At 42.1% G+C, this 288,358-nt stretch overlaps 5 protein-coding genes across 15 annotated transcripts; 1 reads left to right on the top strand and 4 right to left on the bottom strand.

Moving 5' to 3' along the window:
• Positions 1 to 19,961: 19,961 nt before the first annotated feature.
• On the top strand, positions 19,962 to 103,625 carry SIMC1 (SUMO interacting motifs containing 1). Of its 2 annotated transcripts, XM_002690410.6 has the most exons (10): positions 19,962 to 20,163; positions 57,100 to 58,671; positions 62,218 to 62,450; positions 63,234 to 63,303; positions 67,641 to 67,795; positions 75,294 to 75,446; positions 77,410 to 77,538; positions 88,772 to 88,928; positions 89,068 to 89,152; positions 102,792 to 103,625. In XM_002690410.6, the coding sequence occupies exons 1-10, from the start codon at positions 20,035 to 20,037 to the stop codon at positions 103,034 to 103,036; spliced, it is 2,928 nt and encodes a 975-aa protein (XP_002690456.2). In that variant the 5' UTR covers positions 19,962 to 20,034; the 3' UTR covers positions 103,037 to 103,625. The 2 variants fall into 2 exon arrangements, with proteins under 2 accessions (XP_002690456.2, XP_059746714.1); XM_059890731.1 differs by lacking the exons at positions 19,962 to 20,163; positions 57,100 to 58,671; positions 62,218 to 62,450; positions 63,234 to 63,303 and adding an exon at positions 66,729 to 67,108.
• Positions 103,626 to 103,699: 74 nt separating this feature from the next.
• On the bottom strand, positions 103,700 to 117,170 carry KIAA1191. Of its 5 annotated transcripts, none has more exons than XM_005211186.4 (9): positions 116,961 to 117,170; positions 115,772 to 115,983; positions 115,452 to 115,538; positions 112,374 to 112,552; positions 109,662 to 109,791; positions 107,537 to 107,661; positions 105,482 to 105,588; positions 105,188 to 105,330; positions 103,700 to 105,078 (listed from the first exon to the last, which is right to left on the bottom strand). In XM_005211186.4, exons 3-9 carry the CDS (start codon positions 115,477 to 115,479, stop codon positions 104,870 to 104,872), a joined length of 921 nt encoding a protein of 306 aa, XP_005211243.1. In that variant the 5' UTR covers positions 115,480 to 115,538; positions 115,772 to 115,983; positions 116,961 to 117,170; the 3' UTR covers positions 103,700 to 104,869.
• A 45,700-nt stretch (positions 117,171 to 162,870) lies between these two features.
• On the bottom strand, positions 162,871 to 195,837 carry ARL14EPL (ADP ribosylation factor like GTPase 14 effector protein like). 4 transcript variants are annotated; one of them, XM_005211218.5, is made up of 4 exons: positions 194,971 to 195,837; positions 172,600 to 172,701; positions 169,607 to 169,746; positions 162,871 to 163,823 (listed from the first exon to the last, which is right to left on the bottom strand). In XM_005211218.5, the coding sequence occupies exons 2-4, from the start codon at positions 172,690 to 172,692 to the stop codon at positions 163,601 to 163,603; spliced, it is 456 nt and encodes a 151-aa protein (XP_005211275.1). In that variant the 5' UTR covers positions 172,693 to 172,701; positions 194,971 to 195,837; the 3' UTR covers positions 162,871 to 163,600. The 4 variants fall into 4 exon arrangements, with proteins under 4 accessions (XP_005211275.1, XP_024853597.1, XP_005211276.1 ...); XM_024997829.2 differs by lacking the exon at positions 194,971 to 195,837 and adding an exon at positions 193,029 to 193,226; XM_005211219.5 differs by lacking the exon at positions 194,971 to 195,837 and adding an exon at positions 192,856 to 193,021.
• A 3,787-nt stretch (positions 195,838 to 199,624) lies between these two features.
• Positions 199,625 to 278,722, bottom strand: LVRN (laeverin). Of its 3 annotated transcripts, XM_015472978.3 has the most exons (21): positions 277,904 to 278,722; positions 256,624 to 256,766; positions 255,148 to 255,287; positions 250,443 to 250,569; positions 240,996 to 241,150; positions 239,604 to 239,717; positions 229,913 to 230,056; positions 228,827 to 228,892; positions 228,668 to 228,733; positions 227,849 to 228,021; positions 226,210 to 226,286; positions 225,699 to 225,838; positions 221,240 to 221,295; positions 217,471 to 217,624; positions 215,856 to 215,950; positions 213,817 to 213,924; positions 212,479 to 212,646; positions 212,127 to 212,264; positions 203,931 to 204,006; positions 201,237 to 201,384; positions 199,625 to 200,667 (listed from the first exon to the last, which is right to left on the bottom strand). In XM_015472978.3, the coding sequence occupies exons 1-20, from the start codon at positions 278,590 to 278,592 to the stop codon at positions 201,244 to 201,246; spliced, it is 2,970 nt and encodes a 989-aa protein (XP_015328464.1). In that variant the 5' UTR covers positions 278,593 to 278,722; the 3' UTR covers positions 199,625 to 200,667; positions 201,237 to 201,243. The 3 variants fall into 3 exon arrangements, with proteins under 3 accessions (XP_015328464.1, XP_010807117.1, NP_001193254.1); NM_001206325.2 differs by lacking the exon at positions 199,625 to 200,667 and having other exon boundaries at positions 201,244 to 201,384; positions 277,904 to 278,592; XM_010808815.4 differs by lacking the exon at positions 229,913 to 230,056 and having other exon boundaries at positions 199,625 to 201,384.
• Positions 223,877 to 225,635, bottom strand: LOC101903795 (large ribosomal subunit protein uL15m-like). The gene is given in 2 exon segments (XM_059890730.1): positions 223,877 to 224,302; positions 224,305 to 225,635. Coding segments are annotated over 2 exon segments (891 nt in total). The 5' UTR covers positions 224,930 to 225,635; the 3' UTR covers positions 223,877 to 224,036.
• Positions 278,723 to 288,358: the final 9,636 nt, after the last annotated feature.

The raw sequence follows: 288,358 nt of genomic DNA, 5'->3' as shown, positions 1-288,358 counted from the left end.
GTCCCTGGTCCCAGAAGACTGGACACTAATATAGACCATCCAGGCTGGTTTCCATAGTGTAGAGTTTATCATATCTGCCTCACTAATACGTCCAGCAGCAAATTCAAACTCTCCTGAAATTCCTGGCAGATCTAGCACTCACATGTGGACTAACAGGGAACTTGAAAAATCAAAATGAACACCTAACCCAAGAATTACAAAACATTTGAGAAACATTCTAACATCAAAACTGATAAACACTACATCTCACAAAAGACAGACATAAACACGTAAGGGAACAGAACTAATAGGCAGACAGAACAGGACATGTCTCTTCTCTCCGCTAACTGAAGGGGAAGAGCCTGGCTCTGAACGTCCTATAGCTATACCCGAGCCTCAGCCAGGAACTTCACTAGCCAAGAATTTCCCTCTCTTTTACTCTGATTCTATTGTGACAATCTCCCTTATGGCAAAGGATGACTAAGGGTTTAGTCATCTAAATGGAAAAACAGTTACATACTGGATAAAAACACAGGGCTTTGAATATCAAAATATTTTCCCAGCATACCAAACAAAGACTGTGTTATGTATGTTACAACGTTAATGTAACAAATGGTAGAATTCAAGATGAAAAGCACTAAAAGGGACAAACAGTAATATTTCATGTCAATACAAGAACAATTAACAAAGAACAAAGTAGCATTGAATTTTTATTTATCTCACATTAGACCTTGTAAAAATATAAAACAAAATCTAATAGAAACATTAGACTTCTCAGTTACGATCATAAATTTTCTCTTTCAGTACCTAATGCAACAAGTAATAAATGGTATACACACACAAACACACATACACACTTACACACACACTCCATCAGCACTGGCCAAATAAGATTGGTGGCCAAGAAAATAACCAGAATTGTCTGCAGCAAATAGAGAAGTCCAACTTAGCTGAGCTCCTACTTTCAACCTCATCTCTCAGCAGCCTTACTGAAGAGTTAATAAGATCCTGAAAATTCTTGCTAATGCCATCAAGCCTGGAATGATCCAACCTGAGTAAGAATCCTTGTCTTTTGCCCCTTCTGACTAAGAAGTAGTACATACAGGTCCTAGAGTTATCAATGGGACTGACTCTAAAACAAAAGGGAAAATTTCAGAACTACCCACTAAACTGGGAAAATGTCCCAGAGAAGAGGAAATTCAAATGGATGATAAACTTTGCAAAGATTGTTTCTTTAAAACAATCTGACCAAAGACCTTCAGGAACATGTGCTGCACTGTGGTTAGTTGCTCAGTCATGTCCAACTCTTTGAGACTCATTGGACTATAGCCCGCCAGGTTCCTCTGTCCATGGGGATTCTCCAGGCAAGAATACTGGAGTGGGCTGCCACCATGCCCTCCGCCAGGGAATCTTCCCAACCCAGGGATCGAACCCAGGTCTCCCACATTGCAGGTGGATTGTTTACCATCATATATGTAGTTAAAAAAAAAAGAAAAGGTTTCTTTACCTTGCTGCCACAAGGGAGAAAGTTCTCCAGTGGAACTATAGGCCTCAACAAGAGGATTGCAAGGGGCTTCTCACAGAACTTGCACTTGTGCTGGATTATTCCAGAAAAGTTAAAGTGGAGACCAGTTATGGACTGAAGGTTGTCAAGAAACTGGGGCAATTTAGTAGCTGGATAGATTCATAATTTTTATCTAGTAAGTAGCATTAAAGCAAGGCTAAAGTTGTCGTTGGTAAAAGAGCAGCTGTCACTCAGGCTAGGCAGAGTGGGGGGATGTTTTATTGTTTCTATGGTTGCAAAGTGGTCTTGTCTCTCTCGTTCCAGATATGTCAGAGTGGCCTTGTGTACAGCTTATTTAGATTCTAGAAAGTATTATGTAAGTTCCTTTGGGAACACCATGGCCTAGATGCTAACTGCCAGTGAGGAAGATTTACACTCTCTCAAGATGATAAACCTCACTAACAATAAAGGAAATGCAAATTACCGCAACTAACACCTTTTTTTCACACATGAGATTTTCAAAAATAGAAAGCAGTAACGCTCAGTTTTAAGGGAAATGTACAGAAATGTTTTCCCACTAGATACAGTATGACTTGTTAATTTTTTGAAAATTATTATTGTGGAGAATTTCAAACATATAAAAAAGAAGATCATGGTATAATAATCTCCCATTATACCAGCTTCAACAACTATCAAGTCACGACCACTCTTATTTCATCCATCCTTTCACTCACTTCTCTCTCTCTGGCAATTTTCTGAAGTATTTCATCCATAAATATTTCATTTTGTATCTATACCATTATCAAATCTAAAAAATAACAAAAATTCCTCAATTTAATGAAATATATAGTCAGTGTTTGAATTTCCAATTGTCTTACAAATGTCATATTTTCATAGTTTGTGTGAATTGAGATCCAAATAAGGTCCATACACAGCTTTTTGTGTATGGACAGCTTTTTGTCCATACACAAAAAATATACATATCCTTTGATCTAATAGTTCCAGTTCTAACCATCTAAGGATGAACCTATGAGAATATCTATTGTGGCATTATTTATAATGACAAAAAACTTGAAAACAACTTTAATTTCCACCAATGGAAGAAGAGTAAATTAATGTATCCATGTGGAGTATGGATAACTATGTTGCTATTTTTAAAAATCAAGTTGAATCTACAGCTCCTATTCTGGTGGACTACCCTGATAAATTAAGTAAGAAAGGATATAACTAAGAAATATATATAGTTTATGATTTTATTATCTCACTTTTGTAAAACCAAATGATAAACTCACAATCTTCCATATATTTTACGTATTTATTTGTATATATCTATATCTATATTAGATGTTTACATGGTTATGGAGAAAAATGTGTGGGCTCATATACCTGGGCAAATGACATAAGTTACATGATGATCGTCAAGAAAGAGTGCATAGGCAAAAGAAAATAAGAATAAAATCAGATTAAAACATGGAAAACTATGGTACATGTTAAATGAAATGTAGAAATCATAATTCTAGTAATAATAACATTACAAATGAGTATGTAAAACTGAATGTAGTGGTAATGAGGACAAAGGAAAACTTATGTGATGTCATAGATTTTCATCTCGGAGTTTTTGTCAAGTAAGTAACACTGGAAAAAAGAAAAACAGATTGTTTTATATGTATGTATGTGCATATTGAAAAGCAGAGACATTACTTTGCCAACAAAGGTCTGTCTAGTCAAGGCTATGGTTTTTCCAGTGCTCATGTATGGATGTGACAGTTGGACTGTGAAGAAGGCTGAGCACCAAAGAATTGATGCTTTTGAACTGTGGTGTTGGAGAAGACTCTTGAGAGTCCCTTGGACTGCAAGGAGATCCAACCAGTCCATTCTGAAGGAGATCAGCCCTGGGATTTCTTTGGAAGGAATGATGCTAAAGCTGAAACTCCAGTACTTTGGCCACCTCATGCGAAGAGTTGACTCATTGGAAAAGACCCTGATGCTGGGAGGGATTGGGGGCAGGAGGAGAAGGGGACAACAGAGGATGAGATGGCTGGATGGCATCACTGACTCGATGGATATGAATCTGAGTGAACTCCGGGAGTTGGTGATGGACAGGGAGGCCTGGCGTGCTGCGATTCATGGGGTTGCAAAGAGTCAGACATGACTGAGCGACTGAATTGAACTGAACTGAAAGTTTCTTCACTCTATATTTTCTACCACACTTATCACTAATTAACATGTTAGGTACAAAGACAGGATTTAAGTAATTCATCCTCCACCAAATAGTCTCCTGCATTTTTCTGATTTACTGGGTTGCTTTGTGCAGTTTCTTTTGAACTCTCTTCCCCAGGAGTCCACTAGTGCCATAGGTAACGGACTTAACTCTCCCACTACTTCTCTCTGTTCAGTTTAAATCCATGAACTACCACAATGTTAAATGTTCCTTCAAACAGTATGTACCAACTCAGATAATTGTAAACAGAAATTTAAGGCCAACATAAAAACTGCATGGCCATAAAATGGTTCAGAATGTGCTTACAATTTTTGAACACTATTATTCAATTTAAAGTTGCAAAGCTATTATAGCTTTTTTCATTTTTTCTCCATAGGATTTATCAACTCCCAGGAGGTCTGTAAATAGAGAAACACAAACAGAGAAGGAGATTTGGGATTTTTTAGAAGCTTACTAATGAAAGCAATGAGGATGATAACATCATCAATTAGACTAACAGTTCAACTCTAATTTACAGCTAATTAGCCTTACACTTAGGAGAAACTATTTCATTCCTCTTCTTTTCTCCTGCATGCACCTTTCCCCCATCAAAAAATGGTGTTTTGAAATTTTTGACAAATAGTTTGGCTGTAAATAAGGAATTCCATTTCTAAAAATCTAACTTAAAGGGATATTTGGTACAGATAAGTATGTCAGTATAAGAATACTTGAAACTGCAGTATAATGTTGTAAATGCCCTAAGTGTTCATTATTAGGTAGTTGAATAAATTATAAAATAATGTAATGCTTTGCCTTATTCATACAAATTCTACTGGTAACTATTTTATATATATATATATATATATACATATATATGTATATATATTAGCAGCATTTCTTTTTTTAATTTATTTATTTTAATTGAAGGCTAATTACAATATTGTAAAGTACTGTACTTTAAACTGTACTTAAAAGTACTGTAAACTGTACTTTACAATATTGTGGGTTTTGCCATACATTGACATGAATCAGCCATGAGTGTACATGTGCTCCCCATACTGAACTCCCCCTCCCACCTCCCTCCCCATCCCATCCCTCTGGGTCATCCCAGTGCACCAGCCCTGAGCACCCTGTCTCATGCATTGAACCTGGACTGGTGATCTGTTTCACATATGATAATATACATGTTTCAATGCTATTCTCTCAAATCATCCCACCCTTGCCTTCTCCCATGGAATCCAAAAGTCTGTTCTTTACATCTGTGTCTCTTGCTGTCTCACATATAGGGTCATTGTTACCATCTTTATAAATTCCATATATATGCATTAGTATACTGTATTGGTGTTTTTCTTTCTGACTTACTTCACTCTGAATAATAAGCTCCAGTTTCATCCCCCTCACTGGAACTGATTCAAATGTATTCTTTTTAATGGCTGAGTAATATTCCTTTGTGTATATATACCAGAGCTTTCTTATCCATTCATCTGCTGATGGACACCTAGGTTGCTTCCATGTCCTGGCTATTATAAACAGTGCTGCGATGAACACTGGGGTACACATGTCTCTTTCAATTCTGGTTTCCTTGGTGTGTATGCCCAGCAGTGGGATTGCTGGGTCATATGGCAGTTCTATTTCTAGTTTTTAAAGGAATCTCTACACTGTTCTCCATAGTGGCTGTACTAGTTTGCATTCCCACCAACAGTGTAAGCAGGTTCCCTTTTCTCCACACCCTTTCCAGCATTTATTCCTTGTAGACTTTTGGATAGCAGCCACTCTCACCGGTGTGAGATGGTACCTCATTGTGATTTTGATTTCCATTTCTCTGATAACGAGTGATGTTGAGCATCTTTTCATGTGTTTGTTAGCCATCTCTATGTCTTCCTTGGAGAAATGTCTGTTTAGTTATTTGGCCCATTTTTTGATTGGGTTGTTTATTTTTCTGGAATTGAGCTGCAGGAGTTGCTTATATATTTTTGAGATTAATTCTTTGTCAGTTGCTTCGTTTGCTATTATTTTCTCCCATTCTAAAGGCTATCTTTTCACCTTGCTATAGTTTCCTTCGTTGTGCAAAAGCTTTTAAGTTTAATTAGATCCCGTGTATTTTTGCTTTTATTTCCATTACTCTGGGGGGTGGGTCATAGAGGATCTTGCTGTGATTTATGTCAGAGAGTGTTTTGCCTTTGTTTTCTTCTAGGAGTTTTATAGTTTCTGTTCTTATGTGTAGATCTTTAATCCATTTTGAGTTTATTTTTGTGTATGGTGTTAGAAAGTGTTCTATTCATTCTTTTACAGGTGGTTGACCAGTTTTCCCACCACCACTTCTTAAAGAGATTGTCTTTTCTCCATTGTATATTCTTGCCTCCGTTGTCAAAGATAAGATGTTCAAAGATAAGGTGCGTAGATTTATCTCTGGGCTTTCTATTTTGTTCCATTGATCTATATTTCTTTGTGCCAGTACCATACTGTCTTAATGACTGTAACTTTGTACTATAGCCTGAAGTCAGGCAGGTTGATTCCTCCAGTTCCATTTTTCTTTCTCAAGATTGCTTTGGCTGTTCTAGGTTTTTTGTATTTCCATACAAATTGTGAAATTATTTGTTCTAGTTCTGTGAAAAATACCGTTGGTGGCTTGATAGGATTGTATTGAATCTATAGATTGCTTTGGGTAATATACTCATTTTCACTATATTGATTCTTCCAATCCATGAACATGATATATTTCTCCATCTATTTGTGTCCTCTTTGATTTCTTTCATCAGTGTTTTATAGTTTTCTATATATAGGCCTTTTGTTCTTTAGGTAGATATATTCTTAAGTATTTTATTCTTTTCACTGCAATGGTGAATGGAATTGTTTCCTTAATTTCTCTGTTTTCTCATTGTTAGTACATAGGAATGCAAGGGATTTCTGTGTGTTGATTTTATATCCTGCCATTTTACTATATTCATTGATTAGCTCTAGCAACTTTCTGGTGGAGTCTTTAGGGTTTTTTATATAGAGGATCATGTCATCTGCAAACAGTGAGAGTTTTATTTCTTCCTTTCCAATCTGGATTCCTTTTATTTCTTTTTCTTCTCTGATTGATGTGGCTAAAACTTTCAAAACTATGTTGAATAGTAGTGGTGAGAGTGGGCACCCTTATCTTGTTCCTGACTTTAGGGGAAATGCTTTGAATTTTTCACCATTGAGGATAGTGTTTGCTGTGGGTTTGTCATATATAGCTTTTATTATGTTGAGGTATATTCCTTCTATTCCTGCTTTCTGGAGGTTTTTTTTTTAATCATAAATGGATGTCGAATTTTGTCAAAGGCTTTCTCTGCATCTATTGAGATAATCATATGGTTTTTATTTTTCAATTTGTTAATGTGGTGTATTACATTGATTTGTGGATATTAAAGAATCCTTGCATCCCTGGGATAAAGCCCACTTGGTCATGATGTATGATCTTTTTAATATGTTGTTGGATTCTGTTTGCTAGAATTTGTTAAGGATTTTTGCATGTATGTTCATCAGTGATATTGGCCTGTAGTTTTCTTTTTTTGTGGCGTCTTTGTCAGGTTTTGGTATTAGGGTGATGGTGGCCTCATAGAATGAGTTTGGAAGTTTACCTTTCTCTGCAATTTTCTGGAAGAGTTTGAGTAGGATAGGTGTTAGCTCTTCTCTAAATTTTTGGTAGAATTCAGCTGTGAAACCGGCTGGTCCTAGATTTTTGCTTGCTGGAAGATTTCTGATTACAGCCTCGATTTCCGTGCTTGTGATGGGTCTGTTAAGATTTTCTACTTCTTGGTTCAGTTTTCAAAAGTTATACTTTTCTAAGAATTTGTCCATTTCTTCCACGTTGTCCATTTTATTGGCGTATAGTTGCTGATAGTAGTCTCTTATGATCCTTTGTATTTCTGTGTTGTCTGTTTTGATTTCTCCATTTTCATTTCTAATTTTGTTGATTTGATTCCTCTCCCTTTGTTTCTTATGAGTCTGGCTAATGGTTTGTCATTTTTATTTATCTTCTCAAAGAACCAGCTTTTAGCTTTGCTGATTTTTGCTATGGTCTCTTTTGTTTCTTTTGCATTTATTTCTGCCCTAATTTTTAAGATTTCTTTCCTTCTACTAATCATGGGGTTCTTCATTTCTTCCTTTTCTAGTTGCTCTGGTGTAGAGTTAGGTTACTTACTTGACTTCTCTTATTTCTTGAGGTAAGCCTGTATTTGTATGAGCCTTCCCCTTAGCACTGCTTTTACAGTGTCCCACAGGTTTTGAGTTGTGTTTTCATTTTCATTCATTTCTATGCATATTTTGATTTTTTTAAAAATTTCTTCTGTGATTTGTTGGTTATTCAGAAGCGTGTTGTTTAGCCTCCATATGTTGGAATTTTTAATAGTTTTTTTTTTTTTTCCTGTAATTGACATCTAATCTTACTGCATTGTGGTCAGAAAAGATACTTGGAATGATTTCAATTTTTTTGAATTTACCAAGGCTAGATTTATGGCCCAGGATGTGATCTATCCTGGAGAAGGTTCCGTGTGCACTTGAGAAAAAGGTGAAATTCATTATTTTGGGGTGAAATGTCCTATAGATATCAATTAGGTCTAACTGGCCCATTGTATCATTTAAAGTTTGTGTTTCCTTGTGAATTTTCTGTTTAGTTGATCTATCCATAGGTGTGAGTGGGGTATTAAAGTCTCCCACTATTATTGTGTTATTGTTAATTTCCCCTTTCATACTTGTTAGCAGTTGCCTTACATATTGCGGTGCTCCTATGTTGGGTGCATGTATAATTATTATATCTTCTTGGATTGATCCTTTGATCATTATGTAGTGTCCTTCTTTGTCTCTTTTCACAGCCTTTGTTTCAAAGTCTATTTTGTCTGATATGACTATTGCCACTCCTGCTTTCTTTTGGTCTCCACTTGTGTGAAATATCTTTTTCCAGCCCTTCACTTTCAGTCTGTATGTGTCCCTTGTTTTGAGGTGGGTCTCTTCTAGACAGCATATATAGGGGTCTTATTTTTGTATCCATTCAGCCAGTCTTTGTCTTTTGGTTGGGGGATTCAACCCATTTACATTTAAGGTAATTATGATAAGTATGATCCCATTGCCATTTACTTTGTTGTTTTGGGTCAGAGTTTACACCCTTTCTGTGTTTCCTGTCTAGAGAAGATCCTTTAGCGTTTGTTGAAGAGCTGGTTTGGTGATGCTAAATTCTCTCAGCTCTTGCTTGTCTGTACAGCTTTTGATTTCTCCTTCATATTTGAATGAGATCCTTGCTGGGTACAGTAATCTGGTTTTAGGTTTTTCTCTTTCATCACTTTAAGTATGTCCTGCCATTCCCTTCTGGCTTGAAGACTTTCTATTGAAAGATCAGCTGTTATCCTTATGGGAATCCCATTGTGTGTTGTTGTTTTTCCCTTGCTGCTTTGAATATTTGTTCTTTGTGTTTGATCTTTGTTAATTTGATTAATATGTGTCTTGGGGTATTTTGCCTTGGGTTTATCCTGTTTGGGACTCTCTGGGTTTCTTGGACTTGGGTGACTATTTCCTTCCCCATTTTAGGAAAGTTTTCAATTATTATATCCTCAAGTATTTTCTCATGGCCTTTCTTTTTGTCTTCTTCTGGGACTTCTATGATTCGAATGTTGGGACGTTTAACATTGTCCCAGAGGTCTCTGAGGTTGTCCTCATTTCTTTTGATTCTTTTTTCTTTTTTCCTCTCTGCTTCATTTATTTCTACCATTCTATTTTCTACCTCACTTATCCTATCTTCTGCCTCCGTTATCCTACTGTTGATTCCCTCCAGAATGTTTTTGATCTCAGTTATTGCATTATTCATTATTGATTGGCTCTTTTTTTATTTCTTCTAGGTCTTTGTTAAACATTTCTTGCATCTTCTCAATCCTTGTATCCAGGCTATTTATCTGTAACTCCATTTTGTTTTCAAGATTTTGGATCATTTTTACTATCATTATTCTGAATTCTTTTTCAGGCAGACTCTCTATTTCCTCCTCTTTTGTTTGGTTTGGTGGGCATTTACTCAGCTGCCGAGTATTTCTCTGCCTTTTCATCTTGTTTAGATTGCTGTGTTTGGGGTGGCCTTTCTGTATTCTGGCAGTTTGTGGTTCCTCTTTACTGTGGAGGTTCCTCCCCATGAATGGGGTTGGACGAGTGGCTTGTCAAGGTTTCCTGGTTAGGGAAGCTTGTGTCAGTGTTCTGGTGGGTGCAGCTATATTTCTTCACTCTGGAGTGCAATGAAGTGTCCAGTAGTGAGTTTTGAGATGTCTATGGGTTTGGTGTGACTTTGGGCAGCCTGTATATTGAAGTTCAGGGCTGTGTTCCTGTGCTGCTGGAGAACTTGCATGGCATGTCTTGCTCTGGAACTTGTTGGCCCTTGGGTGGTGCTTGGTTTCAGTGTAGGTATGGAGGCTTTTTGATGAGCTCCTGTCGATTAATGTTCCCTGGAGTCAGGAGTTTTCTGGTGTTCTCAGGATTTGGACTTAAGCCTCCTGCTTCTGGTTTTCAGTCTTATTCTTAGAGTAGTCTCAAGACTTCTCCATTTATACAGCACCAATGATAAAACATCTAGGTTAATGATGAAAAGTTTCTCCACAGTGAGGGACACCCAGAGAGGTGTCCCTCTATTTAGAAATAGGAGAGTGAAAAGGGGGAGAGAGTAATCAAGCCAGTAATCACACCCTTAAGTAAAGATAGGTATTGAAGATTGAATTATTAAAGGTACAAAATTGATAACAAATACCAAAAAGCAAAGATTAAAAATCTAGAGTAGAGGTCAGACTCTCAAAAATACAATATTAAAAAAAAACAAAACAAAATCACAAAATTATAAAAAATATATATGAAGTTTGCTTTAAAAATAGGGTCTTTTTTTTTTGCAAGGTAATAGTAGGTTATAAAAATGAAAATTAAAGGAGTAATAGAGGGCTTAAAATTTTAAAAAAAATTTTTAATTTAAAAAATGATAATAGTAAAAATCTATCTAGGAATTTCTCTGGAGCTGTTGTGGGCAGTGTGGGGTCAGTTCAGTTTCAGATAGTTCCTTGTTCCAGCTTATACTTCTCAAGATCTATAGGCCCCTTCCAATGTAGTTGGTGCTAACTCCAGGGTTTTAATCTGTTGCACCTGTCACTTCCAAAGCGGTTCCCTCTATTTTGGCTTCTGTTTTCAAGTCCCTTCAGTGTCTAATTTCTGCCCTGACACAAGGGGGTGAAGGTGGTCACTTATTTAGGCTCACTTGTTCAATCGTGCTGTGGGGAGGGAGGAACACTGCAAACAAATATCACTGGTGTATGAGGGGAGTGCTCCCAGTGTCTGGGCCACACTGGGTTTGCCCCTGCTCACAGCGAGTGTGCTTTCCAAATCTACACTGCTCAGGCTCCAGGCTGCTCTGCAGGGGAACTGTCTAAAGTGGGCCCTCGGTGCGTGTACTTCCCAGGTCTAAGCTGCTCAGGTTCAGGTTCTCAGGTACTCCACAAAGGCACAGACTCGGCTGGGCCTGCATTTTGTGCCCTTCCCACGTCTGAGCAGCTCAGGCGACCAGGTGCTTGGCAAGCACACTCTCCCCAGGTGGGGTGGTGCATCTTATCACCTCTCCTGTCCCAGCCGCTTGGTTTCCTAGGTGCATAGCAGGAGCGTCGTCTCAGGTGTGCCATCTGTCTCCTCTGGTGCGCTGATCTCTGGCTGCAACCCTCCCAGCGGATGTCAAGAGTCCAGAATCCCAGGAAGTCTTCGTTAGCAACTGGGAGCCTGCTCACAGTTTGGTAGAGGATGCCGTCTCAGGGGCGAGATTGCCCCTTTCCGGCTCTGGCTGCCTCCCACCTGCCTGCCTGCCTGCCTGCCTCCCTGCCTCCAGTGGGGGATGAGCCGGTCTGCAGCCGGCTAACTCTCCTCTGGTATTCGCTCAGTCCTTTGTTCTGTGAGCCACCGGCAGTGCCTTAGGTTAGAGATTTTCATGGGAAAGTTCTGTCTCTCTCTCTTTCCTCTTTTTTTTTTTTCTCTCTCTTTCTGGCTATCCCACAGTTTGGGTTGCTGTCTCACGTTAGCTCCCTCAGATTGAACCTCAGGGCATTCAGCCCCGGTCCTTACCCTAAGCAACTGCAGCCCACGCCTCCCTGTTCAGCCCCCACTTGCTGGTGGTGGATGCGAGCGTCTGGGCTACTTTCTCTGCTAGGAGTTGCTGTTAGGCACATAATCTGTGGGTTTTATTTATATATTTATTTTTCCTCCCAGTTATGTTGCCCTCTGAGATTCCAAAACTCCCCACAGACCCGCCGGTGAGAGAGTTTCCTAGTGTTTGGAAACTTCTCTTTTAAGACTCCCTTCCCAGGATGGGTCTCTGTCCCTAATTCTTTTGTCTCTCTTTTCATCTTTTATATTTTGTCCTAACTCCTTTGGAAGACAATGGACTGACTTTCTGGGTGCCTGATGTCCTCTGCCAGCGTTCAGAAGTTGTTTTGTGGAAGTTGCTCAGCGTTCAAATGTTCTTTCGATGAATTTGTGGGGGAGAAAGTGGTCTCCCCATCCTATTCTTCCACCATCTTCTACTGGTAACTATTGAAAAAGATAAACAGCCCAGGAGAAAAACACAATGAATAAACATTTCAAGGAAAAAAACTACAAATGGCCAATGAACATTTTTAAAGTATCCCAACTTCATTCATAATATAATAAATGCAAATCAGAACAAGATACTAATTTTAATGTATTTGATTGGCAACAACTAAAACTTTTGATAACCAGTGCTTGTGGAATTTTAGAAAACAAGTCCTCAGACACTTTTATTGGCATAATATGTACAAGCTTTCTGGAAAATAATTTGGTAATTTCATTCAAAATATAAGACACATATATCCTTTAACCCAGTCCTCACTGCTTAGGATTCTCTCTGTGGATATGCTGGCAAGACTTCTTAAGATAAATGTTGACGAGAAGAACCAATTCTGACTTTATGTTGTAATCATTTCTTTGACTTGCTTTTCATTGCGAATGCAAAAAAGTCACATACTTTGCCTTAGCACCTCATCTCCGATTCATTGGCCTGTTGTGTGGCCAGCAAAACAAGCCTGGACTCAGTAACATAAGTACATAGGTATTCTTGTAATATTATTTGTAACAGTAAAATCAAAACCTACAATAAACAAACAAGGAAAACTCTAGCAACAGTCAAAATTACCATGATAGGAAACTGATTAAATAAATTGTGGCACATTCTAACAAATGACATTTTTAGCAGCCCAGAAATATATTATATATTATATTATGGGCTTCCCAGGTGGCAGCAGTGGTAAAGAACCCACCTGCAAATACCACCTGCAAGTATAGGAGACATAAGAGATGCAGGTTTGATCCCTGGGTCAGGAAGGTCTGGAGGAAGGCATGGCAACCCACTCCAGTATTCTTGCCTGGAGAATCCCATGGACAGAGGAGCCTGGCAGGCTACAGTTCATATGGTTGCAGAGTTGGACACAACTGAAGTGACGTAGCATGCATGCATATTATATTACACTATATTATATTTTATATCTTCCTTTTAGGGAACTAACCCCATAATATATTAAATGTAAAAGCAAAGTAAGTAACTGTATACTATGATCTTTTGTGTTAAAAACAGGCAAAAAAGAGACAGAAATAAGTATATGTAAATAATTTTGTATGTTTTGAAGGATTCACAAGAAACTAAGAAAGGCATTTTAGCCTTGGGTAAATGAACTAAGAAAAGGAGGGTGGCTCTCAATATTCACTTTTTATTTTATAACTTTTTGAAAGTGAAAGTTGCTCAGTAGTGTCCGACTCTTTGCAACCCCATGGACTGGATAGTCCATGGAATTCGCCAGGCCAGAATACTGGAGTGGGTAGCCTTTCCCTTCTCCAGGAGATCTTCCCAACCCAGGGATCAAACACAGGTTTCCCGTGTTGCAGGCGGACTCTTTACTAGCTGAACCACAAGGGAAGCCAGCCCCCCAAAAAGGGAACTTTTTGTAGCATGAATTTTCTAATCTCATAGATGTGTTTCTTTTAATTCAACAAACTGTTCCATGTAGACATTCAAGGTTGGGAAAATGTTTGCTTCTCTGTGCTTTTCTATAGAATAAGAGCAAATCCCATTCTATTTTTAAAAATATTGTGGTGAGTCAAAAATGGGTTTGTATATCTATATCCACTGACACAGAAAACTATACATATTTCCTTTTTTAATTTAAAAAAACAAATTGCAATACAACGTGCATAGTATGATCCTACTTATGTAAAATTATTTGTTGGCACCTGTGGGTAATTACATTAAGAAATGTCTGGAAAGATTATCAAAGTGCATATACATTCTGCTTTGCAACCATTCTAAATTGCCTTAATTTTCTCAGAATGAGGATGCATCATCTTTGAACACAGAAGATAACAATTTTTTAATATAAATTCTGACATCTACTTGATATTTCTGCAAACTGGAAGCTGTAATGGAAATGGGAAAAGGAAAAGAAAATGATTTAAATAAAGTTATGCACACTAAGAGACTGCCTACTAAAGCAGCCCTGTGCAAAAGAGAGCAGTGACCCGAAACTGGGAGTCTATACCTGGAATTCAGCAAGGAGAACAAAGTGTTCCCTAGGGCAGGAGTGAAACCTGAGCTGGTTAGCTTTAGCATAAACAAAAGTGGGTCTGCAGGCACTAACCCTGCCACAACAACAACAAAAAAAAGAAAACTGGAAAAAAAAAAACAAAACTTTTAAAGATGTACATCCATCAAAAAAAACAAAAAAAAGAACCCTCCATTAATAAGCCAGGTAGCCTTGCTGCTTAGAACATTTTCACTGCAAACCATGGATTCACATCTCCATACTAAAGCAGGTATGTTTTTTTTGGATAAAGCTGAAAATACATAGCATTTTGGTAAGTACATATGAATACAGATAAATATTAAAAAAAAAAAAAAACTCTAGAAAAGTAAGCACAGAAGCACTGAACAGGGGTGACTAGAATCAGGATGAAGAAAGTGGTCAAAGAGGGCTCTAACCTTGTCTATAATGTTTCAATTTTCTAGTAAAAGGAAAGTATTCACATGTTGTGATTAAAATACACATAAAATTCACATTGTAGCCATTTTTAAATGCACAATTCAGTAGTATATTAAAGTCGCAGTATTACACAAACTTCACCACTCTTCATTTCTAGAACTTTTTCATCATCCGAAATAGAAACTCTGCACCCATTCAATAACTCCCCATTTCCCTTCCCCCTACCTCTGATAACCAATATTTTTCTGTCTATGAATTTACCTATTAAAGGTAACTCATATTAGTAGAATCATAAAATATTTGTTCCTTTTAACAGGCTTATTATATTTAGCATAGGTTTCTCAACGTTCATCCATGGTATAGCATATGTCATATTTTCCACCCTTTTTAAGGCTGAGTAGAATTCCATTATGTGGATATGCCACATTTTGTTTATCCATTTATCTGTTGATGAACACTTGATTTCTACTTTTGGCTATTATGAATAATACTATAAAGATTGGTGGATAAGTATCTGTTTGAGTTTCTGCTTTCAATGCTTTGGGGAAAATATCTAGGAGTAGAATTGCTGGTTCATATGGTAAGTCTACCTTTTTGAGGAACTGCCAAACTGTTCTCCACAGCAGCTACATCATTTTAAATTCCCATTATTGAGGGTTCCAATTTCTCCACATCCTTGCCAAAACTTGTTTCCCACCCCACCTTCTTTCCTAAAATAATAAGCCACTGTAATGGGTGTGAAATGGTATCTCACTGTGATTTTGATTTGAATTTTTACATATTATTTTTTCATGTACTATAAATTTTTAATTAAAAATTATTTCAGAAAAAGAAAGTAAGGGATCAGGATTTCTTTTCTTGATTCATAGACAAGAGATATTTTTTCTTCATTGCTAAACTCTGTGGCAATGCTTGCTCCTTGGAATAAAAGCTATGACAAACCTAGACAATGTATTAAAAAGCAGAGACATTACTTTGCCAACAAAGGTCTGTCTAGTCAAAGCTATGGTTTTTCCAGTAGTCATGTATGGGTGTGAGAGTTGGATCATAAAGAAGGCTGAGCACCAAAGAACTGATGCTTTTGAACTGCGGTGTTAGAGAAGACTCTTGAGTGTCCTTTGGACTTCAAGGAGATCAAAGCAGTCAATCCTAAAGGAAATTAGTTCTAAATATTCATTGGAAGGACTGATGCTGATATTGAAACTCCAATACTTTGGCTGCTTGATGTGAAGAGTTGAATCATTAGAAAATACCTTGATGCTGGGAAAGACTGAAGGCAGGAGGAAAAGGGGACAACAGAGGATGAGATGGTTGGATGGTATCACCAACGTAACACACATGAGTTTGAGCAAGCTCCAAGAGATGGTGAAGGACAGGGACGCCTGGCATGCTGCAGTCCATAGGGTTCCAAAGATCTGGATTCAACTGAGTGACTAAATAACAACAAAACACTGTGGAGATTGAGGCCAGGGCTGTCTTGCTCACTGTTGCATTCCTAACCCCTAACAAGGTGCCTGGCACCTAGTGGGAACTCATTTATTAGAGTATACACTTGAGGAATAAATGGCTGCATTATCCTCCCAATTTATGTATGATAGAGGGGAATAAGTCATGAAGAAGTGTCACCTTGAAAAACAGACACACAAATATTATTCAGCCATAAAAAAAGAAGAAAATCCTACCATTTGGGACCATATGGATAGATCTTGAGGGCACTATGCTAAGTGAAATAGTTGTACAGAGGAAGATAAATACTCTATGATCTCACTTACACGTGAAATCTAAAAACACCAAACTTACAGAAAATAAGAGTAGAATGGGGGCTGCTGGTGTCTGGGGGCTGGGGAAGATGTTGGTTAAAATTACAACCTTTCAATTATAAGATGAATAAGTTCCAGGGATCTAATGCATAGCATGATGACTACAGATAACAATACTGTATAATATACTTGAACATTTCTTTACTGTTCTCACCATAAAAACAAAAACAAAATGGTTATTATGTGACATAAAAGATGTGCTGTGCTATGTGTTAAATAAAAAGTCAGTTGTCCCTGACTCTTTGTGACTCAATGGACCATAGACTGCCAGCCTCCTCTCTCCATGGGTTTCTTCAAGCAAGAATACATGGAGTGGGGCATGGGGTGGATTTGCCATGCCCTCCTCCAGGGAATCTTCCTGACCCAGAGGTTGAACCCAAATCTCTTACGTCTCCTGCACTGGCAAGTGGGTTCTTTATCACTAGTGCTACCTGGGAAAAGATGTGTTAACTAACCTTATTGTGGCAAACACTTCTCAACATATACATACATCAAAACATCACACATTTAAAACTTACACAATGTTATATGTCAATTGTATCTCATTAAATCTGGAAAAAATAAGTCACCCAGAAGAAAAAGAAAAATACACATACATACTAATTTCTGAAAAAGACATCATCATAAATTTGGAAGTCTTGAGTAAACAGCCTACTTCAAGAAAGATCCAGGATGGCCAAGAAAACATAAGTGACACTACTTATGGCTTTAAGAAAGGCAACTTCAGGGCCAGTATTCCTCCATTTAGGTTGCCAGCTAAGGACAAGGAACTTTGCAAGTGTGCTCACATTACATTCCCAGGGATTCTATATTTCTTGAGTTTCAGGCAGGATGGCTGATGAGAAAGATACATACAATCAGAAAACTGCTGTACCCCTAAAGTCTTATCACTATTTATATGCTTGAAAGTCAGCTACTAATATTAATCACTTTATCATATTTTCTGCAACAGAGGTAGATATTTGAATTTTTTCCAATTAGTTCATATATCCATGAATGAACATCACTTATTGTAGATAGCAACCATCCATTTGCTTTTCCCTAGCTAAAGAAGATGCAAGCCATTCATCTTGTTCTCAAATCCCTTCGCACAAGTTTAAAATGCAATAAACTACTCTCTCTACTCCCCAAGAGTAGAGAGTCTCAAAGTGACTGAACTATTGCCTCCACAAGCCCCTGATAACCTTTGTGGTGAAGGAAGGAGGGAGAGAGCTAGTTGATGCTGACAGAAGGGCACCAAGATGGGAGTTGCCTGCATTCCTTTCCTCCTTGAGTTACCCATGTAAATTCTCCATGCATGAGTCAATTGTAGAGCACAGGGGATGGCCGAGACTTCAGTCCCTTGCTATCGCTCCCCAAAAAGCTCCTCTAGACAAGGATCTCCCAACAACAAAAGGCTATATGTTAGACTACCCCTGGCAGGGACTGATGGGGATGTCCTGGGAGAAAGAGTTGAGACTGACCCCTCCTACATTAGAGAGTGCACAGGGGAGGCTTCAGAAAGCAAGGATGTTCCCAGTCCAAGTAAGAGAGCTGGCATCTGGACTCCTGACACATTGGGAGAACTGTTACTAAAGTAGCAAAAACCAGAAGAAAATGAGCCCACAACTCTTCATACACAGTCTTGCAGAGAACATTCTTTCTCCCTTCTCCTCATCCTTACTTAGCAGGAGCAAGAGCTAAGGCGAGAAACCTAAAGATGCAAGAGAGTGCAAGAATTATTTAGGGGGTAAAAGAGACAGGATTTATTGAGAGCATAAAGCTCAGATTTCTGACTTGAGCAATTACTGGCTGGTCACTGAAGGAGGGAACACAGAGAAGAAACAGGCTTTATTTCTGGAGAACAGGGTAGGGGACACGTATTTTTGAGTTCACTTTTGGGCAGACTCAACTTGAGATGCCCGTGGGGCTCAGCAGACATTTGGATATATAAATCCGGAACTCTGAAGACAGGGCTGGACTGAAGATAAACATATGGGAGCCACCACCATAAAAAGTGTCATTAAAGCATGCAAATGGTTGAGATTGTGTAGGGAGAGTATGCGAAGGTCATGAGGAACTCTATGATTTAAGGAGTAAGTTAGAGGACTTACTAAGTAAGTCAGCTAAGGAGAATGAAAAGAAGTTGTAACAGAGGTGCAAGTCACAGAAACCCAGAAAAGAAGTTAAACTAAATGTTTGATGGCATTTGGTGAAGATAAAAAACTTAATGAATCCCTTCACAAGGATGATTTCAAACATACCATCAGAACATCCGAAATCTGTTGGCCACTGGCCTGTGGGTTTTCGATGCAGTGGACCCCACAATAGCAGCATTGACATCATCTAGGATCTTGTTAAAAATGAATTTGGGCGGCCCCACCTCATACCTACTAAATCAGGAAGTCTGGGGTGGGGTCCAGGAGTCTGTTTTTACAGGCCTCTTGGGTGATTCTGATCCTCACTAAGGCTTGAGAATCGCTGCTCTAGAAGGTGCTTAGATAGCACCTGATAGCCATTCCTTTAGGAACCAATCCCCTTTCTGATAAACTCATTTTCCTTTGGATCTGTTAATACCATGTTGCCAAACTGCTAGAGCCTGAGCAGCAAGATTGGGTCAATAGTCCACATTTATTGTAACACAATTCCTATCCTATACCAACTACGGACCACTTCTCCTTCCACTGGGTTATCTTTTTTGCTCTTCATCACAACTAATTATTCACAATGTCTGCTCCTTCACTGCTTCTCTTGGTGCATTTTTTTTTCCCTTGGTGCATTTTTTTTTTACAATCTCTGATCCTGCTATCAACTGAACAAATCTCTAAATCTCAGTCTAAAATCCTGAGTGACATGGATTGTTGGTGAAACCTGCAAATTGGTACAGTTTAGTATTCTGCCTCACTTATCGAAACAGCAAAAGCACCTTCGACTCAGTATTTCCACTTCTGGGAAGTGATCCTAGAGAGGGGCCTGCACGTGTGCACAAAGAAAGGGGCCTTTGTCCCCCTACTCAACCAAAGGCCAGCTGACCCACCCTCAGCCACTCCCCTCTACCTAACCGCACCCCGCCAGTCCAAGCCTGGGTCCCATCCTCAAAGGGCCTCTCCGGGTGAGTCCGTTGAAGCCCTTTACGGTGATCAGAAAGGCTTATTCACACCTCACTTCACACTGGAATCAGTTGGAAGCAGCGGGGAAAGCCCTCACAGCCTCAGCGTCCCGCACGACCGGCCCCAACACCAGCCCAAGCCTGCTGCGACTTGATCTTTTCCCCTTCTCCGTTTTCTCCTCGGGAAGGGAGGGCCAGGGCCACTGCCAAGTACCGTGACTGCGGCCCTCCGGCTGCCGCCGGCCGCCCGCCGCCAGGGGGCGGACCCCCGGAGGGCAGGGGGCGGGGCCGGCGGGGAGGGAAGGGGCGGGGCCGATAGGCTGATAGCTCCCGTCGTCGTCGGCCCTACCTCAGCAGCAGGAACCGAAGTCGCTGCAGCTTGGCTCACTGGTCGCCCGCGCGCTGTCTCGGCCGGTCCCGCAGCCATGGAGGACTTCATTGTGATCTCGGACGACAGCGGCTCCGAGAGCTCCGGGGGGACCCGCCCGAGCCGGGCGCGGAGGCTCCGCCGGGCCCTGTCCCGGACCCCCGGCGCGCTGCCCCGCCGGACTGTGGTGAGTGAGCGAGCCGCCGCTCGCCGAGCCCCGCTGCGGCCGGAGCCGTCTGCCGCTCGTACATCCCTCGGCCCAGCCCGCTGCTTTCCGCGGCTCCGCCGCCCGCCCCCGGGCGCCTTACAGCTGCAGCCGCTTCCCGCCTTCCCGATGGGTCCCGCCCGAAGGAGCGCGGCGGGCCCCGGGTTGAGACGCTGGGCCTCCCGGGCTCCGCGCTCAAGCCCGAGAGCGGCTGAGGCTGGAGAGTGGCCGCCGGGCACATGGACGAGGTCCTGGCGCGCCAGGTGCGGGGGTCGCTGGAGCCCACAGCCGCGGCGGTCCTCAGGCCAGGCCGCGGGCTGCCCTGAGCCTTGGGCGGGGGCCAGGGACACACGGGGTCCTCTGGAGAGACCCGGACCTCGAGGAGGGCGTGCGGGAGCGCGTAATTGTTTGGCCTGTGGTGTGTACAGATGTGTGCAGGGAGGTAACAGGAGCCCGGGCGGGGAGGGAGGGAAGCTGGGGCCTGGGCCCGACGGTGGCCAAGCTCCAGGGCCTGGCAGTCGAGCGAGGGGCAGGATTTTGGAGTTGTGCGGGAGGGCAGTTTATGGCGCTTCGCAAACATTTACCAAGCTCTAAAGGAATAGGGAGGGAAACATCCACGATTTCTTTACCCCTTGGGCTCGTTAGTCTTTGTCCTTCTGCCTAAAGTGGTGAATAAAACATCTATGGTTCCTGCCTTTCTAGAATCCTCCACAGATATTTATTGAGCCCCTACTATGGGCCAGGTGTACTAAGAGCTGGGGATACGATGAAGAACACAACATTCCTGGCTTGTCATAGAAGGTGATAGAATCAACAAGTAGTTATAGAATACTCAAAGGATGGAAGGTGGGCGGGGCTTTTTCGGTATCAGGAGACTCTCAACATCAGACTTCCAACAATCTTCCTAGCCTCCTAATTAGCCACACCCCAGAAATAAAAGAATTGTTATTTGTAATGTTATTTGTAAACGCCTTTCTTCCTATGTAAGTACTTAATCAAGACAAGTTCAGCTTCTGCTCCTCCAGTCCCCTTCCCAGCGTTTTTAGTCCCTAAGCCTCCACTGTGAGCCACTTCTGTGTCTCAGGTATAGTGTTAAATCTAGGAGGTCACTATAAGAATGAATGGCATGTAAAACCAATTAACTTATACTGCTGTTTTGCCGTGGTTCAAGCAAGAGGAATTCCCTATAACTTTCAGTAAAGAATTTAGAAGAGATGGACAGACAAGAGATTTGCAAGGTAAAAGTGACTGGATGTCCCTAGTACAGTGTGGGGGACATACTAGATATATTTGTTGGATGAAAGAATGGTTGACGGAATGGGGAAGAGAGCAGTTCAGACAGTCGTTTGATGGTGAGAGTGAATGTAACAGAAGCAGACTTGAGGTGGCAGAAAAGCTGCATTCAGTTTGGACCTCAGAGGACTTGAACTCTGGAGAACAGTCAGGATTGGAGGGATTTGGTAATCATCTAAATAGAAAGAAGCACTGAAGGTCTAATTAAGATTGAGATAATCAAGGGAAAGTATGTAAAAAGAAAAAAGGTGGAAGAAAAAAGTACTGCAGAATAACCCTCAACTGCCTCTCCTAGTTTTTCCTCTTCCCTCCTCCTCCTTCTCTCAGTCCCCCTTTAACTTTGTACTTCCTACCAACTTTGCTTTTTCCTCCCAAGGGGTGTCCACCTCCGGTCATCCTGAGCCAGCTTCCTTCTTCAAGTGTCCAAATGTCATCCTTAACCAAGTCTGTGGTATGTGCTATAACCCTTCTTGCACATACATAGGGGTGCTCACAAAATTCCCCTCCTCCTCTGTGACCACTCAATCAAGCATTTTGAGTTGGAGCCGTTTAGAACTGAAGAGAAGTGAAAGGCATGTTCCAGAGTAGCACCCATTGTAAATCTCGCTTCTCCACATACTTACTCCAGCTTTCTCAGATCTCCTGGCTGGTTCTCCTTTTATCCTTCTTGCAAGTTATAAGGGTGGTAGGATAACCACACAAAATATCAGAGACATTAAGAGACTCTCAAGCACCTTTGTCCAGCTTTTCCTCAAGGCCCTGAGGTCAGAGAAACCTGTTTGAATCAAGAACTCCCCTAACTCTACTTCCCAATCCACCCAACAGCTCTAGAAGCTTTGGCAAGTTCTGTTGTCTCTTTCAGCTTCTGCATTTGAGAACATTAATACCCACCTGGCAGGATCATTAGAAGGTTTTTAATGAAACAATGCAAGGATAGTGCCCAGCATAAATGATAGCTTTTGCTACACTTTATGCTGTTTTCTCAAGCTTGGCAAGCAATGAAATAAAAGAAACAAGTTTTGTGATTTTTTTTCCCTTTTTTGCAAATATTGACTGAGGGGAAACAACTTGCTTGAATTCAGGAAATCAAAAAGCCACCTCCTATGCTGAAGTTGATGTTTCTGAACTTCTGGCTCTTAACCTGGGCTTTAGACTTCAGTAAGGTGATGAAATGTGTCTGTGTTTTTTATATTTATTGCTTCCTCCTCTCCCCCCCCGCCCCACACACTTATAAAAGCAGAACATGTTCAGCTAATTTTGGTTGGCCTAATTACAAAGATTGAGAAATGTATACAAAAGAAAATTTAAATTGCCATTAATCTCACCATGCAAAGATAACCAATGCTAACATTTTGAAGTATGCCTGCTTAAACATTTCTTTGTGAGTGCCAGTGTGTGCTCATACATACCCATGTGTCTCCCACATGGGAGACACATGTGTTTTTGCAAAAATGAAATCTTGCTATACTTTTTTTTTGTTCGCCTTTTTGTCTTAATATACTTTTCTACATCAACAAATATACATTTTCACCAATATTTATAATGTATTCCATTGTACAGATTTATAATTACATGTACCTTTTCCTATAAATGGGTATTATGCTGCCATTTCTAAATTTTCTCTATTATAAAACAAGTCAGAAATTTCCTCATAAATAATCTTTGTACCTTTGTTCATTTGTTTGTTTAGGATAAGTTCCTCTTAGAAGTGAGATTGCTGAGTCTAAAGGTATGCCCTCTTCAGGAACTTTTGATATATATTGTCAAATTTCCTACGGAAATTGTACACCAATTATATTCTCACAGTACCCCTTTCTCTACTATTTACTCACCCCTGCTGCTGCTACTGCTGCTAAGTCGCTTCAGTCGTGTCCGACTCTGTGCGACCCCATAGACGGCAGCCCACCAGGCTCCTCCATCCCTGGGATTCTCCAGGCAAGAACACTGGAGTGGGTTGCCATTTCCTTCTCCAATGCATGAAAGTGAAAAGTGAAAGTGAAGTTGCTCAGTCACGTCCGACTCCTAGCGACCCCATGGACTGCAGCCTACCAGGCCCCTCCGTCCATGGGATTTTCCAGGCAAGAGTACTGGAGTGGGGTGCCATTGCCTTAGATACCGTCAATTTACCGAATATGTAAATAATTATGGAACACTTAGTATATGCCAGACACTCTTGTTGGCATACAGTTGCTAAGAGTACAGCTAAAAATACAAAACCAAGTCCCTGTTTTTGTGGAGATTTCATTTTAGTCAGAGGGAAACAAAGAGTAAACAATCACATAGGTGTCCTGTCAGATGATACACAGAGTTTTAGAAAGAAAAGTAAGGCATTTTTGGTTTTTCAGTATTTGCTGGTTTGATAGCTAGATTCTGTGAACTTTCATGGTTTAATTTTTTTTCTTTGGTTGTGGGTAGTGATTCATTCTCTCATTAAATACTTTTTGAGCACATGCTCTGCCCCTGGGTACCAAAGGTGAACAAGGTGACAGTGAACCTGTGTTCTAGTGGGGAAATAGCAATAAACTAAGAACTAAGTGAACAATATAATAGAGAACAACTTGGGTGGATTTGGGAACGTTAGATTGTGTCTTCAAAGAAGGCCTCTCTGAAGAGTTAATATTTGATCTGAGAACAAAATGACAGATTTGTTATGAGAAGATCTTGGGGAATAAAGTAACAGCAAAGGGTGTAGCAAAAGCAAAGATTAGAAATAAGAAGGAGCATGACTAACTGGAGGAATCAAAAGGCCAGTGGGGCTAGAATGTAAGAGACGGACAGAGTTGGAAGTGATGAGAAATAGGTGGACTAGACTATATAAAGCCTGTAGATCATGATAAGGAATTTGGATTTTATTCTTATGTAACAAGAAATCTTTGAAGGGTCTTAAGCAGGGGAATAACATGATCTAATTTACATTTTTAAAAAGTGACTTTAGCTACTGTGAGAAGAAAAGACTGTAAGGTAGGGTGACCATGTAATTTATCATCCAGATGGGGATCCTTTTGCAAATGAAAGAGGTTGCTAACTGGACAGGGTGTCAAACAACAGGTAAAAGCTGAAACTGTCCCATACAAACCAGTTTCACCTTACTGTAAGGGGACAAAAGTGGAATCAAAGAGATTTGTCTTGGAGGTTGCAGCAGTAGTCCAGACCAGAGATCATCGTAGCTTTGTAGGTGGTGCGACTAGATAACTGGAGGGTTATGGAAGGTACCAATGAAGTAAAATCAACTGGTCATAAAACAGCAGGACCCTGTGGTCATTGCCTTGTACGTCCTCTGCCTGCCTTTTGTCTGTGGAAAAACTCTAGCTACATAGTAAGTTTAATCAGAGAAGTGAGAACATGCAGAAACAAAGGAAAGCAGTCAAGGAGACCAAGTAATGATAATTTAGTCTGTAAACAAAGTCAAGGACCTTTCCTTCCTTCACAGGCACTATAGATAATATTCTGAGCCAAATCCTGTGAGCTGTCTTATGGTTACTGAAACCCCAACCAGGTAGAAGTTAACCACATAATGACCAGACTGTAACCATGACATAAGCTGCCACAATTCCAAGAATTGGCTTCAAAGAAGTGAGAACAAACCAACACTGGAACTGAAGACTAACTGTACTTAAAATAATCAAGGTGACACTGATCAGACCACTGATGACCAATTTCAAGATGATTGTCAGAGTTGACTGTACAGTTTCTGCATGTAGCCCCTTCCCTCAGCCTATAAAAGCTCTTGTCCACTGATTTTCAGGGGGCGGAGTTGGCCTTTGGACAGGTGTCCACCCTCTACACCCCCCATACCCTAGCTGCTGGCATCCAAAATAAAGCAAACTTCCCTTTCCAACAACCTTGCCCCTTTATTGACTTTTTGAACGACAAGCAGCCAGACCCTGCTTTTGGTTACAGTCCTAATCCTTGGTTGTGGTTAATGAGGGGAAGGGGGGATTCCTGAATGATGCCTTGGTTTGTCCCTAGCAACTGGATGCAGGTTGGTGTCAGTCACTGACATGAGGATGTCTTGAGGAGGAACAGGGTTAGAGGAAGGATTCATGAATTCTTAAATGTAGTGTGCTATATATGTGTGAATGTGTGTGTGTGTATAGTTTATGTGAGTTAATTGCCTGTTCTTGTCCTGGTGGATTTTTTGTGGATTTTTTTGTTTTTGTTTTTACTAATTTGTCAGTTTTACTTGGACTTCTCAGGTGGCACTAGTGGTAAAGAGACAAAAGAGACGTGGGTTCAATCCCTGGGTTGGGAAGATCCCTGGAGAAGGAAATAGCAACCCACTCCCATATTCTTGTCTGGAGAATCCCATGGACAGAGGAGCCTGGCAGGCTGCAATCAGTAGAGTCAGATATGACTGAAGCAAATTAGCATAGTTTTACTTACATAGTAAAGACTTTTTATAGATTGGATTGGGTCCTCCAAAAAGATGTGTTGAAGCCCCCGCTGCCACTACAGAATGTGACTTTATTTGAAAATCAAGTCATTGCAGATGTAATCAGTGAAGATGAGATCATAGAAAGTAAGGTGGACCCTTAGTCTGATATAAGTAATATCTTTATAAGATGTGAAGACAGAGTAAGAACACTGTGAGACCATGGGAGTTATGCAATTGCAAATCAATGAACACCAGAAGGTAAGAGAAGGGCACAGAACAGTTTCTCTCGACAGCATTTAAGAGAGCGTTTCCTGCAGATACCTTAATTTTGAACTTCTGAGCCTCCAGAACTGTGAAAAACAATAAAAAGACCAGGAACAAGTCAAGGACATCCTCTCTCACCAATGCTTTTCAGCATTGTACTGGAAGTCCTTGCTGATGTTATTAGGCAAGAAAAAGTATACACATTAGGAAAGAAGAAATAAAATTTTTACTCAAAGATGTCATTGTTGCCTATGTAGAAAAAATCCAAAAGAATTAGCAACCAAAAAAAAAATTACTAATAAGTAATAATAGCAACATTGTAGGATGCAAGGTCACTTTACAAAAGTCATCACTTTCCCATATACCAGCAATGAACAAGGGGAATTTGAAATTAAAAACATAATACCATTTACATCAAAACTGTAAAAATGAAATGCACATCTCATAAAACATCTACAAGAGAGATCTATATGAGGAGAATTATAAAACTGATAAAATATATCAAAGAAGAAATAAATAAATGGAGATATATTCCATGTTCTAGAAAAACATCTGCTTTATTGACTATGCCAAACCCTTTGACCGGATCACAACAAACTGGAAAATTCTGAAAGAGATGGGAATACCAGACCACCTGACCTGCCTCCTGAGAAATCTGTATGCAGGTCAAGAAGCAACAGTTAGAACTGGACATGGAACAACAGACTGGTTCCAGATTGGGAAAGGAGTACGTCAAGGCTGTATATTGTCATCCTGCTTATTTAACTTATATGCAGAGTACATCATGTGAAATGCTGGGCTGGATGAAGCACAAGCTGGAATCAAGATTGCTGGGAGAAATATCAATAACCTCAGATATGCAGATGACACCACCCTTATGCAGAAAGCAAAGAGGAACTGAAGAGCCTCTTGATGAAAGTGAAAGAGGAGAGTGATGCTTAAAACTCAACATTCAAAAAACTAAGATCATTGCATCCAGTCCCATCACTTCATACCAGATAGATGGGGAAACAATAGAAACAGTGACAGACTTTATTTTCTTGGGCTCCAAAATCACTGCAGATGGTGACTGCAGCCAAGAAATTAAAAGACTCTTGCTCCTTGGAAGAAAAGCTATGACCAACCTAGACAGCATATTAAAAAGCAGAAACGTTACTTTGCCAACAAAGATCTATTTTGTCAAATCTATGGTTTTTCCAGTAGTCATATATGGATGTGAGAGTTGGATCATAAAGAAAGCTGAGTGCTGAAGAATTGATGCTTTTGAACTGTGGTGTTGGAAAAGACTCTTGAAAGTCCCCTGGACTGCAAGGAGATCAAACCAGTCAATCCTAAAGGAAATCAGTCCTGAATATTCATTGGAAGGACTGATATGGAAGCTGAAACTCCAATACTTTGGCCATCTGATGAGAAGAACTGACTCACTGTAAAAGACTTTGATGCTGGGAAAGATTGCAGGCAGGAGGAGAAGGAGACAGCAGAAGATAAGATGGTTGGATGCATCACCAACTTGATGGACGGTGAGTTTGAGCTAGCTCTGGGAGTTGGTGATGGATAAGAAAGCCTGGTGTGCTGCAGTTCATGGAGTTGCAAAGAGTCAGACATGACTAAGTGACTGAACTGAACTGATTCCATGTTCATGGAAAGGAAAACAATATTGTTAAATGTCAGTTCTTATGAACCTTATCTATAGATTCAATGCAATCCTGATCAAAATTCTAGCAAGTTATTTTGTAGGTATTAGTAAACTGATTAACGTTTATATGGAGAGGCCGGAGAAGGCAATGGCACCCCACTCCAGTACTTTTGCCTGGAGAATCCCATGGATGGAGGAGCCTGGTAGGCTGTAGTCCCTGGGGTCGCTAAGAGTCGGACACAACTGAGCGACTTCGCTTTCACTTTTCACCTTCATGCATTGGAGAAGGAAATGGCAACCCACTCCAGTGTTCTTGCCTAGAGAATCCCAGGGACAGGGGAGCCTGGTGGCTGCCATCTATGGGGTCACACAGAGTCGGACACGACTGAAATGACTTAGCATAGCATAGCATGGAGAGGCAATTTGTTGTTGTTCAGTCACTTAGTCATGTCTGACTGTTTGAGACCCCATGGCCTGTAGCACGCCAGGCTTCCCTGTCCTTCATTATCTCCTTGAATATGCTTGAACTCATGTCCATTGAGTTGGTAATACTCTCCAACCATCTCACCTTCTGCTGCCCCCTCCTCCTCCTGCCCTCAATCATTCCCAGCATCAGAGTCTTTTCCAGTGAGTTGGCTGTTTGCATCAGATGGACAAAGTGTTGGAGCTTCAGCTTCAGCATCAGTTCTTCCAATGAATATTCAGTGTTGTGATTTCCTTTAGGATTGACTGATTTGATCTCCTTGCTGTCCAAGGGACTCCCAAATCTTCTCCAGCACCACAATTTGAAAGCATTCCTTCAGCACTCAGCCTTCTTTATGGCCCAACTTTCACATCCATACATGACTACTGGAAAAACCATAGCTTTGAGTATATGGACTTTTGTCAGCAAAGTGATGCCTGTGCTTTTTAATATGTTATCTAGGTTTGTCATAGCATTCCTTCCAGGGAGCAAGCATCTTAATTTCATGACTACAGTCACAATCCACCATGATTTTGGAGCCCAAGAAAATAAAATCTGCCACTGTTTCCACTTTTTCCCCTTCTATTTGCCATGAAGTGATGGGACCAGATACCACAATCTTAGTTTTTTGAATGTTGAGTTTTAAGCCAGCTTTTTCACTCTGTTCTTTTCAGCCTCATCAAGAGGCTCTTTAATTCTTCTTCACTTTATGCCATTAGAGTGGTATCATCTGCACATCTGAGGTTTAGGTAATCTTTTTATTTATTTATTTTGAAGGATAATTGCTTTACAGAAATTTTGTTGTTTTCTGTCAAACATCAGCATGAATCAGCCATAGGTATACATATATCCCTTCCCTCTTGAACCTCCCTGTCATCTCCCTCCCCATCCCACCCCTGTAAGTTGATACAGAGCCCCTGTTTGAGTTCCATGAGACATCATGCAAATTCCCATTGGCTATCTATTTTACATATGGTAATGTAAGTTTCCGTGTTACTCTCTCCATATGTCTAATCCTTTCCTCCCCTCTCCCTTTGTCCATAAGTCGGTTCTCTATGTCTGTGTCTCCATTGCTGCCTTGCAAATCAATTCATTGGTACCATCTTTCTAGATTCCATAAATTTGCTTTAGTATACAGTATTTATCTTTCTCTTTATGACTTACTTCACTCTGTATAATAGGCTCTAGGTTTATCCACCTCATTAGACTGGACTCAAATGCATTCCTTTTTATGGCTAAGTAATAACCATTATGTATGTGTACCATAATTTCTTTATCCAGTCATCTGTTGATATACATCTAGGTTGCTTCCATTTTCTAGGTATTGTAAATAGTGCTGTAGTGAACATTGTCTCCCAGTGATCTTGGTTCCAGTTGTGATTCATTCAGCCCAGCATTTCACACGATGTACTCTTCATATAAGTTAAACAAACAGCATGACGATATACAGCCTTGATGTGGTCCTTTCCCAATTTTGAACCAGTCCATTGTTCCATGTCTGGTTCTAACTGTTGCGTCTTGATCCACAGACAGGTTTCTCAGGAGACAGGTAAGGTGGTCTGGTATTCCCTTTCTCTTTGCTGCTGCTGCTAAGTCGCTTCAGTTGTGTCCGGCTCTGTGCGACCCCAGAGACGGCAGCCCACCAGGCTTTCCCATCCCTGGGATTCTCCAGGCGAGAACACGAGTGGGTTTCCATTTCCTTCTCCAGTGCATGAAAGTGAAAAGTGAAAGTGAAGTTGCGCAGTCATGTCTGACTCTTCGCGACCCCATGGACTGCAGCCTACCAGGCTCCTCCGTCCATGGGATTTTCCAGGCAAGAGTACTGGAGTGGGGTGCCATTGCCTTCTCCGCCCTTTCTCTTTAAGAAGATGCAATAACCAACTGAATATTGGGGAAGAGCAAAGTCAGAGGTCTGCCACTTTTGACTTCAAAACTTATTACAAACCACAGTAATCAAAACAATATAGAATTGGTAAAAGAATAGACAAGATAGATCAGTGGAACACCATAGAAAGCCCAGAAATAGACCCAAATTACTCTAGTCAACTAATCTTTGACAGTGGAGCTAAAGTAATAGAATGGAACAAAGATAGTCTTTTATTTTTATTTTTTTAATTTTATTTTATTTTTAAACTTTACAATATTGTATTAGTTTTGCCAAACATCAAAATGAATCCGCCACAGGTATACCCGTGCTCCCCATCCTGAACCCTCCTCCCTCCTCCCTCCCCATACCCTCCCTCTGGGTCGTCCCAGTGCACCAGCCCCAAGCATCCAGTATCGTGCATCGAACCTGGACTGGCGACCTGTTTCATACATGATATTCTACATGTTTCAATGCCATTCTCCCAAATCTCCCCACCCTCTCCCTCTCCCACAGAGTCCATAAGACTGATCTATACATCAGTGTCTCTTTTGCTGTCTCGTTCACAGGGTTATTGTTACCATCTTTCTAAATTCCATATATATGCATTAGTATACTGTATTGGTGTTTTTCTTTCTGGCTTACTTCACTCTGTATAATAGGTTCCAGTTTCATCCATCTCATTAGAACTGATTCAAATGTATTCTTTTTAATGGCTGAGTAATACTCCATTGTGTATGTGTACCACAGCTTTCTTATCCATTCATCTGCTGATGGGCATCTAGGTTGCTTCCATGTCCTGGCTATTATAAAACAGTGCTGCGATGAACATTGGGGTACACTTGTCTCTTTCCCTTCTGGTTTCCTCAGTGTGTATGCCCAGCAGTGGGATTGCTGGATCATAAGGCAGATCTATTTCCAGTTTTTTAAGGAATCTCCACACTGTTCTCCATAGTGGCTGTACTAGTTTGCATTCCCACCAACAGTGTAAGAGGGTTCCCTTTTCTCCACACCCTCTCCAGCATTTATTGCTTGTAGACTTTTGGATCGCAGCCATTCTGACTGGCGTGAAATGGTACCTCATTGTGGGTTTGATTTGCATTTCTCTGATAATGAGTGATGTTGATCATCTTTTCATGTGTTTGTTAGCCATCTGTATGTCTTCTTTGGAGAAATGTCTATTTAGTTCTTTGGCCCATTTTTTGATTGGGTCATTTATTTTTCTGGAGTTGAGCTATAGGAGTTGTTTGTATATTTTTGAGATTAGTTGTTTGTCAGTTGCTTCATTTTCTATTATTTTCTCCCATTCTGAAGGCTGCCTTTTCACCTTGCTAATAGTTTCCTTTGTTGTGCAGAAGCTTTTAAGTTTAATTAGGTCCCATTTGTTTATTTTTGCTTTTATTTCCAATATTCTGGGAGGTGGGTCATAGAGGATCCTGCTGTGATGTATGTCGGAGAGTGTTTTGCCTATGTTCTTCTCTAGGAGTTTTATAGTTTCTGATCTTACATTGAGATCTTTAATCCATTTTGAGTTTATTTTTGTGTATGGTGTTAGAAAGTGTTCTAGTTTCATTCTTTTACAAGTGGTTGACCAGTTTTCCCAGCACCACTTGTTAAAGAGATTGTCTTTAATCCATTGTATATTCTTGCCTCCTTTGTCAAAGATAAGGTGTCCATATGTGCATGGATTTATCTCTGGGCTTTCTATTTTGTTCCATTGATCAATATTTCTGTCTTTGTGCCAGTACCATACTGTCTTGATAACTGTGGCTTTGTAGTAGAGCCTGAAGTCAGGTAGGTTGATTCCTCCAGTTCCCTTCTTCTTTCTCAAGATAGCTTTGGCTATTCGAGGTTTTTTGTATTTCCATACAAATTGTGAAATTATTTGTTCTAGCTCTGTGAAGAATACCGTTGGTAGCTTGATGGGGATTGCATTGAATCTATAAATTGCTTTGGGTAGTATACTCATTTTCACTATATTGATTCTTCCAATCCATGAACATGGTATATTTCTCCATCTATTAGTGTCCTCTTTGATTTCTTTGACCAGTGTCTTATAGTTTTCTATATATAGGTCTTTAATTTCTTTAGGTAGATATATTCCTAAGTATTTTATTCTTTCCGTTGCAATGGTGAATGGAATTGTTTCCTTAATTTCTCTTTCTGTTTTCTCGTTATTGGTGTATAGGAATGCAAGGGATTTCTGTGTGTTGATTTTATATCCTGCAACTTTACTACAATCATTGATTAGTTCTAATAATTTTCTGGTGGAGTCTTTAGGGTTTTCTATGTAGAGGATCATGTCATCTGCAAATAGTGAGAGTTTTACTTCTTCTTTTCCAATTTGGATTCCTTTTATTTCTTTTTCTGCTCTGATTGCTGTGGCCAAAACTTCCAAAACTATGTTGAATAGTAATGGTGAAAGTGGGCACCCTTGTCTTGTTCCTGACTTTAGAGGAAATGCTTTCAATTTTTCACCATTGAGGATAATGTTTGCTGTGGGTTTGTCATATATAGCTTTTATTATGTTGAGGTATGTTCCTTCTATTCCTGCTTTCTGGAGGGTTTTTATCATAAATGGATGTTGATTTTTGTCAAAGGCTTTCTCTGCATCTATTGAGATAATCATATGGTTTTTATTTTTCAATTTGTTAATGTGGTGTGTTACATTGATTGATTTGCAGATATTGAAGAATCCTTGCATCCCTGGGATAAAGCCCACTTGGTCATGGTGTATGATCTTTTTAATGTGTTGTTGGATTCTGATTGCTAGAATTTTGTGAAGGATTTTTGCATCTATGTTCATCAGTGATATTGGCCTGTAGTTTTCTTTTTTTGTGGGATCTTTGTCAGGTTTTGGTATTAGGGTGATGGTGGCCTCATAGAATGAGTTTGGAAGTTTACCTTCCTCTGCAATTTTCTGGAAGAGTTTGAGCAGGATAGGTGTTAGCTCTTCTCTAAATTTTTGGTAGAATTCAGCTGTGAAGCCGTCTGGACCTGGGCTTTTGTTTGCTGGAAGATTTTTGATTACAGTTTCAATTTCCGTGCTTGTGATGGGTCTGTTAAGATTTTCTATTTCTTCCTGGTCGAGTTTTGGAAAGTTGTACTTTTCTAAGAATTTGTCCATTTCTTCCACGTTGTCCATTTTATTGGCATATAATTGTTGATAGTAGTCTCTTATGATCCTTTGTATTTCTGTGTTGTCTGTTGTGATGTCTCCATTTTCATTTCTAATTTTATTGATTTGATTTTTCTCCCTTTGTTTCTTGATGAGTCTGGCTAATGGTTTGTCAATTTTATTTATCCTTTCAAAGAACCAGCTTTTGGCTTTGTTGATTTTTGCTATGGTCTCTTTTGTTTCTTTTGCATTTATTTCTGCCCTAATTTTTAAGATTTCTTTCCTTCTACTAACCCTGGGGTTCTTCATTTCTTCCTTTTCTAGTTGCTTTAGGTGTAGGGTTAGGTTATTTATTTGACTTTTTTCTTGTTTCTTGAGGTATGCCTGTATTGCTATGAACTTTCCCCTTAGGACTGCTTTTACAGTGTCCCATAGGTTTTGGGTTGTTGTGTTTTCATTTTCATTAGTTTCTATGCAAATTTTGATTTCTTTTTTGATTTCTCTGTGATTTGTTGATTATTCAGCAGTGTGTTGTTCAGCCTCCATTTGTTGGAATTTTTAATAGTTTTTCTCCTGTAATTGACATCTAATCTTACTGCATTGTGGTCAGAAAAGATGCTTGGAATGATTTCTATTTTTTTGAATTTACCAAGGCTAGATTTATGGCCCAGGATGTGATCTATCCTCGAGAAGGTTCCATGTGCGCTTGAGAAAAAGGTGAAATTCATTGTTTTGGGATGAAATGTCCTATAGATATCAATTAGGTCTAACTGGTCTATTGTATCATTTAAAGTTTGTGTTTGGTTGTTAATTTTCTGTTTAGTTTATAGATAGATAGTTGATCTATCCATAGGTGTGAGTGGGGTATTAAAGTCTCCCACTATTATTGTGTTATTGTTAATTTCTCCTTTCATACTTGTTAGCATTTGTCTTACATATTGCGGCGCTCCCGTGTTGGGTGCATATATATTTATAATTGTTATATCTTCTTGGATTGATCCTTTGATCATTATGTAGTGACTATCTTTGTCTCTTTTTACAGCCTTTGTTTTAAAGTCTATTTTATCTGATATAAGTATTGCTACTCCTGCTTTCTTTTGGTCCCTATTTGCATGGAAAATCTTTTTCCAGCCCTTCACTTTCAATCTGTATGTGTCCTGTTTTGAGGTGGGTCTCTTGTAGACAACATATGTAGGGGTCTTGTTTTTGTATCCATTCAGCCAGTCTTTGTCTTTTGGTTGGGGCATTCAACCCATTTACGTTTAAGGTAATTACTGATAAGTATGACCCCATTGCCATTTACTTTATTGTTTTGGGTTCGATTTTATACACCGTTTTTGTGTTTCCTGTCTAGAGAATATCCTTTAGTATTTGTTAGAGAGCTGGTTTGATCGTGCTGAATTCTCTCAGCTTTTGCTTGTCTGAAAAGCTTTTGATTTCTCCTTCATATTTGAATGAGATCCTTGCTGGGTACAATAATCTGGGCTGTAGGTTATTTTCTTTCATCACTTTAAGTATGTCTTGCCATTCCCTCCTGGCTTGAAGAGTTTCTATTGAAAGATCAGCTGTTATCCTTATGGGAATTCCCTTGTGTGTTATTTGTTGTTTTTCTCTTGCTGCTTTGAATATTTGTTCTTTGTGTTTGATCTTTGTTAATTTGATTAATATGTGTCTTGGGGTGTTTTGCCTTGGGTTTATCCTGTTTGGGACTCTCTGGGTTTCTTGGACTTCGGTGATTATTTCCTTCCCCATTTTAGGGAAGTTTTCAACATTTATCTCTTCAAGTATTTTCTCATGGTCTTTCTTTTTGTCTTCTTCTTCTGGGACCCCTATGATTCGAATGTTGTAGCGTTTAATATTGTCCTGGAGGTCTCTGAGATTGTCCTCATTTCTTTTAATTCGTTTTTCTTTTTTCCTCTCTGATTCATTTATTTCTACCATTCTATCTTCCAATTCACTAATCCTATCTTCTGCATCTGTTATTCTACTATTTGTTGCCTCCAGAGTGTTTTTAATTTCATTTATTGCATTATTCATTATATATTGACTCTCTTTTATTTCTTCTAGGTCCTTGTTAAACCTTTCTTGCATCTTCTCAATCTTTGTCTCCAGGCTATTTATCTGTGATTCCATTTTGATTTCAAGATTTTGGATCAATTTCACTATCATTATTCGGAATTCCTTATCAGGTAGATTCCCTATCTCTTCCTCTTTTGTTTGGTTTGGTGGGCATTTATCCTGTTCCTTTATCTGCTGGGTATTCCTCTGTTTCTTCATCTTGTTTAAATTGCTGATTTTGGGGTGTCCTTTCTGTATTCTGGCAGTTTGTGGAGTTCTCTTTATTGTGGCATTTCCTCGCTCTGTGTGGGTTTGTACAGGTGGCTTTTCAAGGTTTCTTGGTTAGGGAAGCTTGTGTCGGTGTTCTGGTGGGTGGAGCTGTATTTCTTCTCTCTGGAGTGCAATGAAATATTCAGTAATGAGTTATGGGATGTCTATGGTTTTGGGGTGACTTTGGGCTGCCTGTATCTTGGAGCTCAGGGTTGTGTTCCTTGTTGCTGGAGAATTTGCTTGGTATGTCTTGCCCTGAAACTTGTTGGCCCTTGTGTGGTGCTTGGTTTCAGTGCAGGTATGGAGGCATTTGATGAGCTCCTGTCAATTAATGTTCCTTGGAGTCAGGAGCTCCCTGGAGTCAGGGTTTGGACTTAAGCCTCCTGCTTCCAGTTATCGGTCTTATTTTTACAGTAGTTTCATAGCTTCTCCTTCTATACAGCACCATTGATAAAACATCTACATCAAAGATGAAAAGTTTCTCTACTGTGAGGGTCACTCAGAGAGGTTCACAGCGTTATATGGAGAAGAGAAAAGGGAGGAGGGAGTTAGAGGTGACCCGAATGAGATGAGGTGGAATCAATAGAGGAGAGAGTGGGCTATCCAGTAATTTCTTCCTTATGTGCACTCCACAACTGGACCGCTCAGAGTTGTTCACGGAGTTATACAGAGAAGAGAAGAATGAGGCAGGTGACAGAGGTGGCCAGGAGGATAAAAGGGGGGAATGAAAAGGAGGGAGACAGATCCAGCCAGTAATCAGTTCCCTAAGTGTTCTCCACCGTCTGGAACACACAGAAATTCACAGAGTTGGGTAGAGTAAAGAGGGGTTAGGGAGGAGACACGGGCGACCTGGTGGAGAAAAAGGAGAGTCCAAAGGGAGAGAGAGCAGTTAAGCCAGTAATCTCGCTCCCTAGTGATAAATGGGTACTGAAGATTGGGTTCTTAAAGGTACAAAATTGGTAACAAATACATAAAAGCAAAAATTAAAAATCTAGAGTAGAGTTTGGAATTTCAAAAATACGATGTTAAAGAAAAGAAGAAGGAAAAGAAAGAGAGAAAAAGTGAACAAACAAGGTCGTGAAAATTTTAAAGAAAATATAGGTACAAAATTGATAACTAATACCAAAAAGCAAAAGTTAAAAATCTAGAGTAGAGTTTGGAATTTCAAAAATACAATGTTAAAAGAAGAAGAAAAAGAAAGAGAGAGAAAAAAAACAAGAACAAACAAAGTCGCATAAATTACAAAGAAAATACAGGTACAAAATTGATAACAAATACCAAAAAGCATAAATTAAAAATCTAGAGTAGAGTGTGAAATTTCAGATATGAAATGTTATTTAAAAGAAGAAGAGAAAGAAACAGAGAAAAAGAAAAAGAGAAAATAAAAAAGGGTCACAGAAATTACAAAAAAAAAACTATAGGTACAAAATCGGTAACAAATACCAAAAAGCTAAAATTAAAAATCTAGAGTAGAGTTTGGAATTTCAAAACTACAACGTTAAAGAAAAGAAGGGAAAAAAAAAAAAAAAAAAACAAGGTCAAAAAGATTATAAAAATATATATATATGAAGTTTGCTTTAAAAAAAAATGGGGTCTTTTTTTTTTTTCAAAGTAATCGGTTATAAAAGTGAAAATTAAAGGAATAATAGAGAACTTAAAATTTTTTTTTTAATTAACAAAAAAAAAAATGATCGTAAAATTAGTAAAAATATATCTAGGACTTTCTCTGGTTTTGTTGTGAGTATTGTGGGTTCAGTTCATTTTTGGCTAGTTCCTTGGTCCGACTTATATTTCTCAAGATCTATAGGCCCCTTCCTATGTAGTTGGTACTAACCACAGGGTTTTAATCTATTGCCTGTAGCTTCCAAGGCGGTTCCCTCTGTTATAGCTTCTTCTGTTTGCTGGTCTCTTCAGTGTCTGGTTTCCACCCTGACACAAAGGGGACGGTGGAGGACACTTTTTTTTTTTTAGGCTCACTTGTTCAGTCACGCTGAGGGGAGGGAGGGAGGGATGCTGCAAACATATAACACTGGCATGTGCTCGCAGTGCCTCAGCCACACTGGGTCTGCCCCCCGTTCATGGTGCGTGTAGCCTCCCTGCCCATGCTGCTCAGGCTCTAGGTTGCTCCGCCGGGAACCATCTGTGGCCGGCCCTGGGCTGCATGTACCTCCCAGGTCCAAGCCGCTCAGGTTCAGGCACTGGGGTAGTCCTCAGAGGCGCAGACTCTCGGTTGGGCCTGCGTTTTGTGCCCTTCCCAGATCCGAGCAGCTCAGGTGATGAGGTGTTTGGCGCGCGCGATTGCTGCTACTTGTCGCCTCCCTGCCGCTCGGTTATCTAGGTGTGCACCGGTGCACCTTCTCAGGCAGATGTTGACCGTCCAGACCCCCAAGAAGTTTTAGTTAGCAAAGAAGCCTGCTTACAGTTTTATAGATAATGTCTCTCTGGGGCTGCAGTTGTCCCCTACCAGCTCTGGCTGCCTATCACCGGAGGGGGATGGTCTGCCGCCGGCTATCTCTGTTCAGTCCTTTGTTCCATGCGCGGGCCTGGCGGTGTCTTAGGTTAGGGCTGGCTTTTCGCGTGGTAGATATCCCACAGTCTGGTTTCCTAGCCCAAATTATTTCGCTCAGATAGAGCGAAATTCAGGCCAGATCCTTGTGATGCAGCCCGCGCCGTGCCTCCCTGCCCATGCCACGCCTCCCTGCCCAGCCCCCGCTTGATAATGGCGGATGCAGGCGTCTGCGCTGCTTCTCCCCTGGGGGAGTTACCGTAGGGTGTGCAATGTGCGGGTTTTAATTGTTTGTTTATTTTTCCTCCCTGTTATGTTGCCCTCTGTGCTTCCAAGGCTCAGCACAGATTCGGCAGTGAGAAGGTTTCCTGGTGTTTGGAAACTTCTCTCTTTTTAAGACTCCCTTCCCGGGACGGAACTCCGTCCCTTCCTCTTTTGTCTCTTTTTTTGTCTTTTATATTTTTTCCTACCTCCTTTCTAAGACTTGGGTTGCTTTTCTGGGTGCCTGATGTCCTCTGCCAGCATTCAGAAGTTGTTTTGTGGAATTTACTCGGCGTTTAAATGTTCTTTTGATGAATTTGTGGGGGAGAAAGTGTTCTCCCCGTCCTACTCCTCCGCCATCTTCGAATCATTCTCAAAGATAGTCTTTTAAACAAATGGTGCTGGAGCAACTGGAGAGTCACAGGCAAAGAAATGAATCTAGATACAGACCTTACAACTTTCATAAAAATGAACTCAAAACCTGGATCATAGACCTGAACCTAGGATGCAAAACTATGAAATTCCTAGAAGATAGGAAAAAACCTAGATCACTTTGGGTTTGGCGATGATGTTTTAGATATAGCATTAAGAACATAATCCATGGAAGAAATAATTGCTAAACTGAACTTCACTACTACTAAAAACTTCTCTGTGAAAGACAGTAGAAGGAGAAGATAAGCCACAGACTGCAAGAAAATATTTATGAAAGACACATCTGATAAAGGACTGTTACTGAAAATATGCAAATAACTCCTAAAATCAACAATAAGGAAACAAGCAACCTGATTAAAAAATGGGCAAAAGACATAAACAGACACATCATAAAGAAGGCATACAGATGGCAAATAAGGGTATGAAGAGATGTTCAGCATCATACACCATTAGGGAACTGCTAATTAAAACAACAGTGAACTATTATTACATTTGGATTTTAGAATAGGCAAAATCCAAAACACAACAACATATGCTGGTAAGGATGTGGAATAATAGAATTCTCATTAATACTGGTGGGAAAGCAAAATGATACAGCAAATTTGGAAAAAAGTTTGGAAGTTTTTTACAAAACTAATGTATTCTTATAGTACAGACCAACAATTGTGCTCCCTGGTATTTGCCCAAATGAATTGAAACTTAAAACCACACAAAAAAACTGAATATAGATGTTTATATATCAGCTTCATACATAATTGCCCAAACTTGGAAGGCCACTAAAATGTCCTCCAATAAGTAAATGGATAAGTAAACTGTTACCTCCAGACACTGAAATATTATTCAGCACTAGAAAGAAATGATCTATTAAACCATGAAAATACTTGGAGGAAACTTAAATGGCTTTTTTCACTTAGTAATATGCAGTCTGAAAAGACTATACGTGTGATAGTCTTTTCTATCACACAAGACTATTCTGTGTGATTCCAACAATATGACATTCTGGAAAAGTAAAAACTAAGGGGACAGTGAAAAGATTACTGGTTTTCAGGGGTTAGTGGAGAGAAAGTACTGAATAAGCAGAGCACAGGATTTTTCAGGCAGTGCAACTGTTCTGTATGATACTACAATGGTAGATTCATGTTGTTATATATTTGTCAAAACCCATAAAATGTAAAAGGGTAAACCCTAATATAAACTATGGGCTTTGGATATTGATAATGTGCCAATGTAGATTTATCAGTTGTAACTAATACACCACTGTGATGCTGGATACTGATACTTGGGAAGTTGTACATATGTGGGGAATTGGACTATATGACAACATTCCATATTTCTGTTCAACTTTGCCACGAACCAAAAACTGCTCTAAAAAGTACAGTTTATCAATTTAAAAAATGTACCAGTCCAAAAAATTCAAATACTAGAGAATGGTATGCAATGAAAATTAGGGTAGTATTGGTCCCCAGCTCATTATTTTCCACAGTTTTTTCTAGGTTTTCTCACATTTCTCTTGTTTTAAGTTATTTATTTAAAATGTTTGCTTTGTTGATTTATAATTGACGAAACTAAGATATTTTAAGTATATATCATGGTGATTGAACTAATAAAGTTTAATAAAGTTTTTATGTTTTAATCAAAGTTTCACACATTATAAATTAAATTTAGTGTCATGTCCCACTTTCCAAAAATCGTTCACTTTTTTATTGACATATACCATTATATTAGTTTCAGGTGTACATCATAATGCTTCAGTATTTATACACACTGCAAAAATGACATCCATAATAAGTCTGTCTACATCATTTATCATACACCAATATATTATAAAACATTATTGATAGAAAGTTTATACCTCTTGACCCTTTAACGGACTTTGCTTACCCTCCCAAACCTCCTGGCAACCACCATTATAATCCTCGTACCTGTGAATTTCATATTGTGTGTTTTTGTTTTTAGATTCCACATGTAAGTGAAATCATATGGTATTTGCTTTCGCTGTCTGACTTATTTTACTTAGCATAATACCCTCAAGTTCCATCCATGTTGTCACAAATGGCAAAATTTTCATACTTTTTATGGCTAAGTAGTATTCTGTTGTGTGTGTGTATGTGGTGAACCATCCTTGCATCCCTAGAATAAATTGTTGGGTTTGGTTTGTTATTATTTTGTTGAAGATTTCTGTATCTATGTACATCAGTGATATTGGCCTGTACTTTTCTTTTGATGTTCTTGTCTGGTTGGTATCAAGGCCATGAGGGCCTTGTAAAATGAGTTTGGAAGCATTCCTTCCTCTTCAGTTTTTTGGAAGAATTTGAGAAGGATAGGTATTAAATCTTAGAATTCACCAATGAAACCATGGTCCTGGACTTTTATTGGGGGATGGGCAATTTTTGATTACTGATTAAATCTCATTATTATTAGTAATCTGTCTATTCAGATTTTCTATTTTTTCATGATTCAGTCTTATCCTTCCTTCTACTAACTCTAGGCTTCACTTCTTTTTCTAGTTCCTTTAGTTGGAAAGTTAAATTATTTATTTGAGATTTGTCTTGTTTCTTGAAGTAGGACTGTATCACTGTCAAGTTTCCTCTTAAAACTGATTTTGCTGCATCCTGTAGATTTTGGTAAGTTGTATTTCCATTTTCATTTGTCTCAAGGTATTTTTTTTTAACTTCTCCTTAAATTTATTGGGACTTTTTTTTGTTAAATAGGATCTATCCTGGAGAGTGTTGCATGTGCACATAAGAAGCTTGTATAATATCTTGCTTTTGGCTGGAATGTTCTATATATATTAAATTAATCTGCCTAGTGTATCTTTTAAGACCAGTGTTTCCTTATTAATCTTCTGTCTGAATGATCTGTCCATTAATGTAAATGGGATATTAAAGTGTATCACATTTTTATTGCTGTCAGTTTCTCCCATTACATCTGTTAATATTTGCTTTATATATTTAGGCGGAGAAGGCAATGGCACCCCACTCCAGTACTTTTGCCTAGAAAATCCCATGGACGGAGGAGCCTGGTAGGCTGCAGTCCATGGAGTCGCTAGAGTCGGACACGACTGAGCGACTTCACTTTCACTTTTCACTTTCATGCACTGGAGTAGGAAATGGCAACCCACTCCAGTGTTCTTGCCTGGAGAATCCCAGGGACGGGGAAGCCTGGTGGGCTGCCGTCTATGGGGTCGCACAGAGTTGGACACGACTGAAGTGACTTAGCAGTAGCAGTATATATTTAGGTGCTATGTTGAGTACATAAATATTTACAAATATTATATCCTGTGGTTGGATTGACCCCTTTATCATTATGTAATGCCCTTCTTTGTCTTTTACTACAGTCTTTATTTTAATGTTTATTTGTCTGATATAAGTATAGTTACCCAATCTTTCTTTTGGTTTCCATTTGCATGGAACATCTTTTTCTATCCCTTCACTTTTAGTCAGAGTGTGTCCTAACATCTGAAGTAAATCTAACAGGCAGTATATGTTTGTTTTTTCAGTGTCTTGTTTTTTTAATCCACTCAGCCACTCTATGTCTTTTGATTGGAGAATCTAGTCTGCTTACATTTAAAGTAATTATTGATAGGTGTGTAATTATTGATAGATCTGTACTTACTGCCATTTTGTTCATTGTTTTCTGGTGGTTTTCTGGTTTGTTTCTGTTCTGCTCTCTTACCTTGTGATTTGATGAGTTTCTTTAGTGTTATACATACATTCCTTTCACATTATCTTTTATGTACATATTAGAGAGTTTTGCTTTGTGGTTACCATGAAGCTCACATATAGGTTCTGGTTCAAGACAACAGAGTAGAAGGATGTATGCTCATGCCCTCCTGTGAGAACACCAAAATTGCAACTAGCTTTTGAACAATCCTTGACAAGAGAACACTGGAACCCACCAAAACAAGATACCCCACATCCAACGACAAGCCACAGTGAGACAGCAGGAGGGGTGCAATCATGATAAAAATCAAATATGACAAAGGAACTGGGAATCCCTAGGGAATCTGGCCTTCAAGGCCAATGGGCTTTGATTATAGGACTTCCACAGGACTGGGGAAAACAGAAACTCCAGTCTTGGAGGGTACAAACAACATTTTGTGTGCACCAAGTCCCAGAGGAAAGGAGCAGTGACCCCATAGGTTACTGAACCAAAACTACTTGCTAGTGTTGGAGGGTCTCCTGTGGAGGCATGGGTTGGCAGGGGCTCACCACAGGGACAGGCACACTGGCAGCATCAGGCAACAAAGGTCCCTCTTGGTGTAAACCCTCTTGGAGTTCACCATTAACCCTATCATAACCCATAGATGACAGGGTAGGGTTGCCTCAGGCCAAACAACTACCAAGGATAGAGTGCAACCCCACCCATCAGCAAATAATTGGATTAAAGCTTTACTGAGCAAGACCCTGCCCACCAGAGCAAGACCCAGTTTTTCCCATTGCCATTCGCTCCCATCAGGAAGCTTCAGTTCAGTTCAGTCGCTCAGTCGTGTCCGACTCTTTGCAACCCCATGATTCGCAGCACGCCAGGCCTCGCTGTCCATCACCAACTCCCAGAGTTCACTCAAACTCATGTTTGTTGGTGATGGCATCCAGCCATCTCATCCTCTGTCGTCCCCTTCTCCTCCTGCCTCCAATCCCTCCCAGCATCAGGGTCTCTTCCAATGAGTCAACTCTTCGCATGAGGTGGCCAGAGTATTGGAGTTTCAGCTTTAGCATCATTCTTTCCAAAGAAATCCCAGGGCTGATCTCCTTCAGAATGGACTGGTTGGATCTCCTTGCAGTCCAAGGGACTCTCAAGAGTCTTCTCCAACACCACAGTTCAAAAGCATCAATTCTTCAGTGCTCAGCTTTCTTTATAGTCCAAGTCTCATATCCATACATGACTACTAGAAAAACCATAGCTCTGACTAGACAGATCTTTGTTGGTAAAGTGGTGTCTGCTTTTTAACATACTGTCTAGGTTGGTCATAGCTTTTCTTCCAAGGAGTAAGCATATTTTAATTTCATGGCTGCAGTCACCGTCTGCAGTGATTTTGGAGCCCCCCAAAACAGTCTGTCACTGTTTCCATTGTTTCCTCATCTATTTGCCTTGAAGTGATGGGACCAGATGCTATGATCTTAGTTTCTTGAATACTGAGTTTTAAGCCTTTTTTTCCCCCACTCTCCTCTTTCACTTTCATCAAGAGTCTCTTTAATTCTTTGCTTTCTGCCATAAGGGTGGTGTTATCTGCATATCTGAGGTTATTGATATTTCTTCTGGCAATCTTGATTTCAGCCTCTGCTTCATCCAGCATGGCATTTTGCATGATGTACTCTGCATAGAAGTTAAATAAGCAGGGTGACAATATACAGCCTTAACGTACTTCTTTCCCAATGTGGAAGCAGTCTGTTGTTCCATGTCCAGTTCTAACTTTTGCATCTTGACCTGCATACAGATTTCTCAGGAGGCAGATCATGTGGTCTGATATTCCCATCTCTTTAAGCATTTTCCAGTTTGTTGTGATCCACACAGTCAAAGGCTTTGGCGTAGTCAATAAAGCAAAAGTAGATTTTTTTCTGGAACTCTCTTGCTTTCTTGATGATCCAACAGATCTTGTTTATTTGATCTCTGATTCCTCTGCCTTTTCTAAATCCAGGTTGAACATCTGGAAGTTCATGGTTCACATAGTGTTGAAGCCTCACTTGGAGAATTTTGGCATTACTTTGCTAGCATGTGAGATGAGTGCAATTGTGGGGGTAGTTTGAGCATTCTTTGGCATTGCCTTTCTTTGGAATTGGAATGAAAACTGACCTTTTCCAGTCCTGTGGCCACTGCTAAGTTTTCCAAATTTGCTGGCATATTGAGTGCAGCACTTTCACAGCATCATCTTTTAGGATTTGGAATAGCTCAACTGGAATTGAAATAGCTCAATTGGAGTTCCATCACCTCCACTAGCTTTGTTTGTAGTGATGCTTCCTAAGGGCCCACTTGACTTCGAATTCCAGGATGTCTGGCTCTAGGTGAGTGATCACACCATTGTGGTATCTTGGTCATGAAGATCATTTTTGTATAGTTCTTCTGTATATTCTTGCCACCTCTTCTTAATATCTTCTGCTTCTGTTAGATCAATACAATTTCTGTCCTTTATTGTGCCCATCTTTGCATGAAATGTTCCCTTGGTATCTCAAATTTTCTTGAAGAGATCTCTAGTCTTTCCCATTCTACTGTTTTCCTTTATTTCTTTGCACTGATCACTGAGCAAGGCTTAGATCATACAGACTGATAATTACCTAAAACATAAATGGATCAAATGTACCAACCACAAGACATAGACTGGCTAGGCAGATGAAAACATGTGCATGTATACACTTCCACTTACCACATCACTCTTTTTGACCCCCCAGATTGTATGTAATTATTTTCTATTGTTAAGTGAATCATATTCTTATTATGGCTTGCAGTTATACTTGTTTTTTTTCTGGCTATTCATTTTGAAAACTGATAAACATCTTTCACTATGGTGACTGTGTAACTATTAGTCACTTAGTACCATTGTATCATGATTTGTCAACAGAGAAATAATAGAATTTTATATCACCAAAACTATAATTTCATAGAAAAACCTGTAATCACTTTTTAAAATCCAGATGCATATCAGAATTATCCTGAAATTTTTTGAAAAATACAAATGCTCGTGTATTGCTTTTTTTATCTCCAGAGTTCCAGATAGGTTTCTAATAAGCAGTCATGTTTAAAAACAACTGGACTATATGATGATCTTTTACTTTTATCTAGTTTGTTTCACTTTTTCTATTTAATATTCAGTGCTTTCTTTTCATTTAGTTTGTTTTCCAATTTCTCCATCTCTTTTTTTTTTTTTCTGGTGTTCTTTCTCAAGCCTTTATCAAGTTTAATAGAAAAGCTTTTGTATGCATATATATAATATGTGTAATATATATTTTTTAGAAAACTTACCAATTTTTGCCTAAAAATTTATGAAACTTTGATTCTACTTGTTTGACTCAGTATGAGTAGAGTGCTAGATTTCTAATTAAAAAAACAGATATGCAACAAGCAACAAAGGTTTACTATATAGCACAGGGAACTATAGTCAATATCTTCTAGTAACCTATAATGGAAAATAATTTCAAAAATAATATTTGTATGTAAGTATGACTGAATCACCTTGCTGTGCGCCTGAAACAGTGTAAGTCAATTATACTTCAATAAAATATGTATATTAATAAAAAGCCAGACATAAAAGGCCACATAATTATGATTCCATTTATATGAAATATTAGGATGGGCAAATTCATAGAGACAGGAAAAGGATATAGGTCAGATAGATGGAGATTGATGTAATAGCTATGTTACTAATAATGCTTAGTTAGAATAAGCCTCATGGATCTGTAGCTCCATTTGGCTCCCTAAAACTATAATTAAACTTAATGCTCCTTTGTCCCCTTCCTCGGAGAAGGCAATGGCATCCCACTCGAGTATTCTTGGCTGGAAAATCCCACGGACAGAGGAGCCTGGTGGGCTGCAGTCCATGGGGTCGCTAAGAGTCAGACACAACTGAGCGACTTCACTTTCACTTTTCACTTTTCACTTTCATGCATTGGAGAAGGAAATGGCAACCCACTCCAGTGTTCTTGCCTGGAGAATCCCGGGGACGGTGGAGCTGGTGAGCTGCTGTCTATGGGGTGGCACAGAGTCGGACACGACTGAAGTGACTTAGCAGCAGCAGCAGTCCCCTTCGTACCTAACAAGTTTCAAGTTAAAAGCCTGCATGGTAACCTTACCCATGGGAAAAGCAGATAGGATCTTTAGGGAAGGGGGCTTAAAACAAAGAAAGGGAACTCTGAGTTCAGCCCTTGGTTCTAGTTTCACCAAATAATGAAGCCATTCCATTTACCTTTTTGGAAAAGAGTGATAGAGAGAAACCTGAAGTATCTCTATTATTTTCAGTCTTGTTGAATGGAAGGTCCATATGTGAGGTATGGAAGATGAGCTTTCCCCCTGAAAATTTTTTTTTTTAGATTCAGTTGATGTTTCTTGAGCACTTTTGCCATTTTCCAAAAGATGCTGTGCCAGTCATTATGGTATTATATTCAGTCCTAGTGGGAAAGATAAGCAACTGATATTGGAATATTGTAAAAAGACCTGGACCTAGGAAATTCTTCCTTCAGCAATATGACTGACTGACTTTAAAGGAATCTCTGCTAAAACAACAACTAGATTCTGAAATAAACTAATTTTTCCTGCTTGCTGGGTTGGCAGGAATTAACGGAAATCTTGAAGGAGAACAGTAAAACCAAAATCTTGAGATAACCTGGAGTGGTGAAGAGCAAATCCCATTATCAGCACCATAATCAGGAAGTAAGTCTTGGACCAGCCCTTTGAAGCTGTAAATAAACGAGACTTCTCATTTAAACAGATCCAGAAACCTAAAAGTAGTTTGCTTTCTGGGTTTTAATTTTTATAGCTAGAAAATATGAATGATATTCACCTCACAGGGTTGTTGTGAGGCATCTGGGTCAGAAAATAGGGTTATTGGGGTAGACAAGGGCTTTATGGGCTTATTGCTGTGTTTCATTCTGCAGATGCAGACTGTTAGAGGGCCTTCTTATTGTTCAGTTGCTATGTCACGTCCAACTCTTCTGTGACCCCATGGACTATAGCCTGCCAGGCTCCTCTGTCCCTGGGATTTCCCAGGCAGGAATACTAGAGTGAGTTGACATTTCCTTCTCCAGGAAATCTTTCTAACTCAGGGACTGAACCCGAGTCTTCTGCATTGGCAGGCGGATTTTTTACCACTAAGCCACCAGGGAAGCCCATTGGAGAGTCTTAGTCATCTGTATTTCCATCTGATGACATAATTATTAAAACTAGAAAGATAATTTGTTATCTCTGAAAACTTAGAGTAATATGTGATAAAATGCAAATTAGTTAATTAGGAGTTAGGACTATCAGAGGACAATGAGATGAGAGGGTAAACAATTGTCATTAGATTAAATTTATTCATTTATCTAATGAGTTAATAAATACTATGAGTTGAGTCTAAAACACTATGTAAGGGTACAGGATACAAGAATAAGTTACTGTCTAATGAGGGGAAGGATATGGAAGTGCTCTGTGATATGCACTAAAGTGATATTGGTATGTACAGAGTGCTTTGGAGTAATCAAAAAGGGAAGCAATAAGCTCTCCAAGGTTGAGCAATGCAGTTGAATTGTGCTTCCAATCTGTGAAACTCTTTGACCTGCCAAAATACTCTCTGCCGCTGCTACTGCTAAGTCACTTTAGTCGTGTCCGACTCTGTGCAACCCCATTGACGGCAGCCCACCAGGCTCCCCTGTCCCTGGGATTCTCCAGGCAAGAACACTGGAGTGGGTTGCCGTTTCCTTCTCCAATGCATGAAAATGAAAAGTGAAAGTGAAGTTGCTCAGTCGTGTCTGACTCCTAACGACCCCATAGACTGCAGCCTACCAGGCTCCTCCGCCCATGGGATTTTCCAGACAAGAGTACTGGAGTGGGGTAGTTAAGAATCAGGCAGATTTTTAACTAGTGTCAGGGAGACACTAGTGAGAAATCTACTGAAAGATAGCTGCATAGGGCAATATCTATGAATTTGCTGCTCTTTTAACAGACTGCATTCCCTAATCACTTGCCACTTAAGTGACAAAGCTGAAATGTTTATGGTTTTGAAATGTCAGGAGATAGAGGTAAAGGATAGCAGAGCAGCAAAGAATTAGGGCTGCAATCCCTAATCTCTTGAAGCAAGAAAATCACAGGAAGGGCAAACCCCAAAATTAAAGTAAAATCTCTGCCCAAATGAGAACCACCCTGTCCCTCACCACCAAAAGGTCAGGTTAAAAGGGTAGCAGTTGGAAAGCATAAGAACAAAGATACCAGCACCTACATTGTGTGAAGGAGATGAAGCTTGCAGTTTGACTTCAGGCAGACTAACTACTAGAGCAACAACAACAATGAAAGGACAATTTTTGGAAGAAAACAATCAAATCATTACATGTATCTATAAAACTCAATTTTCAACCAAGAATTACTAGACATTCAAAAAAACAGAAGTGTGACTCATTCTTGGGGAGGAAAAAAAAAGGAGGCAGTCAATGGAATCTGATGGGAATGAGCTTAAGTGTTGGATTTAACAAAAACTTCAAAATAATTACTATAAATACATTTATTCGGTTAAAGAAAATAATGACATCAATGAGTGAATAGATAGAAAATCTCAGCAGAGAAATGAAAGCTATAAAAAGCAGAAATTCAGTTTATAAAAACAGAAAATTTGGATATAGAGAGACATGCACAGGGAAGGCAATGTGAAGACACATAGGGAGAAGATGGCCATGTGATGGGAGTGCTGCATCTGCAAGCCAAGGAGTGTCACTGCTGATGAGCAGAAGCTAGATGAGCCCAGGAAGTCACCTCCCCTACAGCCATTAGAGCCCGTCCCTGGTGACACCTTGATCTTGGACTTCAGAGCTGTGAGACAATAAAATTCTGTAATTTTTAGAAAAGAAAAGTTCAGAAGTTTAAAAATACAGTAACTAAATTTTTAAAATAACTAGATGGGCTCAGTGGCAAATTAGGAAAGAAAGCAGGTGATGGCAGGTGGGGAGAGACAGAGATGTTTGAGATGGAACAGTAGAAACCACCCAAGTTTAAGAATAGAGTACAGTAAAAGATGGAAAAAATTGAACAAAACATCAGAGATCTGCAAGGAAATGCCAAGTAATTCAAAAAATAGAGTCTTTTAAGGAGGGGTGGGTATAACTGTAAAAAAAATTTTAAAGAAATAATGGCTGAAATTTTCTCAAATTTGGTGAGGAAAAAAATGAGTTATACATCCTAGAAGCAGAGCAGACTCAAGATGAACACAAAGAAAACCACTACTGTCCAGAAAAAAATATGTTACATAGGGACTTCCTTGGTGGTCCACTGATTAGGAATCCACCTGCCAGTGTGGAGGACACAGGTTTGATCCCTTGTCTAGGAAGATCCTGTGGCAACTAAAAACCCATGCACCATAGCTACTGAGCCTACACTCTAGAGCCCAAGAGCCACAGCTAGTGAAGCCTTTGTGCTCCAGCGCCAGTGTTCCCACAACAGGAGAAGCCACTGCAATGAGAACTCCGTGCGTCTCAACTAGAGAGTAGCCCCCACGTGCTGCAACTAGAGAGAAGTCTGCATGGCAATGGAGAACCAACACAGCCAAAAATAAATAAAATTATTAAAAAAAATAAGGACAAAATAGTGACAGTTTCAGATAGAATGAGAGAATTATCATTAGCACTCTTGTACTACAAGATATTTTAGCTGAAGGGAAATGACACCAAATGGCACGTTGGATCTACACAAATGAAGGAACTAGGAATTGTAAATGTGTATAAAATAAAGAATTTTCTTCTATTAATTTCCTTAAAAATGAATAACTGAAAGTAAAGACTTATGCTATGTATATATATATATATATAAATATAATATATATGACAACAAAAATAAAGAATGGGGCACAAGGCAAGAAATATTTTGTAAGATTTCTACTTTTTTATCTTGAGTATGTTAATATTTTTCCTAAGTACACTGGAATAAATTGAATCTGTATACTGTAACCACATGAAAAGTGTAAAAGTGTTAGTCACTCAGTTGTGTCTGACTCTTTGGGACCCCATGGACTACAGCCCTCCAGGCTCCGATGTTCATGGAATTTTCCAGGGAAGAACACTGGAGTGGGTAGCCATTCCCTTCTCCAGGGAATCTTCCCAAGCCACGGATCGAACCCAGGTCTCCTGCATTGCAGGCTGATTCTTTACTATCTGAGCCACAGGTAACCACATGCGTGCTAAGTCACTTCAGTCATGTCCAACTCTTTGCGGCCCTTTGGACTGTAGCCCACTAGGCTCCTCTGTCCATGAGATTCTCCAGGTGAGAATACTGGAGTGGGTTGCCAAGCCCTCCTCCAGGGGATCTTCCAACCCAGGGATTGAAACCATGTCTTTTACATCTCCTGCATTGGCAAGTGGGTTCTTTACTTCTAGCAGTACCTGGAAAGCCCAAATAAGAGCTGAAGAGAGGAGTTAGACTGTAGCCCACCATGCTCCTCTGTCCATGGAATTCTCCAGGCAAGAATGAACACTGGATTGAGTTGCCATTCCCTTCTCCAGGGGATTTTCCTGACCCAGGGATCAAACCCAGGTCTCCTGCATTGCAGGCAGATTCTTTACCATCTGGGCCACTAGAGAAGCCCTTGAGTAACTGTTAAAAATATAATTAAAAAATAAATAGCTAGAACCCCAACAGAGGAATTAAAATGGAATTCCAAAATATATATGATTAACTCAAAGGAGAGTGGGATAGGAGGAACAGAGGAAGAGTTAACAGGACAAATAAGAAATAAATATATGGATGCAGATATAAACGCAAATATATCAACAGTTAAGTGTAAATGAACCAAAAACTAATCAAAAGGCAGAGGTGGTTAGATTGGACCAAAAAGCAGTAACAACTATTAGCTATTTATATGTGGTGCACTTTAAATACAAAGACACAAATATGTGGAGAATAGAAAGATAGAAATACACTAGGCAAACAGTATGCCTAAGAAGGTGTCTCTATTATTTACCAGAAAAAATAGACATCAGTACAAGGAAGATTGCTGGAGACTTGAGAGGATAAATGTTGTTTTAATAATGATAAATGGGCTAATACATTAAGAAGGTAGAATAATTTTAAGTATATTATTACACTTAATAAACAGAATTTCAAAATATGTGAATCAAAAACTAACCAAACACAAGGGGAAAATGGTCAAACCCACAATCTTAGTTGGACACTTTAATACACTCAGTAATTAATAGCACAACTGCATTGCTTCAAAGGTGAAGAAAGTCAAAGATCCAAAAGTCGTCAACAGCCATGACCTAATTGACATTTATAGCCAACAATTGCAGAATGCACATTTTTCCCTCCAAATATACAAGGAACATTCAGCAAGTAGGCCATGTGTTAGGGTATAAAACAAGCCTCAATGTAGTTCAAAAGATTGAAATCTTACAGGGTTTTGTTTTCCAACCATAGTGAAGGTAAGCTTGAACTGCATGATAATAAAATGACTTTGTATTAAAAACTGTGGGATGAAGCCACAGCAGTACTTACAGGAAAATTTTTAGCTTTAAATGCTAATGTTAGAAAAGAAAGATTTCAAAAATCAAGTTATCTAAGCTTCCAGAGATGGGAATACCAGACCACCTGACCTGCCTCTTGAGAAATTTGTATGCAGGTCAGGAAGCAACAGTTAGAACTGGACATGGAACAACAGACTGGTTCCAAATAGGAAAAGGAGTACGTCAAGGCTGTATATTGTCACCCTGCTTATTTAACTTCTATGCAGAGTACATCATGAGAAACGCTGGACTGGAAGAAGCACAAGCTGGAATCAAGATTGCCGGGAGAAATATCAATAACCCCAGATATGCAGATGACACCACCCTTATGGCAGAAAGTGAAGAGGAACTAAAAAGCCTCCTGATGAAAGTGAAAGAGGAGAGTGAAAAAGTTGGCTTAAAGCTCAACATTCAGAAAACGAAGATCATGGTATCCGGTCCCATCACTTCATGGGAAATAGATGGGGAAACAGTGGAAACAGTGTCAGACTTTATTTTGGGGGGCTCCAAAATCACTGCAGATGGTGACTGCAGCCATGAAATTAAAAGACGCTTACTCCTTGGAAGGAAAGTCATGACCAACCTAGAGAGCATATTCAAAAGCAGAGACATTACTTTGCCAACAAAGGTTCGTCTAGTCAAGGCTATGGTTTTTCCTGTGGTCGTGTATGGATGTGAGAGTTGGAGTGTGAAGAAGGCTGAGCGCCGAAGAATTGATGCCTTTGAATTGTGGTGTTGGAGAAGACTCTTGAGAGTCCCTTGGACTGCAAGGAGATCCAACCAGTCCATTCTAAATGAGATTGGTCTGGGTGTTCTTTGGAAGGAATGATGCTAAAGCTGAAACTCCAGTACTTTGGCCACCTCATGCGAAGAGTTGGCTCATTGGAAAAAACTCTGATGCTGGGAGGGATTGGGGGCAGGAGGAGAAGGGGACGACAGAGGATGAGATGGCTGATGGCATCACTGACTGAATGGACATGAGTCTGGGTGAACTCCAGGAGTTGGTGATGGACAGGGAGGCCTGGCGTGCTGTGATTCATGGGGTCGCAAAGAGTCGGACACAACTGAGCAAGTGAACTGAACTGAACTGAAGCTTCCACATTAAGAAAGTAGAAGAACTTCCCTGGTGGTACAGTGGATGAGAATCTACCTGCCAGTGCAGGGGACACAGATTCCATCTTGTCCAGGAAGATTCCATGTGCTATGGAGCAATGAAGCCCATGCACCACAACTACTGAGCCCACACACCTAGAGTCTATGCTCCACGACAGAAGTCACCACAATGAGAACTCATGCACTGCAATGAAGAGTAGCCCCTCAGCACAGCAGTGAAGACCCAGCACAACCAAAGATAAATACAAGATGAATAAATTGTTTAAAAAAGAAGTTAGAAAAAGAATGCAAATTCAAACCCACAGTAAATAGAATGAAGGCAATGATAATGATAACAATAGAAATAAATAGATGAAAAACCTGGTCCTTTGTAAATATCAGTAAAATTGATAAACTTCTAGCTAGGCTGATCAGGGGGAAAAATGCAAAGGATATAAGTTACCAATATTGAGCATAAAAAAGAAAACTGGGGATAAGTCTATATGGAGTTTAGAATTTAAAAGATATTAAACACATTTTGAAAGACTTTATGCTAATAAATTTGACAATTTAGATGAAACAGACCAGTTTCACAAGTCACAAAATTAACACGAGATGTAGAAAATGTTAATAGCCTTATGTCTTCCAAATTTTAACTACAAAGCAAATTCTAGGCCCAGATAGCTTCACTTCTATAAACACTGAAGAAAGATGTGGTACCAATCCAACACAGCCTGAATAGAGGGGATGAGAATAGTTCCCGAGTCACTTCAAGAAGCCAATTTTATTTTAATAGCAAAACCAGTAAAAGACTATAAGAATAGAAAACTACAAACTAAGGGGAAGGGGACGACAGAGGATGAGATGGTTGGATGGCATCACCGACTCAGTGGACGTGAGTTTGAATAAACTCTGGGAGTTGGTGATGAACAAGGAGGCCTGGAATGCTGCAGTCTGTGGGGTCACAAAGAGCTGGACACGACTGAGGGACTGAACTGAACTGAACTGAATATCCCTCAAGAATATGTAAAGATTCTTAACAAAATATTGATATGTTAAACCAAACTGTTGAAAAAGAGTAATACATTATAACCAAGTGGAGTTTTCCCCAGGACTAATTTAACATTAGAAAATCAATGAATATAATTTTTGATATTAATAGTACAAGGGAAAATCATAAAATAAGAGGTACAGAAAAATCATTTGACTAATGACCATTCCCAATTAAAACTCTCAGAAAACAAAATAAGGAAACTTTCTCAACATGATATGGGGCATCTATGAAAACAACACAGCTAACATGGTACTTAATGATTATATGTCTGCTTTCAGCACTTTTATTGAGAATTGTACTGAATGCCTTAGCCACTACAATGGTGACAAAAGGAAATAAAAGGCATGCAGATTGAAAAGGAAGAAGTAAAACTCTTTTATTTACAGACATGATTTCTTATATGGAAAACCTTAAGGAATGTATAAAAAAAAGTTACTTGAACTAGTAAGTGAATTTAGCTAGGTCAAAGGACACAGGGATAATACACATACATAAATCAATAGTATTGCTTTATACTAGCAATGAATAATTGGAAAATGAAAAAAATTTTTCCATTTTCAATATAATTTAAAAGCATCAAGTTCTTTGGGATCAAAAGAAAAGTTTTGGGGACTTCCCTGGTGGTTTAGTGGATAAAACTCCATGCTCCCAATATAGGAGGCCTGGCTTTAATCCCTGATCAGGGAACTAGATCCTACATGCTGCAAATACAACATGGTGCAACCAAATAAATAAATATATTTTTTTAAGTGTTTCTTCAAGAGAGAGATATATGTGTAATTATAGCTGATTTGCATTGCTGTATGATAGAAACCAACACAATATTGCAAAGCAATTTTCCCCCAATTAAAAATAAATTTTTAAAAAAGTGTTTACTATTTAAAAAGAAAAAGGTTTGTACAGATGCAGTGGGAATATAAGGAAGGAAACAAATACTTTGAGACCAGAAGTGATCTGGAAGAATTTTCAGACACAGTGATATCTGTGCTGAGTTTTGAAAGACAAGTAACTCTCAAACAATCAAACAGATAATAGTCATTTCAAGCAAAAGAAAGAACCATAAGCAAACATAAAGATAGAAATACTGAGAAAGCATGGCATATTTAAGGATCTGAAGTATTTCTATGTGATTTGCTCAAATGAGGAAGAGAAATCAGGAAGACACTAAATTATGAAGGACTCTAGCTCAGCTAAAGGGCTTCCCTGATGGCTCAGAGGTTAAAGAGTCTGCCTGCAATGTGGGAGACCCGGGTTCAATCCCTGGGTTGGGAAGATCCCCTGGAGAAGGAAATGGTAACCCACTCCAGTATTCTTGCCTGGAGAATCTCATGGAGGGAGGAGCCTGGTAGGCTATAGCTCACGGGGTCGCAAAGAGTCGGACACGACTGAGCTACTTCACTTCACTTTCTAGCTCAGCTGGTAAAGAATCCGCCTGCAATACAGGAGACACCAGTTCGATTCCTGTTGTCTGGAAGATCCCCTGGAGAAGGGATAGGCTACCCACTCCAGTATTCATGGGCTTCCCTGGTGGCTCAGACAGTAAAGAAACAGCCTGCAATGTGGGAGACCTGGGTTTGAACCCTGGGTTGGGAAGATCCCCTGGAGGAGGGAATGGCTACCCACTCCAGTATTCTTGCCTGGAGAATTCCATGGACAGAGGAGCCTGGCAGGCTATATAGTCCATAGGGTTACAAGGAGTGGGATACGACTGAGGGACTTCAGCTTTTTCATGAGTCTTACTAAGGCCTTTGTCCTTTATCCTGTACCTCATATGGTGGGTTTTAAGTGAAAGAGACATGATAATATTGTGTTTTAGGAGTTGGCCATGGCAGAGGAATTCAGTTCAGACCCTTATAGCTATTTATGTTGAGTTCAGCTAGCAGTAGAGAGGCAGTGATACTCTATGGCTGCTTCTTAGGAATGAGGCATTTGGTTTCATCAAGCAATCCCTATTCCAGGATGAGATGTATGCCAACTTCTCACTTGACTCACTCAGAATCCTGTGTCCAGCTTTGGTACTGTTGACAGTGGTAACCATCACATTTGCTAAAAGAAATAGCATGGAAACTGTGGTAGCAGCAATAGCATTGGTAGCCCAGCAGTTGCTACCTAATATACCAGTGGCAGTGGTACCCAACCAAGTGAAGAGACACCTGGAAGATAGAGCAATATTATTCCTGGCTCCTGACACAGAGGTTGTTTAAGTACCTCAACTAGCATCATTAGGCTTTGTGAACTGCTTCATCGTTTTGCCAAGGAATGGTAGTGAAGATAGAAGATATTTTTGTAATTAATGTAGGCTTAAACTTACACTGGTTAGGTTTATAACTCTTATTGTATTATCCTCCATATCTGACTATAAGCTGATTATACATTGAATGAGGTTGTACATTCCTAAGGCCTAACAGGAAAAGAAAGAAACAGGCCTGGGTTTGAGTGTCTTTCTCTGCTTCATAGCTAAATAATTCGTAACCCTCTGAACTCTAGTTTCCCAATCTGTATAATGGAGATGATAATGCCTTCCTGATGATAAAATGCCTTCCTGATAGGGTAACTGTGAAAATTAAAGATGTATAGAAGTACTCACCGTGTTCTTAGCACAAAGTAGATTCTCTTGTACTAGCTTCCCTTCTTTCGCTTCTATTGTAGGTTATCCTATGTATTTGCTTTTCCAAACAAAGGTGGCTTTTCACTTTGACTTAAGGTTGAAATCTTCCCTACTACTCCCCTGAAATTTTCCCTACTACTCCCCAGTCTACTGTGGACCATAAAACATTTCCCTCTGTGCCCTCTGTTATGTGCTTATGGCCTTTGGATAATTTAAGAAGGTATGGAAGTTGGCAGCTTTGACAACAGTGAAATTTTGACCAAAGGAAATAAACTAATACTTATGTTATACAAGATACGTAAATTGTCAATGAAATGAAAAGGTAAAATAGGTTTAGCCTTAAAAGCTAAGGTTTAAGTCCTCTTAGAAAAAGCTAAGACACCCCCTCCCCCACTTAACCTCTTATCTTCTCACAATCCTTCAACAGGACTTCATTTTTTTTTTTTTTTTAACAGGACTTCATTGACTTAACTAGAGAAACCAGACCAAGGGCAAAGGATCGCAGTGGACTCTGTGTGATTGACCTGACAGGATCTGAGGAAGAAAATAGACCTATTGCCACTCTTGACTTGACTCTAGAACCTGTTGCTCCTTCCCAGAAAGAGCCAGCCAGTCTTCAAGCATGTGCCAGCCTCTGCAGCAAAGAGACAGTGGAAGGGTGGGTGGACAGAAGCTCTAGGCCTGCAGCACGGAGAGTTATCAACAGTGATCCTGTGGATTTGGACCTTTTGGAAGAAACAGCATTCGAAGGTCCCCAGCCACCCATGTCTATCAGTGGGGACTCTGTTTACCCAGTAGAGCCGAACTGTAGCTCAACCATATTCAAAGGTGACCTCAGCTTCTTGGCAAGCCTACAACCCTCTTCAAATATTCACTCCCTCCCCCAAACCAGCAATAATAGTAGCAGTAGCAATCAAAGGATACCCTTGCCATGCCCACAGCAAGATGTGCCATACCCACCACAAGCCTTGCCATGCCCACTGCAAGCCTTGCCATGCCCACTGCAAGCCTTGCCATGTCCACCTCGAGCCTCCTCATGCCCACCGCGAGCCTTGTCATGCCCATCACAAACCATGCAGTACCAGCTACAAACTTTGTCTCGCCTGCCTCAAGAAGAGCTGTGTCCTCCTCAAGACATGGCCTACCCTCAGAATGTGCCAGGCCCCCAGCAGGGTATGCCGAGTCCACCTCATGGTTCATCATGGCATCCTCAGCGCTCACTAAGCCCACCTCAACACTCACTGGGCCCACCTCAAGATGCACCAGCTCCACCTCAGAAGATATCATATCTGGAAGATGTGTCCCATCTACAGGATGTGCCACAGTCCCTGGAAGACATGCCACAGACACCACAAGATATGCCACAGTCATCAGGAGATATGCCACTGTCACCGGTCAGCATACCACAGTCACCAAGAGACATGCCACCATCTCTGGTCAGCATGCCACAGCCACCAGCAGATGTGTCACAGTCACCTGTCAACGCACCTCCATCACCAGGAGATGCGTCCCCGTCACCAGGAGATGTGCCGCCGTCACCAGGAGATGCGCCGCCGTCACCAGCAAGTGTACCGCATTCATCTAGAGAAGTCTCATGCTTATCAGGAGATGCCCTTCGTTCACCTGGGGACATGTCACGCTCATTGGTAGACATGCCACCCACAGTTGGACAGTTGGCTCATTTACCAAAAATCAGGCCTGCCTCTCCCCAGAATGACATACAGAACCATGACACCCCTATGGATGTCTCGGCTCCATCCTCTCCAAGCTCCTCTCCCAGCCCACAGTCCCCAGAGTTTGAGACTTCCTTAGAGAAAGTTCCTTGGCTCTCTGTCACAGAAAATCCAGCCAGAAAAGAGAGATCACTGTCAGAGCCTGTCAACCCCGGGTGTGCCCTGATACAGACACAGATACCGCAAGGCGGGTTGTACAACAGACCGTGCCTACATAGACTGAAGTACTTCTTACGACCTCCGGTGCATCACCTCTTCTTCCAGACACTAATACCAGATAAAGACACAAGAGAGGTGAGCTAACATGCCTTCCTTGGGGATCAAGTGTCCTTTGTACAGGCCTTGTATATGCTCCAGGGGGTCCACACATGAGAGAACAGGACCAGTTGAGTTTCACATTGTTAGAAATGTGCACTAAAGAACTGATGCCATCCCATGTAGAATCAGGTCCGGGTTCAAATTCAGCCTCACACTTAGAAACCAGCATTGGAGACATCACTTTTTGTAGTTCAGTCGCTAAGTCATGTCTGACTCTTTGTGACCCGATTGACTGCAGCGTGCCAGGCTCCTCTGTCCTCCACTATCTCCCGAAGTTTATTCTGATTCATGTTCATTGAGTAGGTGATGCTATCTAACCATCTTATCCTCTGGTGCCCCCTTCACCTTTTGCCTTCAGTCTTTCCCAGCATCAGGGTCTTTTCCAATGAGTCGACTCTTTGCATCAGGTGGCCAAAGCATTGGAGTTTCAGCTTCAGCATCAGTTCTTCCAATGAATATTCAGGACTGATTTCCTTTAGAATTGACTGGTTTGATCTCCTTGCAGTCCAAGGGACTTTCAATAATCTTCTCTAAGACCACAGTTCAAAAGCATCAGTTCTTTAGTGCTCAGCTTTCTTTGTGATCCAACTCTCACATCCATCCACGATTACCGGAAAAACCATAGCCTTGACTAGATGGACCTTTGTGGGCAAAGTAATGTCTCTGCTTTTTAATATGCTGTCTAGGTTGGTCATAGCTTTTCTTCCAAGGAAAAAGTGTCTTTTAATTTCACAGCTGCAGTCACCATCTGTAGTGATTTTGGAACCCCAGAAAATAAAGTCTGTCACTGTTTCCATTGTTTCCCCATCTATCTGCCTTGAAGTGATGGAACCAGATGCCATGATCTTGGTTTTTTGAATGTTGAGTCTTAAGTCAGTCATTAGGGAACTGCAAAAAAAAAAAAAAAATCACATCTACTAAGATGGCTCTAATAATATTTTTATTTAAATATAGTTGGTTTACAATATCATGTTAGTTTCAAGTGTATAGCAGAGTGATTCCATTATTTTTTCAGATTATACTCCATTATAGGTTTTCACAAGATGTTGAATATAATCCCCTATATAGGGGTTTCTATATAGAAAACCCTCCAATGTCCCCCTCCAATGCAGGGGACATTGGTTCAATCCCTGGGTGGGGAACTGATATCCCACATGCCATGGGGCAACTAAGCCCATGTGCTGCAACTCCTGAGCCCATATGCTGTAGAGCCCACATACCACAACTAGAGAGAAGCCCATGTGTTGCAACTAGAGAAGCTCATGCACTGCAACTAATAGGGGTTTCTATATAGAAGCCCCTAAAAGCCGGTTTCTAAGCTATATAGTAAATTCGCCCAGTAACTTCTTAGCCAGGCTCTATGCTGCCACTTCATTCCTTAATTAAGGACCTTAATTCCTCTGAGTCTTTCTCTTTAGCTCTAGAATGGGTCATAACGCCTGTATCATGTCATTGTTTGGCTTAAAGGTAAACACATAGACACATGAAGCAACCTCTCAGGGTTTATAGGAATGTTATATGAATAGTAGTTCCCCTTAAGGATAAGGGCATTAGAACAATTTATAAACCTTATCTAAAATTTGTAGAGCTCTCCATTTGTAGGCAAGATCAGTTCTGGGTGTTCTTTGGAAGGACTGATGCTGAGGCTGAAACTCCAGTACTTTGGCCACCTCATGCAAAGAGTCGACTCATTGGAAAAGACCCTGATGCTGGGAGGGATTGGGGTCAGGAGGAGAAGGGGACGACAGAGGATGAGATGGCTGGATGGCATCACTGACTCGATGGATATGAGTTTGAGTGAACTCTGGGAGTTGGTGATGGACAGGGAGGCCTGGCGTGCTGTGATTCGTGGGTTCGTAAAGAGTCGGACACAACTGAGCGACTGAACTGAACTGAATGAATAATACAGTTTCAAGATCATAAAGTGCATCACACGTAAAATAGTCACCAAAGCAAGATTTTTGTTCTTCTCTTGCTCTTAATTCTTGTTACATGCTATTTACAGTGTTGGTTTCTCATTAGTGAGATCAGAGGAGTTACACTCAGGTGGCTTGAGACATAAGAAAGCTAGCTGGACTTCTTTCCTCCAAAATGCTAACTGCCCTCTCCCTAGAAGGGCAATTCTGCTGCTGCTGCTGCTGCTGCTGCTGCTGCTGCTAAGTCACTTCAGTCGTGTCTGACCCTGTGCGACCCCATAGATGGCGGCCCACCAGGCTCCCTCGTCCCTGGGATTCTCCAGGCAAGAACACTGGAGTGGGTTGCCATTTCCTTCTCCAGTGCATGAAAGTGAAAAGTCAAAGTGAAGTCGCTCAGTCGTGTTCGACTTTTCACGACCCCATGGACTGCAGCCTACCAGGCTCCTCCGTCCATGGGATTTTCCAGGCAAGAGTACTGGAGTGGGGTGCCATCGCCTTCTCCAAGAAGGACAATTCTAGCCATCACTATTTTACTGTTACACATAAACTGTCAAAATTTTGTCTGGTATTTCAAAATTAATGCTTATTCTCAGATTTTGAAATGCTTGCTTGCTTAGTATAAAACATTTTAAAGTATATAATGTTAAAAAATAATTACCCACATGATGTTATCAATCAGCATTTATTAATATTAATAGTTGGGTATATTTCCTTCCTTTTGGCCTTTTTGTAGGCACTTTAAATTTTTTAATAACTGGGAGTTTTAACAAAAATATATTTATTATTGTTGGTTTTGTTGTTTGTAGAGAGTATGAATGTAGAGGGTAGCACTGAAGTAATAGCACCATATGAAACCAACTTCTGTCGCATGACAAGTACTTTCTCTCTAAATCTGTTTCCTTATGTATGAAATAGGAATAATAATAACATGTATTTCTCAGAGTTGTGAGAATTAAGTGAGAATGAATTAGATGTTAAAAAAATTATTGTTATTATACTATTCCCATATCAGACATTTGTTTTTCTTCTGATTATTTGTCTATTACAGAAAAAGTGAAAAATATAAAGGTACATACAGAGGAAAAAGTATCCATCATTTCACCACCTAGATAATGGAAAGTTTTTTCATACACTCTCAGTCTTTATGTGCATACTGTTTGAGGGTAGGGGCAAGGGGTGAAGCAGCTTAATATTTACTGTTGACTAAAAAAAAAAATCAACAGAATTAAATTCTTCTAACAATAAAACATATTTAAAACATCTTTCTTCATCTTTTTGTTTTAGTATCTGATATAGTATCATAACTACCCCTAAATATCTTACCACCCTCACTTCAGAAGCAACTTAGGCTAGCTCTTGATTCTTGTACTTTCCTTTCTATGCTATATTTTAGTAGATGAAGTCATGTTTACATGTAGAACTTTGAATTCTTATTTAACTTAATATAAGCATTTCCCATATCATTAGAAGTTTTTTAGATAAGGCTTTCCAATCTCAGTTTTTCTAATTATGAATATTTCAAATGCTGTCTTCAACTTTTTCTAGGACCTCTTGCATTTTTGTCTATAGAAACCTATCCTAATTTATTTTCTTTTTATCTCTACAGAACAAGGGTCAAAAATTAGAACCTATCCCTCATCGAAGATTAAGGATGGTAACAAACACCATTGAAGAAAATTTCCCCTTGGGGACTGTGCAGTTTTTGATGGACTTTGTGTCACCCCAGCATTACCCGCCCCGAGAAATTGTGGCTCACATCATCCAGAAAATCCTGCTCAGTGGCTCTGAGACTTTGGATGTTCTAAAGGAGGCCTACATGCTTCTCATGAAAATTCAACAGTATGAACCTTGGCTTTTGGCAAATCTTTTAGGGAACCTGGACTCAGGGCACAATTTTCTCTTGCCTAAGATTTATTCAACTAAACATTAGAGAGGGTGACAGTATATTAATATTATTTGGATTGCAAGTGACAGGAAACTCAATCCAAACTGGCTTTAACAAATGATAAAAGAGAACTTAATGACCCATGTTACTAAAAACCTAGAAACCTAGGAGTAAGATGTGACTTAGTTCAGCTCCAAAATGGTTACCAATATCCATTTTTCAGCTGTACTTTGCTTTTGTTTCTAGGCTTCATATGGTGGCTTTCTCAGACACTCTTAATACAAGAGAGCATCCATTTCCTTTATAATCACGTTAGAGTTCTGAAATTGAGTTTTACAAATTTTAATTGGCATGATATAAGACATGAGTCTGTCTTTGAGCCAGTCATGTGAACTGTGGGACAGAATATCATGATCAGTTCAACATGCTTCATAAGCTTCATCCCAGGGTCCTAATGGGTGAAAGCCACTGGGCTAAGAGTAATAGTTGATTTCTTCAAGGCAAATTTGGAGTGCTAATGCCTCCCAAAAGAGAAGTAGATATTAGGTAGCCAGCAAAAGAAAATGAAGTTCCACTTCCCTCAGAGACATGGGTGGGAAAGAGGGTGGGCAAGAACACTGAGGATAAGAAGAGGCTTCTTGCTTCTGTCGTCTTCTATTGTTTCTATTGTCTTCCAGATCCCATCCTTCCTTCCACTGAAATCTCCAGAATTCTAACTGCTATCACTTGACTTTCAGGCTACATCCAGCTAATGCCAAGACAGTGGAGTGGGACTGGAAGCTTCTCGCTTATGTCATGGAGGAAGAGGTAACAACAGTTTGCATGCAGAAGTCTTTTGCAGAGGAAGTTTTAACTAGAAACAAAAGTGACAGTAAATCTGGTAGTACAGTCTTTGCCATTTAGCAAGACTTCTTTTAGCTTTTACTCCACAGATCCAGACCAAAATATTTTTATTGAGACGGTATGTGCTGTCTTCCAATTCGAGATTGAATATACTCATTTATCCCTCCCCTTCTTAAGATTTCACTTAAAATAACAGTAAATGAATAGAAGTTATGAACCTATGGCACTGAAAATAAGGGGAAAGATAACAGATTTGAATGAAGACTGGAAAAGCTAAAGGAAATGTAAAAGTGATGACTGATGAAGCTAGGCAGCAAAAGCTACAGGCTAGAACACAGGCTTGCCAAAAAGGAAGGAAATCTGCCCTTTAGAACAGAGAATTTTTGGACTTCTTCTATGGGCTTCGCTGGTGGCTCAGAGGGTAAAACGTCTGCCTGCAGTGTGGGAGACCTGGGTTTGATCCCTGGGTCGGGAAGATCCCCTGGAGAAGGAAATGGCAACCCCCTCCAGTACTCTTGCCTGGAGAATCCCATGGACAAAGGAACCTGGTAGGCTGCAGTCCTACCAGAGCCTGGTAGGCTGGTATCGCAAAGAGTCGGACACGACTGAGCGACTGAGCGACTTCGCTTTCACTTTCTTTCAGTGTAGAGTTGGTGCTCCAGAGAAAAGTCTACATCCTGACCTTTAGAGATCCCTGAGCTTAATTGCCAGCTTTCTGTCTACTTACCCAAAAGAACATGGATGGAACAAATTATTGTCAATTTAGAATTCTGTAGTCAACCAAGATATTGATCAAGTGTGAGGCTAGAATAAAGACATTTCCAGACATGTACAAGCTTGAAAAAATATTTTCAAAAGAATATACCCCATTTCATAGGTTACTTGAAGATATGCATACAAAGAATAGGGGAGAAATCAAAAGAGAAAGAGGCATAGGATCCAAAAGACACTGGATCTAATCCAGAAGTATAAGAAAGAGAAGTCCTGAGATTACCACAAATAGTAGACCTAAAGTCACTCCAGATTGGTGCAAAAAAACAGGGCTTTAAGAAAAGGATGATCTGGGAAATAACCACCAAGATGGTAGACGAGGACACTCCAGGCCCTTGTTCCCCAATGGAGACACCAACTTAACAACAATATGTGGACCAGAATACCTTTGTGAAAACTCTAGAAACCAGTTGAGACGTTGCAGTACCCAGGCCAAAGCATAACCAAGAAGGGACTCCATTAAAAGGAGTAGGAACGTTTTTGGTATTTTTGTGTGTCCATGCCCTTCCCTGTACCCAGCCTAGCACAACGCTACTGGGAGGAAATCTCCCACACCCTGGCTTCCCTCTTGGGATGGAAACAAAGGAGAGAACATCAAGTCCAGTGTTCTGGCTTGTTATGGGGATAGTTTTTGTCTCACCTGACTCAGAACACTATTGAAAACCCTGGCTTAGTTTTCTGGCTGAAAAAAAAGATGAGCACTGCAGCATTTTAGAGCTTCAGAGAGTATGCATTTCCATAAACAGGTACTGGAGGAGTAAGAGACTGTCAGCTCTTGAGAAGAAACAAGGGCAAGCTGCTTGGGGAGTTAAGACAGATAAAAGCATACACACAAGCTCAGAGAAAACACATCTCCAGAAAAGTTCTGAGAGCACTGAGAACCTTTAGCCAGATTGATTGTTAAGGGCCTTGCCCTGCATGAACTCAGTGCATAAAGACTGGGAAAGTTGGTTGTTTTTTTCAAATGTTTAAATCTCAAAAGAAGATTACAAGGCACACAAAGAAACAGGGAAGTGTGGCCCAATCAAAAAAGTGAAATAAAGTTCCAGAAAGTGACCCTAAAGAAATACAAATCTCTCAACTTCCTGAGAAAGAATTTTTTAAAACCATCTTAAAGATGCTCAAGGAGCTAAAAGAGAACACAAACAAAATGAAGGAGGAAAATGATGCATGGACAAAATGAGAATATTAAATTTTTAAACTGTAGATAATATATTCTGGAGCTGAAAAGTGTAATAACAGAATTGAAAATTTCTCTAGAGGAGTTCAACAACAGTCTTGATCAGGCAGGAGGAAAACATATCAGTGAACATGAAGAAAGGTCTTTGAAATCATTGAGACAGAGGATCAAAAAGAAAACTGAAGAAAATTGATGAGCACCTGTGGGACTATGGTGCATCATTACGTGTACGGACCACATGTACATTATGGGAGTTCCAGAGAAGGAATAGAGGCGGGCAGAGAGCCCAATGACCAAAGAACCTCCCAACTCTGAGGAGAGAAATAGACACACAGACTCATGAAGGTTAACACCAGTGAGGATAAACCAAGGAGACTCACAGCAAGAAACATTATAATCAACTGTCCAAAGTCAGACTTAAAAGCAGCAAGGAAAAAGTGAATTATCACATATAAGTGAGTCTGTATAAGTCTCTCAGCAAATTCTCAGTGAAGCCATGTAGGTCAGAAGGTAATGGGATGATGTATTCAAAGTTCTAAAAGAAAAAAGCTGTCAACCAAGAATACCATATCTGGCAAAACTTGCCTTCAAGAAATGAGAATGAGCAGCAGGAGAGAAGTGACACATTGATACAAGATCCTCAATAAGATTTCTCATCAGAAATGAGGCCAGAAGGTAGTGGGGTGATATATTTGAAGTGCTAAAGAAGAAAACTCAACCAAGATTCCTGTATCCAACAAAACTGTCCCTCAAAAATGAGGGAGAGGTAAAGAAACTCCCAGATAAACAAAAGCTGAGGGAATTCATTCCCACTAGTCCTACTCAGCAGGAAACGCTGAAGGAAGTCCTGCAGGGTAAAATGAAACACTAAACAGTAACTTGAAGACATATGAAGAAATAGACGTTAGTAAAGATAAATACATGGGCAATTATAAAAACTATTATGACAGTGATTTGTAACTCTACATTGGCTATCTATAATGTATTAAGTGACTAACACTTTTTTAAATTATTAATCTAAAAGCTAGTGTTATTTAACTTTGTAACTCCACATTGTATTTTCTACATAATTTGAAAGATTGAAAAGAACTGAAAAGAATTATTGAACCTCCCTGGTGGTCCAGTGGTTAAGAATCTGCCAGCCAATGAAGGGGGCACAGGTTCCATCCCTGGGCTGGGAAGATCCCACATGCCATGGGGCAACTAAGCCCTTGTGTCACAACTACTGAGCCCGTGCTCTAGAGCCTGCAAGCCATAACTACTGAAGCCCACGCGTCCTGGAGAGCATGCTCTGCAACAAGAGAAGTCGTCACCCACACATCGAAACTAGAGAGTAGCCCCCACTTGCAGCAACTGGAGAAAGCCTGAGCTCAACAGTGAAGACCCAGAGTAGCCAAAACTAAATAAATAAACCAAAATTTTTTTAAAGAATTATTAGTTTATTTTTGGTCACAATAAAGAGCTGAGCTTTTGTGTGTTATTGAAGTGAACCTAGTATAAATTCAAAGTATGATAATTTTAGAATGTTAAATGTAATCCCCATGGTAACCACAAGGATACTAGCTATAGAATGTACAGAAAAGGAAATTAGAAAAGAATGTAAGCATTTCATTACAAAAAAAAAATCAACTAAAGGCAAAAGACAATAATGTAGGAAATGAGGGACCAAAAAACTATAAGGCATTTAGAAAACAAATAGAACAAGGCCAGAATTAAGTCTCTCTTTATCAGTAAAAGGAAACCAACAAATGCCTGCCTGGCTTTGGTAAGGTTCGGGTGATCACCATGTAAATCATGAGGAGACTGAGACTCGGAGCAGTAAGTTAAATAAGGAATGGGGCTGAGTTTCAAACAAACAAATAAATCAGGTCTCTGCATCACCAAAGCCCATGCTCTTTACCTGCACTAGCTGGGCTTCAGCAATTAGGATCATTTCACCTGTAACAAAAAACCCAGCTCAGAGTTGCTTAAACAACAGACTGTACATCAGCTCATGTTACTAGAAGTTTGGCAGTCAGATGAAGATCATGGTGGTTTGACCTAGCAGCTTAGCAGTCATTTTTCTGTCTCTCTGTTCAGATATACACAGCTTAGGGCCTATCCTGAGAGTGGGGTTCATCACTGAGGTTCAGTGAGAGAAAGACTGACTTTTCAAGCTCTAGGATTGCCTTGTTTGCCCTGTTTTGTAATGACCTAGGTTGCTTGCTCTCTCCCACAGGCTTCTCTTTTAGATACAGACACACTTGTTGACTCATGCATCTTCCCTTGACTTGGTATTTATGAGAGCCCAGTGCTCAGTGTCCAGGAGACTGAGAGCAAATACTTATTTACTCATTTTTTTCTCCCCAAGGGACAAAACCTGCCCGGGCGAGTCTTCTTTCTGCGTTATGTAGTACAGACCCTGGAAGACGATTTCCAGCAGATCCTGAGGAAGCAGCGACAGCACCTGCAGCAAGCCATCGCAAGCACTGTGCTGTCCTGTGACAAGCAACCCCACAATGTCAGGTAATCAGCCATCTGAAGCCTGGGATGACAAGAGTCATCAAGTCCGGAGAACACAACAGGTGGATGAGATTGTCTAGTAACTAGATAATGTAACAGGGATAGTTATTATTACTATAAAAGTGAAAGTGTTAGCCGCTCAGTCATGTCTGACTCTTTGCAACCCCATGGACTCTAACCCACCAGGCTCCTCTGTCCATGGGATTCTGCAGGTAAGAATACTAGAGTGGGTTGCCATTCCCTTCTCCAGGGGATCTTCCTGGCCCTGGGATCAAACCCAGGTCTGCTGCATTGCAGGCAGATATATAGACAGTCCTAGAAAAAAAAGCCTCAATACCAACTCTGTGTCAGGTGCCAAAACTTGTGTGGTTTTTCCTCCTGAGACCATCAGACTTCCTTTAATCTATTTCAGTATTGTTCAGACAGCCTCAGGAGATACAGTGGAAAACATGAACTTGTGTAAAACTTCACAGCTGCTATAAGCCTAAATTTATTTCCACCCCTGTGAGTAACCCAGGATAAACCTCATTTGTCACTACTACTTTCTGAGAACTCTTTTATGATAATAGGTTACATGGAACAAGACACAATAAGGGAGCAAACACATGTTTTTAAAAATAAAATCTTCCACTGTTTCCACTGTTTCCCCATCTATTTCCCATGAAGTGATGGGACCAGATGCCATGATCTTAGTTTTCTGAATGTTGAGCTTTAAGCCAACTTTTTCATTCTCCACTTTCACTTTCATCAGGAGACTTTTTAGTTCCTCTTCACTTTCTGCCATAAGGGTGGTGTCATCTGCATATCTGAAGTTATTGATATTTCTCCCGGCAATCTTGATTCCAGCTTGTGCTTCTTCCAGTCCAGCGTTTCTCATGATGTACTCTGCATAGAAGTTAAATAAGCAGGGTGACAATATACAGCCTTGAAGTACTCCTTTTCCTATTTGGAACCAGTCTGTTGTTCCATGTCCAGTCCTAACTGTTGCTTCCTGACCTGCATATAGGTTTCTCAAGAGGCAGGTCAGGTGGTCTGGTTCCCATCTCTTTCAGAGTTTTCCACAGTTTATTGTGATCCACACAGTCAAAGGCTTTGGCATAGTCAATAAAGCAGAAATAGATTTTTTCTGGAACTCTTTTGCTTTTTCAATGATCCAGAGGATGTTGGCAGTTTGATCTCTGGTTCCTCTGCCTTTTCTAAAACCAGCTTGAACATCTGGAAGTTCACGGTTCACATACTGCTGAAGCTTGGCTTGGAGAATTTTGAGCATTACTTTACTAGCATGTGAGATGAGTGCAATTGTGCAGTAGTCTGAGCATTCTTTGGCATTGCCTTTCTTTGGGACTGGAATGAAAACTGACCTTTTCCAGTCCTGTGGCCACTGCTGAGTTTTCCAAATTTGCTGGCATATTGAGTGCAGCACTTTCACATCATCATCTTTTAGGATTTGCAATAGCTCAACTAGCTTTGTTGAGCCATCACCTCCACTAGCTTTGTTCGTAGTGATGCTTTCTAAGTCCCACTTGACTTCACATTCCAGGATGTCTGGCTCTAGGTGAGTGATCACACCATCGTGATTATCTGGGTTGTGAAGATCTTTTTTGTACAATTCTTCTGTGTATTCTTGCCACCTCTTCTTAATACCTTCTGCTTCTGTTAGGTCTATACCATTTCTGTCCTTTATTGAGCCCATCTTTGCATGAAATGTTCCCTTGGTATCTCTGATTTTCTTGAAGAGATCTCTAGTCTTTCCCATTCTGTTGTTTTCCTCTATTTCTTTGCATTGATCACTGAGGAAGGCTTTCGTATCTTTCCTTGCTATTCTTTGGAACTCTGCATTCAGATGCTTATATCTTTCCTTTTCTCCTTTGCTTCTCACTTCTTTTCTTTTCACAACTACTTGTAAGGCCTCCTCAGACAGCCATTTTGCTTTTTTGCATTTCTTTTCCATGGGGATGGTCTTGATCCCTATCTCTTGTACAATGTCACGAACCTCCATCCATAGTTCATCAGGTACTGTATCTATCAGATCTAGTCCCTTAAATCTATTTCACACTTCCACTGTGTAATCATAAGGAATTTTATTTTGGTCATAGCTGAATGGTCTAGTGGTTTTCCCTGTTTCTTCAATTTAAGTCTGAATATGGCAATAAGGAGTTCATGATCTGAGCCACAGTCAGCTCCCGGTCTTGTTTTTGCTGACTGTATAGAGTTTCTCCATCTTTAGGTGCAAAGAATATAATCAGTCTGATTTCGGTGTTGACCATCTGGTGATGTCCATGTGTAGAGTCTTTTCTTGTGTTATTGGAAGAGGGGTTTGCCATGACCAGTGCGTTCTCTTGGCAAAACTCTATTAGCCTTTGCCCTGCTTCATTCTGTATTCCAAGGCCAAATTTGCCTGTTACCCCAGGTGTTTCTTGACTTTCTACTTTTGCATCCCAGACCCCTATAATGAAAAGGACATCTTTTTTAGGTTTCCAGTGGTCATGTATGGATGTGAGAGTTGGACTGTGAAGAAAGCTGAGTGCTGAAGAATTGATGCTGTTAAACTGTGCTGTTGGAGAATACTCTTGAGAGTCCCTTGGACTGCAAGAAGATCCAACCAGTCCATTCTAAAGGAGATCAGTCCTGGGTGTTCTTTGGAAGGACTGATGCTAAAGCTGAAACTCCAGTACTTTGGCCACCTCATGCGAAGAGTTGACTCATTGGAAAAGAACCTGATGCTGGGAGAGATTGGGGGTAGGAGGAGAAGGGGACGACCAAGGATGAGATGGCTGGATGGCATCACTGACTCAATGGACATGAGTTTGAGTGAACTCCTGGGGTTGGTGATGGACAGGGAGGCCTGGTATGCTGCGATTCATGGAGTTGCAAAGGGTCGGACACGACTGAGCAACTGAACTGAATTGAACTGTTTTGAGAAATCTTTTATGATAATAGGTTACATGGAACAAGATACAATAAGGTAGCAACACATGTTTTTTCTGTAAAATCAGGGCTAAAGCTTCTGGAAGCTTCAGAGTGGGAAACTACCATATCCTTATAAAAGTAGGGGGAAATGTGGTTTCTAGGGTAGGGATCTCAGACTAGAATTTTCATCCTGGAACTACCCCCTTCTTTTGCTTCTTTTGGAAACCGTTCTCTTCATCACTGAGATTTTTGTCAGTCATATACATTCTCATATGTTCTTGCATATTTGTTAAGAATAGTTTTCACAGGCCAATATGGGATATTGACTTATAATTCCTTTAATTAAAAAAGAAGGACATTTTATTATGTTTTTGAGTATCAGCCAGCTGGGAAAATTGAGGGCAGAAGGAAAAGAGGGCGTCAAAGGATGAGATGGCTGGATGGCATCACCGATTCAGTGGACATGAACTTCGGCAAACTTTGGAAGATGATGAGGGCTAGGGAGGCCTGGCGTGCTGCAGTCCATGGGGTCTCAAAGAGTCACACAACTGGGCGACTGAGCAATAACAATGACAACGGCTTTTTCTCCCTAGGTTTGCCTGCTTCCATCCATTTCCGTGGATGTAGCATTTTATGTAAAGTTTAAATGTTAATTATAGGGGTAGAAAATCAGTAAGTAGAGAAACTACAAGAGCACAGGATAGCGTAACTGGGTGTAAAATTGAAAAACTTTTAAAAGAGAGTGGTGGTTAAGTCAGTCTCCATGTGGCCCCTTAAGGGATTTTCTTTTCTTTTTAACTGTGCATACAAAGAGTAATCTAGTTCTACACAATTTAGGAAATATAGTTGTCGCCAGATGACCTCACCCACATTTTCTTTTCCCACAGGGGTAACTGCTTTCAACTCTTTCATTTAAGAGATTCCTTGGATTTAACTTCTTCATGGCTGAGTAACTTGCCTGTGTTGCTGATGTTTTATTGTTCAGTTCACTACAGTCGCTCAGTCGTGTCCAACTCTTTGCAACACCATGGACTGCAGCACACCAGGCCTCCCTGTCCATCACCAACTCCCGGACTTTACTCAAACTCGTGTCCATTGAGTTGGTGATGCCATCCAACCATCTCATCCTCTGTTGTCCCCTTCTCTTGCCTCCAATCCCTCCCAGCATCAGAGTCTTTTCAAATGAGTCAGCTCTTCACATCAGGTGGCCAAAGTATTGGAGTTTCAGCTTCAGCATCAGTCCTTCCAATGAACCCTCAGGACTGATCTCCTTTAGGATGGACTGGTTGAATCTCCTTGCTTGTCCACTGTTAGCTGTAATTGACTATTATTGACTATTGACTCCTCACCTGAAAATGAGGAGTTAGCTCTTTTTACTCTCTCCCTCTTCACACACACACACACACACACACACACACACACTTCCCAGCCCCCACACCATAATATAGCTGAATCAGAATTTTGTTTAGATCAGTATTTGATGTTCTGATCACTATAACTGTGTGCTAGTCAGAGTTGAGCCCAGTACTAAACTTGATTACTTTTCCTTCCACTCATAACTTTTTGTTTTCCTCAGAGTTAATAATTGCCTCATTTTTAGTTTCCTCCTATTCTTTTGTATATCAGAAGTCAACCACAGATTCTCTGCCGTTTGATTTAAATATCCTGTCAAGATGTTTGTTCACACTTATGAGGTTCTTCTTTAAGGTCTGTGGTAGAGTACTTTGACCTCCTTTAACCTGGATTGGCTGTCCTCTTTGCCAAGTCTCTATCATAAATGTGAAATTCCCTTCACCTGTTCCCAGTGTTGGATGTGTTTCATATCTTTTCTTTCTTGGTTTACTCCCTTGTTTTGATGGATCAGTCTCCAGTAGCTTCTTAGAAAGGTATGTGGGAAGTAAAATTTGAGTTTTTGTATGTCTGAAAATATCTTTATCTTCCACACATTGATTGATGTGAGTATAGATATTTAGGTTACAAATAACTTTTCTACAGAATATTAAAGGAAATTTTCCAAATTTCCCACTGTCTTCTAGCTTCTTGCTGTGAAGAAGCCATAGGCTACTCTGATTACTAATTCTTTGTATGCGCTTTGATTTTTTTCTCTGGATGTTTGCAGAATCTTCTTTTTTCCCAATATACTTGTTTTAGGTCTATATTCATCTGTTATGCTGGACATTCAGTGGGCCATTTCATATCCTTCATTTCTGGAAAATAGAGTTTTCATTGCTGTTACCATATTTTTAATTTCCAAGAGCTCTTTTACTTTTTCTTTAAATGTTCCTTTTTAAACTTAGTAAATAGGAATCTGTTCTTGTCTTTTTCTTTCATGGATCTGTGTCTTTTCATATCTTTGATGTTACTAATAATAGCTTTTGTTTTTGTTACTTTTCTGTATAATGTCTGTTTTCTCCAAGTTGCTCTTTTGAGGAGAGAGACGGGTTGGTTTGGGTTTTTTTGCCTTAATCTCTTCTGTTAGAATATGTCCATAGATGTTTGGAAAAATCTGGTGCTCTATTCTTGTTTAAGGGCAAAAAGCTGATGTGTTCACAGCTGATGGAAGCTCTGAATACAGGTAAGGACTTGTCACTTCTGAAAGACAGGTGTGGGAAGATGGCGAGGATCTCTGCTCTGAGCACGCGCAGGTCCACTTACCGCCCCTGTTTCTGCTTTGATGCCTTTGTTTCCCAGCTGTGCCTGATATCCTAGTCCAGAGACCCTGTTTATCTCTCCACAGAGTTAACCTGTAGTCTTCAGGGTTGGAAAAGAAGATCTAGGGCTCTAAAAGTTTCTTAAACAGATTATAAACCATTTATTTTTAAATTTACCCTCGTTTATCCTAACTTCATGGAAACCTTGTACTGCCTTTTAAATAGGATTAAATAGGATTACTCTTCTCTGCTGGTGGCTTAGGACTCAGCTTCCTCAATTCTGCCAAGTCAGTTCAAATGTATCCCTTTGCCAAAGGCATAGAGTTAGATTAAACATCATCTAAATATGACACTTGCCTGATTTACTTAGCTAATTGGTTACTCTGAATTTTGTAATCAGCATCTCTTACCTCACCCCTTCAATCAAAGGCTAGGACCTTGACAGTTACCTACAGCTAACCACACATCCATCCTCTATCACTCACTTTTACACCTTTTTGCATCCAAAGTAATTGGCATCCCAACTGTTCATTATTTTTTTTTAATGTAGTTTATTGCATCTATATGTGTTCCTATGAAGTATATATTTTTATTCTAGTTCCTTTTAGCTGTTTATAAGAGTATCATGCTGTATGTAATCAATTGGTACTTTTATTTCACTTAATATTATAGTATACTAAAATTTGTCCATATTGTTACCTATCCACTGTAGCTTATTCATTTCCACTACTATATAATATTCTGTTTTATGAAATACTCATTTTCCTTCCAGCTTCCAGATTTTTACCATTATTATCTGCCTTCCTTTTTTTCCCTTCTTTGTGGATTTTTAAAACATTATTTACTATTAGTGAGATTTTAGAAGGCAACAAAATTAGATGTGGCCTATATGAGAAGCTTTTATCTCACAAATGCTGAGCGCCTACACCCTGTATAAAGTATGACTGCACTGAACATACTCTAAACTTTGGTTCAGTTCAGTTCATTCCCTCAGTCGTGTCTGACTCTTTGCGACCCCATGAATCACAGCACGCCAGGCCTCCATGTCCATCACCAACTCCCGGAGTTCACTCAAACTCACGTCCATTGAGTCGGTGATGCCATCCAGCCATCTCATCCTCTGTCATCCCCTTTTCCTCCTGCCTCCAATCCCTCCCAGCATCAGAGTCTTTTCCAATGAGTCAACTCTTCGCATGAGGTGGCCAAAATACTGGAGTTTCAGCTTTAGCATCATTCCTTCCAAAGAACACCCAGGACTGATCTCCTTTAGAATGGACTGGTTGGATCTCCTTGTAGTCCAAGGGACTCTCAAGAGTCTTCTCCAACACCACAGTTTAAAAGCATCAATTCTTCGGCACTCAGCTTTCTTCACAGTCCAACTCTCACATCCATACATGACCACTGGAAAAACCATAGCCTTGACTAGCAGACCTTTGTTGGCAAAGTAATGTCTCTGCTTTTGAATATGGTATCTAGGTTGGTCATAACTTTCCTTCCAAGGAGTAAGCACTTTTTAATTTCATGGCGGCAGTCACCATCTGCAGTGATTTTGGAGCCCAAAAAAATAAAGTCTGACACTTTGTTTATTAGCCTAATAATAGAAAGCCAACAAGATTGTCTAATCCAACTTTCTGCTTTGTCAAGGCGTGTTCCTGGTCAGGAAGCCACAGATAGTACTCTTTAACCTTGGAGGTACCTTTCAATAATTCTAACTTAAAGAAAAATGTTGACATTTTACTTATCTTTTGTAACCTTCCTGCAATTAAATGCAGGGTTTCCATTAGACTTGTAAAATATTGAAAATAGCCTAAGGGCTCCTCTCTGTTGCCTTTAGGGAAATCTAGGTGTCTAGGAGACCATGTTAAAGTTGCAGTTCTGAGCACCCTAACAGTAAGACAGAAATTTAAACTTTTTCTTTCTTATCTTTTTCTCCATTGCAGGGATGTCATCAAGTGGTTGATCAGAGCAGTAACTGAAGACAGATTAATCCAGCCCCCAAATGAGAATCAAACCTCTCCAGGAAAAGGAATCTTGAAGACCAGCAGTAGCCACCCTTCTTCCCAACCTAACCTGACAAAGAACGCCAATCAGCTGTAAGGAGCGGACAGAAGTTATCTTTCCTAGAGCTCTGGGGTTTACTGTGTTGGAGACTAGCACCACTCTCTACAAGCAGTTTCCCCAAAATTAACAGCTCTTATAACATAGGCTGATTCTTACTAAAAACTACCTTATTTTGACTAAAGGCTAAGTTCCTAATTCCAGAGGTAAAACAAAAGCAGATACTTTCCCCCTAGATGAACAGGACTTCACTAAATGAATTCACCAGCTGAAGTGGAGCAAAAGCTGAACAACCGTGCCCTCCCCTTCCTAGATTCCCAGGGACAATACAGGATCATGGGCAGTGGGCATTCTAGCAGTCTCTAATCCTCAAGGGCCTGGGTCTCTTTCCTCCAGTCCTGGAAGAAGAACAGCAGTTCAACCTGCAGGCTCCAACAGGTTGTAACAGCAGTGGCTCAGACCAGATCAGGTCCCATTCCCTCAGCCTGCACTGGAAAGAAATTCTGGCATTTCTTCTATGGAATTAAAAGTGGTCGTGGCATTTTTGGGGAAATGCCAGGATTTCATGGGCTGGAGCTGCCCTTGTACAAGTAACCTGCTATTCTATGTCAGTTATGTTTTTTAAAAAGCCAGTTAAACTTGATATTTCAAATACAGCATTTGTGCCTAAATTCACAGTGCTATAATTTAGTTGCACTGATCGGATTCTTAAATAAGTACTATGGATTTTAACTAATCTAGGAGACAATCGTGTATCTAAAGGGAGTATGTTTTGGAACGATGAAGCGTTTGCTTGGGCAGAGTGGGGAAGGTCCTAAAGTAGGAAAATAAGATTATGTAAGAACCCCAGGATATAGACCAAGAGAGAGGCAGACACTGTTTCTTAAGAGAAAGCTAATATAATAATAGTAATTATAAGTAGATATTAGAAGAATAAAATTAGAGTCCTTGAAAATCAATTTATCATCATCTTAACAACAATAGGCACTGCTGTTTACCATTAACTAGTGCCTATATGCCAGATCTGTTACTCAGCACAACTTTATGAAATAGGTGGTGTTATGTCCCCTTTTTTGAGATGAGAGAGTTTTGACTCAGAGCAGTTTAGTAATTTGTCAAAAATTGAATAGCTTGTCATTGCAGAGCCAGAATCTCATCTGACTCTGGTCTACCTATTGTGTCCCCGGCTGCAGATTTTCTGCAAACAGAGCCCCTCTTTGCCTCACAAATAACGGCACACATTAGAAAAGGCCAGCTTCAGGTGAGGCTCACCTTCTGAGGGGCTGCTCAGATTCCTTCCTTCAGCCTGGGTCTCTCCCACAGTTAGGTCTGATGGGAGAGCGGGTCACGTTTCACCAGTTGAAATTCTGACACTGAACTTAGGTAAAGATTGTTGTAAAGGAACCAGTAACAGGAGAAAACTACGTAGTAAATTTGTATTTTCTCCTATCAAAGAAATTCAGATAATTGTTAGTCATTCTGGAGCTGTTTCTTCATCTGTAGAATATAGAATTTTTAGGTTAGATATCCTTAAAGTTCTCTAGATCCTTAAGATTATATGTTCCTAGGGACTTCCTTGGCAGTCTAGTGGTTGGGACACCATGCTTCCATTGCAGGGGCAGATTGAGGAAGGTTCTAGAGGTTTGATCCCTGGTTAGGAAACTAAGATCCCACTTGCCTTGTGGCATGGCCAAATTTTTTTTTTTAAATAATTAGATAAGCAACAAGAACTCTATTTTTAAAAAGATTGTATGTTTCTATTTTCAAATTTAAAAGCAGCTTGCTTTTGCAGCGCAACCCCAGGTTCTGAGAGGTTGATAGTATGATCTGGCAAAAGGGATTCAGGTAGGTGAAATTGCTAATAAAAGCATGCTGATGCTTGAGTAGTTCTCCCTGACCTAGTGTGTGCTTTACAAGAGCCTTTAGTACACTGGCGGGCACCTCATCCCAGCCAGCAGGGACCCTCCCGCTCATTTATGTTCTGTGTTCTGGACTCAGGATTATATGCCAGCTCCAGAGGATGCTGTCTATCGCTGTAGAGGTGGACAGGACCCCCACATGCAGCTCCAATAAAATTGCTGAAATGATGTTTGGGTTTGTGCTGGACATTCCTGAGAGGAGTCAGAGGTGAGTCTTAGCTTTGTTTTATTTTTTGATCTGGGAACATAATTTCAAAAGAAAATTCCAAACAGTAGTTAAATTAGGAGGAAAAAAGGTAGAGAAATAGTTCTTGTCTCTTTAACCTTTGAAAGAAATAGTTTCTCAACCAACTGTTATTATTTGCAACTAAGGCATAATTTCTTAGGAAGAGGCAGGTTACCTTAAATGCAGCCCAAATTTCCCACTTTATCCATTTGTCTAATAACTTTACTCATCCCTCAAGTTTTCAGCTGTTAAGCACTACCGTCTTCTCTGACCCTCAGCCAGAGAGCCTGGTATAAACGTTTACTAAAGTCTTGTTGGGTGAAATAGGCCTGTTCATATGAGGGGAAGAAGAGGTGATCCAAGAGTGAATACAGTTGTACCTGTAGAATGAGCCCAGATATCAAGAGTAAGGAATTCACTTTCTCTAAACATTAATTAGTGAAGCATTCCATTAGGAAGAGACAAAGAAATAAGAGTTCTTGGCTAGGACCAATGATTCCTCCTTTGAACCAGTAATTTTAGAATCCAAAGGAAGGAAAATAAGCTACCATGACTGTAATTTCATGAACAGTTGCTGGGACAGGAAATAACTATGGGAGAGCCTCTGTAGGGTGGTGACCCTTGAGGGAATCTCTGTCAGCTCCTTGTCTGCTTCCCACCCCATCCCCTAAGCTCCCAGTTGGTAACCAAGACTACTCTTGTACATTTCTGGTTCCTCTGTTAGAAGAAAATGTCATTCCAAATAGAATTGTAATAAAGATTTAGTTAAACTATCCTGCTAAGATTAAGACAAACATTTGTTGGATCTGTACAATGTGCCAGTCATTGTTACATTAATTATCTCATGTTTGTATAAAGCTTTATAATGTTGTTCCCATTTAACAAATGAAAAAAAATACTCTAAATAGTTAAATAACTAGCCAAAGTTTACATTGCTAATCAGATTTAGAATCCAGATTTAAACCTAGGACTTCCTAATTGCAAGGTCAGTTCAAAGAAGGCAGTACGTTACAATGGTCAGCCAGAAGGAAGCATTCATAAAATCACGCTTGCTGTATCGCTTCGTTAGTATTTCATTTGGATCCAGCGCCCATACTGTTTATTTATTTATGCCCAGATTCTAGTGAGAGATGGGAAATCTAAGGAGTGGGTAACTGTAAACAAATTTAAACTAAACATAGACAAAAATAGTTTAAATGAAACCTGGTCCTAATTTAAAACTTTTCAGGAAGGGAAAATTTGCAACCACCCCAAATTATACTAGAAGATACTTTATATGGCCTTACCTTTTAATCTTTTAAAGTTTATGTATAGTTTACATGCAGTTAAATGATATAAACTAATTTACACAGGTATCATTCCAAAGTTCTGACAAAAGTATAACTTATATGACCTATTATTTTCCAGTGGCTCATTGATAGTGGTAGAAATCGTGCAGCCTTGCTGAATTCAGTTATTCTAGTAGGAATTTTCTGTGATTTCCTTAGAATTTTCTATATACACAATATATATTGTCTGCAAATAAAAAGTTTAATCTCTTCCTTTCCAATCTGTATGCCTTTTCCTTCTTTGTCTTACCCTATTGCAAGGGCTGATACCTCTAATAGAATGTTGGAGAAGTGATAAGAACAGACATCCTTGCCTTATTCCTGATCTTAGAGGAAAAATATTCAGTCTTTGACCATTAAGTATAATATTAGCTGTGGGTGTTTCATAGGTAGCCATTGTCAGATTGAGGAGGCCTCCTTCTTTGTCTAAGATATTCAGTGTTTTGTGAAGAATAGGTATTTGAATTTATAAAATGTATTTTGTTCACCTTTTGAAATAATCATAGTTTTTCCTCCCTCATTCCATTGATATGATGAATTACATTGATTGATTTCTTCGTATTATAACCAACCTTGCATTCCTGGAATAAAAAACCCTACTTGATTGTGATATAATATTCTTTTCTATTGACAGATTCAATTTGCTAATATTTTGTTATGGGCTTTTTCATCTGTGTTTACTAGAGATGGTAATTTTATTTTTGTATAATGTCCAACTTCACTTATATTTAAAGAAATGCATATAAAAAATAAATGTAAATTAAAACTACACTGAGATACTATTTCTAACCTATACAAATAGTAAAAATTTTAAAGTACTATAAAACACTCTGTTAGTGAAGGTTTGAGAAAGCAGGTAGGTGCCCATACATTGCTGGTGGTAATGAAAAGTGGTACAAGCATTACGGCTGGTGGGGGGCGGGGGTGTGTGTGATGGAATTTTACAGTATCTAACAAAACTAAATGTACATTACCTCTTGACCCAGAAAAATCATGTGTAGGAATTTATCCTAAAGATACATGTTTAACAGTATGAAAATACATATGCAAAAGGATATTCACAACAGCATGTTTGTAATTGCAAAATACTAAAAACAACCCAAATTCCCATACATACGACAGTGGTTGAATGTCTGTGGTACATCTACACAATGAAGATGTAGCTATAAAAAAGTAAATATTAAAAATAGGAGCATAATTTTTATGAACTGTTTTCCAAAATATATTGTTAAGTAAACCAAAGTGAAATACATAGAGTATGCATAATAAATACACATATAAGAAGGAGAACATTTTTAATATACATGATTATAATTGTAAAAAAAAAAAAGAAGAAGAAGCAAAGTTAAGATAAATGCAGACCAATCAAATTGTTTACATACAAGGGTAGATGGGCTGGAAAGGAGCTAGGGTGCTGGGCTGGAGTGATAATGACCTTAATAGTGGTATTGATAGTATAGTACTTCCTGAATATACTTCTTTGTATAGTTATAACTTTTAGACTTTTAGAACCATGTTATTGTTTTATATACTCAAAAAAGAAAAATAAATCAGTAAGGAAGTTGGAGGAGAGCCTAACAAACAATACAAACAGAAATTAACCTGTGTTTTAAATGAATTATTATTCATTTAAATGGGGCTGAGGGGTGAGGGTTGGGGGGAGGACAAGCCCAAGCAACTTTTTTTTCTTTACTTTATATTTTTAAATAAAGATTCACAGGAAGTTGCAAAAACTAGTAAGAGCGGTCCTCTATACCCTTCACTTACTATCCCCTAGTGGTTACATCTTGCATAACTGTAACAATATCACACACAAAAAATTGACATTGGTATAATCTACAGAACATATTCATATTTCACCCAGATTGCACTCATCATATGTAGTTCTAAGCAGTTTTATCACATGTGTAGCTTCATATAATCACCAAGACAATCAACATATGCAGAACTGTTCCATCACCACAAAGATCCCTGCTGCTGCTGCTAAGTCGCTTCAGTCGTGTCCAACTCCGTGCGACCCCCAGACGGCAGCCCACCAGGCTCTGCCATCCCTAGGATTCTCCAGGCAAGAACACTGGAGTGGGTTGCCATTTCCTTCTCCAATGCATGAAAGTGAAAAGTGAAAGTGAAGTTGCTCAGTCGTGTCCGACTCTTCGCGACCCCATGGACTGCAGCCCACCAGGCTCCTCTGTCCATGGGATTTTCCAGGCAAGAGTACTGGAGTGGGTTGCATTGCCTTCTCCACAAAGATCCCTAGTACTACCCTTTTACGATAACTATTCGTCTTCCCCAGCCCATCCAAGTAAGTTAAAACGCAGTATTTGGACTAAATACCCTGAGGCTAAAGACAAAAAATGAAGTGTAAATAAATATGAAACTCTAGTTAGTAAATTTCTCTTTCACAGAAAGTATTAACAATTCAAAAACTATCTTATGTGTATTCTAGGATTAAACACTTAAATGTATTGTGGATAATGAAAGCCAAGTTTCTCAGTCAGAGAAGGGAGTTACACATATGAAAAGGAGAAAGGATAGAAGGAACCCTGTGGTGCTGGATTGGATTTGGAGGCATCAATATAAACTTGTGGTTCCTAATAAATAGATAGATATAGGAATAAATGTAGATGTGTCAGCATTTATATATATATATATATTATGTGTGTGTGTGCATTCATACATTTCTTTCCTACCTCTACCCACTAAGAGAGCTTAGGAACAACTACACTCTAGTAGCAATGAGCAGACCTAGTACTCAGATCTTTGTTTCTAAATTCTAGTTTACACTAAAAGGAACCAGAGTTTGTTAAGACATGCCCAATTCCAGACCTGAGATAAAGTATAAAATGAGCCTAGAACATCTTTATAATGAGGAAATGAGGAAATATTCAAGGAATGTTCAGAACATGACAAAAGAAGCTTAAAGATCTTCCACTGGCTAAATCTGAGATAATTTGAGTATCAAAATAAATATTGACAGTAAAAGACTACAAACTGTTGTGTAGAATAATAACCCATGATTCTAATACTGATAGGAAGGAAGAGAAAGGACTCTCTTCCTTATAGTAGAAAGCCAGCTAATAAATATAAGAAGAAATGATAATCTGGGGGGAAAATACCATTTGGCATGCATCATAATAAGAATGAATTCAGGTATGACAGGGTACTAAAATGATGGAATTTGTGGCATACCAAAATATTTGCATAGTCTGAAAGTATATTCTCACAAGATATTAATTATGAAGTGAAAACTAACTTTACTATGGAGTCAAGTAATCAGAGTTAACACCAGCAGTGGGGCAAACGGACATCATATGCTCCTTGATAGGATGCACACAACATTTTTGCAGTCCTCTTGCCGAAAAATGCATAACCTCCATCAAATCATGGATAAATATCAGAGAAATCCCCAATGAGAAATGTTCTATGCAAAAAACTGAACTGCACTTTTCCAAAATGTCAGTGTCATAAAAGACAAAGCAAGAATGAGGAATTGTTCCAGATCAAAGGACACTGAAAAAAACAGGCAACTGAATGCAGTGTATAACCTGCGATTTTCTTTTGCTATTAATAGCAACATGAGGACAATGAAAAGAATCTGATTAAAGTCTACGGTTAATATAATACTGTTGCATTAAGATTAATTTTCTGTTTTTTTTTTTTTTTTTTTTTTTTTTGTCATTGTACTTGGTTACCTTAGAAAATGTTCTTGTTTTTAGGAATTATACACTGAAGAACTTTTTCACTTAGTGTAGTTCTCTTGGGATTCATTCAGGTTGTGGTATCTTTTTTTATTGCTGAATAGTATTCCATGGTGTGGGTATACCTTTGGTATTTTTTTTAAACCATTTTACCCATTGAAGGATATCTGTGTTGCTTCCAATTTGGGGCTATTATGAATAAAGCTTTTATAAACATTCATGTACGAATTTTTGAATAAACATAAATCTTCATTTCTCTGGAATAAATGTCAAGGAGTGCAATTTTTGCTTTATATGTTGTTTGTTAGTTACTCATTCGTGTCTGATTTTTCACGCTCCTGTGTACCATAGCCCACCAGGCTCCTCTGTCCATGGGATTCTCTGGACAAGAATACTGGAGTGAATTGCCATTTCCTTCTCCATTGCATTATATGCTGCTGCTAAGTCGCTTCAGTTGTGTCCGACTCTGTGCGACCCCATAGACCGAAGCCCACCAGGCTCCCCCGTCCCTGGGATTCTCTAAGCAAGAACACTGGAGTGGGCCGCCATTTCCTTTTCCAATGCGTGAAAGGGAAAAGTGAAAGTGAAGTCACTCAGTCGTGTCCAACTCTTAGGGACCCCATGGACTGCAGCCTACCAGGCTCCGCCGTCCATAGGATTTTCCAGGCAACAGTACTAGAGTGGGGTGCCATTGCCTTCTCCATTGCATTATATAGTAGCTACTTACTTAGTTTTTTTTAAGAAACTGCCAAACTGTTTCTTTTAGTGGCTTTACCATTTTACATTCTCCCCAGCAGTATGAATGATCCAATTTCTCTGCATCCTAACCAGCATTTGGTGTTGTTAAAACAATTTTTAATTTTTTTTAGCTATTCTGATAAGTGTATGATGGTATCTCGTGATTTTCATTTTCATTTCTTTAATCAATAATGAAGTTGAGTATCTTTCTGTGTGCTTAATTGCCATCTGTATAACATCTTTGCTAAAATATTTCTTTTCTCATGTTCTTAACAGGGTTTTTGCTTTTTCCTGTTTTCAGAGTCTTTATATTTTCTAGATATAATCCTTTTCAGATCTGTAGTTTGCAAATATTTTCTCCCATTCTGTAGTTTGTCTTTTCATCCTCTTTAACAAGATCTTTCACAGAGCACGTTTTAAATTTTGATGTAATCTGTCTTATCAGATTTTCTTTTACGGAAAATGCTCTCATGCCAAAGATTCCTTGGGATTGTCTGTGTAGACCGTCATGTCATCTGCAAGTAGGGAAAGCTTTAGTTCTCTCTTTCCAATCAGTATGCCTTTTATTGCCTTACTACACTGACTAGAACTTCCAATATTATGTTGAATAGCAATGGCAAAAGCAGACATCTTTGCTTTGGTTATGATCCAGGAGAGAGCAGACATCTTTGATTTGTTCATGATTTAGGGAAAAGCATTCAGTTCATTAATTAATTATTGATTAATTAAAATATCAGTTCATGATTAATTATGATGCTAGCTCTAGGACTTTTTTTGTAGATGTTCATTAATAAGTTGAAGAATTTCCCTTCTATTCCTTGTTTTCTGTTTTTATCGTGAGTTGGTATTAAATTTTATCGAATGCTTTTTCAGAGATGTTTTATTTTTTTAATGGTTGCTCTTGGAATTACAATATGCGTTCTTATTAGAGTCTACCTTGAATTAATACTGTATCATAACATGTGATGTTAAAATCTTAATAGCCGTCTTTTCATTTATCCACTCCTGTCCACTGTTTGTGCTATTGTTGTCATGCATTTTACTCTGGGATGGAATCATGTTTTTGCTTTGAACAGTTGTTTTTAAAAGAAATTCAGGGATGCGGGTGGGGAACACTCTTTGTTCCGCCTATCTGTGATATTGTAACCTATAATAACAAATATATTTATAAAGGAAGTAAGTGTTAGTCCTCAGTCATGTCTGACTCTTTGTAGCCTGCCAGGCTCCTCTGTCCATGGAATTCTCCAGGCAAGAATACTGAAGTGGGTTGCCATTCCCTTCTCCAGGGGATATTCCTGACCCAGGGATCAAACCTGGGTCTCCCACATTGCAGGCAGATTCTTCACCATCCAAGCTTGTATGTGTCTGGGTTTGAGAGAGACCTTTGTCCTGTTCCCGGCTCTTTGGGAGTTTTTTAAGTGATAAGAGTAATTAACAAAGTTATCTTTTGTTCTGTTAATGAGGTATCTCTCAGAAAACCACTTGGTGACCTGAAAGTTGGGGGCTGGTTGCCAGGGGAACCGTGTGATTAGAGAGTGGAACTCTCCGTTCCAGCTCTCCACTGCCCTCCCTCTTCCCATACCATCCCCTCCTGAAGGGAAGGGACAGGGGCTGGAGGTTGAGTTCAGTTACCAGTGGTCACTGATTTAATCAGCCATACCTGTCTGATGCAGCTTCCTTGAAAACCCCAAAGGACTAGGTCCAGAGAGCCTCCAGGTTGGTAAATAGGTGGAGATTGCCTGTAGAGTGATGCACCCAGAGAGCATGGAAGTGCCTTACCTTTGCCCCGCGCCTTATACATCTCTTCCATTGGGCTGTTCTTGAGTTATACCTTTTATAATAAACCGGTAACCTAGTAAGCAAAGAGTTTGAGTTCTGCAAGCCGCTGTAGCAAATTAATCAAAGCTAAGTGGGTGTCCTGGGAACCCCCCATCTATAGCTACACGGTTCAGAAGCACACAGGTTGACAACCTGGACTTTCGGTCGGCATCTAGAGAGAGAGTGCGAGGGCAGCCTTGTAGGACTGAGCCCTTAACCTGCGGAATCTGATGCTTTAGTATTAAAATCGAGTTAATTGGTTAGTGTTGCTGGAAAAAACACATGTCAGATCCACACAGTTACCACTTTTGGTGTTCTTTATTTCTTGACTATCCAAGTTCCATTTGGTATTATTTCTCTTCCACGTAAAGAAGAGAAATATTAATTTCTTCTCTTCTTCTCTTCTTTTAATATTTTTTGTACTGCAAGTCTACTTGTAATGCGTTCTTTCAGCTTTTGTTTATCGGTATATGTTATCTCACCATATATGAATAGTGTTTTTACTTGATATGAATTCTGGATTGATAGGTGCTTTTCCTTAGTTTAAAGCTGTTCACTTTCTTCTGGCTTGCTACTGGGAAGTCATTAGAATTTCTTACTGTTGCTCCCTTTTATGTCACGTGTCTTTTTTCCTCTGGCTGCTGCTCTTTTTTTTCCGTCTCCTTGATTATGGTAACTAGTTGTAGTTTCCATTATGTTTACCCTGCTTGGGGTTTATTGAGATTCTTGAATCTGTGAGTTGATATGTTTGATCAAAGTTTGAAATATCTTGGGCATTTTAAAAAAATTTTTTGGCCTGAATTCTCATCTTCTGGGAATTCGAGTATATATATGCTAGGCTGTGTCTCACTGTTCCACAGAACATTATGGCTCTGTGTTTTCTACTTTTGTTTTTTGTTTGTTTTATTTTGTTTTGACTTGTCTTTTTTTCTCTCTCTGTTGCACTTCCTCCTCCTTGATTTTTCTTTTCTTTTGTGGTGCCTAATTTGTTGGTAAGCCTATCCAGTGGATTTTTTTTTTTAATTTCAGATATTATATCTTTCAGAACAAGAGCTTCCATTTGGTTCATCCTTAGAGTGTCCATTTCTCTCTGCTGAGAGTCCCCATCTATTCATTTATATATCTTGGTTAGTTGGTTGGTTGGTTGGTTAATCTTAAGCATATTTATAACAGCTGTTCTAAAGTCCTTGTCTACTAATTCCAACATTTATGGCATCTATTGGTCTGTTTCTGTGGGCATTTTGATCCTGGTTATGGATTCATTTTCCTGTTTTTTCCCTTGTCTAGTAATTTTTTTATTGTATGCCTAACATTGTGAAGGGTCCGTTGTTGAGAATCTGAAATTTGCTGACTTCCTTTAAAGAGTATTGACTTTCAATCTGGCAGATAGTGATTTCTTAGCAGATTAGCTTTCTCCTTTTGAAGCTTGTTTCTAGGAATTGTAAGGATAATCTAAAGCAGCCTTTCTTAAGAGACTAATGTCCTGTAGCTTAGTCTTCTGGGGTTGCATCCGAATGCCCAACATGTAATGAGATTTCTCTTCTAGTTCATTGAAACCCCATCTCTCTCAACACTGGGCACTTTCCCGAATCCCCACTCCTCTCACAGCCCTCACTAACTGTTCTCTCCCAGGCTTTGGCTATCTTCCTGTCCATGTGCCAAGGAGGACCATTACAGATATTCCAGCCACCTCAGCTCCCCTGACCTCCAGTCTCTGCTCTGCCCGACAAATCCGCTGCTTTCTGTTTAGGACCCATACTTTCCTTGGCCTTAGTTAGAAAGTGCCCCCAGCAGGAAATCTAGGGTAAACACGGGGTTCACCACCTTTGTTTCCCTTTCTCTCAAGAACAGTAGTCATTTGCAGTAGCTTATCCAATGCCTGAAAATAGTTATTTCATATATTTTGTTCAGGTTTACAATTGTTGATAAAAGGAGAGTCAATCCAATACCAGATATACTTGTTAAGGCTGGATCTGGAAGTTAGCCTTCCTCTCTGTCTTGTTTTTAAAAATTGAATTTGAATTGCTATAGATAATTGTACCTCCATTTCCTACTATGTCCAACACATTAAAATTACTTTCTTGTCCTTTGTATATTTCTGGGTTTGCCATATTGGATTATAAAACCAGGACAAGTGCAGGCTCTGGAGTCAAAACTGGAAGAGAAAATACAGTTTGAAATTAAAAGTTATTGAATAGATCAACTGTCTGTAAAAGTCATATACCAAATGCAGAGTAGAAATTAGACTTTAAAAGAATTTGGAGAATATCTTATGAATGTAATAATTTGGAGTCCTTTGTATTAAAGAAAATTTGTCAGAGAAGGTATAGAATGGTACTAAAAAATACATTAAAGAGATCAAATGGATTTTCATAAATATTTTAGACTTTTATACTTTAGAATGGTAAGCAAAGGTTTTAAAATTATTTATTCTGCTTTTTAAAATTTTGCTTTTACACTAATAACACGTGTCTGGTGGAAGAGCAAAAGGAAAGGGAAGAAGAAAATAAAAATGAATAGATACTTTGTTATTTATCATTGTTATAAGCGGCAGTGGCACCAAGAGCCCCCTATTTTTCCAAATGTTGCCCCACTGCAAAGGGACAGCTGTAGAAGAAAGAACCCTGCTATCTGGGGCAGGTTCTATTGCTGCCGTCTCCTTGTCTGCTCCCTGCCTACTCCTCAGAAACTGCTCTGATGCGCAGACCTGGCAAGAACCACCAACCAAACCTGCAGGCAAAAGCCCTTAGGCAGTCCAGGGATGCACCCTGTGCATCTGAGATTCATCAGAGTCTGGGAGGGAAGCCCACACTGCGTTTAGAACAGTGAGTGGGATTCACCTTCCCGAAGCTCAGCCCTCGTTTTACAGCTCTCCCTCTCAGAAGCCTCTGAGTGTGCTCCAGCCCACCCTCGCTGGCCAAGTCCCTCGGGGACTCCTCGGTCCTAGACGCTTGAAGTTGAAGAAGGCTGTGGTGCCCCAGATGTGTGTATCTCTTGGCCTCTGGCTTTTCGCCATGTGTGTCCTGGCATTGGAGCGCCTCTTACCTTGGGCCTTCCTTACTCCCCTAGCTCACTGCCGCCCGTGCCACCTCCCCCGCCAGAGGCTGCTCCCAGCTCCGACCGAGTGTGCTCTGCCGTCTGCGCCACGGGGGCACCACCACACCGTGTACACACTGGCCCTGCGCGTCAGGTTCCTGTGGCACACTTCTCGCCCCTGTTCAACCATCAGCTTTTCGAGAGCAATACCCTCTTTTATTCCTCTTAATAATATTCCTCCTTTGTGCCAATTATGGCACTTTATGGCCATTCAGAAACATTTCATCTTACGATTAATTCTCTTGGTTAGAGTATGCTGTAATTCTTCAAGTGTCCTAAACTAGTCTTTCGCTTTCAAAGGTCAAGGAGTTCCCCCTGCCCCCCACCCCACCCCCCAGCCCCCGGTCTGGCAGTTGTCAGTTCATGAATGAACCTGTTTCTGCCCTGTCCACAGGCTTTGTGATTTTGTAGGCCTTCATTGTATTCCTTCTTAGCCTTCTCTGGTTTAGGCAAAGGTTAGAGCATTCGGGGAGAATTGTGGTATATGTTCCTTGAAACAATAGTTGCAATGGTGCACTCTCTCTCTTCTCCATGCAGAGAGATGTTCTTTACTACCATGGAAAGCCACCTCCTACGCTGCAAAGTGCTGGAAATCATATTTCTCCACAGCTGTGAGACGCCCACCCGCCTACCCTTGTCTCTGGCCCAGGCCCTCTATTTTCTGAACCATTCCACATCACTGCTCAAGTGTCAGGTATGTTTTTCCCTACTTCACTTCCAGGCCTAGACCACCTTCTCCTAAATCCGTGAGCTTTTTGTAAGTTACTTAAAAACTGTATAAACCTCTTACTGAGGAAAGAATTTATTACCAACTGCTTTTACTATCTCTGCAGTCAGATAAAACCCAGTGGCAGAAATGGGATGAGCTGGTCGAGCACCTGCAGTTCCTGTTATCCAGTTACCAGCATGTTTTAAGAGGTAAGGAGCATTTGGGCACAAACCAGGTGGTGTGCGAGTCTGGCAATGGACATTATTATGTATTAAAGTCACATAAGGGACTCTATTAACTTCAGTAAATCATTGTTCCTTAGTGCAACTGCAAGAAACGAGAAAGGACATAGCTGGAATCGCTGCTCTGAAAGAGAAGAATTCACATAGTATTTTTGTTACAGTACATATGACAGTGGTCCTCACAGTCCTTAGCGTTGTGTAGGTAAATGAAAGTTACCCTAACATGAGCAAGATTCAGTAATGACCTGACTAAGCCCTGACAGTTTTCCCAGGCCCATCACTGCAGAATCTTTGTTGGGTGTGGTGCTCACTGACTTGGATGTTGTAAACATCTGTCAGTATGGTACAAATACACAGAAAATCAGTGGCAAGGTAAACATGTACATCTTCCAAACCATGTAAGACTGTGGATGTGGCTCTGCCCCAGTCACAGGCAAAGCCAGTGAGGAGCTGAGAGAGTTAGGTTAGTTAGTTAACTAGCACTCAGGGGCAAATATCAAAAAGGAAAATGGTGGAATAGGTGCTTCAAATAGGAGTGATTTGATCAGCCAAGGATTAATGAGGCCCTTAGGAAAACTAACATGATTATAAATTACATAAGGAAAGATAGTAAGTTTACAAGGGAGAAAACTAACAGTCCTCTTGATGTGATACCCTGAGAACACCTCATCACTTAGGTAATGTTCTTGCCAAAAATTCATGACCTGAATCTAATCAGAAGGAAGCATCAGACAAACCCAGATTGAAGGGCCTTGTACAAACTAACTGGCCTGTACTTTCAAAAGTCCCAATGTCTTAAAAACAAAGGAAGGCTGAAGAACTATTCCAGATTAAAATCAAACTAAAACACATGATATTATATGCAAAACATGATCCTGGAGGGGATCCTGAAAAAAAGCTTCTTTATGGTCCAGCTCTCACATCCATACATGACTACTGGAAAAACCACAGCTTTGACTATACAGACCTTTTTTGGCAAAGTGATGTCTCTGCTTTTTCGTAGGCTGTCTAGGTTGCTCATAGCTTTTATTACAAGGAGCATGCTTCCTTTGATTTCATGGCTGCAGTCACCAACCACAGTGATTTTGGAGCCCATGAAAATAAAATCTGCCACTGTTTCTGCTTTTTCACAGTCGTAATTCTCCTGGCTTTAATTCTGATGTTGGAATTATATAGGAGTCAAAACTTAGGTCTTCATAATCTGTATATTCATAGCTTCAGTGTCACTGATGTCCCATGGTTTTTACTGTAAGAGATGGGTTGCTGATCTCATCTACTATGTATAGGATTCGTAGGGATGGGAGGGCAATTAAAATAATAGCAGGTAAAATAGTTCAGATTGTCTCCACTTCTTGTGCATCTATTGTACTGGTGTGGGTTAATTTTGTTGTTAGTATTAGTGAAATAATATAAAACACTAATGACTAATTAAAAAGACAATTATTAGCATGTGATCATGAAAGTGAAGTAATTCTTCTATAATTGGTGATGTTGCATCTTGAAAACCTAGTTGTATGGAGTATGCCATATGAGATGTACAGGGTTTTCACTTGTAACTTAACTTCGACAAAGTTATATAATATTTTACTAACATCTCAGTAATTGAGAGAGACATAGTGGTTATGATGTTGGCTTGAAACCAGTAGTAGGGGGTTCGATTCCTTCCTTTCTTACTTTAGGTTAACATATGTGGGTTCTTCAAATGTATGGTATGGCGGGGGGCACCCGTTTAATCATTCTAGGTTTGTTGTGGTTAAATCCACGGTGAAGACTTCTCGCTTGGATGTGAATGCTTCTCAGATAATGAAAACCATTAGCATGACTGCTGTTAGAGAGATAAATGAGCCTATTGATGAGACAGTATTTCATATTGTGTATGCGTCTGGGTAATCGGAGTATCATCGTGGCATGCCAGATAGTCCTAAGAAGTGTTGTGGAAAGAAAGTCATATTAACACCCACGAATATAATTGCAAAGTGAATTTTGGCTCATGTATCGTTGAGAGTATAGCCTGAGAACAGTGGGAATCAATGCACAAATCCTCCTATAATAGCAAATACAGCTCCTATTGACAGAACATAGTAGAAGTGTGTGACAACATAATATGTGTCGTGGAGAACAATGTCAAGGGAAGAGTTGGCTAGGACAATTCCAGTTAAGCCTCCTACTGTAAAGAGGAAGATGAAGCCCAGGGCTCACATTATAGCGGGAGATCATTTGATATTACCTCCGTGAAGTGTTGCTAGTCAACTAAAGACTTTCACCCCGGTTAGGATAGCAGTGATCATAGTGGCTGATGTGATGTAGGCCCGTGTGTCGACCTCTATTCCGACCATGAATATGTGGTGAGCTCATACGATAAACCCTAAAAATCTGATTGATATCATAGCTCAAACTATTCCTATATATCCGAATGGTTCTTTTTTCCCTGAGTAGTAAGTTACAATATGAGAGATTATTCCAAACCCAGGTAGAATAAGAATATAGACTTCGGGGTGTCCAAAGAATCAGAATAAGTGTTGGTATAGGATAGGGTCCCCTCCTCCTGCCGGGTCAAAGAAGGTTGTATTTAGATTTCGATCTGTTAGTAGCATTGTAATGCCAGCTGCTAGTACAGGAAGTGAGAGGAGTAGTAGTACGGCGGTGATTATTACAGATCAAATGACTAGAGGGGTTTGGTATTGTGACATTGCAGGGGGTTTTATGTTAATAATTGTTGTAATAAAGTTAATAGCCCCTAAAATTGAGGAGACACCTGCCAAGTGTAAAGAGAAAATGGTTAGGTCTACTGAGGCTCCTGCGTGGGCCAGGTTACCTGCTAAAGGGGGATACATGGTTCAACCTGTTCCTGCCCCAGCCTCAACTATGGATGATGCTTGAAGTAGTAGGAAGGAGAGGGGAAGGAGTCAGAAGCTTTTATTATTTATCCAGGGGAATGCTATATCGGGGGTGCCAATTATTAGAGGGACGAGTCAATTACTGAACCCTCCAATTATAATTGGCATTACTGTAAAGAACATTATTACAAATGCGTGTGCAGTTACAACTACATTGTAGATTTGGTCATCTCCGAGCAGGGTTCCAGGTTGACCCAATTCAGCGCGAATTAGCAGGCTTAGGGCTGTTCCTACTATGCCGGCCCAGGCACCAAATAGTAAGTATAGGGTACCGATATCTTTATGATTAGTTGAGAATAATCAGCGGTTGATGAACATGGGTAAAATGGCTGAGTAAAGCATTAGACTGTAAATCTAAAGACAGAGGTTTGATTCCTCTTTTTACCAGGCCCTGTGGTGAATTTACACATTGAATTGCAAATTCAAAGAAGCAGCTTCAATTCTGCCGGGGCTTCTCCCGCCTTTTTTTCCTCACGGCTGGAGAAGAAGATTGAAGCCAGTCGACTAGGGTATTTAGCTGTTAACTAAAGTTTCATGGGGGTAGATCCCACCAGTCTAGTGAGGATTTAGCTTAATTAAAGTGGTTGATTTGCATTCAATTGATGTAAGATATAGTCTTGCAATCCTTGTCAGGAATTAAGTAAATTATACTTGCTTAGGGCTTTGAAGGCTCTTGGTCTATTTAACCTAAATTCCTACTCTAGTACTGATAGTATTGGTGTGAGCGGTAGTAGTATGGTGGATAGTACAACTATTGTTGGTAGGAGGGTTATTTTTTTTGTGAGGGAAAATGGTCATTTTATTTTTATATTGTTTGTAGAGGGGAATATTGTTAGTGTGGTGGAGTATGTGAGTTGTATGTAGAAATATAGGTTTAATAGTGCTGTGATTGCTATGAGGGTGGGTAGAATAACGTTGTCATTTTTTGTTATCTCTTGGATGATTATTCATTTTGGTATGAATCCTGATAGGGGAGGGAGTCCTCCTATTGATAAGAGGGTGACAAGAACTAGGATGGTTATAACGGGTGTTTTATTTCTTGTGTGTGATAGTGATAAGATGGTGGTGGTGGAGTTGGCTATGAATAGAGTGAATATGGTGGAAGTTGTAATAATGTAGATGGTTAAGTTTAGTAGTGTTATAGTGGGGTTGTGTGGTAGTACTGCTGTTATTCAGCCTATGTGAGCGATTGATGAGTAGGCTATAATTTTTTGAAGTTGGGTCTGATTTAGTCCTCCCAGCCTCCGATTATAATTGATAGAATTGATAGGGTTAGAATTAGATTTAGGTTAATTGATGGGGAGACTTGGTAGAGTACAGATATGGGTGCTAATTTTTGTCATGTCAGTCAGATTAGGCCAGAGGATAGGGGAATGCCTTGTGTTACTTCTGGGACTCAAAAGTGGAATGGGGCTAGTCCCAGTTTCATGGCGAGGGCTATTGTTATGAGTATTGAGGCTACTGGGTTGAATAGTTTTATTACGGTTCATTGGCCTGAGAATATCAGGTTGATGATGATGGCTATTATTAATAGTATTGAGGCTGTTGATTGGGTTAAGAAGTATTTAGTTGATGCTTCTGTGGCTCATGGGTTATGGTTTTTTATTATAACGGGAATAATGGCAAGTATATTTATTTCAAACCCAATTCAGATGAGTAGTCAGTGGGAACTAATTATAACGATAATGGTCCCTAGTATGCTAGTTGATAGAATAATAACAAAGATGATTGGGTTCATTAGTACGGGAAGGGTATGAACCAACATTTTTGGGGTATGGGCCCGATAGCTTAATTAGCTGACCTTCCTGTTAGAATTTGGTGTAATTGGGAACACGAAGAGTTTTGGGTTCTTAGGAGTAGGTTCAATTCCTATGGTTCTAGAAATAAGAGGGTTTGAACCTCTATTATTTACTCTATCAAAGTAACTCTTTTGTCAGACATATTTCTTATGTTTGTGGGGGGATGCTTGATAGAAGAATAGGTAGTGATACGTGTCATATGCATAGGGCTAGTGTCAGAGGTAAGCAGTTTTTTCATAGTAAATGTATTCATTGGTCATAACGGAATCGAGGATAGGATGCTCAGATTCATAGAAAGGAGATTGTAAGTAGTCGGGACTTAATGGTAAAATTGATTTTGTAGAATTCTGGTATGTATGGGTTGTGGGATGTTCCTAGAAATCAAATTGCTGTAAAAATGTTTATTATGATGATATTTGTGTATTCTGCTATGAAGAATAGGGCGAATGGTCCTGCTGCATATTTGCCATGAAATGATGGGACTGGATGCCATGATTTTAGTTTTTTGAGTGTTGAGTTTTAAGCCAGCTCTTTCATTCTCCTCTTTAAACCCTCATCAAGAAGCTCTTTAGTTCCTCTTCACTTTCTGCCATTATATTGATATCATCTGCATATCTGAGGTTGTTGATATTTCTGCCGTAAGTCTTGATTCCAGCTTGTGTTTCATCCTGCCTGGCATTTCTCATGACGTACTCTGCATAGAAGTTAAATAAGCAGGGTGAGAATATACAGCCTTGACGTACTCCTTTCCCAATTTGGAACCAGTCTGTTGTTCCATGTCCAGTTCTAACTGTTGCTTCCTGACCTGCATACAGGTTTCTCAGGAGACAGGTCAGGTGGTCTGGTATTCCCATCTCTCTAAGAATTTTCCACAGTTTGTTGTGATTCACACAGTCAAAGGCTTTAGCATAGTCAATGAATAAGAAGTAGATGTTTTTTCTGTAATCCCCTTGCTTTTTCTATGATCCAACAGATGTCGGCAATTTGATCTCTAGTTCCTCTGCCTTTTTCCACATCCAGCTTGTACATCTGGAAGTTCTCAGTTTACATACTGTTGAAGCCTAGCTTGAAGGACTTTGAGCATTACCTTGCTAGCATGTGAAATGAGCTCAATTGTAAGATAATTTGAACATTCTTCAACATTGCCTTTCTTTGGGATTGGGTAGGATGAAAACTGACCTTTTCCAGTCCTGTGGCCACTGCAGAGTTTTCAAAATTTGTTGACATATTGTGTGCAGCACTTTAACAGCATCATCTTTTAGGATTTGAGATAGCTCAGCTGGAATTCCATCACCTCTACTAGCTTTGTTCATAGTAATGCTTCCTAAGGCCCACTTGAATTCATACTGCAGAATGTCTGGCTCTAAGTGAGTGACCACACCATCATGGTTATCTGGGTCATTAACACCTTTTTTGTACAGTTCTTCTGTGTATTCTTGCCACCTCTTCTTAATCTCTTCTGCTTCTTTTAGGTTCTTGCTATTTCTGCTCTTTATTCTGTCCTTAGTATATATATATATTGCATATATATGTGTGTGTGTGTATATACACCTATATACACACATACATGATCTAACTGCCATGATCATATTGAGGTTGATTTTAGCTCGGTAATGCTCTTGGGAAGATAAGATGGTCCTTACACCCTCTTTTGCCTGGAATTGAGGAAGGTATTACAGAAACATTTAAAAAAAATTAAAAGCACTGGATTTAATATAGAAGTTCTGGGTTTGAATCACAGTTCCATCACCTAATCACCTACTCTGCATTGGGCAGCTATCTTTATATCTCTAGACCTCAGTTTCTTCCTTCTATAGAATAGGGATGATAATACATAACTTGCCAAGACTAATTGCTAATAGGCATGAAATAATGCCACCCCACTCCAGTACTCTTGCCTGGAAAATCCCATGGATGGAGGAGCCTGGAAGGCTGTGGTCCATGGGGTCGCTGAGGGTCGGACACGACTGAGCGACTTCACTTTCACTTTTCACTTTCATGCATTGGAGAAGGAAATGGCAACCCACTCCAGTGTTCTTGCCTGGAGAATCCCAGGGATGGGGAAGCCTGGTGGGCTGCTGCCTATGGGGTTGCACAGAGTTGGACACGACTGAAGTGTCTTAGCAGCAGCAGCAGCAGCATGAAATAAAGCAGAAAGTGCTCAGTCAATGCTAGCTGACTGTCAGGCTGCCTGTTGCCAGGCCAGGAGTATGCTACAGGGTCTTCTCTGCTTCAGACCCTTGTAACTAAAACATAACAGAGCATTGTCAAGGCCATGACGTGTGGTTGTGTGGCTTGTGCATTTTTTAACACGCTCAAAGAAAGGTACATGTCCTTTTAAGAACAAAGCCCCAAAGGCAAATTCCATGTGTCCTCAGCCTCACTGAAGTTTATGTAATTGTTTCTTTTGGAGATCTAGCAGAAAGTTTAATATTAAAGCAGCTTGGTTTTGTTTAAAGTTCACCTTTAATATTTGTTCATTTCTGGTTTGTTTCCCAGGGAATATACCTGGGTCATGGGCAATAGTGATTTAAGGTGGACATGGGACTACTTTTATTACAGAATATTCTCTTCTGCCTTGAATAAGGGAGAGGAAGCTCTCAGACCAGTGTATACTGACCAAGAATAAATGGGGTATTCCAATCCTGTTTTATCCTTAGCATCTGCCGGGGTCCAGCCCCAGCTGATCCAGGGTATTCGAAGGAGAGACAGCATAGGCGACCTATTTATTTAAATATTTATCAAAGATATAAAGAGTAATAGAATAAGGCTAGCTCAGTGAGGAAATTCAGTGGAGAAAAGAGGCTGAATAATTCAGCCAGAAGGTAAGAGAAAGAACGACATGGGGAGACCAAGTTTCGGTGAACAAGGCCCGCACTTTATTTTCCAAAGTAGTTTTTATACCTTAAGTTGTGCATAGAGGATAATGGGGGAAGGGGTGGAGTCATGCAGGGACAGCAGTTCCTGGTCCTAATCGAAGCCAGGCTTTCAAACTTATCATATGCAAAAGTTCAGGTGAATTGCATCATCTTCTGGCCAGGAGGCCTGTTAACATTTTAAGAAACTTATCTTTCTCTAAAGGTGATTATTCCAAAGTCAGGTACCAGCCTCCAAAAAAGCATTGGACAAAGCTGCATTCCTATAGGGCAAAGGTGAGGTGGGCTCAATCAAGAAAAGAATTAACTCAAGGGTCCAAGGTTACAAACATTGAGGCTACTACTTACATTTCTATACACCCATTATATCAATCAATACACTGCCAAGGACACAGTAGGTAAGGGGTATGGAGACTTAGCAGCAAACATTGGCCCAATAAGTGAAAAACCCTTCACCAATACAATTTCTAATCAATCTTTTAACTACTCAAAGGAATCTGTGTTTAGACAGTTTAGAACATCTCCTGCCTCTCACAGTTGGGAGGCTCTGAGCAATCACATGTGGCCGGAAAAACCTATTCAGGCAGGCTAGAGGACTTCCAAAGGAGTTTGTAGGTTGAAACACTGTCACACCCAGGAATTATTAACTGGAACTGTAAGCTAACTCTTTTTTCAGAGAGAGGTAGTGGGGGACAGCCCCCCGTAAAGTCAGAGGTGTAGGTGAAAGCACAAAGCAGAAAGTAGGCAGACTCTGGTTTTGGGGGTAGATGCTCAAGAATTTCCAGGGGGACTCCTGAAGCTCAGTCCCGCCTTTGCGTATGACGAGCCTCCTTCCTCATGACCTTTGTCATGGGCGGAGTTCCTCACGCTGGCTCCCGGCAGTGATAGAATTCCAGTTGAGCTATTCCAGATCCTGAAAGATGATGCTGTGGAAAGTGCTGCACTCAATATGCAATATGCACTCAATATGCAATATGCCGGCTCCCGGCAGCATCCTTTTCAGCTTCTTTGGAAAAGAGTTAAGAAGGAGAAGAAATATTTAGAACCAGAAGTTTGAAGAGTGTCCTGCAGAAAACACAACTGAATGGTTCCCTGAAATAGTCAGTGTCTTGATCAGGAGGCATTTTACTGTGACAGCTCCGTAGTCATCTCTGCCCAGTTCAAGTTGGGGGAGGACGTCATTTGAGTGCGTTTTGAGGTCAGCCAGAGTTGTCCAATGGGCTTCCAGGTGGCCCAGCAGATAAAGAATCTCCCTGCAATTCAGGAGGCATAGGTTCGATCCCTGGGTGGAGAAGATCCCCTGGAGGGGGGCATGGCAACCCACTGCAGTATTCTTGCCTGGAGAATCCCATGGACAGAGGAGCCTGGCGGGCTACAGTCCATAGGGTTGCAGAGTGTCAGACACGACTGAAGCGACTGAGCACACACACAGTTGTCCAACTCCAAGGGTTGGGGAGGAAAGAAAGAGGTTGGGGAGTCCAAGTTTGCCCTTTGTTTATGGGAACTTCTAAGGAGGAAGAGAGGAAGGGAGCATAGACAAATTCATATACACTGGCTTATCTAACCCAGTAAGCCTGTGAGATGAGTACCAACCCCCTTTCACACATGGGCAAACAGAAGCTGAGAGGAAAGTAGAGGCAGAGCCAGGGTTCAAACTTAGGTCTGTTGCCAGAGTCTGTGGATGGCGGAAACACACTGGAGGAAATTAACTTTCTGTGAAATCCCAGATGAGATTAGATGAGGTTCTAAGGAATTTCTGATGCCCACTTTCTAAACTCTCTATACATGGTTAAATTACTTTCATACTGACCCTTGACCTTGGGGAGCAATGTATCTTGAACCCCCACATTTTGTAAATGTTCCCATAGAGGTCACAGCAGCCCCTGAGAGGTGGATGCTGGGCTGTCACTTGAGCTGAGGGAAGCGAGCCCCCACACCCCAGTTTCACACCCGTGAAACTCAAGTCCGAGCCTCAGCAAAATAACGAGTTGCCATATGCTGTGAGTTCTCCTGATGCATGTGAGTAATTAGAATATACTTTAAAGCTATGAATCTAGGAATTTAAACATACGGTATTTAAATGAACAAAATGCTTTTCCTGAATTTCACTCTGGGCCACTGAGGGTGATGCGGAAGTCAGACACCTGTTCATTCCAAGGAGAGTCTCACACACAGCCTTCCTGCAAGGAGCCTCATCCACAGAGTGGAGAAAAGCAGACTCAGGCACAATCAGTTCAGTTCATACATTCATCCAGACAACAAATATTTACCCAACACCTCCTCTGTGTCTGGTTCATTGGGAAAACTTCAGTGTCTAAAACTAACATGGCCCCTGCCCTCCTAGAGCTTAACTGTCTAGTGAAGTGATTGGCTTGAAACAAACCATCACACTAGTAACATAATTGCAATGAAAATAAATGCTGTGAAGGGAAAAAGTGGGACTTAAATTGTTTATGGGGGAACTCAGGAAGGCCTCCCTGAAGGAGTAATACTCAGACTAAGATGTGAAGTACTGGTATTAGCCAGGCAAATGGGGAGGGCAAAGTTTCCCAGAAAGAAGAAACAGCATGTCCAGGGACCTTGAGGCCAGAAGCTACTTAGTGAGTCCAAGGAACACAGAACAGACTAGTAGGACTAGGATTCAGTGAGCAAGGGGAGAGCGGGAAGCAAGACCGCGGGCCTAGACAGGAGCGGGCGTGAAGGGCCCTCCGGCTAGGGAGCTCACTCACCTTGATTCCCAAGTGAAGGGAACCCAGCAAGATGGTTGACGTCAGGCCCGATGGGTGGCGGACAGGCTGAGGACGTGAGAGATCGGGGAGGGCAATGGTGACGAGGGTGTGACAGGCCAGGGGTGTCGAGGCTGAAGATACACCCAGGGTTCGGCCGGTATTGACACGGAGGTACATGGAAGAGCTGCAGAGACGGTAAAGGGCTCCATGTGACCTTTAGATCAGAGGCCCCGGTGACAATGACCTTGACACATGATAATCGCTAGCCCTAGTATTGACCCAGAGACTAGTAACCGCACGCCCAGCCCAAGTATCTCGAGCCAGGCCTTGTGCCACATAAGCGCTTTGCAAAGACTGCCTCACACAACAACCCCAAGAACCTCTGCGGTAAGAACTCTCATCCCTACTGAAGCATAAAATCCAAGGCCCCCGCCGGCTGGGCCAGGATGGTTCAAGTCCACTGGCCAGGACTTCCTCCCCCTGGGCGGTGGGTAGGTAGGCACTGCTAACCTTTGCTTCTCTGAACTTCCTGTGTTAATAGACTCCAAGTTCCTCTTGCTCCCAAGTCTCCCCTATCCCTCTCTTTGCAGCCAATTCTTTGTTATTTTGAAGTCATTTTCATGTTTTTCAGAGTAGCACATGCTTTAAGAAAATCAAATTCTACTAAAAGGATTTTGTCCCCTGTGACCATTCTTCCCAAGTAGCAGACTGAAGCATTGCACATTTCACTGCTTAAAACATTCCACATACCTCCTTTTGCTTTCAGAAGACAAACTCCACACTGGTCTGTGACCCAGGCTGCCTGCCAGTCTCTTCTAGTCCTGTTTTCTTTCTTACTACCCAGCTCTAACCTCTAGTTTTCCAAACAAGCTTTTCCTGTATCATTTGTACCTTTTCCTGCTACATGGACTGCTTTTCCGCTAGACTTTTGCATGCTTACCTCCTTATCCTTTGGGACTCAACTAAGAGGCCCTCCCCAACTAGAATGCGCCGCTTCCCTTGTATCCTCAGTGTTCCTGTTATCACGGCACCCAGTTTATTTGGTTGCACTCACCAAAACCACAACTGTCTTTGTTGACTGGTTCACTGTCAGGCTTCCTGCAGCTAGAACGTCAGTCCATGAGGGCTGGGCCCAGGTCTCTGATCGCACTGTCTCCCCGGAGCCTAGCCCTGTCCCAGAGGCAGGGTAGACGCTCACTGTAAACGCTGTTTAAATGTTGAAATGCCCCTATGATGACATCTCAGGGCTGCTGTGCCTCCTGTTTCCAGACTTTTTGGATATTCTACAATCTATTACACTTTTTTTTTTTTCAGTTGATTGTTTTCTCAAATTTCTACACCCTGTAGTTCAGTCCTTCTAGTAACCGTTAATGAAGGTGCCATCGCCCCCTTTTATAAATGAGATGGAGAAATGACGCTGGCATGGTCTCTGGTGCACCCGGACTCAAGGCCTGCAGGGCCCTTCCCTCCGTTTGCCTTACTTGTGACCCTGTGCTCCTGGGCCTCGACTCCACACACTTCCAGAGCCCTGCTGGGACCGACTCATGGTTTTGTAATGGATACCTTTAGAAGTTTTTACTTTCCCCCAGCATTTTATTTTTGGACCTACAGAAAAGTTTAAGGAGTAGTATGATGTACACTCATATAACCTTTACCTTGATTCAGAAGCTGTTAATGTTTTGCCATATTTGGCTTATCTATTGATCTATCCACATACTTTTTTTGCTGAACCAGTTAAAAGTAAGTTGCGCTATCATAATCCTTCATGGTTAAATACTTCAGCTTAAGAATATTCTCCTACATACCACTATTCATTATCCCACTGATTTTATCCTTGATACAATGTTACCTAATATGTGCCAGTAATACCCTTGACTGGTGTTTGGTTTTGCTTTGGGTCAGGATTCAGTCAGACATCACACGCTGTACTAGGTTGGTGTGCTTTTCGGCTTCCTGCCATCTAGCACAGCTGCCAGCCTTTGCTTGTCTCTCGTAATGGGACATTTTTGAAGAATCCAGGTCAGTTATTTCATAGAACACTGCACAGTTGGGGTTGCCTAGCTATTCTCTCATGAGCAGCAAAAACACAGAAGAGATGAGGGTGTCCACCCCTTTCCAGTGCGTTACATCAAGAGGCAGGAACATCAGTTTGGTCTCATTGATGTTAAGTTGGACCATATGGTCAAGGAGTGTCTATGAGATTTCTCCTGTGTTTTCTTCCCAGAGGGTAAAACTTTGAGACTCAATATCCTGTTTAGCCTTTCATTTGGTGAACTACTAAATTGATTTAGTAGATTGAAAAAATGGTCCCTTTCTAGTTATGTATCCCTTCTACATTTCTTAACTGGCCTTCTGGTAAAAATGACCTTTCCCTTCTCCCTGCACTCATTCTTATTTACTATGGATTTGGGACATTTTAAAATTCAGTGTGTTAATAGTCCCATTTTTTTTTTTTTTTTTTTGCCATTATTTACCATCATATTGTTCAAAATGTGGCCAACAGGAACTCTCTAACGTGTCCCCCTTAGTTTCTAAGCATTCCCTTACTTTCTTATGAAAAAAAGTCCCAGGTTCACCTTGTAACTTCCTTGCCATGATCCTAAAATCAGCCTTTTTGCCAAGAGTTCTGGCATCTCTTAGTGGGGAGTGGGAAATAGTATTTTGAAACCAAGATCTAGGTGCTGAGCATGCTGACTGCTACTGGGACAGCCATCAGTTATTATTGCTTCTAGGCCCTTTCTGACAAGAGCTAGTAAATTATGTAATTAAAAAAAAAGTCCATACTGATACCTGTTTCCACTTCCACAGAATTCTTCCTCTTCCTGTTCCTTAACTCAATCTTTTCTCCCACAGTGAGAACCCTTGCTTTATTCTCAACAACACGAATGTATTTATTCATTTGGTCTATCCTGCCATACATACAAAATGGATTCTTTTAAATAGAATTACAATAAACCAAAATCAGGACAAACTTACCACGTAAAACTTAGTATTTCTTTGCAATTCTTTTCAAAGAATAGTTCTCCATTTTATATCCATTTGAAATAGTTTCATTTAATATAGGTTCGTTGTCTAAATCAACAAAGGAAAAAGAACTAAAACCAAGGCTTTTTTTTTTTTAATACTAAAACCTGAGGTCCAGAGAGAACCAGAACAAAGGACCTTTCAGAAATGGGCCTTTGACTTGTAGCCTAGTCACTCGTCAACAAATCTTTGCCTAGACCCTACCTACCAAATTTCCATCTTCCCCAGTCATAGAATAAAAGTCGTACAGAACAGTGCCTCTGACTTTTTCCCTCTTGCAGAGCACTTGCGGAGCTCAGTGATTGACCGGAAAGACTTAATAATCAAAAGAATCAAGCCCAAGCCCCAGCAGGGAGACGATATCTCCGTGGTGGACGTGGAGAAGCAGATCGAGGCCTTCCGCAGCCGCCTGGTCCGCATGCTGGGGGAGCCGCTCGTCCCGCAGCTGCAGGACAAGGTGCACCTCCTCAGGCTCCTGCTCTTCTTTGCCGCAGACCTGAACCCCGACTCGGAGGCCTCTCCGTAGGCCCAGAGCAGCCCAAGGTCGTCCGAGGCACTGAACACCGAGAATACCTCCTGAAGTCCACCTCCAACTGCTTGGAAGTCCCAGAAGTATAGAAAGTAGTTTAAAATCTAACAGGACCAAACCTACCTTATTTATCTGTAGGCTATGATAACTTTCTAACTCTTTAGTAAACATCTTTTTTTTTTAACAACCCTGTCCTAGCCTCTTCTCAGATATGAGTTAAATACACACGGTGTATATATTTTTTAATAAATTATTTATGTATACTTTTTTGAAACAGGTAATACTGTATGCACTATATGTCTAACATTTCCATTCAAGATGTGAAAAAAAGAATCCATGTGCTGAAAAAATTCGAGACGTCAATGTTACGTCATTCAAGGTACTGAGAACCTGTTTCAAAAGAGAAAGATGTTTGTCTCCCTAATGGAAAACAAACATCCTATGTTGGACCTGTGATGCTGCCTATTTGTGGCCAGTCTGTTAAGACCTAGTGTAATGAAGGGGGATAGAAACAAAAATACTGAGTGTGCTGCAAAAGAATTGATGTGGAAAGGATACAATAAAAAGGCAATGGTGTTTCAAAATACCAAGTTCATCGTACTTAGGCTTCATGACTGAGCAGGCAGAATGGAATAACAATGAAAAAAACCTCCATCTATATTTGAGAAAGTAGTAAGGATTTTTATTGTCAAAACAAGTAAGAGATACAAGCATAACGGAAGACACGAATAAATTAATTCTGATCATTTGAGACTCCAGGGTCTCTGGGGGAAGGTCAGCTCGACTCCTTGTGTAGACACAATACCGTCCAAAGCAAAAGACAGCAGGGACGGGAGACAGCGCTCAAGACGGTGGCTGCACGTGTGCAGTGAAGAGAAATGAGAGTGGCCTCCCCGGTTCCTCTCCTCAGCGAGGTATGTGTACAGAGGTAGGAGGCTCATTTGAGGGGAAAATGATTGCATACAGAAATTTTTTAATTCTCCTGCCTCCCAGGAAAAACATTTTCAAGCCCTAGCCTGAACAAGAAAATCAAAATAGAGTGACACTAGTTTCACATGAACCTCCAGACTATATTCGAACTGCAGTTGCCACCTCTTTTAAAAAGTTTAACATCCATTTATCTATAGCAAGCCAGTAGACTGAATTTTCTCCTTTAGGAAGTTTTCAACCAAATGGAAGCTAAATTAATGTCACTTTAAAGTGCAACAAAGGCTGTGTTAAGACTAGTGTTTGTTCTGTGACACGCAGAAGAGAAGCACCCCTCCCACAGCACAGGCCCCAGAGGTACCACAGCAAGGGCTGGCTGTGGGACACAGGGGCCCACGAGGTCCCCCAGGACGTGAGGAGACGCCGGTGCCAGCACAAACCGGGGGTCCCTGCCGGGGCTGGCTCCTAGCTGTACCCAGATCTCAAGCAGGCCTTGGGTTCCCTGACTGACCAGACCGGCGCCAGCACAGCTGTGAGGGCCGAAGTCACCTGTATTAGTCCGCGGACATCCCCACGCCATGGTCCCCATGCGCACCTGGACACGGTGAAGGAATCCTGAAGCCTTGGTTTTGGAACAACGCAGACAGTCACCTAGTAAGCAGTGGTCCAAGTTTTGGGGAGGTCCCCATATACCACTGCTCAAGTTTAGTCTAACGTTAAAGCAATACAAAACGGCTTTTCCACACAAGGACAAGCTTTGCACTAATGTTTCGCAAAAACCAATTATGTCTCCATCTAGCCTCAGTTTGATTTTCACAAAGACAAAACTTTTCCTATGTCAGAGCCAAGGTAAAGGGAGCTGGGCTCGATACCCTTGATGCAGAGTCCCCAGGACAGAAAGCTCTAGAAGCCAGTGGGTGTGAGAACATTCAAGTCCCGGGGTTTGAGGCTGTGGGCCCGTGGCAGCTGTTTCGTCCCTTCCATAACTGGGATATCCATCTTGGGCGGCTTGAACGTTGCTGGCTCCTCCGCCCTTCGGGTGGCTTGTGCGCGCATCACTTCCATTGGAGAAGGTTTCTGGGCTCCTTTGTAGGCTTGGATGGCAAAGCCTCCTGCAGAAGTAAACCACAGAGCAGATGATTTCAAGATCTGTCGGCAGTTACCAGCATACATGGTCAAATGCCCGCCACGCTGCTTTCTTTAGTGAAGAGGGTGCCTTACCTGACTCAGACTTCTGGAGGGATCTTGGTCCAAAGAGGCTCCATTTATCGGCCGAGCTTCTGTCTTTATCCCCGCTTCCAGAATCCATGGTGCTAAGGCTGGGGCCAGGTAAGGCTGTGGCAGAACCAGAAGTGAACCAGCCTCTGGAAGAGAAAGGATAAAATGCCAGGTAACACATCCTTTTGCTCCAGCTCTAGAAGTGTTCCCTGCTGAGGCCAGGGACCGCCAGCTCCTGCCCCTGACTCGGAAGCCTCGGGCTGAGCCCCTGGCTGCTGGGCCCGCTGAGGTGCTCACCTGCTCTTCTGCTTAGGGGAGGCCTGGGGGCTGCTGCTCGGGGTGGACTGCGTGGACGCCGGCTGCCTCTCCTCTCTTGCTGTCTCTCCACTCTGGAGCTTTAGTTTCTGCTCACATGAGTTAAGAAGAGAGACTTTGTAAAAGTCAGAGCAGATACAAAACAGCTAGTTAGGGTGTAAACAACCTGCTTCACACTAACTTCAGGAAAAGGAAATGTTAACAGGTGCACCATCTGGATCACAGGCCAGATATTCTTCAGGCTCTGCCATGCTAGGTAAAAGGCCGTCTTTTAAAAACATGTTTTCATCAAATACATCTCAAACACCTCTGTACTAACTTCACACCAGAGCTTCTGACGTCCGCACATTTACAGCCAGTAAGTGGAGGAGCCAGAAGCCCCGCAGTGGGCCCTCAGCACCCCTCCTGCCTCGGCACGCCACTCTCTCCAGCTCAACGCTCCCTCTGTGAACCTCGCCCGCCCGTACCCAGCCACCCGGTGCTCTGGGTGCAGTAAACAGACGCCTAACCACAGACCAGCACTTTCCCCGGGGAGACAAGCCTGCTTGTCTCACTGCTCCTGGGCCATGGCTTCCACACGTCTCCATGCCCCGTGGCTAGGATGCCAATGCCCAGGCTACGCTTAAGTGCCCACGTGTGAATCCTCTCCATCCTCAGCACGGGAAACTGTGTGAGCTGGCATCTCAGCCATCCTCATGTTCTACTCCTATGGCCAGGATGCAGAGGATGTGCCAGATGCAGTCCCATGGGTACATGGAGTGAACTGGGCAACTGAATTCAGAATGACACCCTGGAAAGTTCTCAGTGTCAAAGGTTGACAGTGCTCCTCTCCAGAAGCATCTGTCTTGTCTGAGAGCTTCAGCTGAACACCAAGCTAACCCTGACTCCCCCACATCATAGTTTTATGTGTAGTGTGCAAAAGTCATCTGGGACACTCATTACAAAATGCGACCATCGTCTACAGGGTCTTGTATCTCTGCCACAGGCCACGAACACTACATTATTCCTCTGTCTGTATACTGTATAACATGCCTCTGAGTACGCCCCTTCAGGAGCCAGATTCTCAGAAGATTTTGGAATATGAGAAAGAATCCACAGGGACTAGGGTATCCAGAGATTTGAGTTCAGATACTGTGGATGTTTAAATACATAACCCTAAACCCCTGTTTCTTCATTTACAATATACAGATAATAGTGTCTATGTCAGAGGATTAGTAAGATGAAGTCAATATGAGTGCTTGATAAAAGCAGCATTAATTATAAAGTGATAGTCCCTGAAAGAAAATCACTTAAAACTATTTTATTGATACAATTATTTGGTCATTATTAACCTTACTGAAGGGGCTTCCCAGGTGGCTCAATGACAATCTGCCCGCCAGTGCAGGAGATGTGGGTTCAATCCCTGGCTCGGGAAGATGCTCTGGAGAAACTGAAAATGATAACCCACTCCAGTACTCTTTCCTGGGAAATCCCATGGACAGAGGAGCCTGGTGGGCTACAGTCCATGGGGTTGCCAAGATTCGGACATGACTTAGTGACTAAACAACAAAAGCCTTACCGAAAATTCTTTATCCATTCCAATTTTAAAAATGAAAGAGCAAAATCATCCCAATTCTACCCTATTTTAATTTTTTAAAAATTAAATTAGAACCTGGCACTCCTTCCCACCCAGCGTTACCTCTGTTGAGGTTCCCAACTCTCCTTTCTCACCCTCGGTCACCCACTAGTACACAGAGTGACCCGTGTTGGCTCTGTTGTTCATCACATGCTCACACGATCAGCCCAGAATCTCATTTGACCCTCCAACCCAAGCTTTATAGGCAGATAAGCAGAAACAATGAGGTTGAGAGCCCCGGACCTTTCAGCTAAAGTGCGACCACCCTGGAGGGGGACTAAACAAGCTCTCAATTCCTCATTCAAGCCTCTTCCCACCCCTCTCCTCAACCCCCAACTAGCTGAGCTGGGAGCTCCTGGACCACAGCCACGCTCAGGCTGTAAATGACGAGGTTTGTGTTCAGTTCCTAAGAACAAGCTTACGTGGAGTGCTTCCGCCACTCGAAGATACTTGGTCTCCTCAGTGGTAAGGCCCTTGTGGGGGGTGTAGCCAGCATCTCGCAGCCCTGCCTGTTGCTCAAAACGCTGAATGCTCTCCTGGGTCTGTTCTGGGGACAGAGGAGATGATAGTCATGGCCATCCCCCCTCCCATCGCAACCTGGGGGAGATCAACAGATAGCTACCGTTCTCCCCGGGAGCAAGAGCTCACACCGGCAGTCTGAGAGGGCATCCCCCAGACAGGCGGCATCGCAGCAATTCTGAATCTCCCACAAAGCCCCTCTGAGCAGAAGGAAGCCTCCCTGACACAAGCTAGAGAGACAGCCGGGGAGCCTCCAGGGAAGCACTCCTTACTGTCCTCACTTGTACCCCAGGACACTGTCTGTATTAATATTTAGAAATGCAACACGGAGAAGGCAGCTGACATTCAGAAACAGTGCAAGCTCTCCAATACAAAGCTTTCTCGGAGAGACTCACCACCCTCTCTAAGACCTTTGCCCAAAGAGAAACCAAGCCACGTTTAGGCCAGACGGCACCAGGGTAGCGGTAAGATCCGAACCAGAGAGAATAATGTGCCTTGAACTGGCCAAGGTCTACTGACTCAGTGCTTCCAACGGTGTGCGTAGCTGCCCGCCACGGGGCCTGGCACAGCATCTGATTATCTCATCATCAGTGTCAGTGATGCCTTGGATGACAGCGGAATTCCTGCTTCATCTGTCCACTCTACATAATACACCCCTCATGGGTGAGAATGCGGCAGCTGTGGACCAAAATGCAGACGCCACAGGTCCTTCAGGACTGAGTTCTTCCCCTTCGAAGGGGCTAGATTATTTCCATCAGAAACAGAAGCAAGGGAAAACACACACACACTAAATGTATGAGGATGTTTTCCAGTCTTGCCAGGTAGTCACCTTAAAATTTTAAAAGCAGGAAAGGACTTCTTTGTGAATACAATACACTAATTTAAATGCGGCTTAAAAAAAAAAATTTAAGATTATAGCAACATCAAAAGTTCATGGCAGTATTAACTAAAAAAATAAAATGGTTTATTATACCTGCAATTATATAAAAATATACTTACAGGTGGACATAACTAAGCCAAATAAGTATCTGAGTGATAATAATATATACTGGGGTTCTATGATGTTTTATGCTGTTGGTAACCTCTATTTTCAATAAAGAAGTTCTACTGCACAGAAAGAACAATGACTGAGCTTCTTAACACTGCCAGGACACATTCTCAAGGTTGCAAAATACAAGTAGTAGCTGCTGATTCAAACACTGCATTTCTGTGTGAATAAGAAAAAAGTCCAGGTAAGAGTTTGAACTTCTGGTTCCTAGGTGAGTTCTTCAGGAATTGCCCAAGACTAACTGACGCCCTCCCAGAGCACATGAACAAGGGCTTCTGACTTCCAACATGCCCTGCCCTGGCAGAGGCTGCTGCTGACAAGCAGGACTCTGTATCTAGTGACTGTTAACTTCCCACAGCAACTAGAAGGACCCTCCAGAACCACTGAGTTCAGATAACTTGTTAGGATTTTTTTAATTCAGGCTATCTTGTTTCTAGTTTTATCAGGACCATAAATCACATATTCTTAAGACTAAAGACTGGTGCCTCAAGGTCCAGGGAAAGGAACAACTCTGAGCCATTTAATTTAAAAAAGTAAGTGCGGGGCAGGTGGGCGATGGCTCCGTGGGTCTCCTCCTCTAGCAGAGCCTGAGACGGCAGCGGCAGCAGCCCCTGGCCCCTGACACTGTGCTATCTAACCCTGCCACTTACTGCCGGCCAGATCCCCCACCTCATGGAGGGGAAACAGCTGCCACAGTTAAGACAACTTGCCCCAGGCCACACTGATGGACAGGGGAAAGCAAGGCTGTAGCAACAGAGCGGCGGTAGTGCCCTGAATGAACCACGATGCTGAGCACTGGGTCAACCTCCCGCCTCAATGGAGCTTCAGCACTGGTGCCGCCTGGGCAGCCAGGCTGGCTTCAGCGGGGCTCGCTGAGGACAGGCTGAGGCAGGCGGGCGTGCAGAGCCCCTGGCAGCTGATGCGGGGACTCAGCTCTCCCCCGCCCCACTTGACTCTATTCCGAGGGCGCAGAGGCTTACTTGTGATCAAAGAGCTCATGATGACATGGGTCGCTTTGGCCTTCACCACAGGGGCCTTCTCTGCACTGTCAGTGGCCGGCGGCGGGGCCGGGGCAGGCGGGGAGACGCTGGGCTCTCCCTCCTCCACCTGCTCAAGAGGGGACGGGGTACGTGAGCAGACACGGGAGTCACAGCCTCAGCCCCCCTTCGGGAGCCATCAGATCCATGAGGAAACACGTGAAGGGGGCTGTCATCCCCACCTGGTTAGATGCACAGAGACAGCACGTATGACTTGATACAAAGAGTCTGTATTTATATACTTGTGGGAGAGCCAGAATCTGAAGCTCTAGGCTTTACTGTCGTCCCAGACTGTGTCCAATACACTATATTACCAAGGCCCTAAGGATGCAGACGCCTATTACTAAGCGTTGACTGTGTCCCGAGCACCATCCCTGCTTTTGCATGATGAACCACTGCATCTACTAAGTAGTTCTGGAACTCTGCCGACATCCTGCCAGCATCCACCAGAGGGCTTATTGAACAGACTGCTGGGCCCCACCCAGAGGGGATTCAGGAGGTCTGAGTCAGGGTTCAAGAACGTTATTTCCAACAAACCCCCAAGTGATGCTGATGCTGCAGGTTCTGAGACCACACTTTCTGGGCCATGGCTCTAAAGGTCCAATAATGGTCTTTTAAAACAGACCAGAAAGTCTCCATAGCGCCTCATCTTTCACGCGAGCGAGCTGGAGCATGCTGCCTTCCCTCAGCTCAGTACCTGACACGGTGCTCAGCTCTGACTGGAAGCAGAGAAGTGGGCTTCCTCTTTATTCTCTGCTTCTCCAAAGGAGCTGAGAGGAAAGATGGTCAGAAAGGAGGGGAGAAGAAGGGAGTACTGAAATGTTGTATCCCTGTTACAAAATAGGATTTAAACTTCTCAGCTACGATCTAACTAACTCAAGTAAAACCTAAATAAACCTCTGCTTCCTCACTTGGGAGGACAGCTGCGGGTGGGGATGTGGATGCCTAGGGCGTAGAGAGTTAGGACCAGCGGAAGCATGCACGCAGAGTCGGGCTGGGCTCCCCGTGGACAGCGGCTGTTCCAAACGTCAGCTGTCCCAGCTGGGGCACAGCCGAAGACTGGATGCACGTTCTTTGCCTCATGAAGCAAGCGGGAGCCTTCACAGGTGCAGAGGGTGGTGGGCCGCCATCCAAGCCCCAAGCCCCATCAGGAGCCGCCCTTATTTCCTGCTCCAGTCCTGGGAGCCTGCTGCTTCGGCGCCACAGGCAGGCTGCCAGGGCCCTTCTCTGCTGGTACTGCCAGCACTTTTTACACAGAGCGCTTCCACCTCAACAACTGACTGGGTCAGATTTTGGTAGATGGCTAATGTGGGGGAACGTGCCCTGGAGCTGCAGGGGATCCTTCATGGCGACAGCAAGAGGCGCCCCATTCTGAGAGCCTGACGGGGCGGGCGTGGGTGAGCGGGGCACCCCCATTAGAAAGGAAGGCTCAGACACGGCTCTACTGAGAGAGGTGGGCTGGGAGCCGCAGTCACAGCATTGGCTCCACACAGAAGACTGGACAAGCCTCCCCGCTGTCTCTTCTTTAATCCCCACAGCAGCTCCGTGACAAAAGTATTGTCATCTCTCACACGAGACGCTGGCTCGGGGGTGAGGCCAGGCTCACGGCGGGGCACAGGCTGTTCGGGGCTCACCCCCAGGGCCGCTTACACGGGGGCTTTACCTGCCCTCAGGACCCGAGCTGTCATACGACCACACTGCAGCTCGACCGCAGGTGCAGGTGAGGAGGAGCCACCGAACTGGGCAGGCCTAGCTCATTCAGGCAGCGCGACCACCTTTCTGGCACCTTGGTCGTGGGAAGTCAGAGGTGAGAGACAGTCAGGAAGCAGAGGCTCCAGTGACATGCCTGCAGCCAGCATGTAAGAACCGTGAGCCCAGCTGCACAGAGGGCTGCGAGCGCAGAGCGGCGCGTGTGCCTGCGGCAGGAGGGCCGGCGAGGAGGCAGCTCCCCGGGGTCGCCACGGGACCGGTGCCCGAGACAGGACCGCACGAGGAGTGGCGCAGCACATCTGCCACGCCCTCCACCAGATGCTGCAGAGGGGTGCAGATCAGACGCGGCCCTGCCCCCAGGATGCTAACGGAGGGTGCCTAACACAGCAGGGGTGCTGACAGGGTCAAGGACACCGGAGACCTGAAAAGCAGGGGAACAGTTTACTGGTAGGACAGAGAAAGATCACAGAAAAGACTGAGATCGAGCTAAGACTCAAAAGATGCCATTTGTCAGGCAGATGGAACAGAACGACAGGACGGGGACTGGGACTATTCCAGGCAATCAGAGCAGTGACAAGCAAAGACTCAGAGGCATCAAACACCCTATTAAGTACAAGAAATCTTAGTAAGTGGCAAGGCTGGATCACGGCATGTGGGGGGCATGGTGTTCAGAGGACCAGGATCATGCAAAGCCAGACCAAGACTACGGAGCTTGGACTTAATGCTGTGGAAATGGCAAGGGCGGGTAATGGGAGAAGACATGGCCATTCTAGTTCTGAGTGAGAAAGGAAAAGAGGCCTACCAACCCCACAGAGAACAGTACCACGTACAGAGATGAGCGGGTGCCCCATTCGCTGGGTGCCGGGAGCCACCGGCAGTTTTGGGAGCAGAGGAAGGAAAAGGAAGGGGTGGGGCCTGCCAGCAGCACTCGGCAGGGTCAGATACCTTGGCGAGGTCCTGATACTTGCGCTCTGGAATCACTGGCTTCCAAGGGATGCTGCCCATGTCCGATGGAGGAGGAGTCATGGGCGTAGGGTCCTCGAGGGCATCATCATAGCTGAATGCCCGGCGGTACATCCCGATGGGCAGGGACATCTTGCCTAGAGGCCCACTAGGCTCAAGAGCTAAGAACAGAGACACCGGTGAGGATGGGATCACCAGCTGAACATACTGGTAGCTTTAAATAAATTCGTCTGTAGGCAGGAAGGCTCTGAAACACTTCTTCTGGGACAAAGCAAAAGCAGCTGGTTCTGGAAGAGCTAACCCAGGCAAGGTAAGCAAACAGGACAAAGCCCTTCCTCTCGGCCTGCCACTTTGGATTCTCCACTTCACCCACACAGCAGCCCTAATCCATCTTTATGGATTAGCAAATCAAACAATTCAATTTACCTGAGCCAGGTCACATAACTTCAAAGTGCAGTAAGGAATCAAAACCCAAACCCACCTGATTTCAAAGCTTGTATTCTTTAGGCCACAGAAGCGCCCCCGTGGCAATCCCAAGCATCTCAACTCAGGCGAAAATGAGGATGTGAAGTCTTAGGAATTCCCTGGCAGTCCAGTGGTTAGGACTCGGCACTTTCACTGCTGAGGCCCCGGGTTCAATCCAGGGTCGGGGAACTAAGATTCCACAACCCTCATGGCCCGCACCCCCCCACAAAAAAACATGAAGTCTTGTTCCCATTTTATACTATAGATGAGTAAATGAAGGCTCAGAGGTGGCAAATCCTGCCTTTCCTACATCTCCTCAGAAAACAAGAGCAATGACATGCCCGACACGCTGGGTGTCCAGCAGCGTCCAAAACAGTCTCAAATGTTTCCTATGACTCAAAAGAGCAGAGGCAACGTCCATCCAGAAGCTACTGACAATCGTCTCTCAAAGCACTGCCAGCTGACCCTGCTATTCCCGCCCACTGGAACGCCCCACCCTGACGCAGGCTCCCACTTCACGGGCGCGCTCAGCTCTGCCAGACCAGGGAGCAAAGTTCACTTTGTTTGCGGATCCTTTCCAAACAGGACTAATGCCAGATCCTGCCTTCAGGCTGACATTTTCCTTTTGCTACAATTACACAACCACTCTCTCCAAGACATCAACCTGTGTGGCAGTTGAGTCCCAAACCAGCAAAGACATTCTATGTAAACAGAGGGGGACAAGCAGTTACCCTTATTATCACGATTTGTAACAATTACCAACAAATCCATAGAAAGGATTAGTAGTTGCCTGGAGCTGGGTGGAGGGAGGAGCCACAGCGGGAATAAGGCCTGACTACTGCAGGAACAAGGCTTCCTTTTGGGGGTGAGGAAGATATTCTGGAATTAGTGGTGATGGTTGCACAACTTTGTCACTACACTAAAAATCGCTACTGACCTGTTCACTTTAAAATGGCTGAGTTGTATGGTATGTGGATTATCTCAATCAAAACAAACACGTAAGCAAATGACAATCACCAAGTACCCTTCCTTGTCAAGCATACATCCCTCATCTTTTCTAATCCTCATTAAGCAGATATTCTTCCCCTTTTCCAGCCTGGGAAACTGAGGCACAGAACAGTTAAAAACAACAGCCCACTAGCAAGTGTGAGGTGAAATCAGCCAGCAGTCACACCCTCCATGCAACCCACCCCACAAGCAGCAACCTGGTGCATGCAACCCTGGGGCCCAGACGCCCACGGGGAGTTTACGGTCAGCACAACCACAGCGAAAGACAAACTGAAGCACAAGCTGATGGAAGTCTGAGACTCAGGATGAATCGTATCGAAAGACAGAAGGGAGACTCCTATCCCTCCACTTAATTTGGGAGCAATTTCACAAACATCTTAGAGACATCCCAATAGCCTTCCTAAAAATAATAAAGTCAGGTAGTATTTATGAGGAAATATATTTCCTAGTGGCTCAGCTGGAAAAGAATCTGCCTGCAATGCGGGAGACCTGGATTGGATCCCTGGGTTGGGAAGATCCCCTGGAGAAGGGAATGGCTACCCACTCCAGTATTCTGGCCTGGAGAATTCCATAGTCTGTTGCAAAGTGTTGGACACGACTGAGCGACTTTCACACATATTCCCATAAATAGAAAACAAAAATTTTTCTGGGCAGTAAGTAACTACTCAATATTAACTTTTGTTTCACAATTTCCATTTATTTTATGTTTGATCTTCACAGTAACCCTGAGAGACAGGCACTATCATCTATACTGAGAATCAAAAATCAATTCAGGGACTTCCCGGGTGGTCCAGTGGTTAAGAACCCACCTTCCAGTGCAGGGGACGCGGGTTCAACCCTTAGCCAGGAACTAAGATCCCACACATTACCGGGCCTTAGCTAGAGAACCCGGGCCGCAGCTACCAAGGCAGGCCTGCAGGTGCCGCACTGGAGAGAGCAGCCTGCACCACAACGAAGGCCCAGAGCAGCCAGGATAGTAACGGACAGATTTTAAATTTGTTTTAAACATTGAGTGATTCAGACTTTTAAAATCACTAACCCCTCCCACTAAAACAGTCCAGGGAAGGATCAATGACTTCACTAACCCAGAAATTACCACCCGGTAAAGAACCCAGGACTCACTAAATGTTGCACTGAATATTCTCATAACTAAGTTCAAGTTGCCTTGAAGTCAGGCTGGTGTCTTTTTTGCTTTGACTTTCATTCCTCCCAATCTCCTACCTCCTCCTCACCAATAAAAGGGGTGAGTTTAAGTCATTTTGGTACAAGAACTTTTCTGAATTTTGATTTGATACATAAGAAAGTGACAAATTTGTCATACCCTTAAGTGCAATAAGGGTACTCTTTCAAGTTAGATGCTGGGTTCACACCCTGGGTGGGTTAATAAGATAAAATTTAATGTGATAATAAGATAATACTAATCATTTACTAGGATTATATTAATAAGATAATAGATTGGCATCATTTAAATAGTAAGTCTAAATGGCAGAGAGTAACTACTAACATCTGGTCCAGAAAAAGTGGTTTCTGTCTAGTTTAAAACCTTAAAGGGTAAAACATAACTTTATCAAAAAGAACTAAGTTTACCAGGCACTTCTGGTTGTCTCGAAGCCATTGAAAGACTGGGATCCAGGCGCTTTTCCTACACAGACTTTGAGCTGAGTTCCCCGCCACCTAGTAAAAATAACAAAGGGTGTTTTCTTACAGCGAGCACCAAAGACTAGCCCCAATGCTGTTCTTCCAACAGGCACAGAGCTTTATGGCTTTAACACGTCAAAGAGCCGATGAGCGACAAACATGCCAAGGGAGAAAAAAAAGGATAAAGTCAAAGGAGTCAGCATACCGTCACTGATCTTAACACCCGTGATATGACAAAGACACTACGCACAGTGAAAAGGTCCCCTTACCAGAGAGAGATGATGTGACGATTATGCCTACAGGCAGGTATTAATGAGGAACATCGTCCAGCTGCTGCAAATTAGCAAAGCTGCTCAGGAAGAGTCCATCCATTCCAGAGGTTCTGAGAACAACAAACAACCAGCGTTGGCACAGCCCTGCAGAGTCTGCCAAACATCTCCCTGTGTTTCATGTCTTTGCCATAACAACCTAAAAAGAGATACTATACTCATTTCAGTTTTCAGTAAATTAGGGCTCAGGGTCAAAATAACCTGACCCACGGCAAGGGGCTAGGGATCAAGTCAATAAATTCATTCCTTGTTGCTAGTACTGACCGACATTCAGACAACGCTTATCTCGTGTTTTAACCCTCGCAGCAGTCCATTGTTTATTCACACTTTAGAAGAAACGAAAAAGGAGAAGTGACTTGTCCAAGGTCACAGATAAGTGGCCCATCTTGTAAGGCAGATTTCAGCCCCATTTCACCGAGCAGTTCAAACAAAGCTCTGAGGGAGCCGTTATTTGCTTTCAACTTGCTACACTGCCCCCGACCCACCCCCCCCCCCCATCCTGATGAAGCTCAGACGGCAAAGTAAAGAGCATCGCAGAAGCCAAAGTTCCGTCAACCTCGGAGCCCAGGGAGCGTTCCGACAAGGCCACCTCCCCTTTCACTTCCCGGGGCCCGGCCCTCCCCGCGGCCCGCAGAGCGCTGACTTCTCCTTTACCAGATGCAAGACAACGCCACCCAGACGCGAAAGGCCTGGGCTGACTCAACCGCCTCTTCCACCCGGCGAGGCTAAGAAAGGTTACGGAGACTAGGGGCAGGGGCTGGCTTAAGATGAAGGTTCCCCGGGGCAAGGCAAGTAGGAGGCTGGGGAGCTGAAGGCGAGCAGGGGTGGTCCAGGACTAGGCCGGCTTGGTAGAGGCGAGGCCCGGTGCCGGGGCCGCGGGGGCGTCATCGCTGAGGAACCCCGCGGTGGGAGGACACCCCCCACCCCCACCCCCGCCCCGCCCCGCCGCCAGAAGGCGGAGCGAAAGCTGCACAGAGCGGTCCAGCCAAGCTCCGAGCCTGAGTAAGCCAGCCTGAGTGAGGGCACCACAAGGCCCCAGGCCCGGGCCTGGCGGGGGATGGGGGCCAGGCCCCTCCTAAACAGCGGAGCCCGAGCCCCCGGGGGGGCCAGGCCCGGATCCTCCAGTTACCTTTCCGTCCGCCGCCGCCGCGGAGCTGCCTGCGGCCTGGGACTAAAGAGGCTCCAAAGACCCACGTCTCTCGAAAGGTTGTTGCGCAGTCCGGATCCAAGCCATGGTGTGAGCGGCGCTGTGCCTGTAACGACACAGAAGGTCCCAGACGCCAACCTGGGAGGGAGAACAGGATACCAGCCGCCGGCAGCCTCCCTGATAAACTCTCCCGAGGCGGCGTCACTTCACGCGAGACCTGGCAGGATGAGGGCGGGGCTGGAGTATGCTGGGAGTTGTAGTCCACGATACGGCAAGACCCAGAATCATCGCGGGCACTGAGGGTCTTGGGGCCAGGGCTCTGTGTGTCGAACCCGCCAGCTCCCAGAAGAAAAGCGCCCCTAGACCAGCATTCTATGCCTGGGCCTGTGACAGGCTGAGGACAGATTGAGATAGCACGGTAAAGTGACACTCTCAAACCTTTTTCATTTAGGGAAGCTGACGTTCGGAGAGATGTGAAGGCACTTTGACTAAGAAGACCTGAAGTGAGCAGGGACCCTCTTCCAGGAACTGCTGGGTTCATATTAGTAGCAGGGTTCATACTTGTAAGCAGGACCAAAAGGGGAAGCAAGCAGCACCTGCCTCCTCTAGGTGGTGGTGGTGGTGTTCTGTCCCTAAGTTGCATCCAGCTCTTTGGGACAGCATACACTACAGCCAGTAAAGATCCCGTCTTTTGCTATCGCCCGCAGTTTGCTCAAATTCATGTCCATTGAGTTGGTGATGTTATCTAATCATCTCATCCTCTGCAACCCCCTTCTCCTTTTGCCTTCAATCACTCCCAGCATCAGGGTCAATTCCAATGAGTTAGGTCTTCCCATCAGGTAGCCAAAGTTTTGGAGCTTCAGCATCAGTCCTTCCAATGAATATTCAGCATTTCCCCAGCCATCTGGAGATAAAACCGCATGGAGCTATTTTTAAAATGATCAATTCCCTGTCAGATGCCAGCCCTACTGGGGTGACCACTCGCGGATAAAAATCTGCAATACTTAAAAGCTCTCCAGGTGAATCTTATCTTAGGCAATTACAGGTGATGTAAAGTGAAGTGAAGTCACTCATTCGTGTCCAACTCTTTGCGACCCCACGGACTATAACCTATCAGGCTCCTCTGTCCATGGGATTTTCCAGGCAATAGTGCTGGAGTGGATTGCCATTTCCTTCTCCAGGGGATCTTCCCAACCCAGGAATAGAACCTGGGTCTCCCACATCGCAGGCAGACACTTTACCGTCTGAGCCACCAGGCTTCTCTCTGGATCCTAATAAATCCACCTCGTATCACTTTGTCTCTCAATGAATTTTTGCAATGAGACATCAGAGCCTGAGTTTCATTAGTTTTGGCCGGGCTTGAGTCCTGGGAGAGCTGAAGGACAGGAGGAAAAAGCAGTGGGAAAAACGTGCCAAGGAATCCCCTTCATAGCCCGCCAGAAAATTTGCTAAATAGCTGACCAGTGCTCACAGTTTCATTGGTCTGATTCTTGGCACAGAGAAGACAAAGGACAGAGGAACCCCCACCAGCTTGGGTAACAGATACTGGGGCTCAGCAGATAGCGCCTTTGGGACATGCTGAGGAGTAGCCTCTCCACAGAGTCCCTCAATTGTGCCCCCTGCCACCCGCCTGTTCGCCAGAGGTTCGAGGAAACAAGAAACGAGAGATTGTAAAGGCCCCTCCAGCCATAGGAGCGAGGACCTCTTACCTTAACCAGAGGTCTTCTGGAATCTGAGACTGGGCCACATGAGCTTTCTGCTGAATTCGTTTTTCGCTGTCCCGGTGTCCAGCATGATGGGCCTTCCCCTGCGCTGGGTTTCGTAGCCTTCCACTTCTAGCGCGGGAGCTTCGCTGAACTGGGCTCCTGCTGTGCTTGGCCTCTTCCATGTGGAGGTTGTTTCAGCCAGGTTAAACCCGAGTCATGGCACCATTGGAGAAGGCAATGGCACCCCACTCCAGTACTCTTGCCTGGAAAATCCCATGGATGGAGGAGCCTGGTGGGCTGCAGTCCATGGGATCGCTAAGAGTCGGACATGACTGAGTGACTTCACTTTCACTTCTCACTTTCATGCATTGGAGAAGGAAATGGCAACCCACTCCAGTGTTCTTGCCTGGAGAATCCCAGGGACGGGGGAGCCTGGTGGGCTACTGTCTATGGGGTCGCACAGAGTCGGACACAACTGAAGCGACTTAGCAGCAGCAGCAGCAGCACGGCACCCTGTATGTTCCTCGGTTCTTTGTCTCGTCACAACAAAGATTTGGAGCGACGGACATTAAAGCCCTCGGCGTGTCACAGCTCTCAGGTCTTGGACAAACCGTGTTACGGCTCTTAAGCAAATCAGTGTTACAGCTCTATTTTATTTAGAAGGTAGCAGGAGAGAGAGGGAGAGTGAGAGAGAAAGAGAAAGAGCACACGCACACGGGAGAGAGAGAGCCCTTCACTCAGTTTTGCCATCGCATCCTAAAACAACTGCCCACAATTTCTTCCTACCCTAAATTTACCCAGAACATTGTGGTCATGCTGATATTCTTAAATTGGAAACGTCTTTATCTGATTCCTATGAAGACTTCAGTGACTCCCCTCTGCCGATAACATCCCACATCCCTGACATATCAGTGAAGGTCCATCAAAACGGACTCTGGTGACCTATCTAGGCTCACCTCCCCATATTCCTTCCCTTGGGCCAAAGCTACTGAGCTACCCACTCCTGTTACCAGCCCCCCCCCCCCCCCCCACTTACCTAACTCAGTGAGTGAGTGAAAGTCCCTCAGTCGTGTCCAACTCTTTGCGACCCCATGGATAGTCCATGGAATTCTCCAGGCCAGCATACTGGAGTGGGTAGCCCTTCCCTTCTCCAGGGGATCTTCCCAACCCAGGTACAAACCCAGGTCTCTGGCATGCAGGTGGATTCTTTACCAGCTGAGCCACCAGGGAAGCCTTACCTAACTCAAGTCTTCCCCTTTGAACTCTGGCTTATCTTTTTGCTCCAAGAAGCCTCTGCATCACTCTCATCCTCAAGAGTCCTTTCTCTCTTGGGCTGTTTGAAGCTTCCTCAAAAAAACTGCCTCAGGGGGTCCTAAACCTTCGAGCTTTTTCATATAACAAACTTTCTTCCATATGGGAATAGGCATGACTTTATGATCATCTTTGCAAGCAAAAACATCTTCTGATCAGATCAGATCAGATCAGTCGCTCAGTTGTGTCCGACTCTTTGCGACCCCATGAATCGCAGCATGCCAGGCCTCCCTGTCCATCACCAACTCCCAGAGTTCACTCAGACTCACATCCATCGAGTCAGTGATGCCATCCAGCCATCTCATCCTCTGTCGTCCCCTTCTCCACCTGCCCCCAATCCCTCCCAGCATCAGAGTCTTTTCCAATGAGTCAACTCTTCGCATGAGGTGGCCAAAGTACTGGAGTTTCAGCTTTAGCATCATTCCCTCCAAAGAAATCCCAGGGCTGATCTCCTTCAGAATGGACTGCTTGGATCTCCTTGCAGTCCAAGGGACTCTCAAGAGTCTTCTCCAACACCACAGTTCAAAAGCATCAATTCTTCGGTGCTCATCCTTCTTCACAGTCCAACTCTCACATCCATACACGACCACAGGAAAAACCACAGCCTTGACTAGACGAACCTTAGTTGGCAAAGTAATGTCCCTGCTTTTGAATATGCTATCTAGGTTGGTCATAACTTTCCTTCCAAGGAGTAAGTGTCTTTTAATTTCATGGCTGCAGTCACCATCTGCAGTGATTTTGGAGCCAGAAAAATAAATTCTGACACTGTTTCCACTGTTTTCCCATCTATTTCCCATGAAGTGATGGGACCAGATGCCATGATCTTAGTTTTCTGAATGTTGAGCTTTAAGCCAACTTTTGCACTCTCCACTTTCACTTTCATCAAGAGGCTCTTTAGTTCCTCTTCACTTTCTGCCATAGGGTGGTGTTATCTGCATATCTGAGATTATTGATATTTCTCCCAGCAATCTTGATTCCAGTTTGTGTTTCTTCCAGTCCAGCGTTTCTCATGATGTACTCTGCATATAAGTTAAATAAACAGGGTGACAATATACAGCCTTGACGAACTCCTTTTCCTATTTGGAACCAGTCTGTTGTTCCATGTCCAGTTCTAACTGTTGCTTCCTGACCTGCATACAAATTTCTCAAGAGGCAGATCAGGTGGTCTAGTATTCCCATCTCTTGAAGAATTTTCCACAATTTATTGTGATCCACACAGTCAAAGGCTTTGGCATAGTCAATAAAGCAGAAATAGATGTTTTTCTGGAACTCTCTTGCTTTTTCTATGATCCAGCGGATGTTGGCAATTTGATCTCTGGTTCCTCTGCCTTTTCTAAAACCAGCTTGAACATGGTTTTGGTGAGGAGATACCCCTCGTACAAGGTAAGGAGCAATGGCTGTGCTTTGCTGGAGCAGCCGTGAAGAGATACCCCACGCCCAAGGTAAGAGAAACCCAAGTAAGAGGGTAGGTGTTGCAAGAGGGCAGCAGAGGGCAAACACACTGAAACCATACTCACAGAAAACTAGTCAATCTAATCACACTAGGACCACAGCCTTGTCTAACTCAATGAAACTAAGCCATGTCCGTGGGGCAAACCAAGACGGGCGGGTCATGGTGGAGAGATTTGACAGAATGTGGTCCACTGGAGAAGGGAATGGCAAACCACTTCAGTATTCTTGCCTTGAGAACCCCATGAACAATATGAAAAGGCAAAATGATAGGATACTGAAAGAGAAACTCCCCAGGTCAGTAGGTGCCCAATATGCTACTGGAGATCAGTGGAGAAATAACTCCAGAAAGAATGAGGGGATGGAGCCAAAGCAAGAACAATACCCAGCTGTGGATGTGACTGGTGATAGAATCAAGGTCCGATGCTGAAAAGAGCAATATTGCATAGGAACCTGGAATGTCAGGTCCATGAATCAAGGCAAATTGGAAGTGGTCAAACAAGAGATGGCAAGAGTGAATGTCGACATTCTAGGAATCAGCAAACTGAAATGGACTGGAACGGGTGAATTTAACTCAGATGACCATTATATCTATTACAGCGGGCAGGAAGACCTCAGAAGAAATGGAGTGGCCATCATGGGCAACAAAAGAGTCTGAAATGCAGTACTTGGATGCAATCTCAAAAACGACAGAATGATCTCTGTTCGTTTCCAAGGCAAACCATTCAATATCACAGTAATCCAAGTCTATGCCCCAACCAGTAACGCTGAAGAAGCTGAAGTTGAACGGTTCTATGAAGACCTACAAGACCTTTTAGAACTAACACCCAAAAAAGATGTCCTTTTCATTACAGGGGACTGGAATGCAAAAGTAGGAAGTCAAGAAACACCTGGAGTAACAGGCAAATTTGGCCTTGGAATACGGAATGAAGCAGGGCAAAGACTAATAGAGTTTTGCCAAGAAAATGCACTGGTCATAACAAACACCCTCTTCCAACAACACAAGAGAAGACTCTACACATGGACATCACCAGATGGTCAACACCGAAATCAGATTGATTATATTCTTTGCAGGCAAAGATGGAGAAGCTCTATACAGTCAGCAAAAACAAGACCAGGAGCTGACTGTGGCTCAGACCATGAACTCCTTACTGCCAAATTCAGACTTAAATTGAAGAAAGTAGGGAAAACCACTAGACCATTCAGGTATGACCTAAATCAAATCCCTTATGATTATACAGTGGAAGTGAGAAATAGATTTAAGGGCCTAGATCTGATAGATAGAGTGCCAGATGAACTATGGATGGAGGTTCGTGATATTGTACAGGAGACAGGGATCAAGACCATCCCCATGGAAAAGAAATGCAAAAAAAGCAAAATGCTGTCTGGGGAGGCCTTAAAAATAGCTGTGAAAAGAAGAGAAGCGCAAAGCAAAGGAGAAAAGGAAAGATATAAACATCTGAATGCAGAGTTCCAAAGAATAGCAAGAAGAGATAAGAAAGCCTTCTTCAGCAATCAGTGCAAAGAAATAGAGGAAAACAACAGAATGGGAAAGACTAAAGATCTCTTCAAGAAAATCAGAGGTACCAAGGGAACATTTCATGCAAAGATGGGCTCAATAAAGGACAGAAATGGTATGGACCTAACAGAAGCAGAAGATATTAAGAAGAGATGGCAAGAATACACAGAAGAACTGTACAAAAAAGATCTTCACGGCCCAGATAATCACGATGGTGTGATCACTGACCTAGAGCCAGACATCCTGGAATGTGAAGTCAAGTGGGCCTTAGAAAGCATCACTACGAACAAAGCTAGTGGAGGTGATGGAATTCCAGTTGAGCTATTTCAAATCCTGAAAGATGATGCTGTTAAAGTGCTGCACTCAATATGCCAGCAAATGTGGAAAACTCAGCAGTGGCCACAGGACTGGAAAAGGTCAGTTTTCATTCCAATCCCAAAGAAAGGCAATGCCAAAGAATGCTCAAACATCTTCTGAAAGAGCATCCATTTAACTGCATTGAGAGAAACGAACATTTTATGCAAATCCTTGACCCAAGATGCTTTTGTTTAAGTCCTTTATGAAATGTAGGTCTCCATAAACAAATTAGGGGGGAAATTTACTCCTTCATACTCTGAATAAAGCAAATAGAAATTTTAACTGAATTTTGCCAGGTCCTAAAATTGTAACTGGGGCCCAAAATAAGTGACAATCTTAAGTAATTTTAAATTAACTTCAGCTTACAGAAACTTCTTTCACAGGACACTGCTGCGACTGGTTTTTTTTTTTTTTTTTTAATTCTCAAGGTCACTAACATAATTGGGTAAAACTGCACTAAGCAAAATCCAAACCAGTTTTAGAAGATGCAAACGTTATGCTGACATCATATCATAATTACTGATACTGTATGCTGCTAAAACTATTTCAGATGAAATTCTTACAGGACTTAAAGAATCTAATTCTTTTAGAACCAAATCAGTGGTTGTTTGGTAAACAGAAGTATTCACAGAAAACGACTTTTCTCTAGTTAAAAATGCAAAATTGGAAGACACTTTAATTTTTTATATCTTCAGGATAGATGTGATATTAGGATGCCCACAGCCTCTCTAATTTCTATTTTATATACACTTTCCCATATAATTTATACTCTCATCTGATGATCTGTACATTTTGAACTTCTTTTCCTCTTTATTTTAAAGTTGAACTGATATAGTCTCAAATCTTATGAAAGTTCTGCATTCATCAAACATTCAGTTATATTCTCCCACTTATAAGCAAAGGGCCAGGCTTTCTATTAAGTATGCAGCTTTATTTTTAGTCAGATTGTTTTACTGTAGAGCTTTATTAACCTTTTTTCACTTGGTTAAAACAGCTAGAGAAAGGTCACTAGCACCAAAGAACAAAATTCAGTAAGGTCCTTTAATAGATCTGTGTCACCCTGCTTATGTAATTTATATGCAGAGAACATCATGAGAAACGCTGGGCTAGAAGAAGCACAACCTGGAATCAAAATTGCCGGGAGAAATATCAATAACCTCAGATATGCAGATGACACCACCCTTATGGCAGAAAGTGAAGAGGAACTCAAAAGCCTCTTGATGAAAGTGAAAGTGGAGAGTGAAAAAGTTGGCTTAAAGCTCAACATTCAGAAAACGAAGATCATGGCATCTGGTCCCATCACTTCATGGGAAATCGATGGGGAAACAGTGGAAACAGTGTCAGACTTTATTTTTCTGGGCTCCAAAATCACTGTGGATGGTGATTGCAGCCATGAAATTAAAAGATGCTTATTCCTTGGGAGGAAAATTATGACCAAACTAGATAGTATATTCAAAAGCAGAGATATTACTTTGCCAACAAAGGTCTATCTAGTCAAGGCTATGGTTTTTCCAGTGGTCATGTATGGATGTGAGAGTTGGACTGTGAAGAAGGCTGAGTGCTGAAGAATTATGCTTTTGAACTGTGGTGTTGGAGAAGACTCTTGAGAGTCCCTTGGACTGCAAGGAGATCCAACTAGTCCATCCTAAAAGAGATCAGTCCTCAGTGTTCATTGGAAGGACTGATGCTGAGGCTGAAGCTCCAATACTTTGGCCACCTCATGCGAAGAGCTGACTCATTGGAAAAGACTCTGATGCTGGGAGGGATTGGGGGCAGGAGGAGAAGGAGACAACAGAGGGTGAGATGGCTGGATGGCATCACCGACTCGATGCACATGAGTTTGGGTGAACTCCGGGAGTTGGTGACGGACAGGAGGCCTGGCGTGCTGCGATTCATGGGGTCGCAAAGAGTCGGACATGACTGAGTGACTGAATTGAACTGAACTGAACTGAATCTTCCCTTAAACATGTTCTTCCTAAATTTATCCTAAAGATAATAGAGAGACTATTTGTAAAAAAAAAAAAAAGAAGAAGAAGAAGCAGGAATTATCTTCTTTATGCCTTCTACTTTCACAACTAGTTTCACTTTTGGCAAAACTTAACAATGGCCTTATAAAGAGCTAGGCATTTCTATTCTCCTGCCCTAAACTGGAAAGACTTCTTTAAAAAATTAAGATATGAATGTGCTGTACCATAATACATGCTTTAACATTTCCAACCATACTTAAGGGCTTCTGAGGTGGCACAGTGGTAAAGAATCCACCTACCAATGCAGGAGACACAAAAGATACGAGTTTGATCCCTGAGTTGAGAAGATCCCCTGGAGGAAGAAATGGCAACCCACTCCAATACTGGAGTATTGTCTGGGAAATCCAATGGACAGAGGAGTCTGGCAGGTTACAGTCCACAGAGTTGCCAGAGAGTCATACACGACTGAGCACGCATGCACTGTATTTAATTCCAGACAAACCTTGGAAGGTTGCTATTATTGTCCAAACTTTCACACTAGAATTTAAGTTTCAACTAGGTAAGTAACCTGCTTGAGATTCTTCAGCTATTCCCCAAGAGGTAAACAGTGTGATCCCAAAGCCTGTGTTGTTTTTAGTTGTTTTTAGTACATATCAATGCACCTTCAAATCCTTCACCTTATTCTCCACTATCTACCAAATGTAATACAGTTAGTTTTTAGCTGGATGGTAGGAATCACTAGGATCCAGAGAAATGTCTTGTTCCAGGACACACACCTATTTAATAAGTCTAAACCTCCCTACAACAATGTTAACATGGGGACAAAACTCAAATCAAAATCTTCAGCCAGACCTTTTAAAATATAAGAAATTAAATATCACAGTCGTTCTCAAATTTTTTGGTCCTTAGGAGGATGATTGATTTTCTAATTACTGTACTAATGAATGTGATGTTTTAATAACCTAGAATGAAAAATTAATAGGTGATTAATGCTGTGAATATAAATAAAGGCAAACCCTTACTGTACAAAGAAGTATACTAGAGCCTACAAGAATGGAAGCCATGGGAAACAGTCATGTCTGAATCTAAATTCAATTAAAATAACTTGGCTTGCAGCAACGGAACCCAACTCAGTACAATTTGAAGGAAAACAGGAAATCATATTAGAATTCCTCAAATTGGCACCAACTAGGTGAAGATACTCACATTCCTCCCACTTTAAAAGTTAACACCTAAATCTATACTGTCTTATCCCCTCCTTTTTTTCACTAGGACACACAGAATATTTGTTTACCTACAAGATTTTTATAAGAATATACTTACCTGACAAATACAGAATACCAGTGAGTTTGTGTTTAAGAAACCTTTCTCTCTCCTCACAGGCTCTAATCCCATAAATCAGTAAGAGACTGGTAATAGGTAAGAGACTTTCTTTAATGAATACAGTAGTACTTTTAAATTTTAAGACAAGAGAACCTGAAGATTCTGAAGGCGTAAGTTAGTAAGACACAAAAGGGACAAAGTGTAAATAAGTCATCAGTTAATACAACAGAGTAACATATTTAGTTTATGTGAATTCAAACAGGATTCACTTATATGACTTCAACTGTACACTTTGCAAACAGAGATAGAATACTAACTAAATAATTGTTGTTGCTTAGTCACTCAGTCGTGCCCAACTCTTTGCGACCCCATAGACTGTAGCCCACAAGGCTCCTCAGTCCACGGGATTCTCCAGGCAAGAATACTGGAGTGGGTTGCCATTTCCTACTCTAAACTAAATAATTAGGTCCACCATTCCCTGAATGAGTTAAGTCCTGAAGTCAGTGTGAGTGTGCGATGCAAAATGTGTCTTCTGTTTCCTCAGTCAATGTGTACTGAGGTCTCATGTGTACTAGGGTGATTCTAGGGCTAAAGAGAAACATGCACTCCAATCGAAATGCTCAACAGAAACAGCAAACAGCTCCAACAAACTTCCGAAGAAAAATAATACAACTGAAACTGACTTATGAAGAAGTGTCATGTTAGGATCCAATGCGATGCTTTCCTAAGGAACTGCCTCTCCCTCCCTGAAACAGTCTCGTCTCTATGAGATCGGCACCTTCTGCATTGACCTTAGAAACCCTAAAACCCATCTCTCCATAATATTCCTTATATATAAAAGAAAAAAAAGAAACCATCCATCACTCTTTCTAACATTAATGTGCAGGAAGTTTATGGGAAGAGCTGGCAGAAATGAAGATTAGGGACAACTGGGGAGAAGGCAATGGCACCCCACTCCAGTACTCTTGCCTGGAAAATCCCATGGACGGAGGAACCCGGTAGGCTGCAGTCCATGGGGTCGCTGAGGGTCGGACAAGACTGAGCGACTTCACTTTCACTTTTCACTTTCATGCATTGGAGAAGGAAATGGCAACCCACTCCAGTGTTCTTGCCTGGAGAGTCCCAGGGTCGGGGGAGCCTGGTGGGCTGCCATCTATGGGGTCACACAGAGTCGGACACGACTGAAGCGACTTAGCAGCAGCAGCAGCATGTGAGTTAATAAAGGCAGTCTTTGAATGTAAAGACTTGGGTCAACCTGAATGATGAATCGCTTAATGTAATTATCTGTGACTACCATATACCTTCTTGAAATAATGACTTACACTACCAGAGTTTGTCAATATGAGGAACAGAATAACAGTATTACTGATGTATAATCACTGAGCCACATGTTGCATTAAATTCAATGAATAGGTACGATCTAACTTCCAAGTTTGTCAACTGATTCCTTTTAACATACACCAAATGAGGTGCTTTTTAGACAAAATAAAAATAGTGATTGAGCACATAGAAAAACAAACTTCAATGTCCTCAAAATGTATAAGAAAGTGAGATTTTTTTGAAAAAGAGAGCAAAAAAAAAAAAAAAAGAACATTCTTAAGATCTTCAAAAGCATTTTATTAATAAAGTGGTTTGGACTGAAGGGGGACAAGGAAACATTTATCTCCCCCCATTCACTGATACATGACACATGCACCCTTAAAATAAGGTGGAGTTTAAAATATGTGAGCAGAACAACAAATGGAGAATACAGCTCTAAAACAAAGTTCCAAACACATCTTCAACATCTTAACCCAACGACAACCCTGGGCAGATAAATATTAAATATAAGTCACATTATTTGCTTCCAACAGCAGCTTAACTTCTCCCTCTGTACCAAAAGTAACCCACACATACGTGGGCATTAAAGAGAAAGTTAAAGAGATATATTCACTTTTATCCTCTCAATGGGAGAAAAAATTTAAGGCCCATGTTATAAAATTAGAAACCAAGTGTCCAAGAAACTTAAATATGAAATGGAAAGCGAATATTAATTTTTCTATATAGAGAAATGCCAGCAGAACCCTAAACACACTGTAACAACAACAACCAAAATCCTCACACATTTCTATATGCTGGGTTTGCACCTGTGATTTGTCCTTTATGTTAATATACTAAAACCTAATTATCATAATGGGGAAATATGGTGGTACCCACAAGTCAATCTATCAGATAACTTAAAGTTTTAAAAGCAATCTTTCTGAAATGTATGGTACCCATTCTAGACTTCTGTAAACAAAGTATATTGGCTTACACTAGTTTCTGGTTATGAATTGGGTATTTCTTGTGTCTGATTTTCATAATTCTTCTATAACCCAATAAAGAAATTAACTAAGTTTGGTGACCAAGCAGTGAATTACCAACTATCAATACTTTCAAGATAACCACACCCTTGAAATAAAAGTGGAAGAGAAATATTATATACTGGTTGAGGGCAAAACCACAGAATTATTATTAAGAGGAAGAATGAAATCGTGATATCAGAATTTTCCCAAAGCAAGTTCCACAAAGCCTTTGCCCCAAAACAGATGAAACAGTTCCATGGTCAAATACATATGAAAAATTCTGCACACAATATTCACCCTTAAATATTTATTATTAACACTACCATAAAATATACTCTGAAAAGTTCCATAACTTTTTTTTAAACAAGTAGAAGATAGAATGAATGAAGACAGAATTTCCCAAACTTTTGATCATCAAATTTTCTAGAGATCTAGTATTCTCCAGTATTGATGCAGAACAGCACCTTGCAAAAAGTTCTTCAAGTAGAAACCTAGAGTTGCAGTGGAATCATAAGAACAAATTATAAGCTATAGAAATACAAACATACAAACCTTCAGGTGAAGTTTTTGAAGAATTCGGGTGAGCAATCATGGAAATCTTCCTATATCTATTTCATTTAGCAGGGACACTGCTTTTTCATGCTAAAGAAATTCACAAAACAAAGTTTTAAAATGAGTTTTCCCCAAGTGGTACCATCATTGCTGTAAGTACAGTTGACTGTTAAGTTTTCATTTCAACAACTGACTGCTATAAAGGTTAACTCTGAGTGAAATTAAGAAAGACGGATGACGGCCAGCAAAGAAGACAGGACATTTCTAAAAGATAACCCCAGAAGTACTTCTGTTGAAAATGTCTATTTGGCAAATTTTCTCTTCCTTCTGGGCCAGGAAAACCTGCACTCTGTGGGGAACCGTATCAATTTAGGAGTGGGTGTTTATGTATCCCCTTAACTCAAAACAGAACTCTGAAAAGAGTGAGAGGAGGGAAGTGGCAATTACACCAAAAATAGAAAAAAAGAAAAAAAAAGGCCCTACATAGCAGATAATGGAATTAAAACCATTATCATATCATTTGGGGTTACTAAGTACCTAGTTGTTTTAAAACCCTGCTTAAGGGCACCCAAAGCCGGTGCTCTGGGACAACCCAGAGGGATAGGGTGGGAGGGAGGTGGGAGGTGTGTTCAAGATGGGAGTATACCTGTGGCCGATTCATTTTGATGTGCAGCAAAAAACCACCACAATAATGTAATTACTCTCCAATTAAAATTAATTAAAAATAAATAAAACTCTGCTTAAACTGTAATCAGCTTCAAATTATGTGATAAGAACAATTCTATTGCACCACCGATGTAGTGTGTCACCCAGGACACTGGTGTGAGAAAAGGAATTAGCTCTCAGAGCTCATTCAAATAAGGAAAAACTTCAAAATGACAAGTCTCCTCTTCAAAAAGACCCCTGTTCAGTCTAGACACAAGGAAGTCATTCTCCAGCCTGTTATATTTCCACACTTTTCTGCATCCACAAACCAACTACACTATTACTTATCTTTCAATAAATGGAGTCATTTTTACTTTATTTTAAAACAGAACTTTGTATCAACACCATCGACAGCCGACCTTACCTACCACGAATAGAAATTATTACACATATAAATGAACAAAAAGAAATAAAGTGAAAACAAAAGCAATGTTATCAAATTCTGGTCAGATGCTGTTGCCAACCCCAAACTCCTGACCTGGGGCCTATTCTATCTTGATTGAAAAGGTGTATTTATTAACACGTGTTAGGTATTAAAGACCATCCAAGGACCAATGGGAGTCTCTCTCATACTCAGTCTGAATGGACTGAAAATAGAAACGGATCACCTTTTCACGTGATTTCAGTACAACTCCAGGATGGCTTGAGTACCTGTGCTACCAGCCTCGGGGAACAGGGACAGTGACCAGACCCCGTCGCACCGACCTCAGCCTCCAGAGTCATTCATTGCAAGCCCGCGCAAGTGAGAGCCAGCGTGCAGGGGGCGGCGCCCGCGCTCCCACACTCCACGAGTCCCTCGCTGCGCCTCCGCCGGCCGGCGCCCCACCTCTGCCCGGGGACAGAAGCAGGAGCATCCTCGGGCCGGGCCTGCCAGCGCCGCCGGGGACGGGGGCCCCGCGCGCAGCCGGGCGACCTGGGGCTCTCCCGCAGGATCGGAGCTGCGGACGCCGCCAGCCTCCCGGCTCCCGGGCCGCGCAGCCCGGATCAGCAGCCCGGAGCCCACCCAACGGTGGCGCGGCGGACAGCAAGCCGGAAAGGCCAACCTCGCCGCGGCCGCGCCCTTCCGCTCTGGCGGTCCCCGAGGGCCGAGGGGGTGGCCCCGGCTGTCCTGCCCCATCTCTCGCCATTCCCAGTCAAGGCTGTACACGAATTAATTTACTTACATGTAATTTTTTACCTATTATATATGTATACACACACATTTTTATATATTTACCTATTTTATATGTGAACTTCCAGATGTTCCAGCTGGTTTTAGAAAAGGCAGAGGAACCAGAGATCAAATTGCCAACATCCGCTGGATCATCGAAAAAGCAAGAGAATTCTAGAAAAACATCTCCTTCTGCTTTATTGACTATGCCAAAGACTTTGACTATGTGGATCACAATAAACTGTGGAAAATTCTGAAAGAGATGGGAAGACCAGACCACCTGACCTGCCTCTTGAGAAATCTGTAGGCAGGTCAGGAAGCAACAGTTAGAACTGGACATGGAACAACAGACTGGTTCCAAATAGGAAAAGGAGTACGTCAAGGCTGTATATTGTCACCCTGTTTATTTAACTTCTATGCAGAGTACATCATGAGAAACGCTGGGCTGGTTGAAGCACAAGCTGGATTCAAGACTGCCTGGAGAAATATCAATAACCTCAGATATGCAGATGACACCATCCCTATGGCAGAAAGTGAAAAAGAACTAAAGAGCCTCTTGATGAAAGTGAAAGAGGAAGTGAAAAAGTTGGCTTAAAGCTCAACATTCAGAAAACGAAGATCATGGCATCTGGTCCCATCACTTCATGGCAAATAGATGGGGAAACAGTGGAAACAGTGGCAGACTTCATTTTTTGGGGCTCCAAAATCACTGCAGATGGTGACTGCAGCCATGAAATTAAAAGACACTTACTCCTTGGAAGGAAAGTTATGACCAACCTAGACAGCATATTAAAAAGCAGAGACATTACTTTGCCAACAGGGTCCATCTAGTCAAGGCTATGGTTTTTCCAGTAATCATGTATGGATGTGAGAGTTGGACCATAAAGAAAGCTGAGCGCCGAAGAATTGATGCTTTTGAACTGTAGTGTTGGAGAGGACTCTTGAGAGTCCCTTGGACTACAAGAATATCCAACTAGTCCATCCTAAAGGAAATCAGTCCTGAATATTCATCAGAATGACTGAAGCTGAAACTGAATCTCCAGTACTTTGGCCACCTGGTGCGAGGGGTTTGAAAAGACCCTGATGCTGGGAAAGATTGAAGGCAGGAGGAGAAGGGGACACCAGAGGATGAGATGGTTGGATGGCATCACCGACTTGATGGACATGAGTTTGAGTAAGCTCTGGGAGTTGGTGAAGGACAGGGAAGCCTGGCGTGCTGCAGCCCATGGGGTCAGAAAGAGTTGGACACGACTGAGTGACTGAACTGAACTGAACTGAACTGATTTTATATGTATACACTCCATATGTATATATACACATATGGAGTGAGGATATTTTTATGTATTATGTAGATTGTGTATAAACAAATATTTAGGAGTGCATACATATACACATAAATTTTTTTTTTGAGGAAAAGTTTTAAGCGCTGCCCACACAGCTGGGTGGGCCATGGGTCGCTCTCCTCAAGGAGCCCAGGACAGCTCCAGCCCGTGTCCTGCTGCCACTGCCCTTCCTGTGTTTGCATCTCTGGAGCTCTGCAGTGGGTGCGGAGCCTGTGCTCTTGGTACTTTATTCATTCAGTAGTGTTCGCTGAGCACCTACTGTGTGCCAGGCACTATGCTAGACACTCAGGAGATAAAAGACCAAAATTCCTGATCATGGGATTTGTCATCAGTTAGTTCAGTTCAGTTGTGCAGTCACGTCTGACTCTTTGCAACCTCATGGACTGAAGCATGCCAGGCTTCCCTGTCCATCACTAACTCCCAGAGCTTACTCAAACTCATGCCCATTTGCTGGGGACCAGCCCCAGCTGATCCAGGGTATTCGAAGGAGAGACGGCCTAGGCGACTATTTATATGCTAATTAGAGATATAGAGAACAATAGAATGAGGATAGCTCAGTAGGAAAATTCAGTGGAGAAAAGAAGCTGAGTAGCTTGGTTTACGTGGGAGACCAATAAAACTTCAAGACAAGAAGTTTGCACCACTTACGTAGGCCGCAGGCGCCCTCTCGAATAGCGGAAGGTGTCTCACCCTAGACACCTTCTCGAGTGGGTCTTAGAAGCCCAGGCATAATTAGTAAGCGTGGTGGGTTCCGCGCTCCAGATGGAGACTCAGCTGGAAGTTAAAGGGAAGAATGACATGGGGAGACCAAGCGCTGGTGAACAAGGCCCGTAGCTTTATTTTTAACAGGGGCTTTTATACCCTAAGTTACACATAGAGGATAATAGGGGATGCAAAGTCAGCAGTCTTTGGTTCTTATCAAAAACCAAGGTTTCTTTCCTGCAAATGTATCGTATACAAATGGTTTAGGTGATTTACATCATCTTCTGGCCAGAAGGCCTACTAACATTTTATGACTCTTGACAAGGACTTATCAACAAAGACTTACTTTCTCTAAGAGTAATTATTTCAAGGTTTGGCACCATCTTCCAAAGATAAAATTGCATTCCTATAGGGCGGATGTGTAATGGGTTTACAACAAAGAAAGAATTTATTACCTTAAGGGTCTAAAGTTACTAACACCAAGGCCACTACTTATTTTTTCTACATACCCACTATTAATTAATACATATTCAAGGATACAATTCAGGGGATGTGAAAACTTGGCAACAAGCATTGACTCATCAATGAAATCCTTTACTAGTTTATTCTGACAGTTTTTAACTCTCTGAGAGGCTCTAAGCTATTTGAATATCTTAAGCTTCCCGTGCCTCTGGAGGCTAGGAGACTGTAAACAATCGTATGCATAGCTGCAGGAGTCCGGGTAAACTTGTCAGGAGAGTTAGAGAGCCATCAGAGGGGTTTGGATTTAAACACTCCTAATTGCCCAGGAACTTTATTAATTGGAGCTGTAAGTTAACTCTTTGACACAGAGAGAGAGAGATGGTGGTAGGGGACAGCCCCCAGTAAAGTCAGAGGTGAGAGCACAAAGCAATAAAGTAGGCAGACTCTGGTTTTTTGGGGGGAAAATGCTCGAGAATATCCGGGGGGACTCCTGAGGCTCGATCCCGCCTTTGCGTATGCCGAGCCTCCTTCCTCATGACCTTTGTCACGAGTGGAATGCCTCACCGGCTCCCCGCACCCATTGAGTCAGTGATGCCATCCAACCATCTCATCCTCTGTGGCCCCTTCTCCTCCTGCCTTCAATCTCTCCCAGCATCAGGGTCTTTTCCAATGAGTCAGTTCATTGCATCAGGTGGCCAAAGTATTAGAGTTTCAGTTTTAGCATCAGTCCTTCCAATGAGTATTCAGGACTGATTTCCTTTAGGATGGACTGGGTGGACCTCCTTGCAGTAGAAGGGACTCTCAAGAGTCTTCTCCAACACTACAGTTCAAAAGCATCAATTCTCCGATGCTCAGCTTTCTTTATAGTCCAACTCTCACATCCATACATGACTACTGGAAGAACCATAGTTTTGACTAGATGGACCTTTGTTGGCAAAGTAATGTCTCTGCTTTTTAATATGCTGTCTAGGTTGGTCATAACTTTTCTTCCAAGCAGTAAGTGTCTTTTAATCTCATGGCTGCAGTCACCACCTGCAGTGAATCTGGAGCCCAGAAAAATCAAGTCCCTCACTGTTTCCACTGTTTCCCCATCTATTTGCATGATGTGATAGAACTGGATGCCATGATCTTAGTTTTCTGAATGTTGAGCTTTAAGCCAACTTCTTCACTCTGCTCTTTCACTTTCATCAAGGGGCTCTTTAGTTCTTCTTCACTTTCTACCATAAGGGTAGTGTCATCCGCATATCTGAGGTTATTGATATTTCTTCAGGCAATCTTGATTACAGCTTGTGCTTCATCCAGCCCAGCATTTCTCATGATGTACTCTGCATAGAAGTTAAATAAGCAGGATGACAATATGCAGCCTTGACTTACTCCTTTCCTGATTTGGAACCAGTCTGTTGTTCCAATGTCCAGTTCTAACTGTTGCTTCTTGACCTGCATACAGGTTTCTCAGGAGGCAGGTCAGGTGGTCTGGTATTTCCATCTCTTTCAGAATTTTCCATGGTTTGTTGTGATCCACACAGTCAAAGATTTTGGCATAGTCAATAAAGCAGAAATAGATGTTTTTCTGGATGCTTGCTTTTTCGATGATCCAGCGGATGTTGACAATTTGATCTTTGGTTCCTCTGCCTTTTCTAAATCAAGGTTGAACATCTGGAAGTTCGTGGTTCATGTACTGTTGAAGCCTGGCTTGGAGAATTTTGAGCATTACTTTACTAGCATGTGAGATGAGTGCAACTGTGTGGTAGTTTGAACATTTTTGGCACTGGAATGAAAACTGACCTTTTCCAGTCTTGTGTCCACTGTTGAGGTTTCCAGATTTGCTGGCATATTGAGTGCAGCACTTTCACAGCATCATCTTTTAGGATTTGAAATAACTCAACTGGAATTCCACCACCTCCACTAGCTTTGTTTGTAATGATGCTTCCTAAGGCCCACTTGACTTCGCATTCCAGGATGTCTGGCTCTAGGTGAGTCACCTAGAGCCGTTAGTTAAGTAGGCAAGTATTTGTTGCACCTCTTTTGGTCAGTCACCAAGCTAGGTACTGCACAGTTCAGTTCAGTCCCTCAGTCGTGTCCGACTCTTTGCGACCCCATGGACTGCAGCACACCAGACTTCCCTGTCTATCACCAGCTCCCAGAGTTTGCTCAAACTCATGACCCCTGAGTTGGTGATGCCATCCAACCATCTCATCCTCTGTCGTCCCCTTCTCCTCCTGCCTTCAATCTTTCCAGCATCAGGGTCTTTTCCAATGAGTCGGCTTTTCACATCAGGTGGCCAAAGTACTGGAGCTGCAGCTTCGGCATCAGTCCTTCCAACAAGTATTCAGGGTAGACTTCCTTTGACTAGACAGAGTGTTGTAGCAAAGTAATCTCTGTGCTTTTCAGTAAGCTGTCTAGGTTGGTCATAGCTTTCCTTCCAAGGAGCAAGCCTCTTTTAATTTCGTGGCTGCAGTCACCATCTGCAGTAATTTTGGAGCCCCCCGAAATAAAGCCTGTCATTGTTTCCCTTGTTTCCCCATCTATTTGCTACTGTACTGCATAGTAGCTGAGATGAATTCCTGCAGAGACTATAATTAATATAAACGCATATATGTGGAATCTAGAAAAATGGTACAGATGAACCTATTTGCAAAGCAGAAATAGAAACACAGAGGTAGAGGACAAATGTATGGACAGCAAGGGAGAAAGTGGGTGAGGGCTGGGATGGACTGGGAGATTGAGATAGATAGATAGATATACACTATTATGTAAGAAAATAGGAAACAAAGGAGAACCTGCTGTGCAGCACAGGGAACACTGCTCAGTGCTCTGTGCTGGCAAAGGGGACACGCGTATATGTGTGTGTGTGTATGTGTGTGTGTGTGTGTGTGTGTGTGTATCTGATTCACTTGGCTGTATAGCAGAAAGTAATACAACATTGTAAAACAACTAAACTTCAATAAAAATTAAAAAAAATTTTTAATAAAAGGGCAGGAGAGCAGAAAGACAACACGAGTTCAGGAATACTTTAGTCTCCCTTAGAGAAAACCATCTAGTGCATTAAGAGGATTCAGAGCTGGGAAGAATGATAAGACATGGAGGTTTGATCAGGCAAACTTCCTGGGGCAGGTGGCATGAAGAAGCCTTAAATGATCGGTTTGGTATGTATATTCAATCTGATGAGAAATGGTGGGTCATTAAATGTATTCAAGCAAAGTTTTGTGTTGAGAGGTGTGTTTGTTTGTTGAAGATTACTGTCAGCAGAATGATTATTGATGGGGAAGAGGTAAGCAGTAAAGCCAGATAAGGGAACTACTGTGATAACCCATGAAAAGCAATAAAGTTCTCTGCAGTAAAATGGTGCTGGAGAATGAAAAGATAGTGGATGAATTAGAGTTACATTTCAGCTGCAGAATCTTCAGGAGCTGAGAAAAGATTGGATTTTATTTTTGTACTAATTATGTTTTACTTAAATTATTTTAATTAGTTGGCATTCCAAGAGCAGCCCTGAAACATCCTAACTGAAAGGAGAAGCCAGATTGCAAATTAAAAGTGAGTAATCTAAAACTCCCAGAGGAAAACACAGGCAAAACACTCTCCGACATACATCACAGCAGGATCCTCTATGACCCACCTCCCAGAGTAATGGAAATGAAAGCAAAAATAAACAAATGGGATCTAATTAAACTTAAAAGCTTTTGCACAACGAAGGAAACTATAAGCAAAGTGAAAAGACAGCCTTCAGAATGGGAGAAAATAATAGCAAATGAAGGAACTGACAAAGAATTAATCTCAAAAATATACAAGCAGCTCATACAGCTCAATACCAGAAAAATAAACGACCCAATCAAAAAATAGGCCAAAGAACTAAACAGACATTTCTCCCAGAAGACATACAGATAAGTAACAAACACATGAAAAGATGCTCACCATCAGTCATTATCAGAGAAATGCAAATCAAAACCACTATGAGGTACCATCTCACGCCGGTCAGAATGGCTGCAATCCAAAAGTCTACAAACAATAAATGCTGGAGAGGGTGTGGAGAAAAGGGAACCCTCTTACCCTGTTGGTGGGAATGCAAACTAGTATGGCCACTATGGAGAACAGTGTGGAGAGATTCCTTAAAAACTGGAAATAGAACTGCCTTATGACCCAGCAATCCCACTGCTGGGCATACACACTGAGGAAACCAGAATTGAAAGAGACACGTGTACCCCAATGTTCATCACAGCACTGTTTACAATAGCCTGGACATGGAAGCAACCTAGATATCCATTGGCAGAATAGATAAGAAAGCTGTGGTACATATACACAAAGGAATATTACTCAGCCATTAAAAAGAATACATTTGAATCAGTTCTAATGAGGTGGAGGAAACTGGAGCCTATTATACAGGGTGAAGTAAGTCAGAAAGAAAAACACCAATACAGTATATTAACACATATATATGGAATTTAGAAAGATGGGAACGATGACCCCATATGCTAGACAGCAAAAGAGACACAGATGTAAAGAACAGACTTTTGGACTCTGTGGGAGAAGGCGAGGGTGGGATGATTTGAGAGAGTAGCACTGAAATATGTATATTACCATATGGGAAATAGATCGCCAGTCCAGGTTCAATGCATGAGACAGGATGCTCAGGGCTGGTGCACTGGGATGACCCTGGGGGATGGGATGGGGAGGGAGGTGGGAGGGGGATTCAGGATGAAGAACACATGTACCCCCATGGCTGATTCGTGTCAATGTATGGCAAAACCACTACAATATTGTAAGGTAATTAGCCTCCAATTAAATTAATCAATTTTTTAAAAGTGAATAATCCCCACATGGGTTTCCCTGGTGGCTCAGACAGTAAAGAATCTGTCTGCAATACCGAAGACCTGGGTTCAATCCCTGGGTTGGGAAGATTCCCCTGGAGAAGGGAATGGCAACCCACTCCAGTAGTCTTGCCTGGAGAATCCCCACAGACAGAGGAGCCTGGTGGACTATATAGTCCATGAGGTTGCAAAGAGTTGGACATGACTGAGCGACTAACACCACCAATCCCCACATGGATAATTGAGTCAATGGTACAGTGTGTTGAACACATGGAAATACATTTGGTTCCACAGCACTCCACACATTTCCCAATTTATGCAGTATCTGAAAAAAAGAAAAAGTGCATGTGAATCTACATAAATTATAGGTCTCTGACACAAACACAGAATACCTTACCTAACACCATTTTAATAGAGTCCCAATTCCATCAACTTTTGAATCATTTCCCTTATGTCTTGGTTCATTGCCTGAAGGTGAGCCGCTAACCAGCTAAAACTATGTTGAATCTCTAGGAGGAGAGGTTAATCTCCTCCTCAGTTCCCTTCGAAACCATAGTAGAGGTTTTGAGCCAAAGAGCCTCAGGGTGGCTTGAGCCCTGAACCTGTGTGACCTGAAACAGAGCACTTTACCGAACCAAGTTTCCTGTTCCTGATCTGCAAACGGGAGGTGAGAAAAACCTCGGCGCCCCGGGCTGTGGTGAAGGTTAAACAGCCTGATTCGTATGTGCGAGAATCGTTGTAGTTTCCCTTATAAAACGAAGCACAGACCTCCAAGGTTTTAGCAAAAGAGTGTCCAGTGGACACGGAAGACTCTCATATTATTTCTCTTCATATTCACTGATGGAGTGATCACTTATTACTTCTTTTTCCTATAAAGGCTTAATGCAGTGAATAATTCCACCCCCAAAATGAGATTGTCAGCCAATATTTCTGTAATCTCTGGAGTATAGGCATACATATCCAAAACTACATGGAAAGTCCTGGTAATTATCTTCCTGTTGCCACCTGCTGGAGAACATGAAGTGTACCTCTTGGAGGCATAACTCCGTAACCACACTTTACTCCTAACCCCACAACTCATCAATTCATCTTTATGATGGACCCAGAGTCTAGATCTGCTGCGCCTGATCTATTATGTCTATTAAACCTGCTCAGTGCCCCAAATTTTCTTCCATACTCTTGCTTCTATTGCAGACTTCTGCCAAACTCACCTCTTTTTTATATTCTGTGTTAGCCTGGGTTCTCTAGAAAGCAACGTGAGTTACATGCTGGTGTTTCACTGGGGGCTGTGCCTGTAGGGAACCAGGAATGAGGGCAAAGAAAGGAAGGAAGCAAGCAAATGCAAGGTGGCATGTTATCCAGCTTATCCCAGCTTCGAAACCTAGCTTCTCTGTTTCCTTCTTTCTTTTTTGATGTCGTGACTTAGATAAAACTTGGCTTATTTCTGAGAGAAACTATCTTAAGGCACTGTATGCTGCAATAGCCAAGAGATTGCAGTGGAGGAAAAATTTTCTCTCTGCAAACTCTTTCCAGTCTGCTGTCTTGAAAGTTAAAAAGTTCAAAGTATTAGTCGCTCCGTCGTGTCCGACTCTTTGCAACCCTATGTAGCCTGCCAGGCTCCTCTGTCCATGGGATTCTCTCCAGGCAAGAATACTGGACTGGGCTGCCATTTCCTTCTCCAGGGAATCTTCCTGACCCAGGGATTGAACCTGGGTCTCCTGCCTTGTAGGCAGGTTCTTCACCGTCTGAAACAAGGTACTGTATATTGCAATAGCCAAGAGAGAACAGTGGAGGCAAAATTTTTGTCTGCAAACTCTCTCCAATCTGCTGTCTTATTTTGGTCCAGATTTAGCCAATGGTTCACACCTCCCTTGAACCCTAAGATATGTCACCTGGAGCATCTAGGCAGCCACTGGAAAATCTAGAGCTCCCACCAGTTGGGTAGAGTAGAAAGTGAGTCCTAGAGCTGTACAAAAGAGCCCGTGGCCCAAAGCCTGCCCACACTCACCTCAGAGATCTCCTTTCCAATCCCTGCCCCGCCAAGCCTGGCAGCAAGTTGCAGGGGCTCTAAGATCACAGGAATAATTCAGCATTTCCGGGGTCACATTATTGAGAAAGTCAGCAGCAGGCCGAAGCCTGGGACTCAGTGGGGTAAGCATTCCTTCTCTGGAGGTATACAACTTGAAGACAGTTTTACTCTTAGAGTGGAATCTCAGCACAAGAGCTGCTTGGCCTTGAGTGCTTCAGCTCTTTTGATTTTTGATTGATGCAACTTTTCTATTCGCGTGTGCTTAGTTGTTTTATCAAAATGTATCAGAGCACAGGTTGGAGTGAGATTGGTTACAGCCCTGCCCTGCATCCTGAGAACTCGGTATGACCTTTGTCCCAGTAGCCCCTCCATTTTTTTTTTTTGGCAGGGGGTGGGGGTGGGCGGGAGGTGGCGTGGCTAGGCTGCACAGCACATACGATCTTAGTTCCCTGATCAGGGATGGAACCTGCGTCCCCTGCATTGGAAGCACAGTCTTAACCACTGGACCTCCAGGGAAGACCTCGGAGCCCCTCCTTCTTGATGAATTCCTTCTTAAGGTCCCCATGGCAGTGTCCTGCCATGTAGCCTTAGTCTGCAACTGCCTTCTCCCCACTAGGCATGATATATATTTTCAATGCTCAGTGAAGTAGAGCCAAAGTGGGGGCCTTTTTTTCCCCTAAGAAGTCTCCTCCAACACTTAAGTCAACCTTGGCTACATCAAAGAATCCAGTCCAAATCCATTCCAGCCACAGATGTGAACGATTATCTTTGGAGGAAGAATAATACCTACTCAGCCATTAGAACAGTATCTGAGCCTGAGGAGCCCAGTCTAGCTGAAATGACTGTTTAAATAAGCTCTTGATATATATCATCAAATTGAGGGGTACAGGCATTTTGTTACAACCCAGGTCATTCTGGCTATGGGTTAGCTAAGGATTTGGCCCAGGTCCCTAACAATGTGAAAGCCTGTAGTCCTACAACTCACGACCAAAGGTTGTTTAGAGTCACATCCTGGCAGAGGACGAGAACTGCCTGCCACCCATGCCCCATCCCCAGATGACGAGCAAACACAAAAGCCACACTTGGCTGCTTGGAACAGTCGCTTGCAGAAGCCATTGGCCCAGGTTTCCTCCTTCCTGCCACCTCCTCATTTCCACACCAGCCTCAGTCACACTTTCTAGACCTGTTTTTAGCTCTGTCGTCAGCATTTGCCTCATAAGTGAAAGTGAGTCGGTTGGGTGTAAGGGAAAAACAACCTTCTAGATGGTAAACATGTAATGTTTCCATGTTTTCTCCCCAGACTCTCAGGGGAATGAAGTTTTAAAGTCACATATATTAATTTATGAGTTGGTTTTGTGCATGTTCCTATTTAATGTGAGATACGTTAGGAATCAAGAAAGCATAAATGGAAACTATTCCTTGAGTATTTGCATACCAGGATGTGAGGTGAAAAGCAAGCAGGAAGATTAGGGAAAAAAAGAAAAGAAGGAATAGTTTTGGACTTCCTGGTAGTACGGTGGAACTGACTCTGCCTGCCAGTGCCGGGGAAGCAGGTTTGATCCCTGGCCTGGGAAGATTCCACATTCTGTGAAGCAATGAAGTCCGAGCGCTGCAGCTGCTGAGCTCAGGTCCCACAACCACTGAAGCCCCCGCACCTGGAGCCCGTGCTCCACAACAAGAGAAGGTACCGCAACGAGGAGCCTGCACACTGCAACAGAGGAGCCTCCGCTCGTGGCAACCCAGAGGCCCACACACAGCAGCAAAGACTCAGTGCAGCCAAAAATAAATTCATTAATTAGATTTTTTTTAAAAAGAAGGAACAGTATCAAGGGCGCGGGCACATTTGTCCACACAAACAGTATTTATGTTCACCCACCTTTACCTGAATGGAGAGTGGGGAAGGGAACAGGAGGGAAATTTTTATTAAAACTTAAAAGATATATATATATACTTTGTGATATATGAACAGATCCCCTTTCTAGTCTATTCTCAAACTTAAAGTTGAAAACCACTTCAAATTATCACCTCTCCATTTTCATTTGCACCTAATTTCCTCCACTCAACCTCTCAGAGACCTGTGCCGTTAACAGGACAGATATTCACACATAGGATGTGTGAAACCTTGAGTGGTTTCTTCAGTAGTTTTCATCAGTGAGCACAATTTGAAAAGAATTGGATGATGCTTCCCTTACAGACACACCCACAGAGGCACAACTGCCTACTTCCCTTTACTCAATGATTAGTAAAGGATATTAAAACAGTAAATACCACAAATAGGAGACAGAAAAAAAAAAATCCACCCATCAACAGCAAGCAAGCAGGGAAGCACCACGCCACGTTTAATAACACACTTGAAATAAGCATCTGCCAAGACAAGAACGAGCATCTGTATTGCGTAACGTGCATCCTAGAGATGATCCCCAAAGTGCTGAAAAAGTGCTATGAAAAGAAGGCATCCACAAGCCAGAATTCTCTTTATAGTCTCCAACTTGGGGAGGAGCAGACGGTGTGGGGACTGTGCCAACTGTCAGCCAGGGGGAATCGTGGGACAGCCTTAGAGAAGATACATCTGTGAAGGCAGATGCAGGGCTCCATGGGGGATGGAGGGACCCCCAGGAAGCAGTCTTCTAGTGACCCTCGGGGAGGGGAGAAGTAGACCAATAAAGCAGGGAAAAAAGGTATACTGCACACAAGGAGCAGATGAAAAATTCCGTCTAGGATAAAATATATCCTGATAGAAGAAAATGCCAGCTGCCACGTGATTGCTCAAGACAGAACTTAATTACGAATATAAACTCAGTGGAACAAGAGCTAAAATATAACCTGATGAAACAACAAAATTAGGTGTAAAAGGCATTGCAAAATCAAAGGAAGAAATGGAGGACTGAAAGCACACCATTTCCCAAAATGTAAATCAGAAACTGGAAGAAACAGACTAGATACAATTGCAAATTGCATTATCGACAGAAAGGAAGGGCTATTCATAGCAAATGCAAAGGACAGACAAACACAAAGGAGATGCTGAGAGCAAAGAAAATAAGGATAAAAATGAGGATAACTGTGTCCCCAAAGCAAGAGCCCAGTAAAGACAGACACAGATACATTCAGTCTCTGTAATAGTCTGACTCCATTTTTTCTGTGACTGGGGACAGTTTTCAAGCCCCGTTTCACCCCCTTCCCTTCTGACCCACATCTGGGCAGACTGATGAGGAAGGCCCATCCGTCCCTCCGTTGGCACTGGCAGGGCATTCAAACTGCACAAGCCCCTGACTGTACAGAACTCTCCTCCTGGTCTCCCCTCCCTAAACACCATACAGCCCCGAGCCAGCCACCTCCCCTGCTATCTCCATTTCTGGACTAGTTGGGAGCGTGTCCTGCTCACCCCAGAAAGCCTCGTGTTGTAAGTAATAAGCCTTTTCCTGTCTTCTTGGAGTGTATGTGGGATACCATCAGTCTCAGCAGAAAACCAAATTTGGGTTGGGGAGCCCATCTCCCCTCTATGAGATGATCACAGTGAATATATACTCCTATAATGTGGGGAAAACTGAGTCTGTACTTTGATGGAAGAGTAAAATTGTATTTTGGAAGAACCTGATATAGAATGATGATGCTGGGAAAAATTCTGCTGAAATTACCAGACTCCAAGGATAAAGAATACATGCTTCAGGAATCTAGGTGAAAAAACTAAGTCACAAAAGGAAAGAAGTCAACAAGTCTCAGACTTTTCCACAGCAATGTCCGCAAATTTTGAGAAAAGCATATAATTTTCAGCCACAATGCTATTCAGTTATTAAAGCAAAAGTCAGATATTCTCAAATATAATCGTACTTGTAGTTTTCATGAGCTCTTTTTGGGAAACCTGATAGTTAAAAACAAGCCAATCAAGAGATTATCAAAATAAAGAGTTACAGGAATGAAAATGCGATAACATGCAGTGAACATTAAGTCCATTTAGAACCAAGAGTTAAAGTGGGAATTATGTTTATGAAATTAAATCTAAATATTTTAATGTTTGAAAACATAAATTTAATCTATAGATAAAAGAGCTAATTTATATAATGCACAAAATAAGTGAAATAAAATTTTAAGAGTACTGGTTTCTTAATCTTTCATGGCATGGTATCAGTCAATTCTATCTTAAGTGAAATACATTACTTAAAAAATAAATTGACTGTAACTTCCTCAGTTCAGTTGCTCAGTCATGTCCGATTCTTTGCAACCCCATGGTGTGTAGCACGCCAGGCCTCCCTGTCAATCACTAACTCCCAGAGTTCACTCAAACTCATGTCCATCGAGTCGGTGATGCCATCCAACCATCTCATCCTCTGTCGTCCCTTCTCCTGCTGCCTTCAATAATCTTTGTAAGAGTAACAGCCTAGGGAGTTGTCGGCTGAATATGGCTAATGGACTACGGAAATATTTTACTTCTTCATTTTCTTTGACCTACTCAGTGGTGACATTGCCAATGTAATCAGAGAGACTTTTTATTTTGAAAATAATACCAGCAATTTAATATCCACAGCTTACTTCACAAGTCATGTTGTCATTGGTTCATTGGTCCTAAAGCTGCTTGAGTTTGTGACCTCTGCCTTAGAGGAATATTTGACTTTGTCAAAGAAACAACTTTTCCAATCTGAAATTTCTTCCATTTCTCTTCCTTCCTTATCCACTTTGATAAAACTATTTCTATATAGCCATATATAGCTTTCAAAAACTGCATATAGACTGAGATCTAGAAAAATATCCATCTAGAGGTTACTGGGGGCACCCCACTCCAGTACTTTTGTCTAGAAAATCCCAGGGACGGCGGAGCCTGGTGGGCTGCAGTCCATGGGGTCGCTAGAGTTGGACACGACTGAGTGACTTGACTTTCACTTTTCACTTTCATGCATTGGAGAAGGAAATGGCAACCCACTCCAGTGTTCTTGCCTGGAGAATCCCAGGGACGGGGGAGCCTGGTGGGCTGCTGTCTATGGGGTCGCACAGAGTCAGACACGACTAAAGCAGCAGCAGAGGTTACTGGAATTTGGTTTGGCTAATGTTTTCAGTATTATTTCAGGTTGGTAAGATTTTCTATAATTTTTTACCTTCTACTTTGTACTTCTCTGTACTGCTTGAATTTCTAATAATATAAAAACAATAAAGTTATTATTAAAAATATGAGAACAAAGTGAACTGGTTACACATTCAGGTTATTTTTTAATATATTACTGAAAGGATCACATATCAATAAAAATACTTTGATCCAAGTATAAACATCATTCTCATGGTAACTTGTAATATTAATTTATTAATTATTATCAAATTTACTTAAGATATTTTTGTGTTCAACGAAAAGTCCAAAATAAGTTATGAATACTAATTGCATTTGAAGCGAATGCAATCATATGTCTCTTCAGTGTAACTCCCTGTTATTTACACAAGGTTTTTAAAGGCTTTCTCTATACTGTGTGCTTAGATTAATAAATTGGCCAGACGGCATAGTTATTATGCTCCAGGAACAGTCGGAGTAGCATTACCAAAGACAAAGCAGTGCTTCAAACCAGCCAAATAGCCAGAGAGGCCCTCACCTGCCCCCTTAGAGCCACGCATAACAACACAGGCTTTGTCTGATCCTTCACCCGGCTTCCTCATTGTTGTATCCATACAGGACAATCCAATCAAATCTCATCTGCCCATTCTCAGTTCTATATCTAGAATTGAGTAGTTTCTCCTTTACAATCTGAAAAAGTATGGGTTTTCATTAATATTGATGTATCAGTATTGGTACATTAACTGTAACATTAGTTGCTTCATTAATTGTAACAAATATGCTGTATTAACCTATGTTAATAACTGGGGAAATTGGGTGTGGGGTACTCTCTGCATGGTATCTGCAATTTTTCTGTTTTCTAAAAGTGTTCTAGAAGAGGTTTATTTAAAAAAAAAAAAACAATTAACTATTTGCAACTTTTTGAATTATAAAGGAAATATGGCTGTTAAAATGACAGGTATAAAACTTAGAAACATCATCATCTCCTTGGGCTTTCTCAGATCAGCATCTCTAGATCACCGGGGCAGGGGGGATGCTGTGCTGTGCAGCCCATTTCCTCCCCACAAAGGAGGGCGATGTTCCCCCGGCTGCTGGGAAGCTTGTCAGCTTCTCCATGGATCTCCTTACCTAAACAGCTCGAGGTCACTTCCAATTCTCAGGGCAACCTGTCTCCAACTTCCATAATGTAAATGCCCCTGTTGTTTTTGTTCAGTTGTTCAGTTGTGTCTGACCATTTGCAATCCCATGGACAGCAGCACGCCAGGCTTCCCTGTCCTTCACCATCTCCCAGAGCTTGCTCAAACTCAGGTCCATTGAGTCAGTGATCCCATCCAACCATCTCATCCTCTGTCATCCCCCTTTTCTCCTGCTTTCAATCTTTCCCAGCATCAGGGTCTTTTCTAATGTGTCAGCTCTTTGCATCAGGTGGCAAAGTATTGAAGCTTCAGCTTTACCATCAGTCCTTCCAATGAATATTCAGGGCTAATTTCCTTTAGGATTGACTGCTTTGATCTACTTGCAGTCCAAGGGACTCTCAAGAGTCTTCTTCATCACCACAGTTCAAAAGCATCAATTCTTCGGTGCTCAGACTTCTTTATGGTCCAACTCTCACATCCATTCATAACTACTATGGAAAAAACCATAGCTTTGACTGGATGGACCTTTGTTGGCAAAGTAATGTCTCTACTTTTTAATATGCTGTGTAGGTTTGTCATAGCTTTCCTTCCAAGGAGCAAGCATCTTTTAATTTCATGGCTGTAGTCACCATCTGCAGTGATTTTGGAGACCAAGATAATAAAGTCTGTCACTGTTTCCACTGTTTCCCCATCTATATGCCATCAAGTGATGGGACCGGATGTCATGATCTTAGTTTTCTGAATGTTGAGTTTTAAGCCAGCTTTTTCACTCTCTTCTTTTACCTTCATTAAGAGGTTCTTTGGTTCTGCTTTGATTTCTACCATAAGGGTGATGTCATCTGCATATCTGAGGTTATTGATATTTCTCCCAGTGATCTTGATTCCAGCTTGTGCTTCACCCAGCATTTAGGGAATCCTGAAGACATCTTTTGGCTTCTCTTCTTTTCACAGCTATTTGTAAGGCCCCCCCAGACAGCCATTTTGCTTTTTTGCATTTCTTTTTTTGGGGATGGTCTTGCTCTCTGTCTCCTGTAGAATGTCACGAACCTCCATCCATAGTTCATCAGGCACTCTGTCTATTAGATCTAGTCCCCTAAACCTATTTCTCACTTCCACTGTATAATCAAAAGGGATTTGATTTAGGTCATACCCAAATGGTCTAGTGGTTTTCCCTACTTTCTTCAATTTAAGTCTGAATTTGGCAGTAAGGAGTTCATGATCTGAGCCACAGTCAGCTCCCAGTCTTGTTTTTGCTGACTGTATAGAGCTTCTCCATCTTTGGCTGCAAAGAATATAATCAGTCTGATTTCAGTGTTGACCATCTGGTGATGTCCATGTGTAGTCTTCTCTTGCGTTGTTGGAAGAGGGTGTTTGCTATGACCAGTACGTTCTCTCGGCAAAACTCTATTAGCCTTTGCCCTGCTTCATTCTGGACTCCAAGGCCAAATTTGCCAGTTACTCCAGGTGTTTCTTGACTTCCTACTTTTGCATTCCAGTCCCCTATAATGAAAAGGACATCTTTTTTGGTGTTAATTCTAGAAGGTCTTGTAGGTCTTCATAGAACCACTCAATTTCAGCTTCTTCAGCATTACTTGTCAGGGCATAGACTTGGATTACCATGATATTGAATGGTTTGCCTTGGAAACGAACAGAGATCTTTCTGTCGTTTTTGAGATTGCATCCAAGTACTGCATTTCAGACTCTTTTGTTGACTAGGAGGGCTACTCCATTTCTTCTAAGGGATTCTTGCCCACAGTAGTAGATATAATGATCATCTGAGTTAAATTCACCCATTCCAGTCCATTTCAGTTCGCTGATTCCTAAAATATCGATGTTCTCTCTTGCCATCTCCTGTTTGATCACTTCTAATTTGCCTTGATTCACGGACCTAACATTCCAGGTTCCTATGCAATATTGCTCTTTACAGCATCGGACCTTGCTTCCATCACCAGTCACATCCACAGCTGGGTGTTGTTTTGTTTTGGCCCCATCCCTTAATGCTTTCTGGAGTTATTTCTCCACTGATCTCCAGTAGCATATTCAGCACCTATTGACTGACCTGGGTAGTTCATCTATCAGTGTCCTATCTTTTTGTCTTTTCGTATTGTTCATGGGGTTCTCAAGGCAGGAATACTGAAGTGGTTTGCCATTCCCTTCTCCAGTGGACCACATTTTCTCAGAACTCTACACCATGACCCAAGAAAAATAAATGCAAAAAAGCAAAATGGCTGTCTGGGGAGGCCTTACAAGTAGTTGTGAAAAGAAGAGAAGTGAAAAGCAAAGGAGAAAAGGAAAGATATAAGCATCTGAATGCAGAGTTCCAAAGAATAGCAAAGAGAGATAAGAAAGCCTTCCTTAGTGATCAGTGCAAAGAAATAGAGGAAAACAACAGAATGGGAAAGACTAGAGATCTCTTCAAGAAAATTAGAGATACCAAGGGAACATTTCATGCAAAGCTGGGCTCAATAAAGGACAGAAATGGTACAGACCGAACAGAAGCACAAGATATTAAGAAGAGGTGGCAAGAATACACAGAAGAACTGTATAAAAAAGATCTTCATGACCAAGATAATCACAATGGTGTGATCACTCACCTAGAGCCAGACATCCTGGAATATGAAGTCAAGTGGCCCTTAGAAAGCATCACTACGAACAAAGCTAGTGGAGGTGATGGAATTCCAGTTGAGCTCTTTCAAATCCTGAAAGATGATGCTGTGAAAGTGCTGCACTCAATATGCCAGCAAATTTGGAAAACTCAGCAGTGGCCACAGGACTGGAAAAGGTCAGTTTTCATTCCGGTCCCAAGAATACTCAAACTACCACACAATTGCACTCATCTCACACACTGGCAAAGGAACACTCAAAATTCTCCAAGCCAGGCTTCAAGAATATGTGAACTGTGAACTTCCAGATGTTCAAGGTGGATTTAGAAAAGGCAGAGGAACCAGAGATCAAACTGCCAACATCCACTGGATCATCAAAAAAGCAAGAGAGTTCCAGAAAAACATCTATTTCTGCTTTACTGACTATGCCAAAGCCTTTGACTGTGTGGATCACAATAAACTGTGGAAAATTCTGAAAGAGATGGAAATACCAGACCACCTGACCCGCCTCTTGAGAAATTTGTATGCAGGTCAGGAAGCAACAGTTAGAACTGGACATGGAAAAACAGACTGGTTCCAAATAGGTAAAGGAGTACATCAAGGCTGTATATTGTCACCCTGCTTATTTTTCTTATATGCAGAGTACATCATGAGAAGCACTGGGCTGGAGGAAGCACAAGCTGGAATCAAGATTGCTGGGAGAAATATCAATAACCTCAGATATGCAGGTGACACCACCCTTATGGCAGAAAGTGAAGAACTAAAGAGCCTCTTGAAGAAAGTGAAAGAGGAGAATGAAAAAGTTGGCTAAAAGCTGAACATTCAGAAAACTAAGAACACGGCATCTGGTCCCATCACTTCATGGCAGATGGAGAAACAGTGGAATCAGTGAGGGACTTTATTTTGGGCGCAAAAATCACTGCAGGTGGTGACTGCAGCCATGAAATAAAAAAAAGCTTACTCCTTGGAAAAAAGTTATGACCAACCTAGACAGCATATTAAAAAGCAGAGAAATTACTTTGCCAGCAAAGGTCCGTCTAGTCAAGGCTATGGTTTTTCCAGTAGTCATGTATGGATGTGAGAGTTGGAGTAAAAAGAAAGCTGAGCACCGAAGAATTGATGCTTTTGAACTGTGGTGTTGGAGAAGACTCTTGAGAGTCCCTTGGACTGCAAGAAGATCCAACCAGTCCATCTTAAAAGAGATCAGTTCTGAATGTTCATTGGAAGGTCTGATGTTGAAGCTGAAACTCCAATATTTTGGCCACCTGATGCGAAGAGCTGACTCACTGGAAAAGACCCTGATGCTGGGAAAGATGGAAGTTGAGAGGAGAAGGGGACAACAGAGGATGAGATGGTTGGATGGCATCACCGATGGACATGAGTGGACATGATGGACACCGATGGACATCATCAGTGGACGTGAGTTTGAGTAAACTCCAGGAGTTGGTGATGGACATGGAGGCCTGGTGTGCTGCAGTCAATGGGGCTGCAAAGAGTCAGACAGAACTGAGTGACTGTACTGAACTGAAGACATCTTCCCCCACTCTGACTCAATATCCAGTATTCATCCACTCCTAGTCCTCTCACACCCCATCCGAGGGCCCATAAACCTTCAGGAACCTTTTCTTTAGGATTTGTGGACCATAAGATGCCCTCCAATGACTGCCCAGTCCACCTGACCCTCTACTATGGAGCAAAGAGAACAGGGTGACAGGGGTGTGGTACTTTGCTTGGTTTTAGCCCCTTGCATATTACCATCTCAGTAAGTGATTAAAGACTTAATTCTTTCCTTTTTGTCCCCTTAATTGGCTGCTATAACTCCTGACAACTCAGCTCTTTCTCCCAGCTCAACGAGCTCCTGACAATTGGTCCTGAGGTCACTTTCCTCTGTGCACTGCTCCCCAGCTCCACAAAGAACCTGCTCTTTCCAAAGTGGGCTCTTATACATTACCTCACGCGTGGTGGATCCTTTTTTGGCTTAAATTAGCTAGACTGTTTGCAGTTCAAAAACTGTAACAGATATAAGCATGTCTATATGCTGATCATGAAAAGCTAACAAAGAATAAGAGTGCAGAGATACAGAAAAGAAAGAGAAATAACAACAATTAATACAGTGGGAATCCAGAAGAATCAGGGGAGATGGGATCCAGAGGTCACATCTTTGGCAGGAGAGAAGCTAGAGGCATGGAGGCAAGAAAAGAATAGAAGTTGTAATGAAAATTTGGGGTAGGGGAGACGGAATGTCAAATTTATCTGTGTTGGCAGACCTCTATCCTTTCTAAGAGAGAGAAACACTCCTCAAATGATGAAGAGGTGGTGAGTTCCAATGGCTAAAGTTTAAATGGCGAGCAGCTGAGGAGTTTGCTGAACCTGTTCGCGTTGCCATGGGTACATGCAATGGCATCAGTCTGCATAACTGGTACCTTCACCACAGAGAGCTTGAGAAAAAGTCAAGATAAACAGAGCCACACATTTTTATTTGAAATACTTTCTAAACTTTATGGTTTTGCTAAATGTAGCCTTTGTTTTCAATTATAACTTTGAAGGAAAAGAAAGCACCAGAATAAAAATGTGGTTACAAAATTGAAAGACTGTCATAGATTTGGAAGCATTAAACGGAAAAATCCCAATAAACTTTGCAGGGGAAAAACCCAAATCTGTTTCCACAGTGGTGTTTTTGTTCTCGGTGTAAAACTTACAAAGAACATAGGACTGGCCAGCAGAGGGAGCCAACACCATGCATATAACTTTACAAAGCTTTTAAGAAACAGGACTATTAAAAACTGCAAAATGCAAATGAACCTCATCTTCCAAGAATACATGCAAAAGTTGTAGAAATCCTATAATTTAATGCTACTCTGATGCCAAGTACACTGGAGATATTTCAAAGCTAGAAGGATTCTGAATCTCAATTAGTTCAAAAAGCAGCATCCCTCCCTGCCTCCCTTCCTCCTTTTCTCTCTTTTCTCTCTGGGGCTGGTTTGTAGTAAGTCCCCAAAGCTAGCTCATTTGTATTCTATTTCAGTGGAGACATTCTGTGAGCTGTATCAACACTTTTTTCAGCTACTGCTGCAGGGAGCATACTGGTTATAGGTGAAGAAACAGAGCAAGAAACAGGTCTGGCTCAGACCTCTCAGGTAAGGCTTCAGATAAAACTTAGGAAAGAGATGGGAAACACTTCTGGTGGCAGTTTTTTTTTTTAATTGCTGCCACTAAATAGACATGTGTTTCTATTTTCTGCATCATACTTGTGTGCGTTAGAATATTTATAATTCAACTTTGACTAACTTGCTGCTGCTGCTGCTAAGTCGCTTCAGTTGTGTCCGACTCTGTGCGACCCCATAGACGGCAGCCCACCAGGCTCCCCCGTCCCTGGGATTCTCCAGGCAAGAACACTGGAGTGGGTTGCCATTTCCTTCTCCAGTGCATGAAAGTGAAAAGTGAAAGTGAAGTCGCTCAGTTGTGTCTGACTCCGTGCAACCCCATAGACGGCAGCCCACCAGGCTCCCCCGTCCCTGGGATTCTCCAGGCAAGTGAAAAGTGAAAGTGAAGTCGCTCTCGTGTCCCACCCTCAGTGACCCCATGGACTGCTCCGTCCATGGGATTTTCCAGGCAAGAGTACTGGAGTGGGGTGCCATTGCCTTCTCCTTGACTAACTTAGGAAAAAGGAATTGATTGAATGATATTGGTCTGCACCACCCTTTGAGCAGTTTATAACTAAAATCTGGGGAAATATTTTATAGTGAAAAATGATAATAAGAGTTTATTTTGAACAAACTTATGTTCACAAATGTGAAAATTCAGATTTAATGGATAATTCCAAAATTGACATTAGGATAGAATATAACTGTTTTTACAAATGTATATATTATTAAACACCTTCTTATAAAAACCAACCAACCAACCTCAGATTCAGTGGTTTCCCTGGCAAGTTCCAGCAAACATTTACAGAAACCACAGTCATCTGAAACAAAGCCTCCCCAGAGAAGGAAAAGAGAGAGAGGGATCCACAACTCCTTTTGTGAGATAAGCACTATCTCTGTACCAAAGACCACAAGGGACTCCCACCTCCAAAAAGACGGGGCAGACATTCTCCCATTTCTCTGAGGAAGTACAAGTGAAAAGGTTAGATAAACACAGGATGACTCTGAAAAGAGGAAAGCAGATTGGATAGAGAGCTTGGATCTGAGGAATGACAGTTTAAGTAGCCTGCATTTTCTTTCTACTTCATATATCCCAGGGTTATGAATTTTTTTCTTACCCACTGTATCCTTCAGATCAGATCAGATCAGATCAGTCACTCAGTCGTGTGCGACTCTTTGCGACTCCATGAATCGCAGCACGCCAGGCCTCCCTGTCCATCACCAACTCCCAGAGTTCACTCAGACTCACGTCCATCGAGTCAGTGATGCCATCCAGCCATCTCTTCCTCTGTCGTCCCCTTCTCCTCTTGCCCCCAATCCCTCCCAGCATCAGAGTCTTTTCCAATGAGTCAACTCTTCGCATGAGGTGGCCAAAGTACTGGAGTTTCAGCTTTAGCATCATTCCTTCCAAAGAACACCCAGACCAATCTCATTTAGAATGGGCTGGTTGGATCTCCTTGCAGTCCAAGGGACTCTCAAGAGTCTTCTCCAACACCACAGTTCAAAAGCATCAATTCTTCGGCGCTCAGCCTTCTTCACACTCCAACTCTCACATCCATACACGACCACAGGAAAAACCATAGCCTTGACTAGACGAACCTTTGTTGGCAAAGTAATGTCCCTGCTTTTGAATATGCTCTCTAGGTTGGTCATGACTTTCCTTCCAAGGAGTAAGCGTCTTTTAATTTCATGGCTGCAGTCACCATCTGCAGTGATTTTGGAGCCCAGAAAAATAAAGTCTGACACTGTTTCCACTGTTTCCACATCGATTTCCTATTAAGTGATGGGACCGGATGCCATGATCTTCGTTTTCTGAATGTTGAGCTTTAAGCCAACTTTTTCACTCTCCACTTTCACTTTCATCAAGAGGCTTTTGAGTTCCTCTTCACTTTCTGCCATAAGGGTGGTGTCATCTGCATATCTGAGGTTATTGATATTTCTCCCGGCAATCTTGATTCCAGCTTGTGTGTCTTCCAGTCCAGCATTTCTCATGATGTACACTGCATATAAGTTAAATAAGCAGGATGACAATATACAGCCTTGACGTACTCCTTTTCCTATTTGGAACCAGTCTCCTTAGCACCCAGTAAAGTAGCTGGTAGACAGGATGTACTGGAATGTATGAATGAACGGTCACTAAGTAGTATATCTATTAAGCATTCAGGGCTATTGAATTCACTATCCAAGGAATAACAATTAAAACTAGTCATCTCTTTGAATTTATTATATCTGATTTAAGCATTGGCCAATTTTAAAAGAACCATACAAAGTGAGGAGGGAAATTCTGCTGAAACTACAAACCGTAAACACAAAATAAACTACTTGTTAGACACACATAGACAGTGATGGTAACAGAGTGATAAAGATTATGGAAAAAGCAAAATTGTAGGAAATGTGTGAATATGAAAAAGAATAATCCAATCTAGGATTAAAATGTCAACTATGAGAAACAAAGTATGAAAACTGGTTTGACCAGATAATATATTTGGAGTACTGTTCAAACTAACCTGAAAACTGTAGTCTGCTCTTAAAAGACACCACAGAGGATGAAGGTAAAAGAAACAGTTCAAGGGGAAAAAGCACGATGTAGGGCTATTCTGTTAATTATTTTATACAAGATAAATCCACACATCGAGGGCACCTGCTATAATAGAAGAGCCACTTTGCTGTGCTCCCGGGGGAGTGGTGGCAGTATAGTAGAGTATATATTATAATATAGTATATATAGTATCAGTTCAATTCAGTTCAGCCACTCAGTCGTGTCCGACTCTTTGCGACCCATGAATCGAAGTACGCCAGGCCTCCCGGTCCATCCCCATCTCCTGGAGTTCACTCAAACTCATGTCCATCGAGTCAGTGATGCCATCTAGCCATCTCATCCTCTGTCGTCCCCTCTTCCTCCTGCCCCCAATCCCTCCCAGCATCAGGGTCTTTTCCAATGACTCAACTCTTCGATGAGGTGGCCAAAGTACTGGAGTTTCAGCTTTAGCATCATTCACTCCAAAGAAATCCCAGGGCTGATCTCCTTCAGAATGGACTGCTTGGATCTCCTTGCAGTCCAAAGGACTCTCAAGAGTCTTCTCCAACACCACAGTTCAAAAGCATCAATTCTTCAGTGCTCAGCTTTATTCACAGTCCAACTCTCACATCCATACATGACCATGGGAAAAACCATAGCCTTGACTAGACGGACCTTTGTTGGCAAAGTAATGTCTCTGCTTTTGAATATGCTATCTAGGTTGGTCATAACTTTCCTTCCAAGGAGTAAGTGTCTTTTAATTTCATGGCTGCAGTCACCATCTGCAGTGATTTTTGAGCCCCCCAAAATAAAGTCTGATACTGTTTCCACTGTTCCCCCATCAATTTCCCATGAAGTGATGGGACGAGATGCCATGATCTTCGTTTTCTGAATGTTGAGCTCTAAGCCAACTTTTTCAGTCTCCTCTTTATAGGATAGTCCCCATGAAAAGCACCCTGTGTAACAGCCTGCGTGGCCAAACACTGCAGTCCCGCCTGTGTGTTCACGTTTCCAAGGCATTAGAGAACTACAATCCACGATAACCACAAAATACCCACCTTGGCATTGTTCACTCTCCACAACAAGTACATAAATATATAAAGGAGAGCTTAAGTGATTTTTCTGAGAGTTTGCATCCAGGATTCGTATTGCGGGGTGGGGGGAGGTACGGATTCTTTCTCTTACAAATTAAACTCAGATAAACTATTATGCAAATTGATGTGATATGCCATTCTACTTGCATGGAATAAATCCTTGTGTAAAGGAATACTGAGTGACTTTAAATCCTTCAGTTTATATTTTAAACAACCTATGAAATAGCTTTCCTTACAATTGCTATACATATTCATGAAGACACACTGGTCAACAATGAAGGATCCCCAAGAAGAGAAAAAATCCTATTTCACTGACAAGACAGTTTCCTTAATCAGATGGTACAGCTCTATTCCTTGTTAATTTGAATTTAGTTCAAATAACTAAAGAGCTTTGTTCAGTCTGTGATAGAACTAGACACTTACAAAATAAGTTTCTGACAATTCACATCAATTTATTTTTGCAATAATCGACTGCAAAAGGCTTTTAAAAAATATATTGAATTGGCATTAGATCAAGATGAAATAAACTGCTTTACAAAAAAAGGACTTCATCAAAGACTTCACTAGGCTTCCATAAGAGCAGTATGAGATATCTGCTTAATAAATATGTGTATTTATTTTTTGCTTTATTTGGAAAACTTGCCACCATAATCTGCCAACATGTTTTAAATCAGATTCTCTCATCTAATGTTTAAGACGATAGGACAAGAGGAGATAAAAGGGAAAGACAGTTTAATGTCAATTTGCCTGATTATTTTTTAATATGAAAATGAGTTGTCACTGGACAAGATACAGATACAAACTGAACAGGGAGGTTAATATGAACCAGTACAGAATCTATTTCCCCATTTCAAATCTTTATCATTGAAGAGTAGTTTACCTTGTTATGCTTACTCAAAGTGTTCTAAATCTGAAGTTACCAAATACGTGTATATTAATAAAAAGTATTTTTAAAATTATATGTGTGTGTGTGTGTGTATACTTGGTAAAGCAATGTTTCTGAGACTCAGCTGATCATGAGACCTACTTGGGGGCGTTCGTTTTAACGTGTGGATTCCCAAGCCTCCTCTCCCTGGGGGTTCTGATTCCTATACGGTATGTGGGGGTATGGGGGGCGCTCAGGGATGCACACTAGTAAAAGCACCGCATAAGTTTACAATAAGGCCAATTAGGAACGTATGTGATGTCATGGAAATAACCTTAACCTCACTTACCTGGGCAGGTGGGCGAGCAGGCCTCAGAAGGAAGAGCAGCTGGAAATGGCTTTCGGGAGAAGCGACGGGGAGTGGGCGCATTTGTAGGGCCAGAGGGAGGTGACTAGGGTGTGGCGGGACCGTCCGGAACCAGGGGGAGCGCGCGGGTCGCGATCTCAGGGGTCTGAATCACTGCCGCAGGGAACTCGCTCAAGGAACAGGGGCTCGGGGGCCTGATGGCGGACGGAGGCGGCGGGGATCGCCGGGGATCGCGGGTCTCCAAGACCTCCGTCCACTTGCAGCCCAGAGTGGAGCGGCGGCCGTCGGGGAGGGCAGTGTGTGGGAGGGGATCCTTCGGGCTGCGAGGAATGGACGTCTTGCCTCGGTTTGTCGTCCTGCCCACCTGGAGGCGGGGATGAGGCAGGGGAAGCCAGGTGGGCTCGAGTTTTGCTCTCTGGGACCCAGGCTTTGGCTTCCCGGCTCAGGTGCTCTTGGCTCTCTGCCACCCTGCCCTATCCTCTTTCCGGAAAACAGGCCTTCCATCTTCCTGCTCCCTGGCCCACCCTCCCATCCTAGCCTCCCTTGCTCCACTCTTTTGCCCTCTGGCCACGCTAGCAGCACTTCCCCTTCGCCGCTGGCAAAAAATACAGTTCTCTTGAATTCTGACCTCGTCCAAGGTAAGGAGCAATGGCTAGGAGATACCCCTCGTCCAAGGTAAGGAGCAATGACTACGCTTTGCTGGAGCAGCCGTGAAGAGATACCCCACGCCCAAGGTAAGAGAAACCCAAGTAAGACGGTAGGTGTTGCAAGAGGGCATCAGAGGGCAGACACACTGAAACCATACTCACAGAAAACTAGTCAATCTAATCACACTAGGACCACAGCCTTGTCTAACTCAATGAAACTAAGCCATGCCTGTGGGGCAACCCAAGATGGGCGGGTCATGGTGGAGAGATTTGACAGAATGTGGTCCACTGGAGAAGGGAATGGCAAACCACTTCAGTATTCTTGCCTTGAGAACCCCATGAACAATATGAAAAGGCAAAATAATAGGATACTGAAAGAGAAACTCCCCAGGTCAGTAGGTGCCCAATATGCTACTGGAGATCAGTGGAGAAATAACTCCAGAAAGAATGAAGGGATGGAGTCAAAGCAAAAACAATACACAGCTGTGGATGTGACTGGTGATAGAAGCAAGGTCTGATGCTGAAAAGAGCAATATTGCATAGGAACCTGGAATGTCAGGTCCATGAATCAAGGCAAATTGGAAGTGGTCAAACAAGAGATGGCAAGAGTGAATGTCGACATTCTAGGAATCAGCGAACTGAAATGGACTGGAATGGGTGAATTTAACTCAGATGACCATTATATCTACTACTGCGGGCAGGAATCCCTTAGAAGAAATGGAGTGGCCATCATGGTCAACAAAAGAGTCCGAAATGCAGTACTTGGATGCAATCTCAAAAACAACAGAATGATCTCTGTTCATTTCCAAGGCAAACCATTCAATATCACAGTAATCCAAGTCTATGCCCCAACCAGTAACGTTGAAGAAGCTGAAGTTGAACAGTTCTATGAAGACCTACAAGACCTTTTAGAACTAACACCCAAAAAAGATGTCCTTTTCATTACAGGGGACTGGAATGCAAAAGTAGGAAGTCAAGAAACACCTGGAGTAACTGGCAAATTTGGCCTTGGAATACAGAATGAAGCAGGGCAAAGACTAATAGAGTTTTGTCAAGAAAATGCACTGGTCATAACAAACACGCTCTTCCAACAACACAAGAGAAGGCTCTACACATGGACATCACCAGATGGTCAACACTGAAATCAGACTGATTATATTCTTTGCAGCCATCAATGGAGAAGCTCTATATAGTCAGCAAAAACAAGACCAGGAGCTGACTGTGGCTCAGACCATGAACTCCTTACTGCCAAATTCAGACTTAAATTGAAGAAAGTAGGGAAAACCACTAAACCATTCAGGTATGACCTAAATCAAATCCCTTATGACTATACAGTGGAAGTGAGAAATAGATTTAAGGGCCTAGATCTGATAGATAGAGTGCCTGATGAACTATGGAATGAGGTTCGTGACATTGTACAGGAGACAGGGATCAAGACCATCCCCATGGAAAAGAAATGCAAAAAAGCAAAATGGCTGTCTGGGGAGGCCTTACAAATAGCTGTGAAAAGAAGAGAAGCGAAAAGCAAAGGAGAAAAGGAAAGATATAAACATCTGAATGCAGAGTTCCAAAGAATAGCAAGAAGAGACAAGAAAGCCTTCCTCAGCGATCAATGCAAAGAAATAGAAGAAAACAACAGAATGGGAAAGACTAGGGATCTCTTCAAGAAAATCAGAGATACCAAAGGAACATTTCATGCAAAGATGGGCTCGATAAAGGACAGAAATTATATGGACATAACAAAAGCAGAAGATATTAAGATGAGATGGCAAGAATACACAAAAGAACTATACAAAAAAGATCTTCACAACCCAGATAATCACGATGGTGTGATCACTGACCTAAAGCCAGAATCCTGGAATGTGAAGTCAAGTGGGCCTTAGAAAGCATCCCTATGAACAAAGCTAGTGGAGGTGATGGAATTCCAGTTGACCTATTTCAAATCCTAAAAGATGATGCTGTGAAAGTGCTGCACTCAATATGCCAGCAAATGTGGAAAAGTCAGCAGTGGCCACAGGACTGGAAAAGGTCAGTTTTCATTCCAATCCCAAAGAAAGGTAATGCCAAAGAATGCTCAAACTACCGCACAACTGCACTCATCTCACACGCTAGTAAAGTAATGCTCCAAATTCTCCAAGCCAGGCTTCAGCAATATGTGAACTGTGAACTTCCTGATGTTCAAGCTGGTTTTAGAAAAGGCAGAGGAACCAGAGATCAAATTGCCAACATCTGCTGGATCATGGAAAAAGCAAGAGAGTTCCAGAAAAACATCTATTTCTGCTTTATTGACTATGCCAAAGCCTTTGACTGTGTGGATCACAAGAAACTGTGGAAAATTCTTCAAGAGATGGGAATACCAGACCACCTGATCTGCCTCTTGAGAAACCTATATGCAGGTCAGGAAGCAACAGTTAGAACTGGACATGGGACAACAGACTGGTTCCAAATAGGAAAGGGAATACGTCAAGGCTGTATATTGTCACCCTGTTTATTTAACTTATATGCAGAGTACATCATGAGAAACGCTGGACTGGAAGAAACACAAGCTGGAATCAAGATTGCCGGGAGAAATATCAATAACCTCAGATATGCAGATGACACCACCCTTATGGCAGAAAGTGAAGAGGAACTCAAAAGCCTCTTGATGAAAGTAAAAGTGGAGAGTGAAAAAGTTGGTTTAAAGCTCAACATTCAGAAAACGAAGATCATGGCATCCAGTCCCATCACTTCATGGGAAATCGATGGGGAAACAGTGGAAACAGTGTCAGACTTTATTTTGGGGGGCTCCAAAATCACTGCAGATGGTGACTGCAGCCATGAAATTAAAAGACGCTTACTCCTTGGAAGGAAAGTCATGACCAACCTAGATAGCATATTCAAAAGCAGAGACATTACTTTGCCAACAAAGGTTCATCTAGTCAAGGCTATGGTTTTTCCTGTGGTCATGTATGGATGTGAGAGTTGGACTGTGAAGAAGGCTGAGCGCCGAAGAATTGATGCCTTTGAACTGTGGTGTTGGAGAAGACTCTTGAGAGTCCCTTGGACTGCAAGGAGATCCAAGCAGTCCATTCTGAAGGAGATCAGCCCTGGGATTTCTTTGGAAGGAATGATGCTAAAGCTGAAACTCCAGTACTTTGGCCACCTCATGCGAAGAGTTGACTCATTGGAAAAGACTCTGATGCTGGGGAGGGATTGGGGGCAAGAGAAGAAGGGGACGACAGAGGATGAGATGGCTGGATGGCATCACTGACTCGATGGATGTGAGTCTGAGTGAACTCTGGGAGTTGGTGATGGACAGGGAGGCCTGGTGTGCTGCGATTCATGGGGTTACAAAGAGTCAGACACGACTGAGCAACTGATCTGAGCCGTCTAGACTAGTAGTCGGAGAAGGCAATGGCAACCCACTCCAGTATTCTTGCCTGGCAAATCCCATGGATGGAGGAGCCTGGTAGGCTGCAGTCCATGGGGTCGCTAGGAGTCGGACAAGACTGAGCGACTTCCCTTTCAGTTTCCCTTTATGCATTGGAGAAGGAAATGGCAACCCACTCCAGTGTTCTTGCTTGGAGAATCCCAGGGACGGGGGAGCCTTGTGGGCTGCCATCTATGGGGTTGCACAGGGTCGGAGACGACTGAAGCGACTTAGCAGACTAGTAGTGTTCCTCACACCCAAGACTCCTCCAGCCCTGGTGGCATACACGGAGAGAAGAGCTACAGGGGGAGGGAGATCACTCCAGGATGTGGCCTGGAGCCCCCACCCCCTGGAAATGGGAAACTGGGGGTGTGCAAGGTAGTGAGAGCTCTGCACGTCTCCCACTCCCCTTCCTTGCACTTGTTCCAGGAACAGTCCCTAGGCGAGCCCCTAGAATGGCTGGGTCCAAACTGAAGAACTGAAAGGGAAATTTGATCACCTGTTATCTGGGGAGGTGTGGGCATGTTAGGGAGGCACCCTAAAAGGAACAAAAAAGGAATTCCTCTGGCTACATGCCTGGATGGCTGAGTGGAGTGGAGGGTGGTGCAATCTAGGGGGTCCTGGTATCATGTTATGGACTTCCCTGGCAGCTCAGACAGTAAAGCGTCTGTCTACAATGCAGGAAACCTGGGTTCAATCCCTGGAAGGGATCGGGAAGATTCCCTGGGGAAGGAAATGGCAACCCACTTCAGTACTCTTGCCTAGAAAATCCCATGGACGGAAGAGCCTGGTGTCCATGGGGTCGCAAAGATTCGGACACGACTAAGCGACTTCACTTCACTAGTCTTAAGGTGCAAAACACCAAGGTTGCCAGGGCTTCTGTTTGTCCTTAACCGAGTCATTTTAATCTCACTGGGTCTAAGTTTCCTCAATTGTATTAAAAAAAAAAAAAAAAAGACTGTTTTTAGTCTCTAGACTCTGAAGACAGGACCAGCTGAGTTCTACGCATGGCTCCATCTCCGTGCCTCGCACAGAACAGCCTCTTGGTTATAATCTGCTGACAAACCCCTAGTTAGACAACCTGGAAGATTCCTTTTAGACTTTAAAATTATATTATCCTAAAATAAGTAATGAAACAATTCACTTGGTCAGTCATTTACAAAATAACAATTATTCTTAAAGAAAAACATAATCTAAGCCAAAAAAAAAAAAAGGACCCCATTTCTTTTGACTGTTCTCAGGGCCATGTGCTCCTGATGGGCATTTCAAAGGATCTGAGTTGAGTGATTTGATTTCTTCCTCCCAGGACTGTGATGGTTAAAGGCAGTGAATTGGAAGCATAGAGCACAAAGTTGAGTCTGGAAAACCCAGTAAATTCTGTGAAAAAGAGTCAGTTTTCTGGCTACATATACAGGAATATTGGCGTCACAGCCTGACTTGCAGGATTTTTGTTACTTTAGTCTCCTTTTGAAAAAAATATTCTGAAATACTGATCCTGAAATGAAAAAACAGTGTAAACTACTGACCTTTAGGATATTCAAGCCCTGTTTCCACGTTACAAGTAAAATACACATTTTTAATACAAATACTGCCAAGTAGTAACAGATGTTATTATTAAAACAGTAACAACAAAAAATGAGACTACGGGTATGCAGTGCCATGTCAATCCAAAGAGCAGTTCTGATCTAGAACTGGCGATGTGTAACTAACTAAGCGTAACTATTATAAATGTATGACTCTACGTTCTATGTCAAGACAAGCTCTCAGCTACAGAATTCTGAAAATCCTCACACTCCATCTTCCAAGGTCCCAGCAAAGGGGAAAGGGACTTTTAATCTGAAAGCAGGAGTAGTGATGGAGGTGCTGGTACTGATAACTACCCCAGGCCTCGCTCCTGGGTTACCAGGGGAGGAATCTGAGACATCAGAGCAGGAAGGTTGGAGAAGAGGGGCCCGTTCCACACGGCTCTGTGGCTTCAGAGAACATGAGTCTTAAGTTACGTTTTTAAACACTGTTTCCCCCAGCCCTAAAATTCATCCAGGAGACAGAAGCTGGCTTAAATGCAAAGAAGAGAAAACCGATCCGCCTGCAGGGCTGCGTCCTAGTCGGGGATGTCAAACGGCTGCGCGCTGATGATCTCCCCGGTCTCGGTGACGATGGCTTCGTAGACCCAGCGGCGGTTGCAGCGGCACTCGGGCCCGCACTTGTTGGAGTTGCACTTGGGGCAGGGGTAGAAACAGCCCAGGCAGTTCTTCTCCAGGCAGTCGCACAGGTCCACATCATTGCAGATGAGCCTGCCGCTTTTGTCGTACTTCTTCATGACTCTGCAGAGGAAAAGAATGGCGCTAGCAACCTGCCGAAACAGGCTCCCTTTGTTCTGAAGAAGCAGAACCCTAAAGATGACCCAGCCACACTTCAGAACTTTAGAAGGCAGAATGTCCTGGGAAATTCAGTCCATACATTGCCTGACCAACGCAGTCAGGCTATCACTGAGAGTGATGCTCCATCCTTCCAGCATGCTGGGGGGCGTGATAGCCAACTGAAGCCAATTGTGAGGAAGAACTGACTGAAAGCTTTCTTCTACAAAATTTCACTTAGAAATATAACCATTCTTAATGGGATTTTTTCCTACTACATTATATTCTTTTTTTTTCTTTCTTAACAAGAAGCACTCCATACACCTAAATGGGCTTCACCTGGCGGCTCAGTGGTAAAGAATCTGCCTGCCAACGCAGGAGACACGGTTCCTTCCCTGATGAGGGAAGACTCCCCGTCATGGAACTAAGATGGTGCGCCAGTCATTGAGCCTGTGCTCTGGAGCCTGCGAGCCGCAGCTGCGGAGTCCGAGCGCCACAACTGGAGAAAAGCCCACACAGCAACCAAGACCCAAAATAGCCCCAAATAAATACATCAAATAAAAATTTTTTTTTTCAAATAGTGGTCAACTTTTACAAAAAAGGAGGAAAGGACTTCCCTGGTGACCGGTCCAGTAGTTAAGAATCTGCCTGCCGGTGCAGAGGGCACAGGTTTGATCCCTGTTCCAGGAACTAAGACCCTACACACTGTGGGGCGACTAAACCTGCCAGTCACAGCTACCGGGGCCTGAGCACTGCAGCACTGCGCTCCGCAACGAGAGAAGGCACTGCCGGAGAGGCACTGCAGCTGCAGAGCAGCCCCACTTGCTGCAGCCAGAGAAAGCCCGTGTGTCACGGCAAAGGCGCGGTGCAGCCAGAAATAAATAGGTTTTAGAAAGAAAAAAAAAGCACTGTAGTGAACACAATCACATTTCGAACGACTCAAGATAAGCATCAGAACTGTTAGTTACTATTCTGACATCACTAAGAACAAAAACAGGCAGTTATCCATGAAAAGATGCTTAACATCACTCATTATCAGAGAAATGCAAATCAAAACCACTATGAGGTACCATTTCAAGCCAGTCAGAATGGCTTCGATCCAAAAGTCTACAAGCAATAAATGCTGGAGAGGGTGTGGAGAAAAGGGAACCCTCTTACACTGTTGGTGGTAATGCAAACTAGTACAGCCACTATGGAGAACAGTGTGGAGATTCCTTAAAAAACTGGAAATAGAACTGCCTTATGATCCAGCAATCCCACTGCTGGGCATACACACCAAGGAAACCAGAATTGAAAGAGACACATGTACCCCAATGTTCATCGCAGCACTGTTTATAATAGCCAGGACATGGAAACAACCGAGATGTCCATCAGCAGATGAATGGATAAGAAAGCTGTGGTACATATACACAATGGAGTATTACTCGGCCATTAAAAAGAATACATGTGAATCAGTTCTAATGAGGTGGATGAAACTGGAGCCTATTATACAGAGTGAAGTAAGCCAGAAAGAAAAACACCAATACAGTATACTAACGCATATATATGGAATTTAGAAAGATGGTAACAATAACCCTGTATATAAGACAACAAAAGAGACACTGATGTATAGAACAGTCTTTTGGACTCTGTGGGAGAGGGCGAGGGTGGGATGATTTGGGAGAATGGCATTGAAATATGTATAATATCATATATGAAACGAGTTGCCAGTCCAGGTTCGATGCACGATACTGGATGCTTGGGGCTGGTGCACTGGGATGACCCAGAGGGATGGTATGGGGAGGGAGGAGGGAGGAGGGCTCAAGACGGGGAACGCTTGTATACCTGTGGCAGATTCATGTTGACATATGGCAAAACCAATACAATATTATAAAGTTAAAAAAAAAAAAAAAAAACAGGCAAACTGAAGACTCCTCTGCTAACCGTCTCCTGAGGCCATGGCTTCGGTCCCTGTCTCATTCCGTTTTCCACCCAGTGTGGAGGCAGGACATTCTATATGAGTGGAGAACACTAGAGAGCTACCTCGTGATTTGCATCCGCTTGATGCCTTCAGCCTCTACAAGTCCAGGAAGCAAAGATCTTCCACCAGGACTCTGCCACCCTCTCAAAACCAAACCATTCTGAAATAAATCCTGCAATATGGAGCTGCTTGAAACCCTGAGAATGACAAAAGTACCTATGTAGGGCCTGTATCCATTATTCCCAGCTGAAGTCGGACAAGGCTATGAAACTCTGACCTTCTGCACCCATGGTCCCCAAGCATTACCTCTGCTTCCTGTTAGCGGAGAAGGTTAAGGGTTACTACACAGATTTGCCTGATCATCTCAATTTAGCAGGACAGCCTTCCAATGAGGACTTACACTGGAAGCATTTCATCTGAGGAATCAGAGCGCCTACCCCCAACAGGAAACTCAGGTGTCAGCAGCCAAGAAGATGGAGAATCTATTATGGGAATGACAGGGATGGGGAGTCACGCAGCCGGCAGAAAGCCCAGCTCAGCCTCTGTCCTCCCTGTGCCTTCACCCAAACACTCCCCACCACGACTCAGACGTCAAGACGGATCCTAGTTGCCTGCCCACCAATGCTATCTATCCGCTCTAAGAGTCTAAGCTAGCCTATGTACAAACTGTACAAGACACACATGCACAGATCAATAAAACACACGTGCCCACTGCCCAGCTTAATGAAGGGGTGCTGCGTCTTTGACGTCTTCTTCATGCCCCACCGGCTGCATCCCTCCACTTGGCCAAAAGGAATCTCATCTCCTTATATTACTTTTTCTGATGCCATATGCATCATTCAGATGCAACATTCAGAAAACTAAGATCATGCCATCAGGTCCCATCACTTCATGGCAAATAGATGGGGCAACAGTGGAAACAGTGGCTGACTTTATTTTTCTGGGCTCCAAAATCACTGCTGATGGTGACTGCAGCCATGAAATTAAAAGACGCTTGCTCCTTGGAAGAAAAGTTATGACCAACCTAGACAGCATATTAAATAGCAGAGACATTACTTTGCCCACAAAGGTCCATCCAGTCAAACCTATGGTTTTTCCAGTAGTCATGTATGGATGTGAGAGTTGGACTATAAAGAAAGCTGAGTGCCGAAGAATTGATGCTTTTGAACTATGGTGTAGGAGAAGACTTTTGAGGGTTCCTTGGACTGCAAGGAGATCCAACCAGTCTGAAACTCCAATACTTTGGCCATGTGAAGAACTGACTCATTGGAAAAGACCCTGATGCTGGGAAAGGTTGAAGGCAGGAGAAGGTGGTGACGACAGAGGGTGATGTGATGGTCGGATGGCATCACTGACTGAATGGACATGAGTTTGAGCAAGGTCCGGAAGTTGGTGATGGACAGGGAGGCCTGGCGTGCTGCAGTCCATGGGGGTGCAAAGAGTTGGACCCAACTGAGTGACTGAACTGACTGACTGACTGATGCCATATGTGTATGTATCTCCAAGCACTCTGCGTTTTCCCTTCTGTAATTTTCTTTTTGAATTCTATATCATGATTTGAGATTCATGGTAGTGCATGTAGCCATATTCAAATATTTCTACGTCTATATGTATTCCACTGTACAACTATACCAGCTACTCATCTTTTCCATAATGGATAGGCATTTGGATTATTACTGCTTTATTCTCTTTGCTATTGCAGAAATGAGTTTGTTGAACATGTATCCTGTTGTACGTGTATGGGTTTTTCCAGGATATACACCCAGGAGTGAAGCTGTTAGGTCATAAGGTACGTAGGCAGCAATGCAAGCTGTTTTAAAATAGTGGTTGTCCTATTTCACACTGTTTCATGTCCCATGGCTTCATCAACAGTGATCTCAGAAGACTAAACTCTTTACCCACCTGGGCAGTGCAGCACTGCCCACACAGTACCAAGAAAGAGGCTTCAGCATCCCGAGTGTTCACTAGCCTTTTCGCGTGTGCGTGTGTGTGTGTGTCTAGTCGCTCAGTCGTGTCCGACTCTTTGTGACCCTATGGGCTGTAGCCCACCAGTCTCCTGTGCCATGGGAATTCTCCAGGCAAGATCCAGGGGATCTTCCCAACCCAGGGATCAAACCCAGGTCTCCCGCATCACAGGCCGATTCTTTATCAACTGAGCCACCAGGGAAGCCCAAGAATACAGGAATAGGTAGCCTATCCCTTCTCCAGGGGATCTTCCTGACCCAGGAATCGAACTGGGGTCTCCTGCATTACAGACGGATCCTTTACTGGCTGAGAAAGCCTTTTCTTCTATTCACTGTTTGGTTCATTTTTCTCTTAGGATGGTTATCTTTTCCTTCAGAAATAACTTCTCCTACGGTGTGATATCTCTCTTGTTATTTTTAGGGTATCTTGCAAAGGGCATTAACTGTTAATTTTAATGTAGTCAAATATATCAACCTTTTTCTTTATGGTCTTCTTAATTTATGCCTCTGATGTGCTAGCAATAACTGAATTTATGATACTTCTGTGCCCTTCTGATACTTGAATTCATTCCTATGGGTATATTATTTCTCCTAATTGAAAGGGATGGAGTAAAGGGACAAAGTAGGTGATTAAACTGTTAACCTCACTAGAGGACTGTAATGAAGAAAGAAGTATGGAAGACCCCTGTAAGTTAATGATCACTGAAGAGGAAGCAGGTTGGCTTACCCACAAAACCAAGCAGGCTTGCTTAGACCACCACCATGTAACAACAGCATGAGACACGCCCCCAAACAATAAAACAGTGGTGGCCCGAGACCCGCATCCTGCCCAGGGAGTACAGGAAGCTGATGATCCCTAGCACGTGCTCTCTGGATACATAAAAAGCAATGACTTATGGAAAGATGACATTTCCAAATGAAAGGCCCTCACTGCACTGAGACCTGACATAATTTTTCCGCAGTGCCATGACAGTCCTGGCTTCACCCTGTAGGGACAAGAACACTCCCCTGCCCAGCCTGGAGGAGGAGCTGATGAGACAGCTAAGGAAGAGGAAGAAGGTGGTCTCTCCCTCCTCCTCACTTTTCCTTTGATTATAAAACGGTAGCCCACTAAGTTCTCGGGGCCTGGCACCCTCTCGCCTGCCCGTAACCCTTCCAAGCATCCTATTCTAATGAATCACTTCTTACCTATCTCTTTGCCTCTCACTGACTTCTTCCTGCACTGAGACACAAAGGACCAGAGCTCCGTGGAGCCCCTGAAACACCACCTCGAGGTTGCATGATACGCGTGTGCTTAGTCACCTCAGTCATGTCCAGCTCTCTGCAACCCTGCAGACTGTAGCCCACCAGGCTCCTCTGTCCATGGGATTCTCCAGGCGAGAATACTGGAGGGTGCTGCCATGCCCTCCTCCAGGGGATCTTCCTGACTCAGGGGTTGAACCCATGTCTCTCATGACTCCTGCACTGGCAGGCAGGTTCTCTACCGATAGTGCTATCTGGGAAGCCCTTCATAATTATACAACTTTCTTAATTTTAATCATCTTTCATACTACATCTGTTACTCCAGTGCAAGGAATTCTGAAGCAGGTTTTTAAAAAATTGATGCCTCATTGGGGATCACAGGCTATTTCTTGAAATTGCTAACTTCCAGACATATGGGGTGATACTGTACTTTAGAAATACATTTTTAGTATACATGCTACTGAAGCGAACACGGAAAATACATTTTTCAATCATAAGAAAGAGGCAACCTGTAATTACTTTGTCAAGGAGAACGCATGCATTTTATAATCCCACAGATCAAATATAATAAATCTTGATCTTACTTGGAGGTTACAGAAAAATACTCATTCATCTTTGACATTCGTGCTTTCTTTTTTTGCTGCCTTGTTTCAGGATTAAAGTCAGCTACCTGTGGTCCAGGATTTTGAAATGCCAAGCATTTTAACTGCCGCTCTATCTGTTGCTATGAAACAAATAAAATGTATTAGTAGTAAGAATCTTATAGTTTTATCTGTTTTACATTGCATCAAGATCAAGTTTCTGTAACTTTTACCATAATAGCATGACAGTTCAGCTCTTTTACCTAGAGAAATAAACAGTTTAATCTGATTAGTTTCAAAAGATGATGTAGAATTTTTCATATTAGGTCATTCTTTCTGAATAAACAAATACATAGTGTAAAACTACATATAATTGAAAAATAAAAAACAACGGGGAACAGAAGAATTTCCTTTAAACCTGGAAAACACCCCTTGGCTTCAAAAACTGGTGGGGATGAAGTAAAAGCCCTTCCCCCAGGCAAAGTGTCCAGAACATAGTGAGAGCACAGCACCAGAGCCCTCCATCCCCAAGCTCAGCAGAGGGGCACCCAGCCTCTGGGGTCTAATAACCGACGATCTGAAGTGAAGCTGATGTCATTAATAAAAGAAATAAAGTGCACAAGAAATATAATGCACTCGACTCATCCTGTACCCAGTCCCTCCCCCACCTCAGTCCATGGATAAACTGTCTTCATGAAATCAGTCCCGAGTCCCAAAAGGGTTGGGGACTGCTGCTCTAGGGATGTCTCCAAACTCACTGCCCTGGGGGTGTGGACCCCACCAGGGTGCCGATGCAGAATACAGCCACCTGAGGGATCCTCTCTCAGTCAAAGCCAGGTTGCAAGAAGACGACTCTGGCTTGAATGACTTTCTAGCATGTTAGTAGAAATTTTCAAAATACCTGTTTGGGGATATTTATAATTTAAATTGCCACTCCAGTACTCTTGCCTGGAAAATCCCATGGATGGAGGAGCCTGGTAGGCTGCAGTCCATGGGGTCGCTATGAGTCAGACACGGCTGAGCAACTTCCGTTTCACTTTTCCCTTTCATGCATTGGAGAAGGAAATGGCAACCCACTCCAGTATTCTTGCCTGGAGAATCCCAGGGATGGGGGAGCCTGGTGGGCTGCCGTCTATGGGGTCGCACAGAGTCGGACACGACTGAAGCGACTTAGCAGCAGCAGCAGCAGCAGCATAACTTGAATTGGAGAAGGGAAATGGGAACCCACTCTAGTATTCTTGCCTGGGAAATCTCATGGACAGAGAAGCCTGGGAGGCTACAGTTCATGGAGTCACAAAGAGTCAGACATGACTGAGTGACTAACACAAACACATAATTTGAAACTGAGGCTTCCCTGGTGGCTCAGCAGGAACAGAATCTGCCTGCAATGAAGAAACATGGGTTCGATCCTTGGGTTGGGAAGATCCCCCAGAGAAGGGGACAGATACCTATTCCAGTATTCTTGCCTGCAAAATCCCATGGACAGAGGAGCCTGGTGGGCTACAGTCCATGGATCAAAGTCAGAAACAACTTACTGACTAAACAACAACAAACTGGAAAGGCAAGTAATAAACATGCTTCAATCAATCCTGAGAACTAGTTCTGATCATGCAGCACACATATCAGGAGAGAAGGCAATGCTCTTTCAAAAGTTGTTAGAAGAAAGTAATCTGAGTTGCCCCAAAACACTCAGGCTAACACATATATGAAATAGGACATTTCTAAACCAAGGGGAAACTTTCAATGTAACAAATTAGTAACAGAACTTCAGGCTTTTTTTTAGAAATAAGTCTAGTCATTCTAAAATAACATAGGTATTTTTCTTTAAATTTCATTTTGGTTGGTGTGTATGGCTTTCTCTTACAAACAACCTTAGGAAACAATTCTCTATTTAGGTATGTTGCTGTTGCTAAGTAGCTTCAGTCATGTCTGACTCTGTGCGACCCCACAGATGGCAGCCCACCAGGCTCCCCCATCCCTGAGATTCTCCAGGCAAGAACACTGGAGTGAGGTGCCATTTCCTTCTCCAATGCATCAAAGTGAAAAGTGAAAGTGAAATCGCTCAGTCATGTCCAACTCTTAGCAACCCCATGGACTGCAGCCTTCCAGGCTCCTCCATCCATGGGATTTTCCAGGCAAGAGTACTGGAGTAGGGTGCCACTGCCTTCTCCATATTTAGGTATGCTATGCTAAGTCACTTCAGTCGTGTCCGACTCTGTGTGACCCCATAGACGGTAGCCTACCAGGCTCCCCCGTCCCTGGAATTCTCCAGGCAAGAACACTGGAGTGGGTTGCCATTTCCTTCTCCAATGCATGAAAGTGAAAAGTGAAAGGGAAGTCACTCAGTCGTGTCCGACTCTTAGCGACCCCATGGACTCTAGCCTATCAGGCTCCTCTGTCCATGGGATTTTCCAGGCAAGAGTACTGGAGTGGGGTGCCATTGCCTTCTCCGATATTTAGGTATAGGTGTGTAATAAACACAGCTTAGCATGATCTACTATTCTCTGAAGCACAACAAGGAATTAGATGTTTCTGCTCAAACCCTGGCTCTGCCACTCTTACTGGGGTGCTTTAAGAACATTCCTACTTCTTCTAAGACTCAGTGTCTCCTTTTGCAGAATGGATTAACAATAGTATCTTGTGTTAAGGGTTAGGTGTGTTAACATGGGCCAAGTTCTCGAGCCAGGATAGCATATTATCCTGGGGGAAAAAAACACAAGGATTTGTTAAATGAAAATACTTGACCATATTCTCTGCAATTATTCTACTCCAAGGGTAGGACTTTATCACATAGGACACTGGGAACTGAGAGGCACAGAGGGGACAGGTGAGATGAGAGCAGCCTGGCAGTGAGCAGGAGGTGGATGAGGGAGCAGAGATCCTTCCCATGGAATCCTGATGGGGCCACCTTCCCACCCAAATCCAAGGCAACTCAGAGACTCCACACGTCCAGAATTCCCCAAATACCACGGAATCATAGTATCCATGTGCCATACCAGTTGCTTCTGTCCAATCTGACAGTTTTTCTCAGAAGTTTGACCTGCAGGTCTCTCTCGCGTGGAATTGGTTTTTCCTGATTGTTCAGTCATTTCTGATCACTAAAGAGAAGTAATTAGAAAAAATAAAAACACATTAACATCATATATTCCAAGTAACTTAACCCTGTGACTTTCCTGCTCTCTCCCTACATCTTACTCTCTTCTCAAAGCCAGACTTACTGGAAAAACCATTGCTTTCCTGGCTCTTAATTTTTCTTTACCACTCACTCTTAAATCCTGCATCTGACTTCTCCAGAATGCTTTACTGACGTCTTCTTGGCCGGGTGTTCAATGAGCAAAGTACCTTTGACAGTTCTTAGCATCGCAGACCTAGCAGTAGCAGGCAACCCTGGGGCCATCTACTCCTGCTCAAGAAGACTAGAAATTCTTAGACCTGGGTTCTTCCCCCACTTACGCTTACTTCCTTGAAAAACAGTAAGATGTGTTATCATACACACATCCTCAGTAACTCTGCGAACATCTCTGCTCTGATGGTTTCATTATTACATCTTCCGAAATCATTGCCCGGGTTGCCTCCAAAAGCCCTAACTTTCTCACTCAAGTTTTCTGACAAATTTCTAACACAACTTGTGGTAAATGGAAGCAATCAGTTTTCCATACAACTCAGCTGTTTACATGCCTGAAACTTACTTTGAAATACTTCAATATATGTACAAGATGTCTCTGCAGGCACACCTGTGTGTGTATGTGTGCACGCGCGCATCTTAGGTGAAGCTCACACACAGTGCCAATGACAAATGCCCACTCTGAGCTTCTCTGCAGTGTTCTGCCAGAAAGGACCATGCTCCAGAAATGGTACTGCCGCCCTGCGGGCTCCCGCCTCTCTTATCAACCTCCCATGCTGGAGCAGGGCGCTGTTTCTAACAAAGGACCTGAGCGTTATGCTCAGTTATGACCAGTCCATCCTCACCACCACTCTGCCTGCCAACCAGAAACTCCAATCCCACCAATACCTCTGCATTCTCCCATGTCCGGGGCCACTAGACGTGGACTGCCCACTCTTTTGTATCCCCTCTCCAGGTCCCAAGGTAGGTTAGAGGTCATGTTGACTTTTCTCTCCTAACACTGACTCTTCCTTTCCACTCTGTATCACGTGGTTGTCGTTTAGTCACCAGGTCGTGTCCAATTCTATGACCCCATGGACTGCAGCAGCCAGGTTTCTCTGTTCCTTGCCATCTCCTGGAGTTTGCCCAAGTTCAGGCCCATTGAATCAGTGATGCCATCCAACCATCTCATCCTCTGAGCCCTCTTCTTCTGCCTTCAATTTTTTCCCAGCATCAGGGCTTTTTCCAATGAGTCAGGTAGAAGCTACCCGAAAGACAGCAATAATAGTAATAGCAATAATGACCAAGATGAGCATAATGTTCACCTCAGTCTGGCTAAACTTCCACCTTTTTCTGACTCTATGCCTTGATCTCCCTTTTCTTACATCCTTTCTTCAGAAAATGTGTCATTGTGAATTCTTTCTCTACTCCATTGAGATGTAAATCTTTTCCCAGCCTCCTAAGGCCAGTTTTACAAGCCCAGAAGGTCTTTCTCAAGGACTATGAACTATCCCTTTGAAATGTTATCAGCCAGAAAGACCAGGCACCCATTTGCCAGTCTCTGAGAGAAGGTAGAGAAGCCTAACTCACTCAATGGTGGAGTAGTGAGCACCAGTTAGTAAACACAGGTGGCCTAATCACAGAGAACATTTGCAAGCTTTGGAATTACTCAATGTGCTCAACACATCCCATGGATCTCGCCCCTAAAATCCTCTAATATTTCACTCCCACATTTATTTCAGTGGAGTTGAGTTCAGACTGAGTTCTGGCTTTCCTTCTCTATGATAGCATGGTATAAAATCTACTTTGCCTGTTTCACTTGGTCAGGTGCAGTTTTTGCTTTGACACTATCCCATGCAATTTCACATCTCATCAGCCAGACATTCCCAGGGAGCATTTCTCAAGCTATCTGGAGATAAAACCATACGGAGCTATTTTAAAATGATCAATTCCTTGTCAGATGCCAACCCTATTGGGGTGACCACTTGTGGAGGAAAATCGTGATGATCGGCAATAATTAATAAGTTCTCCAGATGAATCATCCTTAGGAAATTACAGGCGGTTAGGATAGGTATAATTTTCTTCACTCAGTTTTGCCATCTCACCCTATAACGACTGCCCACAATTTCTTCCTACCCTAAATTTACCCAGAACATTGTGGTCATGTTGATATTCTTAAATCAGAAACGTCTTTATCTGATTCCTGTGAAGACTTCAGTGACTCCTCTCTGCCAATTACATCCCACATCCCTGGCATATCAGTGAAGGTTCATCGAAATGGACTCTGGTGACCTATCTAGGCTCACCTCCCCACATTCCTTCCCTTGGCCCAAAGCTACTGAGCTACCCACTCCTGTTAACATCCCTCCCATCGCTTACCTAATTCCAGCCTTCCCCTTTGAACCCTGGTTTATCTCTTTATTCCAAGAAGCCTCCCCATCACTCTCATCCTCAAAGAGTCCTTTCTTTCTTGGGCTCAGTTAGAAGCTTCCTCAAGAAAATTGCCCCCAGAGGGGTCCTAAACCTTCTAGCTTCTTCATGTAACAAATTTTCTTCCATATGGGAATAGTCATGACTTTATGATCATCTTTGCAAGCAAGAACATCTTCTGAAAGAGCATCCACTTAACTGCATTGGGAAAAATGAATATTTTATGCAAATCCTCGATCCAACATGTCTTTAAGTCCTTCATGAAATAAATGTTCCGTTCAGTCGCTCAGTCGTGTCCGACTCTGCGACCCCATGAATCACAGCATGCCCGGCTCCCTGTCCGTCACCAACTCCCAGAGCTTACTCAAACTCATGTTCATCGAGTTGGTGATGCCATCCAGCCATCTCATCCTCTGTCGTCCCCTTCTCCTCCTGCTCCCAATCCCTCCCAGCATCAGGGTCTTTTCCAGTGAGTCAACTCGTCGCATGAGGTGGCCAAAGTATTGGAGTTTCAGCTTCAGCATCAGTCCTTCCAATGAACACCCAGGACTGATCTCCTTTAGGATGGACTGGTTGGATCTCCTTGAAGTCCAAGGGACTCTCAAGAGTCTTCGCCAACAGAAATGTAGGTCTCCACAAATAGATTAGATTAGGGGTAAAACTTACTCCTTCTTATTCTGAATAAAGCAAAAGGAATTTTTAGTAGAATTCCACCAGGTCCTAAAACTGTAATTGGATTTTAGTAGGAGTCCAAAATACCTGTCCCAGGAAAAGTAATAAAATGGTTCAGAACTCCATTTATTCCCCTGCTTGGCATTTCCCATGCAGGGGTTCCTAACCAGAGAAGGAAAGCAGGGGACCCTTGAACTTGGGGTGAATAAAGAATATCTATTTATTTTTACTCACCTTTAACTGAAATTCTGATATTTCCTTTTATTACAAAGAAACCAACAAACCACAATAGTGTTAGTCACACTTTTCACACAAGTTTTTTATAACTCATTATAGTTGGGGATATGTCAAAATGTCATTGAGACTCACCATCTCTTCAAAATGATGGTAGATCTCATTTGACACATTAATAATAAAAAATATACATGATAAGTCACCTGAGTCTTGTCCAGTTCTTTGCAATCTTATGGACTGTAGCCCACCAGGTTCCTCTGTCCATAGGATTCTCCAGGCAAGAATACTGGAGTGGGTTGCCATGCCCTCCTCCCGGGGATCTTCCCAAACCAGAGATCGAACCCATGTCTCCTATGTCTCCTGCATTGCCAGGAGGGTTCTTTACTACTAGCACCACCTGGGAAGCCCCAATAAAACATATATCACCAACATAAATTGTTTTTTTAACATTTTGCTAAGTGTATTTCAATATGATTGGTTTTCTTTGTAACCTTATAAATTTTTTTCTGTATGATTAAAAACATCATTCTGGGGAAAAAAAAAAAACATTCTGAGAAATGGCCTATAGGCATCCATGACACAAATAAGATTAAGAATACTGGAGAGGGTTGCTATTTTCTTTTTCAAGGTATCTTCCCGACTCAGGGATTGAACCTGCATCTTCTGAATCGTTAATGAAAGGCAGATTCTTTACCACTTAGCCACCTGGTAAGCCCAGTACATAGCTGCTGCTGCTGCTGCTGCTAAGTCACTTCAGTCGTGTCCAACTCTGTGCGACCCCACAGACGGCAGCCCACCAGGCTCCCCCGTCCCTGGGGTTCTCCAGGCAAGAACACTGGAGTGGGTTGCCATTTCCTTCTCCAACGCATGAAAGTGAAAAGTGAAAGTGAAGTCGCTCAGTCGTGTCCAACTCTTAGCGACCCCATGGACTGCAGCCCACCAGGCTCCTCCGTCCATGGGATTTTTTCCAGGCAAGAGTACTGGAGTGGGGTGCCATTGCATTCTCCAGTACATAGCTAGTACTCAATAAATATTTCATAAATATCATGCTAATAATGCTAATTATTAGGCTCCTACTATGTGTCAAGCACTTTGTTAACCACCACTCTACATATATTATTTAATTCCACTACTGCACTCTGAACTAGATACTGCTATCCCTGTTTTACAGATGAGGAAACTAAGGCCCAGAAAGATCGTGTAGGCCATATGGATTTAAAATCCAGATTTGTCTGACTCCCTAAACTAAGCCCTTCTCAGAAAGTTACACTGCTTCAAGCTTTGTTTTTATGATGACCACAGGGTATCATTTAGGGATCGGATATAATCAACCTGAGCCACACGGAGCCTTTTCAATCGAAGCTGGACTAGGAACAGGGGAAGATGCATTTAGATCAACTCAAGTCCGCCTCCTCCCATCTCTCTGTCCCAGCACACACCTCCAAGATGTGCTGGGAAAGGGGTCCCATCTCAGACACATGAGCCATAACTGACCTCAGGATTGGATTCAGAAGTCAGCTGAAAAGAAGAAAGTTACATACAGATCAGTTCAGCTCAGTCCAGTCCCTCAGTCATGTCCGACTCTTTGCGACCCCATGAATCGCAGCACGCCAGGCCTCCCTGTCCATCACCAACTCCCGGAGTTCACTCAGACTCACGTCCATCGAGTCAGTGATGCCATCCAGCCATCTCATCCTCTGTCGTCCCCTTCTCCTCCTGCCCCCAATCCCTCCCAGCATCAGAGTCTTTTCCAATGAGTCAACTCTACGCATGAGGTGGCCAAAGTACTGCAGTTTCAGCTTTAGCATCATTCCTTCCAAAGAAATCCCAGGGCTGATCTCCTTTAGAATGGACTGGTTGGATCTCCTTGCAGTCCAAGGGACTCTCAAGAGTCTTCTCCAACACCACAGTTCAAAAGCATCAATTCTTCGGCGCTCAGCCTTCTTCACACTCCAACTCTCACATCCATACACGACCACTGGAAGAACCATAGCCTTGACTAGATGGACCTTTGTTGTCAAAGTAATGTCTCTGCTTTTCAATATGCTATCTAGGTTGGTCATAACTTTTCTTCCAAGGAGTAAGCGTCTTTTAATTTCATGGCTGCAGTCACCATCTGCAGTGATTTTGGAGCCCAGAAAAATAAAGTCTGACACTGTTTCCACTGTTTCCCCATCGATTTCCCATGAAGTGATGGGACCAGATGCCATGATCTTCGTTTTCTGAATGTTGAGGTTTAAACCAACTTTTTCACTCTCCTCTTTCACTTCCATCAAGAGGCTTTTTAGTTCCTCTCCACTTTCTGCCATAAGGATGGTGTCATCTGCATATCTGAGGTTATTGATATTTCTCCCGGCAATCTTGATTCCAGCTTGTGCTTCTTCCAGTCCAGCGTTTCTCATGATGTACTCTGCATATAAGTTAAATAAGCAGGGTGACAATATACAGCCTTGAAGTACTCCTTTTCCTATTTGGAACCAGTCTGTTGTTCCATGTCCAGTTCTAACTGTTGCTTCCTGACCTGCATGTAGGTTTCTCAAGAGGCAGGTGGTCTGGTCTTCCCATCTCTTTCAGAATTTTCCACAGTTTTTTGTGATCCACACAGTCAAAGGCTTTGGCATAGTCAATAAAGCAGAAATAGATGTTTTTCTGGAACTCTTTTGCTTTTTCTACAATCCAGCAGATGTTGGCAATTTGATCTCTTGTTCCCATGCCTTTTCTAAAACCAGCTTGAACATCTGGAAGTTCACGGTTCATGTATTGCTGAAGCCTGGCTTGGAGAATTTTGAGCATTACTTTACTAGCATGTGAGATGAGTGCAACTGTGCAGTAGTTTGAGCATTCTTTGGCATTGCCTTTCTTTGGGATTGGAATGAAAACACCCCTTCCAGTCCTGTGGCCACTGCTGAGTTTTCCACATTTGCTGGCATATTGAGTGCAGCACTTTCACAGCATCATCTTCCAGGATTTGAAATAGGTCAACTGGAATTCCATCACCTCCACTAGCTTTGTTCATAGGGATGCTTTCTAAGGCCCATTTGACTTCACATTCCAGGATGTCTGGCTCTAGGTCAGTGATCACACCATCGTGATTATCTGGGTTGTGAAGATCTTTTTTGTATAGTTCTTACATACAGATAAGATTACTCTTAAAAATCCTTTCAGAAAATGCTGACTGGGAAGAGCCCTGGACAGACAGGCTTTTCTCCAAGTTTCTCAGGTTAGGAATCAGATGAAGTATTAAAGTTGACTTATATGTACAGGTGGCACCAGTGGTAAAGACTCTGCCTGCCAATGCAGGAACAAGAGGGGTTTGATCCCTGGGTTGGGAAGATCCCTGAAGGAGGAAATGGCAACCCCCTCCAGTGTTCTTGCCTAGAGAATCCCATGGACAGAGGAGCCTGGCAGGCTGCAGACCGTGGGGTTGCAAGAGTGGGCCACGACTGAGCGCACACACAGTACTACTGTGCGTACATAAGAGCCAGCATGACGGAATTGTGTTTACCTTTAAACTCCAGATCCATACACCCGGGTAAGTTTCTCAACCTGTGGAGGCCTCCAGAACTAGGTCACCCCAGAAACAGCACTGGGCCCTGAACCCCGCATTTCTGCTCACTCTCAGGTACCCGTCATCGAGGGAAATGCAGTGAAATGACTCACAACCATAAGCACTTAACTCTCTCTTCAGGTTGCCTCCAGCACGGTACAGTTAAAGTCAGCTGATGGTATCTTGCACAAGGTAAAGTCCTTTTTCTACTTTTATCCCTAAGGATATTTTCACATTTTCAAGGGAGGAAAAGTCTTCAGTTTAAGCTCTAGCTCAAAAGTTGGTCTCCACTTTTACTCAGTAGCAGATAAAGGGGTTTATTCAGAGACGCTCTCAGTCAGACACTCCTCAGGAAACATTTAGAAGTAAAACACACACACGTTTTCATTCAATGCCCTTGAAGAAGAGAGTCAAGTTATCTTAATCTCATTCTGTCTCTAGCTTCAATTCCCATTCTTGGTGAAAATGACAGATCACTCAGATAATAGGTGAGCCAAACCCCACCAGGGACCCATTTGGGAAGAGAAACAACTTTGGTGCTGGCGGTCAATTTAGGCCATTCCCTTGCTGCTCCCTCCTGGCTGACTCAGTTGTATTCAAAGCCACAAAATCGCTGGATATCTCCAACGAAATCTCCATTCTTCCATAAGAATTAAAAGTTATCTTGATCCAAGTCTTTGAGCCTGTTTTTAAAGCAACGTTAATGCTTTAGAAACACCTTTATTTGCAATGTATAATGATTCCTAGGAACATTTTTATTGCTGGATTTACCACACATACACATGAAAAATGGCCCAGTATAAAATAATGTGAAAACAGCTATCATAAGGTAATTTGAAATGCATTCAGAAGAGAATATGATAAGCTGTGCAACCATACTGCTGCTTTTGTTCTATTTTTTGTTAGTGCCAGGAAGGCTGCATTCTGTGGTCATTCTGAATGAAACAAAAGCCCCTAACGAGTTCACACCTCACTCATTATCTGGATCTCTTCAATTATACATTTATATTCCTCCTTGTGATTTTAAGGATTATTTAAAAAAAAAAAAAAATGTCTGCCTGATGAGTCTGCCCCATCAATGCAAAGCAAAGAAAGAAGAAAACTGGTTTATGAGACCAACAGCCTGGGCCACTTCAGCCTGATGCTGCTAAGTATACATTCAAATGTGTCCTGGTAAACATACTTCAGAACCACTCATCCCAAATTTCAAGCGTGGAGGTCCTTTTTCCAAAGGCCCTTGTACGCTCATTTCTTAGTTTTTGTTTTTGTTTTACGATGCTCTGCAACAAAAGCACCCCAATTTTCTTCTGCTCTTACCTGCACCACATTGACTGTGATGGTATCTATTCAGAATCGACATCCTGTGGCTTGCTTTTACCTATCCTCTCTCTGCCAGCCTCAGAGGGACTCAAGAGCATCATTTGAAAAGGAGGGTCTTTCCAGTGATGATTTTCACAATGTTGTGAGTGCCTACTTTGCAGTGAAAGTTGCCTTGCCAAGCCGAAGCAGTGGGAAAGAGAAAGCACACATACCTTTATGTTTGGATGATAAAGAGGAGAAGAATCCGGACAAAGAGAAACTGTACTGCCTGGTTTCCTTTGTTTTGCTGAGAAACCGCAGAACCCTCTGGGGGGAAAAGTCAGAAGGCCCCTAAGGTGTTCCTACAATTTAACGCTTTGTCTGAGTGGCTGAGAGGAGGAGAGGTGGAAAAACAGAGGGGCTGGAGAGTGGGTGTAATTGTTACCTATCTCTTCCACCATGTGTCTATCTAAAATCATGTAAAATCAGGCAATGATCATTTCATTTCCTCACCCATCTTCAATCTGCAATAAGCAACGAATCTAGAATCCACAATTTAACTCTACTGCTCAATGTTATATCTCAACTTCAGATATTCAACTAATGTTAACAGCAAATTGTTTGCTAGCTATTTTTACACTTCAGTGTAAACAGCCCAATATATATATTATAGATACATATATGTAGTAAAGGCTTCCCTGATGGCTCAGATGGTCAAAGAATCTGCCTGCAATGCAGGAAACCCAGGTTCCATTCCTGGGTGGGAAAAATCCCCTGGAGAAGGAAATGGCTACCCACACCAATATTCTTGCCTGGAGAACTCCATGGACAGAGGAGCCTGGTGGGCTACAGTCCATGGGATTGTGGAGTCGGACTGTGACTGAGTGACTAACACACAACACACACACACACACACAGAAATCTTGCAAAGAACAAAGAAGGGAAACAAAACTGTCAAGTTACAGGAGCTTCCAACCCATCTTGTATCTTGTATCTTACAGGGATACAAGACCTGAAGGTGGTGCCAGAATTAAGTATATTTGACCTGAATTTTATACCCACTAATTAACTGCTGTATTCTTGAGATTACACAGTAAGTATTGCATATAAATATAAAGATGTATATATACACATTTAAGCTAAAAACCATTTAGAAAAAAACTGATGTGAGTGCCTACTTCTCAATGAGAAACTAAACCATGTTTATAAGCTGTGCCTAAGACATACATTAATCTCTAAATTACAGTCCTCTAATCATTCTCCTCCGTCACCAGGACTCAGATGTTGTGATGTGGGTCATTAAAACCACTTTTCAGAGAGATTAACACCTGCCTCATTCATTTCTGAATTATATGGTAAAAACCATTTCACTCCTAATAACTTTCGCCACAAAAACAGGGAAAAAGGAAACAAAATCTTAGTCATAAGAGCTTGTAATTCCTTCGGCAGTGATGTAAAACCTTAAGGTGGTACCAGAATTAAGTATGTTTGACCTGAATTTTATAACCATAAGGCAAAAGCTGTATTTTTAAGATTACATAGTAAATTCTGCCCATCAAAAATACATCATCTTGTCATGTAAGAACTGCCAATTCCATCTTGCCAGTTAAGGATTAACAGTCCTCAAATCAGGTAAAAATCCTGCCAGATTTTTTCACAGGCAATCACACCTTACAAAAACACATCTTTGGCCAATGTTTGGCTTTGTTCTTACATGCATAACAGGAGAATGCACTCTTCACTGATCTGACCACACAAGATGCTACAGAAAGCACATACATCAAGGTCCAAATACGAGGGATTATCCTGTAAAACTGAAGGAAAATCCTCTAAAGGATATGGATTATGGTCAACCAAGAAAAGTCCCAACTGAAAATCTTTTTTACAAATGTGAGCGCTAAGAAATGTGCGCCACAAGTTCCAAAGGTATTGCTTCCTCTTATTTCTTCCCTTTTAAAAAGACATAAATTACACAAAACAATTTTCCTGTATTAGTTTCAAGTTTCTCAAGCAAATTCTAATGATATTTTTAATAGCGGAGGGAACTATATATCTCACAATAGCTTATAATGAAAAATATCTGAAAAAGAATATATATGTGCATAACTCAATCACTGTGCACTTGAATTAACACAACATTGTAAATTAACCACACCTCAATAAAAAAAAAGAAAAGGGGGGGGGACCTGCTTAAAAAATCTAAAGCATTGCAAACTAATCATGTAGCTAGCAAAGTTTCAGAGGAATTTCACATCATTTTTTAAAAAGATAACAATATGACTTTAAAAGATGGAAGATAGTATTTTGTAAAGTTAATTATACTTTGCTAAAGTTCCTAGTCCTGAATATATTGCACTTTGACATGACTTTGACTAAGAAAATAATTTTCTCTCTTCAGATGTTCTCAGGTTTTTTAGAGCTTAAGTGGAGGTAATTCAAAATTGGCTGCTTTTTTAAAATTAAGAATTCACACAGAAAAACATTCCTCAGTTACCTGTTAATTCTTGGAGTTTAAAATCCTTTATATTTGTAAGTTATATTCATTTGTCAGTTTGTAGCTACCTGAATCGGAGAAGGCAATGGCACCCCACTCCAGTACTCTTGCCTGGAAAATCCCATGGATGGAGGAGCCTGGTAGGCTGCAGTCCATGGAGTTGCTAAGAGTTGGACACAACTGAGTGACTTCACTTTCACTCTTTACTTTAATGCACTGGAGAAGGAAATGGCAACCCACTCCAGTGTTCTTGCCTGGAGCATCCCAGGGACGGGGGAGCCGGGTGGGCTGCCGTCTCTGGGGTCGCACAGAGTCAGACACAACTGAAGTGACTTAGCAGCAGCAGCAGCAGCAGCTATCTGTATACAAATTTGTAACAAACTATATCAGTTCAGTTCAGTCGCTCAGTCGTGTCTCTTTGTGACCCCATGAATCACAGCACGTCAGGCCTCCCTGTCCATCACCAGCTCCCAGAGTTCACCCAAACTCATGTGTATCGAGTCAGTGATGCCATTCAGCCATCTCATAGTTAACCCTTGAGCAACATGGGTTTGAACTGTACAGGTCCACTTATACAGCTGTTTTTTTTCAATACCATAATACTACATGATCCACGGACTTCCCAAGTGATGCTAGTGGTAAAGAACCTACCTGCCAATGCAGCAGATGTAAGAAATGAGGGTTTGATCCCTAGGTTGGAAAGATCCCCTAGAGGAGGGCACGGCAACCCACTCAAGTATTCTTGCCTGGAGAATCCCATGGACAAAGGAGTCTGCTGGTCTTCAGCTCATAGGGTCACGGAGAGTCAGACACAACTGAAGCAACTTAGAACGCAGGCACACACATGATTCACAGATAGCTAAACCTGCTGGAGATTGAATCCATGGATTCTGAGAAACCTTGGACACAGAGGAATTCTGGATATGCAAGTCTGGCTACAAGTTATGATCAGAATTTTGCCATTGTAGAAGGTCAGCACTTCAACCCCCACACTGTTCAAGAGTTCAACTGTTACTTTAAAAATAACACCACTCATAAACTTATGTATTGTAGTATTTCTTAAACTGGGAAATATTGGAACGCCCATACATACAAGAGTGGTTGAATAAAGTATGATGTAGCCACATGTACTGTAAACATAGACTACTATGCAACTGTGAAAAAGAATGAGGAAGATCTTTATGACACAATTTCCAGAATATTCTATTAACTGAAAATAGCACAAATGAGTATTTACCCTTCCTGTGAGAAAGAAGGGTATATAAGAAAATTTGTTACTTGAAGCCAAATAATTTTAATAAACCCAATGTGATATAGGATGTGGCTTATAAAGTAATTAAAGTCACTGATTTTGAGAGTCAGGAGCATCGAGGAAGGGGCTGCAGTAGGAAACTCTCTAGTTTAACTTCCTAACTGCATTAGCATCCTTCTCAGCAGCTACTGAACAGGATTTCAGTGGGTTTATCTAAGCCTCTACTGGAAGGATCCCAATGAGATGAATCCTTACTGTCGGGTACCATTACTGCAGGTTATCGTTTGATTAAGGTACTATTCTGTTGTGAAACTCTTATGAGTCGTACTTTTGAAAGGACAGACTTCCTAGTGGGAATCAACATAAAGGTTTAGAAGTGAATGAAGCTGATAACCTGAACTAGGACCAGTGGCTTGATCACTGGAGGTGCTCACTGGGATCTATTATGACTGCTCTTTGAATCATTCACATAGCAAGCACTGATTAAATACCTTACTGGCGAGGCACCCTGTGAAAGATAAAAAGACAAATAAGACATGATTCATCTCTTTAAAAGAGTCCTATCTCTGATTTGACCTCTCATTTCAAAGAGGAATGCTCCCCAATTTTTTTTTATTCCATGGAGAAATTTGTTCATATTTTCTTCTTCTTTATGGTGTATTTGTTCTGCTGTGTATTCTTCACCAGTTATTTGGGTTTTTTCCCCAGTGCCTTTGCAGAGGTCCCATTCTAATAATTTCTGATTATCTCTGGTCATAGCATGGAGGCCATTCTTTCCGGCTTCGCGTGTGCTCCTGGCTTGCAGCTCCTCTGACTTGGAATGTCCCTGGTCCTTTTACTGATCAAGACAAGGAGCTGCACGGCTGACGGCCACCCTGTCTCCCCAGTCCTACCACTCCAACAGCAAGCATCGCTTCTGTGCGTCTCCACACTCTGCCCCATTTTCCTGGTCGCTCAGGTGCCAAGGATGTACTCGAAGTCTATTGAAGGCTTTCAATTCTAAGGGAAGGGTTTCCAGTTTCCCCTAGGGTCTGCTACTTTGTATTGGAAGGCTCTGCATATTGTTAAGGATCCATCAGCGCTGTGTGCTCAGTCGCTTCAGTCGTGTCTGACTCTTTGTGACCCCATGGACTGTAGCCCACCAGGCTCCTCTGTCCATGGAGTTCTCCAGGCAAGAATACTGGAGTGGGTTGCCATTTCCTTCTCCAGGGTATCTTGCTGACCCAGGGATTGAACCCAGGTCTCCTGCATTGCAGGCAGATTCTTTACCCCTGAGCCACTGGGGAGGCCAGATCCACAGAACATATATCTGCTCTCAGATTTCTTTTACAATTGGGTCCAAATTTTACTTTATTTAGCAGTAATTAGTCATGGGATGTGATTTTCTACTTTACTCTGATTCCTAAGTTCACTGAATAAGGCATTTTCATCTCTATTTCATACTCCACACAGTTAACAGGACAGCTTGGGGCCCTAGCCTGGTTTATGTGCCTTTAATCCTGATATCTCCACACATGACTACCATGGTCATCCTCCTAAAATCGCCTTACACTGTGTCACCTTCCTTCTCCAACACGGCGGTGGAGTTTTGTGCTCCGCAGCCTTGATACATGACCTGAGTCTGCTTTCCCAGCCTCACGGTCACTGCATCCTTCCGTGAGCCTGCCACTGAATGTCACTGTCCTTTCCTCAGTCCTGTTGCGCAATTAGAGTCAGCACCCTGCTTCTATGTTTCCAAGCTTGTGTTGTAACAGTTGTTGTTCAGTTGCTAAACAAAGGTGAGTTTGACTCTTTGTGACCCCATGGACTATAACTTGCCAGGTTTCTCTGTCCATGGGATTCTCCAGGCAAGAATACTGGAGTAGGTTGCCATTTCCTTAGGGGATCTTTCAGATCCAGGGATCAAACCTGGGTCTTCTACATTGGCAGGCAGATTCTCTATCACTGAGCTACCAAGAAAGCCCTGTGTTATAGTTAGTTGTCTATATACTGTTCTCTGGTACTGGACTTACCTCATTTCAAAGCAACAGATTTCTTCATTTATTTTTCTTTTTAACACACTGACAAATTTAATTAAAAAAACAAACTCTATTGTATCTGCTAGCATAATATTCTAAATTATATATCAAAAAGGCTAAAAACAAAAGAATGAATAAAAATATATGGAAACATTCAAACAAAAAACATAGAGTTGGCAATCTTAATTTCAAACTTTAAGATGAAAAGAATTAGGAACGACAAGAGAGCATCATTTTTTATATTTATAAAAGATATATAGTCCCAATATAGCTATGATGATAACGGAGCTTTATGTAAATAAATAACATAATATTGACATAATACAAGAACAGTTGGAAGCAAGGAGAGAGTAAGACTTCTTCAGTTCTGTAGCATATGTCATAGCCATGAGCACACTGGGGCTCAGTACATGATCACTGACATAAAGGAGCAGTGCGACTCTGGACTAGTACTCAGGGAGCTGTTTCCTGGGAATCCAAGCAATAAAAGACCCTTTCCCCAGGGTCTAACCCACACCCCCACCCGTACCTCCTCCCACGCTGCCCAGGTAAGTTCGAAGGTAGTAAGATCCCTGTCTTGCATAACTCGCAAAGCAAACCTTAAGGTTCACACACAATAGAACCCAAGTGCACTCCCACCCCATGAACCTCATATCTGCAAAGTGCCCTCTCCTTTTACTACAGCTGCAACCCAAATGAGCAGAGTGTGGACCTCAAACTTAAATGTTTTCTTATTTAAAACAGAAACAGACACACAGACATGCAAAAAAAACTTATGGTTACCAAAAGGGAAGTGGGAGGGATAATTGGGAATTTAGGATTAACAGATATATATTATTGTACAGAAAATAGATAAACAAGTACCACCTACTGTATAACACAGAGAACTATTTCCGAAGCTTGTGATAACCTATAATGGAAAGGAATCTGAAAAACAATATATATGTGTGTATATGTATACATACCTGTACACCTGGAACTAACACAGCACTGTAAACCAACTATACTTCAATAAAAACAAAACAAAACCCCTGAAAACACAAATCAAACCTAATGATGACATATTCGTGCGTTGTGTGTGCTTAGTCGTGTCCGACTCTTTGCAACCCCATGGACTGTAGCCCATCTAAGCTCCTCTGTCCATGGAATTTTCCCAGTAAGAATACTAGAGCTGGAGTGGGTTGCCATTTCCTACTCCAGGGACTTATACTTGCGTGTATTTAAAAACAAAAAACAAAAACTGCTAGATATTAGTAGTTATCTCTAGATCTTTGTCTTATGCTATATTATTTCCTACACTTATCCATTTCCTATAATAAACATGACTTTTACAATTTTTTTAAGTATTAATAAATATTTCAAAAAACACTTCTGAGAATAAATGTTCTCTTGTAGTGTAGCAACATATGTCCAGCAGATGGCGCACAATCTCAATCCAGAATTAAAACAGACTCGTAGAAAATGATAACCCTACTGCTCCAAGAAAGTGCATGTGGAGGGGACGTTTCCTGGTGGCCACGGATCAGTCAACGTGCACGCTGGCTCTAGAATTTGTGTTCCTCGAAGGTAATCTGTTTGACCTCTTCTACAGCCAAAGGCGAGTCATTGCAAAGAAAAGGAAGAAGACTATAAAGAGGGGGCATATGGAACTTCCAGAAGCTGCAACACAAGATGATTTATAGAGTGTCAACATGATGTCACACCTGCAAAGGGTTTTGCAGGTTGTAGAGTCCATCAGTTTTCAAACATTGTTTTTTAGATTTTTCTCAGAGTAAACCCCAATATATTGAGCCAATAACACTCTAGCTATTCTAATTGGAGTGGGGGTTAGGGACAAGAGTCATTCTGAGCCTACTCTTTTTGTCCAAGTTTCCTCACCCCCGTACCCGGAGCTGGCATAATCAAGCACTGGCTATACTTAATCGACAGCTATGCAATCCATAAAATACTTCTAAGAAGCCCTAGAGGAAACCCCTAAGGGCAGTGCAATACTTTTACTTTACTACTCTCCTCCGCAGAGGAGTAGAGTTTCCAATTTGAAATGGAAACATGCATAAAAACAAACCAAAAAGTCACTAATTGATTTTAAAAGAAAAATCAATAAGGACATTCAAAATGCATCAATAAATTCAATACTCATACATTCCACACATTTGACATCCGCAATTAAAATTTATGTTGAATTAAATTAACTTTCAGTTCAGTTCAGTCGCTCAGTCGTGTCTGACTCTTTGTGACCCCATGAACTGCTGCACGCCAGGCCTCCCTGTCCATCACCAACTCCCAGAGTTCACTCAGACTCACGTCCATCGAGTCAGTGATGCCATCCAGCCATCTCATCCTCTGTCGTCCCCTTCTCCTCCTGCCCCCAATCCCTCCCAGCATCAGAGTCTTTTCCAATGACTCAACTCTTCGCATGAGATGGCCAAAGTACTGCAGTTTCAGCTTTAGCATCATTCCTTCCAAAGAAATCCCAGGGCTGATCTCCTTCAGAATGGACTGGTTGGATCTCCTTGCAGTCCAAGGGACTCTCAAGAGTCTTCTCCAACACCACAGTTCAAAAGCATCAATTCTTCGGCGCTCAGCCTTCTTCACACTCCAACTCTCATGTCCATACATGACCACAGGAAAAACCGTAGCCTTGACTAGATGGACCTTTGTTGGCAAAGTAATGTCTCTGCTTTTGAATATGCTGTTTAGGTTGGTCATAACTTTCCTTCCAAGAAGTAAGCGTCTTTTAATTTCATGGCTGCAGTCACCATCTGCAGTGATTTTGAAGCCCAAAAAAATAAAGTCTGACACTGTTTCCCCATCGATTTCCCATGAAGTGATGGGACCGGATGCCATGATCTTCGCTTTCTGAATGTTGAGCTTTAAACCAACCTTTTCACTCTCCACTTTCACTTTCATCAAGAGGCTTTTGAGTTCCTCTTCACTTTCTGCCATAAGGGTGGTGTCATCTGCGTATCTGAGGTTATTGATATTTCTCCTGGCAATTTCGATTCCAGCTTGTGTTTCTTCCAGTCCAGCGTTTCTCATGATGTACTCTGCATATAAATTAAATAAGCAGGGTGACAATATACAGCCTTGAAGTACTCCTTTTCCTATTTGGAACCAGTCTGTTGTTCCATGTCCAGTTCTAACTGTTGCTTCCTGACCTGAATACAGATTTCTCAAGAGGCAGGTCAGGTGGTCTGGTATTCCCATCTCTTCCAGAATTTTCCACAGTTTATTGTGATCCACACAGTCAAAGGCTTTGGCATAGTCAATAAAGCAGAAATAGATGTTTTTCTGGAACTCTCTTGCTTTTTCCATGATCCAGCAGATGTTGGCAATTTGATCTCTGGTTCCTCTGCCTTTTCTAAAACCAGCTTGAACATTAGGAAGTTCACAGTTCACATATTGCTGAAGCCTGGCTGGGAGAATTTTGAGCATTACTTTACTAGCGTGTGATATGAGTGCAATTGTGCAGTAGTTGAGCATTCTTTGGCATTGCCTTTCTTTGGGACTGGAATGAAAACTGACCTTTTGCAGTCCTGTGGCCACTGCTGAGTTTTCCAAATTTGCTGGCATATTGAGTGCAGCACTTTCACAGCATCTTTTAGGATTTGAAATAGGTCAACTGGAATTCCATCACCTCCACTAGCTTTGTTCATAGGGATGCTTTCTAAGGCCCACTTGACTTCACATTCCAGGATGTCTGGCTCTAGGTCAGTGATCACACCACCGTGATTATCTGGGTTGTGAAGATCTTTTTTGTACAGTTCTTCTGTGTATTCTTGCCACCTCTTCTTAATATCTTCTGCTTCTGTTTGGTCCATACCATTTCTGTTCTTTATCGAGCCGATCTTTGCATGAAATCTTCCCTTGGTATCTCTAATTTTCTTGCAGAGATCTCTAGTCTTTCCCATTCTGTTGTTTTTCTCTATTTCTTTGCACTGACCCCTGAGGAAGGCTTTCTTATCTCTTCTTGCTATTCTTTGGAACTCTGCATTCAGATGCTTATATCTTTCCTTTTCTCCTTTGCTTTTCGCTTCTCTTCTTTTCACAGCTATTTGTAAGGCCTCCCCAGACAGCCATTTTGCTTTTTTGCAAATCCAAATTAACTTTGGATTCACTTAAATCCTTTTTATGATTTAAAATCCTTTTCAATCCTTTCCTAGGTTTATGCAAACTACAGGAAGTCAATATTTCAGCTAAAGCAAGTTTTCCTGAGAAATATAACCATATTCTTGGATAAGCACATTCATTTGTATCAATAAAGTTTACTTGTATCAATAAAATATTCTTAAGCTGTACTCTCTGTACCATCTATATTGCAAAATGCAATTATAAACCATAACAAATAGTGATTTGACAGCAAGAAACTAGTTTTTAGAAATTTTGGATTCCATGAAAATCTGACTAATGTTTACAAAGTAGAAGTAAAACCTATTTAAATGCATTCGCCTAAAGTTCTTTTCAATACAAGTCTAAATTTAGCTTTAAGAAATTATTTTTAGAAAGTTTCCCTTTGTTTTGAACAACATATCTACCTGAAGCACTGCTTGTTATTCCTAAGAGTTGCCTGGCTGGTTAGCTGGCTTAGTAGTTCAACCTTGTCCTCTCTGTGACCCCATGACTGCAGCCCTCCAGGCTCCTCTGTCCATGGGGATTCTCCAGGCAAGAATACTGGAGTGGGTTGCCATGCCCTCCTCCAAGGGATCTTCCCAACCCAGGTCTCCTGCATTGCAGGTGGATTCTTGACTGTCTGAGCCACGCTGTCTGGTTTATAGTAAGGTTGTGGATTAGGGCTGCCCAGGTTGCACTAGTGGTCAAGAACTCCCATGCCAATGCAGGAGACATAAAAGCACAGGTTTGATACCTGGTTAGGGAAGACCCCTTGGAGGACAGCATGGATTAAAACGTTCCACCTGTGGCTTCTCAGCATATTAACCATGTTCCAAGCTGATAGTCGGGGACTTCCCTGATACCTCAGCTGGTAAAGAATCCGCCTGCAATGCACGAGACATGGGTTCAATCCCCGGGTTGGGAAGATGCCCTGGAGAAAGGAAAGGCTACCCACGCTTTCACTTTCAAGCGGACAGTCAAAACAAAAATACCGAAGTAAACAGGGTTTGGCAGTAAATGAGCTGGTCCTAAATTCTGACTTCTGGGGAAGGGTGCTTCCCTGACAGACAGGGCAGCCACAGCGTCGGCCGCGTCTGGAATACTTAGGCAAGCAAGGCCGAGGCTTCCCCTCAAAACCGGTAGATGTTAGGTCCAGTTCGGGTGCGGCCCGGGACGCTGGTAGGGCCTTAAAAAAACATCCCCCCCCCACCCCCCTCCACCCACTGACTTCTGCTCTCGGTGGCACAGATGGTAAAGAACCCGCGGTCCCAATGCAGGAGACACAGAAGAGCCGCGAGTTGGATCCCTGGGTCGGGAAGGGGATGACTACCCACCCCAGGCTTCTTGCCTGGAGAGTCCCATGAACAGAGGGAGCCTGGCGGCCGCCAGTCCATAGAATCACAGAGAGTCTGAAGACGGGACTAAAGAGTTTAGTCTCAGAGTTTAGACTAAAGAGTCTAAGACACGGCTGAAGCGACTGAGCACACACGCCCGCCTCTCCTAGCACTGGGGCCTTCAGCCTCTGTTTCCCCAGGTGGTAACATCAGAACAGTTAGACTGACCTGAGTGGGTGATTAAGCGGTTGTCGCCCAGCTCCAAATCCACCTTCTTCCCCCCGCGGTGAGACGTTAGGACCCGGGTTCTGCAGACCACAGTTTGACTCTGCCGACAGGGGGCGCCGGCGGGCGACAGGAGGCTGGCGCGGGCGAGCGCGCGTGCGCTTCTGGCTCTTTCCTGTTTCTACAGCAACGCGTTCTCGCGGCAGGGGCGGTTGGGTTCCAGTTCTCAGGACCTCCCCCCACCCCACGATCCGTCCCGAGGCCCAGCCTAACGTGTCCCGAGGCCCAGCCTAACGTGTCCCGAGGCCCAGCCTAACGTGTCCCAAGGCCCAGCCTAACGTGTCCCCGTAGAACTACCAGCACTAGCTGTCCCGGGCCCCGCCCCAGCAACTGACCCATGAGAAGGCAGTCACCACTGCAGGGGTTCTCCCCAAGGCTGAGGAGCCAAGCCCCACACTAGGCTCGTCAGCCAGGGGCCACGCCACGGGAAGAGGAGCCCCCGGGAAGCGTGTCTTGAAGGCGAGCGGGGCTTACTTTCAGGAGGGCCGGAAGGCCATGGGTCACAGACTCCACTCAAAGGGCGCAAACAGAATCTCGCACTCCCGGGGACCCAGTGCAGAGACGGTAATGGGAAAGCAGCCTGGGCCAGACCCACTTGCTGATCTCGGGAGAGCCTCCTGGACAGGCAGGAGGCAGCTGGGACTCACCCCGGGGACACAAGCACTGTCAGCAGCCACTTGTGGGAGCTCGTCCCACCCCGAGGACGCTGGAGGTGGTAAACACCGTTTCAGAATCCTGCCTCCAGCTTACTAGTGCCGGTCCAGGCCCCACCCATCAGCCAGTTTGCACTGGATCTGATGGCCTGGGGTGGAGCAGCCAGCTGGGAAGGGACACAGCCCCACCCATTAGCAGGCAGGCTGCTGAAGGACCCTAGAACTCCCGGGGGGTATCACAGCAAGGTCAGGACACAGCCCCGCTCACTAGAGGGCTGGCACTAGCCCACTACCCCAAGGCACCACAGTCGGCGACTCCCACCCCCCCAATGTGTCCATCGGTGGACTGGCACTACCCCTGGCCCCTTTTCTAATTAGTAAAAACGCTAATTAGAAAACATACATGCATGTATGGATGTGAGAGTTGGACTGTGAAGAAAGCTGAGCGCTGAAGAATTGATGCTTTTGAACTGTGGTGTTGAAGACTCTTGAGAGTCCCTTGGACTGCAAGGAGATCCAACCAGTCCATTCTGAAGGAGGTCAGTCCTAGGTGTTCACTGGAAGGACTGATGCTAAAGCTGAAACTCCAATACTTTGGCCACCTAATGCGAAGAGTTGAGTCATTGGAAAAGACTCTGATGCTGGGAGGGATTTGGGGCAGGAGGAGAAGGGGACGACAGAGGATGAGATGGCTGGATGGCATCACCGACTCGATGCACGTGAGTTTGAGTGAACTCCAGGAGTTGGTGATGGACAGGGAGGCCAGGCGTGCTGCGATTCATGGGGTCGCAAAGAGTCGGACACAACTAAGCGACTGAACTGAACATGCTCCCTATTATTGTGTGCTGTGCTTACTGGCTCAGTCATGTCCGATTCTTTGTGACCCCATGAACTTTTGCGTGGGGATTCTGTCCAAGGGGTTCTCCAGGCAAGAATACTGGAGTGGGTTGCCATGCCCTCCTCCAAGGGATCTTCCCAACCCAGGTCTCCTGCATTGCAGGTGGATTCTTGACTGTCTGAGCCACGCTGTCTGGTTTATAGTAAGGTTGTGGATTAGGGCTGCCCAGGTTGCACTAGTGGTCAAGAACTCCCATGCCAATGCAGGAGACATAAAAGCACAGGTTTGATACCTGGTTAGGGAAGACCCCTTGGAGGACAGCATGGATTAAAACGTTCCACCTGTGGCTTCTCAGCATATTAACCATGTTCCAAGCTGATAGTCGGGGACTTCCCTGATACCTCAGCTGGTAAAGAATCCGCCTGCAATGCACGAGACATGGGTTCAATCCCTGGGTTGGGAAGATGCCCTGGAGAAAGGAAAGGCTACCCACGCTTTCACTTTCAAGCGGACAGTCAAAACAAAAATACCGAAGTAAACAGGGTTTGGCAGTAAATGAGCTGGTCCTAAATTCTGACTTCTGGGGAAGGGTGCTTCCCTGACAGACAGGGCAGCCACAGCGTCGGCCGCGTCTGGAATACTTAGGCAAGCAAGGCCGAGGCTTCCCCTCAAAACCGGTAGATGTTAGGTCCAGTTCGGGTGCGGCCCGGGACGCTGGTAGGGCCTTAAAAAAACATCCCCCCCCCACCCCCCTCCACCCACTGACTTCTGCTCTCGGTGGCACAGGTGGTAAAGAACCCGCGGTCCCAATGCAGGAGACAGAAGAGCCGCGAGTTGGATCCCTGGGTCGGGAAGGGGATGACTACCCACCCCAGGCTTCTTGCCTGGAGAGTCCCATGAACAGAGGGAGCCTGGCGGCCGCCAGTCCATAGAGTCACAGAGAGTCTGAAGACGGGACTAAAGAGTTTAGTCTCAGAGTTTAGACTAAAGAGTCTAAGACACGGCTGAAGCGACTGAGCATACACGCCCGCCTCTCCTAGCACTGGGGCCTTCAGCCTCTGTTTCCCCAGGTGGTAACATCAGAACAGTTAGACTGACCTGAGTGGGTGACTAAGCGGTTGTCGCCCAGCTCCAAATCCACCTTCTTCCCCCCGCGGTGAGACGTTAGGACCCGGGTTCTGCAGACCACAGTTTGACTCTGCCGACAGGGGGCGCCGGCGGGCGACAGGAGGCTGGCGCGGGCGAGCGCGCGTGCGCTTCTGGCTCTTTCCTGTTTCTACAGCAACGCGTTCTCGCGGCAGGGGCGGTTGGGTTCCAGTTCTCAGGACCTCCCCCCACCCCACGATCCGTCCCGAGGCCCAGCCTAACGTGTCCCAAGGCCCAGCCTAACGTGTCCCCGTAGAACTACCAGCACTAGCTGTCCCGGGCCTCGCCCCAGCAACTGACCCATGAGAAGGCAGTCACCACTGCAGGGGTTCTCCCCAAGGCTGAGGAGCCAAGCCCCACACTAGGCTCGTCAGCCAGGGGCCACGCCACGGGAAGAGGAGCCCCCGGGAAGCGTGTCTTGAAGGCGAGCGGGGCTTACTTTCAGGAGGGCCGGAAGGCCATGGGTCACAGACTCCACTCAAAGGGCGCAAACAGAATCTCGCACTCCCGGGGACCCAGTGCAGAGACGGTAATGGGAAAGCAGCCTGGGCCAGACCCACTTGCTGATCTCGGGAGAGCCTCCTGGACAGGCAGGAGGCAGCTGGGACTCACCCCGGGGACACAAGCACTGTCAGCAGCCACTTGTGGGAGCTCGTCCCACCCCGAGGACGCTGGAGGTGGTAAACACCGTTTCAGAATCCTGCCTCCAGCTTACTAGTGCCGGTCCAGGCCCCACCCATCAGCCAGTTTGCACTGGATCTGATGGCCTGGGGTGGAGCAGCCAGCTGGGAAGGGACACAGCCCCACCCATTAGCAGGCTGGCTGCTGAAGGACTACCCTGAACTCCCAGGGGGTCACAGCAAGGTCAGGACACAGCCCCGCCCACCTGAGAGCTGGCACTAGCCCCCAGTACCCCAGGGCACCACAGCCAGCGACCCCCACCCCCCAAATGTGTCCATCGGTGGACAGGCACTACCCCTGGCTCCTCCCTTTTCTAATTAGTAAAAACGCTAATTAGAAAACATACATGCTCCCTATGTTTGTGTGCTGTGCTTACTGGCTCACTCATGTCCGATTCTTTGTGACCCCATGAACTTTTGCCCGCCAGGCTCCTCTGTCCATGGGGATTCTCCAGGCAAGAATTCAGGAGTGGGTTACCATGCCTTCCTCCAGGGGATCTTCCCGACCCAGGGATAAAACCGGGGGTATCCTGAATTGCAGGCGGATTCTTTACCAGCTGAGCTACCTTTAGAGCCCCATTTTTTTACAATAGCTAAAATACGGAAGCAACTGCGCAGTGGTAAAGAATCTGCCCGCCAATGCAGGAGATTCAAGAGACAGGTTCAGTCGCTGGGTAGGGAAGAACCCCTGGAGTAGAAAATGGCAACCCACTCTTGTATTCCTGCCTGGAAAATCCCATGGAGGATCCTGGCCGGCTACAGTCTATGGGGTCACAAAGAGTGGGGCACGACTGAGCGCGCACACACCCAAGTGCCCATTATTGAATGAATGGATAAAGAATATGTGGTGTATATACATATAATGGAATATTACTCAGCTACAAAAAAATTAAATCTTGCATTTTGCAACAACATGGGTGTACCGAGGGTATTATGCTAAGACAAGTAAGCCAGAGAAAAACAAATAATGTATGATTTAGTTTAGATCGAGAATCTAAAAATCAAGACAAATGAACCCACATAAAGAAACAGAAACAAGGTCACTGATAAAGACAGCAAACAGGTCGTCATTGCCAGAGGGAAGGAAATACTGGAGGGGAGAATAATAGGTAAAGGTGATGAAGAAGTACAAGTTACCAGCTAGTAAATAAATGTCACAGGTAGGAAGTGCACAGTGTGGGGAATATGGTCAATAATTCCATAATATCTTCATATGGTGACATCATAACTGGGCGTATTGTAGTGGCCATTTTGTAATGTACAGACATATAAAATCACTACGTTGTGAACCAGGAACTCTCATAGTGTTATAAGTCAATTATACTTTAAAAACATGAGCTCCCCCCAGTAGTTCAGCTGGTAAAGAATCTGCCTGCAATGCAGGAGACCCTGGTTCGATATCTACGTCAGGAAGATCCACTAGAGCAGGGATAGGCTACCCACTCCAGTATTCATGGGCCTCCCTGGTAGCTCAGACAGTAAAGAATCTGCCCACAATGCGGGAGACCTGGATTCTATCCCTGGGTTGGGAAGATGCCCTGGAGGAGGGCAGGGCAACCCACTCCAGTATTCTTGCTTGGAGAATCCCCATGGACAAAGGAGCCTGGCAGGCTATAGTCATGGGGTGGAAAAGTGTCCGACTCGACTGAGGGACTAAGCATACACTTCAAAAACAAACTAACCAACTCCTGGAAAAGAGATCAGATTTTTATGATTACCAAAGGCAGGGGATGGGGGAGAGTGGCATGGACGGAGGGGTTACTTGAAGGTATTCAAAAGATATGATTAAAAGACAAATTATCTCAACTTTCAGAGATGATAAATACTAGGGCTATAATATATAATATGATAAATATAATTAACACTGTTTTATATGTATCATATGAAAGTTAAGAGAGTAAATGGAGAATTCTCATCACAAGAAACAAATTTTTTTCTACTTCTTTAATTCTATGTCTATGTGAGACCATGGATGTTTACAACCCCATGGACTGTAGCCTGCCAGGTTCCTCTGTCCATGGGATTCTCCAGGCAAGAATACTGGAGTAGGTTGCCAGGCCCCCCTCCAGGGGATCTTCCCGACCCAGGGATCAAACCCGCATCTCTTATATCTCCTGCATTGGCAGGTGGGCGCTTTACCACTAGCGCCACCTGGAAAGCCATATGTGTAAATCTGTTTACTGAGAACTGCTAACATCAATACCTTCCATTTCAATCCAACAACAAAGGGTTCATTCTGGTTTTTCCTTTTGAGTATCTGCAACTCCCTTCTCCAGCAGTGAGAAATCTGTACCCTACTGTCATCTGTAAACTGTCTCATTTGATCCACCCACACGCTTCCATCTCTGCCTGCCCCCATCCCACAGAATGCCTTCCTCTTTCTCCTCAGGCACTGATACCTTATGCTGACCCCCCCTCCAACCTGAACGTCCTCTCCACTCCACTATGGGACTCCCCCACTCTCACCCTGTTTGGGCTCTGACGGTCTGTGTCATAAGCTAGCTCCTTGCACCCTGTGACCACTCTACTCACCCTTCAAGCTGCTCCCTGCTGGCTGGACTCCATCTTCACCTACTCAAGCTCTTATACCCTGTTCCAGCTGCCCCTCAGCTCCCACTGGTGTTGATGCCTCACTCTTAGGACTGACCTGTTTATGAAAGGAAGGGGAAAGGAAGAGTCCTAATAACTCTTCAACACATGTGCAGTGAAGAACGTCTTTGCTGAATGTTGTGTAATTGGACAGAAGATCGAGCTGGAGGCAATATATGTGTAGTTTCTAATGCTGCTGACTACACTACATAATTCATTTATACAAAGGAGCAGTTATATTTATTTTTAAGTCTCTCTTAAAGCTTGGGATAATCCTGCTAGAGTCTAGATGGAAAAAAAGATAGCATTTACTGGAGTAAACAGGAAAAGTAATCAAGCAGAGCTTTTAAAAGCTCGTTTTGCTTCTTCCTTCTTCAAAATAAATTGCTGTACAAACTGGCCCCAGAGCTCTAAGTTACAGAGCATCCAGAGTCCTCAAGACTAAGGCATTTGTTCTTTCACTTAAGGTCAACAATGGAAAGTCACCAAATGGGTCTGAGGAGCAAAAAAGGATAAGACTGTAAGGAAAACTTTAATTTCTGATTGTCAAATTGAAAAAAATCATGAATACATTGTATATCTTATGAACCTGTTTTAGGATGAACAGTACAAAGCAAACTGATCAAAAAATTGTGTTATAGCTGTGGTGCTAGTAGATAAGCTGGCTCATTGGTCATTAAAGTATTTAATTTACACAAATCTGCCATAGTGTCTGACTTACTGCTATCACAGTAACCAATAATTACTTCTTTTTATACTAAATATAAGGTACGATTTAATAAAATGTAATAAAATGCTTATCTGGAGTGACTGGCTTCATCCAAGTACAAGAAAGTGTATATTGTTCAGAACTCTTGTTCATATTTAGAGGAAGGACTATCAGCAAAATATTTGGGCATTTGGTTTGAATAAACGCTTTCAGTGCTGTGTAATGACTACAGAAGCTATACTGTAATAGGACTTGGTCAACGAATGGTCTGAAGAACCCCGTGTGCTCCTCTGGTAGGATCAGGGCTTGGCATCACCTACTAACAAGCGTCAGGGCCTGCTCGGACCCCGGGCACCAGCATCCAAGTACACTTGGTGGAGTAAGCACAGGAGGGGAGGAAGACCAAGGAGAGGGGACATGGATAAGCAGGTGGAAGGACGCCGAGGTGACTGGAAAGGGAGAAGGACAGGGGAACCCAAGGGGAGAGAGCGGGTGGAAGAGGAGGAGAGGAGGAGAGAGCAGTGGGGAGATACGTGACGCGGTGATGGGGAGATGCGCCGGACGACTGGAAGAGACACAGGAAATAGAGAATGCACGTTAAAAACCACACAGGGAGATAGTGCACAGCGATAATTCGAAGCCATGGAGGTGGTTTATTGCTTACATTTTAAATGGCTGAACTTAAAGAACAGTCTCCTGGACCCACAATCCATCATCAAGTCTGTGCAGATGGCTTTGGTTTATTCTCACGCCCCATAGTTTCCCACTCCCTCACAGGGAGAATCTTCCTGCAAGGTGAATATGAAAGTGAGCTTAAAAAAACCCTTAGATCACATTACCTTGAGCTTATACAACATATTTAAAGGCTTTTTCTAAAGGGCAGCTGCTATATAACACAGGGAGCTCAGCTCGGAGCTCTGATGACCTAGAGGGGCGGGAGGGCGGCTCAAGAGAGATGAGACATATGTATACATACAGCGGATTCACATTGTGACACAGCAGAAACTAACACAACATTGTAAAGCAATTATATTCCAATTTCTTTTAAATTTAAAAAAATAGAGGCTTTTCATTGACATAATCCTTAGTCTTTACAGCATCACTCTGAGGTAGATAGGAGATCTGTAGTTTTACCCCCATTCTGTAAAAACAAAATCAAAATTAAGAATTTAAACAGTAGACACACAAAGTCTAGAGTAGGGTGATTTGCCTTAGCGGTCCTGATTAAATCAGAGGTAACAAAACTGAGCTAATTCTGTACATGGGGACTGATGACAACGTTTAAAGTTGTCCAGACTACAAACAGGTTCAATTTGGCCAATTGAAACCCCATTTCGAACGTAATCCCCCTGAGTGCAAAGTTGTAAAGATGATGCTCTGGTTAATCCGTTAGTTCTATTTCTCTTTATTTGACCATTTTCCTTGGCACTAGAAATGAGCCCATAATTGCTATTTGTCTGTTGACATCACTATTTTTGCGGCTATACTTTGGCTGAAAGACAGTCCATCCCACAGGTGAAGTATACAGTCCAGAGCTTCAGCAGAGCCTTGGTCTCCATCTGGTCTCCACAACAGCGATCCTACAGGGACTTCGTGGGTGCTATGACCCTGGTCTCTTTGTGACACCAGGAGGTTCAGTAGCCAGTAAAGTGTGGGACGATGCAGCAGACACTGGGGAGAGAGACAGGGGCAGGAGGAGACTCGTTTCTTGCCTCTGGGGCACTTACAATGGCTCATAAAATTGTTCTTTTTAAAATTTGCATTTCTTTGGCTTTTCTGTCTGCCAGTGAATATTATTTTTCTGGTTTCTATTTCATTATACTGTTGTGTCATTTGCTTATAACTCTTTTCGGTATTGAACTAAATAAACCCTAGAGCATTGCAAATTTGTGTTTCCCTCAGAAAAGAATGCTCTCATTTAGCTAATGATGTAATATTCCACTGGCCTTCACAACAGAATGAGCGAAATTCTGCAAGGTAAATTTGTTTTTCCAAGGCATTTAAAGTAAATTATGTGGTTCGTAGCCTGACATGAAGCAAAATCTTCCCCAGAAATACAGCATGGTTGGCCAAATCCCCAACAGTCGCTGAGCCAAATGTGACAACATGGGAGGGACAGGACTCTGAGCAGCAAAGGTGACTGAAATGCAAACAAAACGTGTGGTTTTCCAGACTCAGAGAACATTGGAGGACAAAACTGTGAGCACATTATAATACGCAAGCGAAAGGCTGAAAGTCACCAGTAAATTATGTGTTCTTCCGCAGCCACGCCGCTATCCTGGCACTTCGCTCTTTATTTTTCAGATTCTCGTTCTTTATTGTCTGTAATTTGGCCTGAACTGTGAGTCTCTGGTGCTCCTCCAACATGTTACTGCAAAACTGCTGCAGCTGAAAGAACAAATAGATGGTCAGTCCATTGGTGTAAGTGAACTTCTCACTTAGACACAGTCAGACACAGTTCATGTTAGGTAGTATCGGGATCTTGCAAACGGATGAATGGCAGTTGGAATGAGTAGAAATGTGTGTCCCTGAGAAATGCGACTGAGAAAATATGACGAAGAATACACCTGTCCTGAAGAAGCCGATGCAGAGAGGAAGTTCCAGGAAGTAGAAAATTTGTCTACTTTATTTGCTGCTCTATTCCCCCAGCAGCACACAGTAGGTGTTCAACAAAGATTTCCTGATTCATGTTGGATATTAGACCAGATTTGTGGACAGAGAGACCTTCCCTCTTCTCAAAAATAACGTAATTTCCAAAGCTCAAACCCAGTACACAGCATCTGTTTCTTTACAAATGTTATCCTTAAGAGTATTTATAGTGGATCATCCAACTCCTTCACTGAATCAGGTCAAGCATTCAGTTATAAGAACATTTGTTCCAATATTACATACAAGCCGGATGCCAAGTGATGGATAATATACATGTCAAAAGTCTGTTTCTGTGTCACTGGATAAGAACTCAGAACACGGGCTACCATAAAATGATAGTGTACCCTGTTGTTTCTCCTCCTGGCAGGAGGGGAGGGGACAACAGAGAATGAGAGGATTGGATGGCATCGCTGACTCAATGGACATGAGTTTGAGCAAGTTCTGGGAGTTGATGGTAGACACGGAAGCCTGGCGTGCTGCAGTCCATGGGGTCGCAAAGAGTAGGACAGGACTGAGCGACTGAACTGAACTGATCCTGTTTTTTAGTCGCTAAGTCCTATCTGACTCTTTTGTGACCCCATAGACTTAAGTCCATCAGGCTCCTCTGTCCATGGGATTCTCCAGGCAAGAATACTGGAGTGGGTTTCCATTTCCTTCTTCAGGGGATCTTCCTGACCCAGGAATCAAACCCCAATCTCCTGCATCGGCAGACAGATTCTTTACCACTGAGCCAACAAACTTCACAAAAGGTCACTTAAACTTAATATATTTGAAATTAAGTACCAATAGGGTTGTCATGCCTAACTACAATGCAGAAGATAAGTAAGGTTCTAGGAAAAAGTAGATTAAGGGAACAAGAGCAAACCTCTCTCTCTCCCCGCCACACCTGGGCATTCCTGCCAGGCATTAGGAGCCACATGCCAACAGTGTTGCCCAAGACTGGGAGTCTGCAGCGGGCGGGAGGGGAGTGTGGGTCTGGGGACTGTGGGGGGCTTCATAGGTGCTTGAGAGCATGAGAGAGGCCAGGCTCCAGCAGGGTAGAGAAGAAAGACCAGATCAAGAGATGTGAGAGTGGATAAAAACTGCCGGTATGGAGGGAAAAGGGATTCATGTGACTTTCATTTTCCTTTTTTAGTAATTATTTTCGATATTACCATGTGAACTGATACAAATAGGACTGTTGGGCATTAACAGCTTTTTGATAAGGATATTCATGGGAGCTAACTTACTTGTTTTCAAAATTGCAATAATTGAACCACTACTAAATCCATTTCTGCGTTTTTAAAAAAAATGAACCATCAGTGATTGTAGACTTTTGGAACTTTGGAGAGAGCTAAAGTTACACAAACTTCACTCACTCATTCAATAACAACAGCAACACTTTTCTGGGTTCTGTAGAGAGAAAGCTGAACGGAGGCACTTTTGAAGAGATCAACACACAAACTCAGTGTTGCTTCTAGGAGCTGCCATTTCAGCATTTTTGGGGGTGCCTCTCACTCTCTTGTCTGGGGAATCCCTGATAAGTTAGGTCCTGACAGCTCAGTCTCAGGCAGGCCAAAACTCAAGCAGAGATCATTCCTCCAGGAATTATCAGTTCTTCTCTTTCACAGTAACAGCTACATAGGATGATTTGGGTGCGTGGAGGAGAGGGTGTCAATGAGTTAATTAAAAGTGTCCTAGAGGATGTGTTTGAAAGAGGGTCTAAAAGGATGATTAGGAATTTTCCAGCCAAAGACCATGAGACAGAAGGTAAGTGTTTCTGAAATCTAGGAAATGTGCAAGGACATGATAATTTAAGACATTTTCTAAGTGGAACAGTGTAACTAAAGGAAATGTGTGCAGAGGTGCCTATGTCTCTTATTCTCTGAAACGGTTCGTGAAGAGGGCAAAAATTAAGACGGAGAGTAAGGCAGCCAGATTATGAAGGGTCTTGTGCACTAATGAAAAAACTTCTACATTTTTTGTGAGAACTATGATGAGCAGGGCAATGAGCGGCAGCACTGTGATGGGTGGGACGGAGGGAAGACAGGACCAGGGTGTGGAGGCCGCAGTCTGTTGCAATGACTCAGATGGGAAATGGTGAAATCCAGCCCTCCAAGAATAAGAATGGTCTCTATTTCAGGAACAAGGCAGAATTAAAGACATTTCCTGCACAGCAAGAATAGCACCAATAGAGCACAGAAGGTAACAGTTCAGATAAGCTTATTATTTTTAATTTTAGCAACTCCAGATTACATAAAAATGGCTTCTACATTATCATAATTCACACTGTCTATACTACTTACCTCTGAGATCTGTAAATCTGTACTTATGGTTCTCCCGATCACATATAGTAGGGTAACCAATGATTGTGTTCCATACCTACAAAGCAACAAACCGCTAATCAGGAGTGGAAAATGTTTTGTAAGACAAAGCTATACAGCAGGTGAATGCTAAGTATACAGTCCCTATTAATCCCTATCTCCCAAATCTAAGCAAAAGCATATATAAAGTAGTTTAGCTTCATCTTTTAATAGAAAATTCATGCTCTAGAAAAGTCTATTAGCACAAAGAAGTAATTACAATTAAATACTGATTTGTGTAACACATGGTTTTAAAAGTTTCATATAAATGTAAAAAGCTCTTCTTAAAAACAGTAACAGCAACTGCTTTTATCTTTTAAAATGAAGTGGTTAGAATAGATGTCACACACCCAAAATTAAGAAAATTTAAAAGAGAACAAGGAAATATTCAAAGTACATTCCTTAAAAATGTAGTTAATATAGAATCAGTTTCAGAAGCTCTGACTTAAATACCCTGAAAGCTTACTGAAACTTTCGTATTTGTGCTTTTTCGAAAGAGGATCCATATCTTCAGAGATTCTCAAAATGCTGGTGCTCCCTGATGGCTAAGGACTCTGGGTTTCCTTGAGCTCCCTGAAGAGGCCTGGCCGCTGAAACTCCCCTTTTAGTTTAGTGACCCTGACAGCCTGACAAGATGCCTGACACACAACCACGAAGCATTGCTGTAGAAAGACGGCAGACACATACCTGCTCAGAGTGCTGCTGGGGTTAAGAAAGTAAAGAAAGACTTTTGGATGCATTAAAAGAGAAAGAAAATTAAAATAGGTTAATATAATGGAATGGACAAGAAAGGATTGAACTACCATTGTCTTATTCGTAGTTGATTCACACAACTGACTTACTCCCAAAATGTATACTTGAAACTAAAATTTGTGAGACTTAACATTGGCATCTGTGTGACAAAGGTGGAAGAGAACAGTGCTTTCGTCCTTTTTTAAGTTCCCAGCTGTAAGGTCAACTGAATCTACTTCAGCACAGTGGAGAACAGGAGACAGCTACATATAATTCAGGCAAGCAAACCTGTTTCTATGGGGAAAGAAGAAATGTTTCCTAGCTCTTCATTTTTCCTGGCCAGGTATAAAAAGCCTGTGAAATGACTCAAGAAATTCGACAAAATCTGCAAAGAAACTGAGCTCCAAAAAAAAAAGGTAGGAAATAGAAGAAAACTACTTACGTTGCTAAATGTATGATTTTTCTACCAAATAAAGAGAAAAGCTATGCTAAAAGCTGAGTTGGGTTTGAAGACACCTTGGGACAACTTATAAATTGTCAAAATGGGGAATCACATATAGTTCAAAGCATTGGTGTGGAGATTAAATGTGATGACTTGTGTTGAAGCACCTATCAGGGTACATGGCACTCTTCATTCCTTCCTATTCTTGAAGGTTTGAAGAGGAGATATTTTTGAGACAGATGGTTTCTCACTCCTGTTGAAAGAGTAGTCTCTCTGAAATAGTACTCAACAACAACAAAAAAATATGTTACAAATAGTCTATCCTGCCAGTAGTGTATTAATGTGAAGGCAGGAGCCAGTGTTTGTCAGTACAGTTGCCCCTTCAAGAAACTGATAACATTCAGTGCTGCTGCTGCTAAGTCGCTTCAGTCATGTCGGACTCTGTGCAACCCCATAGACGGCAGCCCACCAGGCTCCCCCGTCCCTGGGATTCTCCAGGCTAGCCACGGTGATTTGGAACATTAGTCCATCTCGCCTTCCACACCTTCCAGTTCCCTCCTTTCTAGCATTCGTACTCAACAAAAAAAATATATGTTACAAATAGTTTATCCTGCCAGTAGTCAAGTGTATTAAGGTGGAGGCAGGAGCCAGTGTCTGTCAGTACAGCTGCCCCTTCAAGAAACTGATAATATTCAGTGCTAGCCAGGGTGATTTGGAACGTTAGTCCGTCTCACCTTCCACACCTTCCTCTTCCCTCCTCTCTTGCATCCGTCCTCCCCTCCCATCCCTTCTGCCACATCTGGCTTCCTGCAACAAGCATAGAGGCACCCAGGCATCTAGCCTGACCCGGTGACAGGCGATGGGAATGGGCCCTCCAGTGCCTCAGCACACCACTCTGATAACATCTTAATTCTCTCGGTTGTTCAATCTAACCCTTTCAGCTCCATGTTCCCCATCATGAAATAGGACAGAGTAAAGTAAAAATGAGTGTAAGTTTTTAAGCTTAAGACTTCAGCCAGTATAACACATTTGGAGAGAATTCCCTGGTGGTCTGGTGGTTAGGTCTCCATGCTCCCACTTCAAGGGATACAGGTTCGATCTCTGGTGGGGGAACAAAGATCCTGCATGCTGTGTAGCTCAGCCACTATATATATAATTTACATTATTATAATTCATATATTATTATTAAACATATTTGTTATATATAATAAACTGGAGCAATCAAAAAAAGAAAGAAAAAAGTGTTGCCAATTAAAATGGCACAAAAAAATTAAATAAGTAAATAAAATAGCACAAAGTTTTGGGAAGTTAAAAAACTTATCTGGAGAAGAAATTAAGCATTTGGTGAGGGTAAGATTTATTCAGTTGATACTTTGTATTCTATATTCAAGTAAAACTAGGGTTTTCCTATAGGCCACAAAGTCTACAGTGTTTTATAAAAGCCGAAAGCAAGGTAACAAGGATAATACAAATAACATTTCTACCGCATCCAATAAAACATCACCAAAAAATCGTGCTGCCTTACGTCTATTTACACGCTCTTTCATAGGGTCTGTCCACAGCTGCAGGTATATATAGTGACTTCTCTGTAACCTGAAAGATGTCTTTATGGTTAATGGACGCTCCTTCACTGGGATCAGGATCCAAAAGATCTCTCATCTAACAATGCAGAGCCCTGAACAGGGGAGTGAGAGAAGCAAGAGCAAACCATTTTGCTCAAGCAAATGGTCCTACATACACGTTCAGATCAGGCTCCCTGGGAAGAATTTTGGGCTCAGTTGGGACCGCTAATGGCAGGGTCTCAACTGTTTCGCTTGGCCAGCCCTACCTGCTCCTTTCCAGGGCCTTACGCTGCAGCCAGTTATGAAGGCCCATCCCCAGTCAGACTCTCAGCCCTGCCCTCCCAGCATTTACTGGTGTCCTCCCCTCCACACAGAAGGGGATTTCTTCCAACTCAAGCCCCCTTCTTCTCTTAGTCCCCAGAGCCCTTTCCATCTGTCCTCTGTAACATTTATCAGACACCATGTCTTCATCACTTTACAGCCCCTACAACAGCTTGAGCTAACTGCCTCAGCATAGAAAAACTAGAACATTTATTACCAGAAAGAACCTTACAGTTGATCACATACAACATCTTCCATTTTATACAACTTTTTAACCGAGGCCTAAAAGTTAACTAGTGGGTCATCAATAAATAAATGTTGGTCTAGTTTCAGTTCCAGATGAGAGGGTAAGAGAATTTAGTTTCTCATCTGTCTTTGTTTTGGAACAACTGACCTACTGGCAGAATGACAGTTTATGTTAGCACAGACAGTACAAAGCAGGATCAAAGTGACAAGACACTGGGCTACATGCTAGATTTCCTTCTGACGGGCTTCTCGGAGCTTTGTGATGCTAACATATACTGTGAATTTGAGGGAGTTAAAATAGTTTCCAAACTGATTGGGCTACTGCCTCCCTTGTTTACAGAAGGCTTGTCAGTATCTTCCATGAATAATGCTCAGTGACTTTCAGAAAACTAAGATCATGGCATCTGGTCCCATCACTTCATGGGAAATAGATGGGGAAACAGTGGAAACAGTGTCAGATTTTATTTTTTGGGGCTCCAACATCACTGCAGATGGTGACTGCAGCCATGAAATTAAAAGACGCTTACTCCTTGGAAGAAAAGTTACGACCAACCTAGATAGCATATTGAAAAGCAGAGACATTACTTTGCCAACAAAGGTCCATCTAGTCAAGGCTATGGTTTTCCAGTGGTCATGTATGGATGTGAGAGTTGGACTGTGAAGAAGGCTGAGCGCCGAAGAATTGATGCTTTTGAACTGTGGTGTTGGAGAAGACTCTTGAGAGTCCCTTGGACTGCAAGGAGATCCAACCAGTCCATTCTAAAGGAGATCAGTCCTGGGTGTTCATTGGAAGGACTGATGCTAAAGCTGAAGCTCCAATACTTTGGCCACCTCATGCGAAGAGCTGACTCATTGGAAAAGACCCTGATGCTGGGATGGATTGGGGGCAGGAGGAGAAGGGGACAACAGAGGATGAGATGGCATCACCGACTCGATGGACATGGTTTTGGGTGGACTCCAGGAGTTGGTGATGGACAGGGAGGCCTGGCGTGCTGTGATTCATGGGGTTGCAAAGAGTCAGACACGACTGAGCAACTGAAGTGAACTGAACTAAAACATTCTGGAGAAACACGAGTTTCAAAGCTAACTCACAAGTGATCAGTCACATTTTAGTAAATTCAGAATAAATCCTTTTCACTTAAATATGATAAATGTTAAATTTGTGATAGCATTTATTTACTTGTCTCATATCATTTTATGAGGACTGGTGACATACAACTATTTGTGTCAAATATAACTTTAATAAGTGATAAGTAAATATTCTACTATACAACGAATAAGGTAAGCATCCTGGTGCCATTTTAATGTAGAAAACATTTGAATTATTAATTTGAACTTTTATGTCCTCTTATAATCCATATACATTATTACTATTCAAAATCATTTTCAAAATTCAGCAAGACTGGTGACTATAAATTGAATCCTAAAAAATAAATCTTTTAGATGTAGAAGGCAAATTTACTTGAGTCTCAAAGATGTTTTGTAGCAGAATGGGCAAGAGGAGTGAACTGAGATTAATTTATCATAAATAGAAAAGAAAAGCATCTATTTTATGAGCATAGCATTTTGTTAAAAGATAAAAAAATTTAAGCCATGGTTAAAAGTGAATGCATTCATAATTCTAAGAACTTCTCAGGGATGATGAAATATCCATTTAGAGTTGTTCTTTTTTTAAACAAAGGAAGTCCTTCTATACTCATGTCTAATACAGTTAGATCATTTAAATAAATTACTAGACAATGGACTTTTTAGAGTAATGCAAACACGCTTCTGTTCTCCAAATGCAGAAAAAATTCTTCTGAGGGATAAAAATTAAAACACATTTAAATTAAGAGCAATCTTTCCCATAGGTTGCTCAAGCCATTTGCAAGAGCTTCACCAGTTAGATGTGCTTTGTATGGTATAGAAAGAGAGGGAAAATGAACTGGGGGGCTGTTTTGCCCCATAGAGCAGTGCTGTGCAGTCGAATTCTCTCCAGGATGGAAATGCTCTCTGGTCTATTACGGTAGCTACTGGCCACACTGAGCACTTAAAACAAGGCTAGTACAACTGGGGAACTGAATTTTAAATTTATTTAATTGCAGTTAATTTAAATTTAAATAGCCATATGTTAGCTAGAAGCCAGCGTATTGAGCAATGCTGCTGCTGCTGCTGCTGCTAAGTCGCTTCAGTCGTGTCCTAGTTAATTTTTTAATCTGGTGCCAATTGGTTCCTTGTTAAACTACACCTGGGTCACTCAGGGGACTGTCGAAAGGTATAGATTTTGCACCCTATTCTAACAGATTCTGATTTTTAAGGAGTAGGTGGGCTTGGAAGCCTTTAGATGTTTCAGACACTCCAGCTAATTACAAAGCTCTGCCTCCTGGGGCTGCGGGGATTAGGGGGACGGCGGAGGTGGGGGTGGGGTGGGGAGGCAGGAGATACAAGAGACCTGAGTTTGATCTCTGGGTTGGGAAGATCCCCTGGAGGAGGAAATGGCAATCCACTCTAGTATTCTTGCCTGGAAAATTCCATGGACAGAGGATCCTGGTGGGCTACCGTCCCTGCGGTTGCAAAGACTCAGACCAGACTAAGCACGCAACATTAGAAAGTGTCAGGTTTGTGCTTATGCTCACCTGTCTGAGTGTGGATATGACCCAGGACTGACAGGCACCATGTTACCTTCAGACACAATATGAAAGACCCTTCAATTCAGTTCAGTCACTCAGTCGTGTCCGACTCTTCGTGACCCCATGAATCGCAGCACTCCAGGCCTCCCTGTCCATCACCAACTCCCGGAGTTCACCAGACTCACGTCCATTGAGTCAGCGATGCCATCCAGCCATCTCATCCTCTGTCGTCCCCTTCTTCTCTTGCCCCCAATCCCTCCCAGCATCAGAGTCTTTTCCAATGAGTCAACTCTTCTCATGAGGTGGCCAAAGTACTAGACTTTCAGCTTTAGCATCATTCCTTCCAAAGAAATCCCAGGGCTGATCTTCAGAATGGACTGGTTGGATCTCCTTGCAGTCCAAAGGACTCTCAAGAGTCTTCTCCAACACCACAGTTCAAAAGCATCAATTCTTCGGTGATCAGCTTTCTTCACAGTCCAACTCTCACATCCATACATGACCACAGGAAAAACCGTAGCCTTGACTAGATGGACCTTTGTTGGCAAAGTAATGTCTCTGCTTTTGAATATGCTATCTAGGTTGGTCATAACTTTCCTTCCAAGGAGGAAGAGTCTTTTACTTTCATGGCTGCAGTCACCATCTGCAGTGATTTTGGAGCCCAGAAAAATAAAGTCAGCCACTGACTTTTTCCACTGTTTCCCCATCTATTTGCCATGAAGTGATGGGACTGGATGCCATGATCTTCTTTTCTGAATGTTGAGCTTTAAGCCAACTTTGTCACTCTCCACTTTCACTTTCATCAAGAGGCTTTTGAGTTCCTCTTCACTTTCTGCCATAAGGGTGGTGTCATCTGCATATCTGAGGTGATTGATATTTCTCCCAGCAATCTTGATTCCAGCTTGTGCTTCTTCCAACCCAGTGTTTCTCATGATGTGCTCTGCATAGAAATTAAATAAGCATGGTGACAATATACAGCCTTGACGTACTCCTTTTCCTATTTGGAACCAGTCTGTTGTTCCATGTCCAGTTCGAACTGTTGCTTCCTGACCTGCATACAGATTTCTCAAGAGGCAGGTCAGGTGGTCTGGTATTCCCATCTCTTTCAGAATTTTCCACAGTTTATTGTGATCCACACAATCAAAGGCTTTGGCATAGTCAATAAAGCAGAAATAGATGTTTTTCTGGAACTCTCTTGCTTTTTCCATGATCCAGCAGATGTTGGCAATTTGATCTCTGGTTCCTCTGCCTTTTCTAAAACCAGCTTGAACAACTGGAAGTTCATGGTTCACATATTGCTGAAGCCTGGCTTGGAGAATTTTGAGCATTACTTTACTAGCATGTGAGATGAGTGCAATTGTGCGGTAGTTTGAGCATTCTCTGGCATTGCCTTTCTTTGGGATTGGAATACACTTACAAATACACACAAGTGCCAGGAACTAGGAAGCACTGAGCCTGGGAAGTAACGTGAAGCTGTGTCTTAATTCTGGGCTTTTAAGAAGGCATGGTTAATTAAGGCTTTCAATGACTGTGAAGCTGGGGAGATCCCAGCCAGGAGGATATTGAATCTCACCGTCTTCCTGCCCTTTGACCGTCTGCGGAAGACCATTAGTAAAATAGCTTGATTCCCTCCCCCTCCAAAAAAAGAATGTATGGTTAAGTCATGTTCTAGAAAGAGCAATTATTAAAAGTAAGCTATTTGATCTGTGCATTTCAATGTCTATTCTACCTGACAGGCTGTGAAGCAAGCATATTTAATCTTAAAAGGTGAAAAACATAAAATGTTCAATAATATGGAACCCAAATACATAAAGGGAATCTGACAAAAGACACAAGCTCAGCATCCAAGCATATGTAGTAATATGTTACATATGTTGTTTCTTAAAGATACGGCGATGTATTTCACAAAACAAAATGGAAAATGTACACTCATACCGAAAAACATGACTTACTCTAATCTGTGTCTCTGAAGACAAGATTCTTGGTGGGCAAAATGGGGAAACTGAGGTAGATAAGTATCTCATGCAAAACTACATTCACAGAGAAAACCAAAACCAAGGATAAGTGACCTTATCTTCCACGAAGCTGGTGTGTGGTAAGACTAAATGCAGGAAAAATAACCACTTTTCTAGGCAACGTGAAGGCCTTTAGGGACCTAGCCAGACTAAACCTGAGCCATTCACCAGATCGATGACCTAAAGAAAAGGGTGGTTTCACATTTCCTCCTCACCTTTCGCTCACAGCTTGCCAATTGTTGATTAAAAAGTCCTTTGCAACATATCGGCCAACTTCAGATGCTGCAACAGCTTCGATGACATTTGTTTCATTAAAAGTGAAAGGAGACACAGTGATGGCATAATCCATGTATCTGCAAAAGCACATTTGGCAGAAAATAAATATGTAAAAATTATTCAATAGAAAGAATATAAGTGGAGTTAAAAATCCCATATGGTTCTAAGTTAGTGGTGCATAAATATGTTTCATATTAATTCTTACATTAGCTCATGTCTGTTTTTCTCCCTTTAGTTTATTAATTGCATTCCTCCACCAAGAACCTTTTCAAGTTAAGTTACAATAATCACCTGTTCAGTATCCGTGGATCTTTACTGCAGCTCATTGCATAAGCAAGTTGAATCCTTTCTTCTTCCTCTGTGTTATTATTGTAGATTTTTAACAAAAAATCCCATTCTTTATCATTTCCCAAGGCAATGCCATAACATAAAATAACATTTTTAATTGGATTAGGTATTCTGTAAGATACAACATACAATGAAGTTATCTAGGTTGTCACATATTTAGAAGTCTGCTGCTGCTGCTAAGTCGCTTCCGTCGTGTCCGACTCTGTGCGACCCCTTAGACGGCAGCCCACCAGGCTCCCCCGTCCCTGGGATTCTCCAGGCAAGAACACTCAAGTATAAATCTAGAAAAAATGTCTGCGATCTCAGATATGAATATCAAAAGCTGGAATCTAGAAAAGCAACCGTGAAAACTGTCATTCACACTAATATCTTGAAGTCATCAAATTAGTTTAGAAACTAAGGAGATTTGAGGGAGAAAGAAATTAGAATAGTACAAAGAGTGTATGCTGATAATTTTGTTTGATTTCGTATATTATTATCACATTTTCTAAGAGTCCATCTGAGGGCATATATTCAAGGTAATATAATAACACCAAAATGACAAAGTATTGGTCTCAGCTGTCAATGAGGCTGAAAACTTAGAGATGTGCTGATGCACTTTTATATGTATGAATAAATAACCATAAAGACCAACCTAAATAAGCACAGGTGCTTATTAGGGAATGCCCTGGTAATGAGAGGTCCTGGGTGAGAATCCAGTGTATAAATTCTGATCATCCTTGAACTGCGGTGTTAGAGAAGACTCTTGAGAGTCCCTTGGACTGCAAGGAGATCCAACCAGTCCATCCTAAAGGAAATCAGTCCTGAATAGTCATTGGAAGGACTGATGCTGAAGCTGAAACTCCAATACTTTGGCCACCTGACGCGAAGAACGGACTCATTTGAAAAGACCCTGATGCTGGGAAAGATTGAAGGCGGGAGGAGAAGGGGACGATAGAGGATGAGATGGTTGGATGGCATCACCGACTCAATGGACATGAGTTTGAGCAAGCTCTGGGAGTTGGTGAAGAACAGGGAGGCCTGGCATGCTACAGTCCACAGGGTTGCAGAGTCAGACACGACTGAGTGACTGAACTGATTGTTATGCACAGACCTACATGAGACAATTCTCTGTGTGCGTGTATCTGTTTTTAAAGGATATTTGAAAAAAAATAAAAAGAGAAAGAGATTATGTAAGTAAAAACAAAATGTTCCTTCCCAGAGTAAAAGCATGAAACATTGAGAGACATTGCTGGTGCTGAAACAGGGTAAAAAGAAAGGCAATTACAATATGACTCTTACTCATTCTCTGGATGGTTCATCCAGTTTCTGAAGAGTTCTCTGGACAGCTGAAGACAGTCCTCAAGACCCAACAAACATGCAGTTCCAAAAACTTTGTCCAGTGATATTCTTGAAGGAAAAGTCAAAGAACATTTATTTTTCATTACTACATTTATTTTTTTTCTGCTTCCAAGAATATGTGTTTCATAAAAAGATGGGTATTTTAAAAACATCCTTCCAATAATATCAGGTTTGTTAAAAAATAGCCTCTGTGGATGGCAACTATATTTAAGGTTCAGGGAAATATTTGCTGAGATGCTCTCAGGCACCAAATAAGCTCTCAGACGGATATTTTTTTGAAGGTAAGAAATAAATTACTGCCATCCTTCATCTCCCTCAAACACGGGTATACACATACACCACATCTGTTATCAATTTATTTTTTCTCTCTCATACAACAATTGGCTTACAGATTTTTAAAAAATGACTTTAGAGTATCTGATATAATACACTTAAAAATAAAGTTCTTTCTCTACACTGGAAAACAGAGGGAATGGTTTATTTCTCTCCTCTGACGCTATGCCTTCCCTCGCTTCAGCTTCCATTTTTCCTTCTGTTCCTCCTGGCTATTAATGTCATCCCCAGAAAAGGAATGGAGGTTTCTGTTTTGTTTTTATAGTTGAGCAGAGGTACATGTTATGATTGCAAAGGAAGTAGGTTCAAAAGAACATGGAGAGGAACAATGATAAATCCAGATAAGTGTGACATGTGACTCCTCACACTCTGCAGTTTGGAGTCAGAGGTAAAGGAACTCAGAAGGTCAGAAGTTTTTCAGAAAATACAAGAGCCAAATCTCCTTTGTTCCACCCTCCCTCTGGTTTGCTCTCTGCCTGGCCTGACCTTCTGATAAGCAGTAGTAGTAAGACCAGGGGTGGAAGCCTTCTGAGAGACAGCTCTGACCACTCACTACACATTCACTCCTCTCCCTACCCTTCCCAAGCTGGCAGCAGCAAGAAGGAATTCTCTGGAAGCACAATCTAACTCCCGAGGTTGGCCCCAGGATGCTACAAAAAACAGGTCGCTTCAGGCCAGTGTAGGAGAGCCAAGGCCACAGCTGGTTAACAAAGGTGCCGCCTGGTTGGGCCCTTCTGCTCGCTCAGACAACTTGCCTATCCACTCTCCATTCCAGCTCCTCCCCCTGTCTTCCATCCATCTGTAAATCCAATGCCCTGTCCTTCTAGTCACACTCTCTAGGCTAAAATCTCTCCCCTTTTAGAAGGAAACCCATGAGAGAGAATAATCACCTTTTGTATAGTTTGTATTTTTTGCTTGGTTTAATTGACTTCAGCTTGATGTTGACTAGAGCTGGAGATGGAATTCCTGCACCGCTCATCGTTGGTCACAAATCCCCTCTCTAAATCTGGAAGCCCCGCCTACCTTCTGTCACAGGGTCCTGCGGCCCTGTCTTGCCCTTCACCCACTTCCCAGACTAGCATTACGGCTTACTCCCCCACCAAACCAATGTCATTCACAATACTTGCTCATGCTCACACACCGGTGACTGATACAGGTCACCGTATGATGTTTGATGACTGGGTCATTAGTCATCAACCTCCCTCATCATATTTGCTAATGTTAGAATTTTTATTTGACATACGTAATGAAACTTTTCCCTGTTTCATCAATAACACACCGAGCGGAAAGTTTTCTTCTGTGGCCTTCCGATACCCTTCATTTGCATTAGCTGGTTTTGCTTAGCACAACTTTTCACCAATAGTACAACTTACTTAGGATTTCAACCAGTAGCATAATAGTTGAGAATATAAAGCTATACACTCCTGTGTGTATACACGTATGTGCTTTGCAAGTAAATTAAGATCCCTAACTACTATTTCCCATTAAGATATATGTAGCTCACCAATCTCAAAGCTACTATTCTCAAATTGCACACAGATCTCTCAGTGAATCGTTAACTATTAGGATCTTATTTTATGAATCTGGAAACCTATCCATTAATATGAATCATTTAATTCAATTGTCACTGTTCAGAAAGTACTTACAGAGCTAAATAGTCCTCCTGCAAGGCTGTCACATTTTCACGGATCATAGTTGAGTAAGTATTCCATATTGAGATAAGTCTCTTTAACAGATACTTCTATAAACAATAAAGAGAATAGTAGTTAGTTCTGTTCACAACACTCAATTTGCACTGCCTTTCCCTTGTCTGAAAAGACATTAACAGAGAGGTGACAGGTATTTCTTCAGAAATAAACTTCATTTGTTACTAAATATTTGATGATTTTTTTTAACATTTTAGGTTCACTTTCTTCATAAGAAAGCGATATGTAAACAACACAATGTGTGTAAGCACAGTGCCTGGCACATAGTAGGAGCTTAATCAGTATCACCCACTCTTATTACTTACTATCACCCCAGAATTTCTAGTTGTCTTTAAAATAGAGGGAAAAAAGGGGGAAAATATAAGACAAACTTTCTACCTTGAAACTCTCAAACTTTCATGCTTAGTGTGTGTGTGTATATATATACACACATACACACACACACACATATATATGTGTGTGTATATATATATATATATATATGAAAACAAGGAACACTGATTTATGCCTTGGACAAATGTAAACCCTGGATCCAAAATAAGATTTCTTCAACTGAGCTATTGGCTGGTAAATAACAGCCTTTTTACAGTCATATATTTACCAATACATCCCTCAGAATAGTATCATTCATTGAAATTCTTTAAAAATACAAGTGTGAGCTTTTACTTCTTTACTCACAGGCCAAGGATCAGATGTCATCAATGAGCCACCTCAACCCCACAGACATCCAAGCGCCTTCTGTTGGTCACTATGCCCACATTCAAGTATGTTCACATCAGCACTTTAGACACTAGATGAAAGAAAGTCTGGAACTCCGAGGTGCTTGTGATTTTGCTCTCAGAGGGCCCTGGAAACTCACCTGAAATCATCACCTAACACATCTGCTGCTTTGTTTGTGGTCCCCAAATGTCCGAGGGGCTGCACCCAAACTTAGGCTTTTCCTATGCCATCTATCCTATGATCACTGGATCACTGTTAAAGACCTAATAATGGAAATTTCCCCTTTTACTGATGCTATTTTCCCCTTTTATAAGGACAAGATGGCACAGTCATTTCTTCATTCATTAACTCTAATTTCCACATCTCTCTTCACAATATCAAAAGCAGCTTCAAAATATTTACTTTTCTAGAACATTGCTCTCTGGTTTCAAGTGCTGGTCCTATAAATCAGAGTATATAAATTATGGATATAGAACCATGAAAGGTCATTCTGTTTACCAACAATCTTTTAGGAAAACAGTTGTTAATTGACACTATCCTTTCTTTATATAAAAAAGAAAAGTATATCGTTTCCAGCCACTTCTGGTTTCTTAAGACACACTGACACCTCAGCAAGAACTCAATACCTTCTCTCATACACAACTCCCAGGGCAGATCTACGACCAAGGTATTTTCTTTTAAGAATAAGCAACTGTTCCTAAGAAAATGAATATATACAGAACTAACAGGCTCTTATTTTGGGAAAGACTAGTTTCACAGATGCTACCTAAAATATGGAAGGAAGATGAAACAAAAGAATTATTTTTAAAAACCATCTCACAAAGAATGAACTTACCTTTAACAATGGATATATGTCATGGTTGTTCCCATCAGAAACAAGATCCCTGGTTACTAGGTTCATCAAAACTGCATGCCACACTATGATTTCATCTTCTTCAGCAAGGTACTTGGTTAAATCAAGTGCTGTTTCAATTTCGATATAATCGTTTCTGTTTGGTTTTTAAAAAAACAACAAAGATTCAAAAAAGCCTTTCCTTGCTAAATGATCTGCACACTTTCCATGTTTGTTACATGATTCAGTGCCTGATTTCAAGAAGGTATATGAAATTGAGAAGCTATAGGGCAAAGGTCCCATCTCGTTGATAAGGTGGAACCCAAGCAATGTTGACAGGCTCTCCATTTCAATTTGATAGATTCAAGGTCAATGAATACAATAAAGTAGCAAAGAAGAAAAATATAGGTATGTGATGGGAGGGACAGGGGAGGCTTTCTGGAGGAGGAACTTGAAAAAAGAATGAAGGAAGGACAGGATTGGAATAAGTAGAAAGATAGAGGAAGGCAGTTAGGACAAAGAGGGGGTTCACAGCAGACCAACTTAACCAAGGCAAGGAATTTCTTTTGTATGTACTGAGAGATGGGGGCTAATAGGTAATCAAAAGTGTGGAGAGGCTTGACTATGAGGATAAAGAATTTACATTTGGTGGGAAGGTATTTAAACAATCAGGGTAACATCATGAAATTGATGCCTTAAAATTTTGTTTCAATTTGTGCTGCAGAAGACAGAATAGAATTCTAAAGAACTAACAGCTAGAAGCTAATGTGACAGGCCAGGCAAAGGGTGATGCAAATTTGACTTAGCGAGGAAGCAATGAAGGTGGTAAGTGACGTGAGAATCCAAAAGACATTCCCCAGATCCCCACAATGAATAGATAAGACACAGTGACTTGATGAGAGATGGAGAGAGACAGGAGGGTCAAGGATATCTCTAATGTTTCAAGTGGGGGGAAGAACAGTAGTACCTTTGACAAAGAGAGATTGATAGTAGCAATTTAGAGGCAGAAATAAAGTTCAGTGCTTTTGGTACTGAATTTAAATAACCTCAGGATGAACAGAAGACAGGAGGAGACAAGTAAATACATAGATTTAAAAGTCATCGACATATCCTTTACAAACGTTTACTGAATACCTTATATCTGGTGGGCACTTATATTATTATATACATAATAAAATGACCACTGAAAGCACAAGAAGGCAAGAATTACTCAGAGGAAAGATAGAAGAAAATAACACAACCATGACTGGTCTTAAAGATGCTCAGGGCAGCTGGAAAAAGAAGTCAGATACTGGAGGAGAACCACATTTGCACACTGAAGTCTCAGGAAGTCAAAAGAGAAGTTTGCAGGAGGATGTGGTTAACAATACCAAATTCATGGTCATCTCAGAGAAATGTTTCAGTGAAGTAGTGGGTGGGGAAATGTGCTCTACGTCAAGAGGGGAAAAGTCGGAAAAAAAGGAGGGAAAAATATGCAGACATTCATCCAAGAAATACAACAGGTGAAGGAAAGAGAAAATGCACTGGATAATTTATTATGTGTGCTCCTTAACTTTATTGTCTAAAAATTTAAATTCTGATCATACATTCATTTCCCTGGTTAGAAACTTAGCAGTAGAGTAAATCCACTATCAATGAAATCAATAATTCTGTAATACATTAGAATTTAGGCTCATTAAAATTATACATACAGGTTATTACCTTTGGGTAACAAAAATCATTTCAAAGTCCTAATTGGTAGTCTATTCATTTCCAGAAACTCTTTATTTTGGATATATCAGTTACTTTATTTCCTTAACTTCCAATATCTTGGAATAATATGAAAATATCTTTCATAATCTTCCTAAATTTATCCATTTGAACATTAACAGTCTTTACGAATGCAAGTCTGAACTAAGTGTATGTTACCTAAGTTTTCACTCTTGATCTAGATTTTAAAATAATGATTCTTATACATTTTGTAATAATCCTATAAATATTTAAACACTATTACTTTTTCCTATTTACATCGTCTCTACTGCATCCTTCTAAAGGTTTTCCTTTAAGGGCTCCCCCCCCCCTTTTTTTTTATCATGGAAAGGCATTTTATTTTATTTTAAATATAGCAGTGTGTACATGTCAATCTCAAACTCCAGTCTATCCCTCCCTTCCCCTCAGGACTTCCCTTTAAAACATTAAATTTTCTTTGCTGCTCCTTTAAGAGCCTTTCAAAATTTCTCCACGATCAGTTTAAATCTTATTTTACCAAAGTTAATTTAATCAAAAATACCCGGGACTTTCATATAATTAACCACCAAATTTTGACTTGACAAAGAACATATATTCCTTCTTGTCAAATTGTTATAAAAAATACTGTGTCCTGTGGCTTTCATTTTTATTAGTAGGAGATGTTATTGCTCTTTCCCAATGATGACCTTTTTTGAATTGTCTTTTTTTCTAATTTTTTATTGTTGCAAAATACGCATAACATAAAGTTTGTCTTCCTAACCATTTTAAAGTGTACAGTCCCCTGGTATTAAATACATTCATATGTATAACTGATTTACTTTGCTGCACAGCAGAAACTAACACTGTAAATCAACTGTTCTCCAGTAAAAATTTTTTTAAGTACATTCATAATGTACAGCTATCATCACTAGCCATCTAGAGAACTCTTCTCATCTTGTGAAACTGAGACTCTGCACCCATTAAACAGTGTCTCCCCATGCCTGCCCCCTCCCACCCCAGTCCTCGGCAATCACCAATCTTTCTGTCTGTGGGTCTCACTACTCTAAGTAGCTCATATAAATGGAAACATACAGTGTTTGTCTTTCTGTGACTGGTTTATTTCACATAACATAATGTCCTCAACTCCAGTACTTTTGCCTGGAAAATCCCAAGGACAGAGGAGCCTGGTAGGCTGCAGTCCATGGGGTCGCTAGGAGTTGGACTAGCGACCCCATGAGCGACTTCACTTTCACTTTTCATTTTCATGCATTGGAGAAGGAAATGGCAACCCACTCCAGTACTCTTGCCTGGAGTATCCCAGGGGCGAGGGAGCCTGGTGGGCTGCCGTCTATGGGGTCGCACAGAGTTGGACACGACTGAAGCGACTTAGCAACAACAGCAGCAGCAGCAGCAATGTCCTCAAGGTTCATCCATGTTGTTGCATATTCCATCAACTTTTTAAAAAAATTTTAAACCTTTTATTTTGTATTGGGGTATAGCCAGTTAACAACATTGTGAGTTCCAGGTGGACAGCAAAGGGACGCAGCCATACATAGACATGCATCCTTTGTCCTCCAAACTCCATCCCATCCAGGCTGCCACATTACATTGATCAGAGTTCCGTGTGCTATGCAGTAGGACCTTGTTGGTTACCTATTTTAAATATAGCAATGTGTACGTGTTCATCCCAAACAAACCATATCTCTTCCCCTCATCCTTCCCCTTGGCAACCATTAAGTTCCTTCTCTAGGTCGATGAGTCCCTTTCTGTTTTGTAAGTAACTTCATTTGTATCATTTCTTTTTAGAGTCCACATGTAAGGGATGTAATATGATATTTCTTCTCAGTCTGACTTACTTCACTCAATATTACACTCTCTAGGTCCATTCATGTTGTCCAGCAACTTTTATATCATAAAATTTCACAATAACCACAGAATTTGACCCTAATCTTAATAAGTTAGGGCTTTTATAAACTAAGGAGCCAGCTTCATAAGGATGAGGTTATTGTTTTTGTAAATTTCTTAAGCTACACTGTTAAATGATGAGAGAAGAAAATATACTCACTTAGACAAGGAAAAGGCATCATCAACCAGCTGAAGTCTATGAATAACAGGAATAGCCTGCAGATGAGATCCAAAAACGCTCAGGAAAAGATGAGAACATTTTTAGTAGAATAACTTTCAAAATAATAACAACATTTCAAGATCATTGCTGCTTACAAAGCACTTCCATGTGCATTATCTCATGTTCAGAGAAATGATCATTTCTAAGGATAATTTCCATAATTTATTTATTATACATCTGTTTTTGATAAGCGATCCCTTTGGACATCAATCATATGGCTTCAGTATGGCTGAGAGTTCTGCCAAAATACTCTGTGAAAAACAGCGTGTTAAAAAATAAAACAGGAAGCCAAGTTTAAAGGGCCTCTCCAAAACAAAAAGTATACATTAATTGTATCACAATGTCCAAATTGTTGTCAGGGAAATCAGGGGACTTTTTGGCATAGAAAGCCTTAAATAAATATTACTTAGCACTATTTTGGCAATGCTGAGGTACTCTTTTCAGTGGTATCTCTCTTCTCAAGAGTTTAGTAATTCAACACACTACCACCAACAGAGCCCTTTGAATCATGAAAAGGAGTCAACTGCCAACCTAGCTTCTCAGGCTTCTCTTTGAGCTGCCAGGCACTGCCAGGCCACAGGACTGTCTCAGCTTGTGTTCCAAGGGTCCCAAAGCTTCCTACAGCATTCCTTCAACAGCAACACCCCACCCCCGACCCCCGCCAAGCATATTCATATATGTGGTCCCAGAAGATTCATCTTCACAACGTCCCTTTGAGCATCTGAACAAGCAAAGCTTAATTCTTTCCTTGGCAGTAGTCACGTATCTTTCCTGGAAGTAATAATAATACTTACATTTTCTAGATTAATATTAATAGTAGAAATGTTTTGTTTGCTCAGCAATTATGTTGTAGGAACAACTGACTTCAGTTTTTCAATAAGTAAAATCTACAAGGGCTTTGGAGAAGGCGATGGCACCCCACTCCTTTCTTGCCTGGAAAATCCCATGGACAGAGGAGCCTGATGGGCTGCAGTCCATGGGGTCACGAAGAGTCGGACACGACTGGGAGACTTCACTTTCACTTTTAACTTTCATGCATTGGAGAAGGAAATGGCAACCCACTCCAGTGTTCTTGCCTGGAGAATCCCAGGGACGGGGGAGCCTGGTGGGCTGCCATCTGTGGGGTCGCACAGAGTCGGACACGACGGAAGCGACTTAGCAGCAGCAGCAGCACAAGGGCTTCAAGAAATCATTGCTATAATGGCATGACCTAGTGTTCCCACAGCTAAGACTGCCCTTAGAAATTTAAAAAAATTTAGCTACTCTGAAAAAGATTTTTAAATAAAGTATTACTACAGCTGGTTTTTGTACCTTTATTCAAAAGCCCAATGTTAGCTCTTTTAAAATTACTGATCATGTTCTGAATGCCTGAATTAGATTAGGCTTCTGTTAAACATCATACATACATCATCTTATTTAATCTTCACAAGTTTTTAACATTGGTCCATTATACCCAGTATTATACAGACAAGGAATCCAAGGCATGACTGGCTAAATAAGAGGCCCAAGGTCACACATCTGGTAAATGATGATCAAAAATACAAACACAAGTTGATCTGACCCAGAAGCCAAGCTCTGCCAACTCTGTGCACTGCCTCTTTTGCCAGACTCACTGGGCGATTCACAGAAATTCTGACGTCAGAGACACCTAAGATATCTTTTAGTTCAACACATGAGTTTTACAAATGGAGTCTAAATGAACTGCCCCAGATTTCATAGCAGAGCCAACTCTACAGACTTCTAAGCCAGTATCCATCTCCACTAATGGAGATTTGGTTTATTTTTTTTATTTTTATTTTTTTTTAGGTTTTAAAAAAAATTTTTAATAAAATAAACAGCAATCATTTTAATTCTACTGTAGAAGAATTACCAAGAATTATTCAAGATTTAATTGCATCAGGATAAATTAAGCTTCCATGTGGTTTAGATACAACAGATCTTTGCAAAGCTAAAAAAGCTTACTGACTGCTAAACCTTTTACATTAACAGTTTAATTTTCACGTTACCAACTGTTCTTATAGCTTATATAACCACTGACCATTTTCTTCAAAATCATTTAAAACGACTGCAAAACAAAGATTTCCAAAGTCTAGGAAATAAGTAAAATTATATCAATTGGAATATTTACCTTCTTCAAAGAAAAAAAATGTTAATGGTTTGATCATTTTCGACATCTTTGCCAGAGTTGAGAAAAATGAATTCACTTGGAATTTTCATTTCAATCTTGCCAGCAAACACTGCAATACTTAGAAACTATTCACCAGCCTTACACTCCCATCCAACATCTTCATCAGTCTGGGTTGAAGGCTTGCTGTCTCGACTCTGGGTAAGAGGATCCTCAGGGCTAACCAAGAGGCACACCAGCTCATCAGCAGCCCTCGGACCCCCACCGAGAGGACAACAAAGCAAGCCCAGCCCATCTGCATTCATTCTGATTTGCAACAATAAGACAAGACCTGAATGGGAAGATGATGGAAAACTCAAGGGGAAATGGTCTAAGAGCTGCCTACTCCCTCGGGCAGCGTGCCAGCGAGCTCATGTTGCTGAGACACACACAGATCCACATCTTCCACGCAGTCATTGCTTACTGTATTTTTAATTTTGATTAAAAAAAAAAAAAAGGTGTGATTACACAGAAAACATCCTCCTCTGCACAAACACAAACTGAGCCGACGCAGTGGGAAACATGTGTCAGCACCCCTTCCAGTGCCCTACCACTGGCTCCCCTGGAAGGAGCTCAGGAGCTGTAGTACTCAAGCAGCTTCTCATCCGTAGGTTTCAGAATCTTCTTGTCTGCCATGTTCACCACCCATCCGGGAGCCAGACCAAAGAAAATCTGCCGTGGATCCTTCCGAGAACTGAGCATTTTGAAGAGTTCGTCTTTAGTGATGTCGGGTAAAATATAGCCATACTTCTTGGCGAGCTCCAGTCTCGTTTCGGGAAATCTGGCAGGATTCGCCAGATAGCCTCGATTTCTCGCGTCAGTGTAGTAGGGGACTAGGCCTCGGGGGGGAGCATCCGCTTGGGAATGGGTTGTCCACGGAGAAAGAATGGGATGGGTTTGCACAGAATTTCCAGGCTTCGCGGGTCATAGAAGGCGGTCGTGACGACACCCCCGTTCTTCTCGATGGCGGCGATGGCCAGCTCAGAAGCCAGCTGAACTTCGATGTTAACTTTTGCCTTAAAGGTGTCAGCGCCCTCCTCTACCAACTGCACTCCATAGTCCCTTTTAGATGGCTGGATGGTAACACCTCGCCCGTTGACCAGCTGGGTTAAGTCAATAGGTTGTGTGGGATCGACACGGCCCAGGTCAATCAGGTACTGCAGCCTGTTGAGACTCAAAGGCTGATACTGGCGTCTGAAGCTGTGTCCTTCATTAAAGCCGTATTTTGGGATTTGAAGGTAAAATGGAGTCTGGCCTCCTTCAAAGCCCAGCCGGGGCCGGGTTCCTCTCTGCCATTCTCTTTTGTGGCCCCTGCCACACTTCCTACCTCTTCTCTGACCTCTTCGTCGTCTTTGCGGTTTCCTGGAGCCCGGGTTCGGCCTCAGGTTAGCCAGGCTCACACGAGGCAGGGCCCAAAGCAGGTCCAGGGCCCAAGGCCCTGCTGCGCCCCGCACCGGGCCAACCATGACCTGCTTGCATGAGACGCCACAATGGCGCCTCGGAGATTTGGTTTAATTCAACCAAGTCAAGTCTGACTGATAAGAGCTAGCCAATATTTTAATTTTTATATATTGTATAATAATTTAGCTATTTGATACTTTAAAGTGATATTGGATTATTATTGATATCTTGTGAATTAAATTATCTCCTTGGCCAGAAGATGAAAATACAATTTTTAGAAAATTCACATTTTCTAGCATTTATGTACTGGCACCTATTATGGGCTTAGAAAGTTTTTTGTTTTGGCCACACCAGGCGGCATGGGGGACTCTTAGTCCCTGTTCAGGGTTTGAACCTGTGTCCCCTGCATTGGGAGTAGAGTGTCTTAACCGCTGGACTACTAGGGAAGTCCCTAGACAATTTGTTTACTTACATTATCTCTAATTCTCATAAGGAATAAGAAAGATATATTATTCCCATTTTAAAGTGAAGAAATTGAAGCAGAACATTTAAGTAACTTGCCTAAGATCACAAAATTAACAGTTAATCGGAAATTATTTTGATTTTCACTTAGAAAGGCAAAATTATTGTGGAAAAGTGAGAGAAATGTTCAAAAACACAATACATTCAACCAAAACCTCTCTTTTCTAAGAAAAAAAAATCCAGCATGCCTTGGTATGAGGGGTGGCAAAGAGGTCAGGTTCCCACCAGTCAGGTTAATAAAAGCTCAGCCTATAAAGTCTAGAGAGTACAGTATTAATGATATTCAATAAAAGGTATAAAAATAAAACTTACCTTATGATCTTTTTCAAGCTGTTGATTTAATTTCTTCCAACCTAATTTATCATAGTTAACTCTATAGTATCCAGTCATATTCAAATTTAATATCACCCAGTCATGATCAGAATCTGAAATTTGCATTTCAGGAAATACTTCTACAAAGAAATACGTGAACAGTTTGAACTGGTACATTTAAAAAATATTTCACTACATGTTTTACTATGCCCTCTTAATTCTAAACAACAATCCAGTAAAACAAAAAGTAAAGATATTCCAAAATATGTATTGATCTTACCATATATTTTTTTCACATACAATGACTTTTGATTAGAAATGTTTCTTTAAAGCACTATGTTCAACAAGAATGATATAATATTTTAGTTTTAAATAAGCTATTCAAAAGCTAGACATTTTAATATTTTATTCTCTGCTTTTATGTGTGTGTGTGTGTGTGTGTGTGTGTGTGTATACACACACATATATTTGCATATATATGTGAAGGTATTTTTAAACATTTGTTACTTACTGCTGCTTTTATCTAGCCAGACTAAAGACTGTGTAGTTCCATTTTTCATCCAAAGAATAGGTATAATCCATGTGTCACTTTTTGGAAAAAAAGTGAAAACTTCAGTTATTGTTCACACATAAGAATAAAAGCTTTGAGCCAATATTAAATAAGATGATAAAATAAAAGAACTCAAATTCTTCAGTCATTCCTTGTGGATATGACCTCAGAATTGTTCACTGTTGTTTCACAAGCCAGCTTTGGCTATTTATTTATTCTCTTGTGCCTCACAGATTTGCTTCTTCTTGCAACTCAGGGTAGCTTCTAAGGTTCACCTGTATCTGAAACTTTCAAAGCCTGTTTATATTCAATTACAGCCATCTGGCCTTACTCAGGGGTCATTCAAATGCTGCAGACATACCCAAAGCTATCTGTGCCAAGAAAACTGAATAATCATTTAAGAAGAAAAAGCATGACAAACATTTCAAAATGCTTTTCCACCTCAAGTCTTCTCCCAGTTTGAAAAGTGTTCAACAGCAATCAGCCAGATTATTCATATTCACTGAATGCTGGCACTCTCCCCGTGTTGGTGGATGTGACCTGGATGAAGTCACTGACCACGAGGAGGACATTAGTCATCTGAAGGCACACTTGGAATTTAGGCAATATTTCCAATCTTGCTCAAATGCTCGCACGTCTGGCTTCTCAGACTTTGAACTGAGAGTCTTTGTTCATATGATAGCTAAAGCCACCTCTTCTCAAAAGTCATGAAATATCACAGGGAGAAGGGACCTGCAGATCTATGTCCTCCCCTGGAGTTTTAAAGAAAGAGTGGGACAACCTGAAACTTTTGGTGATGGTACATGAAAATAAATTACTCATTTGTGCTTATACTTAATACAATGTGATCTGAGAATCAAACCCTTTATCAAAAACAGTTGAAAACTATCTAAGAAGTTAAGGAAGAAAAGGAAACGGAAGAAGAAAGTGGTAATGCTAAGCCACGGTATACTTACTATCTCATTTCACTTCTACAACAATCCCCTTGGGTTTGTATTATTACATTTGCTTTATAGATAAGGAAACTGAAACTCAGAGATTTTAAATAAGATTAAGGTTTGAATTTGGGATCTATAACTCTAATATTTTATGTATGGTTACAAAAGCACACACACACACGTGTGGGCATACATGCACAGAATTATTCCTCAAGGATGTGGTTACCATTCAGTTCCATTTCTAGAGAAGGGAAGATGACCTGGCAACCAGATCCCCTTTTTTCTTAATTAACATAAGGTCATTCAGATTCTATTTTACTGGCTTTCACACAGAATTCTGAGTAATTCATTACCTCTGTCTAAAGGACAAAAAAGAATGCCTAGCCCTCAAAGCTTTGGTTGTGGGTGTGGCCCTAAGTCCCAGGGGAGGAACATTGCAAGAATGCCTAAGGCAGGCCTCTGGCCTTGCTCAGGGCCTCAGGGGCTCTGCCCCGTCCTAGCCCACAGTAGCATCCGGCATGGAGCACTGCATCACCATCCCCAGGTCATCTCATGGAAGGGTGTGCACCCAGTGGGAGTAATGCTTCCTCATCCATAGGCTGGTTTCCTTTTGATCAGAGCTCAACCCCAAGGAAGGTGAAGACAGGAGCAAATCTACCTACTTGTGGGTTAGAAGAGTCTGATTTTTAACCTTTCCAAGATAAAATGGCTCCTGTTTCATGACACCCGTGGATACATTTAAGGTGATAACTGGAAAACCACTCTGGTGTGTCCAACTGTCCATGATGCTTTTTACTGTTGCTGGCAAAAGAATTTTACTCTGGTCATCTATGGCCTGTTTTAAAAAAAACATCACAAAAGCGGTTATTTACCATCCAAATCTTTTGAGGTAGCCAACTCCTAAAAGAAACTATCAATACGTAGTGATTGTATTTCTCATTTATATAGTAAAACCCAGTGGGGAATTTCTGCACCAAATTTAATTCTGTTCATCTCTGTATATATGAGTGGTTCCTTAGTTCATCCTTTCACTCATTCATTCAATCACTGAACACAATTTTTATGGATCTAATATATGCAGGCTCTATTCTGGGCACTGGAAACATGGTGTGTGTGTGAGCAGTCGCTCAGTTGTGTTCAAAATGCTGTGGACTATAGCCCACCAGGCTCCTCCACCCATGGGATCTTCCAGGTAAGAATACTAGAGTGGATTGCCATTCCCTTCTCCAGGGGACCTTCCCTAGGACCTTCCCAACCCAGAAATTGAACCCAGGTCTCCTGCACTGCAAGCAGATTCTTTGCCATCTGAGCCACCAGGGAAGCCTGGGAATACAGTGGTGAAGACTACAGAAGTAACCTCTGACTTAAAGGAGTGTCGCAGACAAGGGAAGGGGGTTTTCCTGTGGCATCAGCACACACACATGGCCTCACGATCTTACAGCACAACACAGCAAGCACATCGCAGAGAGTGAGAGAATTACCATTTGGAAATGTCTCCATAGATCATCTTGCTCAGCATTTGAGTAAGAAAACGTCTCCAAATATGACTGTTAAAATAGAAAAGGTAAGGTTAAGATGAATAACCTGCCAAAGCAATTCATGTTTACCGTCTTTAGGTAACAACAATTTTGTAAACTCACCTTAAGTGCGCTGATAAATATTTTCTCATTCAAGAAACTAGAAAGCATCCGGGCCAGAGACGCTCCCTAAGACATAAGAAGTTGTCCATCATTTGAACAGAATTCAGTATCTAAATACTGACACATTCCATTTTGGTACGCAAGATTTTGGGCTGTGCTCCTCATTGCATTGTATACCTCAGTTGAATGTCTGGGTTAACCCAAAATGTGCTAATAAAATAAACTGTCACTAATTAATAGATAAAAGATGAGAAAATGCCCTACGTATAAGAATTCAGGGTACAGAAAACTTTTTAAATTGAGATACTCACACAACAAGTATAAATAAATAAATGTTGCCTGTCATTCCAGTTCCACAAGGATCAGCAATTAGCCCCTGTGGTTGCCTACTGACAATGTCCCACGGTGGGTGTAGGGGGCAGGCAGGGGGGATTCAGGATGGAGAAAACTAGGAAGCATTCTTTGTTTTGAATATGCTAATCCAAAGATAGTTCAGATACATATCTAAAGAAAATTTTCAATGGCCTCAGATTCTTGCATCCTTCCATACACAGAAAAGCAGGAAAAGTATTCATTTGAGATGTCTGTTCCTTGTGACTAGCAGTAGTCTTTTTATACCTGACTGGGTGTTTTTCCCAGGAACAAAACAAAACCAAGCCTTCAGCTATATTCTGGCTCCTCCCTTATCTCTTTGGAACAGTTTCTCAGAATACTCTGAGAGGCTGTCTCCTGGGCTATAGTCCTCTGTGAGGTTCCTGAATAAAACTTAACTCACAGCTTTTATGGTGTGTACTTTTCTTTCAGTAACACAAGAACAAATTTCCACCAGGCAGAAGAGTTCACCTTAAAAGTATCCAGCTGTCTGTCTATATTAAAAAAGGTAGATGGCATTGACCACCTATTACAGATTAACATTTACTAGATAAGAACTGATTTAACCACGTTTTCTGAAATCCATCTACTGAATAATATTAAGGTCTTTGTACCAAAATTGTGTAGTAGCACATTAGTCTAGAACCCAAAGAATCCATTTTATGTAGCTTTCTGCAAGAGTGCAGCACAAATATAAACGTGAAACTGTTTTACCTTGTTGTAAGTAATTAAGTCAAAGAGCTCATCTATTTCATTGGTTTCTGTGAAACTTTCCACCTTCATGGAGACGGCTCTAGACACTAGGGCGTGATCTTCTCTGAGCACACCATGTAAAATGTTAGAAAAGAAGATCTCATTCTAAAAGGAAAACATTGAGACACACTAACTTCTGAGACATCACAGAAACAGGAAGTTCAATGTTCCTAAAATATTTTCAGAAAAACTATCATTGAAGAGCGGAAGAAATCAATAATTGAGAAGTGCTCTTTGGGCTACAATGTGCCAAATAAGTCAGGAGTCCTTGAATAACTAAACTCTTGTGAAACTTTCCTTCCCACTTGGTTTCCTTTTTTATTTCAATTTAAAAAATCAATTAAAAAAGTTAATGTGGTTTCCAAGACAGCCATCTACTGGGTTGGCCAAGAAGTTTGATTTTTCCATAAGATGGAACAAACTTCTTAGCCAACCCAACACATTCCTTACGTAAGGAGGTCCCTGACCACCCAGACAGGTCCTCCAGGGAACAGCATCTCTAGGTGGTTCTAATCCTCTACAGTTTTATTGGTAACTTTATTCAGTTCAGTTCAGTCGCTCAGTCGTGTCCGACTCTTCTCGACCCCATGAATCGCAGCACGCCAGACCTGCCTGTCCATCACCAACTCCCGGAGTTCACTCAGACTCACATCCATTGAGTCAGTGATGCCATCTAGCCATCTCATCCTCTGTTGTTCCCTTCTCCTCCTGCCCCCAAATCCCTCCCAGCATCAGAGTCTTTTCCAATGAGTCAACTCTTCGCATGAGGTGGCCAAAGTACTGGACTTTCAGCTTTAGCATCATTCCTTCCAAAGAAATCCCAGGGCTGATCTCCTTCAGAATGGACTGGTTGGATCTCCTTGCAGTCCAAGGGACTCTCAAGAGTCTTCTCAAACACCACAGTTCAAAAGCATCAATTCTTCGGCGTTCAGCCTTCTTCACAGTCCAACTCTCACATCCATACATGACCACAGGAAAAACCATAGCCTTGACTAGACGGACCTTTGTTGGCAAAGTCATATCTCTGCTTTTGAATATGCTATCTAGGTTGGTGAAAATTTTCCTTCCAAGGAGTAAGCATCTTTTAATTTCATGGCTGCAGTCACCATCTGCAGTGATTGTGGAGCCCAAAAAATAAAGTCTGACACTGTTTCCCCATCTATTTCCCATAAAGTGATGGGACCGGATGCCATGATCTTCATTTTCTGAATGTTGAGCTTTAAGCCAACTTTTTCACTCTCCTCTTTCACTTTCATCAAGAGGCTTTTGAGTTCCTCTTCACTTTCTGCCATAAGGGTGGTGTCATCTGCATATCTGAGGTGATTGATATTTCTCCCAGTAATCTTGATTCCAGCTTGTGTTTCTTCCAGTCCAGCGTTTCTCATGATGTACTCTGCATATAAGTTAAATAAGCAGGGTGACAATACATAGCCTTGACGTACTCCTTTACCTATTTGGAACCACTCTGTTGTTCCATGTCCAGTTCGAACTGTTGCTTCCTGACCTGCATACAGATTTCTCAAGAGGCAGGTCAGGTGGTCTGGTATTCCCATCTCTTTCAGAATTTTCCACAGTTTATTATGATCCACACAATCAAAGGCTTTGGCATAGTCAATAAAGCAGAAATAGATGTTTTTCTGGAATTCTCTTGCTTTTTCTATGATCCAGCAGATGTTGGCAATTTGATCTTTGGTTCCTCTGCCTTTTCTAAAACCAGCTTGAACATTAGGAAGTTCACGGTTCACGTATTGCTGAAGCCTGGCTTGGAGAATTTTGAGCATTACTTTACTAGCATGTGAGACGAGTGCAATTGTGCGGTAGTTTGAGCATTCTTTAGTAATCCCTTAAAATGTATCGGTCTCTTACATGGACATTTGTAAACCAAAAGCAATGCCAAATTTACAAATTCACAGTGATGATGATGTAGTAATATTAGTTATTAAAAATAAATCAAAATAAATCTATAAACTGGATACAGTAATTTATAGCTCATGCATTAGGAATTTTTTTTACTGTAAAAGTGTTAGTCGCTCTGTCATGTCTGACTCTTTGCAACCCCATGGAACTTCAGCCCACTAGGTTCCTCTGTCCATGGAATTCTCCAGGCAAGGACACTGGAATGAGTAGCCATTCCCTTCCCCAGGGGATCTTTGCTATCCAGGGATCAAACCCCAGTTTCCTGCACTGTAGGCAGATTGTTTACCTTCTGAGCCACCAGAGAAACTGGCAGTTATTTATATTTTAATAAGGTGTAGAACTCTCCAAAAGATTGGATCTCTCTTAGACACATGACCAGGGCCATTTCTTTCTGAAGGAAAACCAAAGAAGAGTTAAGAGGTGCATGCAAAGACAGAGCCAAAGAAAGGGCCATGGAGACGTTGCAGGGGAAGCCGAGGCATATCCTGGCGAGCACCTGAAAACCACGGGAGTCCCAGCTCCCAGGGCACTCTCTCTGTGGTCCCAAGTTGACTCCCTCACCCCTCAACAGTGTCAGATGAGCTTTCAAACTCTGCTCCACTGCTATCTGCCAATGTTTCAACCAACCCTCTTTAGTTAGCATATTATGTTTAGATTTATGAATACTTTGGTTACGTTATCATCAAACTGAGCTTTTCTCAAAAGAAGAAAGCCTGTCATTTAGAGAAACGCATGTCAAACTTTACTGTCCATAAGGATCCCCTGGGGATCTTGTCAAATTGTATTCTAATTCAGTTGGTCCGTGCTGGGGTTGGGCTTTTTTTTTTTTGGCAACACCTTGAGACATGCAGGATCTTAAGTTCCCCCGACTAGGGATGGAGACTCATGCCCCATCCAGTGGAAGCGTGGAGACTTAACCACTGGACCACCAGGGAAGTCTGGGGTCTGTACTAAATGACCAGGTGATGCTGATGTTGGTATATAGCTCAAGAACCACACTTTGAGTAGCAAAGATTTAGAGGAGACACCTGCATAAAGTCCCACCTTACTCGTTAAGTATAGGTTTTATTATTTTAACACCTAAGAGTTCTTGAGAGTGTGCACTGTCGATCCCTGTGTTCATATAAACAGAATGAAGAAAATAATAAAAATAAAAAACACCCGTAAGTACACACCCTGCAATAACTCCCATTAGAATGCTGTTAATCCAGCTCTTTCTAATCTTTCCCCCTATTTATTCATTCTTACAGTTGTAAAAACTTTTTGTCTTGTTCATTTACTTATTATCACATTCATTTAGAAATTTTGCTATCTTATCTTCATAACTATTCCTAATAATGGCTGCTGTATTATAAATGAAACAAATATAAATTGGAAAGAAATAACCCCAAACTTAATCATGATTCTCACAGGGAAGATACAACTTTTGCAAAAGCAAAACACTAAAATAAACAAATGCACAGCTGCATAATACCCCTTCAGGTTGATGGACTATAACTGACTTAATCATTTGCCTACTGGGTAGGCATTTAAGTTGTTTCCAGTTTTTTTTTTTTTTTTTCCTGTTATAGACAATGTATTAACGAATACTTTCGTACACATAACCTTTTCCATATTTTTCTTTCAGAATGGATTGTCTTTCTCTCTTGCGCCTGCCTGGCATAAGGTTTACATAATCTTCTTCGTTTCTTCCCAATCACACAAGATAACTGTGATAAGTGAGGCGAACATCTCTTACTCAACATTCCTCGGGTTTTTCTACTCTGGGCCTTCCACAAGGTGATGCTCGTCCCAGTCTGTTCTGGTCTTGTGGAAGGGAAACTCTATGTAAAAAGCAATATCAGCTTTTTAAAAAACATTATCTAGCTACTGCAGATAATGATTGGATAAAGTGAGTCTGTACACTCTCCATTTCTTTCTTCATGCAAACTGTGAGATCCCAGAGGACAAACCTATTTCTATCACATCTATGATTATCCTAAGAAATGTAACAGTATTTATTATGAAATTTGTATGGAACATCACTGAAGTTGAAAGCATAGGGTCTGGAGTTGACCTACTTGGGTCTGAATCCCACTGCAGCCTCCTAGGGATTGTGTGACTCATAAAAGGCAACTAACTTCATCACTCTGGAAATTCAGTTTCACCTCTAAAAATGGGGTGAACACTGTCCTCACTGGATTATTATCAGGTCTAAATTAATTTATATAGAATTTTTAGCACTGAGACTGGCAAATAGAATATGCTCAATAAGGGTTAACCACTACTGTAATTATATCATCATCATCATCATTAGTTCTTCAAAAGAGTGAATCAGATATTGTACATAATACACTCTAAGCACATAACGAATGCTTAGTAAATGATGGCTGTCACAACAGTACCCACTAAATACTCAATCTATTGAATGACTGCGTGAAACTTTTTCTTACAGATGAGGAATGAAAGCTCAGAAGTGTTCAACTACTTGCCTCAGCTGACAGTGATCATAAAAACACAGCGAGACCTGACTGGTTGCAAGGACCCTACGTGCCCTTTCCCTCCAAGAGATCTGCTGCTCCCTTAGACCAGTCAGAAGAGGGATGCAGAAAAGCCAGCGAGTAGCAATGTGGACATGGAACAACAGACTGGTTCCAAATAGGAAAAGGAGTACGTCAAGGCTGTATATTGTCACCCTGCTTATTTAACTTATATGCAGAGTACATTATGAGAAACGCTGGACTGGAAGAAGCACAAGCTGGAATCAAGATTGCCAGGAGAAATATCAATTAACCTCAGATATGCAGATGACACCACCCTTATGGCAGAAAGTGAAGAGGAACTAAAAAGCCTCTTGATGAAAGTGAAAGAGGAGAGTAAAAAAGTTGGCTTAAAGCTCAACATTCAGAAAAAGAAGATCATGGCATCTGGTCTCATCACTTCATGGGAAATAGATGGAGAAACAGTGTCAGACTTTATTTTTTTGGGTTCCAAAATTACTGCAGATGGTGACTGCAGCCCTGAAAGTAAAAGACGCTTACTCCTTGGAAGGAAAGTTATGACCAACCTAGATAGCATATTCAAAAGCAGAGACATTACTTTGCCAACAAAGGTTCATCTAGTCAAGGCTATGGTTTTTCCTGTGGTCATGTATGGATGTGAGAGTTGGACTGTGAAGAAGGCTGAACGCTGAAGAATTGATGCTTTTGAACTGGGGTGTTGGAGAAGACTCTTGAGAGTCACTTGGACTGCAAGGAGATCCAAGCAGTCCATTCTGAAGGAGATCAGCCCTGGGATTTCTTTGGAGTGAATGATGCTAAAGCTGAAACTCTAGTACTTTGGCCACCTCATGTGACGAGTTGACTCATTGGAAAAGACTCTGATGCTGGGAGGGATTGGGGGCAGGAGGAGAAGGGGACGACAGAGGATGAGATGGCTAGATGGCATCACTGACTCGATGGACGTGGGTCTGGGTGAACTCTGGGAGTTGGTGATGGACAGGGAGGCCTGGTGTGCTGCGATTCATGGGGTCGCAAAGAGTCGGACATGACTGAGCGACTGAACTGAATTGAGCAATGTTAGAGCTGGAGCTTCACGGGTCAAGAAACCAATTGGAATGTTCTGAATGCTTGATCATGACCCATTCATCCTGTATGTTAATAACTTTCAGCTGAACTTAGACCAGAATTAGAAAAAATGGAAATCTGTTTCTGCATGTTTCTGTGATGCTCTTTACTCAATTTCAATCTAACAACTGATTCAAAGGAAGCTAAAGTTCTGACTTCTTAAAGACCATTGAAACAAAGCCTTAAGCTTTTCAAAAACAAAGCTCATGGCAATTTTTTCAAGCTCCAAGATCCGATACTCTTCTGGCAAGGGTTATGGTTCACTCAGCTCTACAAGTGATTGAGAAATGTACACTCAGAAAACAGTGATTAAGAACCAATGATAAAAAGAAATAAAACTAAATGGTATGAGAGGATAATCTTACCATCTTAGCTTCAAAAACATTGGTAACATGTTTTCATCAATGTTTCCCAGAAATGATAATATCTTAGCCATTTTTGTTGCATTAAAAGGTAACTGATTGATATTTATAGTATAGTCTATAAAGGACATACAGTTGAATCTAATTGTTTTAAGGACTGGAATGTCTTTCCATATTGACTCTCAGCACAGAGGTAATTTGGGGTATAACCAAATGCTTTCAAAATAGTTACAGACAACACTAACCACGTGTAGATGCTACTTTATAAAAGAGATATAAACAATTTTGTAGGTGTAGCATATATGGAAGGACTAAGACTTACTATATATATATATATAGTTTACATATATGAAAAGAGTCATAATGAACACGCTCACACACACTATAAGCCCCTTGAGAATGAGGACACGACCAGGAGTTTTCTCCCTAGGGTTAAAGACACGGGCTTTGCAGCTAAAGAAACCTCGGATTGAATCTCATCTCTGACCTTTAACAACTGTGAGATCTTGAATGACTTACCTAATACTTATACCCTCAGTTTCCTCAATAGAAGATAGAAAATAACTATACTCATAGGATTATTTTGAAGATGGATTAAGATGATATATGTATAAGACTCACTCCACCAGGCAGTTGAGTCCCAAGTGCTCAGTGAATGGTATTAAATAATATTTTTGGTTATTTATTAATATTTATTATCATCATTATCCTCATCTTCAGCCTAGACCCAGATCACTGGAATGTAATCACAGTTTCACCTCAACCAGGCAAAAGACCTTGGCCAAGTCAATTAACCTTTCAGTACTTCATTCTGCAGATCTATATAATGATGTCTAGCCCAGGGGAGGAAGAGCAGAGGTACTGTAGAGTGGCTGGACTATGTGATGGTGGGCATTTTATAGGATGTCCACAAAGGGCAGGAGGAAAATTCTTAAAGAGACGGAATACCAGACCACCTGACCTGCCTCTTGAGAAACCTATATGCAGGTCAGGAAGCAACAGTTAGAACTGGACATGGAACAACAGACTGGGTCCAAATAGGAAAAGGAGTACGTCAAGGCTGTATATTGTCACCCTGCTTATTTAACTTATATGCAGGGTACATCATGAGAAACTCTGGGCTGGAGGAAGCACAAGCTGGAATCAAGATTGCTAGGAGAAATATCAATAACCTCAGATATGCAGATGACATCACCCTTATGGTAGAAAGTGAAGAAAAACTAAAGGGCCTCTTGATGAAAGTGAAAGAGGAGAGTGAAAAAGTTGGCTTAAAGCTCAACATTCAGAAAACAAAGATCATGGCATCTGGTCCCATCACTTCATGGCAAATAGATGGGGAAACAGTGGAAACAGTGGCAGACTTTATTTTTGGGGGCTCCAAAATCACTGCAGATGGTGATTGCAGCCATGAAATTAAAAGACACTTACTCCTTGGAAGGAAAGTTATGACCAACCTAGATAGCATATTAAAAAGCAGACTGTGTACGAGACAGCAAAAGAGACACTGATGTATAGAACAGTCTTATGGACTCTATGGGAGAGGGAGAGGGTGGGAAGATTTGGGAGAATGGCATTGAAACATGTAAAATATCATGTATGAAACGAGATGCCAGTCCAGGTTCGATGCACCATACTGGATGCTTGGGGCTAGTGCACTGGGACGACCCAGAGGGATGGTATGGGGAGGGAGGAGGGAGGGGGGGTTCAGGATGGGGAACACATGTATACCTGTGGCAGATTCATTTTGATATTTGGCAAAACTAATACAATTATGTAAAGTTTAAAAATAAAATAAAATTAAAAAAAAAAAAAAGCAGAGACATCACTTCGTCAACAAAGATTTGTCTAGTCAAGGCTATGGTTTTTCCAGTGGTCATGTATGAATGTGAGAATTGGACTATAAAGAAGTCTGAGTGCTGAAGAATTGATGCTTTTGAACTGTGGTGTTGGAGAAGACTCTTGAGAGTCCCTTGGACTGCAAGGAGATCCAACCAGTCCATCCTAAAGCAGATCAGTCCTGGGTGTTCATTGGAAGGACTGATGTTGAGGCTGAAACTCCAATACTTTAGCCACCTGATGCAAAGAACTGACTCATTTGGAAAGACCCTAATGCTGGGAAAGATTGAGGGCAGGAGGAGAAAGGGACGACAGAAGATGAGATGGTTGGATGGCAATCACTGACTCGATGGACATGGGTTTTAGTGGACTCTGGGAGTTGTTGGTGGACAGGGAGGCCTGGCGTGCTGTGGTTCATGGGGTCGCAAAGAGTTGGACGGGACTGAGCGACTGAACTGAACTTGCAAAGTGGCATGGAACTGGGGCAGTAAAAGACTGCTACATCAGTGCTCCTCAGAAGCTACAATTTCACAAATAGGTAAAAAAAAGTTTTTTTTTAAAGTTTCTGTGTGGTGAACAGAGGTCTGTCAATTTTTTATTCTGCCAACTTTTTAATAAACAAAAGATAAATATCATCTACTTACTATCTTCTTCCTTTCATAAAAGAGGGAAAAATTTACAGCCAATATATTAATGGGCTTCCCTGATGGCTCAGACAGTAAAGAATCTGCCTGCAACGAGGGAGACCCGGGTTTGATCCCTGGTTTGGGAAGATCCCCTGGAGAAGGAAATGGCAATCCACTCCAGTATTCTTGAGTGGGGAATTCCATGGACAGAGGAGCCTGGCAGGCTATATAGTCTATGGGGTCACAAAGAGTTGGACACGAATGAGTGACTTTCACTTTCATAATAATAGAAAGAACAATCTTAGATTCTCCTTCAAAGTGAATAAATTTAGCCTGTAAGGATCTGACCAGTGGAAATCAGCATGTCAAACGTCAATACACTCTAATGAGCAAGGGTATGGAGAGGAGAAAAGAGGCTAGAAGTAGAGCCTTGGAAACACTTGGGAGGGGAGAGGAAAAAAAGACCTGCAAAAAGCAGCAGAAAGAGCAGCTCTGAGCATCAGAGAGATGGCAGGAGGCAGGAACAGAGAGGAAGAAAGAAACCCTTACTTGGTGTGAAGAAATGAGGTCTGTGTCAAAAGATCATATTAAATCTAAACATTTAAACACTTAAATCAATTTAGCTTTATCATGCCATTCTGAAAGCATTACCTAACTACTCTAAATAAAATATTGGAATATAACTTTCAATTCAGATTTGCATACACATAAATTAATTTTCCATGTTACTATTTACTCAACATAGCAAAAGATTATCAGCTATAACAGATACAATGTCAGCTATGAGTATCATATGCAATATCAGCTACATTATGGGTAATATAACATAGCATATTACTTATTATTAAAGTTGTAGATTACTGATTGCAAGTGCTTTAAAATTCAGTCTAGGTAGAAATTAATGAAAATAACCTAAAATCTAACAGTAGGGAAAATATTTTATATATATATATATACACACACACACATTCATATAGACACATCTTATAAAGTTATATGATAAAATACTAGGAAACCGTTAAAAATCTTATTTTCAAGGATGATCTAATGACCTGTGGAAAAGCTCTTGATATAGTATGAAGCAGAAAGGGCATTACACATTTCTGTGTAATTTTCTCTTCTAGGAATATTTACAATAATAAAAGCCTGACAAAAGAAAACAAATCAAAAAGACAACATTGAGCATCTCTGATATTACAGATAATTTATTATCTCTATATTTTTCTGTATTTTACACACTTTCAACAATGAAAATTAACTAGTATTATAATTAGAAGAAAAATTATAAATTAACAGACATACTTACCATTGGGAGTTTAGGATTGAAGTGGTTAATTATCCCAAATTCAAAATAAGATGCAAAACCTTCATTGAGCCAGATATTATTCCACCAATTCATGGTAACCAAGTTTCCAAACCACTTTTGGAGTTGGGGATAAAAAGAACAATCTTAACTTCAATTTAAGTAATATTTATTGTAATTACATGTTAAATAAATGTAAGGTCAAAGACAAAATTAAATGTAATTTGCTATCAGTGATAAAACTTGAAAACAGGACTCCAAAATCATGTTGTTGTTTTATTAATAACATGAAGTCATTCATTTTTTTCTGTAAAATTTCACATCCAATGACTGGAAGCAATTTTTGCTTTAAAACTGTGATGCTGAGAAATAAAGTAAGCTAGAATAGCATTTCTTAAATTGTCCACTTTACTCCAAAGTTAAGTCAAAGTAGAAGGCCTGAATGTTCACTTAACACCTACTGAATGACAGCATCTCATACTCTAAACAGACTACATCAGAATTTTGCTGTAAGCAGTTGATTATGTTTTAAGGACATGATTTGATCTGCACCATGCAAGAATCACTCAAGTATTCGTTTCTGCAAAGTGGTCCAGTTATAATTATTTTCTGTTTGAGCTTAACAGAAGGAAAGTGTCAAATGATGATGAATAGAATCAGGAAAGATAAACACAATAATTTCCAAAACCAACAAATCCACACCCTGGTTTTTAACCAAATTCTTATAATAGCTGTGATGTACTAATAGTTAGCACCCTATTTTCCAAAACAATGTGTCACTTAGGCTATAATAAAAAATGACACTGTGAGTGATGATCAAGACTTGTGAAAATATGTGTTGACTGTGTAACAGGGTATAATTTAATCACAGGAAATCACTCCTCTCCAAAACTTCTTAGGGGTCCATATAACAAGAAGATAATTTCACAGTTTAGGTGACTGTCACCTCAGTGATACTAGTATATTGACTATAACCCTTTAACTTGTAACTTCTTGCAAAAAAAAAAAAAAGTTTGTGACAATCTACTGATGAAATGGGATATCTTCTAGTGACTCCTTTGAATGTCTCTATTTTAAGATGGAATGAAAAGCAGATGACCACAGGTCTGCTTGGTTTACTTTTCCTGAAGAGAACTTTGTGGCACACAATTACTCTTTGAATATACGACCTGCTACTGTTCTGAGATTTCTTATCACCATGATCTATCACCAAAAGTTCAAATCCACCCAGGATCTGATTACATAGATCCTTCCTTGTTTTCACTCACTGGACCACTTTTCAAGTTATTTTTTAAAATTTGGTGTATGGTATAGTTTGAGGAGTTTTTGCTGCTTTTGGTACAGAAGCTGGAGAATATTCTTGTGTGAAATAAGAAAGAACATTTTACCACATGCCTGATGTCCGATTTCGTGGGAGACAATATAGGAGATCATGATCTTTTTTTCTGTTAGTTTATCATTTGGTTGCAGCAACAATAATGACTCGTCAAATATCAAGAGTCCCCAGTTTTCCATTGCACGGTTGTCAAAAGTAGGCAAAGCAATTATATCTAAGTGGATTTAAATGGAGGGAAAATGAATCATCTCTTTCTAAAGATTTGAGAGTTCCAGATACAACATCTCAAAATGAAATCATAAAATTACTGAAATAAAATGCAAGTGAATATCTATAACTTAAGGGGCAGGAGAAAGGCATTAAAGACACAGAGAAGACAGAGTCAGAAAACAAATTGCTTTGTATGAAAATTAAATAGTTTTGATTAAGGACCTATATCCAAAATATACAAAGAACACTTGAAACTCAAAAATAAGAGAAAAACTTTACAGAATTAGCAAAAGATCTAAAGAGATAGTTCACTAAAGAGACACTTCACTAAAGAGACACACAAATGGCAAATGAACAGATGAAGATATGCTCAACACCATATGTCATTGCTGCTGCTAAGTCGCTTCAGTCGTGTCCGACTCTGTGCGACCCCAGAGATGGCAGCCCACCAGGCTCCCCCGTCCCTGGGATTCTCCGGGCAAGAACACTGGAGTGGGTTGCCATTTCCTTCTCCAATGCATGAAAGTGAAAAGTGAAAGTGAAGTTGCTCAGTCGTGTCCAACTCCCAGCGACCCCATGGACTGCAGCCCACCAGGCTCCTCCGTCCATGGGATTTTCCAGGCAAGAGTACTGGAGTGGGGTGCCATTGCCTTCTCCATGTCATTAGGAAATTGCAAATTAAAACAACGAGATACCATGACACACCAGTTCAAAACAAAACATCGATGTTGGAGAAGATGTGGAACAATAAAAACACTCATCCGTTGCTGGTGAGAATGCAAAATGGTACAGCCACTTCAGAAGACAATTCGGCAGTTTCTTATAAAGCTGAACATAGGTTGGCTATACAGTCTAGCAATTGAGCTCCTAAGGATTTACCCAAATGAGTTCACAACTGAAGTCAGCAACATGCACGTGAATGTTTATAGCAGCTTCAATCATAACTGCCAAAACTTGGACATAATCAAGATGTCTTTTAATAGGTGAATGGATAAATAAACTGGAAATGGCAACCCACTCCAGTACTCTTGGCTGGAAAATCCCATGGACAGAGGAGCCTGGTAGGCTACAGTCCATAGGGGTTGCAAAGAGTCGGACACGACTGAGCGACTTCAGTTCAGTTCAGTTCAGTACAGCCATACAACAGAGTACTATTTAGTGATAAAAAGAAATGAGCTATTAAGTTATGAAAGGACATGGATAAAACTTAATGTTACTAAGTGAAAGAAAAGTGAAAGTCACTCAGTCGTCTCAGACTCTTTGCAACCTCATAGTCCATGGGGGTTCTCCAGGCAAGAACACTGGAGTGAGTTGTCATGCCCTCTTTCAGGTGATCTTCTCAACCCAGGGGTCAAATTCAGGTCTCCTGCATTGCAGACAGATTCTTTACCAGCTGAGCCACCAGGGAAGCCCACTAAGTGAAAGAAGCCAAAAAGAAAAAGTTACACATGGTATGATTCCAGTTAGTACATAACATTATGGAAAAGGCAAAATTATATAGACAGTACAAAGATCAGTGGCTGTCAGGGATTGGGGGAAAAGAGGGGATGAGCAGGTAGAGCACAGGGGATTTTTAAGACAGTGAAACTATCGTCTGATACTGTGACGGTAGACATATGTCATTATTATGCGCTCAGTCACTTCAATCAGGTCTGACTCTTTGTGACCCACTGGACTGTAGCCCACCAGGCTCCTCTGTCCACGGAGTCTTCAGGTAAGAACACTGGAGTGGGTTGCCGCCCTCCTCCAGAGGATCTTCCCGACCCAGGGATCAAACAAACCCATGTCCCCTGTGTCTCCTGCACTGCAAGAGGATTCTTTACTGCTGAGTCATTGGGGAAGCCCTCGTTACTGTATACATTTTGAAATTCACAGAACTGTACAACACCACAAAGAGTGAACCCTAATGTAAGCTATGGACTTTAGTTATAAAAATGTATCAGTACTGATTCATCAATTGTAATTTTTAAAAATCCACACCAATGTACGATGTTAACAAGAGGAGAAACTAGGGGTGGGGGGAAGGGGAGGGAGAGGAGATACATGAGGACTCTTCACACTCTGGGCACACTTTTTTCATAAACTGTTCTAAAAAATTAAGTCTATTTAAAATTAAATATTTTAGTGCACCAAAAAAACACCACAAACAAATTTGAAAGGCAAAACACAGACTGGGGTAAATATTTGCAGCCTATATCACAACTAGAAAATATTTTTTCAATACTTAAAGAACTTTGATGAATCAAAAAGGAAAAACATGAACAATTCAATAAAGAAATAATTCAAACACCCAAAAATCTTATTTAAAATTTTCAGCTTCATTAGTATCAAAAGCAACAATTAAAACAATGATATAACAAGCTTTCAAATGTATGAAATACATTTTCAAATGTAATAATTAGTATTGGCTAGAATTTACAATTAGGTATAGAAAAACTGACACATAGCCTATTGATGAGGGTGTGAACTGGTAATTTTTCTGGAGCAGTCCAGCAAAATGCTTCGTAACTTTTAAAAATGTTCCTAACCTTTCAAATTTTGCAATTTCTACTAAGCCAAATAGCATGGATATTTGTAAACACATCCTTATGTTTTCTTTCATGTTTTAAAAGCAGCCCCCTCCCCCTCAGGAAAGGAAAAATCAGTCCAAATTTTCAACCACTGAAGATTAAATAAATTATTTTGTCAAATTGATATGTAGGCAGCCTATGAGTTAAAATGACAATAAAAAAGAACGGTTACCTGGATCATATTGCTTTATATTGTTAATTTTTTTTAATCAAAGAACAATATCAATTCCATGGTGTCATTTTTGTTAAAAACAAAGAAGCAAATACAGAGAAAGATGGAAATTGAGACAAAGAACTAGACATCAAAATGTTACCCATGGTCATCTCTGCATGGCAGCATTCCAAGCGATTTTGCTTCTCTTTTTTGTGCTTTCCCTATCTTTCCAAATTTTTTACAGTGTGATCATTTGTTACTTCTAACACTAGAATGATACAAGTTTTGAAATTTTCCTTTGCTAGTGAAAGAAATATCATCGCTATAGTCCATGCTACATTTGCCTCATGAATGCTTTCGCTATGCTACGCTCAGTAATTTAGTTGAGTTTACACGTGGTTGAAGCTGACAGTGTATAGTAAGAAACATTCAGGTCATTATATAGCCTCAACAGGTAATGCTCCATTATCTTTCGACATACTTAGTTGCCTCAGCCTGGGTTTCCCATTCTACTGGATAGTTTTCCATCGTGTGAATGACCCATATCCATTCTATCAGTGACCACTTTGGCTGCTTTGGGTTTGACACTAGTATGAAAAGTGTAGCTTCAAACATTCTTGCACATGTCTTCTGGCATGTATGTGCTCAAATTCCTCTTGAAGATATATCTAGGAATGGAATTTCTGGGTTTTAAGGTATTCTGATGATGAACATTGTAAGACAACAAACAGGTTTTTAAGTTGTAACAACTGATACTCCTTTCAACAGTGTCACTTTCTAACACTTGTATTTGTGAGAATGTCTACTCTTTGACAACTGAATAGGTTGTCACTGTGATCTTGGGTACTCATTTCTCAGACTGCTTAATGAGGTTAAATATTTCTTCAAAAGTTTGTTAGCCACATGTGTTTCCTTTTCTGTATAACATCTATTCATATATCTTTTACTTGTTTTTTTCCTATTGTATTTTTCTTATTTATCTGTAGGTGTTCTTTATATATTTGGGCTACTCCCATTACCACTTACTGTCCTTTCTTTTTTGTTTAACTGTTTCTTTAAAATTTACGTATTTGTAATTGAAGGACAATTGCTTTACAATACTATGTTGGTTTCTGCCACACAGTCCTCTTTCTGCTGAGACTTCATGCTGACTTTATGAGTCAGTGCTGTCTCCTCCTTCGCAATTTGTTTGCTTCTGTCTTTAACATGTAGATGCTATCTGCCGAACTCAGCTACCTGAACAGAGCCTCTACCATCTACTGCTTCTGCATTCAGAGAGCACCTAGAAAAGTAGTAGGTGATTTTCATTTACTCAGTAGAGTCTCATTAATTATGGTAATTATGTCACCACTTTATGATTTATAGACAACTTGAGTTTTATAAGAGAAGACTCTACACATGGACATCACAAGATGGTCAACACCGAAATCAGATTGATTATATTCTTGGCAGCCAAAGATGGAGAAGCTCTATACAGTCAACAAAAATAAGACCAGGAGCTGACTGTGGCTCAAATCATGAACTCCTTATTACCAAATTCAGACTTAAATTGAAGAAAGTAGGGAAAACCACTAGACCATTCAGGTATGACCTAAATCAAATCCCTGATGATTATACAGTGGAAGTGAGAAATAGATTTAAGGGCCTAGATCTGATAGATAGAGTGCCTGATGAACTATGGAATGAGGTTCGTGACACTGTACAGGAGACAGGGATCAAGACCATCTCCATGGAAAAGAAATGCAAAAACGCAAAATGGCTGTCTGGGGAGGCCTTACAAATAGCTGTGAAAAGAAGAGAAGTGAAAAGCAAAGGAGAAAAGGAAAGATATAAGCATCTGAATGCAGAGTTCCAAAGAATAGCAAGAAGAGATAAGAAAGCCTTCCTCAGCGATCAATGCAAAGAAATAGAGGAAAACAACAGAATGGGAAAGACTAGAGATCTCTTCAAGAAAATTAGAGATATCAAAGGAACATTTCATGCAAAGATCGGCTCGATAAAGGACAGAAATGGTATGGACCTAACAGAAGCAGAAGATATTAAGAAGAGGTGGCAAGAATACACAGAAGAACTGTAGAAAAAAGATCTTCACGACCCAGATAATCATGATGGTGTGATCACTGACCTAGAGCCAGACATCCTGGAATGTGAAATCAAGTGGGCCTTAGAAAGCATCCCTATGAACAAAGCTAGTGGAGGTGATGGAATTCCAGTTGAGCTATTTCAAATCCTGAAAGATGATGTTGTGAAAGTTCTGCACTCAATATGCCAGCAAATTTGGAAAACTCAGCAGTGGCCACAGGACTGGAAAAGGTCAATTTTCATTCCAATCCCAAAGAAAGGCAATGCCAAAGAATGCTCAACTACTGCACAATTGCACTCATCTCACATGCTAGTAAAGTAATGCTCAAAATTCTCCAAGCCAGGCTTCAGCAATACGTGAACCGTGAACTTCCTAATGTTCAAGCTGGTTTTAGAAAAGGCAGAGAAACCAGAGATCAAATTGCCAACATCTGCTGGATCATGGAAAAAGCAAGAGAGTTCCAGAAAAACATCTATTTCTGCTTTATTGACTATGCCAAAGCCTTTGACTGCATGGATCACAATAAACTGTGGAAAATTCTGAAAGAGATGGGAATACCAGATCACCTGACCTGCCTCTTGAGAAACCTGTATTCAGGTCAGGAAGCAACAGTTCCAACTGGACATGGAACAACAGACTGGTTCCAAATAGGAAAAGGAGTACGTCAAGGCTATGTATTGTCACCCTGCTTATTTAACTTATATGCAGAGTACATCATGAGGAACGCTGGACTGGAAGAAACACAAACTGGAATCAAGATTGCCGGGAGAAATATCAATAACCTCAGATAGGCAGATGACACCACCCTTATGGCAGAAAGTGAAGAGGAACTCAAAAGCCTCTTGATGAAAGTGAAAGTGGAGAGTGAAAAAGTTGGCTTAAAGCTCAACATTCAGAAAACGAAGATCATGGCATCCGGTCCCATCACTTCATGGGAAATAGATGGGGAAACAGTGGGAACAGTGTCAGACTTTATATTTTTGGCCTCCAAAATCACTGCAGATGGTGACTGCAGCCATGAAATTAAAAGACGCTTACTCCTTGGAAGGAAAGTTATGACCGACCTAGATAGCATATTCAAAAGCAGAGACATTACTTTGCCAACAAAGGTCCGTCTAGTCAAGGCTATGGTTTTTCCTGTGGTCATGTATGGATGTAAGAGTTGAAGTGTGAAGAAGGCTGAACGCCAAAGAATTGATGCTTTTGAACTGTGGTGTTGGAGAAGACTCTTGAGAGTCCCTTGGACTGCAAGGAGATCCAACCAGTCCATTCTGAAGGAGATCAGCCCTGGGATTTCTTTGGAAGGAATCATGCTAAAGCTGAAACTCCAGTACTTTGGCCACCTCATGCGAAGAGTTGACTCATTGGAAAAGACTCTGATGCTGGGAGGGATTGGGGGCAGGAGGAGAAGGGGACGACAGAGGATGAGATGGCTGGATGGCATCACTGACTAAATGAACGTGAGTCTGAGTGAACTCCGGGAGTTGGTGATGGACAGGGAGGCCTGGAGTGCTGCAATTATGGGGTCGCAAAGAGTTGGACAGGACTGAGCAACTGAACTGAACTGAACTGAGTTTTATTGCTTCAAAAATACAAACTTTGCTGAGATGTACAATATATATCATTAGCCTGCTATGGTTCAGATCAGATCAGATCAGTTGCTCAGTCGTGTCCGACTTTGCGACCCCATGAATCGCAGCACGCCAGGCCTCCCTGTCTATCACCAACTCCCGGAGTTCACTCAGACTCACATCCATTGAGTCAGTGGTGCCATCCAGCCATCTCATCCTCTGTCGTCCCCTTCTCCTCCTGCCCCCAATCTCTCCCAGCATCAGAGTCTTTTCCAATGAGTCAACTCTTCGCATGAGGTGGCCAAAGTACTAGAGTTTCAGCTTTAGCAGATGGTTACAAGTTAAGAAAAAATAAAAACTTAAAAGGGAAGTTGCTATTTTATAAGTTTGCAAATCTTAAACACCTATACTTACTCCTAAAAGCATCATGATGTCACTTTTTCTTTTAAAGCTTATAACAACCTAAACAGCCAACTCCACCAGCAGCTGTAACAGTTTTTTTGTTTTGTTTTTAAATGACTCAACCAAAAGTCAAAGTAATTAGGAGACATTAGTTCATCTTTCTCTTAAAGATCCAGTAATAGAGAAACTCTATTGTAATCAGCTATCCATCAAAAGGCAGTTTTGACTAAGCACCACCTACGCGTGCTCATAGAGCAACACTGGATCGGATGCTATGAAAGATACAGAAAAAAAAAGTGCCAACATAACCTTGACTTCCAGGAGCTGGTAATCTAGCCAGAATTTACATGGAATTATGGAACTCATTGAACATATTTTTCCCCCCACCAAAAAAAAAAAAAGCTTACTCTTTACTAGTTTGAGACAGGGCCTTCCCTTGTGGCTCAGTGGTAAAGAATCTATCTGCCAATGCAGGAAACGTGGGTTTGATCCCTGGGTTGGAAAGATCCGTTGGAGAAAGAAATGGCAACCCACTCCAGCATTCTTGCCTGGAGAATCCCATGGACAGAGGAGCCTGGCGGGCTACAGTCCATGGCGTTGCAAAAGAGGCAGGCATGACTTAGCAACTAAACAACAATTCTGAGAGAAGCAGAGTCACAGGCTCAGAAGGTACTTAAAAAAGGACAGTCCAGACCCTGACCCTCAACTTGCCCTTGACCTAATGCAGAGATGATTAGGATCTAGCAGCTCAAGAACTTGAATGCAGGGATGCACAGGATGCTGTGGAAGCTTGGGAGAGAAAGAGTCAGGGAAGACTTCCTGGAGGAGGAGGCACTGTGTTGAGAAATATAAGAATCAACAAGTTGGGTAAAAGGAAAGGCAGGATGTGCAAACTGAATGTGCAAGAGCCTGACCGAGAGGAGGAGAAAATGAAAGTGTAGAAGAGGACAGAGATGCTGCTAGAGCAGCCCTTCTTCTCTGAGAAACTGTCAAAAGCCCCGAGAGGCTGGCGAGAGACGCACTGTTAAGATAGGGTGTGAACTTTGGACTTTATCCCCAGGGCATTGGGAAGCCACAGAAGAGTTTTAAACAGGGAAATAACATGATCAGATTTTGCTTTGGAAAGATCCCTCAGGCCTCAGTGTGGAAGATGAACTGGAGGAGACAGGAGGGACGGTGGTCAAAGCAAGGTCAGTTGTGGTAGAGACTTTGGTGATGTGAACTAGGGAGGATGAGGGGGATGGGGAAGAAGTGGGTGGAGGTGGAGATAATAAGGAGGTGACTTAACTGGATGGAGGAGATGTTTTGACCGACGAGGATATCAAGAATAACTCTGGACTTCTCCTTATCTAAATAAAGATAAAGAGAAATTTTCTTGCCTAGACAAGGGTCATCTTGAGATCTTCTGGCCACAGAAGTGCCAGAAACTTGGTCTCCATGCTCAGATTCCTGTTGCTGCAAACTGTCTTTGTTTCTTTCCTTCTTTTTCTAGTTTTTTTTTTGGCTGTGCTGCGTGGCATGTGGGAATCGAGGATCTTAGTTCCCTGGCCAGGGATCGAACCTGTGCCCCCTGCAGTAGAAACTCAGAGCCTTAACCACTGGCCTGCCAGGGAAGTCCCTGCCTCCAACTCTCTAAATGACGGGTATAACCTCTGGGATCCACGAGCAGGCCATGGCTGGCCCCTATTCCTTCACTCCCCGTCCCTCCTCAGCCAGAAGACTTAAGCGGCAGAGGCCCTGTCTATGCAGCATTCGGGAGCCTGGAGCGCCCTAATTTTTACTCCCCACCTTCTTCCACTGTCTGCCAGTAAAGGCCAAGCATACTTTCCCTCAAGACTTCAACTAAATAGCCTTTCAGAGGAACAAAACACACTGACATGATACCCTCAAGCGAGAGAGACAAAACATGGAACAACTTTCTGAGCTGAGCAGCTCACATAATTTTAAGGACATTCCATACCGATCTACGAGAAACAAAATGTTCACATATTCCTTTGAGGATCATATTCTGTTCACACATGATTCCAATTTTATACAATAAAAATTCACTGATGGGACCCCCAAGTCCTAATCCAATGACTCACAGCTAAAGAACATATTTTGAAAAAAACAACAAAACCTTCCTAAAGGGAACTGGAGTAATTCACGCAAGCGGTTAAAAGGATCCAGAACATTGCACTGCATGCTCTTGGTGTGAGATGAAAGGGCAGAAAGCCAGGGAGAAGGCAAGGTCTGGAGGAGGTAAGCCACCAGTGAGCACCCAGGAGGGATCTGAAGCCGGGAGCCCTCTGAGCACCAGCTAGTCACACGGCACCATGCAGAGAAGGAGCAGACAGGCCTCTGCGTGTTTAGGAACGTGTAGGACACAATGATGGGAAGCCAGCAGGGCTGACTCCAAAACAGCAAAAACAACAAAATGCCAACCGGTCCTTGGAGGCCCATCTAGGTATCTTTTGATCTCAACCTAGAGCACCCATAATAGGAAATCAAACACATTGTAAGGGAAGATACCTCACCTGTTTTTGGAAGAGGGTAACTGATATTAAATAAATCCTCCAGAAAAGAGAAGATGGGACCTGTGATGTTCAAAGCAAAATCTGCATTTCCATCTGCGATGGCATCTTTCCGGGCCCAGATGCGTATCTAGACAGAAACAATTAAGCAGTGATTAGGAAAAGCAATATGTACAGTGATTTTGGAAAGTGGCAGCCTGCTTGCTCGGATTTCCTGATGCTCTGGAGCCAAAGGTTATCTTTTCAGAAGAAGTTGCATGATAAAATGTTTACATGTGTCCATGCAATGAGAAAAGCCCTGGAGGCTATTCATTAAGTTGGGAACAGAGATTCTCCAGAAAGTGTGTTATTTCAATCTTTTGCAATAATGTGTAAAACTTTTATAATTCAAAAATAATCCTGGTTGCAGGGGGTGGGGGTGGGGGTCTTCCCTGGTGGCTCAATGGTAAAGGGTCAGCCTGCCAATGCAGGTTTGATCCCTGATTCAGGCAGATCCCACAGGCTGTTGAGCAACTAAGCCCGTGTGCCACAACTACCGAGCCTGTGCTCTGGTGCCTGGGAGCCGCGCTGGAGGCCGAGCTCCGTAACGAGAGAAGCCACTGCGATGAGAAGCCCGCACACCACAGCGAGAGAGCAGCCCTGCTAGCAGCAGCTAGAGAAAAGCCTGCATAGCAACGGAGACCCAGCATGGCCAAAAATACATAAAAAATAAATTTAAAAAAAAATCCTGCGGAGTGGTATCTACCCCCACAGAAAACATGGATTCTATATTAGAGCAAAAGGGCCCTTTGGATCCTAGCTTCCCTTTTCAGGACATATTTCCAGTGATTCAAAACAGAGTTGGGCAGTTAGCAGGGGTTACACAGTATAAAAATATGAAACAAATGTGAATCATGCAAATTTAAAATGATTTGTTAATAAAAAACATGAGCGCAAGTGTGCTCAGTCATGTCCAACTCTCTGCAACCTCATGAGCTATAGCCCACCAGGCTCCTCTGTCCATAGGATTTCCCAGGCAAGAGTACTGGAGTGGGTTGCCATTTCCCACTCCAGGGGATCTTCCAGACCCAGGGACTGAACCAGCATCTCCTGAACTTGCAGGTGGATCCTTTACCACTGTGCCACATGGGAAGCTCCCAAAACATGAATAGTCCCATCTTATTTTCAAAATTTGAAATAAGGTTAATTTCCTCAATTTTAAAAAGTTCATCAAAAGTCTCGTGACTTCTACAGTTACTGAAGCAAGCAAATTATATCCTCTGTATATGACACTTCCGTGTTAGCAGTAGATGGAAAGAAATCTCTGCCATGTTTTGTTAGTTTAGCGTGACTGTATTGTTATTTGGGTGCTTGAACTTGTTTGTGTTATTTCGGTGACTAATTTGATGTTGTTTTACCATCCATTGTCATTTTATTTTGAAATCATGGTACTCCTTCAACAATACCATCTGAGCACTTTTAAATGGAATTGCTGGTGTCAGTGCTTAAAAACACATCTGAAACACCTAACTCTAGAATGAAAGTTAGCGAGGAGGGAATTAAGATACTCGTCCCGATTGTGAATGCAGTTAATTTGAGAAAGAGCTGTCTACAAAACACAAGAGACAATGTGAAGAAAACGAAAAGCAGCACAACGATATCTGCAGATCGCTGTCCCCCAACCAGACATTCACTTGTCTTTGCTTTTATTTCTGCTGGAAAGTTTGTCTTGCGTTTTGTGACTTTTGAATGACATGAGGTCTTCGGTACGTGTTTTAGAAGCCTCCCGCCTGGATCCTCTCCTTTCTTCCAGCCTCCTCCCACCCCAAGGCCTCAGTCCTGCCCCTCCACTACCGGCATCTGCCCTGTCTCAAGCTCTCACCTCCAAGGCAAAGCCAGGAGGACATCTAGACCAGAGCCCACACTGCTGAGTGAAGGCAACAGTCACCACATTCAGGATAATACACACATATTAACTGTAGCCTTTTGGGAGGGAAGGCTGTCATAAAGTGTGTATATAAATTTCCAGTTTACAAGGCTCCTCCCACAAATGACCACTCTAAGCCACAGTGGAGGCAAATGATGATTTCAAGCTGTTGGGGAGGGGCAGGGCAGTGAGGATCACAAATACGTGCGGAACATTTTGAAGAAAAAGTTCCTTCAAAATCACACCTAGCCCACCAGTGTGTCCTTGTGGTCCTGATTAGACCCAGCAGACCTCAACCTCTAAAGGAAAAATCTCTTTACACGTGCACATGTGTGATAAATTCAAAACGTTATTTCTGAGAAACAGAATATTTCCTGCTGTATCAGGAAACGAAGATGTTACAGTCGTCAATGATTGCAGCCCTCCCGAACGAGCCAAGGAGCCCCGAGAGAACACAGGAAGGTAAAGGGCACCTGTTCGCTAGCAGCCATCAGACTGTAGCCACTCCCCATGGTGAGCAGCCCCCAGGAAGCTCAAGGTGTGAAAACCACAGGGTACCGGTCCCAGGTAGCTGACGGTTCACGTCCCTTCACGGCTGCCGTAACTGTCGAGTAAAAAAATATAGCAACCTAAAAGTTGAGAGTTATGGCAGAAATTTTTAGGGCTTCAAGCCCGGGAGACAGCATCTCAAGCAACCAGAGAGAACTGCTCTGAGGAGGCGAGGGGAGGAGTCAGATTATATAGAAGTTCTGCAACAAAGGGCAGGTAGTCTGAACATCAAAAGATTACTGTTAATTAGAGAAAAAAGCCCCAGACATCCCAAGTTAAGGAATTTAGCACTTTCTATGTATGGGAAGATGCAAGAGTCTGGGCTCACTGGAATCATTCCTTTGATATGTACCTCAGCTATCTGTGGCAGACATCCTGTGTATTTCACATCCTGAGCTTCCTTGGGGCTCACTCTAGGGAATGGCTGTCATCTAATGGCTGCTAGATGACAGCTATTCTTTTCCTTCCTGAGTTCCCTCAGGGCTCATCAGCTCACACTGGAAGGCTGCAATTGCTGACGACTATGACATCCCTCTCTACTGATAGAGCAGAAAATATTCCATTTCTCATTTCCAACCTTAGTTATGCGTGTCTTATATTTATCCTCATGCCACGCATGAACCACATTTTCAACTTTGCTAAATTTTTTCTCTTATTTAGGGAGTCCTTTTTGTAGAGTCTGGATGCTATTCCAAGAGTACAGTCTGGTTCTTGTAGAGTATATGGTGAATTCCTTAGCTTTCCAGAACTGAGTCATAGCCAAACACAACATTCCACTGATAAACTCATCCCAAATTTCAATTTTCTGGCTAAGACCATTACTTTCTTAGGCATGTTCCATTTTCTCTTTGCTTCCATGGCAGCTTTCTTTTCATGAAGAAACAGATACGATCCGTTTGTAAGAATTATTCATGCTGTGCAGCAGCATTGAGAGCAACAAGCCAACGGAGATGCGGATGCTTACAGCCATCTCCATCGCTTGCGAGCCCCAGTCACTCCTTCATGCCAGGTACAAAGCATAGGCTTCCACACCGTGTCTGAGTGCATTTATCAATACACGTCATGAATGTTTGACTTGGCCCAAGTTCTATCTGTAAATATCAAGGATCTACCAGTGATTACTCAATAAGGGAAATCAGGCTGGAGCCAACAGCTGAGGGTGATAATGAGCTGTCCTTTGCATCTAATGCAAGATTATTCATTCATCCTTCGGACAAGGAATTTTGAGCAATTCTCCCCTGGTGATAAGAGTTGGTTCATCCACAGCTTCCTTATCTGCACAAGCCAAAGGCACAAGCCGGGAAGTTCACCAGCCCAGGAGACAGCCTTAGCCTGATGAGGTCCATTTGCTTAGAAAGAACTGGGCCTAAGGCACTGGCCCTACCTACCTCCACACTCTAGCATAGGGAGTGACGTTAAGTTACGTTAAGTCACTTCAGTCGTGTCCGACTGTGTGTGTGACCCCATAGACGGCAGCCCACCAGGCTCCCCCGTCCCTGGAATTCTCCAGGCAAGAACACTGGAGTGGGTTGCCATTTCCTTCTCCAATGCATGAAAATGAAAAGTGAAAGTGAAGTTGCTCAGTCGTGTCCGACTCTTAGCGACCCCACGGACTGTAGCCTACCAGGGATCCTCCATCCATGGGATTTTCCAGGCAAGAGTACTGGAGTGGGTGCCATTGCCTTCTCCAGTCCATAAAGTACTGTTACAATCACGTTGATATTTTCCCAAAGGATTATTATGTAACAAGGGTACAACTGGGTGAAAACTAGGTGTTCCAGGACAGAGCACCGACTTCCTCAACTCTGGGTTAGTGTTCATACCCAGTAGGCCTGGTCCTTCATAGGGACGGTGATTAACCTGCCTGCAGCATTTCAGCCAGAGCAGCTGCCTCAGCTGGCATCAGGAGCAAGTAGGCAAGGTATACAACACATAACCTGAGTTTCAAGATGCTGGTGTGGCCCCTTGCCCTCTTCTCTCTGTGCTCTGAAAGGCAGCGAGGGCCTGGGAAGAGGGGGCTCAGAACCTGCGTCTAGGGGACGTGAGGCGCAACCTTCCATAGAAATCCCTCCGCCCCAGAGGGAAGGGCTGCGCTCCGCTCCGCAGTGTTTTGCTCAGAGCAGTGACAGGGCTTGGGGGAAGAACTAGGAGAGGTCCGCGGGGGGTGCAGGCCCAGCCCCCGAGGCGAAGGAGTGCGCGAACAGTCCGCAGCCAGCACAAACGTCCCGCACCTGGAGGGTCTCCCTCACTCACCTCCTTGCCCCTCTCGATCCTGCCGATGTGCTCATAGTCACAAATGACAAAGGCAGCTAAGTAAGTGGGCATGTGGGGCGTGGTGTGAAAGGTGGTAACAGTCCACTTGCTTCCGTTCACATCTTCTTTCTCAGACTGACCTAAAGAAATTGATTTTAGTCCAAATCACTGTAAATGAGCAATAAGGAACACAGTTTGAAACAATTGGCCAAGTTCGACGACCACTCAACTACCGTCTTCCCAACCTCTCCCCACGGTTCAGTGGCTCGGATTTCTCTACCTTCGAGCTATCTATTAGGAAGGCCTAAGGACAGTGTCGGGCTTCGCTCCTAGCTCCGACAGTAGAGAATCTGCCTGCAATGCAGGAGACCAGGGTTCAATTCCTAGATCAGGAAGATCCCCTGGAGAAGGAAATGGCAATCCATTCCAGTATTCTTGCTTGGAGAATCCCATGGACAGAGGAGCCTGGTAGACTACTGTTCATGGGGTCGCAAGAGTCGCATACAACTTAGTGACTAAACCATCACCACCAAGGACTCGATTCTTGGTTCTGAATTAGCACCATGAATAATGTGGTCTGGGTGGAGGGCAAATCCGTGAGCAGCTGTCAGTCAGGCCCGTGAGCTGCTTTCTCTTTCCATCCACTGCTGTTTGCTACTCCAGCCGGCCTCTCCATGGCAGGTCAGCAAGGTATAATTCTGCCATTCTCAGGTTTGGGGCAGGTCCTCAGTGGAGTCCCACTGGGGTCTCTGAACCTGAAATCACAAACTGGAAGGCCTGAGCAGGCCGGGTGCTCAGTGTGAACAGGCTGATGTGCAGAACAGGGCGGGGTGGGGACCACAGGGGCAGCCTTTTCTCACCTGCAACCAGACTGGCATGTAGGAAGTGCAGGGCCAGTGCTGTTAGGTGGTCTGAGCTTCCCCAAAAAACTAAGAATTTTAACTTTTATGAGAAATATCAGAATTTTTTAAAGTTGCATACTAATTCAACCAAAAGAAAAAAAAAAAAAGTGCTGTGAGCTAACAGCAAAAAAAAAAAAAACTGAAACTAACAAAAAACCCACATCTATGTACCAGATTTAGACTAAGTCCACTAGCTTGCTATCATGAATGATTACAAGACTGAAACCCAAATTAATGGGCAGACAGGATACCAATGTATGAAAACAGTACAATGTTCCCAGCTCCTAATACAAAAAGGATCAGGATTTACCATCGCCAAGATGTGGGTGCTGACACGTATCCCGGGTGGCCGCCCTCTCTGGTTATAATATACCATAATTAAAATACGTTCTCAATACACTGCCAAGAAAATCTACTGTTGTAAAATCTATTACAGAGTTAAATACACACACACACACATATATATAAAACATGTAATACACAAATATACGTGCACATATAAAAATATATAAGTATATATTTATATAAACATATAATTACATATAGATACAAGATGATAGAAAACATTACTTACTTAGCTTTGGCATGTTAGAAAGGGCCACATAACGTGGATGATGAATGACTGTAATATTAAAAGTTGCCTTCAGAGCTGGCTCATCAAAACAAGGAAAAACATTCCTGGCAAATGTTGGTTCCATGTGAGATGCTAACAGGGCCCTGAAATATATTTGGGGGACAAATCTACTTATTTTTATCTTAAACCAATGGAAGCAAATGTGTATATATACTTATATATATACACAGAGAGAGAGAGAGATGGATTATGGCTTAAAATTATCTGAAGAAAGGAGCTGGAACATTTTCCCCTCATCTTCCTTATTCCCCTTCCCATAATATACACAAATTCCAGTTCTCACTACCCCTGAGATTTCCTGTAAGACCTAAAATACAAAAGAACTCTTTAATTTTCAACCACAAAATAACATTTACTTCATTACATCATATGCCTTTAAAACCTTTTACAAACAAAATAGGAACAAATATGCAATGCCAGGCTTTTGAGAACCAAGGATTTTTTTAAACTAGGATTAATTCTTTGGGGATGGTCTAGCTTTCATTCTCCACCAAAGTGCAAGTCAGAAGAAGAATATCTATATTTTTATCTTTTTCTCACATGTTCCTTCTTTTTCCTGGTTGGAAATTTTAAAAGGTTTTATTTTGCATACCCTTGGTGCTAAACAATATAGACATATCCCAACTGAACAAAACAACTTTCATTTGCATATGGGTGGATTTATCGAATCCCTCATCCTCTGCTGCCCTCTTCTTCTGCCGTCAATCTTTCCCAGCATTAGGGCTTTTTCCAATCAGTTGGCTCTTTGCATCAGGTGGCAAAACTACTGGAGTTTCAGCTTCAGCATCAGTCTCCATCAGTCAGAGGATGCCACGGTTAGATAGTATCACCGACTCAGTGGACATGAATCTGAGCAAACTCCGGGAGGTGGTGAAGGAAGGGAAACCTGGTGTGCTGCAGTCCATGGGGTCACAAAGAGTCAGACACGACCCAGAGACTAAACAACAAGAACAACAATCGGATCCTTACCACTCCTTCCTGCATCTTCATGGAAAAATTCCAAAGTGACATTATCCCACAGTGGACTGGTGATTTACGGGGAAAAGCTTAGGAACAAGAGTACCCTGAGGAAATATGGAGGTTGCCAGTTTCACCCTCTGTAAACACTGCTGGAGGCTGACAAGACCATGGGTGCTTTCTCCTCCAAAGAAATCTGAAATCTCATCAGCCCATTTTCCAAGACTCTGTGACCTGGGAATTGCTTTCAGGTGACAATTACGGATGCTAAATTCCTTTTTTTCTCCTAAGGTGCTGAGACCTAATGTCTCTCATGCTAATGTCACTCCAGCTTCAGATCCAGTTCTTCTTCTTCTTTTTTTTTTAAATGTGGACCATTTTTAAAGTCTTTAAGGAATTTGTTACTGTCAACTACAAATTGGCACTTCCCAAGAGCACCTCCTAGCGACTGAACAACAAGAGCATTTGCCAAATGCCTATGTGGAGACTGAACCCTGTGCAGCTGCAGCTGTTGACCTTCAGCAACTGCGGGGGGAGTTCAGGGTGGAGTGAGGCGCTTTGTGCTCCAGGGAATCTGGTGGAACAGATCTTTCAGTTCAGTTCAGTTCAGTTCAGTCACTCAGTCATGTCCAACTCTTCTCGACCCTGTGGGCTGCAGCATGCCAGGCCTCCCTGTCCATCATCAACTCCCAGAGCTTGCTCAAACTCATGTCCATCAAAATGGTGATGCCATTCAACCATCTCATCCTCTGTTGTCCCCTTCTCTTTACACCTTCAATCTCTCCCAGCATCAGGATCTTTTCCAATGAGTCAGTTCTTCATATCAGGTGGCCAAAGTATTGGTGTTTCAGCTTCAGCATCAGTCCTTCCAATGAATACTCAGGACTGATTTCCTTTAGGATGGACTGGTTGGATCTCCTTGCAGTCCAAGGGACTGTCAAGAGTCTTCTCCAACACCACAGTTCAAAAGCATCAATTTTTCAGCCCTCAGCTTTCCTGATAGTCCAACTCTCACATCTATACATGACTACTGGAAAAACCATAGCTTTCACTAGACAGACCTTTGTTGGTAAAGTAATGTCTCTGTTTTTAGTATGCTAACTTGGTCAAAGCTTTAGTTATGATAGTTTAGATCTTTAGTTAGATATTTTCAGGAACTGATTTCATGATCCCAATCCTTGCATCTCTTCGTATCTAGAAAATCACTAAATCCCTTCATGGTGACATCGGCTCCTCGTGACTAGCAGAAAGCCTTTTGTAAAGTAAGCGCTTGATTGTATTGAACTTTGCCTTCACCAAAATCTTATATATTGACCTTCCACCATTGCCTCTTTGGAGCAGTCTCTCAGAGCTCTCTGATCTGCTGTCTCCCGAGCGGCAGTCCTCATTTTGCCCCCAATAAAACTTAACTTGCAACTCTCCAGTTGTGCATTTTGTAGTCGACATTATGATAACGGTTTTTGTGTTTTGGTTTTTAGGGCATTAGGCTTGGGGGATCTTAGTTCCCCAACCAGATATGGAACCCACACTCCCTGCCTTGGAGGGCAAAGTTTCAACCAATGGACCCACTGGGGAAGTTCCAGCCCAGTTTTTAGATAAATAAAAGGTGAATTCAACACAGATACCTTGAAAGCACAGCCCACCCATCATCCGCCTCTGTAAATGCCTCCTCCACCATGAAAAGGGCCCTGTTCACATGAAACTTTACACAGTTTTCGGAAGAGCACACAGAACAGGGGCACGTTCAAACGTTTCACATCAGCTAGTTTGATGGGCTCCCAGCGTCACAGTGACAAAACTGTAATTTTCAACAAGCCTATTTGGCTTTATTTGCTTTTTCCAACTTTATTACACTCTTACTTTCATGGGCTGAAAGGATTTGAGGCTCTGACAGCAGCCACTTCGGTTCCAAGACTCTGCTCTACGTAATGATAACCCTAAACTAGTTACTTACCCTTGCCGAACCTCAGTTTCCCCTTCTAGAAAATAATTCCACTATCTCTGTTTCATTATTAATTGAGGCTTTATATTATTAGTAACTGAATTTAGCAATAAATGATCTGTGAATTCTCTATTCCTTCTACTCTCACAAACTGTTCTTGATATAGATGAACTACAGAAGAATTCAAGGAGGGATAAATTACAGATTGGGGTGGACAGTTGGAAATCACTAATTACAAATGTATCTAAAAAGGTTCCATCATTTTCCCATACAGCAGAAATTAAACACAACATTGTAAATTAAAAAAAAAAAGGGGGGGGGGTTCCAGAGATCATAGGTGGCCATAAGCTTAATATAAACCATGTTTGTCTCCCCAGTTAATTTTAAACTACCAGAAATTAGGGATTATATATTTTTCCTTTGTACGATTTTTTAAAACTTGGCAAAAATATGGGTTCACAGCAACTATTTTCTCAGCCTTGGAGTTACTACAAAGTAAAGGAAGCTTGATATTAATATATACAGAATAATATGAAATATTTTTGTAGAGTTTGCCACATGCCAGATTGGCATTTATTTGCTTTGTAGTATTGGTTGGTATCTTTAAAGGGGATGGGATAAACTTTAAAGAGGATGGGAAAGATTCAAGTACCGAACAATACAGTAAAAAGAAAAATGGAGCAGGGGATTCAGCAACCTGAGTCATGGCTCAGGACCTGCAGTGTAAACGTAGTGCTGTAATGTTGGAAAAGCTGCTTAAACGCTCTGAACATCCAGTTCTATAAAATGCAGAGATGGGACTAGATGAGTCCGTAAGTCCACTTACAGCTCTAAAACTGATTCCAACAGAGATAAAGACTCCAACAGGAGAGAAAAAAGAGCCCATGAGGTGGCCATGACTGAGCCATCTGGGACGGTGACAAACAGCCCCCTCAGGAGCTTTCACACATGACCTTCATTCAGAAGGTCTATGAGCCTTCTGAAATAGCAGGATACTTTGTACAAATGGTGATCTGTCAGCATGAAAAGTGCAACGTAAGGTGAAAAAGCACATTCAGTTATGTAATACACGCTTATATATTTGGAAAGCCAACACATGCCTGTTGTTTTTGTAATGGAAACTATAGAAAATACAGCTTGGTAACGTCTCTTCTGCTGCCATGACTTCCCAAAACATGCAAATCTCAAGGAGGTGGCAAGGTGGGGAGGAGGGAGAAAATCAGACTCTTCAAGGAGGTGGGGAACTTTCATGCTCACCAGAAGGAGCTGCAGGTTCAAAAAGACTAGGAGACACAAGCTTAGGGAGTCACTGCGTTAACAAATCAAGCATCAAGGGAGTCCTTCCAATTCCGTGATTAAGGTCTCCAGAGAAGTGAAATGAAAAACACTTGGGTTTTACTCAATTATTTCCCTCCCTGGTTTCATACAAACAAACAAAAAGGGGGAAAGCCTTACAACGTAGAGCCATTCTGGCTAATTCTTAAACGCAAAGGTCAGTGCCAGCCAGCATCACACACAATCTGGTTATGCCACATCAGGACCCAAGGTTGATATTTATTTCCCTTCTCTCTCTGCTTTGGATTCAAGCAACCCTGTGAGGATATCCTGGTCTCAGAAAACAGAACCTCCACCACCCTCTCCTCCCTGCAAACCTCACTGAACCATGCTATTATGGTGCCTATGAAGTCTGGGTTTACAGTGGTCAGCTGGGGAGAGAGTTAATTTTGGAGGATTTGTCTCCCAGTGGCTCAGTATTGCAAAGCCACTCTCCTGCCCTCTTGTACAGCCAGAGATTTGTGGACTCACCACGTTCTTGTGCTGGAAAAAGTCTTAGCAGGCAAGATACGCAATGCCCTTGGGGATCCATCTACTCTCACAGAAAACACACCCATTCAGTACAATATTTCACTCCAAATTATTTCATGAACGCTGTCTGCCTACAGCTCTAGTTAAGAAGTGCTAAATAGCATGGCTGGTTAAAGATAAAATAAGATGCTCTGGAGCATTTTCCCCCGCACTGATTTTTTTTTTTTTTTTTTTAAACACAGTAACAACTCAGAAACCAGAATGTTTAGTAAAGACAGATGGTACACCACTGGACTGTGGTTCAAGGATCGGCCCATGAATCATGTTTGTTTATTACTTATGTAATACGATCTTAAAACTGAAGGTTCCACCAGACGACAGAACATAATAGATGTAAAATTTCAAAGAAAGGCACCAAACCGTGTTATGGAGATTTTGAAAGTAAATGGCCTCAAGAGCCTCCGAGCCAATCTCGGGATTCTCAGCTCCACTGAGGACACAGAAGAAGGGTCAGGGAACACAGACAAGAGTGATCAGAGAAAAGATTCCTTGATGGGGAGGGACATTGTGCCGCCAAGTCGTCCTGCATTCAGGCAGCGACTCTCTAAGCCTGAGCTAGGCAGAAAAAAATCCCTCAGAAAGCAGAGAAAGTGCTTCCCAAGGCTGAGAGACTTCGTGTGTGTGTGTGTGTGTGTGTGTGTGTGTGTTAGTTTCTCAGTCACGTCCAACTCTTTGGAACCCCATGAACTGCGGCTCACCAGGCCCCTCTGTCCATGGAATTCTCCAAGCAAGAATACTGGAGTGAGTTGCTATTCCCTTTTCCAGGGGATGTTCCCAACCCAGGGATTGAACCCAGGTCTCCTGCATCGCAGGCGGATTCTCTACCCACCAGGAAAGCCCTGAGAGAGAGACTAATTCACTCTTGAGAAAGCTGAAATTGACACTGGCTGGAGTCGAACTCCTATCAGGTAGGAATCTATACCGACTGTTTTGGAGGCAAAACTAGGAGAGTGTTGTCTTGCCACCCACATCAGGCTCGGGCAAGGGATGTATGAGTGTTCCTTGGAAGAGCTGTGGTTCCTGACACACACAGTGAGCCAGTATGAAGACTGCCTGGGTTCTGTCCAATAGAGCCACTTGGAGGAGTTTGGAGATGCAGTACTGTGTATCTAGGGCCTGAGGAAGGAGTCCCAAGTGACCATCAGAACAGAGAAATACAAGAAGCATCCTGCAAGGACAAGAGAATTGTAGGAGAAAAAGAAACAGTGAGAAAGCTCTGAAGAGTCTGGGAACATGACATCTCCAGGGAAAAAGGCCTGTGCTAGACCAGAGTGAGACCAAACAATGAGAGTACCGGTTTGAGTCAGAGCTGCCCCATGTGTTGCCTCTCCCTGTCTTCCTCCCAGGACCTGGTGGGGTTGAAACAACAGCTCTCAGGTCGGAGTGGGGGTCTCAAAATAGGAGGTGGAGGGAAGGAAGGACCACCGCCCTCTATCTCACTGCAGGCTTCCATCCTGAAGTTAGCCCAAGCTCCGAGAAGTAAGGTTGGAGAGAGAAAAAGGGAGATTTAATAGTAACTGAAGTTCAGAGTTTTGAGTATCATCCAAGACTGGATTTTCTAAATTTTTTTGCATCTGGATAATGTTTGTAACTTAGTGAGCATAGATCTTCTGTTACTTAAGAATTAGTAAACAATTATGGGTTGCTAGAGTATTCATGTGGGGCTTCCCCAATGGCTCAGTGGGAAAGAATCCACCTGCAATACAGAAGGCACAAAAGATGTGGGTTTGATCCCTGGGTCAGGAAGATCCCCTGGAGAAGGAAATGGCAATCCACTCAAGTATTCTCGCCAGGAAAATTCCATGGACAGAGGAGCCTGGCAGGGCTACAGTTCATGGGGTCACAACAAGTCAGACATGACTGAGGATACCTGCATTTTCATATATATATATAATATTAGAGGATTCAGGCAGGAGATAATACTCCAGAGACAAAACTGTAAAGAGAGAGTGAGAGAAAAACGACTGCATTTTTGCTGAAATATGAGGTATGCTTTTTCAACATGCTAGTTACACTTGTTTTCAAAGATACAAGCTCTAAAACCCTGCAGAGTAAACCATCTCCCAGAGAAAACAACTCAGCCACAGAAAATACATGGGTTCAACACCTCTATAGGATAATGAACTGTGACCTCTTGTCTCTGTGACACCAACCATATCATATGCCTGGCACTTGTCTTGAGACTTTTAAATTCTTCCCTAATATTACTCAATTTCTCTCTTGTGTGTCATACCCTGAGGACTGTGCCAGATTTCTTAGCATAAAAAATAACTGGAGTCTTTTTCAATTCACAGTTCACTCTTTAATAAGACACCTGCACAAAATGATTGATTTTGATCATGCTATCCTCATCTTAATTTGTCCAAATAAAGATCTTAATTTTCAATTGTGAATGCAGCCATGAAATTAAAAGACGCTTGCTCCTTGGAAGAAAATTAATGACAAAACTAGACAGCATATTAAAAAGTAGAGACATTACTTTGCTTACAAAGGTCTGTGTGGTCAAAGCTATGGTTTTTTTCAGTTGTATGGATGTGAGAGATAGACAATAAAAAAGACTGAGCACCGAAGAATTCATGCCTTCTAACTGTGGTGCTGGAGAAGACTCTTGAGAGTCCTTTGGACAGCAAGGAGATCAAATCAGTTAATTCTAAAGGAAAACAGTCCTGAATATTCATTGGAAGGACTGATGCTGAAGCTGAAACCCCAATACTTTGGCCACCTGATGTGAAGAGCTGACTCATTTGAAAAGCCCCTGATGCTGGGAAAGATTGAAGGTAGGAGGAGAAGGGGATGACAGAGGATGAGATGGTTGGACGGCATCACCGACTCAATGGACATGAGTTTGAGCAAACTCCGGGAGATGGTGAAGGACAGGGAAGCCTGGCATGCTGCAGTCCGTGGGGTCAGGAAGAGCTGGACATGACTAAGCATTGAACAACAACAAATTTGTAGTTAAAAACCATCCCACAAAGCAGCTCCAGGCCCAGGTGGCTTCATTGGTGGAAAGCAACCAAGCATTTAACAAAGAAATAATACCAATCCTACATAAATTTTTTCAGAAAATTAAAGAAGGAATACCTCCAAATTTATTATTTGAAGCCAGTGTTACTCTGATGCCAAAACCAGACAAAGACATTGCAAGGAAAAAAGTAAGACAACATAAAAAACCACAAGTCTACATGTCTCATGAGCAAAGATAAAAAATTATAAGCAGAATTTTAGTAAACTGCAACAAAACATAAAAAGGATAATACATCAAGACCAAGTGGGATTTACCACAGCAGTAGAATGTTAGTTTAATATTAGAAAGTCAATCAGTCAGTGTAATTTACCATATTAACAAATTTAAAAAGAAAAATCATATGATTATCTCAGTGAGCAAATCTTATACAGAGGAATAAAAATTAAAGTTTCTAGACTTCTCTTCAGAAACTATTTAATTCATAAGTCAATGAAGTAACATCCTTAAAGTGCAGAAATTAAAAACAAAAACCTGCCAATTTAGAATTCTATACTGAGCAAAAATATCTTTCAAAAATGAAGGAAAAATAAGACATTTTCAGACAGACACAAACCAAGAGAATGTATCACCAGTACACCTAAACTTGAAGAAATATTAAAGTCTTCTGGATGGAAGCAAAATAATACAGCATGGAAACTGAAACGTACAAAGGAATGAAGAGCCCTGCAGATGGTATATATGTAAGTAAATAAAAAGAATTTTTTTCTTTTGTAAAAATTTATCTTAAAGCAATTAATTGTTTAAAGGAAAAGCAGTAACAGTATATGGCGGGGTTTATAACCTATGTAAAAGTAAAATGTGTAGCAGCTGTAGCCCAAAGTAGAGGGTGGGTAAAATGAAAGGATATGCTTCTAAAATTGATACATAATATGAGAAGTAATTTCATTTGACTTTAGCCTGTGGTAAGTTTGGGACACATATTATAAACCTTAGAGCTATCCTCTTTCCCTACTTCCCACCTCAACCACATACAAAAGGACATAACTAATTAGCTGAGTTAATATTAAGTGGAATACTAAAACCTACTTAATGCAAAAAAAAGAGAAAAACAGAATTAAAAAACAGTTTAGACAATAAAGAGCAAATAGAAAGATAGTTGATTTAAGTCCAATCAACTCAGTAACTACATCAAATGCAAATAGTCTAAACACCCCAATTATAGGGCAGAGATTGTCAGACTTTAAGACCCAAGAGAAGGAAATGGCAATCTACTCCAGTATTCTTGCCTGGAAAAGTCCATGGACAGAGGAGCCTGGCGGGCTGCAGTCCATGGGGTTACATGACTGAGCATGCGTGCAGAGGGTGGAGGAAGATGGCTTGGTAACAACAAACTGGTAGAACTAAAAAAGAAAAGGACCTAATACTATGTTTTGATAATAAATTCATTTTTATTATTAAGACACATATGGGTTAAAAGTAAAACTTTAGAAAAAGATGTATCATGTAAATAGTAAAGAAAGCTGGAACGGGAATACAGGGAGAAGATCACTGGTATATGGCCCATGTAGGGTACATTCTCTCAAAAGTGCCATGAGCAGGTTATGCAAGGGTTGTCATTTCTAATGTAGATTTGACCTTCAGATTTTTTCAAACAAAAGGGGGCCATTTTCTTCACAGTAAACTTAAAAGATTTTATTTGTTGAAAACAAGATAACAGGCCCAAAATGGAGTCATTGTCCTATGCCCACATTACCAAACCAAGACTTGAATAATTATAGTCTCAGCCTCTCCCAGGAATGGAATTTTAAACCATTCAACCTGGAATTACCCTAGTTATCTCTAGTGAGGTTATGTGTCTGATAGACCCTAGCTGTTCCCCGAAGAAAGATGACCTTGCCGTAAACAGTCAGCTCTTTGCCAGGATAACTTTGTTCTGCCCACTTCTGCCAGTACACCTTTCATTCTTAAGCGCTCCTGTGGGCACTTCTCTATTTGCCAGATGGGATACTGCCTGATTTATGCATCACTGAATAAAGCCACTAACATCTTTACATTTATGCAGTTGAATCGGAGAAGGCAATGGCACCCCACTCCAGTACTCTTGCCTGGAAAATCCCATGGATGGAGGAGCCTGGTGGGCTGCAGTCCTTGGGGTCGCTGAGGGTCGGACACGGCTGAGTGACTTCACTTTCACTTTTCACTTTCATGCATTGGAGAAGGAAATGGCAACTCACTCCAGTGTTCTTGCCTGGAGAATCCCAGGGACGGGGGAGCCTGGTGGGCTGCCGTCTCTGGGGTTGCACAGAGTCGGACACAACTGAAGTGACTTAGCAGCAGCAAGCCCTCTCAATCTACTTATGCGAATAAGGAGGTGGCTCTTGTACTGTCATGGTTTTAAACTGCTTTTCATGGAGTTAGATTCCATGCTTCTCATGTCCACCCTATCCTAACATAAATCTTGCACACAGTAAATGAAGAGATGCATATTTAAAAATTCTCATAACTAGTAGTGGCAAAATATCACTCCCATGAAATTGACCCCAAAGGTGTATATTTATTAATTGGGATTAGTGATTATGGGCAAGCGTCTCAGGGAAGGCCAAGTTCATCTTCAAGAGGTATAAGTGGAACATGGTCCCCTAATATTCTCAATACTGCTGTAGCCAATTTTGCCCTCAGAAAGACATTTTAGAAAAGACCAATTTACATCTTTAAAACAGCCAAACACAACCTGTTAGCCATTCTGTAGTCCAAGGCCATTTGAGTGACTCATACTTACCGGGAAAGAAAAGAATATGTTTTTTACTTCAATTTTCATAATATCCCTGTTATCAGATGGCTAAGTAAAGCTTCATGAGCTGAGAAACTGGCATTTAGCATAAGTATTCTCTGCAATAGTTTCCAAAGGTCAGAAGAAACTGTTATGAAATATTGTTTTATGGAGAAGAATGGTTTAGAAAGCTTGGGTGAATCCAAATGTTATAAGCTCTACTCATTCATGTTGGAGGAAACCTTTATTTTACATGAAGGGAACTAACTGTCGAAATTTACTTACCAAAACTCAGACATGTAAAGCAATCTCGTCCTATGACTTCATACTCTGGAACCCCTGTACTAAAAGTTGGTAGAGGAAAAAAATGCAAGTTTGCCAATTATAGGTTACTCATTGTTACTGATTTCAAAACAGTCTTGTTTGCAGGGATAGTCATTCAAAATCCAAATTACCTTCCAGAGATCTTTTATTTCCTAAGTCCAGGAGAACTAAGATGCTTTCTCCCACACCCGAATGTCAGCAGAGAAAGAGGAGATCTCTTGAAAGGAGAGGACTTCTTGGATTTACCATACTGGTTTAACTGCATTCTCTTGACTGGTATGACTTGTAAACGATTCCTTCATGACAGTCAAGGTCCAGTAGTTCTCACTGATAGCATGGTGCTCATCTGGGCTCTTGCTCGCAAGGCCAGTCCTCTGAGCCTGGCTGCAGCTCCCTCTGGAACCATGCCTTGCACAACCACTCCACAGCATTCACTGCAACACAGTTACTTTGATCCCTGGCATAGTGGCTCCTCTTCAGTTTCCTAGTCAATATCCTTATCCCATGTAAACAATTCTACATCTCCTCAGGTCTCAAATCAATCACAAAGATAACTTGCACAATCAGGGCCCATTGGCCTAAGCCATTTCTAGTATATAAATTAGATGCCACATTGACTGCCAACCATGCTCACCATAAAGGGAAGAAGGGTCTTGCTCTGAGATCCTCAGGTGCCCTTTTGCTAATTTTGCTGTGTGCTCCATTATCCATTACGTTCTATCCTGTGACAGCTAATGATAATGTGTGACAAAATCCAACACCTATTCACGATTAAAAAAAAAAAGCAAGCCAGAAATACTATGACTCAACAGGAACTTTTTCATCTTAATAAAGAGCACATACAAAAAGTTCCACCTAAAATCATACTTAATGGTAAAAGGCTAAAAACTTTCTCCCTAACATTAGGGAAAAGAATCTCCACTCTTTCCACTTTTATTCAACATAGTGCTAGAAATTTCAGCCAGCAAAGTAAGATAAGAATGGAAAAGAAATGGCATATGCATTGGAATGGTAGAAATAAAACTGCCTCTATATGCAGATGACATGATGATCTACACAGAAAATCCTAAGAAATCTATAAAAAAAAACAAACTTCCTAGATATTTCAAGTGAGATTACCAAGTCCTCCGATATAAGATAAGTACACAAAACTCAGCACTTCTATGTTGGAGAAACAGATACATGAAAACTAAAATTAAATGTACAATACGGTTTATAATTGTTCAAGTAAAAATAAATACTTAGGCAAAACTCTAACAAAACAGGTATAAGATTTATATGCTGAAAATGATAAAATGCTGATGAAATAAATTAAAGATTTAAATAAATGAACTGTTATTTCATGTTCATAGATTGGAAAATCCAACATAGTAAAGAAAAGCAGAAAAACAGTGGAAGAGAAAAATAAGTATAAAGAACAAGGGCAAAAAATAGAAAAAAGTAATAATTATGGTATATATTTATCCCATTATATTGATACCAATATCAGAAATTAAAGAGGAGACATCACTGCAGATCCTATGGACGTTAAATGGATAATAAGGAATGAACTAATTTATCCCCATAAATTTGATAATCTAGATGAAATGGACCAATTCCTAGAAAGAACCAATCTTCCAAAACTCATACAAAAAGAAACAATCTGAGAAAGCCTATATCTATTAAAGAAATCGAATCAATAATTAATAACCTTTCAAAACAGAAATCATCAGGCCCAGATGGATTCACTGGTGAATTCTACCAACATCTAAGGAATATCAATTCTTTTACAATCATTTTCAGAGGAAAGAAACAGAAGGAATACTTCTTAGCTCATTCTATGAGGCCAGCATTTCCCTAACACCAAAATTAGAACAAAACATTATAAGAAAAGAAAACTACAGGCCAACCGCCCTCCTGAACACAGATGCAAAACTCCTCAACAAAATATTAGCAAACCAGATCAACAAAACATAAAAAGAATTATGCTCCACAATCAAGTGAGATTTATCCCAGGTATGCAAGACTGCTTTCAACATTAAAAAAATCTATTGGTATAATTCAGCACATCAACAGACAGAAAAATCATGTGATCACCACTTTATAGATGCAAAGAAAGCATTTGCTGAACTCCAACACCCATTTATGACTAAATTTTTCAGTAAAGTAGGAATAGAGGGGGACTGCCTAATCTTGATAAAGTGAAAGTGTTACTCAGTCCTAAAAATCTACAGCTAACAGTACAATTAATGGTGAGAATTTGAAGCTTTCCACTAAGATCAGGAACAAGACAAGGATGTCTCCTCTTGCCACTTTTCAATACTGTACAGGAGGTCATTACAAATGCAATGAGTCAAGGAAAGGACATAAAAGGTGTATTCATTGGGAAGGAAGAAATAAAACACTCTTATTTGCAGATTACATCATAATCTGGGTTTTCTACAAATCCAAAAGAATTGACAAAAACTTCCTGTAACTAATAAGCAATTATGGAAAATTTGCAGGATGCAAGGTTAATACACAAAAGTCAATTTGTTTCCTATATACCAACAATGAAAAAATGGAATGTGAAATTAAAAACACAATACCACTTACACTGAAAAAGTAAAAGTGTTAAGTCATTCAGTCTCTGTGGACTGTAGTCCACCAGGCTCCTCTGTCCATGAAATTCTCCAGGCAAGAATACTGAACTGTAGCCTGCCAGGCTCCTCTATCCATGGAATTTTCCAAGCAAGAATACTGGAGTGAGTAGCCATTCCCTTCTCCAAGGGACCTTTCTGACCCCGGGACTGAACCTGGGTCTCCAGCATTCCAGGCAGATTCTCTACTGTGTGAGAGTCACCAGGGAAGCCCAGCTATTTACATTAGTGCCCCTAAAAATGAAACACTTAGGTATAAATCTAACAAAATACGTATAAGATCTAGGTAGAGAAAAAATGGAAAACTCTGATGTGTGAAATTTTAAAAAGAACTAAACAAATGAAACAAATTCATATTCACGGATTTGAAGACAATATTATCAGCATATCATTTCTTCCCAACTTGATCTACAGATTCAATGCAATCCCAATTCAAATCCTAGCAAGTTAAGGACAAACTGATTCTAAGGTTTACAGTGACATGCAAAAACAAACAAACAAAACCTCAGAATACCCAACACAACGCTGAAGGAAAATAACAAAGTTGTAAAATTTACACTACCTGATATTAGGACTAACTTTAAAGCTACAATAATCAAGACAGTGTGGTACTGACAAAAGAACAGACAAGTAGGTCAAGGGCATAAAATAGCCCAGAAGTAGCAACAGAAATACTTCTAAATATTTCTGGGCTTTCTAAAATAGAGAGCCCAGAAATAGACCCACATAAATAGAGTCAACTAATCTCTGGCAAAGAGGCAAAGACAAAACCACGGAGCAAAGGAAACCTCTTACTAGACAACCACACTCAGGCCTTACACCCTTCGTAAAAACTGACTCACAGTGTTCATAGGGCTAGATGTAAAATGTAAAATTATAAAACTCCTAGAAGGTAACACAGAAGAAAGTCTAAATGCCCCTGGTATGGTGATGACTTTTAAGATACTACACCAAGTACAAGATCCATAAAAGAAATAATTGATCAGCTGGACTTCACTGAAAGTAAAAAACTTCTGTTCTGTGAAAGGCAATATAAAGAGAAAAAGAGGACAAGCGACAGACTGGCAGAAAATATTTGCAAAAGACACATCTGATAAAGGACTGTTATCTACAATATACAAAGAACTCCTGAAAATTCAACAATAATAAAACAAGGGGGAAGTCCCTGGTGGTCCAAATGGTTAGGACTCACTTGCACTGACTTGGCCTCGTTTCAATTCCTGGTTGGGGAACTAAGATCCTGCAAGCTTCTCAGCGCAGTCCCTCCCACACCCAAGGAAGAAAAAGAAGACAACTCCATTCTATGTATGTGTAACTGAATCACTTTGCTGTACTGCGGAAATTAACACACCATTGTAAATAAACTATACTTGAATAAAATAAATTTTAGAAAGGAAACAAATAACTCAATTAAAAAATGAGCCAAAGACTTCAACAGATAACTCACCAAAGAAACTATACAGAGAAGCATATGAACGGATGCTTTACCTCATATGTCATCAGGGAAATGTAAATGAAAACGAAATACTTATTAGAATATAGGCCAAAATCCAGAACACTGGCACATCCAATGCTGACAAGAATATGGGGCAAAAGCAACTCTCACTCACTGCTGTTGGGATTACAGAATGGCACCTCCACTCTGGAAGACAGTTTGGTAGTGTCTTACAAAATTAAACACATGCTTACCATGTGACCCAACAATTATGCACCTTGGTATTTACTTAAAGGAGTTGAAAATGTATGTCTACACAAAAACCTGGCCATAGAGTTTTGTTTTTTTCGTGATTGCCAAACTTGGAAGCAGACAAGATGTCCTTCTGTAAGTCAATGGATAAATAAACTATGGTACATCCAGACAACAGAATATTATTCAGCACTAAAAAGAAACGAGCTGCTGCGGCATAAAAAGACTTGGAGGAACCTTAAATGCATATTGCTAAGTGAAAGAAGCCATGCTGAAAAGCCGATATTCTGTATGATTCCAACTATGTGACATACGGAAAAGGCAAGACTATGAAGGCAACGAAAAGATCTGTGGTTGCTGGGCAGAGTGGATGGTGGGAAGATGAACAGGCAGAGAACAGGATTTTCAGAGCAGTGAAAATACTCTGTGTGATAACATAAAGATGGATATGTCATACATTGGATCAAACATACAGAATGCACACCACCAAAAGTGAACCCTAGGGTAAACTATGTATTTCTATAGATGCAACCTTAGTTTTTTTAAAAAAAGGGTCATTTTAATGATTGCCTGATCATGGGGGACAGAGAAGGCAATGGCAACCCACTTCAGTGTTCTTGCCTGGAGAATCCCAGGGACGGGGGAGCCTGGTGGGCTGCCGTCTATGGGGTCGCACAGAGTCAGCCACCACTGAAGCGACTTAGCAGCAGCAGCAGATCACGGGGGGAGGCTATGCATGTGTTGGGGCAGGGGATAGATGAAGAATCTCTATACTTCCCTCTAAATTTTGTTCTAAACCTAAAACTTCTCTTAAAAAAAATAGTCTCTCTCTTAAAAAAAAAGAATTCTTAGACATGACACCAAAAGCATGTTCTATTAAACATTTTTGATAAACTGGACTTCTTTAAAATTAAAACTTTTTGCTTTCTGAAAGACCTTGCTAAGAAGATTAAGAGACAAGCTACAGACTAGGAGAATGATATTTGTAAGCCATATATCTCACATTGGACTCAGATGTAGAATATATAAAGAAATAACAGAACTCAACAGTAAAGAAACAAAACAATTCAATTAGAAAATGGACAAAAGACACGAAGAGCCATTTCACTGAAATGATATAAAGATGGCAAATAAGCATGAAAAGATGATTATCTGCAGCAATTGCTAAAAAATACAAATTTCCAAACCCTCACTCAAAACTCACTGCTCTAGAAATTTTTTGCTTTTGAAATTTTTAAACGGTCAAAAATACACATAAAATTCACCATCTTAACCATTTTAAAGTATAACATTGAGTGGTGTTAAGTACATTCACATTGTTGTACAACCAGTCTCCAGAATTCTCATCTTGCAAAACTAAAATTCTATACTCATCAAACAAAAACTCTCCATGACACCAGCCCCTAGCAACTACCATTCTACTTTATGATTCTATAAATCTGACTGTTCTAGGTCCTTATATAATGTCCTCAGGACTGATCTATGTAGTAGCATGGGTCAGAATTTCCTTCCTTTTTAAGGCTGAAAAATATTTCATTGTGAGTATATACCACATTTTGTTTCTTCCCTTTATCCATAAATTGATACTTGGGTTCCTTCTACCTTATAGCTCCTGTGAAAACAGTTGCTATGAACATCATCATACTGGTCTGGCATTTTTGAGGGTGTATCTCTGGATTCTGCATGTTTAACAAGCTCCTCTAGGGCTTCTGATACACCTTGAATTGTGAACCACACTGCAAAGCAAGATTTCCCAAAGCATAGATGGAGAAAGATTTTTGGTAACCCTCAGACACACTATTCCATAGATCAGGCTCACACATGATAAAGTCAGTCCTTTTTCAGTTTTACGAATCATTCTGATTTGGTCAAGAGAAAGCATTGGCTTGGTGTTATTTGTCTTGAACAACTAATTCTAGTTTCCCTTTTTAACCAAGAGACAACAGTCTTCCTATTCAAAGCCTTCAGATCCTTCAGCAGGCAATAATAATAGGTGGAACATATTAACAATGTTCTGTTTGGTTGTGTTTGTGCCATTCCTTTCTATAAATTTCAAGTGGTTTTTCATCTATAATAATGATACAGAGTGGCTTCAATAAATCTAGTTAACATTTATGCTTAAATCAAGAAACTTTTTAAGCAAATAATATGGGCATAGATGGGCTTCCCTGGTGGCTCAGCAGTAAAGAATCTGCCTGCAATGCAGCAGAAAATACAGATTGGATCCCTGGGTGGGAAAGATCGCCTGGAGGAGGAAGGCATGGCAAACCCACTCCAGTATTCTTGCCTCAGTATCTCATAGACTGAGGAGCCTGGAGGGCTACCATCCATGGAGTCACAAAGAGTCAGATATGACTGAAGTGACTGAGCACACACCGCCAGAGTTTTGTGAATACAGCAAAATCTGAACACAGTCAGATGCCAGCAAATGAAGCTTGGGAAATCCTGTTTAGAGGGACATTAATGTTTGGATCTTGCTCTCAACCTTCCACACATGGAAGATGCACATGTCCAAGGCATGCAGTAGATGGATCCTATGGCAGAGATGTAAAGTCACCTGTCAAGTAGAAAAAGGCTGAGAATGAGTAGAAGACATCCCCAGCAACTTCTGAAGCTAGAAAATCGTTCCCTAAACTTTACAAATAGTGATGCTCTTTGTACTTCCTGGATTGACTTTCTCTCTTTCCTTGTGTGTGTGTGTTCACTAAGCTGCTTCAGTTGTGTCAGACTCTTTGTGACCCCATGGACTGTAGCCCACCAAGTTCCTCTGTCCATGGGATTCTCCAAGCAAGAATACTGAAGTGGGTTGCCATGCCCTCCTCCAGGGGATTTTCTTGACCTAGGGATCCAAGCCGCATCTCTCTTCCCTTAGAGTTGAGTAAAATTATTTAAAAACATTAGCCTGTCTGGACTGTGATAAGAGACCATCTAGGAACAGAAGTAAACATGTCCCAATCACTGAGGCTGGAATTAGAGACACCCAAGAAAAATGTGAAGACAGTAGGCAACATTTTCACATGTAGAAATAGTCTTAGAATTTTATCTATCAGTAATGTGGCAGGTTTCATGCTTAGATAACAGGAGATTGTGCCTAATAATAATACCCGAGCTAATGATAGTGGCCACCACTACATAGCTTATATACCGGTCAGTTCAGTTCAGTTCAGTTCAGTCGCTCAGTCGTGTCCGACTCTTTGCAACCCCATGAATCGCAGCACTCCAGGCCTCTCAGTCTATCACCAACTCCCAGAGTTCACTCAGACTCACGTCCATCGAGTCGGTGATGCCATCCAGCCATCTCATCCTCTGTCGTCCCCTTTTCCTCCTGCCCTCAATCCCTCCCAGCATCAGAGTCTTTTCCAATGAGTCAACTCTTCGCATGAGGTGGCCAAAGTACTGGAGTTTCAGCTTTAGCATCACTCCTTCCAAAGATCACCCAGGACTAATCTCCTTCAGAATGGACTGGTTGGATCTCCTTGCAGTCCAAGGTACTCTCAAGAGTCTTCTCCAACATCACAGTTCAAAAGCATCAATTCTTTGGCGCTCAGCCTTCTTCACAGTCCAACTCTCACATCCATACATGACCACTGGAAAAACCATAGCCTTGACTAGATGGACCTTTGTTGGCAAAGTAATATCTCTGCTTTTCAATATGCTATCTAGGTTGGTCATAACTTTCCTTCCAAGGAGTAAGCGTCTTTTAATTTCATGGCTGCAGTCACCATCTGCAGTGATTTTGGAGCCCCCCAAAATAAAGTCTGACACTGTTTCCAATGTTTCCCCATCTATTTGCCATGAAGTGATGGGACCAGATGCCATGATCTTAGTTTTCTGAATGTTGAGCTTTAAGCCAACTTTTTTACTCTCCTCTTTCACTTTCGTCAAGAGGCTCTTTAGTTCCTCTTCACTTTCTGCCATAAAAGGGTGGTGTCATCTGCATATCTGAGGTGATTGATATTTCTGCCAGCAATCTTGATTCCAGCTTGTGCTTCTTCCAGTCCAGCGTTTCTCATGATGTACTCTGCATATAAGTTAAATAAGCAGGGTGACAATATACAGCCTTGATGTACTCCTTTTCCTATTTGGAACCAGTCTGTTGTTCCATGTCCAGTTCTATGCTCAAACTACCACACAATTGCACTCATCTCACACACTAGTAATATACCAGTCAGGATCCCCCTTTTCCCATTCAACTCTCACAACATTCTAAAGATTGACATGTATTATGTCTATTACATGAATGAGGCAACTGAGAGAGGTGAAGAGACTAGCTCAAGTCACATAGTTAAGACTGAAGCCTATTGGGCTTCCAACTGTGCCCCCTCACAAGTCATCGTTTTGTTCAGGTTCTTTGTGACCTTGGTTTCAAGTGCAACTGCAGGATTCTCTTCTTCCTGGTTTCAGAGGCAGAGACTCGAGAACAACTTCCAGGCAACTGCTCCTCTCAGATGCCACAGTTCCAGAACCCCACCTATAGGTCTATGAACATCTGTAGGACTTCATTAATTTTCTGCTTATTTGAATTTGAATGCTCTCAAAATATGGTTTCTAGTTACCGCTAGAGTTGCCAGCACCACAGAAAAATGAAAAGGGACTTTCCTTTCCTGTGTCTGCTAGGGTCGTTTGTCCTGGCCATAGCCTCATTAAGACAGGAGGAAGGGAGGAGTGAACAGATGAAAATTTACTGAAGCACAAAACACTGGCAGACAGGTGTGCTTAAAAAGCACCCCTTTTCAGTTATTTCAAAAGGTTTCCAGAGCCCTGTAAGTGCAGGAACGCATCCTCAGGAGAAACTTTTCAGAACTTTTCCTCAAGCACTGATGCATTTTTAAGAGAAAAATCAAGCATGCTGTCCTTAAAAACAAAACTTAGAGATTACACACCCACCTAGGCCAGCTTGTTAAATTTATTTTAAACCCCTGAAGTTTCGAAAATAGTTCAGAAGATTTAGGGGGTAATTTAGTGGGTTTCTTTCCCTCAGAGAACATCTGAGAACATTTTCTCTAATAATAAAGGGAAAAGTACATGCAGTTGTGTAAACCGCAAATGTTCCCCAAGTACGTGAGTTAAGCAGGAGCTCACGAGTTTGGAAAAAATCAGTTTCTGGTGCTTGTTTGAGGTCAGTGATGGGGTCCCAGAGCGTGGCAAGAGGCAATTCTTAAGCTGGAAACATTCCGTGCGGGAGACACTATCGCAGAAGAGTGTAAAGATAACACACATGCACACTTTGTGGGCTTGCAGGCTCAGAGGGGAGCTTTTATTTGAAAAGCAATCCCTGTCATTGTTTTTACTTGAACGCCGACACAGAGGCGGTGAAAGAGCAGGGGATGCCCGCTGCTCACCAGCAAAACGACACGCGGGGCCGGGCAGGGGTGGGAGGGCAGTAATGAAAGGTGATTCTGAAGTTTTGGGAGAACCTTGGCAAAAAAAGAAAAAGCGATGCACAAACAGCCCGGACGTGTCTCTCTGTTGCAAGAGCAGCAGTTAGGGCGCCTCCAGTTAACAGAGGCAGAGCACAAAAAGCGTAGAAGGACGCTAAGGAGGAAGAGCCTCAAGGGTGCTCCAGCGCCTAGCTTCAACTCTAACGCGGGCGAATCATCCGAGGACCAACGTTAAAATGCATATCCCCTTGGGTGAGATTGTGCCCACGGGTCTGCGTTTCTAACAAGCTCCCAGACGGTACACCTATCGCTGGTCCGCGGACCAAACTTTGAGTAGCAAAGGGTTTACTCATTGCCCTGAGGATAATCTGGGTTAGAGAACGTCCTGAATTACAGGTAAAGGGATTCTCTGAAGAGAACAAGAAAATTAAAAGGGTCAACGATAGGAACAATCTGGATGGGCAAGGATGGGGGCTGAAACCTGGCCGGAAGAAGCACCACAGTCTCCAAAGCCTTTTATTCCGAGCAGTTTCTGGAGGGATGGGAGGAAGGAGGCGCTCACCCTCTGACTCTAGAAGAAAACGTCGTGAGGGCTGGGCTGGCGATCTTTGCGAAGGGCCAAGAGATGCACCCCGAGGCAGCTAGACCCGCAGCCTGCGCGGGGGCCCTAGAGCCGGGGGTCGACGAGGCCCAGGCCGGTCTGCCCTTACCTGCGCTCACCCTGGTCCGTGTAGAGGTTGAGGAAGAGGCCCTCCCTGGTGTCCTGGCTCACTGGGCCGGAGAAGCTGAGCTGCAGCTCATAGAGGCTCCCGGGCTGCAAGGCTTCTCCGAGCTCCAGCACCAGGTACTGCATGTCCACCGCGAACCACATCTCCACTACAGATACCCGGCCCGCGGTGGCGTCTCCAGCGTCCAGGGACAGGGGTCCGCGCACCTCCGCGCTCTCACAGTCCAGGAAGAGGCTGTGTAGCAGCAGCCGCGCGGTGGCCGTGGTGCAGCGCACTGTGATGTTCACGCGGCCAGTGAAGCGCAACGCCGACGCCGAGAGGTCGTCCGGCCGCAGCCGGGGCCACAGCTCCAGCTCGTAGTGCAGCGGCACGAGCCAGGGCGGCAGGCGCAGCTGGTCCCAGGGCCCTGGAGGTCGCCAGCTGCTCCGGGTGGCCGCCACGTCGGGCTCCGGAGTGGGGCCGGGCTGCGAGGTCGGCTCCTGCTTGCCGGGGAGGGAGGGCGCGGCAGCCGGAGCCCCGCCGTCCCGAAGCTCCGACGGCGGGACGCGCGCGCAGTGGCCGTACAGCGAGGCGAGCACGGCCAGCGCCAGCAGGAGCGCGGCGGCCAGCCCCGCCAGCAGCAGGGCTACGGCGCGGCTCACGTAGAAGCCGGAGCTGGAAGGGGGTCCCATGGCCGCGGCCCAGGGTGGGGGAGACGTGAGCGTTCAGACCCCCGGGCCTGAGCGCTCGGTGATCGGACCCCTGCCCCTCCTCTCGAGCACCGTCCCTCCCTCCTCCTCGAGGACACACGAGAGAGTGGTTGGGACCACAGCTTCCCCTCCCAGCTAATCGGATCCAGGTCCTCTGCCCACCCACCCTCCGCCCCCTGCCAGGGCCGGGGGAGGAGGCGGACGCGCGCAAACAAGCGCGCGCGCCTCTTGGAGTCCGCAGCGAAGGACACCGCAGAAGAGGCTTTTAGAATCGGCGCGGTCGGACCAGACTGGAAAGGGGGCATCTCTGACGGGGGTATCTGGATTCATGGGGTTTGTTGAGGGTGTCCCGGTGTGGTACCGAGTGCTGTCGCAAAAGAGACAGTTACAGAGGACCCTCAGTTCCCTGACAGTAGTGATGCTTCGGGCTGCACACCTGCCGCCCCCAACCTGGGGATTCTAGGGCTAGGAGCCGAGGTGGCGACTTAAGGACCGGGACTTTAGAGGATACGCTCTGAGATGATCCTCCAAGAGACAGTCCCTCTGTCTGAACTAACTTCCGGAACCAAATTTTTGGCCCTAAATTAGCTTTCTAGATAAGTTCGGGACTCACGCGGTCCAGGCAACAAGTGCGAGGTTGGAAACAAAGTCCAGGGTGTCCCGGAGCCTCTTCCCAGCTTGGGAAGTGGGGCTGGAAGAGGGGACAACAAACAGACAAACGAGCGTGGCGTCTGCGTCTCCAGGTGAAGGCTGCTTTACTTCGGGAAGAGACCAGGCAGAAAGCTGTGTCTTGGCTCTGCAACTGCCAGGGATGGGCTTTCAGTACTGGAGCTCGGACTGGCTCCCCACACCCTGCCTGGGGCAAGAGGACGCCCTGCTTTCGAAACCCACTGGTTTCAAGTACAGGGAACGGCACCGTCCGGCGGTTAGCCTTTCAAGTACAGGGAACGGCACCGTCCGGCGGTTAGCCTTTCCACTTGAAAACAGCCGGCTGGAACTCGTTTCCAGGCGGTGCCCTGGTCGGTGAGGTCTTCGGCGTCCTGGGCATCTGTTTGCTATTTACCCGATGCTTCCGGGGGAGTTCCGCGTGCTGTGGGCCTGGTCCCCACCTACGTGCCGCACTCGAGTGAACTGGGAAGACCCAGGAGGCGCTGGGGAAGAGGAGGGAGAGGTGGGTGAAGATTCTGCTCCGGACATACCCCATCTTTAGACTCCTTCAGTGTTTTTGTGTTTTCAGAATGAAGAGAATTTTTTTTCTTCGCAGCCATAAAAAAGTCTTCGCTTTTCTGCTTGGAACCGTATCTCCATTCCAATGAGGAAGCCCTTTCACCAGAGGTCAGAGATGGGGTAACCCGAAGTGATTCTCCTGGGCCGTGTGATCTTCACAGTTCCTCGAACTGAAATTAATCACATTAACAAAAAGACCTCTGGAACAAGACGGGGGACTTAACACCAAGCTTGTGCAATGGTTGTGCTGTGATTACAGGTGGGGTTTGCTTTCTTCAGAGACGGAATAATCATATTTAAAAAATAATTAGGATCACACGCACCACTCTCAGAAGATTCTGGGATGCGGAGAGGGAGGAGAAGCTCCGTTCCTTACCCTGGGCAGGACCTGCCGCTATCAGGCTGTCAGAATTGCGAGCTACTGAGCCAGGAAGGCCCTCTGGGTGTAGGTCATGGCCAGATGGGGATCGCGCACAGATATGGAGCTGATTAATTACTGGCCTTACCATTCCCTGGACAATTTCTTGAAGCATTTTGATGGATTCCAGACTTGCAAGGAAAGGTTAAGAAACAAAGGATAGAAAAGAAAAGAGAAGAAAGGAAATGGAAAGAGTAGAAAGAAAAAGAAAAAGGGTCAGTAACAGAACTACTTCACATTAGAGCTGTCCCTCCCCTCATTTTTAAATTAAAAACTCTACTGAAAAGTGTCTACCTGGATCTAATTATTTAATTCCACTTCTCTAATATCATTGAAGAAACAGAGATTGGCTGCCACACAAAAAGGTTAAAAGTGATAAAATCATGTCAGGTGGTTGAGCAATTTAAATATCTTATTAAAGGGAAAACAGTTCTGATAAACCATTAATGTCACTAAAAAGAAGTTGCAAAATAACATACTGATTGAGTCATGCTTATGTTAATTTTTAAAGGACTGGAAAATACTATCATATGCAATATTTGACATTTCCATGAAAGAGCAGTTTTGGGACACAGATCAACTGCCGAGAAAACAGTTACTAGAAAAATTTTTTAAAAAGTTTTAATGAGTTGCTCAGAAAATCAGCTAAATCAGATCAGCTAAAGGAGTCATTGACAACTGGGGGTGCTGCTGGTGTCCCCCTTCCCTGGAGGTTTGGCAATGTTTAGAGACATATTTGGTTGTCACAATGTTTCAGGGGTGCTGCTACTGGTAACTAGTGGGGAGAGGCCTGCGATTCTGCTAAATTTCCTACAAGGCCCAGGACAGTCTCCTCCAGTGAAGAAATACTCCACCCACAATATCGTCAGTGCTGCCCTTCAGAAATCCTAAGCTAAGCAAGAATCCAAGCCTTTTCAATGCCACCCAAGTGAAACTTCTTCCTTGTATCTGTGTCTCTGTTTACTTTTACTATTTATGTTTATTGTTTGGCATGTCAATTATTTTTCCATCTTTTTTTCCTTGGTATTTATTATAGGCCTCCGTAATACTTTATTATCCCCCTTGGGTCACATGACCTAGTTTTCATTTTCCTTTTTTCTTCATTTACTTTGAAATTTTAATTTTTTGAATGGGAATATTCGTAAGTTTCAAAATCAAAACAATATGAAAATTTGTGTCTTTCTTCCATTACTTCCATAGTTAATCATTTAAATAGGTTTTTTGTATTATTTCCTTATGCAAATCAAACAAATACAATTCTATACCCTTGTATTTCTCCTCTTTACTACATAACAAAGATAGTATACCAAATATGCAGTTCTGCATCTTGCATTTTCATTTAACAATATATCCTGGATGTCTTTTCATATCAGTTCACAGATATCTTTCATGTTCCTTTCTATAGCTGCATGCTATTATACTGTATGTACATACCATTGCCAATATCTACCAGTTTGGTTATTTGAAAGGATTCACCAGCTTTCACAGAGTCCTTTCATTTAAGCTGTTATTTAAAGGAAAAATAATATAGTGCGGGAAGAGAAAGAGAAAGCAGGCAAGCATTGGAAGTCTGATAGATCTCCCATATGCAAGCTCTTCAAGGGCCCTTACTTTCCTAAGTGGTCCATGCCATGTCACCAACTAGAACCACTAAGGTCTGTGAAAGGAATCTTGTTTACAGAGGGTTCAAAGGAGAAACTCTTAGGGAGGCTCTTGAAATAATCAAGCTAGGTTAGTCAGACCATAAATCCAGTTGTAAACTATCAGTAAAGAAACTGACCCTAAGGGTCTCCTGGGAAAATTTTAGACCTTAATCAACACATCATAAATTGATCAAGAGTCAAAAATCAGATATCCAGAAAGAAGGCAGGGCCAGGATCACTGAAAGTCTCCTCCATGAAACCAATGTGAACACTGGAAACATGGTCAGAAGTAACTATTTCAGAACTCAAGAACGTAGCCAAAAGGTTGCAGCCATTAAGGGAGGGTTTGTTCAAGAAAAAAGGCCGAATTTCAGTTAAAAAAAAAAAAAAAAAATCAGTGAGCTTTGTGGCATTTTAACTTGCGTTATTCTCATTTTCCTCTCCTCAGTTCTGCAGTAGACTTAAAAATCAACAACTTGGTATCATGGTGAAAACCAGCAGTCTGGCAGCCATCAGTGAAGCATAAAAGTGTTAAATTCCTTTAAAGCCTCAATCTGAGAGAACTGTCATTTATTTGAATTATCTGGTGATTCCCTGGAAGACTACTGTTCTGGCTGTCTTTATTGACCTGACTCGGGGCTGATTCAGTGCAAACAGCCATTCCCCAGGGGCAGTGGTTGACAATAAAAATAGGCAATTGTTTAACATTGCAACTGCCTGGGTGGGCAAACAATTGAGGCAAACATTAAGCTCAATAGAAAGCCTAAAAGAAAAATTCAGGAATTAGGTACCGATGTTCAAGCTGGTTTTAGAAAAGGCAGAGGAACCAGAGATCAAATTGCCAACATCTGCTGGATCATCGAAAAAGCAAGAGTTCCAGAAAAACATCTATTTCTGCTTTATTGACTATGCCAAAGCCTTTGACTGTGTGGATCACAATAAACTGTGGACAATTCTGAAAGAGATGGGAATACCAGACCACCTGACCTGCCTCTTGAGAAACCTGTATGCAGGTCAGGAAGCAACTGTTAGAACTGGACATGGAACAACAGACTGGTTCCAAAAAGGAAAAGGAGTATGTCAAGGCTGTATATTACCCTGCTTATTTAACTTATATGCAGAGTACATCATGAGAAACGCTGGGCTGGAAGAAGCACAAGCTGGAATCAAGATTGCCGGGAGAAATATCAATCACCTCAGATATGCAGATGACACCACCCTTATGGCAGAAAGTGAAGAGGAACTCAAAAGCCTCTTGATGAAAGTGAAAGAGGAGAGTGAAAATGTTGGCTTAAAGCCCAACATTCAGAAAACAAAGATCATGGCATCTGGTCCCATCACTTCATGGCAAATAGATGGGGAGACAGTGGAAACAGTATCAGACTTTATTTTTTGGGGCTCCAAAATCACTGCAGATGGTGACTGCAGCCCTGAAATTAAAAGACGCTTACTCCTTGGAAGGAAAGTTATGACCAACCTAGATAGCATATTCAAAAGCAGAGACATTCCTTTGCCAACAAAGGTCCGTCTAGTCAAGGCTATGGTTTTTCCTGTGGTCATGTATGGATGTGAGAGTTGGACTGTGAAGAAAGCTGAACACCGAAGAATTGATGCTTTTGAACTGTGGTGTTGGAGAAGACTCTTGAGAGTCCCTTGGACTGCAAGGAGATCCAAGCAGTCCATTCTGAAGGAGATCAGCCCTGGGATTTCTTTGGAAGGAGTGATGCTAAAGCTGAAACTCCAGTACTTTGGCCACCTCATGCGAAGAGTTGACTCATTGGAAAAGACTCTGATGCTGGGAGGGATTGGCGGCAGAAGGAGAAGGGGACGACAGAGGATGAGATGGCTGGATGGCATCACTGACTGAATGGACATGAGTCTGGGTGAACTCCAGGAGTTGGTGATGGACAGGGAGGCCTGGTGTGTGCAATTCATGGGGTCGCAAAGAGTTGGACGCGACTGAGTGACTGAACTGAACTGAAGGGGGCTCTGAAAGCTCCAGTATATTCCTGAAAATCTAGAGGGCACATGCACGTATTCAGCTGTGCACATGACCATGCTCAGACAGGAAATGAAAAGGCCCTAAACACTCACATCTGGCTAATCTGGAGGCACTGGTCAAGGCAGATGTGAAGGCTATGGCAGAATCGCCAACTCTCTGCCTGAGTATGAAAGGGATGCCTTGACACACACAGAAAACCCCTTGGCAAAAATTGGGGAATGCACTGATTCTAGCTTTTTAAGAAAACCTCCAACTATCAGCTGACCAAAAAGCTTACTGAACATAGATGTCAGTGGCTACTTTAACAAAGAATACAGACTTTATTGAATTAGTTTAGGAAAGTCTTTAAGCAAACAAATGACAACAATAGCAAACCCCGAAGAAGCAAGAAAATATTTTTTCAGAGCTTTCACATTATTTAAAATATATTTCCAACAGAAAAGTTATGAGAAATCCAAAGAAACAAGAAAATATGCCCATACACAGGGGTGAAAACAGTCAATAGAAAATGTTCCTAAGGACTTTTAAACTTTGGCCTTAAGAGACAAATACTTAAAATTAGCTATTTTAAATATGTTAAAAGAACCAAAGGAAACCATGTTTGAAAAACTAGAGGAAAGTATGGAAATGATATCTCATCAGATAGAGAATGTCAAAAATGAGATAGAAATTCTTAAAAAACACCAAATAGAAACTTTGAAGTTAGAAGTACAATAACTAAAATAAAAACTTCCCTGGAGGAGTTCAAGAGCAGCTTTTAACCAGGAAGGAGAAAGAATCACTGAAATTAAAGATAGGTCCAATTAGATTATCCATTCTGAATAAAAAAAGAAGAAAAACAAACAGGGCCTAAGAGCCCTGTGGGATACCATCAAGAAGGCCTGCATACAGATCGTGAAAGTACCAAAAAGAAAAGAGGGGGAAAAGGACAAAGAGATTACTTGAAGAAATAATGTATAAAAACTGCCCCGAATTTTTACAAGATATATCTCTATAAATTTTATTTGCTCAACAGAGTCCAAATAGGATAAACTCAAAGAAATTCACATTAACATGTATTATAATCAAACTGTCAACAGCCAAGGACAAAGAGAGAATCTTGCAAACTACAAAAAAGAAGTGCTTCGTCACATACAAAGGATTTCCAATAGGACTCTCACCTGACTTCTCATCAGAAATCTTGGAGACTAGAAAGCAGTAGGTTGACATAGTCAAAGTACTGGGGCGAAAAAAAAAGTTAGTTTTTGTGGATATAGATAACAAAAACTGTTGCTGTAGACAACAAAAACTATATCAACAAAAACTTTTGATATAGACAACAGAAATTGTCTATATCAACAAAAACTGTCCATCAGAATTGAAGAAGAAATGAGACATTCCCAGATAGACGGAAGCTGAAGGAGTATGCGACCATTATATGTGCCTATAAGAAATGCTAACAGGAGCCCAAGTTAAGAGGAAAGAACAGCAGGCAGTAACTCAAAGCTGTTTGAAGAGATCAAGATCTCTCAAAAAAGTGAACACATGGGCAATTACCAAAGCTGGGATTATTGTAATTTTGGCTCGTACCTCCACTTTTTATTTCCTATGTGATGATGGCCACACAGTGTAGAAAGATGTGACATCAGTAACAGAAAGGTGGGGGAAGAGAATCAAGCTGTATAGGAAGAGAGCCTTTGTATGCTTTTGAAATTAAGTTGGTATAAATTCAAATTGGACTGCTATAACTTTAGAATGTTAAGCATAACCCCTTTTGAGATTTGTAATCCGTTTTTTTTTTTTTTACTTTAATAACGTTTCATAGACTTCTGTTTTTAATTATTGCTTCTTCTGTTTGATTTTTTTTCTCCTTCATCAGATACATCCATAATTCTTGCGTTGAATCTCTGTCATTTTTTTCTTCTTTATCTATTATGCTCTTTCTCTTTATTTTTATCTTAAGTCTTTTTTCTCTAGAGTTCTTGGAGAATCTATCAAGTATTTCCTCCCCACGATAAAGATGCACAAAAGGAAAATTTGATCCACTCTTGGGACTTGGACAAGCTGCCAACTGAGTACTGAGGAAGTCATTTGCCCGAGGGTCCTACAGCCCGTGGATGATGAGAGTGGCTGTAACGCAGGGATCCACGAGGCTGAAGTGAGGTCTCCACTCTCTGCCTCCCCTGCTACCAGCCCCGCTGTCTTCTCCGTTGCTGTGTATCAGCTCTGGAAACTCTAATGCCCAAAGGCTTTGCGGCCGCTTGTCTCTACCCCACTTGCAAAGCTTTATCTGTGGCAATAATACCACCTCAGACGCAACATGTCACTCATTCCCTGCAGACCTTCCTCAACTCATTGTTAAATCCAATGTCATAAAGGCTTTCTCCAAGGTTTTCTTGAATGAGTTTCGTATTTTTAGCTCTTCTGTTTATGTCTTTGATGCATTTTTTTTTTTTTTTGATATGTGTTGTCAGGTAAGAGTCTCATTTTGTCCAGTTTGCACGTGGATCTCTAGGCAGGGGCAGGGCAGAGGGCTTCTGGTGTATTTCCAGGCAGTGAGAGTTGCCCTGTTTCTCACATCGTGGAACTAGTACTCACTAGAAACTCCTCCAAATGCTCAGTAGTAATTACTCCCAGTTTTTGGTGGTGCTATTTTTAACCTTTTTAAAGCTCTCCTCAGAGGCTGGTTTAAAGAAGCCTTAACTCCATTTGGGCTTCCCTGGTGGCTCAGAGGTTAAAGCGTCTGCCTGCAATGCAGGAGACCTGGGTTCAGTCCCTGGGTTGGGAAGATCCCCTGGAGAAGGAAATGGCAACCCACTCCAGTAGTCTTGCCTGGAGAATCCCATGGACGGAGGAGCCTGGTGGGCTACAGTCCATGGGGTTGCAAAGAGTCGGACATGACTGAGCAACTTCACTTTCACTTTAACTCCATTATTCATAGTTTTATATAAGACAAGTATGAAGAGCTCCCTTCCCTTCTATATATTAAAGGCCTTTCTCATAGAAACTATGGCCTGAGTGTTAAAGAAACAGAGTCCAGTACCCTCACAGCACAATATAGTCAATAAATGTTTGTGGAATGAACAATGGAATTCCAATTATCAGTTCACAAGCATTTTATTTCTTCTACTCTGTCATATCAGATATTATATTTTAGTCACTTTCGCTAAGCTAATGTGTTTAAAATGAAAATCAACTATATGTAAGCCAACCCTCTTGCCTGAATTAGAAAATACACTTCCTGACTTTGACAATTCATGTAGAATAGTTGAGAACAACTAAGAGGAGGATAAAGATGTGTGTTTTCTTCTCTGTATCTCTTGCACACAACCTAGTGTGGGAACCATACGTATGGAAAATAGTGATTTTTAAAGAAAAGAGGAAAAAAAGAAATGAATGAAAAAACACACAAATAAGAAAACTGTCCTAGAAATAATACCAAAAAACACACATTAAAATAAATGTTCATTTATGTTTTCAGCTATCCATTTAGGCACGTAAAACCAATACAAAACCTGCTTTTCGATAAAATATTTTGTTTGTTCACCAGTTCATTTAGATGGGAAGTTAGGGATTACAGGGGAGTTTCTCAGACAAGTTTGCACAAAACAGTCCATTGTCATATGTGACTTTGGAAAAAACCCTGATGTATCATCACTTAAGGCTAAACTGCTAATAACAAGGGAATTCAAAAACGCAGTGGCTGCAGCAAGGCAGAGATTTATTTCTTCACATGACAGCCCAGTGGTCATGGGAGGACAGGGAGGCAGGTGGTTCTCTCCCATGGCGTCATCCGTCCCCTGAGGGGTGGTCTTTGTCCACTTGCTCACATGGCCTCACCAACTCCACAACTGCACCCTGGCCCTGACCAAGGAAAAGGCAGAAAGCGGATGGCAAGTGTTTCTATTCAGGAAAATGATGTGTTTAAAACAGAGGTGTTGCACATGTATTTTTTATCCATATTCCAGTGGTAAGGAAGTCATGTGGCCATACCTGGCTCTACGGAAAACACATTGCGTGTTGTTTCTAACACGCTATGTGGTGGTTTCTAGTACTAAAAGGAAGAAAGAATGGATGTTGGAAGACAATCACTAGTCTTTTCCATTCTTGAAAAAAAAAGTTTAGTATAGTCATTCTTGCCTCAAAATTAAATTAAATAAGAAGGAAGCTACCACAAAGCTAAACCTCAGGGAGAGTGTTGTGTATTGCCAAACATTAATACTTAAGGATGCACAGAAGGTTCTCTCAGGGTAGTTATTATTTGTCACACCATTTATGAGCCAATGAAGTTCACCTGAAAATGGACCTCGGACCTGCCAAGAGCACCTGCAATTTTCCAGGATTCCCTCTAAAAGTACAGCTCCGTTTCCTTCGCCTTTCCCTGAGCACCGCCCTGTAACTGGCATCTCGCTCAGCCTGCTCAGAGGCCACAAGCCTCTCACTGGCATCAGGTGAAGCTCAGTCTCTGTGTAAATCACC

Source organism: Bos taurus, chromosome 10 (assembly GCF_002263795.3).
Source record: "Bos taurus isolate L1 Dominette 01449 registration number 42190680 breed Hereford chromosome 10, ARS-UCD2.0, whole genome shotgun sequence".
Taxonomy (NCBI): domain Eukaryota; kingdom Metazoa; phylum Chordata; class Mammalia; order Artiodactyla; family Bovidae; genus Bos; species Bos taurus.
Note: the sequence above shows the minus strand (reverse complement) of the source record. Positions and strands in the feature narration are given on the sequence as shown.

Excerpts from the sequence above, each read along its gene's own strand:
- SIMC1 (XM_002690410.6), top strand. The coding sequence starts at position 20,035 with ATGGAGGACTTCATTGTGATCTCGGACGACAGCGGCTCCGAGAGCTCC. Across the intron at positions 58,672-62,217 it reads CAGATAAAGACACAAGAGAG|AACAAGGGTCAAAAATTAGA; the intron begins GTGAGCTAACAT and ends TTATCTCTACAG. Across the intron at positions 67,796-75,293 it reads AAGCAACCCCACAATGTCAG|GGATGTCATCAAGTGGTTGA; the intron begins GTAATCAGCCAT and ends TCTCCATTGCAG.
- KIAA1191 (XM_005211186.4), bottom strand. The coding sequence starts at position 115,479 with ATGGCTTCGAGACAACCAGAAGTGCCTG. Across the intron at positions 107,662-109,661 it reads CATGAGCTCTTTGATCACAA|AACAGACCCAGGAGAGCATT; the intron begins GTAAGCCTCTGC and ends CTCTGTCCCCAG. Across the intron at positions 105,589-107,536 it reads GAGTGGCGGAAGCACTCCAC|AAACTAAAGCTCCAGAGTGG; the intron begins GTAAGCTTGTTC and ends TCATGTGAGCAG.
- ARL14EPL (XM_005211218.5), bottom strand. The coding sequence starts at position 172,692 with ATGACTGAACAATCAGGAAAAACCAATTCCACGCGAGAGAGACCTGCA. Across the intron at positions 169,747-172,599 it reads AGATTGGACAGAAGCAACTG|CAACAGATAGAGCGGCAGTT; the intron begins GTATGGCACATG and ends TTTGTTTCATAG. Across the intron at positions 163,824-169,606 it reads TATTTTTCTGTAACCTCCAA|AGTCATGAAGAAGTACGACA; the intron begins GTAAGATCAAGA and ends TTTCCTCTGCAG.
- LVRN (XM_015472978.3), bottom strand. The coding sequence starts at position 278,592 with ATGGGACCCCCTTCCAGCTCCGGCTTCTACGTGAGCCGCGCCGTAGCC. Across the intron at positions 228,893-229,912 it reads ACTTAATTACTTACAACAAG|GGAGCGTCTCTGGCCCGGAT; the intron begins GTAAAACAGTTT and ends CTTATGTCTTAG. Across the intron at positions 213,925-215,855 it reads CAGGAGGACTATTTAGCTCT|AATATCACTGGACAAAGTTT; the intron begins GTAAGTACTTTC and ends TTTTCCTTCAAG.